The sequence below is a fragment of the Neolamprologus multifasciatus genome, chromosome 9, assembly GCF_963576455.1.
Source record: "Neolamprologus multifasciatus chromosome 9, fNeoMul1.2, whole genome shotgun sequence".
Taxonomy (NCBI): Eukaryota; Metazoa; Chordata; class Actinopteri; order Cichliformes; family Cichlidae; genus Neolamprologus; species Neolamprologus multifasciatus.
Genome location: NC_140447.1, coordinates 27,738,499 through 28,011,729, shown reverse-complemented (window position 1 = coordinate 28,011,729; position 273,231 = coordinate 27,738,499). Strand labels below are relative to the sequence as shown.

General features: G+C 40.4%; 2 protein-coding genes and 1 long non-coding RNA gene across 6 annotated transcripts; 1 reads left to right on the top strand and 2 right to left on the bottom strand.

Moving 5' to 3' along the window:
• Positions 1–29,708: 29,708 nt before the first annotated feature.
• LOC146511702 (cadherin-20-like) lies at positions 29,709–154,097 on the bottom strand. Of its 4 annotated transcripts, XM_085172182.1 has the most exons (14): positions 152,935–154,096; positions 152,692–152,837; positions 110,125–110,219; positions 66,668–66,971; positions 60,312–60,606; positions 59,890–60,009; positions 53,931–54,098; positions 52,340–52,527; positions 51,682–51,935; positions 43,509–43,645; positions 40,988–41,109; positions 40,607–40,724; positions 37,726–37,977; positions 29,709–33,691 (listed from the first exon to the last, which is right to left on the bottom strand). In XM_085172182.1, the coding sequence occupies exons 4-14, from the start codon at positions 66,884–66,886 to the stop codon at positions 33,171–33,173; spliced, it is 2,394 nt and encodes a 797-aa protein (XP_085028308.1). In that variant the 5' UTR covers positions 66,887–66,971; positions 110,125–110,219; positions 152,692–152,837; positions 152,935–154,096; the 3' UTR covers positions 29,709–33,170. The 4 variants fall into 4 exon arrangements, with proteins under 4 accessions (XP_085028308.1, XP_085028309.1, XP_085028307.1 ...); XM_085172183.1 differs by having other exon boundaries at positions 66,668–66,968; positions 152,692–154,097; XM_085172181.1 differs by lacking the exons at positions 110,125–110,219; positions 152,692–152,837; positions 152,935–154,096 and adding an exon at positions 78,215–90,801.
• LOC146511704 (uncharacterized) lies at positions 62,431–67,230 on the top strand. The gene is made up of 3 exons (XR_014876003.1): positions 62,431–62,535; positions 62,628–62,762; positions 62,838–67,230. It is a non-coding gene; the product is annotated as an uncharacterized LOC146511704 (long non-coding RNA).
• On the bottom strand, positions 130,381–130,731 carry LOC146511703 (TIP41-like protein). The gene has a single exon (XM_085173617.1). The coding sequence runs from the start codon at positions 130,729–130,731 to the stop codon at positions 130,381–130,383; it is 351 nt and encodes a 116-aa protein (XP_085029743.1).
• Positions 154,098–273,231: the final 119,134 nt, after the last annotated feature.

The window sequence follows — 273,231 nt, the reverse complement described above, 5'->3', positions numbered from 1 at the left end:
TGCTCGCTAAGAGACGGGCCCCATCCTGGCTTGTCTAATCCATCAGCTGTGGGGAAAACGCTGTGCCAGCCATATTCACTAAATCCCTCACTGTCAGAGTCATCAGCCCGCCTGTCTGTCTGCTTGTCCTCACTTCGGGCCCCTCCAAAGATCTTAACACTGCTCCATAAATATTCTCGACTTGTTCCAGACTTTAAAGGGTTAGTTTGCTCAAACTTGCCTCCAAAAATCGCTCAGCCACAGTTGTGTCTGCTGGTATTTACTAGCATGCGTAAAGTAATTATCAGTGTTTCCCTTCAGACCAGTTTCATAGCAAAACCTCACACGTTTGCAGTTAATTTCAACAGGAATTATGTTTTGTTTCCTCTGAGGAGTGTCTGAGGTCAGCCTTAGAGAGAGGGCGAGGTGACTGGTCATTTGGACCACTGTTCCTCATCAAAAGGAGCCAGTCGAGGTGGTTCGGGCAGCTGACTAGCATCCCTCCTGGGCACTTCCTGGGTTAGTATTTCATGCAGGTTCAACTGGGAGGAGCCCCAGGGGCAGACCCAGGACATACTGGAAAGATTATGTACCTTAGCTCACTTGGGAACACATTGATGTGTCCCCAGAAGAGCTGGTGGCTGGCGAGAGGGAAGTCTGAGCATCTGCTGCTTAAAGGGACCAGGTCACAGATGAGTGTCCGAAAATGAATGAATATGGATGGATTGATGTATCTGCAGCACATCCATGTATTTTCTCCATACTAAGATCCTTGATTTAAACTTAAATAAGTATCTTTATAGATATTAATTCAAAATACATGTTAACTTTCACTAGAGATAATTTATCTGACATTTATCTGAATATGACAATCCTCTTCCACGTCTTCCCCCACTGCAGGCAGTTTATTCTCAGTTTCCTGCCCCAGCTTCCTTCCCTGTTTCACATTTCTCATATTTCTCATTTGTACGTGAGGATCTGCTCCGTGCACTTGCCCTCACCGCCCAAACACTCGCAGCAGAAAGCTGTCCCTCCCTGAGCCTGGTTATGCTGGAGTTCTTCCTCCCCGCCATCATCACTTGCTGCTCATTAGGGATCCACTGATTGTTGGGGTTCTTTCCGAAATGTATTGTAGGGTCTTTGCCTTACATTTGTAATTAAATAAATACATTCAGCATGAAAAGTTGCCAAACTTTAAGTGGTTTCAGCCAAGCCTATTCCTGCAGGTTTTATAACCCAGCAGTGTTGGGGAGTAACGGAATACATGTACCGCCGTTACGTATTTAAAATACAAAATACGAGTAACTGTATTCTGTTACAGTTACCGTTTAAAAAGGTGGTATTTAGAATACAGTTACTTTGTTGAAATAAATGGATTACACGGCGGTACTTTCCTGTTTCATATTGTGGCGGGTCAGGACTGTTTGGGTTTTGTTTGACAGCTACGTTCTGTTGTTCCAGGCGGCAGCGTTACGGTTGCCATGGTTACAGGGTGACGCTCTCGCTCTGCGTGTTTCCTGGGTGAGAGAGGCCTTTTGTTGTTGTTGTGCTAAGCTAATAGGCAGAATGCAAAATGTAGCATCATGGGCAGTGTAGTCCGTGTTGCAGGGAGAATGGACTGTCATACACGTTATGTGTCTGTGAGCGAGGGAGGGAGAAAAAGGAGAGTTGAAAAGTACGAGCTGTCATCGAGCAAAAACAGGAGCTGGAAGCATGTAAATATCATAATGTCATAATAATAACCACTGCAGCCAAGAAGAGAGCCTGACGAGCCCAGTTGTAAGTAAGCTATTAAGACTCGACTGTACACCGTGTTCGTGTTTTCCTCCAAAAACAATAAGTTCTGTTGGAGCAGCCTTTCAATGCCTCTCTCTGTCTCTCGCTAGCAAACTTGACCCAGACAACAAAGTAAAGCTAGTTTTCGGCTACGAGCCGACACAGAACCCACCGTATTAGCCAGAGGTCCCTTTACTACGGTTTGTAGGCGCGGACCTTCAGTAACAGTAATAAATCACAGCAATAGTACATTCATGTAGTTGTAAACAGCATGATAATATATTAAGTAATCCAAAGTATTCAGAATACGTTACTCTCATTGAGTAACGTAACGGAATACGTTACAGAATACATTTTGGGGCATGTATTCTGTATTCTGTAATGGAATACATTTTAAAAGTAACCTTCCCAACACTGTAACCCAGATATTGATTTCAGATGATGCTAAATTGCAAAAGATAAAACGACTTTTTAAAATTTAAGCACAATTATGATGTGAAACGTTCACCTTTATATTTAATCCATACACACCAAATAACTGCATCTGCCCATCCGTCCAGGTCTCTGCCTCATCGTTTTTTATACACACTCTAAAATCATTTTACTCCATACGTATGAGACCCCACAGCATTACAGTGTGGACACACTCTCCTCATACATTTCCTGAGAGACACAATCATACACAGATACTGTATTTTTAAAGACACACCTGCTCCCACAGTCAGCCCATGCAGTCAGCTCTGATCTAATCAGACCCGACTGCCTGAGAATGGGCCGCTCTGACATTTACACCACCTGACCACAGCGCTACCAGCTGTCAGTCTTCCTCTGTGTGTGTGTCCTTAAAAATGCAATTTATTGAAAGCTTCTATTCAAAATGGCGCCCAGTCTCGGGTGTGTGCATGTGTGTGTATGTCTCGCTTAAGTAGGTCCAGTGGGGAATCGAATACCTCGACTCTGACGTCACTATACCGCGGTCTGAAAATAACTTCCTGCCCATGTTTTAGATTTAGAGTCGAATCCAAAAGCACAAGTTGAAGGTAACCTCTTTCTGCAGGGCCCCTGCTGTTTGGATACAAGCTTCTTTAGTTGGCTTACATGTGGAAAAAGGACTGTGTAATAAGAAGGATTGTGTAAATTCAAGTAAATCTGCTATAAAACGTATGAATTTAGAAACTATTTTATATTCAATGTCTTACATTATTATGGACAAAAATAAACTGTGTGCTCATACATTAAATAGCAGGTGTCTAGTATAAGTGTTTAATGTAAGCCACTGACCTCAGTACTTTAACATTTATATGTTATGGAGCACAGATGTAGAAAATACATTGCAGATACATTTTAACTAGAATCTTCAGAACAAGATGTATACAACACCTAAAATGATAGATATTTATAAATACTTAAGATGGAAAAGTAAAACACAGAAAACCTGTAATCGGTGTTTGTGTTTCTCTCCTAATGGGGCAAAAATGAGCTGCTCTTTCCACTGGAATGCAGGAAATGTGCATTTACGAGTTTCCGCCTTTAAAAAGACACATCAGAGCACAGGCAAGAATTTCAAGACTGTGAAACAAGCCTGTAATTATCCTTAGATCTGATGGCGCAACAGGAGAGAGCAGATACAACTAATAGCGGGCATGCATTGCTTTAAAGATAAAGGACCAAGTGGTTCTGAAAATAACTGGCTCAGAAAAGCAAAAGCTTTAGTGCAGCTGGAAAAGGCATTGGAAAAATAACTGAAGCAAAAATGAAAAGTGCTAAAACACAGATGTTAAGTTAAATTAGCATACGGTATAGCAGATTAAAAAAAAAAGCTAAATTAGCTTGACGATATTAACACTATCACACACTTCAGCATGCTGAGTTCTGGGCTGCAAACTTTAAAGCAGCATTAGAAGGATTTAGGACCAGTAGAGCAAATACTATCCACATATATTGGTCCTGCTGAATGTGCTTAATATTCACCCTTAATCAGGTTTAGTTTCCATTGATTTAGCTGTCAGGTGTTCCACTTCCTCTACAAAGACACTCAACTTATTTAATCTGAAACATTTAGTTCAAGCCTGCCTACTGGGGCCTTAACACGGGGAAAAAACACTAGCTGTGAGATCAGAGGCCATGAAACATCAGAGATTCTTTGACTTGTAGCAATGGCATGCTAATTAACCAGTGACCGACTGATCTGTCCAGGGTGTACCCTGTCTCTCCAGCCCCTCCCCACAACACTTTGTTGGATGCGTATTTAATAAGACAGATGAATGGGAGATAAACAATCCAAGTTAACATTTGCACTAGTTAATGAAGGACCCTGGGCGATCGTGGCTCAAGAGTTGGGAGTTCGCCATGTAATTGGAAGGTTGCTGGTTCGAGCCCCGGCTTGGACAGTCTCGGTCGTTGTGTCCTTGGGCAAGACACTTCACCCGTTGCCTACTGGTGGTGGTCAGAGGGCCCGGTGGCGCCAGTGTCCGGCAGCCTTGCCTGTGTCAGTGCGAGGACAGAGGCGGCATTGTAGCATTGTGGCTACAATGTACAATTGTAGCTGTGGATACACAGCTACATAGCTGTGAATACACAGCTACATTTGTAGCCACAGCTATGGGTGGATGACTGGATGTGTAAAGCGCTTTGGGGTCCTTAGGGACTAGTAAAGCGCCATTACCATTTACCCTGAACTTAATATAAAGCGTCCTGAGGCATCTGTTGTTGTGATTTGGCACTATATAAATACAATTGAACTGAATTAAATATAAAAGGTGCATGAATGTTGAGGCAAGTTTAACATAGCCAGGTTTTGTTTTAGCTGGCTTGACAAACTGGTGTAATGATGGTGGTTCTTTCTTAACCACCGTTTACACATCATCAGATGAAAGGGTGATAGAGATTTATAAAGAATATCTTTAAAAAAATATATAACAATTTATCCAAAAAACGGTTTGCTTAAACTTTTAAAGCTATTAAGTGGAACAAAGTAGAGCAACAAACAGTGTTGGTTCTTTTTTAATATCAGGTTAAAAAATTTCTAATGTATACGCGTCATGAAACATATTAATGATGGATGTATTCGGTTTAGATCAGCCGAACCATTGTGTGTATAATATGGTTTGAAAAGTGAAACGGCATTCTTTTAAATGGCCACCAGGGGGCGATACCTGTAATTGCAAGATTGTAGTAAACTTGTCTGCCATTTTGGACATGTGACAATCATGAGGATAATGTAAGACCAGGTCAGTAATCATCTGACAGTCACCTATCACTAGGTAAAAATCTTATTCCCTCCTTGGTCTGGCCTCTAGCATATTTCTGGTTGCATTTTGTATGGAAGTGTTGGACTTGTTTGCTGCTCTCTAAGCTCTAGTAAAACTTGAAAAAGTATGAGACAAACTGGAAGTCAAGAAGGTTTGCCTTCAAAGTAAAAATTGCACATTTTGAAACAAACTTTAAAGGTGAACCTTCTGAATTTCTCTCTTGTGTCACATTTATTCATGTTTCACCAGAGCTGGATTAGAAGTTGACAAGTATTCGCAGGCAAACATGGAAAAACTACAGGCCCGCAAAGCAATCAAAGTAGTTGATGTAAAAACAACCCTTAGTCCTTACCTGTGTAAGTATTTGTTTATGGGCTCACTCACTTTGGTCATTGGATAAAACAGGAAGTCCATTGTATAAATTTAGTTTGTTGGCAGAAAGGAGGATTATGCAGGGAATTCTCTATTAGCTAATGATTTCTGATTTAATAAGTCATTAGTTCCACCCATCATATCAGCTTTCAAAACGCCAAGATAGCGACAGCAGAAAAAATCATCTTGAGACTTCATAAAAGGACTTCACAATGCCTATATCCATCTTTTATACCGTCTATGGTATACTGCCTAACCCTTTAAGACCTACCATAGAACCAAGTCCGCTAGAGCTTATATTATATTTTTACATGCTGTAGAGCCATTTTTGGGAGCATTTCAAGTTGCTATACATCAATACAACCATTATACCCAAATTTTAATAATATGTATGCATTAAGCGCATAGAAATTACATAAATTGATGAAAGTGCAATGAAGTACAAAAAAATCGAAAATCGTTTTTGTTTTTTTAACATATATTTCTAGTTAGAGAAATTTAAGAGGCTTATCCCTCAAAACTGTAAATACAAAAAAGTTGCGCAAAATAGTTTCCCACCACAGGAAATTTATTTTGAGTGTCTTCATAGTTTTATTTTTGAAATACACCAATTTTTATACACTGCAGGAAAAACGAAAAAAAATATTATAGTGCAAATTTGCAAAAAAGCAGCATATGCATCAAAATAAACTATTTAAAGCGGTGCAGTTTTAGTTCTAAGCATCCCAGAAACGACGCAGAAAGTCATAAAGTCAAACATAACTTTTAAAAACACCAGTATAAGCTCATGATGCCCTGATGGTAAAAAACTACATTTCTGCGAAAATGATGTCACTTCCGGTTTTGGGCAGGTAATGGCGGACATGCGATAGTTCACGCTGACATCTATTCTAACGTAGGAAGTGTTACGAACAGCTGATCGGATTGGCAAAGCGTGTTTCTGGAATATTATGTTTTTGTTGCTGCAAGTGCTTTTTATGCAGCTTTTGCAAAGCTATATGTGGAAGGAAACCGTGACCTAGGACAAGCTGATGGCATAAGATGAAAGTACAACTCCTCAGGTTTCATATGCAAAAAAAATTATTGTGCTAGCTTACGCGGTTGCAGTTCTACAAGGATTTAAAAGTAGTTGCGCAAAACGGAGCGTGCCCTCTGACCGTTTTTAAAGGGTTAAGAACCTGCTCAATTTTACATTTAATTTAATAATTCATATTTATCCTATATCTTATTTGGTCTGGATGATCCAGTTTCAGTTTTTGACATTTGTGATTATCTCCAGTGTAAATTACATGTGAGCAGTGACTGCATTTGACCCGATTTGAGGTTCCATTTCTACCTGTTCTTTAGCTATCGATCTGTTTACGCCTCTCAGCCTTAATGAATGCACCGGGGAGGCTGCAGAGGCGGCATGACGGATTAAAGGAGGTCATACTCAACTCAAAACAAATGTGTGCAATCCTGGGAATATGCATCATGCTGCTCTGTATGCACCGTGCCCTGACAAGATGCTTGCTCACGTTGCAGATTCCTATCCTCTTAAATCCACCTTCATCCTGACATCAGCTTGACACATACCAACCGGATAGAGACCTGCTTCAGACTGGACTTTTCAAAGTTATCCAGGCATATAAATCGCTGTGTTGCCCTTGAGCAAGATCCTTAATGGCAGCAGAGTTCAGTCTGTGTTATGACAAAAAATAAAGGTCAGAAATTGCTCCTTTGAAATGGAAAACTTCAGTGTAGTATTTGTAGAGAAGTCTGCACCAGCTCCTCTGTCCTCACATTTGTCTTTGGAGACTTAGCGTGGCTGCTCTTGGAGAGGTGTAGAGTCAGAGGCGAGGAAAGAAGCTTTACTTCATGTTTCTCACTGGGAGAAAGGAGTCTCAGAAGGTCAGTAAGAGGGCGAGAGTCTGTCTGTGTGACTGTAGTTACACTGAGGGAGACAGAAAGAGGGCACAAGCCAGTATGAAGGGTACTGTTAGAAAAAGGAAAGAGAAGATCTAAGAAAAAGCCATTCAGAGTACTTAACAATTTGGGCTAAATTTGTAAATTGACTCCACTGTATATAGCTTTTTTTTTTAGTTACCATAGCTGTCACAATGCACTTTACAGCGTTGTTGCTTTGTTTACCTCGCTCACATTCAGCCCAGGGGATCTGGAGATGTAATGCAAGACTCCAGCCTGCAATAAAGAGCAACTTTAGGTCCAGTGTGTTACACAGTCTCTCTCAGTGTGTGGTGGAGAAGGTAAAAACAATGTACAGTATACCCCCTAGAGCTACTTATCAGACCTTAATGTCTTTAATAATAATATGAAAAGAAAAGGTAAATATTTTTTTCCAGTGTAAAGGAAACCATTGACAAACTTTTATTGACACTGTTAAGTATTAGAAGATAATTGCCAAAACAAAAGTAAAATAGGTTAGATATTGAGCAGATTGAGGTCCATTTCTGCACTCTTACAACATATAATACCATTACCAGAAATTCAAGACTAGTCTCCATGAGGTATTATCCACGTGGGTATAAATAAGTACACAACAGCATTGCCCAAGTTACAATAAGTTACCTAATTTTCTGAGAGTGTATCCTTATCTATGAAATGAACAGCTGGTGGAATGTCATCGGCTGTTACGTGGACAGCTGGTTAGGCTACAATCCTGTTGAGTCACTGCAGCCAGCCTAGGTACAAGCAGCTCAGTACCTCACGTACAGGTGGTACACTTTCTGATCGCATCTGGGCAATTGGTTTAACTCTCAAGGCGCCATGATCCTTAAGCATGCAAAGCACTTTCTATTACAAGTCTTATTCACAAAATTACACATGAATGGATTGAAGGCAACTTGGGATTGCCCATCGATACTTTCACATGGTCCACCAACCTTAGTAGCATCCCTCCTGGGCACTTCCTGGGTCTGCAGTCTGCAGACTTGCAACTCTACCACCTGAGCCACAACCGCCCCTTGTCGGTTCTTCCTTGTCCCTCATTTTTCATCTTTTCTGGCTTTTTGTTTGGAATTCAATTTGCAGTTGTTGTTTTCGGGCTGAAGTAGGACTCTGGATTCAGACACAGGGTGCCAAAGTCTGTTTTAAAAGATTTGTTGAAAGGCAACCAGTTCTCAATATTGAGCAAGCGTGAAACTTGAGATCTAGGTTTCAAGGCAGGAAAATTAAAGGGTAGACATCAAGTATTTGTAAGTGTGAGTGACTGAGGATCAGGAGGGGTTTGTGGAGGACAGATGAGCTTCCGGAAAGGTGAGTGGTGCAACGACAGAGAATGGGTAGGCAAGGGTCAAGTAAGTCCTTCTCCTTACGGGTAGGAGATTCCTAAAGTGATGGTGGTAAACACAGGTTTCCTCAGTGCAGCAGGGTTGGAACAGAGCAGGTTAGCTTTGCAAAGGCTAAAAACTACGAGACTGATGGTGAAACAAAGTTAGTCAATGGAAACCCAAAACACAGCAGCAAACAAAGAGGGCTTGATAACCACGAGAACGTAAGAGCAAACTCCCAGAGCCTGCCCAAATCATGCATTTGGGTCCTCTCCATATTAACCTCCTAAGACCTGAACTCTTCCACTTGCATGCATTTTTAACCTCTCTTTGATATTTGGACATATTGGGACCCGATTAAAAGATTTTTTTTACCTGATTTTTGTTTCTAAGAAAAATGAGAGCCACATATGAGGGTATTCATTTAAAGTTTTGATAGAACAGTAGCAGTATAATGTCCTTGTAAGTGGATATCAGGCCCTTGTAGAGCAAAATTGAGTATTTTGGTCTAAATAACCCAAAATATGTGGACGCAGGGTCCTAGGAGGCTAAGCTAGAAATATGTTTTAAATAATGAAAAACTCTGATGACAAATGGTTGCATCTCTATTATTTAAGAAAAACTACATCTAAGAGCATTTTTCTTGTTTAATATCAGATATGAGATACGCCTTACAACATTTGATTTTTATTTAAAACATATCATTGTTGAGTCTGTGTGTTAGATCGAGATCCAGACTTGAATTCAACAGATGGTTTTCAGTAGATAAACTCGCCTGCAGGTGGGTGCAGACTGAGGCAGCTGCTCTTCACTCACGTGGCTGGAGCTCCATGAAAGTGTGTCAATGACTGACATACAGCTGGCAGCTCCTGTGATGTATCGAGTAATCCTGGACCAATGACAGCCCTCACGCTCCACCTGTCTCCTCTGAAGACGTAGCCCGAAGCGTGCCCTTCCCTGCCAGCTCCTCTCCGCACCTGAGAGTGTCAGCGCTCGTCATGACTGACCTCTGAAACTCTGCACCAAGGGGGAATGGCTGCTCAACTTCTTACCCTCAAGGTTCCTTGAAAAAGCCAGACCTGGCAAAAGTTAACCTTGCCTGTGTAATCCGTATGCGTGAAACAGCTGCTGGGCACTTCCTGACAAGATTCAATAATAGATTTTTCAAAATGCCAAGAATATATAGGATTCTTAGAAGAACTGTGCATCTGGCAATTGAGTTATTTTCTCATCAGGTCCCTGCTGAGCACTAATTGGACAGAAAGTATGAAATGTCATCCATGTGGTCATGAGTTCCAGTGTAGCGGATCTACATAGGCCACGTCTCTGCAGCATTGAAATGTACTCACCTACACACAGTGTTGGAGAGTAACGGAATACATGTACCGCCGTTATGTATTTAAAATACAAAATATGAGTAACTGTATTCCGTTACAGTTACCGTTTAAAAAGGTGGTATTTAGAATACAGTTACTTTGTTGAAATATATCGATTACACGGCGGTACTTCCCTGTTTCATATTGTGGCGGGTCAGGACTGTTTGGGTTTTGTTTGACAGCTACGTTCTGTTGTTCCAGGCGGCAGCGTTACGGTTGCCATGGTTACAGGGTGACGCTCTCTCTCTGCGTGTTTCCTGGGTGAGAGAGGCCTTTTTGTTGTTGTTGTGCTAAGCTAATAGGCAGAATGCTACAGGTATAGCTCTAAAGAATGTAGCATCATAGGCAGTGTAGTCCGTGCTGCAGGGAGAATGGACCGCCATACACGTTATGTGTCTGTGAGCGAGGGAGGGAGAAAAAGGAAAAGTACGAGCTGTCATCGAACAAAAACGGGAGCTGGAAGCATGTAAATATAATAATAACCACTGCAGCCAAGAAGAGAGCCTGATGAGCCCAGCTGTAAGTAAGCTATTAAGACTCGACTGTACACCGTGTTCGTGTTTTCCTCCAAAAACAATAAGTTCCGTTGGAGCAGCCTTTCAACGCCTCTCTCTGTCTCTCGCTAGCAAAGTTGACCCAGACAACAAAGTAAAGCTAGTTTTCGGCTACGAGCCCGACACGAACCCGACGTATTAGCCAGAGGTCCCTTTACTACGGTTCGGAGCCACGGACCTTCAGTAACAGTAATAAATCACAGCAATAGTACATTCACGTAGTTGTAAACAGCATGATAATATATTAAGTAATCCAAAGTATTCAGAATACATTACTCTCATTGAGTAACGTAACAGAATACGTTACAGAATACATTTTGGGGCATGTATTCGGTATTCTGTAATGGAATACATTTTAAAAGTAACCTTCCCAACACTGTCTACACATAATGTCAACTTTTTACACCTAATTTTATTTCAATCAGTAAATTTATTGTTCTTCTAAATCTGATCTAATAGTACAAATGTGTTTACGCAGGAAGCACGATGCTCCACAGAGAGAAGTTCACACTCCATAGAGTGGAGACTGAGACCAGAGGGTTTTTTAATTCACTTGGTTATCTCAGTTAAAAAAGAAGAAACCCAGACAGCATGAAGCCAAGAACCGGTTTCTCCCAGGATACGCTGTCTCCCCCCAGGATACAAGTGCTCAAAAAAAAAAAAAAAAATGTAGGCATGTACTTCACATTTTATGTAAAGTAAATTATTTAAGTTAAGTTAAGTTCTGATTTTCTTTCACTCTCATATATCGACTATATTAGCCTGTCAAAGCTCCAGAGATGTTGTAAAAGATAGCTAGGCTTCTATCATAGCACAGCCAGGCAGTACAAGGATTCAAGGTTTTTTTATTGTTATTTCTGGATATGTAGTTATATGAGGTGAAAAGATATTTTGTACTCAAAATATAAAAAAGAATAAGAATATTTTTAAGGAAAAAAAGAAAAGCCAAGTGAGTTTCTAAGAGTACAGAGTTGTGATGCAAAAACCCTCCTGAGAAGGTAAAGGTGCTGGTGTGCCATCTTAAAAAGGAAGTGCTGTGGCTCCTGGTAAGAGAGTGTACACCGAGATGCTTAAAGATGGAGACAACTTCAACGGCTGGAGGGGAGTTTTTGCTCCTCTTGAAATCCAAAATCATCTCCTTTGTTTTCTTGACATTAATGCAGAGACTCTTGTCCCTGCAACGGCTCTCCAGTCTTTCTACCTCCTGCCTGCAGTCACACTCATCATTGCTGATGATGCATCCCACCACCTCTGCAAACTTCACAATATGGCAGCTTTGATGTTTTGCTGAGCAGTCACGTGTCAGCAGGGTGAACAGGAGGAGACTCGGCACAGCCCCCTGGGGAGCTCCAGTGCTGAAGATGATGGGGGAGGAGGAGCTGGTCTTAATTTTGACAGGCTGTACCCTGTTGGTTAAGAAGACCAGGACCCAATAGCAGAGTGAGGAGTTCAGGCCAAGCATTGCTAGTTTTTGCACCAGTCTGTGCAATAATTGCATTGAAGGCAGAAATGAAATTTAGGAAGAGCAGGCATGCATACAAGTCCTTAGTCTCAAGGTGTGTGAGGGTATGTATCACTGATGACCTAGTGTGTGATGCAGTTAATGCCCATCCACATATGCCTTGATTTGTTGAAATGCCCCTTAGCATCTTATCTTTTGTTGGTTTTGCCATCTTCATGATTTATTATATATAATATTAATTCAGCAAAAATGGAATTATGATCATTTTACTTGAGAGCAACTAAAGCACCCAGAAAAATAACTTGTTTTTCATTTTGGTCTGTAGGTTTCCAGCGCGTCACCTCAGCAGGTGATTCCTCTGAAGAAGATTTCTAATTGAAGGTGTGCTAATCAGTGAAATCAGCAGTGGAGCCTTCGCCCTAAATTAAATCCTGCTGACACAACATGTGGAGCACAGTTGTTTTTTTGTTAATTCACTTGGTTATTTCAGTTAAAAAATAGAAGTCCAGACAGTATGAAGCCAAGAAGTTTTGTCTCCCAAGGTATGCCTTTATCCACACATGCTAACGGCTGCAGTCTGCAGAATGTGGCATCCCTGCCTTTCAGCAGAGACTTGACCTCTGCATGCAGCCAGAGTTTCTGGTTCTGGTAGATGGTTTCAGTCTTAGCGGTGGTGACATGGGTAATACATTTGGAGACGTGTCAGCTCCACCTCTCTCCACCTCTGTGAATTGAAAACTGTCCTGTAACACAGAGATAGAGTCACTCGGCCACATAATGATGGTCCTCTGTGTTAGTCAGTTTGTGGCGCTGTAACAGAGGACATTAAGCACAGACCAGCATGGCTGAGATGTGGTCAGAGGTGACTTTTTATGCACCGCGTATGTTTGTGCACACACGGCCCAATGTGTTGTTTTTCCATGTTGCTATGGTGCCATGCTGGTAAAATTTAGGCAGGATGTCCGTCACATTAGTGTGGTTGAAGTCTCCAACTAAAGACCTCCAGAGGGAGCTGATGTTGTCATCCTCCAGCATCAGCAGCTGGTGGGTTTTAAACAATCATGACAAACACAGCTGTGAACTCATGAGGTCTAAGGCGAAGGATTAATCACAGTGAAAACACATGAACACAGTGAAATGTTCATAAAAGGCCACACAATTCTGCTTTTTTACATAACTAAACCATGCTGAATTTGATTTCACCCACGTGTTTTCTTTTTTAAAGAATCATTCAAAATGTACATCATCTATAAAAGGCAAACATTGATCAAGAAAATGTATGCTTATAGCATCAGAGTAGATCTTGAATCAGAGTCATCGGCAATAAGAAGTCGGTGCACTGTCAATTAACATTCTTTTATTTCAAATAAATCTACAAGTAACACAACACAAAGAATTTGTTCGGATGTCTTTGTCTGCTGTGTTTAACATTGGAAATGTATGACCAGAGAATGTTTAGATAAATTATGTTTTGTGGCAGTGAAAGGTAACATTCAATTCAGTCATCATCAGGGGATTGTGGATGTAAGTAGACTGTACTCATGTTTTTCCACTCAACTTGAGCAAACAAAATGCCTTCTTACTACACAAATGCCCTTTTGTAGTAAAAAAGGTGCCTCATTCCAGAGGTGTGGACTCAAGTCACATGACTTGGACTCAAGTCATTAATTTTATGACTTTAGACTTGACTTGAAAAATGTTCTAAGACTGTGACTTGACTTGGACTTTTACACCAATGACCTGGGACTTGAATTGGACTTGAACCGGTTTACTTGAAAAGACTTGATATTTCACCCCAAATATAAAATTTAACACGCATATTATATAGAAAGTGTGCACCATTAATTCACTTCATTTATTCAAACCACACTCCGTACGTATGTGTGCGTGAGCTGTAGCACAGCCAATCAAATTAACCAGATTTTAAAAAAAAAAGAAAAACAAAACGCTCAAAAATGCTGCAAGTAGTCAACAAAAAACCAAAATGCAATATGCAAAACATGCAAGAAGAGAATCACAGACAGAGATGGAAGAACTTCCAACTTTCTCCGACAGTTGAAGTTGCATAAAGAACGGTAGGTGGTGCTTCTCTTTTGCTACGATGAGATAGCTGACTTCAAGAATTATTCTTGGAGCGAAGTTTAATTGAGATGCATTTTATAGAGGTGTAATTTCACAATTTGTGTATATTTTCTAAGTTCACTATTTCGTCATGTGTTGAGAAAAACACAGATTTAAAAATTACATGGTCTAATATTTACATTTAGCATATAACTGCAACATTCATCTTCTTTCTTTTTTTTTTAAAGACTCGAAAGGACTTGAAATTCAAAGTTTCAGACTTGTGACTTTACTCGGACTTTTACACCAGTGACTTGAGACTCGACTCTGACTTGCCTGACATGACTTGAGACTTGACTTGTGACTTGAGGATAAAGACTTGGTCCCACCTCTGCCTCATTCACAGATTTTTTTCTACATCTAAGCCTTTGCCTAACTTTCACACACATGTACAATATGATAGATCCATCTGGGAAGGTCTCGGTTCAGTATTTTGTCTAAGAATATGTGAACATGCAGACTATGGGGGCCGGACGTTGACCCATGAACCTCCTAAGTGATAGACTACCCACTCTAGCCCAGGAGCCCCTCCATCCAATGGAGTTTTCAAAATCCGCTCACCACATAAGGCACTGTAAATTAACTTCTACATCAACTGGATTAATAAGGAAAGTGCACAAAATTTCCAACATTTCTCTTCTCACAAAGCAGGATGAGGCCAAGAAGAACCTGCGAGCAACCTGCCAGTAGGTGCAGAGTTTCCCTCATCTCTGGCCTTTCACTAAACCTGTTTTCTGGAGCAGGGACCAGCTTTGAAGCCAACATCATTAGAAAACTGATCCGTTTGCGCTGCTTTTGAGGATGTCGCTCACAAACTTTGGAACAGCTTCCTCACCCCATCAGGTTGTTTGAATCTGTAGTTCATTTTAAAACAACTGTTTTACACAAGCTTCAATCTGTTTACGAATTGTTGAGTTCTTCGAGTATTGTCACGGTATTGGGTTTGCTCTCTGTTCTGTTCCTGGTGTCTTGTCTCTAGTGAAGGCTTAGTCCTGTTTCTTGTTCTCCTCCTTTAGTCTCCATGCGCTGTATGCTTGCCTGTCATGTTCCACGTCTCTGTCGTCTGTTTGTGTCGCATGCTTCCTGTTTTATTTTGACAGTCTTTGTCCTACGTCAGTGTATCTAGTTTTGCTTCCCTTGTCTCTTTATGTCTGATTAGTCCCAGCTGTGTTTCCACCTGTTCCCCATCCTCTCATTATCCTGCATGTGTATTTTTGTCCTCAGCTTTCCCCAGTTTGTTTTCGTGTCGTACCATCAACCTGCACAATACTGTGGTTTTCCCTCTGCGTTTCCAGCTATTTCCTGGTTACTGTTCCTGGTTTGGTTTCTAGTTGGAGTTTTGTATTTGTAGTTATTTACAGCCAAAATGAAGCTGTCTCTTTTAGTTTATGAGCGCTGCATTTGGGTCCTACATCCTGCCTGCCACACAGCTAATCCTTAACAAGTGTGGATCTTCATATTTCACTGTAGATCAAACTGGTACTTGAGATAAACTTTCATAAACCAGTATATGTCATGGTCCTGTTTACTGAAAACGTATTCTTCTGTTTCTAATCGTTCATGTTTTCTGTGTTTCTCTCTGTTTTATTTTAATATCCACTTCTCTTGTTTATGCATGCTTTCCCCCCTTCTTCGGGAATGTCTGCTCCACCCTCATTAGTCTCGCCTGTGTCCAGTCTTCCTTGTATGCATCTACAAATAAAACTCAACCCCTACACAACATGTTTCACATTTTAGATTCAATTCTCTTTTCCCACCGGAAGCACAACAATTCATATTCCTCTTTTTTCCCCCTTTGTACATCCTCTTTACAAAAGCTAGAGACAAGTGCTTTGAGATGAGCTGCTCAGCTTCTGAAAGTTAAATGGACGTGGCTGTCACCTCCATGGAAATTCAAAGGAGAGTTAAAAGTAAGATCTTTTAGCTCTCCGTGTAGAAAATGTGAGCTGGAAGAATATTAAAGGCAAGACAATGCACTCAACAAAAAAAATGTAGACTCAAATTTGGATGTCCGTGCCGCTTCACAGGGAGCTGAAACTTGGAGGTTACCCTTTGTTGAACTCTCACACGCAGCTGCTTAAAAATCAGTTCAGTGTTGGAGGAATTCAGCAAATATGGTTCTGTGTTTCGCTCTTGTTTGCAAACAAGATGTGATGAATATATGCAAGAACCCACAGTTCTTTTACAAAGTGAAAGCCACTTAAGATTACTGGCGCTTTAATATTACAAAGAAATGAAGATAAAGTGGAAGAAAAAGCTGCTTCTCAGATGCTGAGTTGAATATTTAAAAAGCCTTGTGTTTTCAGCTAGTTTACTATTTTAACAATGGTTTTGCTTGTGCTCTCCTAAGCGTAATGTGTTTGGATGTCGTCCAGCTCCTTCAGCGAATGCATGATGTGCTTTTACTGCAGCTCGTGCTTGCACAGCTGGAATTAGATCCATGCGTGACCAAAAGTACACAAGTTGCACGTCTTCCATCCTTCTTCAGCCAACTGATATCAAACCTGCTGTGCTCAGTGGCTTTGGCCTCTGGGGTGGACAGCCGTGCACCACTGAGAATCTGCAGGATTTAATTTAGGGCAAAGACTCCACTGCTGTTTTCACTGATTTGGATAATCAGATGATTTAGACATTTCTAAAGCTTAAATTTCAATATTCTGAAGTTAGAAGTTAGTGGCAGAGGTTTAAAATGCTCCAGAAGGAACCAAAGCAGTCCATCAATAAACCGTCCGGTTCAGTGATTTGAATTAATAGAAGCAAAAGCTTCTTATGTTCACACAGCTGTCTAGAAAAAGCTGTTGTGCCACTGGCTTTGAGCCTCAATAAAATACAGATTGAGTTATCACAAAAATTCATCCCATGTACAATAGAACAGAAACTTTGATCATGTTTATTTTACTGCTCAAACTAGGCACATTAACAATGGAGTTTATGAGGACTCACTTTGTCAAAGGTAGGGTAGTTACTTTGACATCACCCGCTGGTTTCTGCTGTCCCATTTTGAAGCTTCAAGTTGAGTGTTTACCCTGTCACCATGTTGGTTGCAAAACCCTCCCAAAGAAACAGAACCAAAAAAACGAAACCAAAGAAAACCCCTAAAAGCTTGTGATTGACAAGTCATTAGCCAATGAGCATCTGGTTATATACTACAGCTTCTCCTCCTCTTTTGTGAAGTCATGCACACATTTCTCACGACTTGTCTACCATATTGGATTTGATGCTACCACTGGATGCTTGGAAAATATGTGTGTTCTGACCGGTGATTACTGGACATTGCTGGCCATGATAAACTGGATTGCAAAGGAGGTACTGGACAACAAACTTTGCTTACAGATTTCCATAGTTGTCTGTAGTTTTTCCTTGTTTGTCTGCAAATACTTGCCAACTAACTGTGTTAGTTAAACTTCATTAAATGTGACTCAAAACAGTACCAGTTTAGTTTAGTGGGTGAGCAGGCAGCCATATGGGACATGGCCAGAAGGCAGCAGCCTGGATTTGAATCTTATCTGTGTCTTCATCTTCTTTCCCTGCTTTCCTGCCCTCCCCCCAAAAAAGAAAAGTGATGGCAGTAACGCAGAAATACTCTAGAGACCAAAGCAATTAAAACAGAGATTTTGTTTGGGGAATATACTTTTTTCCTAGCAACAGGTTGCATACACTTGCAATCAGTTTCCTGCAAGTGCCATCAACCTCCAGCAACCACGCCCAGTCAGCGAATACTGATTTTGTCATCACAGCTAGCGTTTGCCATTTCGTCGAGTACCACTCTCTAAAATATGAGTCACGTTGTTAGTGTCCACATCTGCAAAACTCCACAAGGCCAGAAGTCTTTTTCCTATCCGGTGGCCTTCAGAGGGAATGCAGGTTTTAGGCATTTCCTTATTGGCTTATTTTCTCCTTGACCTGGAAGTTAAGTCCGTGTTTTACACCATGAGCCACTTTCAAGTGGCCACTAGAGGAACTGCATTTTTTTGGCTCTTTTTCCTTAGATTCATTTTTAAGTTACAGCTTAACCCCCGTGATTGTAGGTGACACGTTTCCACTGATTTCTGTATTTACAAAAAAAGTTTGTTTTTTATTTATGTTAAGAGACCATAAAATACATATTAAGCAATTAAATCACAATAGAACAATTGATTAAATGTTTTCATTTAAAGAAGTAAAATTAAAGGTTGTTCTTTATATCCTGGCCTATTTTTGAGCCTATTGATGGAGATGGAGATCTCATCAAGACAGCTGTGAATCAGAAGACACAAAGAATGAAATACTTCATCTCAGGCTTATGTAATGTCACGGTTCTGGGTCCGTTGGACCCAGTATTTTGAGTTTATTATATTTTGGTTTTATTCTGCTTTATGGATTGTTTTCTTATTCTCTTGTAGTGATGATGATGATTATTAGTTTCTTGTTTCTGATTATCCGTGCTTAAGGATTTGTGGTTTCATGTATTGTTTGAGCTCCATGTTATTTTGTCTCTCAGTGTCGAGTCTGCGTTCTTGTTTAGTAATTCATGTTTCCTGTTTTATTGTGAAAGTCTTTGTCTTATGTTAGCATGTGCAGCTTGGTTTCCCCCCGGCTCGTTAGCCCTGATCTCTCCCAGCTGTGTCTCCCTTCTGTTGCCCATTCCCTCATTACTACCCTGTGCATTTAAGCCCTGTTTTTTCCCGTGCTCTGTGTTGCGCCGTACCCTCAGAATTATACCTGTGTGTTCAGTTCTTAGTGTCATTGTTCAGTTCATGTTTTCGTTTATCACCAGCAATAAAGCTAAGGTTCTCAGTTTCAATTCAGTCTCAGAGCCTCGCATTTGGATCCTCCTCTCCATCCGCCTGCACACAGAGCCCTGACATGTAATGCTTAGAGCTGTCATTAAAGTTTGGGTGGGTGGCAGATTGTCCCAGTGCAAGATAGGTTTGGTGATTTGCACATGCAGTATTTATTTAAGTCCTAATCTGAAACTACAGAGAAAGCAAATTATGATGGTGAGTTAGTGAAATGCTAAAAAAGAAGCTGCTTGTTTGTTAAACCAGCAATATTTTCTGAAGAAAGTCACATTCACAAATGGTTCATCTTCGCTATCAGACAGAAGGAAGCCGGCCGGTAAACAAATCAGCCCAAAAGATCATCATCTTTATCGTCTTGGGGCCAGCTTTATAAACACTCCATAGTCCTTCCAGTCCTCTTGCTGTTTTCCTCTTTGTACAAACAAGCATTCATTGTGAAGGTCCCAGATACTCAGCACACTGTGTACCAAGTCCAATTTGTCAGATCCTGTTTGTGGATCCACAGGGATGATGGAAGCAAACAAACTGGACACTGCGAGGCAAAATGAAAAGAGGAAGTATCGCTTCTTCTAATCATTGCCTTTGATAGCTACTCCTCCTGGGTCATGGCTCGCCTCCCACGACTCTCAAAGATGAAAGGTGTCTGTCAGCACCATTAATAGCAAAACGTGCAAAGCAGGCGTGGGCGAATGCAGCGAACACTCTTACAGGATCAAAACAGTTTGAAGTGCAGAGTGAAATTCTTGTTTCTGTCATGAATTTTTTTAGAGTTTATCTTATAAAGGAAAAAACAACACGCATGACTTCCTCTGTCATGTTTCTGTCATCTCTACCTGGAGGATAGCCGCCATCCATGACATCTTTCCTATACATTCTTGTGTGTGAGGACTTTGCTGCTGTCTCTCCTTTTTTATTCAAGAAGCGGGACGGATGCTTTGATGCTGCTTTGCAGTTTTGGCTCCTCTGTATGTATGTTTAAGAGTTTTTATCTAAATACAGTGACATTCAAGTGACCTAATGCAGAGTTTAAGCTTCGAGCTTGTTTGACATTACTCATTTGTCCTCATTCCAAAGTCATCAAAAGTGCTTTTTCTTAAAAGCAGCTCTGCACAAGTTGTCCTCTGGTAGTGGATGAGGCATCGGGCACGAGTCTCACTCCAAACTCAGCATTTTTACTGTCATGAAGGAAGGTCATTTATATCAGTTTTGTTGAGTTTTCTCTCCGTGATAACCATTAACCATCCTACCTGATTAGTCTCGTCTGTGTTTTCTTTTCTATCTGCTAATGACTCACCTGTCCACTCAGTACAGCTTCCCTTTTTTCTCCTGCAAGACTGTCTTTTTCTTTAATCAAATGTTCAAGCATTTACTCAATAATACTCCTCAGGTTTCCATTTTCAAATGGTTTTGGATTTGTGGCTGTCTCGTTTTCTTTTTCTTTGTTCTGTTCTCCTCCCTTGTGATGCACATAGCTAAACAGGCTTGATTTGGCAGTTTTACACAACCAGATGTTTGACACGTCACCTTTGGGCTTATGTCTCAGTCGGAAAACAAACCATCAGTCTTGCCAGGCAAAACGTGTTATGCACTAGACTATGGAGCTATGCACATTCTCATTTCCCAGTCACGTAATTAGTGTCAAAAAGAACAGTAAATTAGATTTTGGTGGTTGATTTCTCACAGGCTCTTTGAAATGACAAAGACCACACAAGGATGCTCCAGAAAATACATGTCATTTTCCAAAAATCTAAAATATTAACTTTTCTACCTGCGTGACACCAGCAATTAAATCATTAACTAAATTATTAACAAAAAAAATATTTTCTAGCATAACCAGAGGAGTCTGATTCTTTTGTGCCAATGCCAGTTAACAAACAGGAAGGCTAAAACAAAGTGCATAATACAATGGTGTGACTGCCACCCCTCAAATGTCCCAGTGAGGTCCTCACGGGTCTAAAACTTTATTGTCACAGTTCTTGATTTTTTTTTGTAGTTTTATTGTGTCTTAACATGTAAGGTGTAGCCAAAGCTGTGAATGTGGTCTGTCTCACTGGCCACGCCCACACTAAAACTGCGCGTCCACACTAGCGTTTTCAGTCGTTTTCACAGAGTTGTGTGTCCACATTAAAACAGCCGAAAATGCTTACGTTCCAGTTCTGTGCATGCATGAAACGCAAGACGATTCGGGCTATGTCCACACGTACACGGGTATTTTTGAAAACTGAGATTTTCCGTTTTTGTTTTAAAAAATAATCCCGTCCACACGTAAAGGCAGAAATGAAGGAAAACGCTGCTAGGAACATGCCAAAGCAACAGGTGGCGATATATTCCTAACCGTGTAGAAATGTTGGCCAATCAGAAGTCTAGAAGCCTCGGTGGGAAAAAGTAAACAAAGCTGGGGCATAGAAGCAGAACAGAGTCGTATGTGTGGAGGGACAGTAACTGTGTGTGTATATGTAAGCATTTAAACACTGCAGAGACAAGTAACAGTAACAGTATTGTAGAAATTCATTTCACCGAAACAATAACGTGGCGCACAGTGTGACGTCAAAAAATGCGCACACCTTTGACGCTGCGTTTTCTCAGTTTTTCTCGTCCACGCGTAAATGCAAAAACGAAGTTTTCAAAAATATCCACCCTGGCCGGAGTTTTTAAAAATCTCAGTTTTCAGTGACCGAAAACGCCGTTTACGTGCGGACGAAAGGTGCAAACAAATCTCCGTTTTCAAAAATACCCGGGTACGTGTGGACGTAGCCTCAGTGTGGATGGGAGGCCAAAACGGAGAGAAAACTATGCGTTTTCAAACAAAAACGCATTAGTGTGGACGTAGCCTCTGTCTTAGCCCTGTGATTGACTGATGACCTTTCCAGAGTGTATCTTGCCTCTTTCACAGCTGGGATAAACTTCGGCCCCATGACTAAATAGATGGATGGCTGGTTGGTTCTTTTGCATCTTTGGTTTTACATACTGTTTGTTTCCATTCTCTGCGATGATCTGACCCTTCTTGGCTTTTGTTACTTCACCTGCCTCTGTGTCCTGCATTTTGCTCCCACTGACCTTTGTTTGACGCTGCTGGTCAAAAGACACCCTCCCCATGACTTCTGATAAATTTGCATTATGTAACGCCGTTCTTGCAACTTCATGATTACGTCCAATGAAAAGTAAAACCTAGGTCTGTGCATACCAACATTTCCCTCAATATAAATCACAATGGTGACTTGAAGAGATTCTTTGTTTGGCTGGATGACGTGAACTATCATTAAGAAAACAGTTTAGCACCAAATTTGCTTCATACTGTCCAAAAACACCTTGATGTGCATGTGGAGCATGGAGAGAACGTCCAGTTTTATGATTCTGGCTCATGCTCACCCACTTCACCGAATGTGAAGGCTGTCTTCATTGTGACTAACTCTGGACTGCATGCAGACATGGGCACTTAAGAAAGCTGACGTCACATTGACAAAGATAGAAAATATGAATTGGCCATAAGTGTCTGAGATGACTATAATTTAGTACCACTTTTATTCTTATTCGGTAGCGTAAAGGGTCATGAATTTTCTCCAGTGGTTTCACTTTTAGTCCAGGAACTTTTTGCAGGATGTCAAAGTGCAGATGATGTTCTTACAGATATCAACAGAAAAAAAATGTTGTGAAATATTTTTACAGTGATTAAAATATTAATATTGTTTTTGTTTTAAATTTAGACAACAATAAATGTCAGTACGTTTCCAGCATAGCAGCTGATAGAGTCTTAAATCTATTTAATATTCACTTCAATGTTCTATGCAGAAATAATTTAGCGATGGGTCTATTAGATCAGCACAACCAGTCATGACCCATGTCCTAAACTGTCATAGAGAGATTTTCTTCTAAGCTGAGAATGGATCCTGTACACTGAGTTTTTGTGAGAGCAGCACTTTCTTCTGATCATTAAAAGTAATAAATGTAGGAGAAATTGGCCTTGAGCAGCAAACTGAAACTAATGTGAACTGAAGTTCGCTGATGTGAACTGCAGATTAATCCAATATGCACTTTGATATCGACTGCAATTTTCAGGCACACCAAGAGGCCTCAGATTCTTTTATTTCCGCAACAACAAAGCCCAGAAAGTCTCAAGTTTCGTTTTCTTTGTATCTGCCTTCAGATAGCACAGTGGTGTGGTAGGTAGTACCTTTGCCTCACAGCTCAAAGGTTCTGGATACAGACCTTGTTTGGTTGGTTCCCTTCTGTGTGGGTTTCCTCCCATGGTTCAAAGACATGCTTGTCAGGGAAAAAGAAGAAGCCAAAAACTGCAGTTCATCTAATAAGTATCAAAAAGTGAGGATTTTGATTTGAAAGATAACATCTTTCAGTTCCTAAACCCATGCTTGTTTGTCAAGAGGCTAAAATGCGATCTAATCCTAAATAATTCAGCAGCAACCTGTTAGGTGTTTATGTTGTGACGCCGGCTGTCTACGTGGAGGATTTGAGGTGGCTCTGCAATAATGGCTAATAAACACCAAAAATCTAATGGGAGAAAAAACACCCAGAGGAACAAAAAAAACAAGGCTGAGAGGAATCAAGCAGATTGTTGCTTGAAAGTAAAGCTAGTGCGAGTGTCTGCAGCCGAGTGTGAAGTTTCTCTAATAGCCACTTAAGGCTGCTTCCAGAAGTGAGCTAATCCCTATACACTCCCATGTGAAAATGTCTATCCTAACAGCATAAAAAAGCACATTTACACCCTATTTTGGCTTAAAGTTACTGGTCCGCTATGAAGGTAAACATTTTGCAAAATGTGAGAGCTTGCAGACACACGGAGCTGGAGCTATTAGCTAACTATTAGATCTAATCACCACTAATTCCAGTCGCTGACTAGACATCTCAACCATGTTTGTAAGGCTGAGGGATTTTACCTGACACATTTATTCGGCAAATATTTGTATGATGCACTTGTACGTTTAATGGTGTAGCTTGTTAAAGGGCATACTCATCTCTTGCCCAGTGACAGTTGAGATTGATTCCAGGCCCTCGTGACCCCATGTTGGATAAATAGTCAAGTGCCCAATTCCCTTAATGGCTCCTTTAGCTACAAAGAAGTTGGACTGGTGATTATTTGTCTCACAATATTAATGAAAATGCATGTAAAAGCTGAGTTTCGTATAGCCTGCCGCTCTCACTGGCTGTGGCCCAGTGCTTCTCTCGAGGTTACGTCAACAAGAGGAGCTCCTAAGATTATTTGGCATTATTTTCTGGCATTGCTATCGGCGACTCTGTAACAGCTCCCACAGTGTCTGGCTGCTCTAACCTAATGTTCCTCAAATCAGGACACAATTCAGGGTTTCGACTTAGTTCTAAGATGCAAAAAAACACTAAAGCTTAAACCTTTCACTTTGAGCTGGTCTTAAAAAAGCTGCTCGTGTTATCAGACTGATGTTTCAATCAATAACGGCTTTAGTCTAGCATCCAGCAAAAGACAAATTCTTATTTTAAAAATGTATCTTTTAATGTAATGAGTATTCAAAGTGGTGTTGTATGGCTAGACTTTCTAAAATTCGAAAATACTTACAAACGTTCTCCAGTGTCCTGTAATATGAAGCAGGCTTTGCGTTATTGAGGTAACTCAGTATTACTAAGGTGTTTCACTTCCTACCAAAGCTTACTTCTCCAGACCAGGATGTCTTAAAAGATCGGGGGATATTGATTAGGAAAAACCCTTTTCTGGTCGATTGTTCCAACACTTGAATCCAAGTTCAGTGGAGAGGATTTGTAACTGGGAACTGTGGGATCACATTGCTACAAGGCCGTCAGACCCTTAAATAACTAAAGTGAGGGCAGTATCATGCAGAGGTGTGGACTCGAGTCACATGACTTGGACTCGAGTCATTAATTTTATGACTTTAGACTTGACTTGAAAAAATGTTCTAAGACTGACTTGGACTTTTACACCAATGACCTGGGACTTGAATTGGACTTGAACCAGTTTACTTGAAAAGACTTGATATTTCACCCCAAATCTAAAATTTAACACACATATTATATAGAAAGTGTGCACCATTAATTCAATTCATTCATTCATTTATTCCAACCACATTCCATACGTATGTGTGCGTGAGCTGTAGCACAGCCAATCAAATTAACCAGATTTTTTTTTTTAAGAAGAAAAAAAAACGCTCAAAAATGCTGCAAGGAGTTATTTTTTTCAGGTACATAAACTATGAAGTAGTCAACAAAAAAACAAAATGCACCAAGCAAAACATGCAAGCAGAGAATCACAGACAGAGATGGAACAACTTCCAACTTCGTCCGACAGTTGAAGTTGCATAAAGAACGGTAGGTGGTGCTTCTCTTTTGCTACGATGAGATAGCTTTGTGATGTCAACTAACTTTAATGTGTATGATATTTTTGTCATGCTATTTTAAAGCCGGTCCTACAAGCGCATCCAAGAATAACATGCAGCTTATCTCAGAACTGTCGGTGAAAATTATTCTTGGAGCTAAGTTTAATTGAGATGCATTTTATAGAGGTGTAATTTCACAATTTGTGTATATTTTCTAAGTTCACTATTTTGTCATGTGTTGAGAAAAACAGAGATTTAAAAATCACATGGTCTAATATTTACATTTAGCATATGACTGCGACATTTTTTTTCTCGTTTTTTTTTTATATAAAGACTCGAAAGGACTTGAAATTCAAAGTTTCAGACTTGTGACTTTACTCGGACTTTTACACCAGTGACTTGAGACTTGACTTGTGACTTGAGGATAAAGACTTGAGACTTACTTGAGACTTGCAAAACAATGACTTGGTCCCACCTCTGGTATCATGTATCTGGGTGGGTGCTGGACTCCACCATGGTTTCCCCTGTCTCTACTATCCTGTTTGTGATTTTCATGGACAGGATCTCAAGCTGTAGCCAGGGTGAGGAGGGTCTCTGCTTTGGGAACTTCAAATTAGCATTCATGATTTTTTTTTTTGCAGATGATATGGTTCTATTGGCTTCATCGCCCTTCAGTATTCATTGGAACAGTTTGCAGCTGATTGTGGAAAGACCAGAACCTTCAGTTTTCTCTGCTGGCAAACAGTGGCATGCTTCCTCTGGGTTGAGGGTCTTGGGCTCTTAGACAAGTGAACTAAACTGAAGCACTAATGCAGGCATTGTACCAGACTGTCATGCTAAAATGACAGATGATCTGAAAGGTGAAATCCATCCACATTCCAACCCTCATCTGTGGTTATGAGATCTGGGAAAATGACAGGAAGACTAAGCGGCACTTGTCTCCCTTCAGAGGTTTTGCAGGGATACTCAGCTCCGAGGAATCCCTGAAGTAGACCCAGAATGCGCTGGAGAAATTATATGTATGCATATATCATCTGACCTGTGAACACCTCAGGATCTCCCACAAGGAACTAGAAAGTATTGCTGGGAGAAAAATGTCTGGAATACTGTGCTTTAGCCTGCTGCCAATGTGGGTGGATAGATTTCTTGTTTGGCTTCAAATAGTCTCAACTTTATTGATATCGTAGCTTTTTTTCCCCGTCTTAACTGACAAGTGCTTAAAGGTCACACATATTTAAACAGCACTTAATATTCTTCTCAAAGACATTCAGGCTGCAGCAGCTGTGTTGCTTTTACTTATATTATGTTGTATTAAATGTTTGCTAGATGTTTCCAGTTGGTCAGCTGCTCCTGTGGCTACTTTTTCATGTTAAACATACGGGTAGCTAGATTGATGAACGTTGGGGTAACGACCTTTATGCTCAGCCTGATTTCGGCTGATAGGATAAATGAAGCTGGATAAATATATCCTGAATATGTTGACGTACGTTCACCCTATTTGGTGCAAGCCTCAGGGCAGCAGCAGGGTTTAGTTCACATTTACCTCACTGGATGCCATCATAGGGTGAGAAACATTTGGTTCCCCAAACCATACGTATTTAGTACGTGATTTAGTCCTGCATGGTTCACCAGCAACATGCTAAATGGTAAAGTTAATGTAGCTGTCTATATGAAGGGTGGGAGCGGGCCCTGTGGTAATGGCCAATAAACTGCACAAACTTAATGTGAGAAAAACAGCTAGAAAAATAAAAGCTACGAGGAATCAGCAGGTTGTTGCTTGGAAGTAAAACTATGTGCAAGCATCCTCAGCTGAGTGTGAAGTTCCTCTAAACCTCTGAGACGGCGATGATGTGCCGCTCAGGAGCAAAACACCCTGACGGCAAAAGCTCATGTTCTGCTGCAGCTTAAAGAGATAAAGTGGAAATAACCCATCGCTGGGCTGAGGAAGGGAGACAAAGATGTAGAAAGAGGGGGAGAAAAAAAGGTAATGGAAAACATGTAGGGCTTTTGAGTGAAAGAAAGATTACGAGTTGAACTTGTGGGAGAATAAAGGAGGTGGAGATGCAGAGATAAGGGGATCAGAGGGAGGCAGCCCGGCAGCGATTGGGTCTGTATATGTTTCGCTCTCTGACTCTACATGTCAAATGGGTCGGACCTGCTTTTCTCTCCAGGGGCCTGGAGTTTGCCTTTCTTTCCGCCCCTTAATTTCCAGCAGAGCGTAGTGTGTGTCTGTGTGTGTGTGTGGTGGGGTTTTTTTAAACTTTGCAATAGGGGATGATTCAGTGGGTCTGCTGCAGTTTACCCTCGGCAGGATTAGAGCTGGAAGCCGTCTTATTATCTTCCACCGTTTGAGCTCCGTCGTCTGTTAGAAAGAGCAGTGGAGCTTAAGACAAATTACCCCCTCAGTGTCTTTCGGATGGCATGGCTTCGGCCTGGAAATGGCCTTGGGAGAGGTTGGCAGTGGGGCAAATGGGAAGGAGGAGGCGGCCTGTGAATGGGAGAGGCTGGAGGGATTGTTAGTTTAATTTATGCTGCAGAACAAGGCAAAGTGTAGAGGAGGGCACTGAGGAGGAAAGAGACTGGAAGACACGAGTTTTCTGTGCTGACAGATGTTTTTGACTGCATATTTATAGTGAGAAGTGATGGAGCGTCCTTCATGTCTTTGAAAATACACGCCAGAATTTACAAACCCCTTAACCTCTGAAAGATGTGATTGTTTTCTTAAATTCTTGACGCCAGAAGTGATTGGATTTTGACAAGTTGTGCGGTAATAGGGGCGACCGTGGCTCAGGGGGTTGGGAAGCTTATCTGTAACCGGAAGGTCGCCGGTTCGATCCCCGGGCTCTCTGTCCTGGTCGTTGTGTCCTTGGGCAAGACACTTCACCTACCGCCTACTGGTGTTGGCCAGAGGGGCTGATGGCGCGATATGGCAGCCTCGCCTCTGTCAGTCTGCCCCAGGGCAGCTGTGGCTACAACCGTAGCTTGCCTTCACCAGTGTGTGAATGTGTTTGCCACTTTTTCTCAAATAAAAAAAAACAAAAGAGAAAATTTTGAATATTTTTTCTGTCAATTCAATTGAAGCAATTCACCACTCCTCCTTAATAATCTGTTATTATTTTTGCCACAAATGTCTGTTTCTGTCCTTAAATCTGAATCTTGAGTAGCTTTGGCGTATTAGAGTTATAACCTCGATTTGATGTTGTTTACATTTTTTCATCCACTTGCTAATTATTTCTGTATGCGGCAGCTTTTTAGCCACTACCTCAAAGTCTGCAGTGGATTGTCGCGGTGGTTTAAAACACTTATTTTGAAGCAGAGATATGATGCAAGATAGGGAAAGAACAAAAGATTTGGAAACCCTTTGTTGAGTGCTGAAATTAGAGAAAACCCCCGCTGTCTAATTGAAGCATTCTGCTCCGTGTGAAGAGGATATGAATTCATTCAAGTTTAAATTTAAATCTGGGAAATATTGCAGGCTCATCTGCCGTGCAATTTCACTGTTGAGTGCCACCCAGCAGGTAAGCCAGAGCCACTGATTTCAGTTATTTCTGTTATTTGTTTTGACATCACAAATGGAAATTTTAAAGTAGTGGAAAAATACCTTGAGGTGTAGATTATCACTTTCTCCTTTCTCTCAACGTCCACTTCTCGATTTCCCTTCATCTTCCTCCCTCCTCTTTAGTTTTGCTTCTCCTTTCTCTTCATTTTGATTGACATTAGCAATTAAGTGGAGCCTCTTGTTTATAATTGATTGATTTCCCATTGGCAAATATTCCATTCGTTCATGTAAACGTTACAGTGAGAGCAATCAGATGGAACGATTTTTGAGGCTGGAGGCTCAGGTACAGCGGGCGGCGTGTGGGATGAGCTTTTAATCAGTGCCGAGCATTATCGCTGCAAAACAAAATAAGTCAAGCAAATTAAGCACTTTGAGAGAAACTGTAATGGAAAGCGAATCATCTGCAGCAACACTTTAGAGGACAATTTAGCATATGATTGCAACTTTAAATAGCTGCTTTATCTTCTCAGGGACTCACACTTCTGTCACACTTCGGGGGACTGCATAATGCTCCTCGCCGCCCAAAGAAGCAGTTTATTATTCCAAATTACGCTGACAAAGATGCTCAGAGAGGAACTTTTTGTTGTCTTCCTCATTCCACTGTTATCGTCGCTTCACGGGGCATGTTTACAAAAGATTGCTCCCTGCAAGTTTTGTTCTGACCCCTGGCACAAGCGTATTTATGATGTGGACTGGATTCATCCGTCTTTTCTCTTCTACTTATCCTTATCATGATCGTGGGGGTTGGAGCCTTTCTCAGCTACCATAGGCTAAGAGACGGGGTACACCCTGGGCAGAAAGAACAGGACAGAACCCTGGAACCATGAGGAGAACGTGCAAACTAACGTGCTAACCACTGTGCCACCGTGCTGCCCGGGCTGGGTTCAATTCAGTTGTATTTAAACTGTGTCATCTCAAGCTAAATTGGGATTGCAAGTATGCAAAAATGTTGTAGAGGGGAAACCCAGAGACCCAACATATGTGATAGAGGAAGGAGGCAGCCATCTGCAGGTGGCCTAACTATCTCAGATATTGAACCTACACCTGCAAAGATGACTACAGAAAAACACAAGGAAAGAGAGGCTGGTCAGAAACCACAATGCCACTGCACTCCAGGATGATGTCACAGTTTAGAACGTTTTCATTGGAAGTCGCTTCTCAGATTCTTTAGTACATTAACTGTCAACCAACCAAACTATTTCATTGACAAAAATTACACATCAGGGTCATTTGGGAGTCCACCAACCAGTTTTTTGTAGGATCATCTATGTTAAAATTCATGGACATTATATATTCTAAAACTTTAGAAATGATATATCGTGTGATGAATAAGAATGTTCCAATTTGTATTTTAAGTATGTTTCAACTAAGAGATGGAAAAGTTTGAAATGCCTAAAGTGAGAACCAATGTTAAGTATAGACGTGTGTCAGTTTTGGGAGTGAAATTATGGAATGGACTTAATGATGAACTGAAGATGTGTTTTTCTTTGTCATTCTTCAGGAAGATTTTAAAAATTAGTATTATACAAGGTTATAGAAATTTGGTTTGTTAAAATTTTTTTGTGTTGATTTAATTTCTTGATTTGTCATTGATTTCTTTTTAAACTGTTATACAACTTATTTATCAATGCTATTTATTTTCTTGGTTAAGGATTTGATTATTTCTATGGGGGTAAGGGATAGGATAAGTATAAGCCATAAGGCTTCAGCCTATTCCTTTTTCGGTTACTGTTTGAGTACTTTTATGTAAAATTATAATCTGTTGTTGTTGACTGAAATAAAAAAATTAAAATTCAAAGATTCAAAATTCAAATTCATTTACTATGCTCTAATATGCTTTCAAATGTCTCTATTTGTATTTATACTACCTCTACTATCTAAATTGTTGTAATTTCATTAATCATAGCTTTCAATCATTTTCAGCATTCCGCTAGATCTTTATACCAAACTTGACTGAAAGTGGACCTTCCTCCAAAAGTTACCAACTGTTTGTTCAATCAAACAGTCACAGAGATCAGCATCAGAGGGTAATTGGGCCTCAAACATTGGGCCCTTAAAATCCCTTAAAGTAGCCTGTCCTGCATGCCTGCTTTAGTTTTATTTAAGGGTATCTCTGAAATTGATTCGAGCTTTCTTGGCCATGAAAATATAGTGATTACAAATTAGAACAATACAAAAATAGTTGTAGGGAAAAAAAGACTGATTTAGTAAAAGATTTTTGCAATTAATTTCACAATAGTACACAGAAATATAGCTTAAATCCTAAATGACCCCACTCAGCCACTTGGTTAATGGTTTCAATCCAGAAACCAGAAAATTGCTGGACAATGGAGTGATGGATTTACAAGAAAAAAAAACTTTATGTCAAATTATGAGAGGAAAAAAAAGTGACTTTAAAGGAAGAGAAAAATATGTGAGGAAAGAAAGCTGCAACTTTATGAGAACAAAACCCTTCAAATTATGATAGCAAAATGTGGCAACTTTATAGTGATGGAAGCAAAGGACAACAAGAAGAAAGCAGCAAAAGCATTTGATGCAAAAACTGACAAATATACAAGGAAAACATTGAAAATGTATGAGGATGCAAAACCCCCTCCCTCAAAATTTGAACCTGACTAGAAAATGAGATGAGTGGCAATTTCCCAAGGGAGACGCAGGCATCTTTGTGAAAAAAGTGGGATATTTAGGAGAAAAAGACAGCCCTCATTTGACACGCCCCTTTTAAAAGAGCTAAGATGGTGATGTCAGATGTTCAGAATGGGTCTTGACACACCAGTGAATGACATCATGATGGATACTTCCACCGTTTTTTAAGAGACCAATGAAAGATTAGCTGACGCTTGTTTGTTCCACAGGTTTTCTTTTCAAATGTGCACATGGAAGAGTCCAGACCAGACCTTGCAGAGACTAGACAGAACGTTTTGCCTTTAGCCATGCAACTCTTCATTTATTGGACTCTGCACTGCACAATGGGAGATTGTGCAAGTCAGAATTACCTACTGAGCCTCAGTGCACAGAAACAAAGCAACATGAAGACCAGAAGGCAGGCAACACCCATTTTTGACTTTTTATTACCAAGAATACAAAATATATCTACATTCACATACCACTTACTGTAGCATGACTCACAACATAGATTTCAAGTAAACTCCATCCAATTGAATTATCAAAATCTACCTCCACATCTCTCCCAGTTTGGAAAATCCTTTTGGTGTTTGTGTGTGATTTGCGGTTTTTTTTTATTCTTCTTCTAAAATGTCTTTCATTTGTCCTTTTTACAGTTGGCACTTGATGCAGGTTCTCAATGTCTCTGTAGTCCACAGGATTGGAGGATTAAGCCACATTTGTGTGGGGACAGAAAAGCAACACGGTATCTCTAACAGGACAGATCAAGCCTCGTTGCCACCAGACTCCGGCTGGCGCGGCGGTGGATCCAAAATGAAAGGCGACTCGGTCGGGCGTTTGTCCACGTGTAGTCCTTTCCGCTGTGCCACATGTCTCAGATGAGATTTGAACATCCACTACGACAAATCCAAGATTTTATTTAACTTTTTTAATAAAATGCTTCCCTCTCATCCTAATGAATGGATACCTGCTTTATGTTTTGGAGTTACAATACAAAGAGCTTAAAAATGGTACAAAAACAATAATACAGTAAACATATTAACTCTGAAACCCCACATGGGACTACGACATCGCCGTCTCCGCAGCACGTCATGTGACATTTAGAGATGCAGCTTCTCACACGGATTGAAAACAAAGGCAGTTACATCATGTATGTTACAACGTATGCGTGATCTTTGAAGATTTCCTCGTACAGTCTCGGCTTGAAGGACCCAAATAACTTAGCAGAACATATAAATACAGCAAGTGGAATAAAGAAATAAATTAAGACCTGCCACGGATGGAACAAAAACACGACTGCAGCAACGACTCCTCGCTTTGATTCTTCAAGCCCAGAACAGTGGATCAGCTTATTCAGAGTAAGTTAGTCCCGCTGTCTTGTTTTCATCTCTGGCATCAATTGCTCGGCGTCTTGAATCGAAGGGGCTCTGCCTGTGGCTGGGTCAGGCAGTTGAAGTTGGTGTGTGCTTTGAAGCCGTTCCTCAGCTTGGCCCCCAAGAGGCTGCCAGATTGGGCCTGCCTCTGAAGCCCGTCTCTGGGGTAGCTTTAAAACCTGCTGCAGGCCTTCAAGGCTGTGGAGAATAGAGGCTTCGGCAGGATTTTGATTTCTAACAGTCATGGATGTGGCCGTGAGCACATCTCAGCTTTGTCGTTGTCACTTCTTGGTTGTTTCTGTCTCTTTTTTTAAAAAAAAATCTTTTTGTTTGTAAAGGAAAAGGCCCCGTCGTCCTACCACAGTGGAGGACTGTTTGTCTCCAGCACGCCGTACATCTCAGCAAGTTTTTTAAAGCGAGGCCCCCAGTCGTTCAGGTAGTCGTACTCGTGGTCGGTGTTTGAGGCTCCAGATTGCAACGAGCTGAGGGACTCCGCGACAGAGCCTTCCCCCTCGTAAGCGTACGTCTGCAGGGAGTCGTAAGGCGGGGCGCACGGGTCCACGTCGGCTTCCAGGAGCTTCGCCAGCACGTATCCGTGAACATTGCTGTCCCCGCTGCCGCCGCCCATGACACATGCCTGAGGGACGTATCGGGACAGGCTTTCGATCTCCGGCAGCATGTCCTGTCTCATCTTGCCCAGATGGTGGTGCGCCTCACGAGGGTTCCACATGGCGGCGATGTCGAAGGCCTCGGTGTCTTCCTCGCCACCGCCTTCATCGTCATAGCGCACGATGTTCTCATGCACGTTCTCCTCCTCGTCACACAGGTAGGGCTTCTTACGATGGGTCCGCAGGGAAAGCATGAGCAGGATCATCACTGTTACAAAGGGAAAAAATAATGAGTATAGAGGCCATAAGGAATCAGTGCTTTAACCCTTTAAGACCTACCACAGAACCAAGTCCGCCAGAGCTTATATTATATTTTTACCTGCTGTAGGAGCCATTTTTGGGAGCATTTCAAGTTGCTATACATCGATACAACCATTACAGCCTAGATTTTAATAATATGTATGCATTAAGTGCATATTAATTACATACATTGCAAAAAAGTCCAATAAAGTACAAAAAAATTGAAAATCGTTTTTGTTTTTTTAACATATATTTCTAGTTAGAGAAATTTAAGAAGCTTATCCCTCAAAACTGTAAATACAAAAAAGTTGCACAAAATAGTTTCCCACCACAGGAAATTTATTTTGAGTGCCTTCATAGTTTTATTTTTGAAATACACCAATTTTTATACACTGCAGGAAAAACGAAAATAAATATTATAGTGCAAATTTGCAAAAAAGCAGCATATGCATCAAAATAAACTATTTCCAGCAGTGCAATATGAGTCCTAAACATCCCAGAAACGACACAGAAAGTCATGAAGTCAAACATAACTTTTAAAAACACCAGTATAGGCTCATTGAGCCCCGGATGGTAAAAAACTACATTTCCGCGAAAATGACGTCACTTCCGGTTTCAGGCAGGTCATGGCGGACATGCGATAGTTCGCGCTGACGTCTAATCCAATGTAGGAAGTGTTATGAACAGCTGATCGGATCGGCAAAGCGTGTTTCTGGAATATTATGTTTTTGTTGCTGCAAGCGGTTTTTATGCAGTTTTTGCAAAGCTATATGTGGAAGGAAACTGTGACCGAGGACAAGCTGATGGCATAAGATGTAAGTACAACTCCTCAGGTTTCATATGCAAAAAAAATTATTGCGCTAGCTCACGTGGTTGCAGAGCTACCGGGATTTAAAAATAGTTACGCAAAACAGAGCGTGCCCTCTCTGACCGGTTTTAAAGGGTTAAGTAAATGCTGTGACATTACCTTCCTTTATACCTTCTATTGATGGTATATTTCACTGTTGCTAAACAAACTAACCCTTGGTGCTTATGCAAAGAGACAAGGTTATTCATTTTTAAAATTCTTGGTGTTTTAATGTTAAAATGTAAAGCCAAGCCTCAACCTCTGCAGCTACAAACCATACCAACAATTGAACTTATAGGGGCTACTCCCATCTTTTATATACAGTCTATTATAGCTACTCATGGCAAAAGGTCAAGACCGGGTTTTCAAACATAAGGCCGGGGGTCCAGAAAGGCTCCAATGGGGCCGCTGGATGGCTTTGGAATATTTGAAGGAGTGCATAGATTTTTAACTTTTATAATAAGGACTCAACTTACTTATTCACATCTATGAATAATTAACTAACTCTGGGAATAGGAGCGAGTATAAAAACATTGCCAACTGATACAAAGCTCAAATAAAGATATTTTTAGAAATAACCCTTCAGCTCAAATGCATCAACAGTGTTCAGGAAGAAAAGCTTGTGCCATCAAAACCAGAATTACTGCATCTACGAGGAAAAAACATAAAATTCTCAAGAAGGTGAGCAAGGATGTTTTAAGAAAATTTACTGCTGCCTGTCAGAGCAGCAGAGCGAGTCAACCTGCTGAGCCCTCCTACCCACAGCTACAGGTCTGCAGGGAGAGATAAAGCGGGTCCTTATCGTCCCCTGGGGAACTGCAAGTGTGATGCTACAGGGCAGCTGGTGCTAATGAATGCTAGACTTTCTGCGAGGGTGAGAAAAGAAATCCATATTTAATCCTACAATGCTGATGTCACACTGGGAGATGACTCCTTTTTTGCAAACAGACTTTTTAGCCTTCGGCTGTTGTGTTGTGTCACGTCTTGGGTGATCTAAGATCTCTCGGCAGGCTGCATATTTTGCACACTTTGCTTTTTAAGTTCAGCTTCAGGGTTGAATGGCTTCTTCAGAGGGGGTATCACAAATATTTAAAGTAGCACACCGACTCGCTGAAAGGTCAGGGTGTAAAACAAAGTGCGGCAGTGATTTCAATCACGGCTCCTACCCCTGAGGCTCGCCCTCAGCTGGTTCTTTCACATCCTACAACCGAAGATTAAAATGTGGTCTGACTTGGAAAATGTTTTCCAGCCACATATTCCAGCGGTTTACGGCAGCTGCATGATGTCTTTCTGCATTCGTGCACTTCACGTTTGACCTGTCAATGAGGCAGGCGCCAAAATGAGACGAACCGTGAAGATTTCGGTGCAGAAAAAGGTTCTCATCGTGCTGGCTTTCCAACATGACATTCACAGTTTGTGCAGAGCATGATTGGACAAATCAGGGACAACTGTTTCACCAATGTTTTTCTTTTTTAAAACAGCAATCGCAGGACTCAAGGAGAAAACCACAGAATGGAGACCAAAAGCGACATTTTATAAATATTCACAAATATTAAACATGCCTAACCCTTATCCTTTAAATCTCACTTGTTACACAGGACACTTCAGGGTAAGTATAGTGGAAGGTTTTACTACAGATTCTCAGTGCTTTGTCCTTTAATTTCAGGTAGGTTTAGGTCATTAACCTGAAAACAGCGGCTGATGTTAACTATGACTTTTCTGAATAAAATCACACTGTCACACAGCTGGTTATATTTTCATATAAACACAGGTTCAAAAAGGCAGCTGAAGACAGAATTGCTTCAAGTTAAACACCCTACAATATACATCTGATGACTGTGGGGAGGAAGAACTTCCATTTAACAGAAAGAAACCACCAGCGGATCAAGGCTCAAGGACAAATGTGACAAAACACAAGCTACAGGCGTTCATTGTGACATATAAACATAAAGACAGCATAACTAAGCGATGGTTGCTTGTGCAGGTTGTCTGGATTAGCTTCTGTTTTGTCCACCCAGTGTAAAACCTGCTTTGTTAATGCTGTCCATGTCAACCCAGAGGATTCTTATAAAATAGATTCTTATTCTACTTTTAGAAAATATACAAGTAAGACTGTAAATGGAGATGGATAGTTTCTTCTATAAACCGTAAACCAGTATAATTGTCATGAAAGAGAAATTTCACTATAGATAATCTTATCCCCATCTTATCTTAATGACCTTGTAGTACCATATCACCCTATTAGAGCACTTCGCTCTCGCTCTGCAGGCCTACTTGTTGTTCCTAGAGTATTTAAAAGTAGAATGGGAGGCAGAGCCTTCAGTTTTCAGGCCCCTCTTCTGTGGAACCAGCTTCCAGTTTGGATTCAGGAGACAGACACTATCTCTACTTTCAAGATTAGGCTTCAAACTTTCCTTTTTGCTAAAGCATATAGTTAGGGCTGGACCAGGTGACCCTGAATCCTCCCTTAGTTATGCTGCAATAGATGTAGGCTGCCGGGGGATTCCCATGATGCATTGAGTTTTTCCTTTCCAGTCACCTTTCTCACTCACTATGTGTTAACAGACCTCTCTGTATTGAATCATATCTGTTATTAACCTCTGTCTCTCTTCCACAGCATGTCTTTTATCCTGTCTTCCTTCTCTCATCCCAACCGGTCAGCAGCAGATGGCCCGCCCCTCCCTGAGCCTGGTTCTGCCGGAGGTTTCTTCCTGTTAAAAGGGAGTTTTTCCTTCCCACTGTCGCCAAAGTGCTGCTCATAGGGGGTCATATGATTGTTGGGTTTTTCTCTGTATCTATGAAGCGCCTTGAGGCGACTTTTGTTGTGATTTGGCGCTATATAAATAAAATTGAATTGAATTGAAATAATAAAATCTTGTTTTGTAGCCGGCTGTAAATATGCTTAAAATTTGGCATTTTAGCATGGAAGTCTAAGGGCATTGGTTGTTGTCTTATGGAGCCAGCCTCAAGTGGCCATTACAGGAACTGCAGTTTTTGGCACTCTCTTTATATTAAAACTCAAACGTTCGTTCCCTTTAATATGTAAGAGTAATAAACCATGTAGGGCAGCAGCACTTATATATGTCACCTAAACTTAGGCTTTGTGAGCTTTTAGCTGACACGGTTATTTGCACATCATCGTAACAGCAGCTCACCCAGCAAGACGAAAATGCAGGCCAGGATGGCGATCAGAGCCCCCCTGCTGAGGCTGGCGGGCAGGCTGTAGGCCTCGGCGTTGCACGACATGACGTTGCCCTCCTGGTCGCAGCTACACACACGGATAGTCAGCGTGCTGGTGCTACTCTGAACCGGCTGCTCGTTGTCCGAGATGAAAATGGGCAAATAGAAAACGGTCTGGTCTTGCTGTGACCAACCGCCACGGCGTGTCAGGATCCACGCTGTGTTGTCTGGAAGCGAACACAGAGGTCACAAAAAGATCAAGTTAGTGTTCAGAAATACAACAATAAGATGCTTAGTGTGAGGTAGCTGCTAGCAGCAGGGTTTCATGTATGTGCTGCGTTCAGGGTAACCGAACACGCGGAGGAGTCGAGGGATGCTGGTGAGAATTGAAGACGAGCACAGCTGTGAACATGAAATGTCGACTGAAGCTACTAAATGCAGAAATATCACACCTGTTACTCACAGAGGCTTATTTCAAGACACTGATCTTTACTGTCAATATATAGCAGGAAAAAAGAGTTTTAATAGCCTCACATACATTTGATCAAACCACGGTTTCTACAGCTGTTACTGTAGTTAAAACATCCTTTAGTGCAATATTTCTGTCTAGCCTGAGGGAGAAAAAGTTAGCAAAATTATCTGATTGTTCTAAATTACTATAAATATAAGTCTGCTTTGCATTCCCTTCCCCACGCTCCTAGAATGCAATTATAATGGAGAAACACTGAATCCTTCATTATATTTTTATTAAGTAAATGAAGATATTTGAGAAGAATCATCTTTAACAATATCAAGAACATGAAGATTCATAAGAATGGGAATTGTGTGTTTTAATGAAAGGAATTAAAAGTCCTTAGCGAGTTCTAAAATGTGATAAATACAAACTCAGATGAACTACAGCACATGACACTTCATATTTGCATAACTGATTTAGGAAAAAGAAGCCAAAATGCAGCATGTGTGGTAAATACTAAGTGTACCCAGAGAGGAAAGACATCTGCAATGATCTTATAGAAGCAACTATTGCTGGACTTTAGTCTGGAAAGGTTACACAATCTTTTTCAAACAATCTGAAGTCATTCTGCAAGAGAGATTCTTGTGGAAGTGGAAGTTGTCAGGAGTGGACATCCCAGCAAACTCAACCCAAGGTCAGACTGTGCAATACTTAAAGAAACTGAGATGTAACTCTTGGGTTTTTAATAATTTGTACAGGTGTCAGTTAGTATGCTATATGTTAAAATTCTGTTACAACTAGGAGAAGACGGAAGATGGTTAGTTTGCGAGGGTTGCCAGGTATAGGCCTGTTCTCTCTAAAAAACATGGCAGCATGGCTTAGGTTTGCAAAGTTGCTGTCACTACCCGATCTGTACCGGAAACCCGATCGGTACCCCGCATGCGCAAATCTTACGTCACTTCCTCTCTTTGCCAACATTGCAATATTCAGTATATTTGAATGACACGGTTAGCGCCCAGTTAGCTCCTAGCATTTCTCAACAGCTCTGCCTCCTTTGAGAGCGTTCCCCGATTTAACAAAAGCGCCGTAAAATAAAAAGAATGGCGCCTAATTACAGACTTAATAATATTGACTTAGCAATGTGTCACGTGAAGATTCAGCAGCCAGATTAAGTGTTTACTGACAATTGACAGTGATAGCGGACATCATCATCACTATTTCAGTCAATCCTCTCCACACAGACAAGCATAAACACGCTCGACTATCACTAAATCAAATTTAACACACGTTTGTAATGACGCCAATTCAGTTTACGATAGGGTTCATTCGCTCGGTCAGCAGGTGGCAGTATCCTCGTACACTGGGGAGTAAACTGCCATTAAACGAACAGAAGAAGAAGAAAACATCTGCACATGCTCGGTACGGATCGGGTAGACCCGATTTGTACGGTCCGACTTTGCACATGCGCAGTAAGGATCGGGGAGTCCCGATCCGTAACTATCTTTTTATTTTTCGTTTTTGTCTACATTGTACTGAAATCCTTCATTATTGCAAACATTTTAAGATATACTTATTATTCTAACATTTTAACAGATACTCTGACCCATAACTATCGTAAAACGCTACGACCGGAAGTACACACCTTTCGCGCATGCGGGGTACCGATCGGGTTTCCGGTACGGATCGGGTAGTGACAGTTGCATCTGAACAAACCGCGAGACTTCTGCATTAATGTCCTCTGGACAGAAAAGACCAAAGTGGAGATGTTTGGCTATAATGTGCAGCAAGTACCAATCACAGCATGCCAGCACTAACGCCCCATACCAAGTGGTGAAGGGGTGATGATTTGGCACAGGCAGAGGACCTGGCCACCTTACAGTAGTTGACTTGACCACGAACTCCAGAGTATCTGCCTCCACTTCCAAGTATTCTAGAGCCAGTTTTGAGGCCATATGTCTGTTTCATCGAAACTGAATCATGCAGCAGGACAATGATCCCAAACACAGCAGCAACTCTACAGCAGACTGGCTGAAAAAAGAAGCAGTGTTATAGTGTAGTTTTTGTTAAAAAAACAAACACATGCTGCAGTTCATTTGAGGTTGTATTTGAATAATAATTTAAAAAATTTGACTTTTGATGATTTTTAATTATGTCCTGATTCGTAAAACCTTAGAACAGAAGGAAGCTGTACTTGCTTTTTACCACGACTGCATTAAAATGTAAAAACCATGAATATTTACTGCTGGGCTGCATATTTCCATACTACATATTTTACTGTGGATGCTGCTCTTCCATAGATAAGGAGAAACAGCGATCTTATTTTACTGGTCCGACCCACTTGAAATCAAATTAGCCTGCATGGAAAACTCGTGCATGGCACAGAACCATGACTGAACGCGTACCTTGGTTATCTTTCAGGGTGAAGTTAGGGTTGTTGACGGCCTCTGGAGCCAAGCTGTAGTAGAAGTGCTGCCCACCAAGCGGCTCGTCTGGATCTACTGCTGTCACGGTCTGGATCAGCTGGATTACAGACATGAAAGTCATATTTAAAATCTGCTAATGGCTTATTTCACTTTCAGCAAGAAATGGTAGAAGTAATAGTCGAACAGATGTTAAGTAGTGGAGAAAAATGTGTCTTTCTGGAGTACAGGTAAGGGTGGTATAAAATGTGTCTCAGATTTTACTCTAAGAGCACCAGAATATAAATTATACAAGTATTTTATCATCACTAATGACTTACAAGGACGTATTTCAAACACTGATGCAAACTGGTGTCTCCGTACCTGCCCTGCTTTGGCATTTTCACACACATACGCCTCCAGGTAGTGCATCAGCGACGGAGGATTATCATTCACATCCAGGACCCTCACGGCCACCGACACGCTTGCGATCTGTGTGGGGTTATCTGCAGGGAAACGCAAACTGGTCAGAGGCTGACGGACGGAGATAAATGACTCTGAGAAATCCTAAGGTGCAGCATGTTTGCTGTAAAAGATTAACGGAGGAGCTCAGCAGGATCCTCGCAGATATTCCCCATTACAGCCTGCCATTTGCATACCCTAACCAGCTGTGTAATAAGCTGTGAAAACACAATTAGTGCAAAGTAACTACTTTCTCAGGTTTCATCACATGATCCATCCATCAGAGGTGTGAGATTAGCTCTCGAGGTCAAAGCTCCACGTGGTCTTACTGTGCTTTAATATTCAGTGAGCGTGCTCCAACGTTGCTGACGTTGAAGAATTGGTAAATTAATAATCTACGAATTAGTTTAGTTCAAATTGAACTACACTGTGTAACAAATTAAAGTTCTGACACAATCTCCGAATTAATTATCACTTTTGGTAACAAAATGTTGACTCTATCCTAGGGCTGGGCGATATGACCCAAAATTCATATCTCGATATTTTTTAGCTGGGTGGCGATATAAGATATATATCTTGATATTTTTTTTAAAGCCATAAGTTAAGAACAAAAAGAGAGTTCTTAGTCACACTGTGTCCCAGATGTCACACAGGCATTTTTATTTACATACAGCATAATTTACATGAAGAAATTACTCAAAAATAAATTATCAGCATTTATTAAATAATCATGCTCCATAAATAAAAGAAAACAATGTTGTTTTTTCACACAATACGGTAATATTACGTTGAAGAACAGTACGTATCACTCCGCGAGGCTCCAGACTACGGTAGCCGTAATGCTCCGACAATCCATCAAGCGCTGCAGCTCCGTAGCTTACCAAAGTCGTACTAAAACATTTTTTGACAGATTGCTGAGCGCCGTGTACCACCTAAAATCGGTTCGCGGTCAGTAAGCACAACCAGAATTCATACATAAGGCGCGCTGTCAACTTTTGAGAAAATGAAAGGATTTTAGGCTGTGCAGCCCCTGTCGTTAGCGTGGTTAGCGCGGTTAGCTCGTTAGCGCGGTTAGCTTGTTAGCGCGGTTAGCTCGCTAACACGTTGACGCCGTCCAGCCCCACAACTCGCTAACTGAGATTTGCCGTGTCCATCTTGTTGCTGCCTGCAGGTGAAGTTGGGGGAGGAGGGGGAGTTGTGTTCAGTGAAGGAGAGGCGAGGCCGAGTAACGTTGCGTAGAGACAAAAGTGGACGAAAGAGAGGGAAACTTGTGGCTATGTTATAATGTAACATAGACTATATCGATATAAAGGATATTATCACATCTTATATCTCGCATGAAAATATATCGATATTTTTTAAAAACTCGATATATCGCCCAGCCCTACTCTATCCTAAACACAAAAATTCTTAAAAGATTTTTCACTTCTCACATAATCACTTTTTTAATTACTAGTATTGTTAGTGTCCGACTGCTTTTTGTGTTTAATTTAGGACATTTAGCAGTTTTTGGACTCAATTTCATTAACACAAGTAACACAAGTTTGTCATTAAGAAGCTAATGTAAAATTGTTGACACATCATAACACACATACCTTTCACAAACATGGCTCAATCTTAGTAATCTTATGTCCACAGGTCTAAAAATACTTATATCACAACTATAAATTTACAATTTCATGTGAGTTCCTCGTTATTTTTGCTCTTGAATTTACAGCAACATCCAAAAAGCTACTCGTTTTTAAAGTATGAAGAAGTGAAGTAGAGAGAAAGTTTTTTTATCGTCAGCTTTGCTTTGTTCCGGTTCATTGAAATCTTTTCCCTCTTCCTCTCTGTGCCCTTTCCGTCTCCGTCACATCTTTAATTAGCCACCATGCGGGAAGTTCTTTAATTAGTCATTAATTCAATTACCATCTCCTTTAAGGTGTGTCTACCAAACAAAGGCACAAACAGACAAACAAAGCAAAGGGAGGAGGGGTGAAGGTGACTTTCGGGGCTACCAGCTGTGTGCGGCTCTGCGGGGCATCTCCTGCTCAGCGTTACATAACTCTGCAAGAGCTGTTCTCAAAAAAAAATCACTCAGTCTGCGTTCATTCAAGTTTACTCCATCCACCTGTTTGTTTGTGTTTTCTGCATAAAGCCGCTGAATGAATCTCACAGATTTCTGCTGTTAAGTCCTTAAATTCAAACAGTTATTTAAATTTGAGCTGCAGTTTTACAGGTTATGATAACTGTATGCATGAATGATTTCTATATTTTTAAAATGTTAGCACTAATCTGTGTCACGTAGTGCTCCCATACCACCTATGGATGCAGATGCTGTTCAAAAACTACTTGTGGTTTCCTCTTTAAATAGAGACTACACTGTAATGACATAAAAGCAGCAAAAGCAGAACTCAGTTACAGCCAGATGTGTCTTTATTTGCATGCGTGTAAGACGTACTCATCTCCATGGCGAGGATGGTGATGTTGTGCCAGCCGACTTCCTCTCGGTCTAGCGAGCGCACTGTCATCAGTGACCCGGAGGTGATTTCGATGTAGAAGTACTTGTCGGGGTCACTGGATCTGTCGATGGAGTACCTGGTGACACAAGATGATGACATAATGACAACAATGGTAAATAAAATGCACCTTTGTGTAATTTTGAGTGGTTCATAGGGTAATGCACGCCAGTGTTGGGCAGTAACAGAATACATGTACCGCCGTTACGTATTTAAAATACAAAATATGAGTAACTGTATTCTGTTACAGTTACCATTTAAAAAGGTGGTATTTAGAATACAGTTACTTTGTTGAAATAAATGGATTACACGGCGGTACTTCCCTGTTTCATATTGTGGCGGGTCAGGACTGTTTGGGTTTTGTTTGACAGCTACATTCTGTTGTTCCAGGTGGCAGCGTTACGGTTGCCATGGTTACAGGGTGACGTTCTCTCTCTGCGCGTTTCCTGGGTGAGAGAGGCCTTTTTGTTGTTGTTGTGCTAAGCTAATAGGCAAAATGCTACAGGTATAGCTCTAAAGAATGTAGCATCATAGGCAGTGTAGTCCGTGCTGCAGGGAGAATGGACTGCCATACACGTTATGTGTCTGTGAGCGAGGGAGGGAGAAAAAGGAAAAGTACGAGCTGTCATCGAGCAAAAACGGGAGCTGGAAGCATGTAAATATAATAATAACCACTGCAGCCAAAAAGAGTGCCTGACGAGCCCAGTTGTAAGTAAGCTATTAAGACTCGACTGTACACCGTGTTCGTGTTTTCCTCCAAAAACAATAAGTTCCGTTGGAGCAGCCTTTCAACGCCTCTCTCTGTCTCTCGCTAGCAAAGTTGACCCAGACAACAAAGTAAAGCTAGTTTTCGGCTACGAGCCCGACACAGAACCCACCGTATTAGCCAGAGGTCCTTTACTACGGTTCGGAGCCGCGGACCTTCAGTAACAGTAATAAATCACAGCAATAGTACATTCATGTAGTTGTAAACAGCATGATAATATATTAAGTAATCCAAAGTATTCAGAATACGTTACTCTCATTGAGTAACGTAACGGAATACGTTACAGAATACATTTTGGGGCATGTATTCTGTAATCTGTAATGGAATACATTTTAAAAGTAACCTTCCCAACACTGATGCACGCACACATAATCCAGCGCGTGACCCACGCGTGGATGTGTGTGATAAGATGTCAGGCTGGAAACTCCTGAGGGAACTATGAGAAGAGGCTCCAGATAAGACTTAATCAGAGCATCTGCCTCCGCTGCCAAACTTCCAACACGTTGGGACATGCAGACCTGCAGAGTGCCGCCCTGGCTCGTTTCCTGCCACCGTGGGCCGTTTTCCAGAAACGCTCTTTTGAGAGAGACACGCAGCAACAACAACAACCGGCCACACTCACACACACACACAGGAGGAGAGGGATGAAGAGCGCATCCTCTTCCAGGCTGTGGAGCAGAAACCAGTTTATTCACACAGAGATGGAGCTCACCTGTCACTGCCGTGCTCTCCTCTCACCTGGAAGAGCCGCCGATGTGTGTTTCAACCAGGAAACAAGCACATGTGTGTAAATCTGCGATCTGATCTGATGATAACTCGCATGTTGTTGCACTTTCATTTTTTCCAAACATAAGAGAAAAAAATGAAAGTAAACTGTATTCTGTTAAATTCCTTAAAGGAACGTTAAAATGATGGTATAACAGAGCGTCGGTGACGTAAGATTTTCTTCTGCGGTAATATAGGACCAGTGAACACTAGACAGCACTTATTGAGCAGAAAATCTCTCATATGCTGAGGCAAGACTAGCATGCACAGATGATCAATAATAGCTTATGAAAAACCCACTTTTGTGCTATTTTGAACTTTTATAATTTGATCTGAGAGCAATGCATTCACGCGGATATAACACATCTTCTCCTTCACTGCATCCACGAACCTCCTCCGAGGCCGCCTTCTTTTCCTCCTGTCTGGCAGCTCCGTCTTCAACATCCTCCAAATAAAAGTTTTAGCATCTTCAGCTCTGCCACCTCCAGCTCGACCTTCTATCTGCTTGTTTCACTCTTGCTGCTAACCTTTAGTCAGAAATCACTCCTGACACTCATTTCCACCCACACCACCCTCTCCTTCATCACTTTTGTGCATCTCAATTGTTTTGGATTGTTTACCAGAGGTATTTCAACTCAGGTACCTTCACTAACTGTACATCTGTCTCCCCCCTCATTCACACACATGCATTGTGTCTTGCTTCCATTGACATTCATTCCTCTTCTCTCCAGACCATACCTCCACCTCTGCAGCTCTCTTCTACCTACTCATTACTTTCACTACAGATCACAGTGTCATCTGCAAACATCAGAGTCTTCACCATAGACTTCTATCTGACCTTATCTGTCAACCTGTCAAACAATACCCCCACCTTGAACCCATCTGTCACTCGTACTGCACATCCTATCACTCTCTCGTTGTCCATATTCATGTCTAGCACCACTTTCTCTCCCACTCATAACTAGGGATGGGTATTGTTTAGGTTTTATCCAATACCGGTGCCAAACCGGTACTTTTGAAACGGTGCCGGTGCTTAAACGGTGCCCAAACCGGTGCTTAAAGAATGGAAAACACAAACTTTGTCCAAAAACCTCTCATGTTCAGCTGTTTTTTTGTAAAAAGATAACAATGTTAGCCTTTTCTGCAGGTATAGGGGATTTATGGTATCACTCTTGGCTGGAAGCAGTGCTTAAACAATGGGCCGCTGAGTTTGCATAGTTTGCTGTAAAGTGCAGCCAGACTTTTGACCGCTTCGCCTTGGGCATTTTTAATCTGTAGCTCTGCTCTAAAAGAACGTAGTACCTGGACCCGCCTACTATCCTCGAAAACGTAAAATGATTGGCTAGAATCTAAAGTGTATCATTCCATACCAGTTGGTGGCGGTAATGCACCTTTCAGTTGTTTGCCAACCACCAATACAAATGTAAGGAAGAAGAAAGTGTGTCACAGCTCAGGAAAAAAAAAGCACCGAAATGTGCGCTGCTTTTCGGTCTGGTTACTACCGTTTATGTCAGAACCGGTACCATCATGGCACCGGATACCGGTACCCATCCCTACTCATAACTTCATCGTGTAGCACCACAGTTCCTCCTCATGTAACCTGTCATATGCTTTGTTTTTCACTGCTGCAAATCCTGATATTTTAGTCTGAACTTGCCCTGGTTAAGTCTTCTCTTTTAATAAATATGACCAGTTTTATTTGTCTTGCAGAAGCGCATTAAATGCATCACAACATACTGACACAGGCAACATACTGAAGGAAGAAATATTTTTGCCTTTAAATGACTAATTAACACACATGCTGTTGTGATCATCACCAGATGCAGATATCAAATGTTTAATATAAGTCTGTCGCTGGCACACTGAGGCATTAGCAGCAGACTGTGCTTGCAGACTTGCTCGCTGTGCGCGTTTTTGACCGACTGCCGACAGGAAACGGTCGTGATTGGCATGTCTGCCGCTGGCGAGGATCTCCCTGAAGGATCTCTATTAATATCACTGGTCCACAGTCCTGAGGAGAGGGGGAGGGGGCGGTGTGTGTGAAAAAGCAGGTGAAAAAGTGTGAGGTGAGTGCATACAGATGTATCTGCCAGTCACGCTGCAGCGCAGAGAGGACGGAGAGTTGACAGATGAGGCAGACAGAGACACTGAAGGTCACCTGCTGCTTGTTGTTATCTGCCATCTGATGTTGCTGTTGCTGCAACAGCTGATTCCTCAGTTATCTGCAGCTCCCGTTGCCAAAACTCGCTTTTTGAAAATCTCTCATTGATGCTCGTTTGTCTGAAGATTTTAGTCACACAACATTTTCAGACCGCAACTTCAGCTGCTCTGAATCCTGTTGCTTCCAGATATTAGAAATCAGTTTTCTGCTGACGGTCGTGATTGGGTCTTTTATTAATCACCAAAACCTTGGATGGCTACCTGTAGCTCTCCCATAGCAAAAAAAAAAAAGTCTTAGAGTTACTTTTGCTAGTCTCTCTGTCACATCAGTAAACATGAGGATTACTGGGGTGATCGTGGCTCAAGAGTTGGGTGTTCGTCTTGTAATCGGAAGGTCGCCGGTTCGAGCCCCGGCTCGGACAGTCTTGGTCGTTGTGTCCGTGGGCAAGACACTTCACCTACCGCCTACTGGTGGTGGTCAGAGGGGCCGATGGCGCAATATGGCAGCCTCGCCTCTGTCAGCCTGCCCCAGGGCAGCTGTGGCTACAAACTGTAGCTTGCCTCCACCAGTGTGTGAATGTGAGAGTGAATGAATAGTGGCATTGTAAAGCGCTTTGGGTGCCCCGAAAAGCACTATATAAATACCATCCATTATTATTACTTTATAAACTCGGCCACTTGTGTCAGTATAAAATAAAAACATTGAGCTCATTTTCAAATTCTTACTCTAAAAGTCACTAAGGAGGATTATCCAGTGTTAGAGTTGAACACAAATCATTAACCAATGGTTGAACAAATTGATCCGCCTCTTCTCCTCACAACAAACAAACAAAGGTGAGAGCAGTGGCTCACACTATGGTTGCTGTGAACAGAATGCATCCATCGTTAATGTCTTTAGTAACACCTGTGCTTTCCTGTTTCGAAGTGTTAAAAAGAAGCTGATTAAAAAGAAGATGGACTGTTTGTTCTGTTCTTTTCTTTGGAGAAAAGCCACTTCAACAGCTTCAGAACTTCAAGTGAACGAGCTCAGCTTTTACTGATCATAGACAGACATGTGAGAGAAGTCTCCTTGTCCTCATTACTAGGCCGTAATAAGAAAAACGGCTTTTACTGTCAATAAATAGCAGGCTTTTATAACAGTGAGTCAGTAAAGAATGATGCATTTGAACTTGTTCTAAGAACTTCCAGAATACCGCAGGCCACTTCAGTCGCAGCAGTACACAATAACCTCATTGATGAATGTGTACACGGAGCGTCAGCTGCATCTTGTGATTTTAAGAAGCCTCAGTCTTCAAACAGCAAACAAAAGGGCTGTTTTTAGGGGAAATGGAGGGAGAAAAAAATCCATTTTCTGCTATGAGGTTCATTTGAAAAGCACAAAAATAAAACACATTCTCTAGGCCGAGAGAATATTTTTTAATGTGTCCTGAACAATAGTTCTCCAGGCTTTTCTTTGGACATTGGCTGCTTTTTCACTTATTTTCTGTCCAGTCCTTGTAAGAATATTTTAAAACCATATAATCCTGACCTATGAGTCCTTCGAGGATAAAAAGGCATCGAACTGAAGGGATGAACCAGTGTTGCATCTACACATAACAGAGCACTTAGCAAAGAACCAATTTTAAATGGTCTCCTTAGCCACTTTTTCACTACCAGCCTGTGGCGAAAACACATAAACATATTTCCCCATTTCTTTAGTTGAATGTATGAAAGATGTCAAACCGTCAAATTGAATTTTTCTACCAACAAGATGATTCTTGAAGAGCTTTTAGCTGAAAGCCTGATATATCTAAGCATGGTAGTGTCCTTAAAAGATTGTGAAAATGAAGGACAAAAGAAGAAATGGCTCATTGCCACATTCACCTATTCATACAGGCACTTTTTCCTGTCCTTAAGTGCTTTCTATCTAACATTCATACGCATTCACAGCCATCTGTAAAACACGGTGGTTTGGGCCCACTTTACAGACAGGAGAAATTGTCAAAATTGATCAAATTATGAACACAAAGAAGTACAGTCAGATTTCTATCCACCATGTAACACCAACTGGGATGTATCTCATTAGTAATGGCTAAATCTTTCAGCATGACAATGATTTCAAACACACTGCCAGTGCAGTAAAATCATACCTGGGTAGAAAAACACAATCAGTCGTAGATTGTCCTCCTCAGAGCTCGGACCTCCACGTTACAGAAGTGTGGGGTCATCTGAAGGTAGCTAACATCCAAAGATGAGCTTTTCCTTCAAGAAGGTTGGAGAATTGTTCCTAAAGACTACTTAAATAAATGATAAGGAAGCTTTCCTAAGAGAGTTCAGGCTGTGTTGAAAAATAAAGGTGCTCCTACCAGAAATCGACTTTCAAGCTCATTAGGATCCTCAAAACTGTTTCTGTAAATATTTTCTGTGTTTTGTTTTGCATGTGTTGCAGGTATGCATGTATGTCCATGTACATTTGCACATGTTTAAATAAATCACCTATTTCTCTCACCCCAACTGGTCGCAGCAGATGGCCGCCCCTCCCTGAGCCTGGTTCTGCCGGAGGTTTCTTCCTGTTAAAAGGGAGTTTTTCCTTCCCACTGTCGCCAAAGTGCTTGCTCATAGGGGGTCATATGATTGTTGGGTTTTTCTCTGTATCTATGAAGCGCCTTGAGGCGACTTTTGTTGTGATTTGGCGCTATATAAATAAAATTGAATTGAATTATTTCCTCATCTCACAGCAAAATATGAAGAAATGGAGGATGACTTAAGACTTCTGCAGTACTGTTGTACAGTTGAGTTGCATGACGTGTTACCTGTCAGTGAAGGGGAAAACAATAGAAGTCAATATAGTGAAAGAGGACAAAAAGCCTGACACAGCACTCGGGTTAAACTGCTGAGTGTCTGTGCAGACGGATGAAGTGAGCAGCAAACACACACAGAGTCATCTACATCGTCTTCCTTTACTTTTCACCCTGATCGAGGTTGAAAAAAGGGAAAGCTGGGACGAGGTGCAGCTTGTGTGAAGCGCTCAGTCACCCCCGCAGTCGCTCATTCCTTCAGATGATTAATAGCCTAATTAAAAGGCTTTATGTCTAATTAGTTTATGAAAGGTGCAGTCTGGACGATCAACGCGCCACGCAACATCTGTTCTACCTGAGCACAAACCAGACTGAAATAAATGACATGCGTCGTCAGCGTCTCCACTTCTGCGTGGTCTTTGGTTGTTACACAGATTAGTCCTCTATCTCGTGTCAGCTGTCCTGCTCTGAACATACATGTGGATAAATGGGAGCTCAGTCATATCAGCCTGCAGCTGCAGCCAGCTGTGAGTTGTGTTGTGATGCTGCCCCCTGCTGGTAAACAGGTTACTTTACTCTTATTTTACTTTAAACTAATGAAAATGCAGATTTAACTAAATATGATGCTCCAGATAGACTGCAGCTATTACATTATTAAATTACTGAATTGACAACGCTGGTAAAATTGTGATGAAATCAATGAAAATTACCTACATATTTTAAATACATTTTGGTTTATAAGTTTCCAAGCTTATAGAAGAGTTGCTTTGGGAAGTGGGAATTTTTTTTTAACCTCTGTTTTAAATTCACTCATAAGTTTAATCTCCGAGAGAACCCAAACACATTCTGTGAGTCTTTCTTGGTTCCAGTTGACTGGTTTTAGTCAATGGCGGGATGGGTAATTTGTTTGCCGAACACAAATTTACTCATTGATGCATCTCAGAATTGGTTCAGTTTACTGCCTTCTGAAGCCAGTGGTCTCGGAAGCTGATCGAGGCTGGGCTGTTGGCATGCAGAATGTTGGGATGCATATCCATGAGAGCACCATACCTGATCTGATTGTTTCTGGTGGAATCTGAGCCACCGAGATGAGGCATTCCAACCTAAGCTTGTGCCATATACAGACTTCTCTAGCCACCATTTAGTCCCTGTGTCTCTGAACATGTTGGGTTGATGCCTTCATCAGGCTCAACCAGTGACCTTTGCACCCACTGAAGGCTACACTTATCCAAGAATGGTGAAAAAACCCTCAGATACAGATTGTACAGTCCATGTTTAGACAGTGACTGCTAGCATCACATCCAGATAAGGCCACACCTTTTATCAAGCATCTTGTGTCTAAATATATTATAGTGTTGGTGCATAAAATCTGAAGCCAGTAGAAACAACAAAGAGGACTTTCAGCAGACATCTGCACAGAAATTCTGCTAAATCAAACCATACGACGCACATAACTGGAGCATTATCACAAAAAATAGAAACTTTGCCTTTGAGGTTGTTGTTTTTTTTGTCGTATCAAGGGTATTTATTGACCTATTTAAATGCTTAAAATGTAGACGAAACTCTTGCACAGTAAGCATGTTTGCAGTAAAACTGCAAAACTACTGAAGCACATAAAATCTGTAGTGGTTTATTTGTCATCCTCACCTCACAGTGTTGTTGGCAGCATCCGGATCCCTCGCTGACACGGTCTTCACCATAGTCCCGATCTCTGCGTCCTCTGGCAGCTCGACGTAGTACGCCGGCGAGTCGAACAGCGGGGGCTCGTCCACGTCCTCTATGCTCACGTGCACGATGGTGACGTCCTTGAAGGGCCCGCGGTGGCGAAAGGCCGGATCCAAGTGGGTGTTGGCTCCCTCCACCTTTAGAGTGTAGCTTGGCTTGATCTCAAAGTTTAGCGGCTGATGGGGTAACACGCAAAAAGATTTTAAACTTTTAAAAATGAACTTAAGAGGATTGAGATTAAAAGGTTAAACTGCTGGTATTTCATGGTAAAATCAGCGAACGCTGGGCCTATCTGCAGGAACTGTCCAGCTCAAAATGAAAAATAAATATTAAGTATTTATTTCAGTGCTGAATTGACTGAAGAGATGCTGCAAAAAGAATGTGATCTTTCCCTCACTCAAGGTGAAATTAAACTGATTCCTGAAGGGGCTTTTGAGTGTAGGACAAAGACGCCTTTCAGCCTTTTGTAAATGATAAAAAATGGACTGTTTCTTTTTTTAAAAAAAGAAAAAGAAATTGGATAGTTAATATCTATATCATAATATCATCTTCATCTCTATCACAGATCTTTAGTCTGTACCTTTTTCACTGTGATAATGCCAAAGAGGTTTGTAGGGTCGGTGCTGATGTCAAAGGTGTCCCTTCCATCCCCATCGATGATGCTGTACTTCATCTCAGCATTGACCCCAATGTCCCTGTCCTTCGCCCAGATGCGTCCCACCACCGACCCCACAGGAGCCGACTCGGGAATGCTCATCTGGTACAGCCCTGAAGACACAGATTAACATGAGTGTAATCAAACTGGTTCACTTTTCAGTCCTCTAGAGGGAGCCAAACCTCTTCGGCTCCTCTTGTCTCCAAACCACATCTCAAGCCGGATGAAATAAATGGCTCCATAAACGCCTCACAATTGGGTTATCTACTGTCTCATGGGTCGGCTTGAATTTCATCTACCGTTTAACCTCAAAGAAGAGGTGACAGCTGCCCAATTTGTGGAGCTCCCCGCAGCCTTAAAGCGAAACGCTTGCACATTGTGTTTGTCGGAGGGGAATCCCTGAAGCTCTTCACAACCGATCAAAGTTCCATCGGAGTGATGGCGTTAATTGGTTTGGGGACTGGTGATGGAGGAGGAAGTGGGCGCTGGGTGTTTTCTTTGTCTAACAGCGAAGCCACTGGTCGGCCATGCCGAGATGACCGCAGACAGCTAGACAAACCCCTGACCTAATGAGAGAAGTAGAAATTGGTATATTGAAAGAGACAGCATGGGGCGTCTGGTGGCTGGGAAGAAGGAGAAGAGGGAGGGAGGGAGGAGGCCAGAGGGTAAATGACTGGGGATTGGTGGCTAGAAGTGGACAGAGGGGCTAATGGCTTGGGTTCTCCAGAGAAATGAAGTGGATAGATGTAGAGATGAGGAGTTTTGCACAGTTCTTATTGGGGGCAGTTTTAAAAATACACAAAGCACACCACGAGTGAGGTGTCAACCCTGAAACTAAACAGTGATCTCAGGGTCATTTCAGGGCTCTGAGTTTGGGTTTCTGGCCTGTCTCAGCTGCAGCACACTCAGGCTGTACTACGATGCACAACGCAGAGTTCAGTGTAAAGTCAGCACCATTTTAAGGCCAAAAACACCAACTGGCTCAAAATCGAGACTTAATCCTTCTTCTTACCAAAAATAATAAAAGAGTATCAGTACTATGCTGAACCATAAAAATATACACTACTGCATGATAAGGTCGACATCTGAGCTTTCTCCAGAGACTTAACTTTGAAAAGAGGACTTCTTATGAAGATTAAAAAAAGTGTTTACTGCAGTAGAAGTTAAATGGTTGTTTGTTTTTCCTTTTAGTTCAGTCATTTGTCTGATAAAAATTAAGAGCTAATTTGTGGACTGCTGGTTGGACAAATCAGCTCACTGGAAGAATATCTTCTGACATTTAAAGTAATGCTTTGTTTCAGCCCTCATTACCTCAGGGAGTCATAGCTCAAAGCTGCACAGTTTGTATATACTTAGAGGCTTTTTCTTTTGCTTTTCAAAGTTTCCCTGCAGTATATCACATGCTGCTGTTTCATAGCTGCTGAGACAAAGTACATGTTGCTCCTCCTCGAGGCTGATATGGGTTCAAGTAGAAAATAAATAAAACTAAGAAAAACATCTGCAGAGGGTTGCTTACTTTGATCAAACATGGGCGGGTTGTCGTTGATGTCGCTGAGTGTGATGTTGACAGTAGTGGTGCCGGCTAGCCCCCCCAGCTGCCCGCCCATGTCCTTGGCCTGGATGACCACAGTGTAGTTTTCTCTGGTCTCGCGGTCCATGTCTGCCAGGGACACACGGACCACGCCTAAAAACAGCGAGGCAAATTAAAGGTCAGTTGACACAGACTGAGGTGAAGCAGCCAAAGGATGGTGTCCTGAAATGAACGTAAAACCTTGATGATCAACTTTGCTGTTCTACTTTTGACAACCAGCACAGTCTTGTGGCTTTTTATTAAAAAAATAATAATGAAACCTGTTTCTGGATACCATTTTTCATCTACCTGGTCTCATTTTATACTGATCTCTGTCCTCCGCACACAAAAATTACAATTTCCAGCATCTCTTTGAATCTGTGCATGAAGAATAACGCAAGTCATGAATGCAAAAAGAGTTCAAACCCATCGCTAGCAAGGTGTACCAAATAAAGTCGCCAGTAAATGTGCATTCTGCCCAAAAGGTGATCTGCTGGTGCCTGGGGGGCTTGAGAGGAGTCCAGTGTCATCCTAATACACATGCATGCATGAATCATCCTCGCACCACACACCACAACTAATTAGATTCTCTAATTTAGAGTCTCCCACCCGAACACACATTACTGTTATTTCTCATTTGGATATCCAATATGTTAGTATGATATGATGCTATGGCAACTGTACACTGTTTTTAAATTTTAAATTGTGCAAGCTAGCAGAATGACAGTCTAGTTAGTTTATGCCTGATGAAAAATGAAAAAAGTTTTCTTTTAGAAATCATAATTAATATTTTCCTCATTAATGATGCGTCTCACAAACCATCCTCTGTTTTTCAGGATGTTAATTTTTATGCAGATTAACCACTGTGCCTGCAGACATATGTGCAATCTGTGCATCATTACTGTGGACGCCACTTAAGCCCAATAATCTCATTGTCATGTTAATGAAACCAGGTTCAAATTACTTTTTTGGCTTTGTGACATGGTGCATTATCATGCTGAGAGCAGTCATTAGGAGATTGAAAACCAATGCGAATGACCAGCAACGGTTAAGGGGAGACATGGTATTCAGATAATAATGAATCACAATCTACGGGCAAATGTCCCAGACCACAAAGAGTCAATCAACACCCAAGCTGGGAAATATGAAAGCCAATCATCTTGTTGCACTGAGACATGCACAAAGCAGAGGTTTGAGACTATTTTAATTGTGCAGCAGCAGACATATCTACTTGTTAATGTGGTAGAAATGTTGATAAGCATTCTTTTTGCTTTGCTGTTGTAGCCATAGCGTGACTTTAGATTGCATTTGTCCAGAGCTTTTGTGGGACAAGCAGAGACACTGACCAAGTTAGCACAGATGTGCAAAAAGCTGCAAAATAGCCTGATATGAAAACATGTTTCTGGCCTCTACGGATAGTTTCTGTACAAAGGGCACATTGTTTTAAATCATCCACCTGGATGAGTTAGGGGTCTGGCACAAGCAGATGAATGCACAGGTATTTGCCATAGACAGTAAATAAGACGTAGCCAAATTAAAAATTGGGCATCTAAAGGTCCAGAAAGAACTGTTATCCTGGTGATGCTCACTCGTTCACTTGCTAATGGATTTTGATTTATTTATCGCGTGACTTCACCAACCAGTGAGATGCATCATGTTCCTATGTTCCTGTTTATTCTGTCTTCGGTAGTTGGTAGACTTCACCTCTGCTAATGGGAGTCAATGAACTGGACCTCTGAATTGAATTGAATTACCTGACAAATAATATGAGCTGCTGCTAAAAACAGCCTGCCCAAGAAGCTTTTGTTTCAGTTTGGGTGAGAAAATCTAGTTAATTAGCACTAATTAGCAGGTATAGGTGCGCACTCATACAATTTGCCAATTTCTCATCCAAGAGGTTTCTTCGGTTTTAACAGCTGATGGGATTCTCAGCCAGTTAAACCCTAGTGGAGTTGTCACCTTGGAAGTAGACCTGAGGTTTGACTTACGCTGTTATCGTGAGAGTTATTAGGGTCAGATGCATCTAGATGTGAGTGGGAGTTGAAACAGATGGGATCTCAAAATATATCTGTAGGCGACTGATCGATGACATCATTTTCAAGGACCTAAAAGAGTTGCCTTGAACCCAAGCACCTAAGACTACCATGACTTTGAAAAAAAATAACAACAATGTGGTGGTGGTCATGAAGATGTAATAATGTCCTTTTTAGATTCTATTTTGAGTCAAAAGAATTAAACTTTGTGGCTTCATATTTAGTGGACTTCAAAATAATTTTGCAGTAGCTGACTTAACGTGATTTGCTTCTAGAAAAGGTCAACTGTGGTACTGAAAACATCATCTCTGACCATAGATTTGAGCCTGCTGTCTGCAGCTTTGGGACAAGAAGGAGACTAATTAGACCAAGATACATTTTTGTCCAGTTTTAGTGAGTCTGTGACCTCTGCTGCCTCAGTCAGACTCAATGTGGTCCTTTGCTGTTGTAGCCTGTCCACCTCTGACTCAAATGCTTTCTTTCTCAGCACGGACGTGAAGATTGGTTCTCTATGCTACTGTCTGCCAGCTCCAACCGGTCTGCCATCCGACCTCTCACCTAACTGAACTCGAGAAGCAGCTGTGGTGGAAATCTCACAATATCAGCAGTTGGAGAAATGATCTAAGACCACATTTCTCCTGATTCTGATGTTTTATGTTTAGATTAAATAAGCATTCGGACTTATATCTGCAGACTTTTATGTTTTGCTCTGCAAACACATGATTGTGTGATCAGATGAGCACATAATTACACAGATGCACAGGTGTTCCTAATGAAGTTTTCACTCAATGTCCTAATCAAGAAGTGGAAATAATCACATTTACTTTAGTTCGAACTGAAAATGAGAGCAAAGTAAAGTAAGAAATTGTTGCTTCTAGAGGATTAAATAAGGTTGTTTTTTTTTTGCATAGCTGCACAGTTAAAGTGTACGTAACCAACCTCAACCCTGCAACTACACCTCACTATTAGCTTACAGCCTAATTTCTCTGAATTGCATTTGCCTGCTTTTTTAAATTGCTTTTATTTTAAATCTGCAGCACAATTCATGCAAGGTAAAAGTTTTGTGCTACAGAATCAGAAAAGGAGTTCAAGTTGCGGGCAGCTCCAAGGCTGTCTGTGTTTAAGTTGTACATTGTGGCAGCACCAATAAAAGCTGTGCCTATAGTCGAGGCAGCGAGGCTGATTGATGGCTGCAGAGCCGACCTACAGCAGTCTGACTGGCTGTTGATGGGCAGTGCACCCTCAGCGGTTTGGCAACAGATTCTGTGCTGACAAAGAAACGGGACAGCTGTGTTAAACACTGGCCAGAGGTACTAATGGATTTTTGGACATGGTAGTAAATCCTTTAACCACATCCTAGAAAGCTACAGGTTTAAAGAAATCTTCCTCTTTTACATGTTATGTTTACCTTATTTTTATATGCTGTTATTTTGTAAAACGCGCTGGCCAACCAATAATCTTTATTCTTCTTCTTTCAAAAGATACCTGGCTGCAGTAATTTGATCTAATTCAGACCCAAGAGTATTGGAGAGGTCTCTCACTCTTGTGGGTTGATAATTTAGTTCATCCCAAAGCTGTTAGATGGTCAAAGTCAGAGCTTTGTCTGGACAAGTCCAGTTTTTTTCCACACCATGCTGTACGCTGGCTTCACGCACTGAAGCACTGTCATGTTGAAACAGGAACATGATAAATACACAAAGGTGGAAGTGCACTACCAAAAATGTCTCCACTTTTTTAAACACCCTCAGTGTGTAAATATCCCTGTCTCCCTTTTTGGGATCGTCTGTTGTCATCCTGAGGTCCCTGGTTAGTCTCCATGTTGCTGTACTCTGTTTCCTATCTGCAGTTAGTATTCATGCATTATTCTTCCTGTCTTTTCGGGGGCAGCTGTGGCTGGTTGGATACTTGGCTCCTCCCATCAATGGTCTGAAGCACCATTGAGTAAGATGCTGAACCAGCTAGTTACCCCAGTGCTTCATGTGTGCAATGTTATATCTAGATAAAAACACCGTATGAATGTATGTGTGACACTAGGAGTGTTAAAATGGTGTAGTTAATGCATACTTGACAACATTTAATTAGTTAACTGGTTGCAACATAATGGAATATTAGTTGGTAAAAGGCACTAACATCACTAAAAAAGACACAAAATCTAGTTCAGTGACTCAAATTAGAGAAAGTGATGACTGATAGAAAGCTAGCAGGCAGCTGTGGCTTCCAGCTGCAAGTCAAGGTCGCCACAGCAATAATAGAAAACTTAAATCCTGAAAAAACCCAGGTGGTTAGGTTGCAGTTTTAAATCAAGGCAACAGCACAATTATCCTAAATATACAGACAGGTTGTAGCAAGCTGTAAACGTATTTATTTCTGCTATAAAGCCAGACATTTTAATGTGAGAGTCTCGGGGAAGTGACTCAGTTTTTGCCCGTGAACCAAAAACTGCTTCTTTTTTTTTAAATCTTCGCTGCAACCAAAGGGAGTACGCCACACATAAGTTTGGGGCCCTGACTTTTGTCAAATGTAGTAGCCTATATCGTTTAGCTTTAAGTACAGGGTGCAACACTCCCTTTTATTATCCAATGTATACTAATAATTATTTTTAATTACTTCTGGTACTGATTGAAATGACAACACGTTCTCACTCCCAAAGCGTAACATTTTACGCTAGGTGACAAATCGTCAACATATTACGTTTTCGGCTACCCACCACGTTCCTAAATGACGACCTCGGAAAAATGAGGAAATATGAGAACCGTATGGACTCAATCTACACATGTTCGCTCTTTTTCTTCAAATCGCTTAGAAACACGCTATTTAACATCATTAAAGTCCTGGTTAAGGTCAGGAAAAAGGTTATGGTTAGGGCTAGGGATAAGGTTAGGTTTAGGGCTGGAATACAGGGCTGGAACGTCTATTACCGCGGGAGCGTCATTGCACTGGATTTCGCCCATAACCCGCCACGTACCATAAGAACGTCGAAGGTCTCCTTTCGCGTTCCTCAGGAACACCGCGGGACGTGACAAAACGTCGGCATGTTACACCTCGGGAGTGAGAACGGGCTCGAAATGATAAAGGTTAAGCTGTGTGCTCAAAAGCATTTGCAAGAAATACTTAATACAAAGTCAAGTGTGCTGTTTGTTTCTTGATCCAGTCTTTATGCTAAGCTAGGCTCACAGGATGTGGGTTAAAGCGGGTTTCTCAAAAACTTCAAATAGTCCTTTACTAATAAAATGACTTAAAAAATAAATAATTGTATATTTTCTGTCATCATTGATGGATTTATCATCTCAGAAGAAAATACTCAAAATATAAGCCGGTAACTGGGACTCAACTGCTGCTTGGAAAGAGATAAAAAAGAGAAAGCAGGTAAGAAGAAACCAGCAAGTTGGTTAAAAGTACTGCAAAATACATAGTATTTAATTTTATATTTCTCCAAGCGTTTGCTCTCCATGCTATGAGGCGCCGTCTGTCTTATTCTGTCCTCATTTTCAACAGAAAAGTCACACTTTGAGCTCTTTTTTGTCGGGTGCCAGGATTTAGAGACGTGGCAAGTTGCGTCGCGTTTCAGACAAGTGTTCGGTAGTCTCATAGCAACAACAGGAACCATGCTGAGCTTCCTAAATTCAAAGTCGGTTTGGTATACACAGGGGTGTGGACTGCTAAAATCAGACGAAATCAGTGTGATATAGTGTTAAAAAAGAGGTGGTAGGTGCCTGTTAATAAATCTTAAGGAAGTTTCTGGACTTTATCAGCTCATCTGACATCATTCCGAGTAATTACAAATTCATATGGAGCTCATAAAATAGTTAGTAGCTGGTGAAACTTGAAATTTCCAGCTTCTGCATGCAATGAGTGGTTTTGCAGCTTCGTACCAGTCTTGGCATCTACAGAGAAATAAGGCTGGCCCTCCAGGATGCTGTAGACCACACGTGCGCTGTTGCCATATGTGGGGTCGTCAGCATCTGTAGCGGTCAGCTGGATCACAGATGTTCCTGGAAGCAGAGGTTAGGGGGAGATGATGCAGTTATAAATAGGAAGCATCCTTTTAGGTGGAGATTTCTCCATCTGTAGACACGAACTAGCTGTGCTTATTTACTTTAAAAGTATCCTTATGAATTGTGAATGAAGCAGATGGAAACGAGGCTGTAAGAACAAGCAACAGCGTCAACTCTGAAGGGCTTTTATGCACTTTGTTATTGTTCGCCATGGCTGCAAACATGGACAAACATGCACAGAGAACATTTTAGTTTCTGTCTCCTACCATGCGCACGCCTTTCCTTTTCCTTCTGCTTACCTATTTTGGACATCTCAGGCACAGCCGCCTGGTATGGGCCATCTAGAAATCTCGGCTCGTTGTCGTTGATGTCCTGGATCTTGACGATGAACTCGGACTCGGGCTCTAGGGGTCTGTCCGTGAGGCGGTTGCGGGCCTGTGCACGGAGTATGTACTGGGCCTTGACCTCTCGGTCCAGCCTCTGGATTGCGTGGATGTCCCCCGTGCTGTCATCGATGGTGAAAGTGGTGCCCGCCCCTTCCCCCGTGAGGATGTACTTAATGGAGCCATCACCTTTGTCCATGTCTGAGTGGAGCTGTGAGGTTCAGAGTTGTTAGTTAAAAGTGAAATTCTCATGACCAGCATGAAAGACCAGTCATAAGTTGACAGTACAACAGACGAATGGTGCAGTCCAAAAGTATTAGGGCATTGACATGTTTTGGGAATGATAATTAGGTCGTATCTTCCAATTTTAGAAAAATGCAACAGCACAGCGATCCTAAGCATACAGAAATGACAAACAAACAGCTTTACTGGGACAAATGAAGCAACGTCCAAGTCAACCTCATGATCTCAGTCCAACTAAACATGTGTTGTAGTTGCTGCAGAAAAAAAACACACACCCAGAAATGAGGATACACAAGAAAAGAGGCTGTAGTACATGCCTGGAACAACGTGGCTCCCTATTTAGGAAATTAGTCAAGTTATCAAAGAACAGTAAAGTATGTGATGACAATTTGCTATTTCACATTTTTGCAACCTGACTGTTAGGAGTAGGGATGGGTATCGTTTAGGTTTTATCCGATAGCGGTGCCAAACCGGTACTTTTGAAACGGTGCTGGTGCTTAAACGGTGCTGAACCGGTACTTAAATAATGGAGAACACAAAATTGGTCCAAAAACCTCTCGTGTTCAGCTGTTTTTTTGTAAAAAGATAACAATGTTAGCCTTTTCTGCAGCTATAGGGCATATATGGTATCACTCTGGGCTGGAAGCAGTGCTTAAACAATGGAAAAAACACAAACTTTGTCCAAAAATCTCTCACGTTTAACTGTTTTCCACTTTTTCTTTGGTCATTTTAGCCTTTTTGGCCAGGGTGAAGGGAGTATCTGCCATCAAACAAGAAGACAGCCGCATGTAACTACGACGGTGTTTGCTAGTTCACCTTACATGCATTAATGTAATAACGTGGTTAGCCTACTCAACGTAAATTACACACGAACAACATTAAGTTACTCACGCAGAGAAGAACGGCTGCTGCTGCCATCATCATCCTCATCATTTCTGCTACACTGGCAGGGCTAGGGGCCAGGACTCTACTCTTCAGGTTTTTTTGCGGATGTTGCTAACTCCGGGTCCGATAACAGGCACCACACCCACAGTAGATGCGCTAGGTGTGAGGTCTCGCAGCAAGCTATCAAATACGGCGCATTTCTCGGCTTTAAAAAAAAACGCTACGCGTCGCCAGGTGTTTCATCGGATTTGAGGTGTTACCTCCTTTGACAGTATCACAGTATCAGCTTAAATCACTTGTTGCAGGCTGCTGAGTTTGCATCTTTTGCTGTGAAGTACAGCCAGACTTTTGACCGCTTCGCCTTGGGCGTTTTTAATCTGTAGCTCTGCTCTAAAAGAACGTACGTACCTGGACCCGCCTACTGTCCTCGGAAACGTAAAATGATTGGCTAGAATCTAAAGTGTATCATTCCATACCAGTTGGTGGCGGTAATGCACCTTTCAGTTGTTTGCCAACCGCCAATACAAATGTAAGGAAGAAGAAAGTGTATCACAGCTCAGGAAAAAAAAAGCACCGAAAAAAAGCACCAAAATAAAGCACCGAAATGTGCGCTGCTTTTCGGTCTGGTTACTACCGTTTATGTCAGAACCGGTGCCATCATGGCGCCGGATACCGGTACCCATCCCTACTTGGGAGTGTAAGAGTAGCCATGAGTCAGTGTGCACAACAGAGTTACAGGGTAACTTTCTTAAAGTAGACTTGTACTCTTTTCCAGCTCCATATTTTTATTTTGGGCTTTTATTAGAAGGGCTCTGTCAGGGGCTTCGGATTCTCTGTCTGAAACAAGCCATTTAAGCCCCTCCCCCTCTCACCAGCTTTAGTCTTATTGACTGGCCCTAACAAAGAGACGGTTTGAATAGCAAGTAGGTTGAGTAGGTTTAAAAAATCAATGCATACGCTGGCATTGTTGACAATGGTTAAGGTGATGCTTCATGGATATTGTCAAATTTGGGTAAGTAATTTGTTATCTAAAATCTGCTGCAGCCCACTCAAACCTTTGAGTCAAGAGAACAAGATGAATTAAAGTATCTTTGCCTTTGTCAGAGATTCATTTTGATCTTCTGATGATTTGCTTGTTGAAGATGATTCTTCATTAACAGCTTTCATTTGACCACCTGCTCCGTTTTACTCCCTCTTCTCTCGTCAGTAATGGAATATAAGATACGCTCTGAATCAAAAGTAGGTCAAATAAAATCAGAAGAACATAATTCAAGTGATGTCGCTTTATCAGGGTTTTTTTTCATCTTTTTTCAGCCCCAGAGGTTACTCTACGGTTTCAGCCAGGGGTGTCAAACCTAAGACCCGAGTGGGGTCTCACTGGCAAAGACCTCACGTTGCTCGTCGTACTGCATCAAAGTACTTTGGTTGTAGTTAAATTGCTTATTATTGTTCGTATTACATTAAATAACAGAAAATTTCCAGTTTTTGTTGTTTGTTTGTTTTTTTTACAGTAAAGTCACAGTAAAAGAAAAACAAAGAAGAAGACAAATAAACAAATAAATATATAAATTCAGCACTTTTTTGCAAATTAACATTGTCCTGTAATTTTTTTGTGTCGACAATGTTTTTGCTGGTGGGTTTGCGCTGCACTACAATTTGTAGTTAAACTTCTTTTCACTGAATGTTTTCTGCAATAAGTAGGATATGTACCAATAGAGTTACCAGTCTGGCCCACTTCAGATCAGTGGGTATGTGATGATTCTGACACCTGCATCTAAGCTTTTCCTGATGTAATTTGATGTAATGTGATTAGCAATTAACTAATTTTGACCTCACCAGGGCTCATTGTTGATGGTTTTTACTTTGTAGTCTAAATAATCTGGAAAAATATGAAACGTCCTTATGATAAATTAACGCATTACTGTCAAACTGATTTGAGTCCCCCAAAATTGTAAAATTCTTGACCTCCAGGGATGGTGTGTGCTTATGTGTTGTTCTTAATATTGTTGCTGGGAGTAGACATGTAATCACAGCTTGCAGCCTGTTACCCTGCAGTGCAATCAGAAGCCTTTTGTGGCCTCTAAGAGCAAATGTCATCCTGTTGATCTGCAATCAGACTTTACTTTGTACTTAAAGGGCCTCTGCGTATGATGAGTGCTTGCTGCCATCACACTAGCGGAGTGAAATTAAATGCCCCCCAGTCTGTCTCATATATAATCAACAGGTGTGCAGCCAGGCCACAACACAGCACTAAATCTGTAAACACTCCTTTCAAGACACTTCCTTTGGCTGTTTTTCTCATCTGGGGCCGAGCCGAGGTGGTTGAACTGCTAAAAGTTTTGCTACTTGTTATGCCAGTGATAATGCACTAGTAGTTTTTACAATATCTTTCATTGCCGAGAAGCAGACAATACAGCTTTTCCTATCACTGCCGACAACATGCCCACCTGCACGCTCTCCTGCAAAGCCCAGCTCAGCCCAGAATAGATTTTCTAATCAGCACCTCATTGTGGACTTTAGCCCTGTGTCTGGTAGTGATATATCACAGGCTCAGCTTTCCTCTGCTTATCCACCTTCTCCGGCTCCAGTGCCTCCTTTCCTTCAAAGCCTTTGAAAGTAGCGAGTTTGACACTCGGGCTATCAATTACCTGCTCCTTCTCAGCTTTGCCCCAAACCTCCAAACCTCCAATAACCCAGCGGCTCTGAATACAAAGTTCCTCAGCAGAGGTAGGGAGAACTGAGGGGAAGCAAACTAAGGACGGAGGCTGCAATACATCTTCTGCTTTGTCCCGGACTTGAGTGGCCCTTTGGGTTGTAGCTCGGCCTGTTAGAATCACTTTATCCATTCAGTGTGCAAAAATTAGAGATGAGGAGAAACACGAGATAAATGGAAGCAAAGAAGAGGTACGGAAATTTTTCACGCCATATTTAAGTGGAAGTAATATTTTTCCTGCAGATCTCTCTGACTGCATAAGCACATGGCTTTTAGGAATCTGACATTTTCCTCAGTATTCCCAAGCGGTGGTAGTGAAATTATTCCAGAAGACTAATTAAAGCAGGTTTGCATCACTCCCAAAGGGTGATTTCTGAGGATGAGCAGTTAATACTGCAGTGCTTTAAAAGCTGATGAGGGATATTGAGGGAGTGGTAGTTCTGGAATCAGGGCTTTATACTTTTAGCTATTCAGGAATAGCTAAAAGTGTTTATTACAGGTAATAAAAAGAAACCCAAACAGGTTCATGCATGGAAGTATGTAAATTTAAACAGTTTGAGAAGGATTTTAAGTGGGACCACTATTACTTTTCTGTGTATAACTATTCAAAAAAAATCACGCAAAGTCAGGCATTATGTGTTGTTATGTACCTGTTGGGCATTACAGCAGTCTAAACTAGTGTTGGGTAAGGGGTGGAAAAACATTTACTCAAATTTTCAAGATTAAAGTAAAGAAATTTAGGGGAAAAAGTAACAAATATACAGGAAACAAGCTAAAATCTATGTATTAAAACTGGAAGGGAAAAACTGGGAAAAACCTTGTAAATTTACAGAGAAAAAAGTGTTTTTTGCAAGAATTTATAAGAATAAACAAACAGGTTCAATTAAGGAGTAATATACTTCACCTTAGGAAGGTTATCTTGGAGAGAAATTCAAATATTTGGACTTCGTGGATCAATAAATCATCATTACTTTAATCTAAAAAACAGATAATTTTTGTCCCAGTTCAGCTAGTCCTGCATATACAGGTGTGTTGTGCAGGAAACTGAAAATGTAGGATCATTCTAAAGAAAACAAGGTGTCAAAAAACTGTATTTATTGTTCAAACTCAAACTGGCTTATCATTTAAAGCATCTTAACAGCTTTGTGTTAGCAACTTAGCTCGGCTGCCGATTCAGTTATAATAAAATCTTGACGTTAGCGTGCAACAGGAGGAGATTAATTTGTTACTTTGGTTGTCATTTAACCATCGATGGTATAAAAGATGGAGATCAGATTTGCCTCTTGATAAGCATTTTCTTGGTGTTTTGAAACCAGTTGTGATAAGTGAGTGATTCATCAATCACAAGTCATCAGCCAATCAGCGTTCTCAGAAAGACCAAAACTTCTACAATTGAGTTAATATTTTACTCAGAATGACCCGAACCTGGTGGTTGAGTTCAGAAAAAAGAAAGACTTCAATAAGCACTGGCTTCACATCCATCTTTCATAGTGTCTGTGGTGTTAGCTGCATTGATAATACTTATTTGTTGCTTGCAAATTGGTTAAAATTGGCTTCACAGTAAGAAAAAATAGAGGGCATGAGCAATTTTGTTTAAATTTAGAAACATTATTACTTCTGTATTTGTTAAAACTAAAAGAAAACATGTGCTCCTGCAGACAATTTCTATACTGCGAGAGTAATACTCAGTGAAAAGGCTCCTAAATCGGCTCAGATTCTTGCAGGCACTTGACACTAAATTATTTTTTTGCTTTCTTTCTTTCCAGAAAAATCTTTTTTAGTGATATAATGGCATTTTTTTTAAAGTTTGAGCTTGCAGAAATGATCCTTCTCTCTGCAGATGATGACTAGAATTACAACTATTGATCAAATGTTCAATTCACTTTAGCGAGCGAGCAATCAAAGTGCTCCATTGTGAGCACCTCTCCTCTGCTCTTGTGAGAGCATGTCAGCGGTGCTGCAGATGTGCCGTCCACTTCTGAGAAACGGAGACCGACTGAAGCTTCGGTTCGAGTCAATTAACTCAATCACTGCTGTCTGGCTCTGGTTCAAAGTGGACAGAAGAGAGGCTGTCTCTCATAAGAACTCAGTGCATCCAGGGATTAAATTGGAATTTCTTTTTCTTTTTTCTTCTTCTTGTGTTTATTGAAGCTTGCCTTTGCCCACCCATGATCTTTTCTGTTTGTATTCATGTGCTCAGCTCTAGCCAAGCTGCCGATGACCTCCAGCAGCAGAGCTCCCCTATAGATCTTTTAGTTTGCTCTGTTTGAAGGAGTTGGAGTTAAATTCACTTTGCAGCACCTATCAGTTCAAAGGTTACTTAGAAACCATGCTCTCTGCAAGGCTAGAAACCCGCACTCTTTGCATCTTATACCTCCACATGTACGTGCATGTTCCCGTCCATAAAGTGCAACTTATAGTGAAGACTGACCTTTCCAATATAAAGTGGTTCCAGTCCAGTATACTCCTCCAGGACAAAGAACTGATTCCACACCCAGCTTCGCTTTGCCCGTTGCAGCAGTGCTGAGCTCCCTACATGTTCCTCCTCTGCCGGCGTACCCAGAAGGCTATGAGGCAGAAGGGTCAAAATGCCAAGAGCCACGGGGAGCAAGGTCCACGCAACTGCTGGAAGATGCACTCGGTCTCCCATCGTGAAACACGGAGTAGTATTTGAAAAGACTTTTCCCTTTTTCTTGACAAGTAGAGCTATTTTCTGGGTCCCGTCTTTGTGGCTGCTGGAAGAGAAAAAAGGAAGAGCACAGATGAGTCTCAGATTCTGTTAATATGTGTCATCCACAGGTCTCCCACAGTGCCGCGGGATACAAGGACATTTCCATTGACTCCAGATTATTTCTCTACTACTGAGCTTTTGTAGAGTTATGAGCTGTGTATCTGTGTGAGCCTTATAACGGCTGAATGAGAGGGTTCCTCTTGTACTGGCGATGTGGAGTTGGAAAGAAATAAGGAGAATGGGTACATGTTCTTCAGATTTTTTTTGTTGCTTTGAGGCAAACCAAAATAAGTTGTGCTGTATTTTTACTCTTTAAAAGTTATAAAACAAAAAGACTGTTGATGTCACAGGTATGTGTAACTATAACATCTCTAGAGAGGATTGCCTTAGAATGAAGATGACCTTTTGTGGTTTTTTACAAAATTCAGGAACTGAACAGACTAATGTAACTTCCAAACCAGTTTGTCATTTCTATTTGAATGTATTATATAAAGTAGTGAGCATCAGAAGCACTGGCAGGTGCATTTTTTAATTTTAATAGTAAGGCAACCAGTACCAAGCTAGGCCAACAGCCAACCAGCTTTAACCCTTTAAAACCTACCACAGAACCAAGTCCGCCAGAGCTTATATCATATTTTTACATGCTGTAGTGCTATTTTTGGGAGCATTTCAAGTTGATATACATCAATACAACCATTACAGCTTAAATTTTAATAATATGTATGCATTAAGTGCATAGTAATTACATAAATCACAAAAAAGTGCAATAAACTACAAAAAAATTAAAAAATCGTTTTTGTTTTTTAACATATATTTCTAGTTAGAGAAATTTAAGAGGCTTGTCTCTCAAAACTGTAAATACAAAAAAGTTGCACAAAATAGTTTCCCACCACAGGAAATTTATTTTGAGTGTCTTCATAGTTTTATTTTTGAAATACACCAATTTTTATATACTGCAGGAAAAACGAAAATAAATATTATGATGCAAATTTGCAAAAAAGCAGCATTGCATCAAAATAAACTATTTCCAGCAGTGCAATATGAGTCCTAAACATCCCAGAAACGACACAGAAAGTCATAAAGTCAAACATAACTTTTAAAAACACTAGTATAAGCTCATGAGGCCTTGATGTTAAAAAAAAAAACTACATTTCCGCGAATGACGTCACTTCCGGTTTCGGGCATGTCATGGCGGACATGCGATAGTTCGTGCTGATGGAGTAGGAAGTGTTATGAACAGCTGATCGGATCGGCAAAGCGTGTTTCTGGAATATTATGTTTTTGTTGCTGCAAGCGCTTTTTATGCAGTTTTTGCAAAGCTGTATGTGGAAGGAAACTGTGACCGAGGACAAGCTGATGGCATAAGATGTAAGTACAACTCCTCCGGTTTCATATGCAAAAAGAATTATTGCGCTAGCTCATGTGGTTGCAGATCTACCGGGATTTAAAAATAGTTATGCAAAACGGAGCATGCCGCTCTGACCGGTTTTAAAGGGTTAATAGTCATGACAACAAGATGAAGTCACTAAAACTGTAGTTCCTCTTATGGCCACTTGAGGCTGGCAGCAAAAATTAGTCAGTCTAATTTATCAGCTTCCTCCACAAAGCAACCTCCATAAACTTTGTGAGAAAGGACATGGAAAGGGGACGCAGAAGGAAAAGAGACCTGAGGCGGCCGCCGGTCCAAGTGTGAACTGAACTTCAGGTAAGAAGTTATGACCTGCAGTCTATCTGGGTCAGATATAAACCAAGTTTAGGTGGAGTTTATTTTCGTTATTCTGACTTTTTCCGTACTGCGTACTAGCTAGCATGACGGAGTTTCTATACAGCTGGGTGGGTGCTATGAAGTTAATGATGTTGAACTTTATTTTGTTCATAAGTTATTAGAGTTGCCAACTGTCCCGTCTGGTATTCACAGAAAATATTACGCGTTTCTTATTGAGGTGAAAAGGAACAGTTTGTCCCGTAATTCAGCTACAATGAAAAAGACACAAAGCTGGAGTTATTCTGTGTCTTTGCTGCACAGCTGCCTCTTCTTCTTTCATTCTCTCCCCTCTCTCTCCTGTTTCTACTTCAATCATGAAAACTGATCAATGATCAGCTGATCGGCTCTCTTGTTTGTTTATTGCCCACTTTGCGCCAGAAAGAGGAAACCATGTCGCGTTAAACAACAGCAGCACGTTTAAGCTTGATCAGCTGTTGTTAGCATTTATTTAATATTAATTTCTAGTATCAGTTGATGTTTGCTGGAGCCACAGCTGTAAAGCTGCTGGTCATGGTGTCGGTTTGGTTATCTGGTGAGAGGGAAACATGAAACCAGGAGATGTCCTTACTGAATCATCAGAGCTGAACAGGTGATGGAGAAACAGGTTTACCTTCTAGGTGACATGAATGAGTTGAAGGGAAGTTATGAACTGTTTCTGAGAGACAAATAACACCAGGATCCTTTTTAGGTAGCTGACAGCTGGTAACTGTGCAGGTGCGGATCTAGGAAAGTTTTGCCAGGGGGGCCAGGTAGGGCATTAACAGGGAGAGGGGGGCACAAAGAAATACTTTTCTTTCTTATTCTCATTTAAAATGTCTCGCTTTTAAAAAATAATTATCTGAATCTTACAACAAAGGATTGATAGATTGATGCATATATACCATCAGAACAGTGTACATCACTGTCACAACAGCGTTTGTTTTCATTCAAAGGCTTTATGATTTTTCCTATAATGGTGGGCCGGTCTCTAGTCAAAATGCCCGGGCCAATTTTTTGTCCCAGTCCAGCCCTGTATGCAGCTCATCTCCAGTCTGGTGTTACCTATATCTTCCTATTCAGAAGGCAGAATTTCCGAGTTCTGAGTACAATCAAAGCACCACGACTGCAGTTTTTGTGTTGGATGTAAAAGGCGCACATGACGCTGTGACGTAGGCTAGAATCATGGCAGCAGTCAATGACGGTCCAGGCGTGGGATATCTCTTGTGGAAATATGCACATTATCTTTTCCTTTCTATTGGTAGGTGGCACAGTGCACTTCAATTCAATTCAATTCAATTCAATTTTATTTATATAGCGCCAAATCACAACAAATGTCGCCTCAAGGCGCTTCATAGATACAGAGAAAAGCCCAACAATCATATGACCCCCTAATAAGACACTAGAATTTCATTCATTTTAGTTAATGCACAGACCTCTTGGATGGTCTGCACGACACAGCAAGCTGCAATATTAGTCACATAAAATGGTCAAAAATGCACCAACAGCACAAACACACAGTGGAGACGTCCAGTACAATATTAGTGGATGAGCCCAAGCAGATGCCAGGATTCCTGTCAGTAACAGCAGCTACACTCATGCAGGTGGATGAGAGAGAAAAAGTTTCACCCTCCTCATGCAGTTGGGCAAACTTTTAGAGCCTGCCTCAGGTGGCCACTAGAACTGCAGTTTCTGTCGCTGGCTTCATTTTCCACTTCATTGTTATTGTAATTATTGAACAAATACTACTGCTTTCTATCGGCTAACTTAATCTGTGCTTCAATTAATACTGATTAGCACTCTTAGCTACACAGCATCCAACTAAGGAAAAGGACTCAGGAACTGCACGGTTAATCCATTTATCTGTCCAGTTCTTTATTTTTGTTTCTTAGCAGCAATTAGCAGGTATCTGTGTTTGTGTGATACAGTAGCTGTAGCACTCCACCCTCTCTTATAAACAAGGTTATGTTTGGCTACAAAAACCCAAGATGGAGTCACCTAAAAAGCTAATTTGTTGCTAATGGTGGCTAATAGACTATGTGCACGTTAGCATATGCTACTTCCGGGCTGTGCGGAAACTCCTGTGGGGAGCTTTGTTTCCGGTGTCCTATTTGCGCCCGGTTTACGGTCCAAAACAAGTTAAGCAAATGAATGAATCAAGCGGCGATTTACATTTCTATAGATGTCTCGGGCATTTACCCAATATATCTGTAAATGATGTTCATCGACTTGTCGACATTTTTCCCCTGCGCCTCAGAGCAAAAGAGAAAAGGGATTCAAATGTTATATTTCTCAGCTGTCCCTTGTTTATCGCGGGTGTTATGTTCTAAAAATAACCAGCAATAGGTGAAATCAAGTAGCCAATTTAATTTTTTGACGGTGCAAAACGTTTCGTGGACATCGTGGACATACAGTACTGCACTTCAGAGTCACACTGCTAGCGATTGATGCAGCGATCAGTGTTGCCAACTTAGCGACTTTGTCGCTATATTTAGCGAGCTTTCAGACCCCCTAGTGACTTTTTTCTAAAAAAAAGTCGCTAAAAAAAAGACGTGAAAGACATTACAAAAAACAATAATTGCTAAAAGAAATTTAATTTGTAGTTCTAAATAAATTCTAAATGCATTTAGGACGTTTTTTGCTCACTTTATGTCTCGTCCACGATGTTATTTCTCTCTCCAGCAGCTTAGGTTACAATTACATTAGCGTGACCAATTATGCAAATTAGGTGATGATGTCATTTAGCGACTTCTAGCGACTTTTAGGACAACCAATAGCGATTTTCCATACTGAGGAGTTGGCAACACTGGCAGCGATTCTGTACTGTACAGGAGAGACGTCACGGAGGAGATCATCTGCAGCAATCGGGACGCAGGACACAATGTGACGTAAAAAGCATGCAAACTTGCACTAAAAAATCCGCGAAACAGCGAGGTGAAAGGTGAACCACGTTATAACGAGGAACCGCTGTAATTTTGAAGGTAAGTCATAACATACCCTTCCTACATACTAATGTATAGAAACCGTTACCAGCAATCATTCATTTTTTGTGTGGGCGTGGGTGTGTACTTGACTAGCTGATCTCGACATAACGGGAAACATCTGGTTTGACTATTGTTCACCTGTAGTTTGAATGCTGAACATTTTCCTGTTTAAATCATAAGACCAGTCACTATACAGAGATGTGCTTCTGAATGTGGACGATGTGTCTTCTGCTGCAGTTCTGCTTGTGTTGAGTGATGTAAACAACTGATCGATTTAAACTCTTTAAACGTCAAAATTGATCATTAGATTTTTTATGACACAACAGTGGTGAGTGTTCCCACCTTCTGCTCTTTGTAACTTAACGCCATCTTTCCGTTTTCGAGTTTTGGACATGATTTTGGAGTATATCTTTGACCGCAAAGTAAAGCTACCGGAAATGTACAACCCCACATCCGGTCTCAAACCAGGAAGTTAGCATTTTCTCGTGCACAGGGTCAATTCCATCTTTTATATACAGGCATTTCATCTTTTATCTCATATTATATAGTCATACAAAAGACTGCACATTTCATATTACATTAGCCCAAACTTCCCCTAAAAATGTTAAAACAATGTAAAGTTTTGGAGCCTGGAGGAGATAACAGAAATAATGAAGCTCCAGCTCCAGCTTCTTTCCCTCCAGCTCGGGACACAAAACATCAGCAAGTGTAAGCACACTCTTTCTCTTCCTTCCTCCTCTTCCTGTCATGAGGAGAGGTGAGCTCCTTCACACCTCCTGTAAAAGGCCCGGGGGTGTGATGTTCTGAGATTGTAGTGTTTCTGTTAACACCCCTGCTCAGCTCTACTCACACCGTGTTCTACAAGCTCCCTTCAGCGCTGCACACCGTTCATTACAAGTGTGCTGTGTACGTTTTTTTTCTTCTTCCTTCCATATCGCAGGTTTTGAATGCCCCTATGGTGCTGCCTGGTTGCAGGATTTCATGCCTCTAAATACCATCTCCCTCCACGTTGCTCTTTTTGACACGAGCATCACAGGAATCCTTAAGATCAGCGAGGTCACGTCTGCGAATTTTTGCAGGAGATGCTTTTTAAGGTATTGATCTGAGTTAATCAATACCTTTTCACATGCAGCGCATGGCACCTACTCTGCCTCTTCCCATCTGCATCCTTTTTTTATGTATTAGGAGGACGGCTGCATCTGCCCGCATCTTCCTGCATTAATGAGCTCAGGGGAAAATAGGCAGATTTAAGGTCTGAAAGTAGAAAAAGGGAAGCGAGGAGGGGAGGGGATAAAAGGAAAAGAAAAGCAAGAAGAGAGGAGGCTGTTAGCAGAAAGTTTGCAGCAACGGAAGAAAGAGAGACTGTTTGACTCATTGGTTGACTCCATTATGTTTTGTAAGAGAGAGTGCATTGTGCTGCCGTGGAGTCCCTGAATCGCCAAACTCAGTTAATCATTGTTGAAGAGGCACAAAAGGCAGGGAAGGGTGGGAGGCGTGGCTGCATTGTCAGCGGGAGGCTGAGCTGTGTGTGTGTGTGTGTGTGTGTTAAGACAATCCCCGCGAGGGCCGCTTGGCAGGACGACTGACACTTGACCTCGCTGCTCCCCTCTTTTCTGCCTATTCAAGCCGACTGGTTGCCATTATGAAGTCAAATTAGCTCCCAGACCTTCCTCCCCTTTCGGCTCCTCCCCTCAAAGGTCGCAGCTTGCACCCGGGCATTTTGCTCCATTTTGTCGCGCCTAATGAGGTGACATGCTACGTAATTGTGCCGGCAAAACATTCTTCACATCTCTGTTCTGTTAATCTTATGGCATTTCGCCTGTTTAAGCAAAACGGCAGCTGGTGCGAAACAGCGGATAGAAGGGGATGGGAAGATGAAGGGTTGAGGGGATGAGGAGCTAGGCGGAGGGCGGCGGAGCAATCATATGAAAAAGCTTTGCGAGACTTAAGGCAAAGAGGTATTTTCCCACCGGGCTGAAGCATTCCTCCAAGTGGAAAAATCTGCCTTTGTATTCAAAAGAAAAATAACAAATCAAAATAGAAAGGAAGCTACAGAAACATCCAATTTGTCCAGTGTTTGTCTTAAAATGAAAGAAAGCGTTGGAAGGAAGGGTTGGAGGAAGAAAACGAGTGACAGTGATTGTCAGAGGGAGCAGCTGGCGTGAGAAAATGATAGACCATATTGTCGTATCATCGTACTCCGAGTCCACCTGCTGCTCCATTAGCTGCGATCTGACAACAACAGACTATATCAAACTGTTCCTGCGTGAGGGAGTGAGCTGAGTGATTTCTTCCAATGGAGGAAAACAAACTGCTGCGGTACGACTGACAGACAGAATCTGTACCTCCACCTGTTCATACTGAGTCACTCCTGCTCGAATACACTCAGTTCACCTGGGTGGAGGTGCTTTCTAACTGGTGGAACTCATAGGAGTGGGTGTTAAACCCGACTGAGCCATCATAAAGTGAAGAAGTCCCAAAAGTTAGTTACGAGAGGCTTTTGGAGACACTTTTAGGGTCGTGTTGGGCTCCATCTTGGGTACTTGTGCAAAGGTTTCAGTGTCAAAAGGCAGAAAACACCAGAAATACAGAGCATGTAAATTTGTACCAGATAAATCTGAGAGGTAAGAAGAGATATGGAGGAACTAGCTGTAATTGAAAACTAATCCCAGACTCTTTACTGTGAAGGAATGCTTCTGAGGCCTGACCATTGAACTGCTAGCTTCCATCAATGCTGTTTCAATCCTGTTTGAATCAACACACTTTTCAGACAGCTTAGGTTGAGCTGTTTGAAGGCAGAGTTAGAGAGGCGAGGCTGAGATGGTTTGGTTACGTCCAGAGAAGGGATAGTGGATTTATTACACAAAGGAAGTTAAAGATGGAGCTGCCATGGAGCAGGAAAAGAAAATTAACAGAAGCAGGTGAAGAGGACATAGCTTCACCTCTTTCTAGTCAAAAGTCTTTTAGGATTCCACAAGAAATCTTTAATAGAAGAATGTATTTGATTCCAGAGAGTTTTACCTTACAGGCCTTTTCCATGTTTTGTCCTTTCATCCGAATGTAAGCCGCCTTTTAGGTCACTGAGAACTCTGTAACGGCTGAAGCTTTTCAGAAGCTGAAACTGAAGGTTGTCTCGCTGCCTCAAACGCGTGCGTCTTTAACTCCTTTCATGATGTCAGACTTCATAGGGTTATCATTTGCAGGTTTCTGATTGTTCAACATTTCTATGCAGTTAGGGTTATATTTTTCCACCTGTTGCTTTGGCGTGCTCTTGACATTCGTTTTTATTTTCATGTGCACATAGATTTCTCAAAATGAATAAATAGGATTAAATAAGTTACATTTGTGCTTCATGCTACTCTTTTACGAGCATATAAACTGAATAGTACACTGCTGTTGGAGGTAACTCGGTGTCCTTTTTCTTTCTTTCTTTTTATTTTTTACCAGTTAACAATCAATTAAACCATCTAGGTTGAAAACACTTTGTCTAAAAACTACCTCTGCACTTCTGCATATAGACTAAAAGCTTTTTTTTTTCCAGTGAACAGACTTTAAACGATACATATTTATTGTAAATGGCCGCGCTTTGCCCATCTGCAGTACCTTCACAGTACACCAGGGGGCTGTGGCCCACCCTCTGGAAATCACAGCAGGGAAAAGTTTACAGAACAAAAAACAAGCATCTGCATAGCTTTTCTGACACGGATACTGTGCATGACAAAATTTGCGCTAGAGGCTTGCAGATGCTGAGCCCATAGCAACCATACCGAATTGCACGCTTCATTACCTACAAGTAGTTTCAGGAATTGCAGACTGCACATTACATGTGTTGTTTCGCGTTGTTTTGTGTTCAATGTTCATGTATATTGATATATAGAATAATATAGTGTTCAGAGAGACACAACAAGCTGCAAAAGCTTATGAAATGTAGTACCGAGCATGACGGCCACAGTCAAATGTTGCAAAAGTTTCTTCTGGCAACTACACAACACACTGTTCACTTTGACTCAACCCTGTCAAAATAGAAAATACTACACAACTAAGTACAACAAAGCTACTATTTAGTCACTAAGTTAGCACATAGTTGGTTATGCCTGTAGCAAAGCTCGGGGAGCATAACATTCCAAGTTTGGAACCTCATTATTTTTTAAAGGGAAAGTTCCAAAAAGTTAACTTGTTGTAAAACATTTATGGGATCTAAACTTTACATTATGTAAAAAACAAGCAATGTTAAAAACATTTCGAAAGTCATCTTTTTCGTTTTTCATATATTTGTTTATTTTATAGGCCAGTTATTCGCCGATAATAAAAACGAGGCGGCTAATTTGATTTTAAATGCTATTAAATACTTTCCAGAAACGTTTCAATTCTTCAAAGCCGTTACTTTGTGAGGTTACCAGGGGCCAGCTCAGTGTGTGGCACATTAGTATGGGTTCACCCTGTTCAAGTGTTATGTGGAGCATTATTAAGTGTTAATTTCACAGTGGCCATGTCTTTGCTCCACTCACCTCAGCGTTAAAAAGAGGCCTCCCAGACTGTGGAGAAAGGTTCTTAAAAACTGGGTGGACCCATGAAAAAGGGATCCACCCACCCCGGCAGGGCAAAACGTCACGGCCAATTTGTTAACCACAATTGATTTTGCACGGTGAAGAGTGATGGTCATGTGGAAGGTCTGAATATCTCCGACCCGGGCGAGGTTGCTGCCTCGATGCGCTTTTTTGAGATGCAGAAGCCCCGGCATGAGAAAGTGTCTTTCACTAAGCCGAACACAATAAGCCGAGCGGCTGCTGTTACAAAATGCAGAAGGGCTTTCTGAATCTAATTTCACTTCCAGGGCCGAGCGTGACGGGCTGCATTCCCTATAGAAGTGTCGTTTTTTGTATATTTCTGAATGTTTATTTACTTATTTACGTGTAATTAAACGGAGACTCGGCTGCTGCGTGCGCTAACTTTTAATAAACAGGCCTTTACTTCAGCGTGGCCTCTGGTGTGGTTTGTGTGTGGATAAAGCTGACCGCTTCTTGTGGTTTCTATACCGTCACTGCCTGGAGCAAAGACCCAGTTTCCTGAGCTGGCTCACAGGGCGAGCCTTCAAAGGCAGCATCGAGCTAAGAGGGGGGGGGGGGGGGGGGGGGGTGTGCAATCTGGCCGAACTCTCTCAAGATCACACAGTTGTTTGTGTGCTGGTATGAATATAAGTTCACAGCACGCCTGTGTGTGTGTGCCCATCAGGCTGCTACCCTGTATTCGCCTTCCTTCCTCCAACCTTGGACCCCCTCAGGACACAGATGCTGGCGTGGGCCCGGCTTTGAACCTGCTTCTTTAATTGCGGGATGCTCGGCCCGTGCAGCTGTGCACGCCGCCACCGCTGCGCCGCAACGAGCGTCTCCCTCCCCGCGGCTCGTTTACTGTAAGGTGTTTTTAATTACTCCGCCCTCCCTCCAAACTCTGCTTCTCTTTGTGTTCTGGCTGAGCTTCAGATGTTTGGTAACAAAAATAATCCGTTCACCCTTTCATCATTCTTCCCTCTTTTTCAACATCTGTGCTCGTGCACCGCTCCCGCTTATTTTTAACTTTCCATAAAGCTCATTCATTCCATCTCTACTGTAGTTTTGGCCTCTATCTCCTCCTCCGATGCACATTCAGTTCATTCATCGCTCAGTAGAGGCCATAAAAGGAGCCTTGTCATTTATTGAGAAATTAAATCACACAAACTGGCATTCATCCCGGGCACTGGTGCATGGAAATGATGTCACAGTTCATAAGCGTCATCTGGAAAAGTTTGCAATCAGTGTCACAAATTAAACCGCGGCGTCTTGGGGACGGATCCTTTCAAATTAGCAGCTGGAGAAGCCCCCGCTCCTCGTTAGGCCCATTTCCTGTGCTGGAAATGTAATTTGAGAAACCTGAACGGTGTTGTGAATATGGATTCCAGCGCTCGATGCTCATCTTTCAGAGAATCCTGCTTCTGATAACGGCAAGAAAAGCCGGTCAGCTCCTGCGAGGACGCACCTGCCAATCTGGTATCTTATTTGTGGGCCTTACAAGAGAGGCGATAGCTTAATGGGTTTGATAGCGGGGAGAAGAAAAAAAAAAGCCCTCATCTTGAGAAACTAGAACCTCGACTCAGGCTGTCGAATGATGTCTGAATGCCAAACAGTGGTCCTTTAAAAGCAGATAGGCATTCCTCTCCTTCGGCGTGACTTGTTTGAAGCAGCGACAGCGCAGACGTGCTGAGAATTGGAGCTACGGAAAGTTTGTTGTGCCCCCTCCTCTGCTAAAAAAAAATACTCACCACGACCTACTTTTGACAGCCACATGTGTGTTTCTCTAAGCACTCCCTATTAATTAATGACCAAAAGAAATCCCAACTATTGATCGGAGGGTGCAGTTACTGCTGAGGAATCCCCAGTGGCACTTACATCCCTAACTGTACCCTGTTTACAGCTTGAAAGTGTTACAGTTCAAAACGTGACCGGTGAAAGACACACACACACACGCACACTAAAATCTATGCCTTACCTTTTTAACTTTATTCCTCCGTCTGCTCTTTGTTCTTCTTTTCCCTGCGCGCTTCCTAAATTTGCCTTGTAAAAGTTGCGAGAGCTTTTGCCTGCAGTGAATCAGCTTCCCTAAAGTCACCCTGAGTCCACACTCCGTCTCTCACTGGCCTCTTTGTAAAGTTTCCCTTCTCTCCATCTGTATATATAAATAAATATAGATCTTCTGGTGCTGCCTGTGTACTCCGTCTCCACTGCTTTCTGCCTCTCATGCCTGTCTGCACACTCTCATCCCGGGTGTTGCTTATCTGGGAACCCAATCAGACTAAAGGACCAATTGTCCCTCTCTTTACAATCAGTGGGACGACCTCCCCCCAGCTCCAGCGTAATCCAGCAATCTACAACCTTGGTCAGTGGGTAGAGAAGAGGTGGAGAAAGAGGACGGGAGCGGTGGGGGCTCTGAGAGCAGGACGGGGGTGAAATTACAGCGGGAGGGGGTGCAAAATCAAGCGAGCAAAGGATGAAGGAATGAGACGAGAGAGGCATGAGGTAGGTGGTAGATAGTATGGTGTGGAGGGGCGTGCAACCCATTTCATTTCGGGGTATTTGCAAGTGAATAAAGTGGCCAGTGTGGAGTGGAACAACATGGGCTGAGTGTGGCAACTGGCAGGGGCGCAAGATCACCGACTAGAAGCAGAAAAAGGACGGAGGACAAAGAGGAAAATGCCGGCAAACCTGCCCTAATGCATTTTAATGAGCCGGTGTTGTACACCGCTGGATCTGTAGAGGGATTTATGGGCATGAAAGATGAAGCTTTACACTGCATTATATTCCGCCGCTCGCCCGGTCAGAATCAAAGCAATTAGTTTTCCAAATTGGCAAAAAGAGCCCGAAAAAAATCAGGCGCACACCAATACACACAATAAGCGCGGCGGAAGATTAGTCATGGTCACGGAGATCTGATCCCTGTTTAGCGCCGACGGAGAGAAAATAGCAGCGTTTCATTTAAGCAATCATGGAATTAATGCAGAGGTTCTCGGAGTCGAGTCTCTTGCATATTTCTCCTCAGGAGGAGGACAGCGAAAGTGAAATCATATTGGAGATGTACTCAACCATGTTTAAACAGAAATGAGAATATATTGCACAGAAAGTGTTCTAGGCAGCTGCTTGGCTTCCTGTTTGCCTCTTTCATTACACAGTTTGAACTGTTTACATATTGTATTTACAGACAAAGTAAAGTGATGGAGCAAAGTTTATCCACTGTTCCCTCTGGGGCAACTTTGCTCTTTTTTTTCCACTCGACAGCCCTTTGACTCTCCTTAATCTTCCTGACAGAGTAATTTGGTGTGTTGTACAGCTCTAAAAATACAGATGAAGGCTGTTGTCACCCACCGAGCCAGATGGTCAAAAGGTTGCACTTCTCCATCGGTTCAATATGTTTTTTCTCTCTCCCACTCTGTCCCTTTCAATATGTCTTCTTTCTCATTTGGCAGGTCATTCTTCTTCACCACCGACCCCTCTCCCCTCCTTTGCTGCCCTCCCCGTCGTCTTTGTCTCTTTGAAGACCTGACTGGTTAGCGCCCCGGCCAATCTGTTAGCGAATGCTTGACTGGACCCCCGGAAAAAAGGCAGGGGCTCCCTCTTTGTTGGAGAGGGTGGCATTCAGGCACACTGAACAACACCTTCCATCACTGTGGCAGAGCAGAGGATAATAATTGGCAGAACAAATTGAACCTATAGGACTCATGGAAGGGCCTCTGTCTGTGTTGGTGGACGTCTGGAGAACAAGTCCCTTTGGGCACCCGTCACAATGGCCCAGAGCTGCTGTTTAAATAGATTGGATACAGCTATGTTCTGCATGTTGCCAGACTTTGGTTCTGTTGTGATATGCGGGATGTTATAAGGATACGCTGCTTTTCATGCATCGGATAAAGTACGCCTTCTCTAAACGTTTTTAAAAGCCGTGACTTGTCGTGTCACCTCAGTGCACCTTTTGCCACAACTTACAACAAACGGAGGCGTCCGTGAGGAAAGCGGATGTCATGGTTGTTAGAAGGTTTTGGTACCACACCACTAATCGCTTTATTGATTGTTTTTCAGTCTTTTGCCAATCTTTAGAGAAGCAACTCAAAACAAAGCTGCATTATTGATCCCCCCTTTTGTTGCACCTTAAATTATTTTCATTTGCTAGTTGGGTGTAACACAGTCCACATTGTATCTACGATTGATAAATGTAGTTTTCTTACACACAATGACATGAAACAGTCAATCAATCAATCAATCAATCAATCTTTATTTATAAAGAAACAGTCACGCTAGCTTTGTTCTTGATTACAACATTTTACAATCAACTGACTGATGCTGCAATGAGTGACAACCCCCAAAAATTATAAAATGCAGTTCATCCATTGGCCACCAGGAGCTGCTTTCAGAAGTGAGTCAACCCCTGACACCTATGCGAGCTAATATTCCACTATAAAAAAAACCTGCTGGGGTGATTTTCTTATTCATCCAGTTTAAATTTGATCAATTATTGTCCACACTGGAAGCTGTTTGCTTGCTGCGCATCACTTTGTAGCTAATGGCCGGTCTGCAGGCTCCATCTCTCGTGTATTTACCACACGGTCACATGTCGCACTTCATGTTTCTGTAATTATTGTGCAAACAAGAAAATAACTAAATATATCAGATATTACAAGAAGATATTATGAGCACTCACGGGATAGTGATTAGGTTGACTGCAATTGAATTTACAACCTACCAGTTTGTTGTGTTGGGCGCACTGGCCTGCACAGCCCACAAATGCCACGTTGTGACGACACAAAACAACCAAAATAAATAAATAAAACTAAATTTCTCTAAGTTAAAAATGACTGTTTGGTTTCAATAGTGATCTATTAGTGAAAGGATTGGAGCCATAGGAGGTTCTTTTTGTTGCTTTAGTAAAAGTGCTCTCCAGGGGAAATTGGCTGTATCCATCTCTCCGACTGCATCCACGTAGCACTATCTTTTGTGTAAGCTGAAGAGCTCTGAAAACAACTTTTCAGATAGACCAAATATTGTTTCTTAGAAAAAGGATTGGGTTGGCTGGGAGACAGACATTCACAAGGCCACCCTTCTCGAAAGGAAAGTAGAGAAACCTACACTTAATAAACCCCAGTCTTCCACATTCAAATGGCTCTCAATACTGCCATGCTTCAGAGAGCCGATTAAAAATAATGACAAAGCTAAGGTCCAAAAGAAGTGATGGAAAAAAAACCAGCCCGGGAAGGTAAAACCCGGCTTCTTTACTCTCACTTATCATGTAACAGCTTTCAGGCGGAATAACCTAAACAAAATTCAGCCAGTCTCACTCAGCGTATCGCTTTGCCACCACAACCACCACAAGGAGAAAGCATGAAAGAGGGTTAGGTTTCAGAAGAACAAGATGAGAGAGCTCCAGAGAGAGGGAGCAAAGCCTCCATGTCATCTAAGATAAGAGGAGCAGCCCTCTTCCCTTCTGCCCGAGATTAGAAATGGCATGGAGCAGAACAAGCCTGAGTACAAAGAGCTCTTCTGTGTCTTTGGGGTGCACAGTCAAGCCTTTTCATGTCTGATTTTGGCTACGGGTCGAAACAAAGGGAAATTAGACGGGGAAGTCATTGTGTCTTTGTAGAGAGAGAGAAACACACACATGTGAAGGTTGATTTGTGTACGTAAGCCAAGTTGCGGTAACCTTTACAGTAATTGGTAGAAAAGACAAAAATAAGATGTTTGGCCTTAATTGTGAGGCATCAGAATTGGCACGGGGTTGAAAGAGTGAACCGTGACATTAAGTGCCTGCCTGGCTTCATCTGGCTTCCTGCTTCTCGTGCTATTGTCTCAGATAAGCTGCCTCTTTCCAGATCCCATTTTCCCGGTGACCTTTTCACCATTTCCCCCTCTCGTGTCTGAGCTACGCCACCTCAGCAGGGTATTGACTTTCACTCCACCGTGTTAAACTTCGCCATCCGTGTACGCCTTGTTGCCGAGCCTCTGCTGTGACAAGAGGCGGCATTCTGTTTGGGATAAAAGGCTCCCCGGGCTGTTTGATGCGGTATTCCAGCGGGAATAGGCAGCGACTTGGCCTTGATGAGCTGACAGGAGCTGAGGAGACGTGGGGGCCTCGAAGCAGCAGGACCACAAACCTCAGGAACTGTGTGTCTTGCTCTGATATTTACCCCTCCCTGTTCTGTCATTCCCCATAACCCCTACTCTGCGCTCTGTCCCTGTGACCCTGTCTGCGAGGCTCAATTTGAAAGACTGGAGCAACTTTTTGAAGTCGGAATTAAGGATGAGCACATGCGTTGTGACTGATGCAAGCAACAAACGCGAATGCGTGCAGAACATGAAATGCCTGAATTATGAATGTATTCAGTCTGCAATGCTACTCCTGCTTAATTATTTACACGAAGCCAACAAAATGAATATAGAAAGAAGAAAGGAATACATGCTTCTTCAAATGAAAAATAGCATCCTGTTCAACAGTATTTTAAATCACACACTGGCAGCATCTGGTAACTTTTGCATAAGCATAAAAAATATTTTCTTCAGGACTTAGTGGAAGTAATAGACACACATCTGTGGTTAAAAAATTCTCACGACGCTGATATAAGCATGTTTGACTGAGTCTGAGTCCTTATCTCCCCTTCCTAGAGTAAACAAAATAACAATTAGGTTGAGTGTGCGCGCTCCATTACATGTTAGGTATGCCAGAGGCAGCGACACACATGACAAATGCCTTCTTTTGTAGGTTTCTGTGTGTTTGTAGTTCCACACTGATCCACTGATCAGAGAAAAAGAAACAGTTCAGCGGGGGTTTAAACAACACCATCCGCCACTTTCTTCCACCTTGAAACAAACTCGGCTTAACATAGTGGTTCCTTTCAAAGCTTTGTGCATGAAAAGTTTTCCGGCTAAATAAATGTGGCGAATCCAAAAAGAAGAACAGAGAAGCATCTTCTAAAACTCGTGCTGCCCAGTCTTGGCTGACTCCTCGTTAGTCGGAAAAAATGAAAACAATTAAGTTGGTTATGAAGTCCTCGCTGAAGTCTAACTCGTGAGGTCTGTCACAGCATAACATTTTTTGCCCCTGTCACCTGGCAACTAAAAGCTTCAAAGGTCCCGTTCATCTCAGAAGGTCTACGATCCAAAAAACCCAAGCTGTGCCTGCTGCTTTATTCTTGCAAACAGACTGTGTGGAGGTCAGAGATTCTTGGGCTGCAGCAGTGAACCCTTTTACCAAAGAACATGACTTTTTCATCAGTGCACTTAACAATTAAGTTGAAGAATCCCATTTTGGTGACTTTTCAAGCTGCTACGGAATAAAAGGTACTCGCATATTTTATATGTGTGTCTGGCTTCGTGTAGCTTCGTAAGCAACAACCAGCCTCTGTGCAGCCTTGCAGTGTACGCCAAACGGCATTAGTGTCAAACTTCCTGCACGAAAAGGGGGGAATAACAAGACACAGAAAGAGGTAAAGCACAGATAACAGTAAATAGTGATGCATCAGGGAGCTGAATATAATAATCAGCTATTAATTAAGGGATAATCATTTCAGCTTGCATATAGTGAAGTCAAAAACCCTCATACAGATACATTTTCAAAATTGTAAATGAGCTACCAGTCTACAACAGTCACACTTGGAGATTAAAGGTAACACTAATGTGAGCGTGCTGACATGCTCAGGCTAAAAATACCAGAAATGTCTGACTCACAGTCCAACTCAAGTCACAGGTTAATGTAATCTGTGATGTACAGAAAGAAAGTGATGGATTTTGTTGTCATGGGTTGGCAGTATTGCACAAACGAATAGGAATTAAAATCCACTGAGAAGTCAAGGAAGCACCCAAACAGTCAACTCAGGTACAAATTCATCTTGTTTCACTAAAGTCTGATAATAATGTATAAGAAGTAGCAATTACCTGGAACATGAGAAAGTGCCCATGAAAGTAACAAATGCGACTTTGAAGACCCATTAGATGATCATTGTGTTTAAGTGTGAAATTCTTACCAATCCCGTGGGAGACGTAATGTTTTGTGAATTGTGGATGGAGGAATGATGCCTCAACATCATAAGAGCTCATCAGCCATTTGGCTGGATGAGCTAAAAATTTCGTTAATTAGGTAGCCTACTAAGAGACCCTAAAATTTAGCTATGGCAGAATAACACAAAGTGGGCAAGCCCTAAGCTGAACTCAGCTATGAAGTGAGTGATTGAAGCGACTAACAATGGAATCAGAGAATATCACTGCTTGCCATAAAGGGGTAGCGACGCAATTGTAGATTGGCATACATGCTATAGTGAAACTATATTTGAATGGACGCACAATGTGACGATAAAAGGGGTGAATCTGACTGAAAAATCAAGGATTCTACCCTCACCTCTGCTAATGACTTCCTGGTTTTTACGCTACATCCACTATTTTTGCTGTCTGTAGTAAAAATGTTTTTATACATGTAATCATAACTAAATCATTCTAAAATTTGGATGTTTATTCTCAAATTAACAAAACAACCCTAATCCGGAAAGGGACATGAATAGATAAAACATTTTATGGTTATCAAGTAAAAAAAATCAGACAAAACAATAGTCACTCAAATGTATCCTCTGGGGAACATGAATGTCTGAAGCAGATATCATAGCAAGTCACTTAACAGTTGCTGAGGCGTTTGTCTTCAAACCTGAAACCTATAATTGTGTGATTGGGAAATCACTAATAACCAAAATCATTCGGGTTCACCCTCAGGGGAACATGAATGCCTGCACCAGATGTCATGGTTATCCATTAGAAAGTTGACCTTTCTATTCATGGCAAATGTCAACCTCACGGTGGCTTTAGGGAAAATGTTTTAAGATTACAGGACTCGTTAGGATTCACCCTCTGGGAAACATGAATGTCTGAAGGTTGTGGGCTAAATGTGTGAAAGGATAACATTTTCATTGCCTGAGAAGCTACTTTGGCTAAAAAAGAAAATACAGTTTTACAAGGACAAATTTAATCAGGACTTTTTCATTTTTCAGTGTAGTTTTATGTATTTTGATCTAGGTGCCTCTTATAGGGGATTATTGGATTGCTGGGTTTCTATCTATAACGTAGGGCTTTGGCTTACCCTTTAAAAAGCCCTGACTTGACTATTGTTGTGAATTGGTGCCATATAAATAACTAATGAACTGAACTGGCAAGAAAGCTGCCAGTTTCTTTCTATTTCAGTGTTTTCAAGACAAATTAATATGTTTTTGGCAGTCTGTTTCAAGTTGTAGTAAAAGGTTTTCGTCTAGTGCATACTGAATAATGAATTTACTGTATAGTTACACTGATTCTTACAAAGAGAAAATGGAAATGGAGTGAACAGGCAAAAGTGAAGGAGCACAGGAAAACAAAGGTTTGAAATGCTGCTTGATTTGTGGAAAAATCTGGCACCTGTTTTTCTAGCTGATTTAATAATGTTCCCATTAACTCCATGCCCGGTTGACAGCCTAGAGGTTTGTGACAGACTGATCTGAAATCATCTCTCTCTCTTCTAATGACTCTACTGCTGTGCTCAGCTCTACACCGAAGTAGGAATCTGGGCTGCTGAATCTGGAGGCGTAGCTGAGACGTCACCATCAGTTATTTCTAAAGAACAGTCTTTTTTGTGCTGGATAGACAGCCACGGAAAGTAAAGAAGAATTTTAATACCTCATTTACGGAGCTGACAAAAACTATCCTGAGATGTGGAAACGTTTGGTATTGACGAACGTAGAAGAAAGCAGGCCTACGCTCCTAAAGTCGGAATTAATTGCCATCACTTTGGCTGCTGCCATGAATGAGTTTTTTTTAAACGTGACACTTCTGGGACTGATCTGGGCATTATCTGTAGGAAAATTAATCCAGAATTCATCCCCCTTGCACAAAATGGGATAATATGATACCTCCACATTCACCAAATTGACATCTTCGAATTTAGTAGAGATGCTGAAGTCAGGGAGTCAGTGTGACATGGCCTATTAGGAGCAGAATCGTGTCAGGGGACTTTAAAGTTCGTTGGAAAAGTGACCCAGTGCATGAACCATCTCCTAAACCTATTTCAGTAATGGTAAATTGCATTACCTATAAACAGATGAAGAAAATGCATCACAGAAAGCACATCAAAGTTTTGCACTTTATTCTGCAGTGGAGCATCAATCGAATCTAATCTCAAAGAGCTCCAAAACTCATCTGTGTTTATAATCGAGCAGTCAGGAAGCCCATCGGCTAGTCTGCCTACTCGTGGCAGCAGCGGCGTTTTTCAGGGCATCTAGGTTCAAGACGTCCTGTTTGTTTAGTAATGGAGATAAATATGAAAGAGCTAATAAAAACCTAAATTACAATCAGATCACCAGTGGTTTTGAGATTTGCTTCTGGTGAAAGCATTCACACTCATAATACACTTTTCTTTTTGCAAGAATGCAAATTGAAAGACTACAAGTGGAATCAGAAAACTTCGGGAACTAAAATTCTTGGCCATTTCCCTTTGATTCCACCACATATGCAGATATTCATTCATAGAGATGCTTTTTTTTGAGAATTATTTGGGGGATTTTAGGATAGTAGAGGATAGACAGTGGGCAGAAGGTAAGTGTGATGACAAACCTTGACCTTTTAGTGAGCTGTAGGTCTGCTATAATGACATGCTCTAGTCTGGACTGTTTTTTCTGTAGTATAAAGATTACAAAGATTACTTTTTTCTCTTGGTTCTTGACGGAGGCGGTCGCACTTTTCTCCGTCTCCCTCTCCCTTATCTTTCCTGCTTGGCTTCTCATGTCTTTTGTATAGTCTCGCTTATTCCTCAAAGAGTTTCTCAGTCTTGTTCTCTAAAACCTAAAGAAGAATTATGGATTTGATCAACTGGTCTCATAACTGAATTGACACCCTCCTGGACTTGGGAGAGCCCGATTGTTCTGCGGAGACGTTTGCTGCCGGATACTCGATGGTCGGTTGCGTCGATGGAAGACATTGAACGACATCTACCAATTCGGAACCACGATAACAGAGTTCTGGCTGATTGGAGCTGGCTTGGACCTGGCTTAGAACAAGAAGCGGCTACAGCTGTTCAAAATCCCATAAGGCTGGCTGACATGATAGACGATTGGCAGGGCTGTGAGCACTCAGTTTTGAAAGCAATATGGATAAGATCTTGGAGAAGAACAATGGGAATTGAGAGACTTGGTGACCAGTGATGGACATTAGTCCAACTGTAAAAATTGGATGCAGTTGTTCGCACTAAACCCAAACATTCACCATCTTCACTCATGCGGCTATCCCACTGGCACCAGCTGAAGGCCTGCCAAGGTCGAAGCTGGCTGGAACAACAAAATTCTCCATGATAACAGGATTGTTGTCAGAAGTCTTTGTCCCTCCTTCAAGGCCATCTGCGTTGATCGAAGATTGTTGACTTTTGCTTAACCGGGTGAAGGGACACTTTATCTCGGTTGAACACACACACACACACACACACACACACACACACACATATGCATGTACACTGACACAGACCTAAACTCACCCTCCCATCCCCTCCAAATGCCTTCGAAGCTTATGTCTTCTATGTTGTGAGATGTGATGATTCATGTGCTGACGTGTTTTTTTCTGTTCTCAAACTGATCTCCCTGTTGGAGCTCAGTCTGGGGGGAGTTTTTTTTCTCCTCGTCTTTCCTCATGTTGTGCATTTTCCATTGTTATACCTCTCTGACCTGTCTTGCCCATGTGATGTTTGTGTAATGTATGTATGGTCGGAAGGGTAACCCAATTTCCCTCAGGATGAGGGATGATTATCAATCAATCAATCAAAGACCCTGTCCTAAGAGTTTATCTTGGGTTTCTTTCACTCCTTTGTTTTCTAGAGTAGTTACCATACTTGTTATATCCTACTTTAAAGGATTGCTTCCTAGCTGACTTCACCACAAGGTTTTGTCTTGTTCTGTGTGTCATCCCCAGTTCATCGTCAGTGTTTATGTAGTGCTGTCTTCTCTTTGTCACAACGTCTGCTCCTGGTCAAATTCCCTTGTGGCGTTTGAATTCCCTTATTGGACTCTGATGCACTGGACTTATTAAACGTAATTTTCTGTTGCACATTCTGCAAATAAAAGTTTGCTGAATTCCAGTGTTTTCACCTTGCTGCAGTGACAATGAAATTACATGCAGGTGTAGTTCCAGGAGTAAAAGGACAGAAGTAGTTAGGTTTTTAATTTATTTGGTGTTCAGAATTGTCTGATATGTTGTAAGAGATGTGAGCTGGCAATGGATAGTGCATTGAATTTTATCCTAATTTAATAAGTGCTTTGCGAAGATGATTTATAGGAGTTCAGTAGCACTATCCTTCCAAATCCAATTGCAAATGAACACCTTTGACAGACAGTGACAGTAATAGATGATGCACCTTCCATCAAAGCCAAGTGGTCTCCTACGAAGCAGAAAAACATGCAAGTTATTGTGTCTTTGTTGTCCCCTTTGTGTCTTTTGTTACTTCAACAACCACTGCAGATCTTCGACTCTGCCCAGTAATCAATTAGATTATCTCTGGTTTCGGAGCAGCTCTGTCGACAAGAAATATTTTAAGCAGAAAAACAAACTCAAGTTTGCTCATAGGTTCAATTCCCTCTACAGTCAGCATACGTCCATCAACAACAATGTGTGCTTTCAAAGTGTCCTTGAGCGAGACACCAAATCCCAAACTGCTCAGTCATGCAATATAAATCACTGTGAGCTCCAAAGGATTTCATTATCTCCATCCCTGATATTATGAAGCTTAAAACAAAAGAAGAACAATAAAGAATGTGTGTTTCTTGTTTCAAAGGGCACTGGGCTATTTTTTTTTTAAGTCAAGTGGATATGAGGACAGCTGAACCTTGCGTAGCAGCCTTCAGTCCCGGAGCACGCCAGACTAAGCTTTGTGCCGTAATGCAAGGCGACACGCCAGCGGAGATGAGAGGAAAAACAATTGACAGAGCTTTTGTTACATCTTTAATTACAGGCTTTGTGTTTGTCTTGTTCAAATGAGGGGCCGTGGGGAGAGGGAGCTCTCTCAGTCTGATCTGCTCTAGTGTCTGTGAAATAAATGGCCAGACCTCCCATCTCCTCGAGACTTATGGACCTCTAGCAAAACACGTGGCTGGAGAGAAGGTGCTGTATATCAGAGCAAGCACATTCTGCAACTCATCTGCTTCGGTGCATTTTGCATGTATCTGCCAACCTTCGCAAGAAGAGAGTGTGGGTGTCTTCGAAGATGAGGCCCGCACGGAGAATCCACGAGGCGTGAAGTGTACCTGGGAAGCTGGGGAGGAAAAGGCATGCAACTGAGTCCCCTGTATATGCGGCGAGTTCTGGGATATGCCTGCTGGGACAGGTATGGGATCTGGGTTGCTGCCGCCAGTTAGATCCAAGGCTGTGTCAAAGCAGATGATCCGCAGCTAATATGCAGCTGTCTGACCCTATTACCTTTAGTGGCAGGGCCAGGCTGCTGCCGCCCAGAACTCCTCCAGTCCTTCAGAAGAAATTTAGTCTGGCTTTTAAACATGCCTCCATGCATTCTGTACAAGTATTTGTATCTGCATTGAGGGTTTAAAGTGGACTGCAGCGATCCAGAACATCACCTTCAGTTAATGAGTAATTAAATCTGATAGACAGTTTAATACAAAGCATTGTCAAGCGAGCCATGGAGGAAATAATGTCACCCCAGGCCCTACCTGCACACTCTGCACATCATTTTTTAACTTCCCATCCCTGTCATGTGTCAGCAGACGCAAATATAACGAAAGTTGTGGTCACAGAACCTCAGAATCTAGCTAGCTCAGCACACAACAAAGACACAGTTGCTGTATTTTCCAAGGAGAACTAAAGGTTAATAGGGGTCGGGGTTACTTTAACTCGCAGCAAACTTTTAAGCGTTTTTTATCAGATTTGACTAGATAGACCTGCACATGCAGATTTTATGTCCCGCTGAAAGCAAGTTAATTTAGTGCTTTAAATGCATTTTAGTGTGGGTGCTGAGTAAAAAGAGTAGCTTCTGGAAGGGCTCTGTTAGGGGACATTAATTTGAATTTAAGTTGGCGATGTTCTTTAGTAACGCTTGCCAAGATCCACCTTTATACTAGTTTTTACTGGGAACTGCAGGGGCTGGAAACTAGATGTGATTGCTCATGTAACACCTGCATACATCATGCAGTATATATTGTAGAATGCAGTTGGCTAAATCCACAAGGATTAGTAAACCCCAGAGCAGCAGCAGAAGCAGCACAGGTCAGCCTGCCAACAAAGACAATCGGCTGGAGCTAACAGTGGAAATTATCTTGCTTATTTGTAATTCAATTTTCAATTCAATTTTATTTATATAGCACCAAATCACAACAACATGTGCCTTAAGGGACTTTATATTGTCAGATAAAGACCTGACAATAATACAGAGGAAACCTCAACAATCATATGAGCCCCTATGAGCGCGGAGGTACCCATATGGAAAAGATATATATAAATCTTATAAAGTTTGTATCTGTCTTGTGTGAAACTTGTATGAAAAGCATACAAGAGTGAAAACAGATATAAGAACCCTTGAAAAATTATATAAATGAAACTTGTATGTTTTGGATACTTACTAAAACAATATATGAAAATAATGAGAAAGTGGCCACTTTCATGGGTAACTCATATAAGCCGTATATGATTCACTATAGGCAGCACGGTGGCACGGTGGTTAGCACTGTTGCCACACAGCAAGAAGGTCCTGAATTCAATTCCCCCATCAGGCCGGGGTCTTTCTGTGTGGAGTTTGCATGTTCTCCCCGTGTTTGCGTGGGTTCCCTCCGGGTACTCCGGCTTCCTCCCACCGTCCAAAGACATGAAGCTTGTGGGGATAGGTTAATTGGATAATCCAAAATGCCACTAGGTGTGAATGTGTGAGTGAATGTGAGTGCGAATGGTTGTCTGTCCCTGTGTGTTGGCCCTGTGACAGACTGGCGACCTGTCCAGGGTGTACCCCGCCTCTCGCCAGTCTGTCACAGGTGGGATAGGCTCCAGCGCCCCCCGTGACCCTGAAAATGATAAGCGGAAGTGAATGGATGATTCACTATATGAAGTAGACCACATCTGATGCAAGTCTTTTATAAGTTTTTTCTATTTCTTTTCCATATGGGTACAAACAGTGGGAAAGGCAACAGTGGGGAAAGAAAAACTCCCTCCATTTGTAAGTACCCAATTCTCTCTCAACTTTAACTTCTACTTGCTCCAAAAATTCTCTTTTGTTTAATTTGTTTGGGTTACATACAAAAGAAAATGTGGTCTCGATCTGCATCTACACTCAAAGCTTTGAAGCTGATCGTTCATTCCAGACTCTGGTTGGTAACCCTCTAATATAATTACTACCAGGTCATATGTCAATCAACGGTATTCTGTGTGCTCATTGAAAGTTGCTTGCCTGCGATTTCAAAAAAAGTTTATCTTGGTTTCACACTTCACGTCACCGTTTATACTTTAACCTATAATTGCTCAAAGTCACTGAATGTGATTGACTTTATACGGTCACTTCTGGTGTGGACGTAGCTTCAGTGGCTGACCATTACTGCAAAGATGGTCACATATAATTTAGTCTGGTCATATGTTACCCTACTAAGACCTAAGTTTGCCTAAAGTTTTGAAGAAAAAACTAAAAGGACCTTTTTTCATCACGTGTGCCAAGACTTTGCAGAACGTTTTCCAAAAGCTAAATAAGTCTCCTTTTAGATATCATACAGTTAGGGATAAGGTTTAGTTGTGATTATGGTTGGATACTGAACTCGAAAATCCATGATAACTTCACTAACTCATCCTAAGCAAAACTGAGCATTCAACTACACCCAAAGAAATAAGTCAAGTCACAGGAGAGGGACATGAAGTTGAAAAAGTCAAAAAGAAAACCGGAAGCGCAAAAAAAGAAGACAAAGAAAGTAACAAAGATATAGACTAACACAAACATTAAAGAAGAAACCAGGAACATGAGACTTTCCCAGTTCATATTTGTAAATGAGAAACTACTAATAAGGTCACATCAGTGAGATTCAACAACTATGCCCATCGCTAAAGTGACTGCTAGCAAACTTGCATCCAAACAGATTGAAGATATTTGAGCATTTATCATCTAAAGAGAGAGATATCCCCCTTAGGAGTTCTATAATCTGATAGTGATAAAAGAAGAGTGAATGTTGGACTCAAACACGACTCCTTACGAATGAACGATAATGGGGCCCATTCTGCGCTTGATATGTAATCAACCCACTATTAGCCGACGTGTTCACCTGTGCTGTGAGATCAACTTTCAGGTTTAAAGTGCAGTATCAGCTGACATATTTAAGCAGATCTCCGTGTCAAAAATCAAGTTTAGAGACCATCAACCTTGGGTCAGGGGGTATTCCATTACTGAAAAACATTGCGCACGGAGTGGGAGTAATGGGCAGTTAATGAGAGAACCAGCACCTCGTCTTTGCCCCTGGGGCATTGTATCAGATTAATGCAGCCATGCTAGATGCTATAACTAACTAATGAGCACCTTTTAAAAATACATTTATCTGCTTTGTATTGTGGCTGATGCAAAACCTTGCAAACTTTAAACCTTTAAAACTCCATACAACTCAAAACGAACTGAGACTAGACTTCTCCCTAATAATCTAGAGCACATGTGTCAAAGTCAAGGCCCGCGGGCCACATCCGGCCCGGCGTACATTTATATCCGGCCCGCAAGATCATTTTATATAGATGTACTATTATTGTTATGCATAGTCCGGCGATATGAGGAGCTAATACAAACTACAGATCCCATAATGCAGCGCTGCAGCCTCCTTGCTGAACGCTTGGCTAACTGGGAACATTCCCGTGTCAATCAAGTCAAACTTCTGTTATTGCGAAGCTAGCCGCTCACAATGGTGGAAAGAAAAGTTGATTCTGAAAACAGAGCCTTTCAGCGCCAGTGGGTGACTGAATATATGTTTACAGACATTGCTGGTAAACCCGTGTGTCTTATTAGTGGAGCTAATGTGGCTGTAATTAAGGAATTTAATTTAAGACGGCACTACGAGACAAAACGTCAGGATAAGCTGAAAAGTACAGATATGTATAGATAAGAAAAGTATAGACATGATGGACATTGCACAGCTGGCCATCTTCATCCGTGGAGAGGAAATATTGAACATTAAATCGATGCACGGGACAACGACAGGAAAAGACATTTTTTAAAACGTATGTCAAAGTGTAACCGACGTGAAACTGTCCTGGGACAAACTTGTTGGACTTACAACAGATGGAGCGCCGGTGTTGTGCGGTGAAAAAAGCGGACTAGTCAGCAGGATGCGAGTAAAGATGCAGGAGGAGAACTGTACCGGTGAGTTAACAGCAGATCACTGCATCACACACCAGGAAAGGCTGTGTGGTAAAGTCCTAAAAAATGGAGCATGTAATGATCACCGTAACGCAAACCGTAAATTTTATCTGAGCTAAAAGTTTAAATCACCGTCAATTTCAGTCTTTTATGTGGGAAATAAATTCAGAGTTTGCCGACATTCCTCATCATACAGAGGTCCGTTGGCTGAGTTGGGGAAAAGTTCTCAATAAAGTTTTTGAGCTCAGCAAGGAAACCTGTCAGTTCATGGAGATGACATGTATGATGCGGTGAAGGCATTTCAAGTGAAGCTGTCACAAATGCACCAGTGCAACCTGCCTCACTTTCCCTGTGGCCAGTAATGTTGAACCAAGTCAGCGCACTTTGCTGAACTGCACCTGTGCAGATTCAGATGGAGCTGCAGTGTAACGCCCAGCTCCGTCTACATGCGGCTCCAACCTTGTGTTTGCTTTCATTTATTTTTCTGGGGGGTTTGGGCAGCATGTTCATATTTCTAACTTGCATAATTTTGACAGGATATATTTTTATGAAGAGCAAAATATTTAAAGTTAAAGTTTATTTTTTTTAAAGTTTATTTAATCTGGAATAATATTCCTGTCTGTTTTTATTCATATTTATGTTTAAAAAACATTGTTTTAGTGTGTTCAATAAATGTTTATCTTGTTTGGCCCGCAAACGAAAGTGTGCCTTGTGTTTTGGCCCCCTGTGCAATTGAGTCTGACACCCCTGATCTAGAGGAAACCAAGAACTTTAGCTACATATTTAATCCCCTTTTTCCAAGTGCAATTTCAGTCATGTTTTTTGTAGTAAATTAAAGAAACCCGTCACACACATTTCTTCAGAGAAATGTATATTCCTTGACCAGTTGGAGAGTAGTTTCTGAATCATGTTGGTAGTTCCAATACTAAAGTAGCTGGTTTGTTTCCATGGGAGCAATCCCATAAAAGGTTCCTTCAGTTCTGGAGAAGAAAGAAAGACTTCCAAGTCCAGTTGTCTTCAACTGAAGTGCTAAACATTATCACGACCTGGATAACCTACATAGATACTCTGTGGTTTGCCCTGTGTCTCATCAGCTCTGTCTCTATGTAGTCTTACATCTTCCCTCATCAGTTGTCAGATAGTCTGTTTGCCTTCTATGTTTCCATCTATTGCTGCTTGTGCTTATTGTTTTTTTGGTCACTGTGTAATTGTATGCATATGGATCGACCATAAACAGTTCGCCTTCTAGTTACTAACTTACGACTTACTTTTTTCACAAAAGTCATGAGTACAAAGTTAGATTAGATTTTTCAGGAGGTGGAGTTGACATCTCAGTCCTTGTGGAACCTGCGTGAAGCATGATGACCTGACTGTTTTGGTGCCTTCTGTTTTGTCTCCACAAAAGACCTCAAGGACAGTCCAGCTGCTTACTGATAAAAGCTAACTGTGGCTCCTTATCAAGTGTTGGGTAGACAGACAACTCACAGAACCGCCGTGTTTGTCCTCAGCTGTCCACTCCTTGATTTCGAGTATTTAAATAATAAATAGCATCTGTATTTTATGCCACTATAAACCTATAGATGATAGACAGGGTACACCTAGTCTCGCTGCAATTCCCAGTTATTATAAATCCTTTTTCTCTAAAAGACAGAACGTGGGAGAAAATATCTCAATACAAAGAGAACTAAGAAAGAAAAGGCTGTTCATGAAGGTTTATAAGCTGCTGGTAAACCATCTTGAATTGGTCTTATATGTCTGCAGGTGCTCACAGTCAACTCAATAATGGGAAATAAACAGGGTGAAGTAAACTGGACTTTAACCTAAGTCACCATCTATGATTATCCTAAACCTAGACCTATGCTATCAGAATATCATTTTAGGGTTGTGACTTTAACAAGCACACGCCACAGGACACCCTCTATCATTAAAATCTTGCTCTAGTCCCCTGAAGAACCCTTGAGCAGGGAAAAAAAAATCTCTGGCGAGTAGCTCCTAAGTGAACAAACAAAGCACGAAGATGCAGAAATGAGGACCTCGAGAGCAGGCGCGTGAATATTCTTTGAAGTGCCATTTTTTTCCGTTGCCACAGTGATTCATCTTTTCCTCTCTTTTCCATTGGGTGTCTGTCTCACCTACCTTCCTAACTACTAGATCTCGTTATGTTGGCTTTTCACTGAGTCACACTGAAAACTGGCTTCATCAAAAGAAGCACTGTCAGAAGTCCTGTCCTCAGTCCCCGTCAAACTCTCACCCTGCCCGATGGAACACAAGGTTTCTCTGCAGAGATCTTGTTACAGGAGTTATGACCCATTCATAACAGCCTGTGCTCTGATGTGCTTCTCAGGTAGATTTTCTCCTGTTCGTGACAGATAAGCACATTTCTGTAACCACATATTGAGCTCTGAGTCAGAGATACGTCCAAGCGTTGCCACACTAGTGACTGCAAAGTTATATTTTAGGATACTTTTTGAAATTTAGAAAAGAGTTGCTTTGGATTGCTACTAGCTTTTGTTCCTATGGATAAATTTTAACTTTGGATCCCTTCACCTGTATTTAACTCCAGTGGTTTTAGTTGCTTCACATCACTTTTATCCTTCCATTTCTGTATTTAACCGTGTTTGCATCACCAATATAATTACTCATGCTTCATTTGTGTATTTTATTCCATGTCCACTTTTTGTACTATGTATTAGAGCTATAAAGCTTTCTGCAGAACACGTAGCTTTAAGCAAAGTTTGTTATTGACTGGCAACATCCCTCCATTTTAGTCATGTCATGAGGCCAGCAATTCAAGCAAAGATACCCAGACTTCCTTCTCCCTAACCAGCTCCAGCAGCTCTTGTGGGAGGTCCTCAAAACACCTCACTTAGGAGGCAATAAGTAAGTCACGTCAACTTGCTGTTTTTAATGTTTAAAAGTTGTGACTTTATCTTACTGAACAACCAAACTCGTCACCTTGTCTCTAAGGGGAACCTCAGGCACCCTCCAGTTGCTTCTATTGTGATTCTTTCAAAACTACCAACAGCTTGTCATTGGCTGAGGTTGAACCACAGCAAACCTTCCCTGGAAAATATCTGCCAGCCTGGGTTCATCTCAAACCCAAGGGCCTGTGCTGTCTTCCCTCTTTCTCCCCGCTTTCTGATCTAGTCACTGCTGCGCGATCAAAAAAAGGCAAAAAGACCCCAAAAATATACTTTAAAAAAAAATATAGTACTTAAAGCTTTAGAGTGTCTAAAACCTAATTTAAACAATTATGCAAAAAGTACCCTTTCTTCAAAAGTCATATATAAATAGAAAAACAAAAATAAAATTATGAAATATTCCCCACTACGCACCAAGAGGGAGGGAAGTGCCAGGAATATCAGCTAGGGCTCTTAGGAGAGTGAAAAGGAGAGTGAGCAGTAGTGACGGTAAAAATGATCGAAACTAAGTCTTTTTGTTTTTTATAAGAACTACAGTGGGGCAAAAAAGTATTTAGTCAGCCACCGATTGTGCAAGTTCCCCCACTTAAAATGATGACAGAGGTCAGTAATTTGCACCAGAGGTACACTTCAACTGTGAGAGACAGAATGTGAAAAAAAATCCATGAATTCACATGGTAGGATTTGTAAAGAATTTATTCGTAAATCAGGGTGGAAAATAAGTATTTGGTCACCTCAAACAAGGAAAATCCCTGGCTCTCACAGACCTGTAACGTCTTCTGTAAGAAGCTTTTCTGTCCCCCACTCGTTACCTGTATGAATGGCACCTGTTTGACCTCATCATCTGTATAAAAGACACCTGTCCACAGCCTCAACCAGTCAGACTCCAAACTCCGCCATGGCCAAGACCAAAGAGCTTTCGAAGGACACCAGGAAAAGAATTGTAGACCTGCACCAGACTGGGAAGAGTGAATCTACAATAGGCAAGCAGCTTGGTGTGAAAAAATCAACTGTGGGAGCAATCATCAGAAAATGGAAGACATACAAGACCACTGATAATCTCCCTCGATGTGGGGCTCCACGCAAGATCTCATCCCGTGGGGTCAAAATGATCATGAGAACGGTGAGCAAAGATCCCAGAACCACACGGGGGGACCTGGTGAATGACCTGCAGAGAGCTGGGACCAAAGTAACAAAGGTCACCATCAGTAACACACTACAACGGCAGGGAATCAAATCCCGCAGTGCCAGACGTGTTCCGCTGCTGAAGCCAGTGCATGTCCAGGCCCGTCTGAAGTTTGCCAGAGAGCACATGGATGATACAGCAGAGGATTGGGAGAATGTCATGTGGTCAGATGAAACCAAAGTAGAACTTTTTGGTATAAACTCAACTCGTCGTGTTTGGAGGAAGAAGAATACTGAGTTGCATCCCAAGAACACCATACCTACTGTGAAGCATGGGGGTGGAAACATCATGCTATGGGGCTGTTTTTCTGCCAAGGGGACAGGACGACTGATCCGTGTTAAGGACAGAATGAATGGGGCCAAGTATCGTGAGATTTTGAGCCAAAACCTCCTTCCATCAGTGAGAACTTTGAAGATGAAACGAGGCTGGGTCTTCCAACATGACAATGATCCAAAACACACCGCCCGGGCAACAAAGGAGTGGCTCCGTAAGAAGCATTTGAAAGTCCTGGAGTGGCCTAGCCAGTCTCCAGACCTCAACCCCATAGAAAATCTGTGGCGGGAGTTGAAAGTCCGTGTTGCTCGGCGACAGCCCCAAAACATCACTGCTCTTGAGAAGATCTGCATGGAGGAATGGGCCAAAATACCAGCTACTGTGTGTGCAAACCTGGTAAAGACCTATAGTAAACGTTTGACCTCTGTTATTGCCAACAAAGGTTATGTTACAAAGTATTGAGTTGTATTTTTGTTATTGACCAAATACTTATTTTCCACCCTGATTTACGAATAAATTCTTTACAAATCCTACCATGTGAATTCATGGATTTTCTTTTCACATTCTGTCTCTCACAGTTGAAGTGTACCTCTGGTGCAAATTACTGACCTCTGTCATCATTTTAAGTGGGGGAACTTGCACAATCGGTGGCTGACTAAATACTTTTTTGCCCCACTGTATGTGCTTTTGGATTACACAGTAGTGTCAGGGGTTGCTGAGTGGATGAGAAGGAGGACCCAAACGCTGGACTCACAGGTAGGTAGGTGAAGGTTGGTGTTTATTGTCGATGGAGTGAAACAAACAGAACAAAGGTAGGAAATGGCTGGCTGGCTGGCTGGATGACTGACTGAATGAATGAATGAAAGACTGACTGAATGGCTGGCTGACTGAACGCAGGCGGAAACGACAACATAACATCAATGACACGACAGAGAACTGGTGAAACCGAGGAACTTAAATACACAGGTTGAATGATGACAATGATTGGAAACAGGTGAGTACAGGGCTGAACATAATCTGACTAATGACACGAGAAACAAGCTGACACGGGGAAAAAACAGGAAGTGAAAACATTGATGTGGCAACATAACCTAAATGTGACAAAACTAAAAACACTGGGTCACCGACCCAGGAACCCTGACAAGTAATTTAGAATAAAAGTGTCATAATGTTAATGACATAGCTGCCTGAACTTTGTTCATGTGTGGGCGTAATCTCAAGAAAACTAAAGATGAAGACTGGATTTTTATGTAGAACCCAATCCTGTTTGTCATTCACTAGTCGTAAGATCATTGTACAATCCATGATTTAGTCTGCGCTTGATTATGGTGATATTGTTTACATTCGTGCTTCTATATCCACCTTGAAGCCTTTTGATTCTGTGCATCACAATGCATTTGCATCTTATATGAATAAGAAAGATAGTTCCGCCTAGTAACTTGAAAAGAGCAGCATTGCATGATGCTTATTTTCAAGGCTTCGCTGCAAAGATTCCCTGCTTACCTCCACTCCTTGCTTGAATTTAAATACAATACTTACTATGTCAGTTTGTAGGACATTTTAACATTAGCTGTACCTCTTGTTCATACTGAAATGGGACAAACTGGATTTAAATAATGTGCTGCCTATAAATGAAACAGCTGTGATGCTGTATTCTTTGACTTCACTAGAACATTTTAAAGGTTGCATTAGTTCATCTGCAGCTATTCAAACATTTGTGTGTATATGTGTCCTTTTGTTATGTAGCTGTTTGTCTCAATTTTTGTATGTGTGTATTTGTATAGGTGTCTTTTAAGTTCTTGATCTCCATGATTAACTTAGTACTCGTTTAACTTAGTACTAAGTACTGACTTGGGGCGATTGTGGCTCAAGAGTTGGCAGTTCGTCCCGTTGCCTACTGCTGGTGGTCAGATGGCCTGATGGCGCCAGTGTCCGGCAGCCTCACCTCTGTCAATGCGCCCCAGGGCAGCTGTGGCTACAATGTAGCTTGTGTGAATGTGTTTGTGTATGGGTGGATGGCTGAATGTAGTGTAAAGCGCTTTGGGGTCCTTAGGGACTAAGTAAAGTGCTATACAAATACAGGCCATTTACCATTTTAAATAAAGGAGTTAATGATAATAATATTAATAATAATATATGGCTTGCTGAGCCACATGTTGTTAATTGTTAATACATATTGTTATAGCATTGTGTAAAGTTGCACGTGCTAGCCCAGGTGGGATTTTCAGGTGGCATGTTCAGGCTCTGAATGTCCAAAGGAATGGCACCAACATGGGTTTCAACCTGGCTCCGGTGGATACCAGTGGAGGATCTGGAGGATCTCCATCTTGCTTTTTATTAACAAATAACAGCTCCTCTATCAACTCCAGTGGTCCTGTCAGTCCCACCAGTTTTGCTCTGAAGTGTAAGAAAACTCACAGGAAGGCTGACGTTGTGAGATCTAATCAGGGAAGAGCAACATAAGTGAAAACAGATGTGTGGGTGTAATGTGGTTAATCATAGATTCATTTTTAATTTAATGAGAACTTTGGTGAGAATTAATTAGTCGGATGATTAAAAAAAAAGCTTCTCTGGCTCTCACACTATTAATACCTCCTAAAGTTTTCTCTGAAGAATTAGTGACAAACACAGAGAAACTTATTTCACGAGCCCGGTGAATATTAAACAAATGCCAGGGAGCCACTATTAAAAGCAGTAGGCACTCAATTCGAGTCCAGCTGGTAAAATCTCAGTTGGGAGCTGCTGATAAGCAACAACCACCCAGGTCCACTTTGAGTAAGGCTTTTCATCTTTGCTATCACTGCTGCTCTATAGGAGAGAACAGTGTTTCAAAAAATCATCAAAACCTGTATTTCTACTATATTCTTGCTCATATAGACCTATGCAGAAAGTCCCTAAGTGAGTAATCTAGCAGTAAATTTGGGAAAGGCCCGGAAAAGATCACATTAAAAGAACAAATACAGAAGTAATTCAGAGTATCTGGGCCTGGAGCATCGTTACAGGTTGATCCACACACAGTGAAGGATGTATTGGACAAATGAAAACAAGCGCCGGCAATAACAGAAGCGGGTTTTGAATTTTAGCTAAAGGTGATTGGATATTTTCTAATTCATTGGCTTTAGTATAATCTAATGTGGGCTCTGAGAGTAATAAGCAATTACCGTGTGTTTATCCCCACAACTCAGAGAGAACTAATCTGCACTCAACAGCCAGGGCCAAAAATAATGAAATTAATTACGAGCATTAAGGCTATGCAACTGCCAGAGAAAGGTAGAAATGTAATTATCCACATTGAGACAGAAGCCGCTCTGTGTTTTTCTTCTGCTCTCTTTCTCATTGTTTGTGTCTCTTTTTAGCTATAATGCTTCCTCGCTTTTCTTACAGGTCTTTTTCTTGATGAGCAACATCATCCACTGGCGCACAAAAGGAAACAAAAGCTGTGTTTCGTCTTTGGAAACCATCCATATCATTATTTAAATTGTCCCTAAAAAAAATTTATGGTGATTTTTGTCACGTGGCCCGCCTTATCGCCATTTATTACGGCTTCAAAATTCTCATAACAGACAAAGCAGCTTTAGAAAGTGATACAGTTTGATAGGAGCTATTTATTATGATGGCAGGACCGGCAGATATTAAGATTATAAGGGGTTTATACAAACAACAACAAACCAGCTTGTAACGGGATTATAGCGTGCCGTCCTGTATGCCAGCTACGTTACATTGGACTGCGATGCTGTAATCTGCCATCAGGTCAAAAGTATATCTAGTGGATATCAGTTTACATGTTATTTCAGTCGCACAAAAAAAAAAAAAATCAAACAAGCCTCACCATTAATCTGCGTCAAGTGAGTTTAAAATGATCTACGAGTCCGCTAGATATTAAGATTTAATCATTAGTGACATAAAATCAATCCACACAAGACCCAATTCAATTTTTATTAAATTTTTCTTTTTCATCTAATTGCTCTCATATCAAAGACAACATCTACAGTCCCAGAGGAAAATTTGCTTTCACGAAAAAACCCCAAAATACAGATAACCACACTGTAACAAGTGAACTCAGCTCTCTTATGCTAACACGTGTGCGCGAATACAAATGAACACTATTGATTTAGTAAGTTCACAGCTGTTACGATTTACAATGCCAACGTGAGCACTTCTATGTTCTTTTTAGTCCCACATCTGCAAATTAGTGATGTGCGATACCACTGATTTGCTTTCCGATCCGATACCAAGTAAAATTCAGGGTGGCATCGGCGATACTGATCCAATACCGATACTTTGTACAAAAACATTTTTTTTACTGTATCTTTTATTGTATCTCAAATTATAGCTTCATAATGATTACAGGACATCAGATTACTTGTTCTTATCACGTAATAATGCAGAATTATTATACAGAAAACTGAAGTTGTGTGCCATTTCAGCATGTTGCCTGCCTGCCGCACTAAAGGACTCCTCGAGAGACGTCTGTCTCGCCCTAGCAGCACCTGTCCCTCTCCGCCTCAACATGCGCTCATCATATTCTGTGATATGATTTACTCTGAGGTGTTTGAGTGTGTTGCCACAACACCTCACTTTCTTGCCACATGTATCACAAACCGCATCTTGGCTGTTTGTGGAGGTAAAATACGTCCGCACATTACTCTCAGCCATTGTTGTGAGTGCGCACGCCAAGGGGCTGCGACACATTTATACAGCCATATTTCGCACATGACTATTAATGGCGGAAGAGGAAGTAGTTCCTTCCAATGTAGACAATCCAAATGATATATTTTCTTTTCACTCTGTTCCTGTAAATGATAAACTACAAATTTACCCTACATTACTAAAATATCAATATTTTAATATGAGAATCGATTCTAGAACATAAATGACTGGTATCGGAGGAATCGATATTTCAGTATCGATCCGCACACCACTACTGCAAATTGAAGGTGGCAAGGTGGATTCAGGTGGTTATCTGTGCCATTTGCTAGTACTTTAACAAGGCAAGGCAAGGCAAGGCAAGTTTATTTGTATAGCACAATTCAACAACAAGGTGATTCAAAGTGCTTTACAGAGACATTAGAAACAAAAACAAATAAAAAGCATGATTTAAAATTGATTAAAACAAGCAAACAAACTAACTAATTAACAAACAAACAAACAAACAAAACAGTATATAAAATCAAAACAGATAAAATCAGAACAGTAGATAAAATCAGTAATTAAAATGTGAGTTTTGAAATTTAAGCCTAAGTGTGGATTTGGTGCTTTATTCAAATGCAGCTGAGAACAGGTGAGTCTTCAACCTGGATTTAAATAAACTGAGTGTTTCAGCTGATCGGAGGCTTTCTGGGAGTTTGTTCCAGATATAAGGAGCATAAAAGCTGAATGCGGCTTCTCCGTGTCTGGTTCTGACTCTGGGAACTGATAAAAGACCGGATCCAGATGACCTGAGGGATCTGGAAGGTTCATACTGGGTCAGGAGGTCACTGATGTATTTTGGTCCTAAACCATTCAGAGCTTTATAGACCAGCATCAGAACTTTAAAGTCTATCCTCTGACGGACAGGCAGCCAGTGTAAAGACCTCAGAGCTGGACTGATGTGGTCTGCTATTCTAACAAGACAGAATAGCAGATTTCGTGTAAGCTTGTAGGTTTTGGACGTGGCTAACAAGGTTGAATTATGCTTTTATAAAGCTGCAGCAGACAGTTAGGGGCATTGGACAGAGACAAATATTTTTAAAGTCCTTAGAACCGAGCCAACAGACTGAGTCATCAGCTCTAAAGAGCAGCAGATTATAAATACATCGTTTCTGAAAATCGAGTATTTTTGTTGTTCTTCTTGTAGATCTTGTTTCTCTGTAGGATATAACACATAATACTAGTTTTCTAGACAAAACATTACCCATATAAAACTTTGTATTGTATTGTAGCGCATGCTTTTTGTGTCCATGTGACAATACGTGCGATATTTTGCCTCCTTGAATTCGTTTTGTGCTAGTTTCTCTTACAGAGGCTTTTTTGTTAGTCCCTGGGCCTTGTATTAAGGTTTTCTTTTTTTGTGGGTTTTTCAAACATAAAGTATTACATGAGTGTCCTAATTAGTCAGTATTTAGTTTTCTATTAATAGAGTTGTTTTTACTCACTCGGGGTTGTACATCTTCTGTATTTCATGGGTTCTTTATGGTTTATTTTCTAGTCTTGTTAAGACTTCTGTTACTGTGACTTTCAGGTAGTTTGCTCCCTTTTTTGTTCCATTCTGTTCCAGTCTCTGTGATTTTTGTCTTTTGGTGTCTCCTGTCTCAAGTTAATCTTGTTTCAGTTGTGTCTTACTTTCTGTTTTATTTTGGTAGCTATTGTTCTCTGTGTCTTGTGTTAAGTTTACCTTCCACCCGTCTCATTACGTTGTCTTCAGCTGTGTTCAGCTTGTATACCTTTTTTAAACACTGTCTCAGTCATTGTCAGATCATCTTGGTAAGCTGTGTCTTCCTTCTCTGTGCTCCTTGGTTATTATTCCTGATGTTCTCTGACTTTGAAATCCGCTTTTCCAAACAGTTCATGTTTCGATTGTTGCAGGTGAACTTGCAAAATTAAAGCACTTTGAAATTTCTCTTTTCTTTCCATGTTTACTGACTCTGTGTTAAAGCAACTTCTGTAACAGCACAACAAATTCATCTTAGGACACAATAAAGTACATGATATTGTAAGGCTGGGCGATATGGCCTAAAATCCATATCGCGATATAATTTGAAGCATGTGCGGTAACGATATATATCACGATATATTCTTTTCTTCTGTATAACGGATTTTCCACACTATATGGCACACTTAAAATCCTTTAATTTTCTCAAAAATCAAGAGTGTGCCTTATGTATGAATTCTGGTTGTGCTTACTGACCTCGAACCAATTTTGGCGTGCAGAAATCTGTTAAAAAATGTTTTAGTACAACTTTGGTAAGCCGCACTGCTTGATGGATTATCAGAGCATTACGGCTGCCGTAGTGAGGAGCTTCGCGGAGTAATCTGGGTCCAAAACTCCGTCTACTTCAGGTCCCAAAGTCAAACGAACACTGAGAGTTAAAAACAGTCTGAATTCTTTCATCTTTAATTAAATCATCAGCGTTGCTGCTTTACCAGGTGCAACAATTAAGTTTAACATCCAGGCATCTATGAAAACAGAAGTTATTAAATTTAATGGAGTTACAAGTTAACAGGAAGTTAGCTAGTTCGCTAGTTTCCACCTAAACATTTCATACCATGTTCTGACTGAGAGATTTTTGAAACTAATTAAAACGTACAGCTCTGCTACCACTTCCAACATAAATGAAGACAGGAAACTAAACAGCAGTGGCGTTTGCAGGGTTACTGAAGTTGGACTACCTGGTATATAATGTTGTGCTACGTGATTGCTAGCGACACAGCTATGTTAGCATAACATTAGCACAGTGAAGCTGGAGGATGAACGCCAACTTTTTTTCCACTTGATAAAAGTTAACGTCAGGGATTCTGGTGGTCAGAGACAAATGCAATCGCATAGCAGGATGCTATACACGGGCCAAACTTCAGTCAGGAGAACAACTGAGATTATTCATCCACAATACGAGGTTAGTTATTAATATACTGCAACAACATGGGAACAGAACAGCTGCGAGAGAATTCAACATTAATAAATCAATGTTACGGAAGTGGAGGAAGCGCGGTTTTTGTCTTTTCCCCATATTTCAAAAGTGTTTCATCTCTTTGCTATGACTGTTGCCCGGCATAATTTGCAGATGATAATGGATGCTTTCGACCAAAACAGGCGCAGCTTGATGACATCATCAACATGCGCTATCGCGATAGAGCGGTATAGTCAAAATCTCTATCGTTGGCCAAATTTATATCGTTTCTATCGTATATCGTTTATATCGCCCACCCCTATGATATTGTATTACTTACAAACTGAACGAGAACAGATTGTTTCATGATTTGCTGTTAGACTGGGCTAACGGGTAACAGCAGTTTTCCTTTGCATCTTTAATATTTTTATTAAGGAATCAAATTAATTTGTTCTCAGTGTTAAATTCAGAGACTGTCTGATAGCCTAATTTTCTCTGGGTTCATCAACTGCACACTAGCCCTTTCTTAACATTTGTTATTTGATTCACTGTGAGTATGAAATATTTGTTTAATTAATATTGATTTGTGGAGACCTACAAAGGATCAAAACATACTGATAAGAAACTGCTGCCACTGGCAGCTAAATTATGGAAGTATGAGGACTTTAAATGTCAGACTAATGAAAGCTAAATGTTTTGTTAATAGGAGCTTGTTTGTGTCATCAGCTCATCTCTAGTAGCAACTACCTGCTGTGGTCAGGTAAGACCGGCGAGGCCAATCCCCGGAGCTTGGGGCTTGGTTGTCATGGGAGACAGGATGTAACGGCCTTGTATAACTGCGGGCAGCAATTGTGCTGAAACATGACTCTGCCTTTGAGGAGCTATTGTTCTCCTTCCTCACACCTTCCTCTTGTGGGAGACCGGTGTGCTTTGGGGAAGTGGAGTCGACTTTCACCAGTACGCCATTTCTCAGGAATATACTTCATGAAATGAACATCTACTTCCCCTCACGGATTCACTCTCACTTCTCTGATCTCCGTCTCTCGCTGTCATCTACCTTCACACTCAAACTACTAATTTTCCCGGTGTATATTTCACACCAGGCTGACAAGACGGAATCTGATGCTCTTGCTTTTATTGAAACCTGTTTTGCAGGCTCTTTTCGAGGAGGTGCGGTGCATGTTGCGGTGGATTAATCGCAGCCTACTTGACCCTGATACAGAAAGCTGGACTGGTCGAGGTGTTAATGGTCTCTCGGGCAGCTTTAGGACGACGCAGGCAGGCATACATATGCACTCGTCCCCTCTGTTAGTCATTTATCATGATCCGGGTTACTGTTAATGAATAAAGGTGTCTAAGTATGAGTTATATTAACATAGATCCCTTCCCTTTTTTTATCTGCATGCACAAGCGCTGCTGACTGACTGTGTGTTTAATGGCTGTATTGTGAAACCACACAGAATCAGATGCAAGCTCCTTATTGAGTAGTGGATAAATAGGTAGAAAGGGCTTTGAAAGAAAGTAAGTGCAGTTTCCCATTAACGCGCCCGTGCGAATGCATCCCTCCAGGTTTTTGCTTTCCTCTCAGCCTCTCTCTCTCCTCTACCCTCCCTGTCCTCTGAGTGGGTGATTGAATTAATTATGTTTTATCACCTTTTAGCTGATTGAAGTCTACCTTACTCTCTTTAGACAGCTTGTGTTTGTGTCTTCACGCGCTGCGCCAAATGGATCGGGCCTGTCACCCAGTGCAGACGCTGCCATCAGTGTTGTCAGAGACTTGGACTCTGAGATCTGAGCGCTGAGTCTGGGTTGTCAGTTGGTGTTTCTGCTGCTTTTGTAGTGTTTTTTCCCCTTCGTTGTCTTCTTTCTTCCATTCTCGGTAATTCATCTCCATCAAAAAACGAGTCTCAGGCCTTATCCTGTTCATTACTCACACAATGATTTTTGGAACAGTTTCAGGTTTTCTGTAGCACAGTGTGTCTGTCAAGAGAGGTGAGCTCAGGTTTCTTTCATTAGCAAGATACAATAGGACTGCTGGATTAGGTTTGCAACTAATATTCATCTTTCTTATCGAGTAATCAAAGTTTATTAGTTCTGTTAATTGCTGTTTCGTGCTCTTTCTATGAGATGTCAGAAAATAATTGGGTTGTCACAACTGGAAGAATTTCGAGGGTGAAACTTTGATATGATAGTTTTTTTTAAAACATCTGGTTAATTAGAAAGAATTCATGATTTAACCGGAGGGGGAAGCTGGCCATTTTATAACCAGGTTTGATTAACCCCTTTCTAAAAAATAAATGAAATCATCATTGAGAAATGAACAAAAAACTATAAATATATATATTTATCTATTTGCATTATCTATGTCTGATATAAAGCTTGTTTTATTCGCTGTAACGTGCGACAAATGTGCCAAAAAAGGTAAAAAAAAATAAAAGAAATCAAGAAAAATACTAAATAAATACTTTATTACAGTACTGCAAATGCAGGGAAATCTATTCAGTTCCTTTTTTATGCATGCATGGCATCACCTTGCTCACACTGAGCTGTTGCTGTGGGCTTGTGTGTATCGTTGGCACAACAGATGCTGTCACATGTCAGAGTGTGAGCATTTTAAAGATAAGAATTGTGAAACCCATTCACTGAACAGACCCTGTATTTGAGGTGCTTAAAATTCATTAGAAATGCTTTGTGACACCACTTGTAAAAACTGGCCTTTGGTTGTCCTTGATCATCCAATTCAAATATGTCTCAATACCCATTCCACATGAAAGAAAACCAGGTGCTGTTACATCAACTTGCTGCTAAAGTATCAGTTGTAAACTTGTATAGCTTGTCCTCACTTTCCCAAAACCTAAAGTGATGTATTCAAATTTCTTGTTCAACGTTATTACAAACAGTGTTGGGCAAGTTACTTTGAAAAAGTAATTAATTATAGTTACTAGTTCTTCAAAAAAGTAACTGAGTTACAAGATTCTAAAAGTAATTACTTGAAAAGTAACTATTGCGTTACTTTAAAAAACAAATAGTAACCCTCTGGGGTCCAGGGTAGAATTGGCCATTTTTAACTACTTTTCACCTTTAAAAACTATTTACTTCACCTTGTTTGGTATCATCCTTTTCAGCACAACCTCACGTGTCTGAATTTACAGTTATGTTTTCATTTTGACATACTGTATTAACACAATTGGTCTAAAATCAGACAAAAAACATAAAATCAGAGGGAAAAGGTTATATTTTTTACTGTAACAACCACAAACATGTTTACCTTGATTTTTTAAATAACCATTTCAAACTATTTACAGAACAATCAGCTGTTCTGTATTCAATAAGATGCCACACAAATTATTTGTGCCACTCCAAAAACATAATTTCTGTCCACTATGAAGGAAACATCACAGCCTGATACCTGCAGGTCTGACAGCAGCAGGTGTATCACTCCTGTTTCTACCTGGAGACAGCAGTCGCCTCATTGTTCTGACACACAACACAAATCTATCCACAACACTACACACTAACTACACAAGACAACACATTACCTACACACTCCAAACACGTTAAACGTCACAAATCTCTCACATCTCAAAACTCACTGTCTCTCTTTTTCCTCTCTATAAGCAGAGAGGTCTCGCTGCTCTGTCCTTAGACAGTAAACGTGACGAAACTACTGAGGAAAAAACGCCGCGTGTATATTGTTTATCATGACTCTCGTTTTACGTGGCCTATCAACACAATTTATAAACTGGTATATATCACCTTGTTGCTTTGTCTTTAAGTGGTCGTGTGATTGGCTTACCACGCCTACTTTATTCTTCCTCAGTCAAACAGCAGCACTCATGCGATGTTTTGCCCCCTTAGCTCCAGGTGTTGTGCTAGACAGTGATCGTGATTACCGTCCGCGGGAGCGCGCAGCTGCTTAAAGCTGTAGCGTCCAGATTACTTCCAGCTACTTCCGTGCAACTGATATAAGATGCGTAAGCTGAACACAGCTTCAACCGTCTGTTTGTTGAAAAACAGTAACGGAGCGCATTTTCTTGTTAGTAACCGTAACGGCGTTGTAACGATAGGAATAGTAATTAGTTAGATTACTCGTTACTGAAAAAAGTAACGCCGTTATTCCCATCACTGATTACAAACAATATTTTTATTTAAAAAGCATCTTAATTGGTATCTACAGATTTTCATTTAGTGATCAGTTGTTAAGGTGACTTTTTTCAGATAAATAATATTCCTTGTTCCACAAAATAAAAGCATCTCTTCCCAAGTTCTTACCTTAGGTCAACAAATAAGGCTGGTCTGGTTACTATTGCACACGAACCACTGTTTTTCATCAGTTTTAGCAATTTTAACTAAGGATGTGCGCAAATATTTGACTATATGTTTAAACATTGCTGCTCTTAGTAGCTGGCATTGGAAATACTTGTCATTAAAAGTATTCTGTTTTATTACTGTACCATGGCAGTTATCATGTTCATTCGTTCACACTTAAACGAACACATCACGGTGTGCATTTTGGAAATTATTTTTCAATTTAGAGTAACACAGACAATAAAAGAAGGCTGTTTTAAGGAGTGGCGACCTTACCTTATGAGTCTGCCGGGTCCCTGGTTTCAAGATGTCAAGCTCAAGATGGCGCCGTCCGAAATGTGAACCTGAACCGATAGGTGACTTCAGGGTGTCTAAAAAAAAGGAAAACAGCAAAGAATCACAATCAGGCATTCAGAATGAGTGAATATGAATATTTTTCATATATGAAATAATGAAAGCGTATACTTTTTCAATTATTTGTTTGTCCAGATTTTGAGTCAGCAGATAAAAAAAAAAAAAAATCTGTATTTTATATAAGCCTCAGTGTGATTAAGTGTCCTAGAAAAAACAATTAAACTAAACTTAATTGATAATATTACAGTGAGCATAAGTCACAGTCATGTTAACGTATGCCTTGCTTCAGTGCTTTGTTTCATATTCATCAACATGACAAACATCCATCAGCCTCTCTCCACACGTGCTCTCCACACCGCTGTGATAAACACACGTCGAAACAGGAAGACTCCTGTGCGTCAATACGATCGATCAGCTGATGGATTACGTCGAGGGATGAATTACACACAGTTCACAATTGCCGACAATTAACTAAACAGGCAGGGGATTGATCTACGAGCAGCTAACCTGGCAGGCAGGCAAGATCCTTCATTTTAGGAAGGCAAGTAAAGAAAATGTGACTGCAAAGCTTTGGGAGTGGAAAATGCGATAAGATAGGTGTAATGGGTTTGGGGGGGGAGGATGATAGGGGAGCAGGAAACTACACTGGTAGCTGACACATAACGCAGTTGATGCATCCCAGATCCCAAACAACAGAACTCCTTTTGTTAGTTCTGTGCTTGGTAATGTTTGACATCAGGGTCCTGGAAGATACTGTTTACAAAAGACTGTTGGGAGCTGGTTTCAAACTTGGATATCTCTCTCTCTTTCTTTGCATGCAGCTCATAAGATTTGCCTGTTTGACGCGGCACATTGGGCTTAAGCAAATAGCAGCTATAATGTGTCCCAGTTCTGTCGTACATGCTAATTCTAAGCTATTTAACAGGCAAGTGCAGGTCAGAGGCACTGACCAGAGAGGAAACAAAAAAAATCACATATGAGTCTCCCATCCAGGCATTAATGACAGCTGGTTATCTCCATGAAAGGAGCACACTCTATCTCCTGCAGAAGGTCATTCAATGCAGTTAAAGCACTAGAAAAAGCAGCAACAAGGCCTTAAGGACAATTTTGCTTTGCCATGCAGTTTAACTGATCTTCTTGTAGATTTCTGGTAAACTAATTGCCAAAATCTAAAAAATGCAACATAACTATCCAATACTTCCATACTGGGAAACAGATGCTATATTTATTTAAAACATTCAAATCTGTAATTGCAGTCTTCGCATTTTATCCTCTGCTTACATAAAAGTATAAATATTTTTTTCCTATGCTATTTTATAAGAATCAACACAGAATGTGTTAATTATAATCATACTTGAAAAATACTCGCAATTAAAACTATTGGTTCACTATGTTCTGTGTGTGGTATGTCCGAGTTATGCTGCTGTACATTAGCAGAAGGGACTATGGTGAGTAGGTGCAATCAAAGAATGTATACAAAAGATGGTTTTGGATTAGTTTTGAAGCCCTACGGTGAGTTCACACTAAACATGAAGGTGTGATTATATACAGTCTTTCCAGTGAGGTAAAGCAAACTGTTCATGCAAGTTAAACATTTCCTGTTGTGTTGAAAAAACTTGTCAGCCTTCGCCTGGTCAGACCAACAGTCGAAAATAAAGGACAAGCTGTTTCAGGTTCGCACTTTGACAGATCAGGGAAACAGAGGAGGGTCTGACTAAAAGCCAGTAAAGTTGTACGACTGCTTCTGAAAATATGTTTCTGTAGTTTGATTTCAGCTTTTGACTGAAGTCCTCATCCCACCGGCAGTCCGTGCCACGGTAACTGGCTGATTTTGGTTGGGGTTCTTTGTTCTTCTTAAATTCTTGGTTTTCGGTTAGTGTTAGGATTAGTGCTGTCAGCGTTAATCTCATCAAAATGACGTTAACGCCATAACCGCATTAATGCGGAAAATCTCCGTTAGCGAGTTAACGTGGATCGCCCCGTGCGAGGGCTGCACAGCGTCAACGCGTTAGCATGGTTAGCTCGTTAATGCGCCCCTCGCACGGCGCTAACGTGTTAACAGCACTATTTAGGATTTGTTTTCATTTTGGTTTGTTTCCACTATTATGTCAGTGTCTTGCAGTATTTAAATTATGTGTATTATCAGAATCAGAAAGGGTTTTATTGCCAAATGTTGAGCAGGTTTACAACATTAGGAAATTGCTGCGGTACTTAGTGCAAACATACTGTCATATAACGCTTAAATAGACATTAAAAGTGCTAAGTAGATAGATATATACATGAGTGCAGGTGGTGATCAGTGCCAAACGTGGAATGATGCAGTGAACACAGCGTAGGGTCATGTGTTAGTGGTGGGAACAGTCATATGGTTATTGTTCATGAGTCCAACAGCAGAGGGGATGAAACTGTTCTTATGGCGAGAGGTTCTGGTGCGAATGGACCGTTGCCTCCTGCCTGAGGGGAGCAGGTCAAACAGACTGTGTCCAGGGTGAGAAGGGTCAGCTGAGATCCGAGCTGCACGCCCCAGTGTCCTGGAGGTGTACAGGTCCTGCAGAGATGGGAGTCTGCAGCCAATCACCTTCTCAGCAGAGCGCACAACATGCTGCAGTCTCTTATGTAAGCTTGTTTTCGCCACTGAAAACTTAAAAGACTGAACAATTCATATAATCTGCTTGACAGTTTCAGGTGGTGGTGCCGTGCGATTTTTAATGGGATTGAAGACTTTGAATTCCTTTGTTTCATGTTTGGTGTGAACACAACATTATTGTGTTAGGGTTATGTTTTGCTATTGTTTGTTATTTGGAGCCAGAATCATTATTGTTATTATTAATCATAAACTGTGCAAATGCAATGCACACTAACAGATGCCTGCTAATTAAACCTAAAAAGTTCTTTGACAGTTCAACCATCCAGCAGTTTATGCTTTTTGTTAATTAAAAATGCTGTCAGGACCTGGGGGATAGCTACAACTCTGTATGTCAAGACATTGGACAAAAGTGGCACCAAAAGTTAATAAATACATAAAAATATAATTTGTTGTGTTTTAAGAAAGATAAAAGTAGTCACAATAGGCACATTTGCTTTTTGTTGCAGGCTGTAAATATGATTTTTTTTTTACCTGTAAAGTTTGGCAGTTTAACTCTGGCGTCTATGGCGATCGACTCAAATTTAGAGGCAGCCTCATGTGGACATTAATGGAACTGCAGCTTTTCTTTTTCATCTCATGTGGCTTCATTTTACATGCTTAACCTCCTAGGACCTGCCGTCCACATATGTGGACATCACATTTTGGGTTATTTAGACCAAAATACTCAATTTTACTCTATAGGGGCCCGATATCCACTTACGAGGTCATTATACTGCTACTGTTTTAGGGCTGCCACAAACGATTATTTTGACAGTTGACTAGTCACCGATTATTTTTGCGATTAATCGACTAATCAGATCATGTATCCATTGGACGTAAAACGTACAGCTTATTGCACCAGCATGCATCTATATCTATCTATAACTATCATTAGCTTACAGCCTTAAGTGTTTAAGGTATGTGCAAACTAAAAATAAAGACAAGATGAGAGTTTATTAAATTTAAATGAAATTTGCAGATTGTTTCGGTGAAGTTTAATAAACTCCTTGCTATCTAAAATATAACAGGACACCGGAGTATATTCTCGAGCATCTCACACTTCTGATAATCAGTTGTCTGAACTTTATTAACTTTAATCTCAGCCAAACCGATTTACTCTGGAACAAATAAAATACTAAAAAAAAGCCAAACAATAACATTTTTAAGCGACTTATATATATTTAACCTGAGTAGCGAAAGATGGCGGTGGGTTTGAAAACGATTTGCCGGGAGTCCGGTGTTCTCACGGCTCTAGTGAGCCTAGCCCCCGGCTAGCTATCGAGCTAGTGGGTAACAGACGTCTCCGAAAACGTCGGAGCGCTTTTGAAAATATGTGGTGTCTTGATAAACTGAGCAGATATTTGAGGTTTACACAGCTACATTCTCGCCTGAAAATATGTTAAATGTCTATTTTGTGACCCAGAAAGAATAATAAGAGTAACATTAAAACTAACTAGCTGCCGCCATTGTTGGAAACTGAGCTGGGCTGCGCTATGAATTCTGGGACACAGCTTCTTCTTCTTCGGGGTTTAACGGCAGCTGGCATCCTTGTACATGCAGTGCTGCCATCTTCTGTTTCAGTCCGTTATTACACTCTTAAATCCTACTACTTATTCCTGCGTCTTTTGGGATCTTACAAAGCTTCAAACGACGCGTCGACTATTAAATCAGTCGTCGACGATTTTGATAGTCGACGTAATCGTGACTAGTCGACTAATCGTGGCAGCCCTATACTATACCTATACAGGCAAAAAAAAAAAAAAAATCTGGTAATTCTTTGTTTTTACATTCATCAGGTCCCAATCAGCCCAAATATCAAAGAGAAATTAAAAATGCATGCCATGGAAGAGTTCGGGTCTTAGGAGGTTAAAGGTTAACTTTTGGGTTCAATCAGTCCCTACTCACACCATACCACAGCCATAATACAATTTTATCTGAATACAATTTATATAAAATTTAATGTGTTTTATTTCATAACCTCTAAAAAGACCCAAAGCTTTTCTTATCACTAAGTGGCTGATTTACTGTGACACAGCCATAAAAGTAAAATGATGTTCTCGACGTGACAAAACTTAATCCCAGTGATTGAGTAAAAACAGATGACTGAGGATTACCTTCTGTTTCTACTCGACAGAACTTTTCATACCGAACACACGAGCGTGTCACTGCTGTATAAAAGTCATCCGCCCCCTGAGGATGTTCTTCACTTATTTGGTGTCGCACCTACCCGCATCAGCATGGTGCTCATAATCACAGTAAAGCCAACCCTCCCAGGTATTATTATGATGATGACATTTGCCAATAGAAGGGCAGGCAATCACAATAGATGTTTCCATTGCACTAAAAGTGATTTATAGTGGCGCTCGTGGAAATGATTATCCAGAGAGGGCGTGTCGACGAAGGAGGATAATAGTACCCTTGTGCCCACAGCCCCTTTCCATGTGGTGTGGAGAGCCTTGACTGCCTCACAAACCCTGTTCCCTTGGATGACTGAGCCTCGCGGCCTTCACTGAGTCTATTCCTCCCTCAGATAAACGCTGCTATAAATAAAAGAACACAAAGCCAATCACCTCTCTGTTTAAAGAGACGTGCCACCTTCCCACACACGGGAGCGTTTGTTTGATCTAATCTCCCTCGTTTGGTCTGAGGCCGCCGGCCTGACTGACTGATTGTTGGAGCTGCTACTGCTGCTGCTGTGTTTGTTGGGGAGACAGAGCCCAAGCTGTGGGTGGTATTTGCCATTTGAGGATTTGCAGCGCTGTAGACCAGATGGCCGTCAACCTTGTGTTGATCTTGGAGCGCAGTCATGCCAAGACGGCTTTCCCCATAGTGGAATAAGAGAACTCGAGATGTTAAACATGCTCCCAGCCCCAAGCTCCTGGCTTCAGTGTGCCACAGAGGGATTATGGTTGGATCTGGCCTGACAGAAGGAGTTGGTCAAGGCTGTAATAGAGCCTGAAGCGAGTGAGAGCTGGCACAGGGCAGGTTCATAGGGTGCCAAAGACTTCCTGTTTCTGCTTCCCTTCAAATCTTAATTCTTACTTTTAAACTTTATTATGATGTCCCACCCTTCAGATATGAAACTGTGCATGTCCCCTAAGCCCAACAGCGGGTTTTACTACCCCCTTATCATTTTGACTCCCTTCTGCACCAATAGCTGAAAGAGGTTTCAAGAAAGGAAATCTCTGCTGTGACTCATGAGGACGTGGGTTATCTGCTAATCAGAAAGTCATTTATTTGATCCCCAGCTCCTCTAGTCTCCCTGTCAAAGTGTCCTCAGCTAAGAGGCTGAACCCCAAGTTGCCCAAATGCATCCATCAGAGTGTGATTGTGTGCTTTAAAGCTCTTACACAAAGGGCTTTTAGTGCTCAATCAGAGTAGAAAGTCACTAAATACCTACCAGGCCATTTACCATTTAAAGGTGCTAATTTTCATCAAATTTTAGATTAGTTTCAGAGGTGTAAAAGCAACGCATATCAAAGGTTTCAACAAGCAACACAGCAAAAATATGGAAAAGTTAAGTTCAGTGAAACAAAAATAAACAAGGCATAAAAATCAAAGTGCTCACTTGAACAGATTGAAGAGTCTTCCTTTAAAAGTCACCACACAGTTGGCTCCAACAAATTAAGGAACTCATTTTAATAAATTAATTATTCTAAAAGTTTCACGCTGTCTACCTGCAGCCAGTCTCTCTTTTTTGACTTTCCACTGGGCTCTACCCCAGTCTGGAGCCCTTCACCTCCTCAGCTGTGCTCTTCAGGCCTGAATTCCACCGCATATTTCTATTTTTGCCTGTTTGGTTGAGTTGTCCACCCTCTGAACTTTATCTTCAGTTCATCTAAGGTTACCTGGCTGCTCTGCACAAGCAGTTCTCTATGTATCAAGTCTACTCTGCCTTATACTCAGTATCCAATCACCAGCCCATCCAGCCCTGCTGTTATTATTCATTCCCTGTGTATTTGTCTATCAATCAAATCTCACTTGCTCTGACTGATGATATAACAGCCTCGACTGCTGAGTGCTTCATTTTACATTGATTTTTATGGGGTCAAAATGACAGAAAAATAAAGTCCTTGAGAGCGAAATCAACACAGGGAACACATTAGAATTAATGGCTAAGACGGTAAACAGTAAAAGCAAATGTTTTAAAAAAGACCCGTGAAGTGATAATGGAGGAATTTACTCATTTACATGCACCTAAAGGTAAATCTACAAGTGCATGGATACATTTTAAAATTTACCACTTTTCCTTTTCAAAAATATCGCTGTCTACATTTTATCCCAGCCATATAGCCTGTACCTGTTTAGCACACCATGGGAGGCGCTTGACATAATTTTTTCCTATGTAACTCCAACCATATAGCTGTTGGCCTAGGGCTGTGCGATATGACCAAAATCTTATATTCCGATATAAAACATCTATCGTCCGATAACGATATAAATCACAAAAAGTGTAATATTTTCTGTAAATTCTGTGAATCTCGGGTAGGGGAAGTGTTTCCAGCTGCGCGTCATGTAGCTGGAGTCGAGTGTTTTAACCAATGCATGAAACTACACATTTTTAGACATAAGTTGTAACAGCTGCCGTTTTCTTTGTGAGTATTTATTACACGGCGTGCTGCGGAGAAAAGCCTGTTCTAACGTTTGAGTCTAAGGTTTATTTTTTAGCACCTGACGGCTCTTTTTTGCTTCTCATCCATCAATAATACTTTTTCACGTGATTCCGTTTATTTTGAAAAGTCTCAACAGGATCTTGAGCTTTATTTTGAAAGGTTTATGTGGAAAATAAACAAGCGGACATGCGATGGTTTTACCGTCGTTGTTGCTAACGACAACCCATAAAAACAGGCGCTTGTCCATCCGTAGTGTGGTTATATAAAATATAAGAGAAAGAGAGAACTTTAAGAAATTAATATAGTCACTACAGTGACCATCAAAAAGATGAAAAAATATTGCCGTAAACAGTTTATTTTGCGACATCACAAAACAAATGATAGCGTAAAATGAAACGATAGACGTTTTTATATCGTCATCCGATATATATCGTTATATCGAACAGCCCTATGTTGGCCAATCAGAAGCCATCAAACAATACAAGGGCACAGTTTGTCTCAAATGTAGATAGAGACTCGCACATCTGACTTTGTAAGATAAAATGTTGTTTTTCCTCGTACATATCTAAAAGCAGAAACTGAGTTGGCTGAGACTGGGTTTCTTCAACTTGGAATAAATTTTTAAAAGCTCAGTTTTCAGTGACCTAAAACACCACTTCCATGTGACCTGAAGGGCAAATTACATTTAGGTTTACCACAGCACATGTTTAGGAGTGGACCGGGCATTACATTCCTAAAATAAAATAAATATAACACAAACCTGAATGTACCTGAATGTTAATATTGTCGTTCACTATATGATGAATAAAAATAATATTTTTTTTAATCAAATGAAATGAGATATTACTAGCAAAACCCCACCTTAATGGTGTTTTTTTCCCATAGGGTGGGGTCAAAGCACAGCTGTGAAAATCTACAACTTTACTGTCTGCCTCATTTTCATTATTTGTATTTGCCGACCTGCCCGAGTAAGCTTATGCAAACTTTACGACTGAGTCTAAAAGTTCAAACAGATTAAAGCTTAAACGTCCAGCCTGTATGAGAAGCACTGGCACTCTGTGGTCATAAAAACAATATTTAATGCAACTCAAATACTTAATTAAGACTTAAGTAGCGAGGCGAGCGCCAGTAGATTGTGGTTATATTCATACTACTGGTTATATTAATCATCACAGAGCTTACTAACATCAGGAATGTGAGTACATGGCTGTTATTTCTTTCTATACTTGCAAACTTTACATTTACACCAAAAACAAAAGAAATATTTTGGAGCATTTGGAAAAAAAAAACAGTTAAACAGATTACAAGTTAAAATGTTTCCTGCTCTTGTCCACAGTAAGTGAAGAAACCACTCACTCAACAACATTTTGCTGCATCATTCTCAGATAATCCGGCTCATGTGTCTCTGTCATGAGATACTCTGACTAGTTTGTCTGTGTTTACATTCAGGAATGAGTTGGAGCACTTTTCAAACATCTCTACATCACATTAGGTTTTATCAGTAATGTAATTACAGCTCACTGGTACTGGTGTAGGCAGCTTTCGGGGAAGACAACATGGAAGACTGAAAGACAATACTGCAATTTGAACATCTCTACTCGTGAATAACACTGCTATCTCGGCGCGAACTTGATAAATTGGTGTATAGTGTAAAATTGATTGATCAGTGAAGCCATTAGTATCAGGAAAAATCAAAACATGTTCATAAAATTTGAGACAGCACCTTTCATCCAGTCATACAGGAGCTCCCATCTTGTCTTTGTGGTTTTAACTAAACTTTGCAAAGAACCGCTTTTCTCTGCCTCTGAGAGAAGGTTGTTGACAATCTCTGACTACACACCTCAAAAAAATGAAGCTGAAGTACTGTAACAGCACAGCTGTAGAGTCATCTGCCTCTTCAGATCCTCCACAGCTGTCCAACCATGATTACATCTTCACTCCTCATTTAGTCCTCTGTCCACCTCCCGCTCCACTCATCCGTATAACGACTACCGTCTCCATGTTAAAAAAACAGCAGGATGCTCCATCTCTCATCTGAAACTTGGTGTTTTGCTGAGCTCTGAGAGACGTGTTTGCTTCTCTGGTTGCGATCCTTCACTCTGACCCCCCCGAGCCCATCAGCCAGTCCGCACCGAGTTGTTCTCATCCCTCATTACGTCCAATTCCACATCTGCCACAGGTCACGAGGCTCATATGCAGTTGCAGCTCTCGGACACACTCGAATGTTGAGGTGCAGCTCTTCACGCCAGGTATTTCCGATCCCTGAGAGGCCTGCTGTGTACCTCAGATGCGGTTTCTAATCTATTTGGGAATGTGAGTCCTAATGCTACACAGCAGCTGGATCTTCCAATCCTCAACCTCCTGCCATGTCTCTTGTCCTTCTGTAAGTACTGTAGAGGGAGGGTGGGGTGAGCCAATATTGGGTCTCAATCCCCTTCTCAGCACATCCGAAATGAAGCAAGGCTGAAGGGATAGCCGATGAATAAAAGAACGCTCTGTGCTTAAATGCTGCAATATGTTCTCTGATCCTTGTCGGCAATGACTTTTAAAAGCAGCAGACGTGACTTGTCTGGGATGTAAGGTGAACATGATTGATTCTTAATGCGCTGCTACTAAATAATAGTAACAGGAACACATGGAAATAGCAATAGAAATAAATCAGTGCAGCTATGCTGTATTCAAATGAGCAAAAATTACAGAAAAGTAAAGCATTTCATTTAAAAACTGAAATACGCTCAGCAATATAAAATGAAGTCAGTGTTCCTGGATGAGGGCGTGAAGATGTAATCCCGGCTGGACAGCTGTGGCAGATCTGAAGATTCTCATTGGTTAGTTTTATATTTTTTCGCAAACTGTTATTCGTTAGGTTTTAGCCCCCAAAACTCTAGAACAGGTTAGATTCAGGAACCATTGTGGTTTTTTTATTAAAATATACATTCACAATATCAACACCAACCCTGCGTGTTAAAAAAAAAATGCTTACTGAGTATAGCAGAAAAGTCGATTCTGCTCGTCTGGACGGCGTGTTTTCAGTGAGAGAAAAATTTAGTCACGCATCCAAGTAATGTCCTCAGTGTCTTTAGTGACTTATTCAGAGATGATTGCTCGAGCATACATCAAGACTTATATTTATATATTTTGAAAATATGGTGCCTGCTGCTGCGGAGCCTGGGGCGGTCTGCTTGCCTCCACCCCGGAGGGAAGGGTAACATCTCTTGGGTCTGGGTGCCGTTTCCATCTCTGGGGGTGAGGATACCTGGACCCGGGATATAGAGTATGTTTGGGGAGTGTGACTGTGTGTACATGTCCATTTACGTTTATTCCTACGTTGGGTGAGTGCTGAGTGTTTGTATATGTGTGCATGAGGGTGGGAATGCATGTCTGTGTCTGTGTGTGCCTGTTTGTCTGTGTCTATATGTCAGGTCGGGTCTTAGACTTCACCTCTCTGGGAACTCCAAGGCCCTCCAAAGTGTGGAGGCCTATCTCCCCTCACCACACTCCCTGCCGGTGACTGATGCCCTCAGGGGTCGGTGCGTTGGTGGTTCTTGGTGTCCGGGGCTGGGCGCTCAGGTATGTACCAGCTCACTCCCGGTGACTACTTGGCGGGGCCTGGCGCCTGCTGCTCGGTCAGGCCTCTTCCGGGGCGCGGGGGGCCCTCGGGCCTCCGGCCTCTGTGCCTGCGGCTCGGTTCACTCTGGCACAGCTGGCTGCCGGCAGAGCCGGCGGGCACGCCGGTGCAGCCCCCTCTAGCTTCTGCCTGGTGGCTACTGGGTGACCCCTCATCTGGGGATCCTCAGCCCTTCCCATGAAGGTGGCACGGATGCCCCTCCGGTGGTCCTCCTTGGGCTCTTGCACTCTGGGGCCTCTGGATGTCTGGGGCCTGGATCTCCTCCATGCCTGCTTCATGCCCTGGGGGACGGGGCTATGGCTCTCTACATCCTCTAGCAGACCATTACATGGGGAAACCATTTGAATACAAGCGCGCCGATCCACACAGGTGTGCACACGGGTGTTCACTATTCGTAGACTTAAATCACACCTTTCTTGGCTGCTACTTCAAAGCACATTGTGCGCTGTCTGTCCTGCGTGCTGCACAACAACATTCAATATTTAGTATTTACTGCTGTTTTCACTTAGCTAGATTAATGCGATGGTGTTGTGTATAGTATGTTGCATTGTTTTGTTTTTTTTTTTTGCTTGTTTTCTATTCTTTTTCTCTCAACAGGTGATCCCGGAGATATTTTTTCTTCCCCCCTTTCTCACTGTCCCTCTCCCCTTCTGTTTTTCTTTTCCTTCCTCTTTCTTTCTCCCTTTCCTATCCCTCACTCATGTCTGTCCCGTCTGTAACAACTGAAAATAAAATAAATAATAAAAACAAAGGTCGATCAAATGGACCAATACGGCAATGCCATGATGATCCATTTGGCAAAATAAATCCATTGGGTATCCTTGTTGGTCTTCAGACAACAATTCTGACGGCTAAAGAACCAAATGGGACAGGCGAAAAAAAAAAAAAAAGAAAATATGGTGCCAGATGGATGCTTTAGAAGAACACATATCCAACTAGGGCTGTGCGATATGACCAAAATCTCATGTCCCGATATAAGAATTCTGTCATCCGATAATGATATAAATCACAAAAATGTAACATTTTCTGTAAATTCTGTGAATCTCGGGAAGCTCGACTTGCGGGAAGTGTTTCCAGCTGGGCGTCATGTAGCTGGAGTCGAGTGTTTTAACTGATGCTTGAAACTATACATTTTTAGACATAAGTTGTAACGGCCGCCATTTTCTTTGTATTTATTACACGGCGTGCTGCGGGGAAAAGCCTGTTCTAACGTTTATTTTTTAGCACCTGACGGCTCTTTTTTGCTTCTCATCCGTAAACACTCTGCATCTTTCATGTGATTCAGTTTATTTTGAAAAGTCTCAACAGGATCTTGAGCTTTATTGTGAAAGGTTTATGTGGAACATAAACAAGCGGACACCCGATGCTGTTACCGTCGTTATTGCTAACCACAACGCATAAAAACAGGCGCTTGTCCGTCCGTAGTGTGGTTATATTAAATATAAGAGAAAGAGAAACTTTAATAAATTAATTAACTACAGTGACCATAAAAACAATGAAAAAATATTGCCGTAAACAGTTTATTTTGCGACACCACGAAACAAACGATAGCGTAATAGGAAACAATAGACGCTTTTATATCGTCATCCGATATATATCATTATATCAAACAGCCCAACAAGTAAGAAGTGAGACCCATCTCACTTTGGCACTGTGAGAATTTTTCTTCTTTTCCTAGTAAAGTCAACAGCGGATGGGATGGGACGAAGGAGTGCCATCTGAAAGTAGACTACTCTGTGAATACTATGAACACCACTGCCCTGAGATAAGACTCAGCAAAGCTAATGTTAAATCAAAGCAAAGAAGCAAAGAAGATAGCACAATATCACGTACACCTCACATCCTTCATGTGCAAAGACATGGTGGGTTTTCTTGTTTTTTTAAAAAAACACAGAAGCTCAGGTATGTCAGACAGTTAGTGTTTTTTCACAGTACCGAGGCTCACAGAGAAGTGAAGCTTAAAGTCGAGGAATGTTTGCGAACAGAAGAAAGGGTCGCATTAACTTGCAACACCTGGACGACGTCACGGGCTGTGGACAACAGCTCATTATCTCAGAGCACTGGTGACTTGCTTTCTCACGTTCAGAATGCCTGTTACAGTCCAATATTCCCACATGCTCGCATTCAGTTAACTTGGGCTAGACTGCAGTACAAACAGTTCAGTTTGCCATGTGCATGCAACATTTATGACAGGTTTTACTGATATTATTGGCCAGCCTGTGTGCTTTATGATCCTATTTTGGAGCAATAAAAATGGCCGAGGTGAGACGAACACACTTTGTCTAATTAACATTACAAATATTGACAGCGTTTACCTTTGGGAACATGATTTGCAGAATTCTTAATTTTTCGCAATATTTCACAATATATCTTCCACAGGTTAAGTGCCTTCTCTGAGTTAACAATCTGTGTAATATGGTATCATTGGCTCTAGTAGGTGGGAGGATAGAATGTGCTTCAGATCAAATAAGGAAGTCTTTTCTCTTTGATCATACGGATTCATGGGTTTTAAAAAAGCTATTTGGAGCAGTCTGAAGTCGGGGATCTCTCACACGTTCAGCGAGCTCATTGTTGGAAATCTACTTTGTGTTTAATACGAATGTCCAGCGTCTTAACAGGGTATCTATGAGAGAAAATAAAGCATAACAGACCCCCCTTTTTAACATTTAAATTCCTTTAAAAACATGCTTTTAAGTTCAATTTCCATCTTTTAGTGACCAAATGCATGCCGACTCCTTGACAGATTAATATAGCTAGTCTGTAATTAAAGCAGAGATGCAGCAGAATTACAGCAATAATCTGTGATCATGGAGGCAGCTGTAAAACAGCATTTGTCTCATGTTTTTTTGGCTTGCAAATAAAATGTCGTTGACATCTGTTGCAGCACGAAAGCACCTGCCTCTTTTGTTGAACACTTCAAAATACAAGGAGGCTGGTGGGGAGTCGCTGATCTCGACACCTGGCAAAGCACTTGTTGGTTCATTTGAGGGTCATTTAGTGAAATCAGACAGCAGAACCTGCATCCTTTTTTAAAAAAAGGAGTAAAACAATCAGTCAGGGGGTTGAGACTGCTTTTAAATGCAGCACCAGTTGTTTTCAGGAAACAAGTGACATTACATCGCTGTGGCGTCAAGATTGCATCATTTGATTCTCCTCGAACCATGAAGCAGTGATATTATCTCATCCGAGCGTCTGATTATTTCAATTGTTTTCGGAAAAGTTTGCTGCTAGATTGAACTGTTTGTCCAGATGGGTATTTTCTTCGACAGGTCTCCTCCTGTTATCCTATTCGTATGCCCCCTTTGCACCTCTCTCCATTCAGGCTGTCTAACACGCTGCCTCTGAGGGCTTTCATGCTTCAGTAGGTGCACATACACCTAGATAGAGCTTTTCAAACAGGCAGATAGGTCAAACACTTACAGAAGCAGGAGTGTAGTCAACACAGGGTCTAGAGCTGGACACACGACCAGTGTGGCCAATTATTTCTTTCCTCTGGCCTATGCCTGCTTCTTTCCTTTTCTTCTTCACGTGTACAAACACTCCAGAGTCTTGCATCAAAGTACCTCTCTCTCTCGTTAAAGGCTTTTGGACTGAACGGAAATATGTGTTAGCAAGCTGGAAAGGTGTGGGCGGACAGCTTTTTGCGCCTTCATATCATTTTTAATCATCTTGACAGGTTTCCTGGTTGTTCTGTCAAATACCTCGGCATCGGATCGGGAAACCAACCTGTGCCAGCTCCAGCAAGAACCCATGGAAATCAATGATGTTTGGATAAGTTTCTGACATCTGCCCTGCCTCCTCTTCATCTCTTTTTTCCTCTGTGGAGCTCAAGAACAAGAAAAACAAGCCTCTGAAACATTGTGCTTTGTATACACGTCGGATCAGAGCATGCCGGGGCAAGAGGGGGCTCGCTGGAGCACGTTGGGAAGAAGTTTGTGGGGAAGGCACAATCGCTCTAAATTATGCTAATTTTACTCAAAGCCTGAGCCTCACCTCAGCAGAGGAGTCGAGGCTGGAAAGTTTGGAGATCTCACTGTGTGAGGAGATGGACCGAGGAGGAAAATATTTACTCAGAAACTCTGTGTCTTGAGGCAATATGAGGAGATATTTGAGGGAATTGTGGATTCAGATTAAAGACAATGGAATGAATAAAATCCAGTGTTTTTATTGTGTATTTGTCATCGATTGATTTTTTTTTTTTTTATCTGAATTACTATTTTTAACAGAGTCCAAGTGTGCCAGCTATGCCAGCTTTATATAGGTTTGAGCCAACAGCATTACAGAAACTCATTGGTCAAGACGACCTGCTGAAGTTCAAACTGAGCATCAGAATGAGGAAGAAAGGTCATTTAAGTGACTTTGAATGTGGGTTGGTCTGAGTATTTCAGAAACAGCTGATCTACTGGGATTTTCCCACAGAACCATATCATTGGTTTACAGAGAAAATATCCCATGAGCATCAGTTCTCCAGGTAAGTGCCTTGTTGATGCCAGAGGTCAGAGAAGAACATCCAAATAACCACTTGTAGCAACAAGTATGAAGAAGAGCATACAGCAGAGGATTGGGAGAATGTCATGTGGTCAGATGAAACCAAAGTAGAACTTTTTGATATAAACTCAACTCGTCGTGTTTGGAGGAAGAAGAATACTGAGTTGCATCCCAAGAACACCATACCTACTGTGAAGCATGGGGGTGGAAACATCATGCTATGGGGCTGTTTTTCTGCCAAGGGGACAGGACGACTGATCCGTGTTAAGGACAGAATGAATGGGGCCAAGTATCGTGAGATTTTGAGCCAAAACCTCCTTCCATCAGTGAGAACTTTGAAGATGAAACGAGGCTGGGTCTTCCAACATGACAATGATCCAAAACACACCGCCCGGGCAACAAAGGAGTGGCTCCGTAAGAAGCATTTGAAAGTCCTGGAGTGGCCTAGCCAGTCTCCAGACCTCAACCCCATAGAAAATCTGTGGCGGGAGTTGAAAGTCCGTGTTGCTCGGCGACAGCCCCAAAACATCACTGCTCTTGAGAAGATCTGCATGGAGGAATGGGCCAAAATACCAGCTACTGTGTGTGCAAACCTGGTAAAGACCTATAGTAAACGTTTGACCTCTGTTATTGCCAACAAAGGTTATGTTACAAAGTATTGAGTTGTATTTTTGTTATTGACCAAATACTTATTTTCCACCCTGATTTACGAATAAATTCTTTACAAATCCTACCATGTGAATTCATGGATTTTTTTTTTTCACATTCTGTCTCTCACAGTTGAAGTGTACCTCTGGTGCAAATTACTGACCTCTGTCATCATTTTAAGTGGGGGAACTTGCACAATCGGTGGCTGACTAAATACTTTTTTGACCCTATGTATGTATGTATGTATGTATGTATGTATGTATGTATGTATGTATGTGTCTGTCTGTCTGTCTGTCTATCTGTCTATCTATCTATCTATCTAATTATGAGGTCAGAACAACATGAAAACATGAATCCATCCTGCCTTGTATCAACAGTTTAGGCTGACGGCGGTGGTGTAATTGTGTGAAGGATATTTTCTTGGCACACTTTAGGCCCCTGGGAGATTTGCATCACAGATGTGCAGCCAACAAATCTGCAGCAACTGTGTGATGCTATCATGTCAATATGGACCAAATCTCTGAGGAATGTTTCCAGCACCTTGTTGAATTTATGTCACAAAGAAGTGAGGCAATTCTGAAAGCAAAAGGGGTGTAACCCAATACTAGCGCGGTTCAGGTAATGAAGTATGATGACATATTGTAACAGACAAAAAGTAATGCCCACCTCCACATTTTCTCATGTAATGGAAAAGGATTGTCAGGTTTCAGCATCCATGATTGCGGTGAATTTCAAGGCAACAACACCTAACAGCTCCTTATGTCAGTGATGCCAGCGTTATCTGAGAGAACGGCAGTGTAAAGCAGTTTTGCAATATTGGATTGGGCTGGATCAGGTGACCCTGACCCGTCCCTCAGTTATACTGCTATAGCATCTGGCTGCTGGAGGACTTCCCGTCATGCACTGAGGACTTATTTGCCACTACTGTGTGTCATTAATTTCTGCCTTCTCTCTCATGTTGTTTGTCTTTTGTCCTTGTCTCACTGCCCTCCTTTTTTCTCTCGTTTTTCCCCTCATTCACAACCCGTCACAGCAATGAGATATTGGAACCTGAGCCTTGTTCGGTTGCAGGTCTTTTCCTATAGAAAGGGAGTTCTTCCCTCCCACTTTCACCAACCAATTGCTCATAGGGGATTGTCTGATTGTTGGGGTTTTCTTTTTAGTCTTGTGGGCCTTGACCATGACAATGGTTGTCAGTAAAATTGACTTGATAGATTGATAGATGTGGTCATAAATCGATAGGGAGGGAAAATTGCCACTGAATTCAAAGAAACAATGACAGCTCAGACTCATGCAAATAACACTAATAACATGATATTTCGGCGATCGAGGCTCAAAGAGTTGGCAGTTTGTCATGTAACCGGAAGGTTGCCGGTTCGAGCCCCGGCTCGGACAGTCTCGGTCGTTGTGTCCTTGGGCAAGACACTTCACCTACTGCCTACTGGTGATGGCCAGAGGGGCCGATGGCGCGATATGGCAGCCTCGCTTCTATCAGTCTGCCCCAGGGCAGCTGTGGCTACAACTGTAGCTTGCCTCCACCAGTGTGTGAATGTGAGAGTCAATGAATAGTGGTATTGTACAGCGCTTTGAGGGCCCCGAAAAGCACTATATAAATGCAATCCATTATTATTATTATTTCCTGCTTTTCCACCATCTCAGATTGCTGTATAATCCCAACCATAAACTTCGATCTTTTCCAAAAAATTGTAGAAGGCACAGACAAAAATCTGCTTTATTTTTGGTTTATTTACTGTAGTTTAAAATAACTAGAATTTGGAGTGAAGCAGCTTTCTCCAGTTTTAGAAGACACTGACAAATAATTACTTTATTTTAGTTTTGAGGAGTTTTACATTTTGTTCTGAATAGTTTTCTTTAAGTTTCAGATATTTTTTAATTAATTTATGGTTTTTGCCTTACATAAACCCAAGATATTACAAGTTTAATACCAATTAATCACCTTAACATGGCATTTGCTGGTTTTGTCCTGTTTAGACCTATGTAAAATGACCTACTTCCTCCATGACCCCAAACCCCAAGTTCTCCCTTGCCACCTTTCAGAGTCTTTATCGTTCCTCAGCTGTTTAGATGATTTATTCTGCAGAAACTAAGACATGTGCTCATAGCGAAATGTCAAGGATTGTTGCTGCCGCCTGTTGTGTTTACTTCCTCCTCCCTTTCCTTCTGTTCCAGACCGCTCGTCTCTGTTACCTCCAGGCGAGCGGGCTTCTCACATGCCCCTTGTGACATGTCCCATCTTTAAAGTGCATCTTTGACGGCACATTTGTTAAACATGACAATGAGGGTTCCCCAACCCCAGGGCAAGCTGAAATACGCCTGCACACAGATAGTACTGTGCAAACATGCCAGTGTTTGTACACATTTGTTGTCTTCTGCGTGTGCATATGCAGATTTATGGCTGTATATCTTCATGTTTTCCCTCGCTTAACTATTGTTTATCCTGAAGATTCAAGGGATTTGTACAGAAGATATAAATCACAAACAAAAGTGATCCTCAGATGCAAAGACTTTTTTAAAATCTTGCTTTGATCATATTGACCTTACAGCACTGAATTAACATTTTTACCAGTGCTTTCTTCTTATTAAAGTGAAAACAAGATTCACCAACACTTCTCCTCTTTAATGTGCCCGGGGCTCCAAATCCATTAGTGGTTATCGCCCCAATCACACCGGGAAAAACTCAGGCAATCTTCTTAGCAGCAAGGAGGTTGGAGCAAGGAAGGAGGAGGGCTTGGGTTTATTTGGGAGGGTGAGTATCCCCCTCGCAGGGTTAAAAGAAGCAACAAATGTGCCTCAGAGAAAATCACTCTTCCACATTGTGCGGACTAAATCAGAAAGCCCTGCTGCCCCACCTTTCCCTCTCAGTTGGCGCTGTGGATGGTGGTGCTCCTGAGTGGGATTGTGCATAATGCGTGCGTGTTGTTTTTGCCTCATGCAGAAGTGGAAGGAGTGAGCAGTAACATACAAAATATCCTAAATGTTGACAGTTAGCATCTTGTTTGGTTAAGTCTGACAGTATTTGCTGGTGGATCTGCAGGCTTTGAGCAAAGCGAACAGTCATTTTTAATAATTCTGCCTGCAATGCAGGAATCATACATTGTTTTGATAAGAGATGCTTTTCACACTGAAGACTGAAAAACAGCTTTTCCCCTGAGTAAATGTCTTCAACAGCAAAACATAAACATAGAGCTTGCATTATCATTTAAATGTTCTTAATATTTGCATTAGTTTCTTGCTATGATAATAAATTATATTATTTCATTTATGCACGGAATAGGTAACAATTTCTATATATTGCACATTTTAAACACATTTTCATTGAAAAAAATCAAAAGTTATTATTGTGGGTTTTTTTGTTTTTAAGTTCCTGTGCTGACATTAATAAAATCCCTAAAAAGAGTCAGTCACTACATTGGTTGTTACACCCACCAAGATCCATTGGTGGGGGCACTCCATTCTTCTCCTGAATAATGGGTGTTCAGAAAAAAACAACACAAAATAGCTTTTTTAATCAGCTGTAGTATAAAAGTAAGCATGGAGGTCTTTTTAACACATTTCTCAAGAATGTCTCGTGAATGGGCACGGTGGTTAGCACTGTTGCCGCACAGCAAGAAGGTCCTGAGTTCAATTCCACCATCAGGCCGGGGTCTTTCTGTGTGGAGTTTGCATGTTCTCCCCGTGTTTGCGTGGGCAAAGACATGCAGCTTGTGAGGATAGGTTAATTAAGCAAGGATAGGTAGATAGATAGAGGATAATCCAAATTGCCACTAGGTGTGAATGTGCGAGTGAATGTGAGTGTGAATGGTTGTCTGTCCCTGTGTGTTGGCCCTGCGACAGACTGGCGACCTGTCCAGGGTGTACCCCGCCTCTCGCCCTATGACAGCTGGGATAGGCTCCAGCGCCGCAACCCTGAAAAGGATAAGCGGAAGCGACTGGATGGATGGATGTCTCGTGAATGTTGTCTTTTTGCTTGTGTACTTATTTTAGACCCTAACTGATATAGTACTTTTGATGATTAAACATATATACGGTTATTTTTTTTAAAAACTGATATACTGGCTGATATATTTTTCTTTCAGACACACAAAACAGATTTCCTAATATTTGTTAAATGTTATATACGAGTCATAGATCCATACTGCCTGATTTTGATTGGATCAGTTGGTTACTTTTCCAAACACCTCATGCGTAAACTTTTTGAAAAGTGAAGAATCAGAATCAGCTCTGCTCTCCTGCCATTCCTGAGCACACGCCACCTTGACGCTATCCTCCATGTTGCTGACTCTCTTCAGGGCATCAACAGCATTGAATTCAATCCCGTAACCGTCCGTGTGTTGGATGCGCAGTATGTTGTCTCCAAACAACATCTCTGGAAGAGAAGGCATGTTCATGTCTTCTGCTAGCCGTTCAATGTCTTTGGACTTCATGACGTGGTTTTTGGAAGCAGTCACTTTCCATGGTCCAAAGTTGAAGTCCTGCTTACTGCTCTTGAAACCACGTGACATCATCATGGACAGATGCAGAATAGCCTGAACCCTGCATTCTTTTAAATTGTGATTGCAAAAATACTTAAGCATGTCTTCAGACTTGACTTCTGTAAACATTTCCTGTTGAGTTTATTGCCCCAGTGTCTCATTTTGGAAGAAATAAGTCCAATTTACTAATTTTGGTAATTTCAAGTTTCAGAAAATAGGACTATTCCTGGTATCATCGTTGGCTCATGATTCGTGACTGACAAGGCTTTAGCCAGTCAGAAGTGACAGATCCTCATATCTGGTTTCAAAACAGCAAAGACTTCACAAACCAGTGGATAATCTGTGGATTCACCATCGAAAACGATATAGAAGAATACGTCGACTGCTCTAGTTTCACAACTGGTAAAATGGAAGTCTATGGAAACTTTAGCTACTTGAATCTATGACCCTGCTAAAAACTTTACTGATGAGCTTATGATCTCAGTTGCTTGTTGATGTTTTACTAAACATAACAAGATGTCTATTTTATAAGCTATGGTCAAATTTAGATTCAAAAAGGACAATAAACAAGATGTGTTTTAGGGTAGGCCTAGGCTTAGAGCGATTCATCTGTTTCAAGATACCTCAAAGGTAACCAAAGGGGCTTTACTGACTAACAGGTGATGTCACCGTGATCACATGAATATTTACATACAGTGCAGTGCCACCATTAAACTACAAATGCATGTTGTTTACTTGGGTCTCGATTAAAACCTCTTAGCAATATTGACATTTACTTTTGGGGACTCTCTGTAGATGCAGGGGTCAAACCTGCTGGCTTTTCAGCTCTCTCCAACCTTTCAGCCACCTTGCCACTGGCAGTTAATTTCCCTTAATCTGCAGGCAGGTCAGGGCAGAGCAGGGCAACAAAGGTTCAGGATAAAGATACGGCTGATTGCTCACTGGACTCTCATTTCCTTTTTAGTGGTCGTGGAGAGGAGTCAATTATAAACTTAAATAGCCAAACTTTTTAAAAAGTTACCGTCACTTAGTTGATTGCATGAGCTTTCCATTGTTTTTAGTAGACTTTCCCGGGTATTATAATTGCCTGGGTAATATGCAGAGCCTTTTATCCTGCTCATAAAAGCCAGTCGCATTAATCAGGCAGTACTGGTGTTGGTGAGCCATATGAGATGATTGGGACAATAAGTGGTGCGTGTCTTTGAGAGATGCGTGTCATCCTAGCCACGTTCCTTCCCATTAAACGTTATGACACTATACCTCCATTAAAAGTGCGGATATTACTCATGTTAGACTCCGAAACTGCTCTGGAAAGTTTATACGCTGGTGTCAATCTCATATCTCTGGTAATTGTGGAGCAGGTCATATATGGAGAAAAGGAGGAGGGAGGGGAAAATAGCTTCCTCAAAAACATGGCAGATTTAATTTGTCAGCTTGGATGAAAATTGGCCAGTGAGGAAAACAAACGGCAGTTGCATGAGCCAATGGTACCAATTCGTCAGGGGGAAGATTGAGGAGCCAGTCTAGAGATAGCTCACATCTCCATAAATCATGTTGACAATTGACTTGAACTGCAAGAGGAGGAGGTCTCCCATAAAGCCAGCCTGAACAGGCGCTGATATAGGACATCTCTCTCTACCCACTGCCCAGAAATAGAATGACAGCCTAATGCATTGAGGATGGCCCTGATGGCTGGCTGAAACACAGCCTGCTTGCTCACTTAAAGTGGGAATTTGTGGATTGTTTTGATTTCACTTTGGCTCCAGATTTATTGGCCACCCTTTTATCAAACAAAAAAGTAATTATTAACTGAAGAGTGCAATTCCTCGATAAATTATAATGTGATGGTTGAAAGCTGTTATAGCCTGTTGAAGCATCCTGCTTGCAAGCTGAAAGGGCTTGGTTGCCAAAAACTTACAGTTATACAGAAGTCTGTAAGGAAAAATCTCTTCTTCCGTGATCTCTGTGAACACTACTTTCAGGTCACAATAACTGTGGTGTGGAATTGCTCAAAGGCTTATGACTCTTGGCTGTTAGGTTGTTAGCCAAAGGGTCTGCAGTGTTTCTCAATCTGATTCACTCCTTGCTTATTGCATTGGATTTCACAATGTCAAGATGGCATAAAACATTTGTTTAGTGTTCTGCTTTGTAGGGACAAGCCAATGGGTGGCTATATCCCATATAGCATGATGGGTGGGCCTTAAACCTGAATGCATTAATTAAAGAGAATGCAGGTTAAGTGAATTTGATTTCTTATATTTTGTGAAAGAACTTCACAAACCTAAAAAAGTTCAGCTGCCTTCTTTGTCAAGCTCACTAGAGAATTTGGAATTGGTTTCCTTGCTTGTCTGTTATGGGTTAAAAGATTCAAGATTCTTTATTTGTCACATGCATAGTTATACGAGTACAACACGCAGTGAAATCTGTCCTGAAATGCTCCTCGACTCTGCAAAAAAGAGAACATTATATACAGTAAGTGAATTATGTACAAATGTTTTGAGCCCTAAAACATGTTTTAGTTTAGGGCTCGGATGGCCTGAGGATAGAAGCTCCTCTTGAGCCTCTTAGTTTTAGCCTGGATGGTGCGGAACCTTCTGGCTGTTGCAGAAGTTGGGACAGTTTGTTGCTGGGACGGGACAGGTCCTTTAATATCTGAGCTGCTCTGGACCAGCATCTCCTGGTGTAATTGTCCTGTAGGGAGGGGATAGTAGTCCTGCAGCAGGGTTCTGCCTTATGGATCACTCTCTTTGAAGAACTTTTTTTGTCCATAACACAGATGTTCCAATACCAGGAGGTATGGGAATGACTGGATTGAAAACACATCCAATGTCCCAAGAAAAACTTTGAAAGACCTTCAGAAAACCTCAAAAACTGTAGCTTAAGACCACTTTTAAAAATCACAAGAAAGTCCTTCGAAACAAAATTTAAAGAAATGAGGTGTGACTCAAGACTTCTGCATAGTGCTGTGGAAGTATGTGGGAAAACTGTCCTGTTTCAATTCTCATTCATATTCTGTTGATATGTGACCTTGGAAAACAGTTTACAGTAATACTTGCTAGTATCACATCTAATTGGATATAACATGATTTTCTTATCTTCAAAATTTTGTCCCCATTAGTGTCAAAAAAGATGACAAACAAGAAGACGTTCAGTCAGATCTGCCCTCACTGGTGAAACTGCTATGCCAGATCGTGCTATGATATCTTTGTCCATCATTTCTAAGCATCCATGGTTTAAACTCAACAAATAAACACAGGATTAAATACAAGACTTGGATCTCAGATGAACCAGGAGCCGGAAAAAGTCATTAAGCTCCACTCACTCATTTAGCGTCCTTAAGTCCTGCAAAATGCACATTGAGCCAATAAAACAAAGTTAAATCTGTTTCTCTGGCTATTAGCCTCTCATTTTTCCTGCATGTATCCTCTACCTCTGTGCTCCTTGTTGTAATGCAGGGGCGAGAACAAAGACTCCCATAAATGAATAAGACTTAAACAGGTATGATATTTCACAATTATTTACAACGCTGTGGGTGTAATTTGAGTCACGACCTGTCGATAGGATCAGTAAATGTAATGTGATAACTAAAATTAGAGCTTTAATATCCTGCATTACTGTGTTACAGAAAGGAGTAATGAGATTACAGCTTTATAATGCATTACTTCCACCAGAATTGACTATGATGCACTGAAAATACTCCATCATTGGCTTCAGCTGTTCTGTGTAGGTGCTTTACAACACCCAGTCGAGTGTATAAGCTTTTAAATATCCTTCGCTGCCTCTCTGTCGGTGGCTCAGAGAGCTGTATTTATGCAGGATTCACCAGATGTTGAGTCAACTATTGAACAGATGACAGACTTAGCCAGCAGTTGAGGAGACAATTCCACAGTCCAACACTCAGCAGGCGTCCACCTCGCTTTTTCTCTGCTTGCTTTGTTTACATATGTCTGTTTCTGTCTTGCTGTCTCTTCCTGACTCACACCATCTTAACGTTCCTCACTTTTTCTTGGCACATTTCGCAGTCTCTCTCTTTCACACACACTCTATTCCTTGTGTTTTTGAATACAGATCATCATGTACAGTTGCAGATTATAGTTTCAGAGCTGCAGTGCAACCAAAGAAAGTGTTGCATACGAAGCTGGGTAATTGTTGGAAAAGGAAATAAACCTTGAGAAGTAATTTACTTCAGGGGCTCAAATAAACATTAAATCCATCCAGCGACGCCAAATGTGTAAAGCTGTCGTCGGTGAAATGACAGATTAGGGCGTCCACCGAGCCAATAAAACACGTCTCTGAAGGCTGCGAGCTGCTTTTCAAAATAGCAGCTCTCTCATGATTAAAGACACGTTCAATTCCCATCACAAAACAAACACAAAAAGGGGGGAATTATTATTATTATTGTTTTAGTTCTTGGTTGGTTTGACCACCGGAGATTGAAAAATGTAACCAGCATGCCAGGCAGATAATTCCATGTCTAATCTCTGAAAAGACATGTTGTTATCCACAGGAAAAGTCCTAAAATCTGTGATGCTGTATTCTTTTTTTTTTTAACATATGTTCTCCAAATAAATGGGTTGTGATCTGTAAAATACCCCAACCCCAAGTTATTGACAGCCATTTGAAGCATCATATGGAGAAAAATCTATTGTAAGACACAGACCAATTTCTCAAACAACAGTGGGTTCAACAGACCATGGTGCCGTACAGCTACAAGACATGGACGCACTACACGACTCCCATTTTTTTCCTGACTGTATGTAACCCCCGACTGCATGCAGCATGCTGTCTGGCACTTTTCAAAAACATATTCTGGGAAATGTCAGAAATGACAAACTCAAGTTGACATACTCTGCAGGAAGAGGAGGAAAGTGGCTAAGAGTTCAAAAATACTATAGTAGACTGCACACCTGGAATCTACTGAACTCTTCACGGACAAATGAAATGTTTAATTCTTCTTTTTTTAAATAACCATCACGCCTTGCATTTCCAGATCAGGAAAAATAATTGCTATTCACATTGCATGTTAAACGTGTAAAACAAGTTTATTCACTTGCCGTGCTCGTTCGCCTTGAAATAAATCAAGAGCGGGAGCCGAAGCACATTCATTATGAATGCTGTCCTATTCTTGCATGTGCACCGCAAAGCCTCTCATCTCCTTGTTCTTAATTTGCGTCTGGCTCTTCAAATATTTAAAGGTAGGACTTAAGAACTGAAGAGACTGCAAACATGGATCCTGGTTCCACTTGATGAAGCGTTTGTAGGTTGTTGTACAAGACAGACGCTTACTCAAACATACGGCCATGAGAGTTCGTCACTGAACAAGGGATGCCAAACCACTGTGCTTCTGTCCTTGAAAGTGTACAAAGTAATTACATCCATTATTATTATTCTTTTTTATTAATATTATTATAAAAATCAGCATTGGCTCAGTTGGTACTAAGGGGCCCAAAGTGATTCCAAAAAAATATCTCCCACACGACTGCATCAGCACATCACCACTACTAGTTTGAAACACTGACTGATATCAAGCAGGGATTCATGCGTTTTATGTTGTTTACACCATTCTGACCCTTCCATGTAAATGTTGCAGCATAAATCAAGACTCATCAGACTACGCAACAGTTTTACAATCTTCTGTTGTCTAATTTTCGTGTGAATTGTAGCCTCTGTGTCCCGTTCTTAGCTGACAGCAGTTGCACTTATTGTCGTCTTCTGTTGCTTTGGTCCATCTGCTTCAAAGTTCGATGTATTTTGCATTCAGATATGCTCTTCTGCATACGTTGGTTGTAACGAGCGTTATTTGAGTTTGCTTCCTATCAGCTTAATGCAATCTGGGTGCTCTGTCACGACTGTTTGCATCAACAAGGCATTTTCACCTGCAGAACTGTTGCTCAGTGCATGTTTTCTCATCAACCCTGGAGATGGTTCTTTGGGAAAAACCCAGTAGATCAGCAGTTTATGAAACAGACCAGCCATGGCACCAATGACCATGCCACATTAAATTCACCTAAATCGCCATTCATCTCCATTTCAGTGTTCAGGTGGGAATTCAGGAGGTGATCTCGACCATGTGTACATGCCTTAATGCTGCGGTCTCCAACCTTTTTTGCGCCACGGACCGGTTTATGCCCGACATTATTTTCACGGACCGGCCTTTAAGGTGTCGTGGATAAATACAACAAAATAAAACTAGTACCGGTACCGAAAAAAAGAAGATTTATTCATAACACACGTGAAAAGACCCAGGAAAACTGAGTAAACGATAAAAACGATAACAAAATAACACTGAAAACCGATAAAAACCCTGAAAACCATACATGTCACACCTGAGCCTCAACTCTCGCGGCCCGGTACCAAACGACTCACGGACCGGTACCGGGGTTGGGGACCGCTGCCTTAATGTACTAAATTCCTGCCATGTGATTGGCTGATTAGATAGGTGTATGTAACAAAGCCCAGGTATGTTGTAAGGTTTGTATCTGGCATAAAAGTTTCTTAATCTTCTATGTCAGGTGTACAGTGTTGTGTATACCAGCTTTTTCACTGACTAAAATTAAACCAGTAAATGTCCAAAATTACCACTAAAATGGCAGAAAATTAGTGAGCTTGATGATAATGTTGCTAATGTTGTGTCTGATTGAATAGGCAGCTGTTCACTGGCATGATAGCAATGTCGACTACATATGGTGATTTCATGTAATGAAAACAAAGTGATGTTGCCCTTAAATATTCATATATTCAATATATACTGTATTAAAAACAACCCCCAAACATCCACTTTTGAACTGAATTCGGGCCAGATGTAATCTAGATGTCTAGACATTTTTGACCTGTGAGACATCAAAACTATGCTTACTGGGAAATGTTAAAGAGTTCTCCTTTACTTTTGATTTCATGGCAACCACACGAGACATAAGTCTCCTCAGGAGACATATGAGACCCTGAATAAAAGAAGACGAGAAACTGATCCACCCACTTGACTGGGAATTCCTGTAGACGGGTGATATAAAACTCAAGCTGTGGTTATTTCCTCACTTCACTCCTCCTCTACATTTTCCATTCTGTCTCATCTACTAGCATACACTCCTCAGCTCACAAAGAGAACACAGGTAATGTGATTTCAAAGGGAAGAATAATGATACCAGGAGGAGGGAAGGAGGGAGGGGGAGGGGTGTTGAAGTGATTTCAGGGGAGCGGTGTGCCTGCGGTTCAGGGGTAGGGATTTTTTTTAAAACTTGAGTGGAGTGAGATCAAACGGCTCATCTGTGTTGGTGCGTAGAGTGAGACTGAAAGTAAATAAAGAAATTAACAGCCTGGAACAGCCATTTTGCTGGCTGAATTAGGGATGTCCATAAGGGACAACTCACCAGCGGACCTAATCACCCTGGTTTGTTTACATATGTGAAGCACAGTTTCTGGAAACTCGACAGCTAAATGCAATGGCAGATTATCCCATAGATCATTCTGGGATGTTCCCCAGGCTGCATTAAAAAGATGAGGAGCTAAATTAAATGGAAGATGGGATATGGAGGACAGGACAGAGGCAGAACGACAATCACCTCTTGAACCTGGTGGGACCTGTTGATGCCAAAAAATCTCCATGTAGCTGCCGAACTGAGGTGCATAAATGAGCTATAACTAATTCATTTGAAGCTCGGCAGCCAGCCTCAAACATAACATTTACATTGCACCAGCTTATAAAATACATTTGAAAAAGAAAGTACACTCTCTTTCGGTTCTAAGGTTTTACGTATCAGAATATAATAAAAATAATCTCCACAGCAGATCTTAAAATGAGATGAGATGAGCAACAACTTGACATATTCCACCATGTCACTGTTTGTTTAACATAAACTAAGGCAAAATGTGGATGCAGTGTGAAAAACCTGTAAAGTACACACTTAATGCTTCCACAGGATTTAAGAGGGTAAGTAGCAGCCAGGTGCTGCTATTCAAATATACCTGATTAAGTGATCATCAACAAACGTGAAGGCCTATGTGAGATCAGAAGCTTTCACAGTTTACAGGTCTGAAGCATTCAGGTGTGTGCAAACACCACAGAGTTACTAGCAGTGGATGTTCCAGCAAATTCAACCCAGGGTCAGAGGTTGCAATGCACTGAGAAACTGTAATAAACCAAAAGCAACATCTCAGATTTTACAGGCCTCAGTTAGCTTGTGAAAAGCTAAAGTTCATGACAGCACAAGAAAAAGACTGAACAAGTTGTTTGGGTTGCCAGGAGAACGCGTCTTCTCTGCCATATTCTTTCTGGGAGAACGAACATGGCAGCATATCTTAGGTTTGCAAAGTTAATTCTGAACAAACCACAAGACTTATCTAGCAATGTGCTTTGGACAGACAAGACCAGAGTGGAAATGTTTGGCTATAATGCACAGCAACATGGTTGGAGAAAACCAAACAGAGTAAATCAGCACAAACACCACATACGAACTGTTGGGTAAATTGGTGGATGGGTGGATTTCTTGGGCTTGTTTTGCAGCCATAGGACGTTGCACTCACTAAGTTGACCATGAAGTCATACAGGATCAAATGTAAGGACATCTGGCTAACAGCTTAAACTTTGCCATGCAACCAGACAGTGATCCAAAGTCCATTGGCAAGTCTCCAACATAATGGCAGAAATAGTAAAGAATAAGGGTGGCGCAATGGTTCAGTCAAGGTTCTTAATAAACTGAAAACTTAACTGAAACCTGCTCTGCCACCTGAGCTACAGCCACCCCAGAACACCTGTTATATAAAATGAATCAACATTTATTTAGCCGTGTGCGAATGAGTTCAGCAATATTTGACTCTTTCCTTCAAAAAGACTAGACGACCTCCCCTATACCCTTAATGATGATCAATAAATAGAGAAGTTCCAGGTTTTTTAAAGGCAGCTCTAGTAAGGCAGAGATTAGAAGATTCTCTTAAATTACAAGGGTTAAAATACTATTTTATTACTTCTAGTTGGAACCTTTTCCTCAGATTTATGGCTTTTTTAAATAAGACCTCCAACAAACATTGAAGGTTGGAGGTCTCACCTTCAAATGATGCCTAACAGTGACTCCCAGACCTCTTACGAACTGTTCTTTAAATCTTTTCTTACCATTTTAGCCGGACCTGGATGTAAAGAAGTCTTTCTGCTGTGCATTTAGAGGCTTAAAATAAAAAAATATCTGTCTCTTTGTCTGCAAAATGCTTGACTACATTCACCAGCTAGATGCTTGCATTTAATACACCGTGTTTTAAAAAATGTATTAAAGCTTAAAAGCCCAAAAGCCATTGCTTTAACGAGACACAGCCAGCAGAATTTCAGATTACATATCTGAGGGCTGCTTACAGATCAACACTGTGATCAGATATTATTTGCTACAGCAAAGTTTGGGAAGAGTGCATGAACTACAACTATTTCACTTCCAGTGATTTATTGTTCTACCTCAAACAAGTAGCTCGTCTTTGCAAGCAGCAGGAAAGAAACACATGTGAGCGTCTAGTTTTCTGACTTTGTCTGCATGGTCCTTGCTGTATCGATCGGAAGCTTCGGGATATGAAGGAAAAACAATGTTTGAGGAAAGCTCAGATAAAAGCTTTCCAGCCAATCAGAGAGCAAACTATCACACAACACAATATATATCTTTAAGCCTTGAGTACATATTCTGCAGAAAAAAAGTTGTCTCACAACTACAGATGATGCGGGTGATAAATGCAATATAGGGGCCCTGTGAAATGTGTACGGTATGCTTGTGTATATGTGTGTTTGTGAGCATCCAACACCGGACACCCGATCCTCTCTTTCATCCTTGCATCTGTGGCAAGCTGCCACAAGCCCGTATCATTTACCACACTACACCTGTTGGGATGAATTTGATACCTGGAGATAATGGATTGGAGTTCAAAGAGGAGAATGCGGACAGGAAACTTTTCCAGAGGTCGTATTTCATGAGCAATCTGCGCTGATTCAAATACACACACACACACACACACACACACATATACGTGTGAAGTTGAGAACAGATGACGGGCAAAACGAAATGTTCTCATGTTTAGGACTGTAGTAACAAGTTTCACATCGAGCTTGGACATGAAAAGAAGGTGAAAACAGCTTCAGTTACAGCACAATGTATCTCAGAAAATAAATCTTTTTATTGCCTCTCGTGTTTAACGAAAAGTTCACCCATGAGCCAAGAAAGACTTCAGTAGTTTTGGGCGTCTATATCAACTCAAAGCACACTAATAACTTGTGAACTTTTGCAGAATTTTTGCTAAAAATACAATGTGAATGCATCTCCAATTATACAACAAACATTTATGTATTTACTAAATTAGATATGTGATTTAGTATCACATATCGCCTAAAGAGTGATGGTTGCTAGAAACAGCCATGTAGGACTTTTACAAGGAACCAATCATGCAAGTCTAGAGATCATTTGGCAAACATGGCCAAGACTAGGAGTGCAGAGAAAGTCAGCCAGCGGTTATTCATTGTCATATAAAAGATGGACGTAGCCACAGTAACCATTGGTAACCATTGGTTACTAAAGTTCCAGTTTGTCTCGATCAAAGTGTTAGCTGTTGTCCATCCCTGGTCTCTGATAGCCACATACCTGCTGCTTGATTCCTACATAGACTTTCATCATTTACAAGATACGCTTAATAGTCTATTTAACATGAGTTGGCACATAAACTCATCAGGGACGTTTCTGTAGAATCAAAGCTCTCCAACCCTTTAGGTTAAGGATTTCACTCTGGAAGCTACATAATTTTTATGTTTGTGGTTGAAATCTTTATTGTGTTTTGTTCTCTATATAGAAAAAGAACTCTTAAATAAGACATTCGCCAGTGTTTATATCTTGTGGGTGATCAGTTTAACCCCAAGGTTGCCCAGCATTCAGCTGGTATAAACCCAAGCCATTATTTTATGGTTATTACTCCAAGTCATCTAGAAATTTTTAACTCCACTGGAAATTATACACACGGCATTAGTATCTAAATGTATTTAGGATAAAATTGTCTTCATGACCAACAGATCAGCCTAAATCCAAATCATATTGAGTGAAGGTTTGAAAGTTCGAATGTATTGCATGCATTGCAGTACAATTTAGTACATTTTAAATCATTTTGGAGAAATGAAGCATTATGACAGGAGCAGGAATTTGCTTGTGCTGCTTTTTGGTGAAACATGCCCCTGCTTTTTCTTTTCTTTTTTAATAGACTGGATCAGTTTTGATCATGCTGTGTGTCAAATCACAGTAAATAATTACTCTTTTCAAATGCTGGCTAATTGGTGGTGCATCATGCTGTTTGTAGTGTTAGAGATCTCGCTCTAACTCTGGTTAGCATTTAGTCTTCTACGGGTCTGTGTTTGAAAAATATCCAAGTGCCCTTGGATTCCTTTTACTTTAGTCTCTCTCTCTGTAAAATGAGTCTATGGATTGAATCCAAAAAGTGGTCAATTCAAGTAATTCATTAGCAAAATGAGCACAGCCATATGAGCACACTGCGTACTGCATGTATGGGAAAAATGCACCAGAAATTCACAGAGAGTAGCACCATGCTGAGAACTGCAGAGCACAGAAACCTAATGGATGTCTGGGTCAGATTTATGGTAGCTCATCCCCTCCACTGCTATGAGAAAAATTTGACTGGAGCACACCAACTCCAGAGACTATAATTCATTTGCCATCTCACTCCATTTTATTCAGCCAGAGTACATTGGTGAGTATTGGGCTCCTTTTTTCGCGGCCAATAAAATGTAATCACTGTCTGCCAGGACCAAGGTCGAACTATATTCCTAAAGCAATGCGATGATCATTCTGGCCCTCTCTGAAGGTCGACTGGCTGTTTATTTTTTCCCTTATGCCTGCAAGATGGATTGTTAAAAAATTAAATAGGGGATGTTTGCTTTTGATGAAATTGTAGATTATAGTTTATAGTTTCATTTTTTTTTCCCGATGATCTAATCCAGAGTGTGATAACTGAGCAGATAGGATGTTTGAACAGGTTTACAGTGAACACATTTACTGTTGCATGAATTACACTTGTGAAATTTCATTGTGGTGATGGTCTCCTCAAATCCTCTATTGGCATTAGTAAGCCAGTCTGACATCATCCTGTTGACTCTCATCCCTTGTGAGAGCTCTTCATAGACCAGCCTGTGTTGTAAACTCCATGATCTAAGCCTGAAACCCCCACCAGTGTTTTTCTAACTAGACTTAGAAATATTATGATTATCTTCCCAATTCTGCCACTCACCTTGAAATTAAAGGTAAAAGGAAGCTGCATAGGGATTTTCATAGGGATTTGTAGTACCCTGAATACCACTCAAAATTTGTTTTCCAGAAGACATCATTAGAATGACCTGATTAAAAATATAAGCTGAGAAGTTGAGATTCTTTTTACTCACATTTTGTTTCATTTTGAAAATCACCATTTAAATTACAATTCTGTCAGCTGTACTTTGAGTGATTGCCCTTCTTCGTTATGTTAATTTTGCCAGAAACATTTTAATTATCATTAGCAAAACTTAGCGAATGTCAGAAACATGCATATTTAATATTAACTAACAGAGATGGGCAGTAATCCAATTAAATTTTTGCTTGATGCATAAAGTTAAAAGATTAAAACTAATAAAACAAGTTTTAAAAAGACACTTTTCCATTTCATTACATTTTATATGATGGATTAGGCAGAAAAAGTAGAACTGGGCTGAAAGATCTATCACTTTATTACCTGTTGAGGTTGTAAATCATATTTCAAAAAAGTAACTAAGTAACTAAGTAATTAATTACTTTTGAAAATAAGTAACCAGTAAAGTAACGGGATTACTTTTTGGGGCAAGTAATCAGTAATTAGTTACTGATTACCTTTTTCAAGTAACTTGACCAACACTGTTAACTAATATCAACTAGAGATGGACCGATCCGATATTACGTATCGGTATCGGTCCGATACTGACCCAAATTACTGGATCGGATATCGGCGAGAAATAAAAAATGTAATCCGATCCATTAAATATCAAAAAAACACCTCACAAAACTTGCTACACGGCGTAACTCCGCTCATAACCGTAGCACTTAGCAGCAGTGTGCATCACGTGATAGAGCGGCTGTGTGTATTTGTAGCCTTGCTACCAAACCAGCATTTCATCTATGAGGAAGTTTTCCCAGAGAGAAGTAAAGCAAGTGTGTAAGTTCATCTCTGAATGTCTGTAAAGCGTTCCCACGTTAAGCTTAACAACCATACCTGGAGCGACTGCCTCTCTCTCTCTCTCTCCTGCTGCTTCAATCGTGAAACAGCTTAATGATCAGCTGATCGGCTTTTCTGTCGCGAGTCCGTCTCTCTTCTTAGTTTTTGGCCCACTTCTCACCAGAAAGAGGAAACCAACGTGCTGCTGAACAACAGCAGCACGTTTAAGCTTGATAAGCTGTTGTTAGAATTTATTTAATATTACTTTCTACACCAGGATCTTTTTCTACATAGCTGACCGCTGGTAATTGTGCAGGGGCGGATCTAGCAAAGTTTAGCCAGGGGGGCCGATAGGGCATGAACAGGGAAAAGGGGGCACAAAGACATACTTTTCTTTCTTATTCTCATTTAAAATGTCGAGCTTTTAATAAATAATTATCTGACTCTTACACCCAAAGTTTTAATCTTGTGTAAAATATATAGAAGTCCATTACTGTATATAGTAACTGTTAAGTCTAATATACCCTAGTAAGCTATAGTACTTTTTCCTTTGGGAAGATACCATCTGTGCAGTCTGCAATTCTGTTGAAGAAAGATGTTGAATCTATTTAATTATTCTTGAAAAATAATTTATTTTTGTGCATTTTCCCCCTGCATCAAATTAAATTTGATTACATCGATTAAGCATCATGAGGTGGAGGGTGGTTCCCTATTTTTTTTTTTTTTTTTGCTGGGAGTTTGCAACCCTATTAGTTAGGTTGCTTAAAATTTCTTCTAAGTACTCTTTAAAATACCAGAATAGGGAGGATGGAGCAGGTTTAACTTTATTAGATTGATCAGTGTTGCTGAACTATGACATATTTTGGACGCAGTGTATTTTTTACATACAGGTATAACAGAATAGCTTTAGTGTTGTTATTTATTTAAACTTGAGTATAAACTTATACAAAATGCAGCAAGATATTAAAAAAACGTTTTGTTGATTAAAAAACACACTATATCGGATTCATATCGGTATCGGCAGATATCCAAATTTATGATATCGGTATCGGACATAAAAAAGTGGTATCGTGCCATCTCTAATATCAACTAATATTAGCTAAAGCCAGAAACACACATACTGAACATCATATTACTGTAGGGTCTCTGACTTAATATAAAGCACCTTGAGGCACTGCTGTTATAATTTGGTGCTATATAATTAAAACTGAACTGAATTAATTTAAATATGTGGGCTTTGGATATGGTTCACAAAAGCTCAAATGTTTGATTAATATCTATCGAGCACTCTGTGAAAACAGCTCTACAGGCTCTACAATGTAACAGTTAAGGAAAGTTTATGTGCTCAGTTTTCCCTCCTGGCTCCAGTGAGGACCACTGAGAGAGAAAGCTCATCTCTCCGATCAGCTTCATTTAGACATTGATTTTTACATGTGGCCTTGGATATTGAAAATTTCCTTCTCAAAACCCTGTCAGACCAGTGGGGGGAAAGACTACAGGGAATCAATTCAAATTAATTTTTCAAGATGAGGTGTTTCTGTCTATTACTGTAAGCAACTCTCATTTTAAATAGATCCACTGCCTGAGAGTCAGTCCCAGAGAAAAAAGAAAGAAAAAAAACATGATTGCTTTCTTCAACATGGGCATGGAATAATTCACCATCTGAGTTTGGAGGGAGCTGCAGGACCAGCTCAGTGAAATGAAAGCCTGCATCTTTTGGTGCATGATCAGGTATTGAAGAATTTGTTCCAATGAACAACCAAACTATCAGCTGTGTGCACACAAGTGGCACAAAGCGATGGATAATATAGCAGTGTATAAAGTGAGAATATTTCCTGTATTTAAAAACTCTGAATACCATGGGAATGGACTTATTACTTGCTGTAGGTGTTCTTTAAGGATGCAGAGCTATATTAGCTGTGTTGGCACTGACAGTTTAAATTGTAGTTGTACTTTAGCTGCCTGAGTCCATTTGTTCACTATGTGCCTCTTCTTTAACCGCTAAACAGATGCTTCTGGCAATGTGCAGGTTCTGACTGCTAATGTGGTGCAGGAACAGAGGTCCTAAAGTTTTATTGCCTATTTGTTTGAAATCATAAACAGGTGTAGATGCACAACTGCTTCCAGCGATCATGGCTAAAACAGTAACAGCATCTCCTCGGGCAGAACTGGTTGTAGCAGAAACTCTAACAAAAACGTCTTTGTGAAACTGTAGCAGTACATGTAGCCAACAACAAAGTTACATTTCCAACGTCAGCACAACCTTGTCAACTGTCAACCTGTCAGCTGACAGTTACTGAACTTGGAAATGTTAACTTGAATAAGAGCACCAAGTTTAACTTGTCCAAAGTCTCTGGGGATGTGAAGTGATCATAGAGTGTGGAGTGATCAAAGAGAACCACATATCCACATCTTATTTCAGAGAAACCAATGAATAAAACCACTTTCATGTAGTTTGTCAAGTGATATTGGTAATTCTAGATGGCCAATAGGTGTGAATGTGAGTGTAAATAGTTGTTTCTCTCTCTGTGTTAGCCCTGTGACAGACCGGGTGTACCCCGCCTCTCACCCTGTGATCGCTGGGATAGGCTCCAGCCTGGGTTCAACCCTGATAAAGATAAGTGGAAAAGAATGGATGGATAGATGGATGTTTAACAGTGCAAATTGTATTTTGGTTTAGTTAGGTGCAACTGTAAATATCTATCCGAACGCCAATTTGGGATTTCTCAATGAAGCGAAAAAAAGGCCATTTTTAGTCCACATTATTACAGCCAAAGTACCTTTGTTAGGTTTTAAAGAAGACCTTCGTAAAGAAATAGCAAAGTTTTTCCAATTGCAAAATCTATTACGTCCTTGTAATGCCTAAACAGAGAAATTTCTTGTACAAAAGTAGTTTTCATTGCAAAATCTGACCAAGTAGTTTCAGTGCCTAAACATAACCATGTCATTTTTATTGCCAAACCAACTAATTTTTTGTGCCTAAACCAACCCTAGTGACTTTCAATGTGTAAACCGAACAATGTTCTTGTAATGCCTAAACTAAAAATAATATCAGGATGTTTTTAATGCCTAAACCCAGGGGTCTCCAATTCCAGGCCTCGAGGGCCGGTGTCCTTCAATTCAATTCAATTCAATTTTATTTATATAACGCCAAATCACAACAAAAGTCGCCTCAAGGCGCTTCATAGATACAGAGAAAAACCCAACAATCATATGACCCCCTATGAGCAAGCACTTTGGCGACAGTGGGAAGGAAAAACTCCCTTTTAACAGGAAGAAACCTCCGGCAGAACCAGGCTCAGGGAGGGGCGGCCATCTGCTGCGACCGGTGAGAGAAGGAAGACAGGATAAAAGACATGCTGTGGAAGAGAGACAGAGGTTTTAGATGTGTCCTTGGTCCAACACAGCTGATTCAAATGGCTAAATGACCTCCTTAAGTTCTCCAGAGGCCTGGTAACGAACTAATCATGTGACTCAGGTGTGTTGACCCACGGTTATATCTAAAACCTGCAGGACACCGGCCCTCGAGGCCTGGAGTTGGAGACTGCCTAAACCTAACCAACTACTGTATTGTTCAGACAATAAGGCACACTTGATTATAAGGCGCATTAAGCGAAACAAGCATTAGCATTCATCCTCCAACTTCACTGGTTATATTATGCTAACAAAGCTATGTTAGCTAGCGATCAGGTAGCACATCATTATATACCAGCTAGCCCAACTTCCGTAACCCTACAAACGTCACTGCTGTTTAGTTTTCTGTCTTCATTTATGTTGGAAATGAAAGCAGAGCTGTACGTTTTAATTATTTCAGAAATCTCTCAGTCAGAACATGCTATATCATGCTTAGGTGGAAACTAGCGAGCTAACTTCCTGCTAACTTCTAACTCTGTTAAAATTAATAAATCTTGTTTTCATGGATGCCTGAATGTTAAACTTAATTGTTACACCTGGTAAAGCAGCAACACTGATCATTTTGTTAAAGATGAAAGAATTTAGACAGTTTTTACCTCTCAGTGATGCTGCAGTGTTTGTTTGACTTTGGGACCTGAAGTAGACGTAGTTTTGGACCCAGATTACTCTGCGAGGCTCTTGACTACGGTAGCTGTAATGTTCCGACAATCCATCAAGCAGTGCGGCTTCGTAGCTTACCAAAGTCGTACTAAAACATTTTTGACAGATTTTTGAGTGCCGTGTACCACCTGAAATTGGTTTAAGATCAGTAAGCACAACCAGAATGCATTCATAAGGTGCACTGTCGATTTTTGTGAAAACTAAAGGCTTTTAAGTGCTCCTTATAGTGCAGAAAATACGGTAGTTTTTCTATATTAAACCTAACCCTGTAGTTTTTAATGCCTAAAGTTAACCAAGTGCCTTTTTTTTATTTTGTAATATATTTTAAAAAACAAACAAACAACAAAAAACAATACAAATGGAGTGTGAACATCTGTGAAATCTGAAGACTGAGTCTGAGTCTCTGGTGTAAATAGATCCACCACCAAGGCCTCAGCCTTCGAAGGTGGCTATTTTCACTTTATAAATAAGGGGAAAAGGATAATGAGCACATATGAGACCGGACAAATGAGAAATCATATTCGGGAGACAAATCAGTAGAGCTCGAGACTATTTCATGGATGGCTATTTACTAAATCGGGCTTTCATAACAGCCAGTGCATAGCTGCTGTTGTCTCGTGTTTGTTTACTTTGCGGTATGCTTGTTATTGGATCATTGTTGATTTTCCAGATAACGGTGCTGTTGAGTGGTATGCTTTAAAAAAAGAGTATGTGTGGTGTAAATTACAGTATTGATAGTGGTTGTTTTATTATAGGTCAGGCTTTCTTGTGTGCCATTGAGTAGTCACACTATGTGTGTATGCTTTATATATACAGCATTAACATTTTACACATATATTCATGTAGCTGTTTGTCATATGGTTGCTGCGGGTGCTACCAAGCTCCTATTGCATTCCTGTCATGATATCCCTTACATAAAAGATGCTCCACCTGCTATGGATTAACCTCCAATTGAGCTGTGCCCCCTCTTGCAGTGGTTTCCCAATGGTGTGTCAAGGCACACCAGTGTGGCTTAAGAAATACATAATTTCTTTGCTTACATGGTGCCAATCGAGCTAATGAGGACACAGAATATCGAGAAACTTTGCCTACTTTAGAGTTCAGGGTCTAAACTGTAAATTGTGAATGTTTTTGTAAAGAAAATGAAAATTCCAAAGCATAAGTAGTCCTGCTCTTTGCTACAGTTTGTTATAAAATGTTCTCTTTTAATCGCAGCCAGCGTGAGGTTGTTGAATGAAACTGGTTTTCATCAGTCTATTTTCTATGGATATTTCCAGTTTTTGCATATTATTGCACTTGGCTGGTATGGATAAGGCTATGTACTGGTAAGTGCAATGAACACAAAGTTAGCAAATATATCCTAAAGCATCAAATCTGAATGTACCGGTGTGAGCTCTATTGTTTCTGCCGTTAAAGAATGAAGTAAAGAGCCTTGTTTTAACACCATTTACCAAATCGGTTTTCATCATTTTATGGTTTCTGGATATTTAGTTCAAAACATAAAACACATTTAAATGAATACTTTTAGTATTTTCCCTTTTTTGGGTTCAGATCAGTAAACAGCCCACAAAAACGTGCAAAGATAACACCCAGCAACTTAGTGCACATCGCTGGAGTGTGTTAAATGTGTGAAGGAGAGGTGGCGTGACAGACTCTGCTGCCTAGAGTTTCTCTGAAGTTTGCAGCTGTTGTTCATGACCTGATATTCAGCACGACTAGCAATGAGCAATAAACACCAGAAGCAAATGGAGCTCTGCCCGTTTTCATACCTGTTCTAGCTGGCCGATTGCAGCTGAGAGTGAGAGAGCTGAGAACGAATGCTGGATACTAGCTGCAGAAACTGGCTCACGCAGGACCCCCATGAAATAAGCTTTTCAGCACTTTATGACTACCAGAGCAGCTCTTCTGCCAAAAGAGCTCTTCGCCATTGAGCAAGAATGGCTCAGAGAATACCAGTTTTCATGAAATCACTTAATGCATCAACTGTACAATACTATATTTATCCCAGATTTGAGGAATTATTTTGTTACAGCTTTTTTTATTCCAAATAAAGAAAATATTTGAAGATTTGGACTTGATTAAAAATTGCATATAACTGTCTCATCCCAACTAGTTAACAAACTGATGGGTGAAAAACTGCAGTGTTAAAAGAGTGTGACATTTAACAAATTGGCCAAAAGTGTCCATCGTAGTCTTTTGTTTCTGCTGAAGTGGCGGCGAGCGCCCCGAGGTCAAGACAATCCATCCGTAGCTCAGACAGATGACTTACAACTCCGACAAACGGATCCGCACCACCACACAATACCACACGGGTGTTTCCTGTGCACGAAACATATCTGGTCGTGTTCCAACTTGTAAACCCCAAAGGTGGTTTTCTGTCTTCGATCACAGCAGCGGTACATGTGACACGGCTCCCCGGTGTCAAATAGCACTGAGAAAATATACTTCGTGATGATCAAATGAGCCATAAAAAGTATTTCAAAGGAAGAAAAGCTAATTAGAGGTAAAGTGACACCTGCTTCAACTCAAGCATAACATGGCAGGTGTACAAGCGCTAACGCCGTCCCACAGCCGCTGTTGCCTGCCAGGCCTGGCTGATTGACATGACGTTGCTTCCCAGACCACAACAATGCCAGCAGGGTCCTTGTTATTTTGTCTGTTCTCAAAGGCGCCTTCTGGTAGCCCATAAAGCACCATCAGGCTCCAAGCCCTGCAGTCATTCAATTAAGAATTTACTGGGCTATTGATTTCACCACAAGCGAAGCGCCTCACATCTTGGAAACAATAAGGAGCCCATAAAGGCTATACTAGCCTTTTACCTAAAGGGTGATGACATGGTCTTCAGTGTGGAGAGAAAGGCAGGGAAAGGCTAATGCACGAAAAGTGAACAACATCTGAGTTTTCTCTTACTTCAGTCGTTCTCCTTTTTAAGCAGTACCTTCATTTTCAGCGTGACCTTTTGAATAAATTGTGATTTTTTTTTAAAGAAAAACAATTTTTAATTAATGTTGTCAAGAATCACCAGTGTCTCTGCTTCTAGAAACTAATTAAAGATTCCCTAAAGTCAGAGATGGGGTCGAATAAAAGTTTGAGAAATTAACATAAACTCTGGGGGACTAGCCTAAGTGCGTAGAAGAAAATAAATGGTATGCTTGGCAGAAAAAGAGCCCACAATGTATGTGCTGCCATAAACAATTCTGGGATGATAAAACAGCTCTGAGCTCAGTTATTGACTATTTTTTATTAGATAAATTTTAATTCAGTGCATTGTTTTGCCTTTTCTCTAAATTTAATGAATTTCTTCTTGTTAGCCTTAGCGTGAGCTTGCTGGCAGGCAAACTCATCGTTTTCTTTCGGACCAATTACTTGACAACCAATAACAATCTTTAGGTCAGTTATCAAATAATGTTTTTTTTTCTTCTGTGTGTGTGTTGACCACACGAATGAGCAAAAAGAAACAAAAACCGTAAAACACCAACCGAAACCTACGGCAACAAGCTTTTTGCCCACTTGGGGGCAGCACAAACGAGCTGCCAGCAACACACTGATTTGTTTGTTAGCAAATGCAAACATCCAGAAAAAAACAGAACAGCATTAGCTTTCATTTACATCTATTTATAAGCTCTTGTAAAGCTGCTATTTTCATCAGGTGGCGTTTTGGTGCTTTTGCCCTGAGACATAAGCTAAAAACTGATGACAGCAAACAAAAGCAGTTTTGTGGACATGAGCTAAAAAAGACGAAGGGACACAAAAACACACTTATGTGATCCACTGTAGTATAAAAGTGTTACTGATATAATTAGTAGCCACTGTAATGTTAAATTCTTTCATGTTTTAGCAGGGTTTCACAGCCCTCCTTGTTATTAATGCCAGCAAAGTTCCCAAGCTGCCATCTAATAAATCTCCCATGCCCCCCACCCCCTACCTACATTGAGCGACCCCATGTGGCATCCTGAAGCCAGGCTTAATAAACTTTGGGGTCATTCTTGGCAAAATTGTGTTCACAGTATCATCCACTGCAGAGCTTTGGGGGAAAAAAATACAACTGTTGATGCAACACAAGTTGAGCTGGGCCAATTGAGACTACAACGAAAGCGAGAGAGGAGGAGCGGTCGCGTAGAGTGAGTATAAGCTGGAGAGAGGAAGGAGCGTACGAGAGTAGTGCGGCCAGAGGAGAGTACATGTAGATGCTTAATGAATTCAGCCACAGCAGCACACAATGAAATCTTTATCCATGGGGGATGAGGCAGGGGACTTGGCAGAGCCCCGGCGTATCTCAGCAAGGGTGAAAAATAGAAATCCCACTGTCCCCCTGTTGGCTCTCCCTCATGTCAGCTGCCTTGGTTACTGAATTGGCTGCCAGCGAGCCCCCGCCACTCCACTCTATCCCTCCTCCTCCTATTCCCCTCTCTCTTTCTCAGTCGTTCAGTTCAACTCTCCTTCACACTCATGTATTTTTCCCTGTTTCTGTCACTGCACTTCGAGCTGTCCCTCGGCTTTTTCTCGTATTATTAACCCATCCTCCCGAGTCAACTTCCTGCCGCCGCAAGTGCACATTGCTGCTTCTCCTCGAAGTCCGTAAACGATGGCTGTAATACACACCCACTGCACAAAGACACACTCTGCACAAGCTCTTAAAATGCAAGGATTTGACTTACCTTGTTACAGGTTGTTCTGATAATTATGTTTTTATTAGACGATTTGGAAAAGAGAGGAATAAATTAAAATCCTTACCTTTTGGAGCTTCTCTGAACTTCTTTTCCTTCGCAGACACTGGGATTTACTGCAATTTTCTCACTTTCCCTCCCGACGTGTTGGTGTCTCTATCTCAGTCTTTCCACTGTGGGTTTTTTCTTGCAGACAAAAGTCCGCCTGACCCCCTGCGCAGGGAAAACCAGGCAAGAGGGGATTTAAAAAAAAGAAAAGAAAAAGACCAGAGAGCAAGCGCTGGCAACTCCTGATGAACTCAGCTTCTACCTCGCTGCTCCTTCCAGCACTCGGGGTGAATGAAGTGTGAGACAAAGTAATCTTCAGGTGAGGAGACAGACTCCCTTTCTCTCTCCTTCTTTCACTTTCCTCCTCCTGCACGCTCTCTCTCTCTCTGTGTCCTGTGCTCGCTCTACCTGCTCAGAGCGCTGTGGATGAGCTCACACACAGCTCTCCCTCTTGTGTCTGAGCGCTGTGCTGTTGCTCCATCTATTCCCCTCATTTCTCCCTCCCTCTCTCCCTTCATCCATCCCTGTACGGCTCATGAATGTTTAGACACGGCAATTGTAGCTGAAAGGCACTGAATTAACCCGCAGGACTCAAAATACACTCTTTCGCTCCACTCACTTTTCCCCACTTTATTCTTTTGTTCTCGCATTGGCTGCAACCCCTCTCACTGTGTATGTGACCCCCCTGAGCAGCACAATCAGTTCTTTTTAGGGGGAGTGATAGTCTATTAACTTTGTGGTCTTTTCTCTTTACTGGGTTTTATCAACAGACCGTCTGAAGCTTGGTTAAAGGATTGTGGCTCGAACATCGCCAGCAGACTTCAGCCTGTTACATTAGAATGCAGCACACATGACTTCACATTATAAGAAAATTGGTTCATAAAATAATCACGAACAAAACAAGAAATAAGTATGATGAATAAGTAAATATTTGCTTCTCCCTTGGCTGATTAATAATTAACTGTCCTTAAACAAGTCTAATTGGGCTTAATTGAAGGTATTGAGTCATTGGAAAACAGATAAAAATCAAACCGCTCATGTCCCCGTGGGCTCAGAAGCGTTTCCGATGAGTCAAATGAAAGCCGAGCTCGTCATATGCCTCCGAATCAAAGTCTGAAGAAGTCCCGGATTTAAAGTCTTACATCAATTTATGTCAAGTCACCGGAGATAAGTGCAGCTTCAATTCCTTAACCCCGCTGACAATTCTGCTGCTGTACTTTGAATGGCATTGGCCCGTTCTGCATCATATTATACATCGCTTGAAAACACACCTCCTTTTAGATTCAGATACCAATGCCACAGCAATAACAGCAGCAGCTGCAGCAATTGTTGCCCTTTTGTCATCTATAGGGACTCTTTAAATCTTTGTGTTGCACTTAGCTTTCCAGCAAATACACTTCCTAGCTTTCATTCCCACTCACAAACGATCCTATACTTTAGATTTTTGCTGTTTGATTATTCTTTCTCTCTGTAACAGCAAAAACAGTATTACCATACTAGCTACGTATAACAAAAAAGGAGACCTGCTTATTTTTAGGTCTATATTTTTGTCTCTACTAGGGTGGCTTTGCATGAGTCCCAGCTTAAAACAATAATTTATTATCGTATTTATTGTTTACTAAGCCTTGGTGAAGTTCATCAGCTGATTAGCTGCCTGAAGCCAGACCTTTTAGCTCCTTTCTATTTAAGCTGACCTTCCTCTCCACTTCTCCTTGGGAGCTTGGGAATGACCATATTAAGGATTTTCTCTTTGAGATTATATAGACACAAGTGTAAAAAAATCTAACTCTAAAACTAGTCTAAGAAATTTATTCAGCTCGTGTATGTAGAAGGTTGGCCAAGTTAAGCTTTCTTAGCCTACAAGCCACTTTGCAACCCACCTGAGCTTCACCTTCTTCTTTTCATACTCCACCTGACTAATTCAGCATCCGTGTTGTTGGTTTCTGATACATCATGTGTTCTCCGCTGGTCTTTGATACTCTTCCTGCCTCATGCAATGTAATGCTGGTTGTATTGCAATGGGTTGCAATTTAAGAAGCACAGGTGATGCAGTGGTGCTGGTTTTGATTGTAACCGCAAGTCAGATGACTGAAAAGGTCACTTGGACAAGTGATAACATGTTTCTCCTACTGAAACCATTGCATCCAGATTAACAGAATTAACATTGTTTAATTGGATTATTGGTGTCAGCATACTCCCTGCATCATGTGCTCCATGCTAGAACCACACTGCCAAATCTATTCCTGCAGATGTATTGGCAAAATACATCTGAGACCTTATTCTTTGAAACTTGTAGTACGAGTATCCAACATGACAATGAACAATACCTATTGATTGCCTGTGGTAACTGGCAGTCCAGCCCACCCTCCTCCCTAAAGTGTTAAATGTTGTTTTTGGTAATACCGGGATAGATTTCTCACGCCCAACTCATCACAAATCAATGTTTACAAAAAAAGAGCTCTTCATCACATTTAATCAATATGGGTGGATGTTTGAGAACAAAAAACGTAAGAAAAACAAAACAAAACAAAACAAAATCCTGTTCAAAACCTACAGCAATTTTTTGGTGCCTAATGCCTAATCCTGGGAAGGGAAGGGAAGTGAAAACAGCAAGAAAAGTGTAAAACCCAAAACATGCAGATTACTTCAATGCCACACCTCCAGCCTTTAAATGCCGAGGACCAGTTTCTTGACATTTCTTTGGTTGTTGTGTCGAGGGACAGATGCCAGAGAACACCTTGTGAGTTGTATCTATGAGATGTCAGCACCATCTGACAAAACATTTGCAGTATTCCATGTCACGTTGGTCAACCAGATGGTAGCAGCAAATCCTCTAGGTCCTGTAACACCCTGTCATCTGTTGTTCTCTCATTGGGCTACTGTCACCATGAGTCTCGCCTGTTTCACAGATGCTTCCCTCAGTAGTCTGGCCATCAAAATTTCACTTTCAGGCCTTTAAACCTGACTTTTTCTCCCACAACAAGATTAATACAAGGAAGCTGACTTTGGTATTCTCTAGAGATAATCAACATTGTTCACATTGTCTGTGAATTTTCACAATGTGTAAGCTTACTGGCGTTCTGACACATTATTCTAGCAGGATCAAGTGAATTACATGCACACTGCAGGGTTCTGCTGCAGCTCACGTGTTACATGCATTGTTTTCCACATGTTTTATGGATAACTTCCTGGAACCATTATCTGAAGATTATATCGCACATTGAAGGCACGTTTCAGCAGGTTTTGACTTGTAAATGTTGTTTCCTTAAGTTAAAAAGCAAATTTTTCCTTCAAAGTGTCCAATGTGGCATGTAATGCAATGCAAATACCTGAAACCAAACACTGCGAGTGCCTCACATCAGATTTGTTGTTGTTGGTATATCCAAACTGATGTATTGTCTGTGCACAACACATAGTATATAATGTTTAGACAAACAACATGGAAATCCTTTCCGTCTCTACCATCCATCCCACTTGATCTGAATAGGACATAAATCCTAGTTCGACAGATCAATTGCATGGCATCAAAAGCTATTATAACGAGCCATTACCACCAACGTGCAGATGTAACAAACAAAGTGAAAGTGCATGTTGGAGAATCAATGATGTCTCAAAAGAGAGAAACGACAAGCAGGAGATGGCTTGAAAACCAACGTTAATTGTGAAAGCATTTTGAAAAAGCAGACAGAAAGTGTTTGATTTATTTTTGTTCACTTCAGGGTAGCAGAATCTTATGAACTTATAATATCTAATTTTCTGTTCACACAGAAACCCACAGAAACTTTAGTTTTAGCTCTATTTTGGTCTCCATGACCTTTGAATATCTTAAAAGATCATAAAGCAAAGCACGACGAGTACAGAAAGCAGCTGCAGCGACACTTTTCATTGTTTTTATCTCTCGGTTTCGCTCTCTTTGTTATAATTTCGATGTTCTCCACGACTGGCTCATGGACCAACTACACCTCGAGCAAAGTGACCCAAAGACCGGTCGTACTTCTACACTGGCTCCATCTGACAACAGACTTCATTCCAGGCAGGTGGAGTGGAGTGGACAGCGAACCCACTGGCTTTACTGGACCATAAATTCCACTTAACTGTGTCTCCTGTTTGATGCTGTGTGGTTGTTAGATTTCACTGTTTTAAACCTGGAAAAGCTCAAATAAAGCAGCATTACTGAAACAAGTACTTGTTGCTTATGGAAGGACTAAAGTCTAATTATTATCATTATTATTATTATTATTATTAAAACCTGGCTTATATATAGACACATGAGCCATAGGCTATATTCTGACAAGCTTGAATGTCAATATTTGGTATTTTTCAAATTTACAAATGGTCACAAAGTAAAATGTGAAAGAATATTATAGGTTTTCTCCTCATTTGAGGCATAATCAGCCTGGATAAAAAATTTAAGCTGGCCACAAAGCCAAAGTTATTCTACACTTCCAACTGGCAAATGTCAAGTATTTAAGCACTCACAGCCTGCAAGTAAATTTGGAGGCAAATTTTATGCTATGCCCGACTTAATCATGGCTGTTGGTCTCTGATGCCTGCTCAGTTATGCGCTGGTGTCTGCACCTCTCCTCCTTCTCAGCAAAGCCATACGGAGACATTTACTGTATTTTACTGCAGATGCATTGGCAAAAATAAAACATACAGCAGATTGAAATCAGACTGACATATATTCATCCTTCTGTCTCCTATTTCCTAATATTCTTTAAAGTGTTTGCTGAGTTTGATGGGGATGTTTTCTTTTTTTTAATACGTGCGTCAAACTTTACAAGTCTTCTGCTGAGCCCAAAGGCTGATTCTGAATGCTTAACTGTTTGGTATTGATCCAGTGGCTTATCTGACATACCTTTCTGACAGGTACTCAGCGTGATGCATTATCGAGGACAAGAGAGACTTAAGAAAAAGAAATCCCACCATCTTTAATCCAATACAGTATGCGATAGTACTGTTGTATCCTGAAGCCTTTATCAGCCTGAGTCATGTGTAAGATCGATAAAAAAAAAAACAAGCTGCAAATCTACAGTCGATGTGTGCCTGACTCAGTTGCGATGCTCCTTTTTTTTTCTCTAATGAAGCCGAGCTCCTTAAAGAATAAAATGTTTGTTAAAAAAAAATGACAGCAGTTATCATCCAACCTTGGTGGATTTATTTCTCCACAGCTACAGTATTTTACATTCTGCTGTCCTCCTGAGGGCCAGAGCGATAATGTTAGGAAGGCCAACTGCGTCATAGCAAATTAGCACAAAGTACAGTTGCATAAGGATATTATATTAATCAGCGGAACTGTAGAGGCAATCACAAAATGGTACATTTGGAAAGAAATGTGCTTCAGTTATAAGCGAATAAAAGTATATTTTTAGCAGATGTGGATAAAAAGGAAAAAAAATACACAGCTCAGAGTACGATTATTAAATTGAGTATTTGGGACAAGAAAAGAGCTTGATTTGAAAAGCTTCCCTGACAGTCTTTGGAGAAAGTAGTTTTTTAGGTCTGGATTGGCCCACACAAAGTGAAAGCATGTGATTGATTTCCCCGGTTTATCCCCGGGAGATGAGAAAGTTTGCATGTCTCGCTCCCTAAACCTATAAATCACATCGATCAGCTGGGATAACAAGGCCATGCCTACACATCCCCGGAGAGTGAGGTGGGAAAACAATTAGAGCAGCGTGGAAGACACAGAGACAGCGATGGAACAGAAGTAAGACCTAGATAGATAGATAATAGATATATAGATGGATAAAGAATAAACGCAATAGAAAAAAGGCAAAATGAAGATGATGCTGGTGCAAGCTGTCAAGAGTTTCAGAAACAGAACGTGTCAAAGAGAGGAGCCATTAAATATAGGGCAGAGCGGGTTATTTTCTATATCTTTCTCACACTGTTGCTGACATTTTTTCCTAACCCTGACCTGTGGAGTCTGTCTAACTTGTCTCAAAATACTGTAGTCTAGATATAAAATGGTAGGCAGAGACTTTCTGCAAAATAAGTGTGAAATAAGCATAGTATGTATATATATATATGTAACAGGGTCATAAATCACATTGTTATAATTACACAAAATGTGTCCTAAACCCCCAAACTGTTCCTTTTATACCTGACTTTTAGGACCTCCAAGCCTGTAGTTATGTTCTTTATCAGTTAGAGCCCCTCCTCATTCTTTTCTTCTTCTTTGGTGCAACCCTATAAATACAGTGTACCCCTTTTGCCTCTCCCCTTTTCTACAATTCCCCTGTGGGAGAGGTTGGTATAATTTCTTTCCCAACACTGTAAAACACACATATAATGCATATTTAGCCACCTGGATATTTCTGATTGTGATTTTAGTTCAATTATTGTCATTATTAAGCCTGTTTTTTGTTAGATGTTACAAGTGTGTAGTATGTATGCATCATAAATGAGTTTTAGGCGCCATAAATGCTAGCATGAATATATACTCCTTGCTAGCTTGGAGGTTGTGGTGGGTTGAGCTAACCCTCTTCCCCACTGTTTGTATTTGGTCGTAGGAGCTGGAGTGGGCAAACTATTTACTTGGAGGCCTTTCTTTCTTTTACCTTTTTTATCAGACACAACAGAGGATCACACCGGTTACATACATACAGTGGGGCAAAAAAGTATTTAGTCAGCCACCGATTGTGCAAGTTCCCCCACTTAAAATGATGACAGAGGTCAGTAATTTGCACCAGAGGTACACTTCAACTGTGAGAGACAGAATGTGAAAAAAAAATCCATGAATTCACATGGTAGGATTTGTAAAGAATTTATTCGTAAATCAGGGTGGAAAATAAGTATTTGGTCACCTCAAACAAGGAAAATCCCTGGCTCTCACAGACCTGTAACGTCTTCTGTAAGAAGCTTTTCTGTCCCCCACTCGTTACCTGTATGAATGGCACCTGTTTGACCTCATCATCTGTATAAAAGACACCTGTCCACAGCCTCAACCAGTCAGACTCCAAACTCCGCCATGGCCAAGACCAAAGAGCTTTCGAAGGACACCAGGAAAAGAATTGTAGACCTGCACCAGACTGGGAAGAGTGAATCTACAATAGGCAAGCAGCTTGGTGTGAAAAAATCAACTGAGGGAGCAATCATCAGAAAATGGAAGACATACAAGACCACTGATAATCTCCCTCGATCTGGGGCTCCACGCAAGATCTCATCCCGTGGGGTCAAAATGATCATGAGAACAGTGAGCAAAGATCCCAGAACCACACGGGGGGACCTGGTGAATGACCTGCAGAGAGCTGGGACCAAAGTAACAAAGGTTACCATCAGTAACACACTACAACGGCAGGGAATCAAATCCCGCAGTGCCAGACGTGTTCCGCTGCTGAAGCCAGTGCATGTCCAGGCCCGTCTGAAGTTTGCCAGAGAGCACATGGATGATACAGCAGAGGATTGGGAGAATGTCATGTGGTCAGATGAAACCAAAGTAGAACTTTTTGGTATAAACTCAACTCGTCGTGTTTGGAGGAAGAAGAATACTGAGTTGCATCCCAAGAACACCATACCTACTGTGAAGCATGGGGGTGGAAACATCATGCTATGGGGCTGTTTTTCTGCCAAGGGGACAGGACGACTGATCCGTGTTAAGGACAGAATGAATGGGGCCAAGTATCGTGAGATTTTGAGCCAAAACCTCCTTCCATCAGTGAGAACTTTGAAGATGAAACGAGGCTGGGTCTTCCAACATGACAATGATCCAAAACACACCGCCCGGGCAACAAAGGAGTGGCTCCGTAAGAAGCATTTGAAAGTCCTGGAGTGGCCTAGCCGGTCTCCAGACCTCAACCCCATAGAAAATCTGTGGCGGGAGTTGAAAGTCCGTGTTGCTCGGCGACAGCCCCAAAACATCACTGCTCTTGAGAAGATCTGCATGGAGGAATGGGCCAAAATACCAGCTACTGTGTGTGCAAACCTGGTAAAGACCTATAGTAAACGTTTGACCTCTGTTATTGCCAACAAAGGTTATGTTACAAAGTATTGAGTTGTATTTTTGTTATTGACCAAATACTTATTTTCCACCCTGATTTACGAATAAATTCTTTACAAATCCTACCATGTGAATTCATGGATTTTTTTTTCACATTCTGTCTCTCACAGTTGAAGTGTACCTCTGGTGCAAATTACTGACCTCTGTCATCATTTTAAGTGGGGGAACTTGCACAATCGGTGGCTGACTAAATACTTTTTTGCCCCACTGTACATAAGTGTGTGTTTTACTTGATATTTATATAGAGTCATGTAAAAAGACAGTACACCTTTTGTGTGCATATAATAAAATAGGATTTATAATAATTTAATCTCAGATGAACAGTAACACATGACATTTAACAGTGTTGTTTCATGCTAAATAATCCAAAAGTGGAAGCAGAGGGTGTAAAACTTAATACACCCCTACTGCTTCCATAGGACTGCAGCCAGGTGCTGCTAATCAAATGCACCTGATCATCAGCGAGAGTGCGCACACACCTCCTTAAAATCAGACGTTTTTGCAGTTTGTAGGTCTGGAGTATTCAGGTTATTTATTTCTTATTTTTTGTTAAGAAATAATGGCATGGTGTAATATGTCATGTGTTGTTGTTCATCCGAGGTTGCATTTAAGTAATTTTAGAACCTGAAGGACCAGATGACAGTTTTTATTATGTCCTGACACATAAAACCTGAGACTTGAAACAGAGCATACTTTCTTTTTCACACGAGTGTTGAATGTTTCTTGTAACAAAATGTTATTTATTTTTTTAGTTTTATCATTTCAGTACCTTAATAAATGAGATCTGAAGATGCCTAATAGCCTCTGGTTTTCTGTCAAAGGCCCTCTCAGCTGTCAACAAAATCCTATGAAAAGACCCAAATCAATAACTCATGTATTCTTTAGCAAATAAATGGACTGCATTTACCCAGTGATTCTTTTACTCTTATTGATAATGAGGCACTCATGACGCTTTACATGTCACATTAACAAACCTCCTGCCACTTTATGTTAGTCCAGTGTGTGTGCAGTAGAGCTGTAGTGTCCAAAAAGAAATAAAAACCACCTCATCGAGCTGCCAAATATCAAATGCATCATCTTCTCCTCTTGGAATTGCTCCCAACAGTGTTCTGAATATTATGGAAACTTTTCAGGACATTGTATTTGTGACTTGGAAAGTCCCAAATCTACATGACACTTTTGTTATATAATGACAGTTACTGACAATAAGAAAAATATGTAAGATAACACCAACCATATGCTACAGTTTCTTGACTTGAGCTTGACTTTCAGCTCATGTATCACTCCACCACGTGTTTTGCACGTTTATCTGCCACACCCACTTCACCTGCTGCCTTATACAGCACACAGTTTACTTGTTCTCACCAACCTGGTTTTTGCCTTTGCATTTTTTTGTTCCGGCAGTCTCAGTTTTACTTTATCATTTCATTTTTCCTGCTTGCAAGCTTGTGTTTTTGGCGTTCTACAGTAAAAGGCCCTGTAACTGTTTCTGCGTGCTTGGTACATCCTGTGCCTGTCCTCACTATTTTTCTCATATAACCTCATTTAACCCTCTAACCTTGCAAAAGGTTGTATTACTGTTTGAAACTCTTTCCAAATATTAAACTATTTGGAAAAAGTTGCCGATCATGGTGAACTCACTGGTGAGGCTTTCTATTACTAACTACTATAAACTGTTCTTCACTTTAGTAGAGCTGCAGGGGACGAGTTCAATATCGACAGCACTGATTCTTTGTTAAAAGGTTCATTTTTGCTCACAAATTTAAAAAGATGTATTGTATTTGAAAAAAATCTCTCAAGTGTCTTATTCACGGAGCCCAAGGTTATTTATTGGGTTGTTACAGTTGTACAGATGCTTCTCACTGAATTAGAATTCTTACCTTTTATCTTACGTTTTCTAGAGTTATTTCCCTTCAACTTGTGTATGAAACCACAGTTTGAGATTGTTATTTAATGCCCTTAGTGTTTGCCTAAATGTATCTTCCATAAGATTTGCGCCTTGTTCCTTGAGTGTTTCCTTGTCTCCATTCTTAGTATGTGTCTTTTTGATTGTTTGCAGTTTTACTTTGAAGGTTCGTTTTCTTTCGTGTCCTGTGTTAGGGGTGTGAGAGGGTTCCCTCTTCAGGCTTCACAAACTTTCTCTGAATAAACCGATGCAAGAAGTTCTCAGCTCAGCTCATACATTTTCATAACATTGCATGCTAGATAAGAGATAAGATAAGATAACTCTTTATTGTCATTGCACAGTCATACATAGTACAGTAGTACAATGAAATTGGAAAACTGTCCTACGTCGGTACATATAACACAACACGACACGATACGACACATCACAACGCAACACAAACAACACAACACAGTATAATAACTTAGTAATAAAAAAGAAGAAGAAGTGTATTTGTATTGCACACTGTTATTATTGCACATTAATTATTATTGCACCTTGTTATAAATATAAATATTATTATTGTTATTGTTTTAAACATTGTTACCTCCCCCCTAAAAAAGTCCAGGGAGGTAGCCAATCAGGTCAAGCTGTCCTTGAGTCTATTTGTCCGGGACCTCAGCAGCCTGAACCTCCTGCCGGACGGCAGCAGCTTAAACACCCGGTGTCCTGGGTGTGTACCGTCCCGTAGGATGCTGCGGGCCCTCTTGAGATAGCGAGTGCTGTAGAGGTCCTTCAGAGAGGGAAGAGGATGTCCATTGATTTTTTGGGCCATATTGATGACCCTCTGGAGTGCCTTTCTGTGTGCTGTGGTGCAGCTGGAGAACCACACACCGATGCAATATGTCAGCACACTTTCAATGGAGCAGCGGTAGAAGACGGTCAGATGCTCTATTTATTTTAAGATCTTACAATGCAACAAGGTCAGAAGCAACCGAAAGCCTTTATTAGAGCAGAGAGCTTGTAGTGGTCAAAGAGTATCAATTAGAATCTGGAGATTCACTGTAGTGTGTGTCTTGTATTCATGCCGGACCACTACAGTCAAAAGAAAATTGTTGTTTTCCTCTCCAGTATTTTAAAATTGTATGTTTATAAAAAATTTTTAAATGTCATCCAATCAGTCGGAATCAGGAATGATTTTCACCACATCATCAGTCAAAGCTCTCTTGCCTGACTTCAGCTAATTCAGATGTTTAGATTTCAACTGGCACCAAGAAACATCGCCACACAACTCCTGCCGTGACAAACGTACATTTTTAAACTATCACAAATTAATTTTAAAGCTTTCAATGAGCTTATCCCATAAATAAATAACTTATAAATCCCTTGTGCCTGGGTGTTTAATTAGATTGGTGAAGGGGGCTCTGCTGGTTACACCAAGGTCTCGGCTCGCAAACAAAAGTGATCTGGCTTTTGTCGTCAGAGCTATTGTTGAAGTTCTGTATACATAAAGCTATTTTCATTTATTGCATTTTATATTATGGCTCAGAGAGCATAGGCAGAACTCACATACTAAAAAGGGAAGGTATTGCTGTCAACAGATATGATACTAATTAAGTCTGGCACAGTGTGAGCTGAAGGATCTGGGGTGGAGGTATATTCCAAAGCAGCTTGCAGATGAGCAACAACTGAAAACTAAAAACTCTAAATCAACATTTCTTTGATTGGCATGGATATTGTGAAGTTTGCTGCTCCTAGCACAACTTGTGTGCTGGGGCACCCGTCACCAGTAGCTGCAGATGCACTCCACTGTAGAGATTTATGTTGACTGTCGCCATAAAATCCAGTATTTTGACACAACACTGCATCGGGCATCATCAATCCAGACAGAAAACATGCTGAGCAACATAAAGCTGTTCGTTCGAATTCTCACATCTTTTGTGAGTTAATGCAGATGTGCAGAGATCAGGCTGGTATTAAATGACATCATACATCTCCCTGCTGGTTTGCCCGCTGTGCAGGGACATTGCAGTTTTCCTGAAAGTCACATGGAGGAAGCACTGAGGATGTGCCAGATGCCTCTAGGGTGTCGTGGTTGATGACCAAATCTCCGGGATTGACAGGTGGTTAAAGTTTCTGTGAAGCATCAGTGAGCGATAATGATTGAACATGATTGGTTAAAATCCATCCTCTGTTTCTGGACCGCTGGCTAATCTCATATAAGAATGATTTGGGAATGACGATAACTTCCTAATTGTCAGCTGTAGTTCTTTCCTCGAGACAGTTGCGTGTTTGGGGACTGGCTGGCGGTTTGACGGCGGCTTTTTGGGCCAGCTGCCATTTTCTCTGTGATGGACATGTGCAGTGGCTGCCGGTCCTGGCTGTCTGATTCTTGATTCAGCTCCTTGTTACCGTTAGAAGCCTCTGTGCAGAACCTGTCAAATCAAGCTCTTCTTCAAGTGTTGAAGCTTTGAAAAATACACAACAAAAAGTTTCAAGTTACATATTAATGACAACAGAAAAACATCCAGTGTTTTCACAGTTTAAGGAAAATTTGAAATTTGCGGTGTGAAATGTGAGTCGGGGCTGTGCAGCCGGAAAATAAATCAAAATCGTCAGTTAGCACAAGAAACAAGCGAGCCACCGGGGTAACATATACAGCAAATTAGGTTTGGAAGCCTCGCACTTTTCTATATTGGATCAGTGTTGCACTGCAAACACAACTGTCACATGAAGTTTGTCATAGTTTGAAGAGAGAAGAGAAAAGAGACCCGCAGAGGCGCTGTAAATTGTTGATAAGGTCCGGCTGTAAAACAACAATGGCACAAATTCAAATGACAAACAAAATCTCCCTGAAAAGGTGTCCAAAATCCGTCAGCAACACATGCAAGATTGATGTGTTGGTTTGTTTTTCAGCTTGAGGAGAGCAAAAAAAGGGTTGCACAAATGTCTTTCTTGACAGTTAGTTACCATTCTCTTGGTTCCCATTTCCCAGTGGATCGTCTGGCGTTGGCGCGACGAATAATGCTCAGAGAGGAGTTCTGCGTTGGTCCTGCAGGTGACGAATCAGAAGAGATCAGACTTGATACGGCACAAGCTGAGATTTTTAGGGTTTGATCATAACCCGTTTCTACCGTTAGTCTGCTGATGTTTAGCTGTCAGCACCACAGAACTGATATGCAACAACCTGTCAATCAACAAGCAAATAATCTGAATGGCCTTTTTTCTTCCTTAGCTAAACACCGTCAGTCTGCTCCGCGTATCTCAGCATGACTGAGCGACTGTGTGTTTGTGCTCGGGCGTGTTTGTGTATTTATGATACGGGTGTGCGGACCCCTTGGCAGAAGCTGCTGCGTCTCGCCGCGGGGACCGTCTCTCTCCTCCACAAAGATGAGATGTGTGAAATGCGAGATGCCACGCAGACTGATCCATACATGCTGCGCACATGAGGATGCAAATCAAATCCAATATCTAAAATTGTACTGGAATAAATGTTACATGGTGGATCAGACATACTGAATACAACTGCCAACCCAGGCAGATGGGGGAAACAAAGGGAAAGATTTGCCTGTAAAAATAAACCTCGATCTCATGAGTGTATCTTAGACGCCGCTTTCATTTGTTACAAGGCCTCACAGACTGGCCATATGAGTGACATCTGATAATGAGCTGAGGCTGAAACAGTGTTATTACTCATAAAATCTCTTTAGACGTGCATACTGTTAAAAATTCATAGTACCGCTAACCTTGTAGACAAATACTTGTACATTTCATTATTTTTTTTACAGTTCTTCTTTAAAGTAGCATTTTTGTTCATTGCAATGAAATTAGTTTCAAAGACATTCTTTACCAATATGGAGTTGACTTGAAAAGGAAGATGTAATTTTCTATTCAACTGGTGATATATATTAGACATTCTTAACCAGAAAGGAAAGAGATTTTTTTTTTTATTAAGAATAAAGCAAGTCTTACATTTCATTACTGGAAAGAGAAAAATGGAGAAAAATGAGCAAAAAAATGTGACTTAATGTTACTTGAAAACAGTGTTGGAGAGTAACGGAATACATGTACCGCCGTTACGTATTTAAAATACAAAATATGAGTAACTGTATTCCGTTACAGTTACCGTTTAAAAAGGTGGTATTTAGAATACAGTTACTTTGTTAAAATAAATGGATTACACGGCGGTACTTCCCTGTTTCATATTGTGGCGGGTCAGGACTGTTTGGGTTTTGTTTGACAGCTACGTTCTGTTGTTCCAGGCGGCAGCGTTACGGTTGCCATGGTTACCGGGTGACGCTCTCGCTCTATGTGTTTCCTGGGTGAGAGAGCGCCTGTTGTTGTTGTGCTAAGCTAATAGGCAGAATGCTACAGGTATAGCTCTAAAGAATGTAGCATCATAGGCAGTGTAGTCCGTGCTGCAGGGAGAATGGACCGCCATACACGTTATGTGTCTGTGAGCGAGGGAGGGAGAAAAAGGAAAAGTACCAGGAAAAGGAAAAAACGGGAGCTGGAAGCATGTAAATATAATAATAACCACTGCAGCCAAGAAGAGAGCCTGACGAGCCCAGCTGTAAGTAAGCTATTAAGACTCGACTGTACACCGTGTTCGTGTTTTCCTCTGAAACAATAAGTCCCGTTGGAGCAGCCTTTCAACGCCTCTCTCTGTCTCTCGCTAGCAAAGTTGACCCAGACAACAAAGTAAAGCTAGTTTTCAGCTACGAGCCCGACACAGAACCCACCGTATTAGCCAGAGGTCCCTTTACTACGGTTCAGAGCCGCGGACCTTCAGTAACAGTAATAAATCACAGCAATAGTACATTCATGTAGTTGTAAACAGCATGATAATATATTAAGTAATCCAAAGTATTCAGAATACGTTACTCTCATTGAGTAACGTAACGGAATACGTTACAGAATACATTTTGGGGCATGTATTCTGTATTCTGTAATGGAATACATTTTAAAAGTAACCTTCCCAACACTGCTTGAAAATGTGTTGCCAGTGTTTTGGATTAAAAGAATGTGGGTTTCACTCACCATTTTTAGGATAATGTGATGTGATTTACTCATTTCAGTAAACAAATACTGATGAAATTTATAGCAAATGTTTTATTTCCGTAGATCTAATGTCAGTTTATTAAGATTTATATAATACGATCCTGCAGGATTGTGGATAAGCACGCTATACATTAAGTATCCATCTGCATATTGTTCATGTATCCCTGCAACACTATCTCCACCACTGACATCGATCCATTTGCAACAGCGCTCGAATGAAGCGATTACAATTCTGATTCTGGTTTCCAGTTAAAGACAGCATTCCCTCCTCCCAGTCATCCTGTGCATCCCAGTGTTTTCCAAACTGGTGAGAGCAGATGTTGACCTTTGGCTGCTTTGCACAGGGGGGATCGGCGAATGAGGTGTTATTAGGCCACTCCATCAGTTCACAGCTTGTATGTGGATATTGGATGTAAATATTTCATGACTGCGAACCATATTGACTCGGTCTTTAGGAGCTACTCCCCAAAGCTGACTCAGTCATGCATATTTCCATTTTGGGAGCCTAATTTTTCTTTGGTGTATGAAGGCTTTTACTTTTAATATCCCTGTAAATTTTAAACATTATTGCTGCATTGTTGGTCCGAATGATCCTGTCCAGGAACCGATCAAAATATGGGATGAGGCACAAGGAATAAAATTGCTTTACTCTTTTTATATTCAACCAAAAATTATTTCTGTGTTATGCACCGCAAAACACAAATTTAACATGTCTACATGTGTTGACTTCCGAGCTATTTTTCCTGATTCCTTTCACAGTGCCTTTACACTGGTTTTCTTGATAAGGAAAATATTCTCCTGTTACTTCAGGATATTTTGGTAAACAAAAACTGATTTTATGCAGGGTTGCTCTTTTTCATTAATTCTATTCATAATATTCATGGACAGAATGTCTAACGTCTAGGGTTTGTTGGTCTTAGGATCTCACTCTTGTTGCTGTTCTGTTGGCTTCATCAAGGTTTGCAGCCAAGTGTGAAGCTGCTGAGATAAGAATTAGCACTTCCGAGTCTGAGGCCGTGGTTCTGACTTGGAAAGGCGTGGGGTGCCCACATTGAGTTGAGAATGAGTTTCTGCCCAAGTGGAGGTGTTTAAGTATCTGGGGGAAGAAGGGACCTGGAGACAAACAGATTGCTGCACCATCTGCAGTGCTCTGAATATTTGCACCAAACTTAAACAGTGATCTGTCAATTTATCAGTCAAACTATATCCCCACCTACACCTATGGTCACCAGCTCTGGGTGGTGACCAAAATAATTGAAGGGGACATGAAATGCTACACAAATAAAGGCTAATATACAGCTATTCACAGTCCTCATTTATTAAGTGCTTTACGAACCCAAACATTATGACTAACAGCTATATTTTCCTGTTTGAGTGCATCTAGCCAAACGAACAGCGACTTACTGCTAAAGACAGAGAGTGAAAGACAGTATATCCTTGCGTGTTAACATAAAAGTCATTATTGCAGCGAGGGACAGCCCAAAGGTGACCTCCTTAAACAGATTTTTAGTTTTAGTGTCGTTGTTTTCCTCTGAGTTATCGATTCTGTCATTAGTTAGCTAACTAAAGTAAGTCTATTAGCTCCAACCAACCGCATGACGTCACGTTCTGTACCGATAGAAGATGGCACTAAACATGTTTTTAAAACTTCAACTTTAAGCACTTATTTCTTAAATCCAGCTTCGCAGACAGAGTTAGATCTACGTCAGTTTTTGAGAGCAGGGCTCAAAGCTGTAAATTAGCCTTTATATGTGTCGCGTCTCATGCCCCCTTTAAAGTAGAGCCATTCACCTCCACATTGAAATGAGCCAGTTGAGGTGGTTTCAGGGACCTGACTAGGATACCTCCTAGTGTTCTCTGTGTCCCACCAGAAGAGCTGGATGAGTTGGCCGCACTGACCTGGGCATATCTGCTCAAGGCTGCTGCTGCAACATCCTGGATATGCATCCTGGAAGGATGGATGGATGATAGTCAACGCATGAATAAATTATTTTTTTAAAAGTCCAAAACATCTTTACTATAATCCTGATGATTTTGCTTTGAAGGACGGTTTGAGGGTGGGGTCCAGCTTGGCTGATTGCAATTGTAACTCTGACTTCTTCCATTTTAGTTTCTTTGACAGCTGTTTAACATTATGGCTCATTGATGTGTTTCTTGCTTTTCTATCTCAGCACCAGGCATCCAGCACAACGCTGCCATGTTTAAAAGTGAACCTTGAAGCCTTGTTTCTGATCAGAAGACTGGAGCGATTTATGGGATTAGTGTGTAATTGATTGTTGTACTTCCAGGATGCTGTGAGTGTTGATTTTCCTTCCAGTTCACTTGTGTGTCATAATCATGACTGATGGATCTCTAATGGTAAACATGTGTGATGTGCTGCTGAACCCCAGGAGAGAGGCCACAGAGGCCTGTGTATTCAATATGTGTGCTTTTTCAAAGGGTGCACATAGCTGGCCAGGCTCCCTCTGCTATCCTTACTTTCTCCTCAGGAGTAGCTACACAGGAGGGTGAACAAAGCAAAAGCCCCCCACCCCCCCTGCCCCCACCCCCCTTCCTCTAGAGGTTCAGTAGTTGCTCTTTGGATTTTCTGACCCACACGGATTTGAAGGGAGAGCCGCTGGTGGAGTTGAGCTCCCTTGGGATTACCCTAGCTTGGGTATTTGGCTCGGCTTGAGACAGAACCCTGGAGAGCTTTTGGGTTAGAAGTGTGTGAGTGTGTATGTGTGCTTCATTTGTGCTGGGGAGGGCAAGTAGGGTTCTGTACATCTGCCACTTCCTCCCAGGGGATAGTGCCAGGAAGGTTAGCCTAGATTTCACCTCCATCAGGACACTGCAGGAGACAGAAGGGTGAATTTATTCTCACCAACTGGGACTATAGAGGATGTACAGTAAACTACTCTTAGTTAGATTTTATTATGGCACGTGTAGCGCAGTGCTTTTCCCACTGGGGTTCTATATGTGTTTGCTTTATTAATTACAGTCACAAATACAGTTTTTTACTTCAGGGCCTGTTGGTTTGCCTAAAATTAGAATGCTATAACGGATGTTTTTACTACGGTTTCCTTCATCTTTATTAAGCTTTACAGTTAGTGTTAGTATTCTGTCAGGAAATGTTACAGTTTATTACAGTGTTTAACTACTGTCTTCAATAATGAAAGAAGGAAAGCAGCAAACAGACACAGCTGGGGACTTTCTCCAAGCTAAAAAGGAGACAAAAATACTATATTATGAATAAGCTAATGAATTTTAATTGGTTAAAAAAATGATCTCCAACATTTTCCTCTCAAATATAATAAAGCAGACATATAAAAAAATACCTTTCATTTTATTTTAGTAGCTTTCTTAGTTGCATTGCAGCACTGATGCCACAGAGTGGGCAGGAACAGACTGGTGTGGTAAACTTGAAGTCAAAGAGATTTCTAATGTTCTAACTGCTTCTTTCTTATTATGAATGTTTCAGTCAGCAGTTGTCATCCCTGCTCAGCCTGCTTGACTTAAGAATAGAAAAAGATGAGCGGGAGAAGAAAGATGCCCAGTGAAGAGTAGCACAGGATGCAATTAAACAAAGGCCAGGGGAAGTTCAGTGCATCCGGAAAGCATTCACAGTGCTTTGATCCACATTTTGTCATGTTAAGGCCTTATTCCAAAATGGATCATATTCATTTTTTACTTCAAACTTTTACTCAATATCCCATTATGACAAAGTAGAAATCATTAAAAATTCTTCTAAGATTTTTAAAAATGAAAAATGAAAAATATAACATATGTATCCACAGCCTTTGCTCGTTACTTTTCTGAAGCACCTTTGACAGCAATTATAGCCTGAAGTCATTTTGAGCATGATGCTACAAGCTTAGCACACCTTTTTGTGTGCAGTCTCTCTGATTCTTCTTTGCAGAAGCTCCATATGCTTGGATGGGGAGCATCGGTGCACAGCCATTTTCAGAGCTCTCCAGGGATGTTCAATTGGGTTCAGCTCTGGGCTCTGGCTGGGCCACTTAAGGACATTCACGGTGTGGTCATGAAGCCATTCCTTTGTTATCCTGGCTGTGTGCTTTCAGTTGCTGTTGGAAGATGAACCGTGGTTCCAGGCCAAGGTTCAGAGTGCTCTGGAGCAGGTTATCATTAAGAGTGTTGCTGTACATTGCTGCATTCATCTTTAACTTGAGCCTGACGAATCTTCCAGGATGAAAAACATCCTCACAACATGGATGGATGAAGGAATGGAAGTGGTCAGGTGATGATACGGTACCTGGTTTCCAGACATGATGTTTGGCATTCATGCCAAAGAGTTCAGTCTTTGTTTCATCAAACTAGATATTTGGTTTCTCGTGGTTTAAGAATCCTTCAGGTGCCGTTTGGCAAATTCCAAGTGGACTGTCCATCTGGCAAAGGTTAGGTTTCCCTCTCTGAAGAGCAATTCGAGACCTTTGTCAGAGTGACCATCAGGTTCTTGGTCACCAGAGATGGGCAATCCGATTACTTTTTTCAAGTAATGAGTAAAGTAAGGGATTACTATTGCAAAAACGGTAATTAGATTACCGTTACTTTCCCGTAGGAACGCTGCGTTACTGCGTTACTAAAACCGTGATTTTTTGCAAGAATGTCTCATGACAGTGACGTAAGCGAGTGCGACGTTCGTGGCAACAGCTGTGTGCAGATCAACAATGGATCATATATCAAGTGCGGGAGAGAGTATGAGCGTGCAGCGTTTAAAGCGTGGAAGTACTGACCTTACTTTGAGTTTGATTCCATAAAAAGCGACAAAAACATTAGCGTCCGTTGTGCGTGGGAAGAAAACTTCTTTTTACAGCGAAAAAAACCCCTAAACTTCCAAACAAGCACAGAGTGCGCTACCACGTAATGGGAAACTCACAGAGAAACTCGCGGATTCTTCCACTGACCGCTGCGACACACCTGCACCAGGGTAAACCTCCGCCTACCCTACTCCTGCTTTACAGGTGAAAATAGAGCAACAGGACCGCTAGTCTTTGATTTTATTTATTTTCTGCTGTGTTTTACTTGCATCTATTTGAAAGACTGAGTGTAAACACAAAAAATATTTTATGTGCTGGAATGTGCAGAAAATAGATTTAAATGTTAAACAAATTTCTTCAAGTCAGAGAATGTTGCATATAATTAAATTTTTGCTTGATGCATAAAGTTAAAAGATTAAAACTAATAAAACAAGTTTTAAAAAGAGACTTTTCCATTTGATTACATTTTGTATGATGGATTATGCAGAAAAAGTAGAATTGGGCTGAAAGATCTATCGCTTTATCACCTATTCAGGTTGTAAATCGTGTTTTTAAAAAGTAAGTAACTAAGTAATTAATTACTTTTGAAAATAAGTAATCAGTAAAGTAACGGGATTACTTTTTGGGGGAAGTAATCAGTAATTAGTTACTGATTACTTTTTTGGAGTAACTTGACCAACACTGTTGGTCACCTCCCTGACTGAGGCTCTCTAATCCCAGTCATTCAGATTGTCCAGGCAGCCAGTTGTAGGAAGAGTCCAAGTGGTTTCCAAACGTTTTCATTTCCAGATGATTGAGGCCACTGTACTCATTGAGCTCTTCAATGCTGCAAAAGTTTTTCTGTACCTTTCACCAGATCTGTGCCTCCATACAATCCTGTCTTGGAGGTCTACAGACAATTAGACTTCAACTATGTGACCTTGTATAGGCAGCTGTGAGCCTTTCCCAAGCATGTCTAGTGGACTGGATTTACCACAGATGGATTCTAATCAAGCTTTCTGACAGACGATGCACCTGAGCTCAATTTTGGGTGTCAAGGCAAAGGCTTATGTACATGATATATATTTGTTTTTTATTTTTAATTAATTAATTTGCAAGTATTTCAAGCAAACCTCTTTTCATTTTATCATTAAGGAGTATTGTGTGTCGAATTTTGAGGCGTACAAAGAATTTAGTTCATTTTGCAATAAGCTTGTAACATGACAAAATGTGGACAAGTGAAGGGCTGCGAATACTTGCGAGTACACACTGTAAGAATGAGGTAACACTAGTTTTTCATGCTCTTCCAGCATACTGTAACGCTCCTTTGCTTTCCATGTGAACATAACTGGATTGGTTGTTGGATGCTGTTATCATCGACATATTTTGCAAACATTTGATAACAACTAGTGCACAGCTTCAGTGGGATACTGGTTCTGTAATTTATTATTTACAGGCAAATTATCTGCTAAGCAAACACACAAGCAAACAGCAAACAGTGGTTTGTGTTTTATTATTGGTTCTTGTGTAAATCTGACTTTCTTGTGCCCCGTGTGTAGCCTTTATTTTATCTATATTTTTGTCAGATTATTATCCTTTCTTTTCAAATAAATACCGTGTTTTTATCCAAAGCAATGGACTGTGCACAGATGAGTGCAGGCAGGGTGGAGAGGCTGGAGATGAGTGTCAGTGGTGACTTGTGACAGCAGGATACCAACAAGAGCAAGTGGGAAGGTTCACAGGGTGGTAGTGAGACCTACTATGATGTATGGTTCGGAGATGGTGGCACTAACAAAAAGACAGCAGGCTGACCCAGAGGTGGCAGAGCTGATTTTCATTATGAGTGATCAGGATGGACAGGATTAGAAATGAGCTCATCAGAGGGACAGCTCAGGTTGAGAAGTTTGGAGACAAACTTAGAGAGGCAAGGCTGAGATGGTTTGGACATGTGCATAGTGAATATACTGGACAAAGGATGTTGAATATAGAGCTGTCAGGCAGAAGGAAAAGAGGAAGTTGATGGATGTAGTGAAGGAGGACATGCAAAGAGATGGTGTGATAGAGCAGCATGCTGGCAATAGGGTGAGACAGAGGCAGATAATCAACTATAGCAGGCACTAAAGAGAAAAGCTGGAAGAAAAACACCATTAGAGTAGTCACAGATTTTAAAGGCAATAATCATATAGATGCATATACTGGAAATACTAATGGAACAAAACATTGATTATGTTGCTCCACAACTGCTGAATGAGTCCACAATCAATTTAATGTGTTAATCTGTAGTGTTACAAGTTGTTTCTTCTTTCCACAAGGGTTCAAACAAATTGTTGCAGTCTCAGGGTGCAGATTTAAAGCCTCCAACCGTGGAAGAAATCACAGATCAACCCCAGTGCAGTGAGCAACCCCGTAAAAAGGTTTTATTAGAGTTGTGTTACTTTTCTATAAAGACACAATAATATGGAGCCCGTACAGAGGGTCTACAAAGGCTATTTTACAGTGACACGAGCCCACTGTCCATCCAGAGTGGTTAATTTCGTTATCAGCACTGGGGCAGCAGCAGGAACATTTAAATTATCCAATAAGTCTTCATCTGAGGGAGGATTGGGGGGAAACAAATAATTGAGTGAATGAATGGCAGTCTGCATGGTGTCTTGGAAATGCTAAACAGCTTTTTACAAGTTCTAATTTGCAAGTTTGTTAATATATAAAACATTTTTTGATAGAATTTATAGTCGACACTTCTGCAAATGCCATTCAGGGTATTTGGGTTTGAGTTTTAATTGTCACTGGCAGAACTAACCATTCTTTCACATGAGGGAGATTGGATTTGTGTGAAGAGGGATTCACAGAAAACAGGCTCGGTGCATGTGCATGTCTAATGTGTGATATCATTTCTGACAGATTTAGTTTTCATTAAGATAAAGTTAGAAAGGCCCTCGATTGGGAGATCATAGAGGTATGAACGATGGCCTCTGAGTCAGTTGAGCCAACATAGAAGCTCCTTCAACATACATTCTTTCCAGCGTCCACCAGAGGGCGATACCTGTGGTTTAGGGCCTTACAGGAGTCTATGGGGGGAAAGCCCTTGCCCCTGACCTCTATCGATGGTTTCCTGACAAATTTTGGGACTTTGTTTGTTTCATTATTTCTATTTCATTATTTTTAAGTGTCATAAATGAGGATTGTCTGAGCTATGCTGTTTAAGAATGAGTACATAGATAGACTGCTCTGCAATCAAATTTGTTTTCAAAACACAAAGATGCTAACGACAAAGACATTCATCTCAAGACTTCACAAACTCATGGTGATGTCATAGTAGCTGCTTCCATCTTTGATTTGGTGAATGGTGGGGAAACCTGTCAGTCAAATTCAGTATCCAGGTAGAGGAGATGAATCTGTCTCACTCAGAGCTGTTATGATAGATGGGAAATACTCCGCAGAGGCCAAACGAGCAACGTTTAAGTTATGGAAAATCTGCCCTATGTCACGATCGGGCGAATTACACACAGTAATTCGGCGTGCCCGTGTGGCGTGCTGGCTAGACCCAAACGCGGCGAAGGCTAGCGATGGGTTGGAACAGACACACAGTTATTCTAGTAACGATCAGTGCACCAAGCGTGGCTTCGGAACTGGCGTTACAGACGGAGAGCGAGCGGAGCCGGGATGAGAAAATGAATCGAGAAGGAAAACACTCACAGTTTCTGAATCAGGTGGAGACTGACGTCAGCAAGGTTTCGGAGCTCCTGACATGAAGAGAACGATATCTGAGCGGCGAACAGGTGGGTGGCGTCTCTCTTTTAAACCCGGCCCCGTGATCAGCTGATCACCAGCTGACACCCTACTCTCTACTGCATTATGGCTAAGCTGAATATGAGGGAGATGATTAGGGAAATGATATTGCATTAGAGACAAACAGAGGCAGGGGACGGCTGGATCTTCCAAGAATGCAAGTTGGGGAAAAAATGAGGTCCTTAGAGAAGTTAAACGCAAGTTTTTATTAGCAGAGGGCTGATTGTGCATAACTGAGACATGCCAGTTATACACAAGGAAGCCTGTTGTGCTGGCCCCTGATATATGAGGGAAACACGACTGTCAATGCCCCAAACCAAAATCTTTTGATAACCCAAACGAAGTAGCTTTTAGTGCCTTAACCTAATCAGTGAGTGGGGAAAACATCTGATGCCATCTTCATTCCACCAATCTATGGAACATGGACTTTATAGGTCTATAAAACGGTGCCATTATCTCTCAGCCAGAGCACCAAGGCATCAGTGCCAAAAGAAACAAAAAAAACAAAAACAAACCCCAGTAGTTCACATTTCTGTATAACTGTATATCTCAGATTTCTGTATAGTTTTTTTATTTCATATTTATATCCTGTTCATAGCCTGTACATACTTATAGTTATAGAATATTCATAACATACTTCATACCGTGTACATTATAACATACCATAATAGACCCATTTCTGTAACATACTTACATATCTATATTATTGCTAATATATATTGTAATATATCTATATCACTAAAGCACTTCTGGATGGATGCAAACTGCATTTCGTTGCCCTGTACCTGTGCATGTGCAATGACAATAAAGTTGAATTCTATTCTATTCTATTCAAACCGCCTTGTGGCTGTCTGTCACATGATGAGACACAGACAGCATTGATCTAAACAGCATTATGTAACTAAGAATAAGTCTATTGCTAGGTATCAAACTTTTACTTAGGTAATGAAAAGCTAACATGAGGGATTATTTTAGGAGGCTCTCTGCAGGATTCCCAGTGATATATGAAAACAACAAAAATATAACTGTGTCAACATTCAGTGTAATTACTCCCTGAGAGGAATGCGTGTGCACTATTTTTGATGCAGAAAGGGGAAAAAATTAAAGCTTTTATTCTTCAAGTAATTATTTGTAAACTCCTTCTCACTCCTTCTTTCCATTGTAGAAGATTGACGGGGGAAAATAAAGCGACTGCTATTGTGATGCGCCGCAACATTTCCAAGAAAAGCCTGAATCTTTGGCAATTAGAAGGAATGTCAACTGGCGAGGAAGAACGGGGAGAGAGGAGGGTGAAGCAGCTAATTGAAAACATAAAAAGATTCCTCAATTATTTCTGGAAGGAAACGCAATGAAACAGGTTGTGGAGAGAAAGCATTTTAATAATTTGCATCATTAGGCAAGAGCAAAGGCGTGCTGTGCCAAGTTCCAGTGGAAATTTGTGCAAGATCCTCAACAGGGAGTGATACGTGACACTCTCATCTACCTGCTCTGGTCCTAGATTGTTTTCTGTTATTACCCAGAGTAGAGAACACTTAAAAAATACGCTTGATAATATAAGGTGGTTGCATATGCCACTTGAAATTGCCTTTGGCCATCAGAGGAGAACCTTTTTAAAAGCTCCTCAAGTGACGCACAGCTCAAAACATTTTCCATCACCCACTGTGTTTTTGTGTTTTTGCAAAGAGCATCCAAAAAAAGGGAAAGTGAAAAAAACCCACTGCCGACTGTTAAGGATGCAATCCATAAAAAGCAAGCTTCTTACATCTTCCGCTGCCTGTGTGAGCGAGCAAAGCGGTCACCTGTGGAAGAAAACAAAGTGACTGCATGCGAACTATCAGCCTGATGGAGACGTCAGATTGTGTCAGCTGCTATAAACTGTGTCCGCTCACTGTGAAGGCAAAACAGAAGTCCCGAGATGAGCTGCAGATGCTGTCGAGCCGCGTGGAGTTTATCAGAAACCCATAGATTTCATAAACAAATGAAAAAAAGGGGGGTGAGGACAGACACATATAACCAGCTCAGGTTTGGCTCGGTACACCTAATGTTGTACAAATTTATCTTACATTTCTGAGATCCCATGTCGCCGCTGACCTTTCACGGGAAGGAATAATCAGGTTGTTTTTTTTCTCTTTTTTTAACTTTTGCATTCGGCTGACATTTCCTTGTATCAGTCAGATAGCTTTCGCCATGAAAGCCGAGGGAACATCTGCAGGGACCTTTTTCACTGTTATACAGGAGGAAAAAAAAGAATAATAATGAGAAGAAACCGCAAGCCTTTTTAATGTGCAAACACAAGGAGAGCTGTGACCTGTCTTCGGCATGCTTTCCCAATTCACCGTAGAGACATCACAATAACAATGTTTCCCTAAAACAAACAAAAGAAGAAACACAGGCGGAATTTTACCCGCCGCTTGTCTTACTTATTAACAGATACTTCAACTCTCCTCAGAAAGTGTGAAATGAGGTAAAACAACAAACATCTATTTGTTTTAGCTGCTGAAAGAGCCAGATAAAAAAAAAAGAAAACACTTCTTTTTGGAGCCCATGTTATGTGAAGTACTGTAAGTGGAAAATGAAAAGTTTTTTCCACTGATTAAAAGATAAATAGAGATTTAAAAAAAGAAATAAAAAGCAGCAGCATGTAAAAGTGTGGATGGAAGGTTTTTACCTTCCTTTTTTCCCCATTTTCTTCACCTTTTGGCAATAAAACTCAACTAAAGTGTTTTGACCTAGTTTAAAAAGTCAAACTATTAAGAACTGTTTATCAACCTCCTCAGATTCCTTTTAATTGCATTAGCTTCACTATCTCTACTGGTGGCTTTATATCTATCTGGACTATTTGGACAGCTTGGTGGTGCCAGTTATTTGCTGATGGTATCCAGGTTTATTCTCTTTCACACCAGTCGAGGTTTAGAAGGTCTCTAGGCTAATTCACCTTAATGTCAGGGACTGGACAGTGATAAATGTCCCACTTTAGAACTTATAAGACTGAGATTCTCATATAGATCATATAGAACAATATAGTCCCTCTGTCCTCTGCTTGTCATCTAATCTAGGGGTTATCTTTAAGCTACTACTTTCATGCCCATCTTACAAATAGCTCTTCATATTCATCCATCCATTTTCTTCTGGTTATCTAATTCAGTCTGGAGCCTCTCCTAGCTATCATTAGGTGAGAGGCTGGGGTACACAATTGATTTCGAGTGTAAGAGGAAGTCAGAGTATCCAGAGAGAACCCACACAGGCACGGTGAGAACATACGAACTCCACACAGGAAGCTGCTCCAACACATATGAAGAGTAGCTGGAAATGTGCATCACTGCGCTTACTTCTATTCTCTATAAACTTCTGTAGTTCATAGTTTTCTTCACACTGAGTAAATCTGATCTGCACCAACTGCAGCAACTCAAAATGTTGCTGCTCGCTAGATCAAACAGTCTCATGTCATCCCACACCGGCTGTCTGCAACATCCAGTTTTAAATCCTCATCTTTACCTACAGTGGGGGAAATAATTATTTGATCCCTTGCAGAATATATACATTTTCTCACTTACTATAATCCCCAAGCAAAAACCCCCAAAACAAAACAAGGCAACAAGACAAATATCTGGGCCTTTCTTAAGTTTGCCAGTGAAGATCTAAATGATTCAGTCTTGGGAGAAAGTGCTGTGGTCAGATGGAACCAAAGTATAGCTTTCCAGCATAAACTCAACATTAGGGGTGGGTTTTAATAATCGATTTATCGATTACAATCGATTCTGGCTTGGATAACATGATATCGATTCATTAAAATCCTGAAGCGATTTTTTTAATATTAATTTATTTTGCCCGAAATGCCAGAATCTCAGGTGAAACCTCACAAAATTTCAACAACCACCAAACAGCTAAAAGAGTAAATGAGAGCAGGAACACGGCTTCTGCACAAAGATGTAAACACAAAGCGCGGACCCGCCGACGCATCAGAATCAGTGAGATGTCGCCTTTCTCACCCGACGGCACGGACACGGTCGGGGCCGAAAGCCGACAGCTCGCTGATTCTGATGTTTCGGCGGCTCCGCGCTTTGTGTTTACGTCGTTTATGCGTAAGCTGTTAGTTTTATCTCTCTCCAAACATTATTGACCGAACCAGCAGCAAAAGAAGATCCAAACTACGCTTTACATAAACATCGTCATGGATTCCCTCTGACTTTTGCTGTTTTGCTTCCAACACACTTCATGCACAGCTCTCTCTCTCTCTCTCTCTCTCTCTCTCTCTCTCTCTCTCTGTGTATACTTCAAGAACAGTTTCCCGTCTAAAAATCTGTTTTCTGCATTATTCGCTTGCTTGTTACGCACAAGTCTACCGTAGTTTACAGCGCTGTCGGCCGCTGTTTTTTTTCCCCTTTTACTTACTTCCGAAAAGAAAACCTAATTTCTGCTGTTCAATAGGCTTCTGAACAAATGTCAACTTTTTAAAATTATGCAAAATGCAAAACGCTTAGCCGTGTCTCTAATAAAACTGCTGTAACTTCAGAGGTAATGTTCATAAGTTGATTAATGGTTTTCTTTCGTTTTTGATGTACTGCAGAATATTTTTATAAAATCCCAGGCCAGGAAAATCACCTTCATGTTTTTCTGTTTTATCTTCAGCTACTTTGACACAAAGGCATCTGCTGTGACGCTCACACCTTTGATAAAGTCTGGAAAGTGTCAGCTTCCTTTTTATAGATACAAAAATATGTAAATGTACTGATCTGAATTATAATATTTCTGACTGAGGCAAAATTTTCCAGATTTAAATCGAATCGAATTGAATTGAATCGTGGATCGAATCGATTTGGGACCTTGTGATTTAGAATCGAATCGATTCTAGAAATCAGTGACGATATCCAGCCCTACTCAACATGTCGTGTTTGAAACAAGAGGAATGCTGAGCCGAAGAACACCATCCCCACAGTCGAGCACAGAGGTGGAAACATTGTGGTTTGTGGGTGTTTTTCTGCTAAGGGACAGGATGTCTTCACTGCATTGAGGGACAAATGGATGGGCAATTTCCTTTCCTCAGCCAGAACACTGAGGGAAGAAAGACGGGTCACTGATGGGTCTTCCATTATGGCAGCGACTCAAAATAGCAGCAAAGGCACTGAAGGAGTGGCTAAAGAAGATGCACATTAAGGTCATTGAGTGGCCTAGTAAGTCTCCACATCTCAGTCCTAGAGAAAATCCAGTGTGGGAAGCTTCAAGTTGCCAAATACTAGTTTCTTTACAGTGGATTGAGCCAAAATCCCGTCGGAGACGTTGGCAAACCTGGTGGCGACCTGCAAGAAACACCTTACAGCTGTGATTACCAACAAGGGTTTTCCATCAAGTTCAAAGTCACGTTTTGCTCTGGGATCAAATACTTATTTCATTCAAGGACATGCAAATTAATTTATGTGATGTGTTTTTGTTTTTTGCTTCTTCGGGTTCACTTGCAAACTGTTTGTTCAGCTCACTTGTCTAAGGACTTTTGGTAAAAGAACCTTTGAGGCAATGGTGCCTGAGCTGAGGAACACTCTAATTGTTCACCTGAGGTTTGCTGATCCTGTGAAATCTTTTAAAAGCCAGCTAAAGACGTATCTGTTTACTCAGGCGTCTCAGTAAAACACTTTATGCCAGTTTACATGCTGACTTTGATTCTCGTACGGCTTTTAATCATTTTTAATAATTACGTTCATACATTTTCTACATTTGTGTTTAGCTTTTATCTGTTTTAACTTTTATCTTATATATTTTTTTGCAACCACTTTGTGCCTCCTGTTTCTCAAAAGTGATTTACAGGTAATGTTTGCTTCATTTTAATGTGTTTTCTTACATTTCTGAGGTGTTGGTTGTTTTTCGTGTTCTGTGATAAATACAGTATTTATTTTATCTTATGTGTTGTGCTGTCAGTGAGCCGGTGTGTTCTTAATGTCATGACCAACACGTTCACCAAAAAATTAGCCAAATCGAATTCAAATTTAAACCAGGTGATAGTCAAGGTGATATTGTGGCTTGTTGGGTTATTTAAGAGGGAACAGCGTAAAAAAACCAAAACGAACATCAAGACTGTAACTTGGCCTCGTTGGATAAATATGGAGGATGATAAGGTCGGACAGCAAGTATCCCTGAATTGATCTCCTTAATGCAGTTAGCAAAATGTCGATTCCCGACAGCAACTAATTTATGTGTTCACTTCCAGTCAGACTCAAAAGGAGATCTGTAAATAATTAATGCAATGATTTCATTTAAGGAATATGAACTTGAATATCAAATGCTTTTCTTTTTGTGTCACATTAATGGGCTTCAATCTTGTAAACCTTTAGAAGCAACTGGATGGTGCTGCCGTGGATGCTGCGAGCTACACTGACGGCTGCAGGATGAGTCAAGTTTCTTTTAGCATACAATCGCTGACATTTTGGAAAATTCAGAATCCACTCTCAAGACTTCTTTTTTTTGCAATTTATCATTAGATGTACTAACAGCTATCAATGAATCACTGTTTTCTTTTCTAAGTAGATCATGAGAAAAGTTCAATTTCCTTGAAGATCTTGCATGGAAATGCTTTCTGTTCCCTGAAGAATATTTTCAACTATAGCAGTTTAAAGCAGCCATAAAGAGCTGCAAAGCTTCCCTGGTTTTCTTATAAAACTGAACAAAACAAAGTGCAAACAAACATTTTTGATTTTCAAATTTGGAAAAAACTGAATTCAAATACCTAACTTGATGTTATGTTTGCAACCCACAAACAACAAATGAAGTGATGACATGAAAGACTTGCTCAGGAGTGACATTACCTGTTCTGAGGCAGTATGAACATCTGACAAAGTAATTCAGAGGAGGTACAGTATTCGCCTCCGGGGCTGAAGAGGTGCGGCGTGTTGATTTGGCTCATGAAAGATCTCAGATAGAGCTTGATGCCAGATGACTCCGGGTTGGGGGTGCGTGCGTGCACGTCTTTGCTCCTTGCAGGGGGCTAATATGAGATGACGAGGTGCCTGCTTCAAAGTAGGGAGGGGGAAGTTTCCGGCGGTACGCGTGGTCTTTTGGCGATGATTGGCTCTGTCAGCTTTCCGGGCTACCTTGTAGTGAACATCCTGCAAGAAACCGAGTAACACTGATTGGCTTAGACTTTTCAGCCTGCTATCTTTCTCCCTCTCCAAACATGATAAGAAGATAGACTTAGGGTGCAACTGTGAGGAGAAGAGAAATTCAAATGGATGCTGTTTATTATACAGCGAATGGGGAGAACAAGTACTGTGAAATGGCGTGGTAATTAATAAAAGCAGACCAAAATACAATAATCTAAATACTGAGGGACCCTCAGAAGCTTTTCTTTATATAGTCTGTTGTATGTAGCAATTGCCAAGTTTTCTACAGAGATATTCCACATGAGTTTATTTGGCACCTAGGGGGAATTTTGCACACTAGTGGGAATGACTTCAGAAGGTAATTTCACTTCTTACAAATATGTGATGCCAGTTCTGAATGCTACTGTTCAATAAGGAACTATTAAAGGTTGATTAAATGATGTTTTGGGGGCTGTAGAAATAGCTATAAACACGCCACAGGATACATTATGATTTTACCACACTTCTGTATTTTTATATATGAAGCTAATAAATGTATGTAAATGTTTGGATTCATTCCTGTGGGCTGGGGAAGAGAGGCTGCCCGAAGTTCAAGTATCTTGAGAAGTTTTTCATAACTGATAGGAAATTGTATCGTGAGTACTGTCAGACTGGGATGGTGTTAGCAGTCATGTTGTGCCAGACTGCCACGGTGAAGAGAGAGCTGAGCCGAAGGTGAGGTAAAGCTTTTGATTTACCAGTCCATCTAGATCCCAGATACATGACCAATGGTCATGAAATAAGGGTAACGGGTAAGGTTTGGGAGAGTTTCCTCTGGGATCAGACTTAGAGAGAGGAGCTCAGGCATTCAAAGATATCTCGCTGCTGCTCTTGTTTTTTTATTTATTGAGTAAAATAGGATGCTGAGACACTGAAGATGCTGACATTATGGCTTCAGCTGCTGGGAAAAGTATGAATCACCAAATAAACAAAAGGTTTAAAAAATGAATAAACATCCTCCATGTGTGGTGATTACATAATTGTTGGGAGTGGTTGTATTATCTCCAAAATTATGCAACTCACACCAAATTCATCTAGACGAATGGATGGATGGATGGATGAAAGGATGACTAATACAAAGGTACATTTATAGATTTGATTTAGGGACTTACTTTCCCTTTGGTTGTATGTTTTGTTTATTTTTTGTTTGTGAAGCTCCAATAAGTTCAACTCCAGAGTCGGTGAGGAAACCAAAATAATTAGCCTTAATGTCGCTCCACACTGTGAGGTCTATTGATAATCCCCTGTGGGTTTCACACTACGAGCAACTCTTTAACATTACTCATAACTATCAGTCAGTTTGTTAATATTATATATTGATCAGTGCAGCTTTAAGGCTTAAAGAGAGTTTGCACTTTATTATGTTCAGCTAACTGAAACAAATGCTGTCTAATATGGCGAGCATGCAATAAATCTTACGGTGATGAAGGTTATTAACGATCAGTTTTGGTTGTTAAGTTTGTAATTATTATGCTGGGGTTTTTTCTATCTATACTATTGTGTTGTACTGAAATATTATCCCCAAAATTTAGCAATGTGGACAAACTCTTGGTGAGTTTTTAGCAGAATTCCCTTTCTTTGAAGATAAAGAAGTCACTGCACGTTTGTTTAAGAATCTGTTAAACTGGTATGTTTATGATCAGGTTAACTGTATTGTAGCTGTCATAAAGGTCAGCTGAGAGCAGCTGGACTTTGTTTGGGACCAAGTAAATCATAGTGATGTGAAAGGAAGCGTAAATGTGAAGTGTTCCAGTAATGAGGATATTACTGTGCTTTAACATTGCAACAGTTTTTTATAGCCACTTTAAATGCTTCCCTCTCTGCAGTGTCGTGTCCTGTGCAGAGTGTAGTATGAGAAAAAGTAACTAAACATGAAAACGTGCAGTTATTAACAACTGTATGTAAGATAAACAGAGAAAAAAATAAACATTTATTCCTTCTGCAGTCTATGAAAATGAAATGCTTGTTTGTAATTGTGCAAATAATAATTTCCATACTGAAACTGAAGGGCAACAGTCAAAAAATAAATTATGAAGTTTATTCTACTTTATTTTATTTATGCAGCATTTTTCATAGGTGAAAAAAAACCCACACAAAATGCTCTACGGTAAAAACCAGCATGAAAGAAAACACAGAAGACAAAAGCATAAAACAGAATACATATCATGCAAACTCAAACTGGTTAAAAGTGAGTCTGTAAGTGAATCTTCAGCTGCTTCCAAGGCCAATGTGAGTCTTCTTCAAAGGGCCTCAATTTTTCCCTCACAGGACAAACACACAAGTGTCTGCTGCAAATAACATGAATTTTAGGACTATATAAGAAGACCTTTACTGATAGGGAAATAGTAAAGGAGTGTTTGGAGACTGTTATGAAAAAGAGAAAAGATATGAACTGTGAAAACATTAACAAAATCCCCATTTCAGCCACAAAAAGAACAAAAACATGTGCAGCCATTGCTTGATGATGTTTTTTAGAGTGCACCTTACATAGCTCTGGAGGCCGATGAATCAACTAATGACAATGCTCAGCTTTTGTTGTATATTAGATGAAATGCTTCGGTGAGGATGCAGCACTTCCAACACACATGAGTGGGAACGCTCAAGAGTATACGGGATCCCGAAAGACCTTCCGATAACAGGAAAAGAAAATGCAGAGGTGCATCTTATAAGACAGGATAACCCAGATGTATTATCCATCAGTGTAATCTACCCTTATTCTCCAACATGGAGAGGTAATAAATTCAGTGATGAAACATATCCACTTCCTTTTCCTGTCAGCATCGCCTGCTTTAAGAATTCCCGACAGAAGTTGATGCAGTTTTGAAGACTTACGTTTGCACTGCAACATTAAACGAAAAGTAAAAAATATTCATGGCACAACAGACGAACCATGAGGCCAGTTACATCCGTTTCTGAAAGATGAAAAAAAAAGATTATGGTACAGTAGGTTGCCATGCTATCACTAATTAAAGGCTGTTTGTAAAATAACGTTTTGGTCAACACCTTGAACCGGAGATTGCCGTTTGCTTAAAATGAGTGGACTCTGTGTGGGATTATTTGGTAACAACTGTTCAAGTCTCTCCAGCGGGAGTTGGAGACTTTTATAACGTGGAAGATCAAGAGGACTGTACTCATTTTCCCGCAATAAAACAATTTCAGAGCTTCTTCTCATGCTGACTTCAGAGAAAACCAGCTGAACAATTACTTTGACAACCTCAACCTCGAAGGACAGCGCCTCATTTTCTGGTTTGTCATTGCATTTTCACAGAAGACTGAGCACATCTACACGTGGGCAGATTTATATCAGGTTTATACAGACTTGTATACAGCAAGCCAATCACTCTCCTGAGCAAGTACCTGGTTTGTTTCTACTTTTCCACTTTTCTGCTGCCCTCCGTTCTCATGTCTTTCTGTTTGGCACTTTTACTGTGAAGGTTATTTTTCTTGTTTTTGTTTCTTTTTTACTTCCTGCTGTTATGGCCCGTCTAGGCGCGGCCAGACCACAACATAAAGGGTGATCCATCGCCGTCCAACCCCAAGCAGCACGTCACACACTTAATATTTTGTGACAGTGATTTATTTACAATAAGTGCAGTTAAACCAAGGAAGGGAGCATATCGTAACTTCAGGGTGAACCCAAGGCCAAAACAACAAACAAAAGGTAACCTATCTCAGGAATAAACAATTTACCTACTCAAAAGAACTAAACCAAACGACAATCACTTTCCTCCCTGCCTAACAAAAACAGGAGAAAACTGATCAAACAAAAAGGCGGTCCACCCCTACATGCTCTTACATCAAGTAACATAGCAACATAGTGACACAGTGAACGGTCTGCCGGTTGGGTTGGGCCGAGGATGAATGAAGTTGTAGTCCCCGGCGGTCTCTTCTTATCCGCTGCCTCCCGGTCCTCAGCCAATCGGTGCGAGCCATCCACCCTGGACGCACCAATCCCGGAGGAGCACCTGGACACTCAAATTTACATACGATTACGATCACGGTCGTAACACTGCCTTTGTTCCTTATCCACCCTTTTCTGATCATCTGGTTTACCTTAATTGTTCCCACCTGTGTCTCCCCCTCTGTTTAACATCCTGTTAAACCCGTGTACTCCCGGTGCTTCTGTAAGCTTGCTGTTATTGGTGCTTCTTTTAGTTTTTGTGAGTTATTTCAGTTTGGAACTGTCTTGCCAGTTTCACGCTGTACTTTGCTGGGTCTACTCTTTGCACTGAATCATAACCAGCCAATTTCTCTCCTTCAATTAGAGAAGTCAAGAAAGTGCATGCGAAGTTTGTGCTTCCATCTCTAAATAATTGTTAAGCTTAATTGAGCCAAAAAGAGCACTTTAATTTCATCTTCCTTTGAAGATTTCATCTTTTTAAGGACTAAAAGGAACATATTTACAATGCAAATTCATAAAAGATGGGATTGTTGCACTTTGTTTTTTTTACTCAGCATATGTTTGTCCAGCGCGCTCCTGTATTTTCACTATAAGAAGTCATGATTGAATTTTTATCCTCATTAAAATAACCTGCAAATACATCCTGGATTGTAAACCCTGCTAAAACCATATTGCAGCTGCAAATTAATATGTTGTGTTGTATTCAATAAAAAATAATAACAACACTCATTCATCACGGTGGAACGGCTGATAACATTTCCATCTTACCAGTTTTCAACATCTAAGTCAATATAAGTCTTTCATAATTCAAAGTGCCTGAAAAAAGCACACAAATGATGCAGAAAAATATAGCACTTTTCTATAAATGCATTTAACCTCCCTGTGCAGTTACAGAAGTGTGTCTTCTATTGTTTTAAAGTTGGATTTGATCCAGGCTCCTGGGGAAATTATTATCTGGCTCAAATTCTTGTATTTAAAAGCATTAGCCAAAAAATAACTGAGTTCTTTAATGTAATTTGTTCAGTGTAGAAATCCCCAGGCTTCCTGTGGGGAAAAGCAACCCCCCGCTACACAGTAGACCGATAAATCACAACAAATAGTAATGCTGTGAAATAATACCAACACAGAGCTCCTCACTGCAGGTGTCACGTACAAATGCAAGAAAAGGTTTGATATTGCCCGGATTTCGGTGCCTCATTAACAGTGGCAACCTTTATATCTTTATTTCACAAACTGAGTAATCATTCAGAGTCCAGGATGAAAAATGTAGAACCTGTTAAGCTAATGACTTTTTCGAAATTTACTTGGGGGCAAATGTTCAAGTTAAGAAAATGAGAGTGGAAGTGTGTGTTACTGAGGTGGCCTCCCTATAAATAACACGCATTCAAAGTGCACAAAAGGAGTGCAGTCTTTGTATGAAATATGAAAGAGAGGCTACAGAAGCATCTCCAAAGACCTTAGTATTAAATTTCAAATAGGGTAAAATTTCTACATTCAGGACTTCAGGACTATTGCTGCTCTTCCTGTGTGTAAGTATCCTTGAAAGATCACACAGAGAGTGCAATCTTACCAATCAAGGTGAAATCAAAGGACAGATTAGGGAACATTTAGAACACTGTTGGCAAGTTTGGGCCTCTTTCCTGTCTCAATCTGGACTTTCTGAAGGAACAATTAATTCAAAATGCTATCAGTCATTTCTTTTATTTTTTTAAACACAGGAAAAGACAAGTGTAGCACTTCACTCTTACCAGAGGTCAGTGGATGAAACAATTTTCATTGTCACATTTTTTCTTTTCTTTGTGGCCTTTAAGTTTAGATTATTTCTGTTTTGATTTAATTTTAACCCTTTAAAGCCGGTCAGAGAGGGCACGCTCTGTTTTGCGCAACTACTTTTAAATCCCGTAGCACTACAACCCCGTAAGCTAGCGCAATAATTTTTTTTGCATATGAAACCGGAGGAGTTGTACTTACATCTTATGCCATCAGCTTGTCCTCGGTCACAGTTTCCTTCCACATATAGCTTTGCAAAATCTGCATAAAAAGCACTTGCAGCAACAAAAACATAATATTCCAGAAACACACTTTGCAGATCCGATCAGCTGTTTGTAACACTTCCTACTTTGGAATAGAGTCAGCGTGAACTATTGCATGTCCGCCATGACCTGCCCGAAACCGGAAGTGACCTCATTTTTGCGGAAATGTTGTTTTGTACCATCAGGGCCTCGTGAGCCTAAACTGGTGTTTTTAAAAGTTATGTTTGACTTTATGACTTTCTGTGTCGTTTCTGGGATGTTTAGGACTCATATTGCACTGCTGGAAATAGTTTATTTTGATGCATATGCTGTTATTTTGCAAATTTGCATTATAATATTTATTTTTGTTTTTCCTGCAGTGTATAAAAATTGGTGTATTTCAAAAATAAAACTATGAAGACACTCAAAATAAATTTCCTGTGGTGGGAAACTATTTTGTGCAACTTTTCTGTATTTACAGTTTTGAGGGATACGCCTCTTAAATTTCTCTAACTAGAAATATATGTTAAAAAAGCAAAAACAATTTTAAATTTTTTTGTAGTTTATTGCGCTTTTTTGCAATTTATGTAATTACTATGCACTTAATGCATACATATTATTAAAATCTAGGCTGTAATAGTTGTATTGATGTATATCAACTTGAAATGCTCCCAGAAATGGCTCTACAGCATGTAAAAATATAATATAAACTGGTGGACTTGGTTCTATGGTAGGTCTTAAAGGGTTAATGAGGGTCATGATGAGCTTCAATTCTTTTTATCCACAGTCCAGAACACAGCAGCTGTTGTTGGTCCCGCCCAGGCACATCTGGCCAATGAGCCACTGGTTTGCATTTTGGTTTGCTAGGAGTTTACTTGGGTTTAGAAACTAATCACAGGGAAAGCTACAAGTTTCCAAACTCATCAACCCATTCGGACCAGAGAAAATGATCAACTGCATAAGTCAGAAAACACCCTTAGACCTAAGAAACTGTCATGGAACTAGTTTTATTTAATTGATTATTGTATTTTTTCTCCATGTTTCCTGTTTTATTGTGAAGGAGTCTTGTGTTCTTTGTTCATTGTATTTAGTTTCACTTCCCCTGTCCTGTCATTAGGTTCATGTCAGTCAGCTGTTTCCCCACTTATTGTGTTCCCACTTCCCCTGATCGCCTCCTGTGTGAATTTAAGTCCTGTGTTTTCTGTATGTCATCGTCAGGTTGTCTGTTCTCTCCGCCATAGTCAGAGTCAGTCATAGAGATTCACAGTGTTTCTCCTGCCATCATCCAACTAAAGGATCGCTTTTTGTTCAAACTGCACTCCTCTGTCAGCATCTGCGTCCTCACGTAAACACGATCGGTGCGCCCCGCTGTGACAGAAGGTTAACTCAGCCAAGCAGTGCTGAACATAAAATAAGAATAAACATAAATACAACAACAGTAAACAGAAGATGTAGCGTCTTTGTGTTATTTGTCCTTTGCTTACTAGTTCTAGTTTCTGCCTTTCCCTCCTCTGTGATGTCCTGTTCTTCCGAGATATTGTAGTTTTCACCTGCTGTTAGGTTTCCTGCTGTGTTTTTGTCCTCACGTCCATCTTGTTCCCCTAATTAGTATTCCATGAATCCTGCTTCCCCTCCTGTGTTTGTCTTGTCTGTTGTACTTTCTCATTGTGTTCCTGTAGCCCACCTCTCGTTTATTGTGCCTCTTCTTTTGAATTGTTTCTTCTTCTTTTTTTAATTTCTTTGGGGCTTCATTCAGCCTTTTAGGATTTTTGCCACTGGCCTAATAAATGTTTGCCTTTAGTTGTTTTGTCTGGTGAGTATCCTGAGAGCGGACCAGCTGGTTTTTACAAAGGAAAACTCTAAAAAGAAAAATAAGAAGAGCTTAAGAGTGCAAGTTTGTGTGTTAGGGAAAAGACTGAACAGTAGTGTATACATTCTAAAGTGTTGTATCAATATGTGCGTGTTGTTTAAAACATTTAGTCAGTAAGATGGGAAAAGACCTAATATTAGTAAAGTTTAGTGTGAAGCTTGGAAGGAAACTTGGCAAAAATACCCAGTGTGAAAGGAAAGAGTCAGTATCACAGCTCTGTTTGAGACTCAGGAGAAGCTGAAGGACTATAATGGTGAAAATATTCATTTAATGTGCAAGACAGTTTTTTCCTTACAGCTGCAGCCTTGGTGTTTAACAGTCTGAGAGCAAGCAATGAATAAATATATTCAGAGAATTCAAAGGTAGGTTGAGCAAATGTGATTTAAGTACAAATCAACTCATCAGACACGTTATTATGTGTTTAACTTTTCAAATGTTTTACTAGCCAATCACATTGCAGGACAAGATGATCTGATTCAATTTAAGTACCATCATAAAATCGGAAAAAAGGGCAATTTAAGTGTCTTTGAACATGGTGCCAGGTGGGCTGATGTGAGTATTTCAGAAACTGCTGATTCAGTTTGATTCAGTTTTATTTATACAGCACCAAATCACAACATCAGTCACCTAAAGGTGCTTTATAAAGGTAGACCTTACAATAATACGTACAGAGAAAAACCCAACAATCATATGACCCCCTATGAGCAGCACTTTGGCGACAGTGGGAAGGAAAAACTCCCTTTTAACAGGAAGAAACCTCCGGCAGAACCAGGCTCAGAGAGGCGGGGCCATCTGCCACTGATCTGCTGGGATTTTCCACAGAACCATCTCCATGGTTAACAGCAATATTAATTTTGTCAAACAATAGTTTTTGTCAACAATCTTCGTTTTTCTGAAGAAAAGAAAATGATACCCAAATAAAAACTGACGAACACGGACAAAAACTATGATGAAATGTATTGACACTTGAGTGAGAACATTCAGGTGAAAGGAGATCCAGTCAGAACTAATAAAATTTTGTGGAAAATGGCACAAGTTAGGAAGTGATCCAAGTAATCTCATTGTGCAGTAGGGTTAGATGTGCATGTTTAATCTGCACCCTGCAAGCGATGCAGCTAGCTTCCATGCTCCCTGTTTCTCATGAAAATACGAAAACATGTTAAAGGTTTGAAGGGAGAGAAGATTAGACACGTGGACACATTTCACATTTGATGTCAAGCAAAATATATTTGGAAACTGTGGAACAACTCTCACAGGTAAAAACACACCAAACACTTATAGTGAACTTAATCAACTTTAGATTTAGTCTTCTACAGTCTTATGATATTTAGTCAACTAAAACTAAAAAATATAAACATATAGTGTCAAGAGACTATGACTAAATATAAATCAAAATGTATTGTAAAAAATGAACACGTGCAGTCGGCGGTATTTCCGTGGATGAAAATGGCTTGTTGATGTCAGAGGGGTGAGGCAGCTGAAGACCAGACTTCTGTCAGGTAAGAACAGAAGACTGATGCTCGAGATGGCGTAGGCTCACCAAAAACATTATCTGATCTGATGATTTTTCAGATCAGATTTTTCTTTTTTCTGCAACTTTATGATGGTAGAGTCAAAATTTGGCGCGAATTTCATGAAAGCATGGAGCTCAAATCATCTCAAACTGGTTTCTTAAACCAGCGGTCTCCAACCTTTTTTGCGCCACGGACCGGTTTATGCCCGATAATATTTTCACGGACTGGCCTTTAAGGTGTCGCGGAAAAATACAACAAAATAAAACTAGTACCGGTACAGAAAAATAGAAGAGTTATTCATAACACACGTGAAAAGACCCAGGAAAACCAAGTTAACGATAAAAACGATAACAAAATAATGCTGAAAACCGATAAAAACCTTGAAAACTATACATTTCACACCTGAGCCTCAACTCTCGCGGCCCGGTACCAAACAACTCACGGACCGGTACCGGTCCGAGGCCCGGGGGTTGGGGACTGCTGTCTTAAACTATTAAAGAAATTCCCTGTACTCAAATGACCTCCATAGAATGTTATGGAATACTCATCACAAATGTGCAACCAACAAATCGACAGCAACTGTATGATGGCTTCATGTCAATATGAACTCAAGTCTCAAAGGAATGTTTCCAGCACCTTTTTGAATCTATACTATGAATAATTAAGGCAGTTCTCAAGGTAAAACTCAAAAAAGAAGCTAGTAACAAGGTGTCACTTGTATCCAGTGAGTGCAGCTGCTCTGTTGTACAACTGATATGAACACATATAGTGCTTTAAAATTGCTATAAAATAGTTTGCAATCCAGGAATAAAGTTGCATCTATAAGAATCTATATTTATTCCTTATGTTCATCAGGGAAATAGAAAGGCATTAAAAAATAATAACCTGATACGTACATTATCCATGCACAGAGGTCTGAGGGATCATCCAACAATACTGACACTACTTTCTGGAAAACTGACCGGTCAGTAGATGGTGATTTTGTGGCTAATCTTGAAGCTTACCTGTTTGGGAGCAGGTTAGATCTACAGCCCAAGTTAGCTGGGTGAAGAAACTTGTAATACTGAGAAAGCAGGGTTAACCCTAATGTTACCTGGATGAGCCTAAATCCTGCTTCATCATAATACAGGCTTCTGACGAGGGCTTTACAATCAAATCACTAAAACAAAATGCTGAAGAGCTGAAACTATTTTTGGAGGAATGATAAAAAAAAACGAAATCTTTTTGTGCAAGTCTCCAGTTTCTGATGGAAGTTGTTACTTTTTCCATCTGGCACTTTGATTACTCAGTGGGTTTCACAGTTTGTGTCATTATTTAGTCAGATCGTTTGTCTGCTGTTGTTAATATCACACCACATTATACGAGGAATCAATGCAGAAATCCCGGTTTTTTCTAAAGGCTTCACAAACTTATTCAGCTGCAGCTGTACATAATCTGATGTTATCCTCTTCTTTTTTTATACAGAGTCTTTTGTTTGATTGAAAATGAATTATGAGAGGAGAAAGGAAAACTAATTGGACTTCCTTTCTCTTGCTGCTTTTAACATAAGCTCGGGCATCAGGGACCTTGAAGCTCTGATCAAAATGCCAAAGGCGGTATTGTTGGGAAGACAAAAGAAATCAGTCAGTGTAGCAACCACGGTGGTGGAGGTGGTGTGCAGGGGTTCTGACAAACCTGTGTTTACTACAAAAAATGGCACTGAAGAAATAACACCTTTTTGTAAGCCTTGGAGGAAGAAAATAAAGGAAGCAACAACAGTAGTTGTGTTTCTTTCGCAGGCTGCTGGATTACAACTTGATTTCCACCAAGAGTGCTCATGAAATATGAAAAGATTCCCCCGATAGTTTCTGCGGCTGTTAGTGAGTATGCAGTCTAAAAATGAAAACTGTAAACATTTTCTCAAAGGAGAGAGCATCAAGAGGATCCTCACAGTAAGGTAAAGGCTCTCTACTGTGGACTTGTTATCTATGGACTTCTTTCTCTTCATCAAAGGAGTTGTAAAATGTTTCATGGTTTGGGTTTACATCTGGTGTTGGTTCAGTTAGATAGGGCTGGAGAGGAAAATGTCTAAATGGCAGATGCAGCCTTTATTGCTACAAGGAAATGAGCCTCTGCCAGGGCTAGATAGGTGTATTTTGTAACCTTAGACACATCAAGGTTATCTGTGAAATGCTGCTGACTTCGCAGTGATCTGAACAAGTTGTCTTTTAGCAAGATGAGCATAACACAATGCTTTCTTAAATTCTGTTTTGAAGCCTCAAGATGCAACCAGTGACACGAGCATCAGATATGTCATTCATAAGCATTTCAATGGCTAAAACTTTCTTTTGCCGTTGAAGTCTTGATGCACCAGCTGCAGCAACATTGCATGTTGAAAGACTGAGTTCCTCTTAAAATGAAGGATACAGGTATTGTTTTATATTGGATGCTATGAGTTATATCTCTACAGGCCTCAGGTGGTATGTTAAAAGTCAAAGTTCATGACAGTACAATTAGGAAAAAACTGAACAAATATGACTTGTTTGGAAGAGTTGCTGGGAGAAAGCCTTTTCTGTCTAGAAAGAACAGTTTAGAGTCGCAAAGCTGGACTTGAACAGACAATACGACATTTGGAGCAACAACGCCAAGCCATTATCCACAGCCTCAGAAAGGCGGAAAGAATAGAGTCAACATTTACAGTGACCCAGTCGAAAACCAGGCCTCAACCTAACTGAAATGATGTAAAAGGGAAAAAAATATTAAAAAGAAGTGGGCTGAAATTTCATTACAGCAATCTGAGAAGCTGATAAAATCATACAAAAAAATATTCTAGTTAATGGTGGCTAAAGTCGTTCAACAAGTGACTAAATCATGTGGCATACTGGTATGACTGCATTTAAAAAACAAAACAAAAACTTTTTTATTGTAGCCACAGTATGAATAAGTACGGAGCCCCGCAGGGGACATGGGAGAAAAAAAAATTAAGACGGAAAACTAACTCGGGATCTCGCAAAACTTTTGCGAGATCTCGCAAACGTTTTAGCCGCATTCTTCGGACGCTGGCTTGAAGCCGACCGGGAGGTCGAGGCACGATGTGCCGGGAAAGCGGTGTTCCTCCCGGCTGTAGTAGGTCTCGACCTCCCGTTAGCTTCGAGCTAATGGGAAGAATGCAGCTAAAACTTTTGCGAGATCTCGCAAACGTTTTAGCCGCATTCTTCGGACGCTGGCTTGAAGCCGACCGGGAGGTCGAGGCATGATGTGCCGGGAAAGCGGTGTTCCTCCCGGCTGTAGTAGGTCTCGACCTCCCGTTAGCTTCGAGCTAATGGGAAGAATGCAGCTAAAACTTTTGCGAGATCCCGAGTTAGTTTTGCGAGATCTCGCAAAAGTCCGTCTTAATTTTTTTTTCTCCCATGTCCCCTGCGGGGCTCCGTACTTATTCATACTGTGGCTACAATAAAAAAGTTTTTTTTGTTTTTTAAATGCAGTCATACCAGTATACCACATGATTTAGTCACTTGTTGAACTACTTTAGCCACCATTAACTAGAATATTTTTTTGTATGATTTTATCAGCTTCTCAGATTGCTGTAATGAAATTTCAGCCCGCTTCTTTTTAATATTTTTTTTCCCTTCTACATTATTTCAGTTAGGTTGAGGCCTGGTTTTCGACTGGGTCATTGTAAGAAGTTGACTCTATTCTTTCCGCCTTTCTGTGGCTGTGGATAATGGCTTGGCGTTGTCTGCTCAAAGGACATCGCTCCAAATGTCGTATTGTCTGTTCAATTCCGGCTTTGCGACTCTAAACTGTTCTTTCTAGACAGAAAAGGCTTTCTCCCAGCAACTCTTCAAAACAAGTCATATTTTGTTCAGTTTTTTCACAGTTGTAATACTGTGAAAGTGTGAATTGTTTGTGGAAACAAAAACTTTAGAAGCAAAAGAGTTGACTGCCGATCCTATTCATGCCGTTTTTATGTCCACGTGACAGGTATCTGAGAATACCCACGAACCATCACTTCCAAGATGGCTGCTGAGTTTGCAAGACTTCCATGGCAGTAGCCCTTTTTTTAGTTAGTGTCCTTAATGTCATTGGTTGTGTCCAAATTCATGGGCTGCATCCTCCTGAGGACCCGGCCTTCGCGGTCTACGTGGGCCGGGTCCTCAGAAGGTCGGGTAGGCCGGAAGTAAACAGCCGTGGAATTGGACGGTCTAGCCTTCTGATTAGCATCACCGCTGTCTTGGTGGAGTTTAATAAACTCGGCCGTTTACTCCTTGCTATCTAAAATATAACAGGACACTGGCGTAAATTCTCGACCATCTCACACTTCTGTTTAATCAGTTTTCTGTTTGACATTTTGTCACGTCATCACTTAACAAACGGATATCTACTCTCCATTATATCGGCCACAACTCTCCTTTAATCCGTCACAATTTCTACAAGTCTCTGCTCTCACCTCCACTCTCCTTCCTTGCTCTGTCAAAAAATGCCTTTCCCCTCTCGCCTTTACCCAACAGTAGCAAAGTTAGCACGCTGTTGGCCAACTGCACTGAAGTTGGTGATGGTTAGATTGCAACTTGAGCATTTAGGTATGAAAATACCTGAATGATCAGCCTGTTGATTTGGCAAAAACTCTATGCCCACTGAGCAACTCTCTACATTTATCTGGCCTTGGGACTGGCACTTGTGGGCCCGAGCACCAGGGTTATAAGATGGACCAAGATGGATAGATGGATGGAGTTCATGTAAGTCATTTATTCTGGAGAAAAGACTTGAGAGCTGGTGTAACTGTGTCTTTTTTAGGTTTTCAATGTATAAGCATAGAAGGACAAAGAGCCAGACCAGAAAATATAAATCACTGCAGTATGAGTATCAATCAAACTGTATTTTAGCTAACGTTGTCCTCACAGAACTCAAGGTTTTAACCTCAAAAGATGCACACTGTCACATACTGCGTGTAATCCCACCTACTTAGAGGTAGGCAGATGCTGCACAGCTGTTTATACGCACCAATACAGCTCTGATCTCCTTCCTTCAGCGTGAAAATGTCCAGGCTGACTGGTAAACATGCTGTGTGCAGTCAGACAACACACAACTGTGTCAGTATTTTAATATCAAGTAGCATTTCTCACATCTGCTAGTGCGCACTGCTGCCTATACTGAAGCTTTGGATTTATTTACTTACCATTAAACTGCACAGATGGTTACTACACTGTGGGAAACACCCAGCTCAACAATTCATTAAATTTGGCTTATGTCTTCAAATAACATTTTATTAATGCGTCCTTTTGCCAAAGCCAACAAGCTGTTTCCTGTAGGTCCCCGTCAAATATTTACCTTCAGATGAAGAAACATTTGTAAAAGTGTGCAACCTCTTTTTGTAAAAAGTTTTGGAGTAAAAAGTGTTGAATAAGACCAACTCCATTTGTGCTACGTGATTCAATGTCACTGTAATGTCACCCCAACCAAAATGAAAAGCTCAATTTAAAACATTAGGTGGTCTGAGAAGTCATTCTGACACATCTTTCAGCAGCGGTGATATTTAGTATCCACTTTGCAGTCGGTTTGACCGCCAGAGAGGCAAATTTTCATCAGCCCGTTGCCCTGCCAAAATGGTGAAGGATAATTTCCCTTAATTACACACAAAGGAAGCTTTGAATCTGACCGTTCATTTCTCCCGTCAGTCTAATGGCACCCTTTGGTGAGACTTTTCCATTCCCACTGGGGTGTTCAGAGGCCTGTCATAGGTTCAGAGGAGCTGCCTGATAAAATATCGATTTGACAAAAGCACATGCGGATCTTCCTGCTTTGGATATTTTGGACTTGGAGTCTGTTTTGACTTTTGTCCTGCTGTCAGTATGTGAGGCCTGCAACTCTTCAGTCGACAGCAAATGCAAGACTGTAAGGAAGGAAAACTGGGTTATAGTGAAATTTAGCAGAGACTTAATCAATTTATGATGTGACAACTTTTATTTCCTGAAATCCCTATTAGTGTTCATCTGTGCCAGAAAAAAATGCACCCACTTCCTCAGCCTGGATACTGTACACTCAAGTGAGCAGAAAAAATAATTCAGAAAATAAACACATTTCCATTCTACACAAAAATAGACCGCGCTGAGGAAAACAAAGAGCAACGACTGAGCGTACCTGCAACTGCTTCAAAAACGTGGAAACATTAGCATATTGAGTGGTATTCTATTATAAAATCCAGTATGTTTTTAATGCTTTGTACTCTCAGCAATTACCTAACATATGCATAATTCAAACATACATTTTACCTTTTCACCCCTGTTTTGACAAAAGGGGCCTACTGGTGTTTTTGAAAGGCAATATTTAACACAAATCTTGACAATAAAAACAACAGAGAGGATAAACTGTATATGTACAGTGTTTAAACTTAAATCCACATCAAACTGTCTGAACATTGCTTTGCTGCTATGGCAAACATTGAGGTTGGGCCCTGTCAGAGTTTTAATTTGAATGGAATTAAGGAGAAACAAGGTGGGGATGAATAAATGATGAAAGGGACACGTTTAGGAATGTGCCTCCTGCAGTGGGAAGGAGGAGGTTGGGGTTCACGATGGGCACACAAAACACCTACAACATAATGATAACTTGTATTCAGACTCTGAGATTATGATTGGTGGATGTTTTTTATCTATTAAGACCAGAGATGGGCTTAATAGTTAATCCGATTACTTTTTTCAAGTAACGAGTAAAGTAAGGGATTACTATTGCAAAAACGTAATTAGATTACCGTTACTTTCCCGTAGGAACGCTGCATTACTGCGTTACTAAAACCGTGATTTTTTGCGAGAATGTCTCATGACAGTGACGTAAGCGAGTGCGACGTTTGTGACAACAGCTGTGTGCAGATCAACAACGGATCATATATCGAGTGCAGAGAGAGTATGAGTGTGCAGCGTTTAAAGCGTGGAAGTACTGACCTTACTTTGAGTTTGATTCCATAAAAAGTGACAAAAACATTAGTGTCCGTTGTGCGTGGGAAGAAAACTTCTTTTTACAGCGAAAAAAACCCCCAAAACTTCCAAGCAAGCACCAAGTAGCTACGACGTAATGGGAAATTCACAGAGAAACTCGCGGATTCTTCCACTGACCGCTGCAGCACACCTGCACCAGGGTAAACCTCCGCCTACCCCACTCCTGCTTTACAGGTGAAAATAGAGCAACAGGACCGCTAGTCTTTGACTTTATTTATTTTCTGCTGTGTTTTACTTGCATCTATTTGAAAGACTGAGTGTAAACACAAAAAATATTTTATTTTATGTGCTGGAATGTGCAGAAAATAGGTTTAAATATTAAACAAATTTCTTCCAGTCAGAGAATGTTGCATATAAGTAAATTTTTGCTTTATGCATAAAGTTAAAAGATTAAAACTAATAAAACAAGTTTTAAAAAGAGACTTTTCCATTTGATTACATTTTGTATGATGGATTATGTAGAAAAAGTAGAATTGGGCTGAAAGATCTATCGCTTTATCACCTATACAGGTTGTAAATCGTGTTTTTAAAAAGTAACTAAGTAACTAAGCAATTAATTACTTTTGATAATAAGTAATCAGTAAAGTAATGGGATTACTTTTGGGGGAAGTAATCAGTAATTAGTTACTGATTACTTTTTTCAAGTAACTTGACCAACACTGATTAAGACAGACCGTAAACTTTTCTAACTTTATCCAAGGGCTGCCAGTTCATATAATATAACGTAACAATGCTCAGCAATACTCACTATAGCTGGTTATTGTCCTACAAACCAATGTAAAAACAGTCGCATACAACTTTATTTATAAAGCACTTTAAAAACAACAACATTGCTGTATAATAAAACCAAATGTAAAAGACAAACACAGTTCAGCGGATAAAAGATACAGAAACACAAAAGAGCTGTAGAAGTCAAATCATTACTCATGTGGTCTGTCTCCTGACATGTTAATTACTACCTGCTTAAAAATTAATACTTCCTGTTGCAAATAAATTGCACCGATCTGGACTTTCTTGCGTAGAAATTGTATACAATAAAATATTTTATGCTTTTATTATAATTGTGCCCATATAAAATGTTCCATACCTAGTTTTAATAAAAAATAACTCATAACAGATTACATGTCACTGTATTGGGTCTTCGACTCTTTTATTATTGTATGTTCTCAGTTTTTCATGTTTTATTTTGTAAGAGTGTGTCTTTAGCATTGTGTTTAGGTAACATCGTTACGTTCATTTGTGTCAGCTGTTTCCTCATGTGTTTCCACTCCCCCTGATTATCCCTAGTGTCTATTTAGTCTGTGTGTTTCCATTCACTCATTGTCATATTGTTTTTAATGCCACACCATAGTTGTCATAGTTTTCACAGTTTCATAGTTGTTCATAGTCTGTACTCAGTTTTGTTGTCATTTTCTGTCTTCTCCTTAGCGTTCTTGTCATTTGCCTTCATTCAGCCCAAATAAACGCTCGCTTTTCTTTCACGATCCAGCTCCGTCTCCTGCAGTATCTGTGGGTCCGTTTAAAAAATACATCGGCACACCCTGCCTTGACATTACACGTTAACATTATGCTTTTGTTTCCAAGTTAAATAACTTCTGCATGTACAAATTGCATTCTTTTCAACATGCACATATAAAAAACAATAATAATACAATTATTAATTCCTAAGGACATGAAATGGAAGTGATGTCTGGAGATGATGCAATAATACAAGGCAAATTGTTAGTATGGCCCAATAGGCCCTTTGGGCATAGATATGTAAAAGAATCCCTTTTATATAAAAGAAAGAGAAAGTCTTTTAAGGTCTCTCATTGTGTGTGTGTGTGTGTGTGTGTGTGTGTGTGTGTGTGTGTGTGTGTGTGTGTGTGATCATGATTCTATTCAAAAATAAATGAACCTGAGGACTGTAACTGTGTTCTGTCTGCTTTTATCGAGTCGCGTAGGAGAAGAGAAGTCTCCTTATTTATAGTAATAATCCACATTAAGACCTAAATATCTATATTTCACATGGCATCTCTGTTTAGGAAGCGATTGAACACAAGTTTTGTTTATTTAAAGGCTTCCCCATTTGCATAAACGTTGAATCTTGCCGCTTGGTCTGTTGCCTGTTTGTTGACAATTTAAGAAATGTGGGATTTGTATTGTTTTCCTTAAACTCTGTGTAGAGGTCAGGCATCAGCAAAAACACCGTCTGGATGTTGGTTTAAATGCATGAAATATGGTACTGGCCTCGACCACTTATGTGTTGTTACGATGCCTTTCAGTGTGGGGTGGGCTTCCCTGGAGGTGCAACACTGACAACCAGGTGAAAAATATGAAGTGAAGCTAAAGGGAATTATTGTAATTAATATTTCAATAAGGGGAGATCATTTGGAAGAATTGGACATGATGTAATTCAATTATGCTCTTTGGCAATTAGACTCTGATGACCAGTCATAACAGAACAGGATCCCAGCAGTGGTAGGAATTAGAACAGGACGCCCCGGAGTCTAGATGCTTAATGGTGTTGAGGATGAAGATGGAGGCTTGGCTGAGGCAGAGATGGTGAAGATGCCTAAACGAAACAGAATTTAAGCTTAAATGCTAAAAGAAAGCAGGCAAGAAAGTGATTGGATCAAAGTAATGATGTCAGCATTGAGTTTGTAAGTATGGGAAAGTGGAAGTAATGTAAGGAATAGACCAAAAGTCGAACAACCAGGAAAGCAGGCTAATGAGTAACCACAGATTGCTCCTATAGTAAAACTGATGCACAAGCTTAATGTAATAAATGCAACACCCATGCACAAACCATTTTATTCAAACCAGAAAGAAATGTGAGAGCCACTGAGTTAAAATATATCTATAGTGGGGTTTTTTTTAAACCCATTAGGCTTTGAAAACTCAAGAAGGTCAGTGGTTCAATCCCCGGCTCCTTCAGTGTCCAATTTAAAATGACCCTGGACTGTAATGTATTATGATCACATAAATGTTGCACAAAAGCTTGCCATCAAACAGAATGTTTTTTTGTAATTATAAATAAATGGACCTCTAACCCCACTTGGGTAAATATAAAAAAAAAACACTTTTGTTATTTTTACGTTTCTATGTATCAAAATCCACTGATTGAAAAGTGGTTACTTTTTTTGGTTAAAAGTGTAAATTCTTGTATCCATGAAACGATTACATGATTATGAGGAACAAATGTGAGATGTTTTTTTTTACTGATGTGACAAAAACTGTGGGGATTATTTTTAACCCCCAAATGTTATTCACAACCAACTGTAACAAAGTGGATGAGCACTTAAAACGCACTCATACTCAGCACTTGTCTCATACATGTTAATCTGACACACCACAACATGCTGTTTTTCTACATGTGCTTATTTGCTGTGATTAACACCAAAGCTACTGAGCAGGTAAAATGCAAATACACCTTCACACGTTTCAGTCTGTTTTGTTATGTTGTATTTGTAACTCTTTGATAAGAGTTTCCACAAAGATCAAGGGTTTAAAAAAGGGGCCTGCCCAACATTTCTTGACTTTCATGCTGTTGTTGATGTCACATTTGACATTTGTTTTTTTTATTTGTGGGAATGTTTGCTTTTTTATTTTATGGATTATGGAAGAAACTATTAAATAAAGAGCATATTTATGCCTTATAGAGATCCATTTAGCTGTATTACTGAACTCCTGGTTTGATAGTGAGTGCTATGTGATTCTCAGATGTTCCTTTTGGTTTCTGGATATACTGTGTTGTGTTGTGTCATACACAAGGGCGTAGATTTGGTTTTGGCATTGGTGGGGACGGATGATTCAACCACCAAACCCTGCCCTGTTTTTGTTTTTCCCTTTTTGACTTTGCTTCTTGATAAATAAATAAAAAAGGAGAAATATACTTGCCTACATATGCTATTCTATATGCTTTTAAACCATATAAAATTACAATTCATCTTTTTATATGTGAATTATATAATGTTAAATTACAAAATACATGCAGTCACATATGTGCACGACCAAGTCATCATCCAATTTCACCTGTGATCTTGTATCACCATTCCTCTCTGAGCTTTGTGTTGGTTCTTCTGTCACCTGACAAATAGAACATACATGACAATAAGAATAAAATGTGGAGCTGCTTCAGTGTTTCTGTCAATTTGCGCAGATCTTAACTCATCAGTAATGTATGTAGGGTGAGTGCATTTTTAACTACCTCATGATATTTTGTCTCAAAAATTAACCCTATGAATATGTCAGTGCCATTAGGATGAAATTATTGTGTCACCAACATTTTAACGTTAGACATATAATTTTAACAGCCTCTGTAAACTAATATCCTGGCCTGCTCAAAGCTGCCGTTTTCTCTGACAGTTTCAATCAAAATTAGAAATGCTGCTCTGAGACTGAGAGAACTAATAGTGCTGCAAGTTGTGCAGTTAGTTTCCAAAACACGTTATTCATGGTTACATACAATTTTAGACTGATGTGGGCCAAAGCCTAGCATAGCCTGTAACGTTATTGTGACACATTTTGAGTGAACTTGACTTTAAGTGACTTACAGGTTTCTTTGAAAAATACTTTCTTATATCCAGGTTCTTCCTTTCTGCTGCCGTTCTCCTCTCCTCCTCGCAGGTCCTCGCAGCGCAGGCTTACCGCTGCTAAAACTAAACAGAGCTCCCTGAAAGGCACACCCAATCACATTGGCCATATTTGTCACATGATGTAGGAGAGAACATAATTTAACTCTTTCTGCACCGCTGGGTGAATGAGACATTGAAAAATCTTTCTTTTTTTTCTATCGGTTTTGTTTTTCTTTATTCGAATAGATCAAATTATTGGTGGGGACAATTCAATAATAGCTGAATATTGGTGGGGACATGTCCCTTCCGTCCATGCCAAATCTACGCCCTTGGTCATACAGGAAATTTTGTTATGGATCTGATACTGGACCAGTATTGCCAATACCAACACTGATACTTTGAACTTATAAAAGCAGCTTATGTAGGTGTGTCGTGACTTATGAGATGAATTGTCGTCATTAATTTGCCAAATTCTGAACACATTTTATTGTCCACTAAATCACTTTGATTTTTACTTTCTACAACAAGTAGCTAACACACACAAAAAGACACCTTTTAGCTTTTGTATATTTTGAAACTGGGCTTTTTGTTTTATGTTTCTGTCTTTGAAGCACTTTGGGTCAACGTCTGTTATTAAATGTGTTCTATAAATAAATGGCCTTCATCGTCGACGTAATGTTTTATTATATTCAGACATTTTTTTTATACTTGATGTTGGAGGTATATTTTTTCAGTTAAAACACAATAATTTATTTAACAATCAATGGGCTGAATATTGTATTGTATTGTATTGTACATTGTACATTGTATATAATGTATTATACTGTGTATGCTACCATTGTGTATAGTGTATTATCCAGGGTTTTAATAGTTTTGCAATTTTCATTAGTTTTTATTTTTTAGTTTTGACTTCAGATTTTCAATTTTATATCAGTTTTAATTAGTTTTTACCAATTGTTTGCTAGTTTAGGGGTTAGCTTCTGTTTTAGGTAAGCTAGGTTAGCCTTCTTGTGTGAGCTTTTCAAGTGCACTTTAAGGTTTGTGGGATTTTTTCCCTTTAGAAATGTCCCTCATAATTTGTCTGTTTCCACTACAAGACACTTGCTTTATCCAAAACACAGTCATATTCAAAGTAATCCCAAATTGGACTCTGGCGCTTTCTTCCGACTTTTCCTGACATGATTCTGCGCGTGGACGGAGCAGCAACACAGACGACTCGACTAACGTACTGCCACCTGCTGGCATAATGACACACAGCAAGAAAAAAATCTGTAAACTAAACCTCATTTTCACCCTTGACTATTGTATTCAGTTAATTTTAGTTCGTTTTGTGAACACTCATTCCAGTTTTAGTTAGTTTTTCTTTTTTTGTTTTTCTTTTTATTTCCGTTAACGAAAATGTTTTTTCACTTCTAGTTTTCGTTATTTCGTTAGTTTTCGTTAACGATAATAACCTTGGTATTATCTTACTTTTTTTGTATTATCTTATTTCTTATTATCTTTGTATTATCTTACTTCTTTTCATTGATTGTACTTATTTGTATTTTTGTATTTCCTTCTGATATCTGTACCTGAGCTGAGGTGACGCAAAAATTTCCCCCTTGTGGGATCGATAAAGTCTTATCTTATCTTATATATTATTTGATCACCTGAATCTTGTCTATGAGTTACCTGGTTATTCTTCACCTCTCTGGGAAAACTGTGACAGTGGGCTCTGTCTCTGTGCTGGAGGTCTGGGTCTGTCTGAGGGATTTTCTTCATCCTCTCTCTTCTTTTTATTTATTTATTTTTTATTTTTGCTGCTTTTTCCAAGGTAAAACTTTTTCTTTTTTTTTGGCCTTTCATGTCTTTATACAAGTTGATGGTTTTGCCACAATAGAAAATTTCCTTGCAATATGCATCGCTGTTTGGAGTGTTCTTCTTTACGTCTGTAAAGTGCTTCTGTACAATGGCACACTCTCTCACTCACTGCAGTCTACATGTTGCTGCTCAGTGTCGTTGAGTCACGTAGGGAGGGGAGCATGGAGCAAAGAGTGCTATTATGAGAGGAGCGGTGTTTGCACAGACGTGTACTTTCTCATGAACAAGAGCAACATACACATGAATCCTGTTGCTGTAGTATTGATCCAATAACAATACCAGCGATAGTATCAATAATGTTGGTACTGGCTCGACTAATTAGGTGTGGTTAGAGGTTGTTTTAGATGATGAAAGGTGACGTGTGTTGCCTGATTATGTGCTGATTATTTTGTTTTGTTATTATGAGTTAATCTGGGGATGTTTTTTCTTAGTTAGGTCTAAATGCCACATATCATGGACAACACTGTAATCAAACTGTGAACTACTTGCCTCTTGTAAACCCCATGTTTGAGATTTTCTACCTACCACCTTTCTTGAGATTTAAGTCAGATAATCATACAGGAACCAATTACACAAGCCCGGTCCTACAAATACGCTGTTGACTACTGTAATAGGCTTTTTCGTCTAATAGTGCACCTGATTCTTGTGGTAGAGCAAGTTATCTACCAAGCTGAAGATCGATTGAGCCTTAGCCTCCAGTCCATGTGCTGAAGTATCCTTGTAGAAGATCCTGAACCTTGCCCCTGATCAGAGTGTGAGTGTGAAGGTTAGATAAAGTACTTGGGCATTGATTCTGTATCAAAGTCCTGTATGAATATGTGTGATTGGGTGAATGCAACTTGTAACAGAAAATACTCACATTGAGTAGAAAAGTGTCTCTGACAGCCTATACTTAATGTAAAAAATAAATAAATTTAAAAAAAAGGGGAAAATATAGTAAAATATTAAATATTCACATAGTCATTCTTTTGTATTACTGGCTTATTGCTAAATTTCGATATTAGTTCCTGGCCACTGGAAAGCAATTCATGACTGAAATTCATAATAAATATTCGTCTTGATGACAAAGATTGGACTTGGCAAAGTTTGAATTTGGACGCTTACACCATAAGACAGTTTACAGGAAAAATGCACTGGAAGCTGAAACAGGATTTTAACCACGTCAGCAGCTGTGAGCTCTGAGAAGCTGAGGAAAGTAGGATATTTAATGTGGCTGTGGTGAGCTGTGTTACTTTTAAATGAAGAGATTTTAGATCCAGGGTGGGCTTTTCGAGGACAAGAAGAATCTGAGGTTTGAGAGTGAGGTATGAATGAATGTTGAACCTGGAACAACATTATTTATGATGACGAGGGAACAACACCAACACGAGGATATCAGATCGTCCATGAAGGAATGTCTGTCTTTGTGTTAGCTAGGGCTGCCACGATTAGTCGACTAGCCACGATTACGTCGACTATCAAAATCGTCGACGACTGATTTAATAGTCGACGACGTTTGAAGCTTTGTAAGATCCCAAAAGCAGCAGGAATAAGTAGTAGGATTTAAGAGTGTAATAACGGACTGAAACAGAAGATGGCAGCACTGCATGTACAAGGATGCCAGCTGCCGTTAAACCCCGAAGAAGAAGAAGCAGTGTCCCAGAAATCATAGCGCAGCGCAGCTCAGTTTCCAACAATGGTGGCAGCTAGTTAGTTTTAATGTTACTTTTTCTGGGTCACAAAATAAACGTTTAACATGTTTTCAGGCGAGAATGTAGCTGTGTAAACTTCAAATATCTGCTCAGTTTATCAAGACACCACATATTTTCAAAAGCACTCCGACGTTTTCAGAGACGTCTGTTACCCACTAGCTCGATAGCTAGCCGGGGGCTAGGCTAACTAGAGCCGTGAGAACACCGGACCCCCGGCAAATCATTTTCAAACCCACTGCCGTCTTTCGCTACTCAGGTTAAATATATATAAGTCACTTAGATAACTTAAAAATGCTATTGTTTGGCGTTTTTTAGTATTTTATTTGTTCCTGAGTAAATCGGTTTGGCTGAGATTAAAGTTATAGTTTTTACACAGCTGAACAAACATCAAGCAGACAACTGATTATCAGAAGTGTGAGATGCTGGATCATATACTCCGGTGTCCCGTTATATTTTAGATAGCAAGGAGTTTATTAAACTTCACCGAAACAATCTGCAAATTTCATTTAAATTTAATAAACTATCATCTTGTCTTTATTTTTAGTTAGCACATACCTTAAACACTTAAAGCTGTAAGCTAATGATAGTTATATGAGAGCAGATGCTGCTGGTGCAATAAGCTGTACGTTTTACGTCCAATGGATGATGATCTGATTAGTTGACTAATCGCAAAAATAATCGGTGACTAGTCGACTATCAAAATAATCGTTTGTGGCAGCCCTAGTGTTAGCCCTATGAAGGACTGGCCCTATGGTAGCAGGGATAGCCTCCAGCCCCAACGTGACCCTGAATTAGTGTGGGGAGGACTGACTGAACCAATACTCCGCCCAAAAACGAAGCCCGTCACTGCAACTCAGAGGCATGTTGAAAGAAAAGAAAAAGAACAGGAAATGACCTGGTCACGACATTTATTGAAATAATAATAATGTTTTAAAAACGGCCTCTTTAATATATTTGACTTGATTTCTTTTGTGGTAATTTAGTTTGACGATGTGAAAATCTTCTCACTTTTTATCTTTTTTGTTGGTTTATGAATTGGATTGCACTTCATGCTCAACCCAAATATCGTCCCTGCGAGTAAACTTTTCATGAAAGTATTCCTCTTGCATATGAACAATGAACTGCTCCTTATGCATATTCAGTCATATCAAGAGACTCAAATTCTCCCTCGCTCTCATATCTTTTTCATCCCCTTTGAGTTGTTGAAACTTGTGTGTAATTCGGTGAAAAGCCTGAGATTAATTAACTGATTAATTCACCTTTTAGCAGATGCATTCAGGGCGTTCTGCTTCATATTTCACACCACATAATGCAGACTACATGTAGCCTAATTGTTTGGAGACTAATGGGTTTCATAGCTATGAACTACTCTGGAATTTTTTTTTTCCCTACTGCTTGTTTTATCCTGATGGCTGGGTGTATTTATTGAGCATGGATGAACATTTTTAAATAATGAAGTGCAGATCTGCATGTATCCCACTCATTTGAATATGTGAAGGGCTGCAGGGCTTCTTATTATCCCTTTTGTCTGTTTGTTGGCGCTCACCTCACTGAGAGTGTCGTTTTTAATGAGGCAAACATGATATTCTCCAGGTCTTTGCTCCATGGTAGCTACATCTCCTCTTGTACATCTGTGGGGCATGCAGGGCACGCAGTAAAGAAGCTTAACAGAAATATGCCACCACCACCGCCGCCACCTCTAGAGCCTCTTTCTGTCTTTCTCCACCTCCCCCTTTAATGTGTTTTTAAATCTGTTTTTGTGCATCTGAGGCCATTATGCTCACAATAGCAGTGCTCAAAATTGGAACAGCAAGAAAGAGCGATGAAGGGGAAGAGAAGATGATGTGAAGATGAAGAAGGGGCAGCAGCACAAGTCTGGAAAAGGGGAGTGAAAGACTTTGGGGTTTGAGCCTTGCAGAGGACACGCAGCTGTGCTTTAAAACCAACTGTAATAAGATTTTTTTTTTCTTTTCTCACAAGCATCACAACATTTCATCTGTTTATTTATGTTTGTTGCTGTGGCTCTCAGTGTGAGAGATCCTCACCCTGAAAAAACCCAAAGCTGGGCGCGCAGCACACGTCTTCATGCTTCTGAGAGAGAGACATGATGCAATGGCATCTTATCGCACAAGAGTAATCTTTCTTTGTGTACATATATTTTTGGCGCTGGATAAGCAGCTGCATCATTTCACGCTCAAGCAGGAAGCGCAGGCGTCTTTGCCGCTGCTTCAAATTAACGAGAGCCTCTTATTTTTATTTTTTTTCCACTAAATTTCTTTTAATCAGCGCCTTCCCTCGCTTGTTTTCTTGTTCGCAGCGGGCTCGACGATACGCGGCAGATGGCTGAGGCACAACTGCAAAAGAAGATGTTGACACAGTAATATTGCAATTAATGGCACCAGTTATCTAAGGAAAAAACTGATGTTTAAAATCTCTATTTTGAATTCCTTTCTCCAGTTAATAATAAAGGAACGGTGCAACGCTGCAAATGAACCGAAGGGCCAAAGTAAGAAAAACTCAAAGGACAGGATGGTAATGAACAAGTGAAAACAGACATTCAGAGATGCTCCTGAGCCAATCCTTACAGTTTTATTTATTTATTCTCTCAACAGGGACGGAGAACAATAGCTTAATGATCTGCAGCAGATTGCAAATTTCCATATGCAGTCCCTGCGCAGCAGCTACTGTAGGCTTCATCATTACAAAGATAAAAAAGACAATTATAACAACATTGTTATTGACCTCAGACCAAACATAATTGCTTTCCGTCATAAAGTGAGGAAATGTCCATTTTCTAAGCTATAGGCCCATTTTTTGCCGAAAGGCTTTAAAAGTTTTTTCTTACGCAGCAGATATTGACATAAAAAAAACTAATAAAAAAGGACCCCGACTTCACATAGAAAGACACAAATATTTATCATATTTGGTTGTTTCTGGCTGAATTTTCAATGTTTCTCAGTGTGAGATTATATATCAGCAACAGTAAAAAGTATTAACTTATAATAATGAAAGATATGAAGTTGTAATTAAATGATGCCTAGGTAAAAAGTTTGCTTCCTCAACAAAAATATGAGATGTTAAAAACATAAATAAATGACACATAATCTATGATAACACCCTTTATCCTGTTGGCATGGAGACTTGTGTTGTCTTGCCTCAATGATCTCCAAAATCCAAACTCTGCAGTTCTAACCAAGACAGACAGATCAAGAGGAAAAGACCAAATGAAAATCAGCATCTGGTGCTCTAGGTTTGGGATTAGGTGAGAGGCCAACAAACTTACCCTGTTAAAACATCAAGTTATGGAAACAACAAGGATTACTGCCACCACGGAGCGTGCAGAGACTTAAGCCAACCGAGTGGCAACTTGAATTCTTCTGATAAAGCTCTAAAACAGGATGTCAAATATATGAAAGATAGTGCGGTGGGGCTGAAAGCTTTAATTTGAAATGTGGAATATATGAAACATCAAATACAACGCAGGTCAACTGGAGCAAAGAGTGAAAAAAGAATAAATCGCCCCTTAAGGGACAAAGATGACTAACTAATTGCATAATCGGACAATTGAAATTTGGTTTCCTCACTTTCATCTTTGTGATCCATACATCTTCTGCAACTTATCCGAGCCTGGGTTTCAGGGCCAGCGGTCTAAACAAAGATTTCCAACCTCCTGAGAGAGATAATCTCTCTCGATCGGCCTCCGCACGAGGACTGTCTGTCCAGAACGACAGAACTCCTGACCCAAAGTTTATTTTATAACTCACTGTTTTTTATTTATTAAGGATTTAAAAGTTAGGGACATATTCACTTTGACTGACAGGTCTGCTGATTTGTTGGCCATAGCTGTTAGGTCTCTGCTTGGTTTGACCAACAAAACAAAAAAATCTGACTTCCTGTGTGCTTTTCAAGCAAAGCTCTATTTATTGTGTCGTGGTTGCTATGGTATCCATTCATTTTTAGTTTTTAGCCTCATTTTCTTTTCTTCTCTTTTCTGTTCTTTTTCTTACTGTTGTTGGACTGTCTATCCAGCCCTTATTACTCATCTTCGTGCCTGTTTTTGTGCATCCCTATTTTGGTTTACTCATTAGACATTGAATTTTTTGGCTGAGCTAGAAAATCCAAAAAATAAAAAATACAGTTTTCTTTTTACTGGTTATTTTTCTTGACTCTGTTTCTAGCGTTTTCCCATGTTGCCCATGACAACCACTTGCAGAGTTGTGCACCTAATTTGCTCAAAATTTGAAACACTTTATTTTTATGTTACAAAAAAAATGGTGTTTGGACTGTTTTTCGTATGCTAGCAGCATACACTGAGGGTTTATGCACTCACCTTAAATTTGTTAAATATTTAGTGTGAAGTCTGAGAGCACATCAGAATTACAGGGGAAATAATAGTCATATTTCTGACAATATGTTTAATTTTATTTTATAATCTTTCTCTATCAACAAATATGCCAACTTCTACAATCTTTAAAAATTTTTACTGCAGCTACATTTCATCTGATTTGGTTCAGAGTTGCAGGAGTTCCCATCCTTAGGGCCGATTCAGAACTCTATGAAGAAGTACAGGCAGCAGCTTTCTCTGAGTAAACCCTTATGTGAACAAGAGGACTGGATGGACATGAAAGCACTGGCTGCATCCTTTCTTGCCATTCCTCTCTTTTTCTTTCTTTTCTATCTGCTCCCTCCTACCCATTCGCACTCAAGTGTTTGCCCGACATCCTTTAATTTCAGATGTTTTGTGACCATCTAAGATGCCGAGAGAGACAGCATCTCAAAAAGCTCTCCAGAATCCCTCAAATACCCATTTTTATGTTGTTCAGAAAGATCCACAAGCAGCAGCAGCACCAACGTCTACTGAGAAAACCCTCCTACTGTTGGTGGCCGCAACATCTATAGAGCGAACTGCAGCACATCAAACAAAACATCCCAGCGTGTTGACTAACAGTTCCAGTTTTTGGCTTATGCCTGCTGACACATTCATCATTCATGATTGGTAATTGGATCCCAAATTATTTGTATTGTTAGATTTGGAGACAAAAAAAATCAGTGTTTGATTTTACAACTACCCATTTAAACCTGATTTGCATTCCCCGAATGATGACACTTGATAATATAATGCAAAAGAATAGAGGTTGATTATAAAAAGGTGGAAAACACAGATACAAAATCATCCAATGTGTCCTTGTTAACCTTTTATTTATTAAAGATGGAGAAGCTGCTGATTCTCTAAATATTTCCCCCACTGTTACTTGATTTATTTAGTTTAATGAGCTCGAGTCCTGAATATGTTCAACTTGATCCATGAAAAAAACATGTTTTCTCCTGCTAGTTTTGCATGGCAGATACTGCAAATATTGCAACATACATGAGCCTCACATAGTTAAAAATCATTAAAGTGGAACACCTAAACTGTGCACCAGAAGTGCACATTTAAAATTGAATAATACCAATTACCAAAGTCAATAATGCTTGCTTAAATTAATGATAAGACCAAGACTTATTTTGATTACTAGCTATGGAAATCAACAGTGCTAAAGTAATATTTAATATCTTTTTGTTTGCTGGAATTTAATTAACTATTTAAGAATACGCTTCATCCATCAGTCAACTCGGGTTGCAGAGAGCTGGAACACATCTCAGCCCACTGGTTAAGTGGGAGCGTAACAACTGTCAACATCAGTGGAGAAAAGTAGCGTTCCTCTTGGGGCCACAGGCTGTGCCCAGAAGGAAATCAGTCCCCATAAATCCCCATGTTAAAATGCCCAACTTCAGCCATAAATATATAACGCCTTTATTGTAACCTACAGTAAACAAACTATTTTATTATTTTTAGCTAAATTTCTCAACATAATGTTAGTTTTTGTTTTTGTGCAGGCTCAAAGTTATGCTAGCATTAAGAGGTGTGATACAGGAAGCTAAAGCAGCTAGTTGTTTGCTAGGCTAATTAGAGGCACAAAACTGGACTTTGACAGCACATGTGCTGCTGGTATTTTTGACCATTTTTATGTAATATCTGGCAAATAATGTGTGGCTTCATGTGACACAGCATTTTTTGGTAAGTGAAATTGTACTATTTTTATTTTTATGGTTTTCAGTACTAATTAGCACTTATTTGTGTCTACATGCAATGCTAATATAATGTATGGATATAGGCTGTATCCCAATTCAGGGTCTGCAGCCTTAAAGTAGGCAGCCTCAACAATCCTCAAGGGCCGGAAGTGCGAGGCTTGTGAAATGGGACGGTCTAGCCTCCGTTGCGCTGCCCAGGTTGCCTAGCAACCATGATACTAACAGCTGGAAACGTTTCATACAGCTTTGTTTAACAGAAATGAAGAAGAAAATCGTTTGTTCATTTGTTTGTTTGTTTCTACATGAGCTTTGATCATTCTCTGATTAAGGTCAGCTATTGAACGGCGTATATTTTAAAGTAAAGGCTGTAAAACCAAGTTAGTACAAACGTCACTAATTTAACATAACTTTGCCGACATGTGGCCAACAGGAATGTTTTAATGTTCTTCGTTATTAAACATTTGCACATAAATAAGTGACATAATATTCAGTACTTACTTAAAGTTTACTCTTCGGGCGCCCCTCATCCGCCATTTTTTTTTTCGGCAAAATTATCCACACCCACCGCCGTGCTATGCATTCTGGGATATGTTGGGCCACGAAGTCTACACCGCCACGTCCTTAAAATTTAGGGAAATGAAGGACGCATTTGAGGGCCGCATTTCGAACACCCTTCGAATTGGGACAGCTTTCATCGTGTCGCTGTGACGTAATCGGCCTTAAAATGCAGCCTTTAAGGCTGAGGACCCTGAATTGGGATATAACCATCGTCTCTCCTCTTAACAGTCCAGCCTCTCCTCCCAGTTTGGTAAACTAGGATGCTAAATGCTAAAAAAGTTACCCGTTCACTTATTATCTCCACAGAATCTGTAAGAAATCAGTACATTTTCTGGAAAATCATATATATATGCAAACTTTTGTTTATTTTTTGAAATGGAACGAAGTGAACAAAGTAATGAAGTGTTTTATGGACCCTACAGCCTAAGAACACAGATTAAGGGGAATCTGGCGCTTTAGCTGAAAAACAAAATGCACAATTTAGACTTTTTCTCCTTGCCTCTGGATGAGAGCTGTGATGTCTGTGACACAGCCCGGTTATTTATCTTTGTTTGTGGATTAATAACAGAGTTTACGACTACGGAGGAGCTGGCAGTGATGCAATCAGTGAAAGGGACCATGACAGAGTGTTGATTAAATAGTGAATAGCGATAGTTTTCAGTAATTGTAACATCTACTCTTACCATCAGCAGTTTATAAAGAGATAAAGTTAATATTGAGCAGAAATGAGCTCATCATCTTGGTGCAGCCCTCAACAACAGCTCCAGTTTCTCATGTGGCACCTTGGACAAACGAAATGCCCACCCATGCCCGCACAAATGTATAAGTCAGAGTAGTTTGTTAGTTTGGTACAGCATAACTTTGCAACTGACCTATTGCCCCTGAGCAGTTTCTCTTTGTTTGCTGGCTTGCAATATAAGCAAAATACATCCCCCAAAATGTTGAGAGGATTTTATATTAACTGCCCTGGCTGAACTGGCAATCTCACGCTGACCTCTCTCAGCAGACGTCTGTAATCTGCAGCCTCGCCATGAGTGTCGTGTCGATTGTGGTCAACGCAGAAGAGTAATTGCCGGGCACCGTCTTGCACAAAAGCTCGGTAGTGTGCTGAGACTGCATGCTTAGTCTCAAGGAGGTTTATTGTCTTTCTCAAAGTGCATGGACTTCTTAGGTGAAGCTGCAAAACAAAGTCCTCCTGATAATTACAGTCACTGCTATTTGTTTGTTGGGTCTCCTGTGATTTATCTCCTCTGAATGGTTTTGAATCATCATTGCTCCAAAACATTAGATTAATTCCCTGCTTTGGCAAGCAGCCTGCCAATTACTTTTAGGGTCAACCATAATCAGCACAACACTCTTGTGCTATTGTGCAGATTAGATGAGAAGCATATCATTAAAACAACAATACGGAGGTTGGCAGAATGACCAAATCAGGACAACTGTCCCGGCGGGTTGGTGTTAATAAACTAAAGTCCATGTACAAAGTTTTTCTAAGCCCACTCCAACTCATCGGCTCGTGCAGAGTGAAGCAGTCCAAGGCTCACCAAGTTCTGAGAGTTTGCTGGCAAATGTTAATGGCAGATAAGGAGAACAACAGTGAAAGAGAGCTGGAAGGGAAGTCAGGATAGTTTATCACTGTTTTGGTTTACACTTTACTCCTTGTCGTGGGGATCAATAGACAGAGTCTCCACTGGTGTCCTGGCGAAAAAAGCAAATAAACGTATTTCTTATAATGCGGGAAATTCTTTAAGCTAATTAGCCGATGGTGATTAGCTAAGAATTCAGTTAAAACAGCAAACTGTTGCTGTTTTCCAGCTTACTTTACATCACTGGAAATGACATCTTTTTAGGTTTCAGCATTTGGGCAGCAATTTATGGTCATTAGCTGCACCACTGGGAAATTTTCATTTGCATTTTAAATTCTTTTAAAAAGCATTTGAGTAACTCCACAAGGAAGCATCTGTTATTAAATGGACTCATGGCATATTCAAGCAATATTTAAACTAAATGCCAAAATGTATTATTTTTGTTACTTGTTGAGGCAGCAGTTTAAAATGTTAAAAGGTTCAGGAAGTTATTATTTTTCAGATCTCACTTGGGCCTGGTGATGGAGACAAGATCACTTATACTCTATATGCAAAAGGTCAGCTCCTAGCCATATGTACTATAAGCAGTGTTGGTCTTATTTTCAAAGAAAATAAGTCTTTGTTCCTTATTAGGCAGGATGTTTTGTTTTTTCTTGTTTTCGTTAGCCGGCTAATTGGGCTGGTCTACAGCCAAAATGCTTCTGCAATTAATGTACTAAACTTTACTTTTCTGGATCACTCAGTAATGATAAAAATACATTTAGACCCCAGACTTTTGCCAAAAATGGGTCAAATAGTGAAAGGAGTCATGGAGGCCTAAAGACTGGTCAGTGAGACCACTGAATGCCATAGTCACCATAAGTTTGCATGGCAGATGCCAGCTTGTCTGCAGACACACGGAGCGTACTCTCCAAGCCGTAATGCAAAGCGGAAACAGAGGTCGCTCACCTTCAACATAAAAGCTGAGCCTTTTGAAATGTGTTGGTTGCAGTGTTGAGGCAAACCATTTATGTTTAGGGTGAATTTTCTCCATTTTCTCCAGTGTGTGAATGTGAGAGTGAATGAATAGTGGCATTGTAAAGCGCTTTGGGTGCCTTGAAAAGCGCTATATAAATCCAATCCATTATTATTATTATTTCTACTTTGTGTCACATCTTTTCAAGTTTCACTACAGCAAGGAAAGCAAATGGTGAGTGTTGCCAGACATTTAAGAGTTTTTTACACAAACTGTGGGCCACCATAGCAGTCTGCTAGTGAGCAATGCAATTGCAAAGATGTTTTTGGTGCAGCACCCTCTTTGCAGCAGATTACCTCAAATGACTGCTAGCAACCTCCAGCAGTCACTCACCGTTTTTCCCTATCGACCGGAAATTGCCAGGACATCGCTGATAAGTTGTTAGGCCTGTGTGACAGAGACCTGTTGTTTATGCAGCTTTGATGAAATCGCACTGCTGTAAGCTTGCACTGTATACATGTAATTCTCGTGTTGCTCTTAAGCCTGAATGAATGGGGAGAGTTGCATCAGGTGTAAAATCTTTGTCAAATTGAAAATATGAATCAAAATAATTACGTAAGATGATCTGCTGTGGTGGCCCCTCAGGGAGGAGGAAGAGGACAAAGATGAATAAGATGAATAAAAATGAGAATATTTGTCTTACATTTCAGGCCCATCAGGGAAAGGAGAGAAATTTATGGATTTAATGTAGAAACTTAAACTTTATCCTGCTGTGCTTTCTAATCTTTGTTCAATATTATTTTTTCTCCATATGGACTTTTTTCAGATTTTTTAAAAATTGAAAATAACTGACCATAAAGAGATAAGAAGAAATTTAAGTTTATGATTGCAATTAAACAATGCACATAAGAGTAAACTGTAAAACATTAAATATCCTGCATGGCATCCCTTGAAATCAAACCATCATCCCTAACTGGTCACTGCAGATGGCTGCTCCTCACTGAGCCTGGTTCTGCGGGAGGTTTATTGTGTTAAAAGGTAGTTTTTTCTTTCCACTGTCTCAAAGGGGGTTGTTTGATTGTTGAGGTTTTCTCTGTATTATTGTGGGGTCTCCACCTTACAACATGAAGCACCTTCAGGTTACTGCTGTTGTGATTTGGTGCTATATAAAAAAAACTGATTTGCATTGAATTAAATGTGATATTTGGCTCCAGCACTTGCTAACCAGTGCAAGAAATCAGGAAACAGTATTATGCTATTATGTTTATTTATGCTGGTTAAAAAATTCTGCAAATGTGGATCACAAAGGTTGTTAATTGTGGCTTCAGTCATGGAGCTTTTACCAAATGAATTTGGGTTGAATTTACAGTTTTGTTTGTTTGTTTTTTTATTCAAAAATGATACTATTAAGTAACTGAAATGGTAATGTAGGTCTGAATGACTAAGCCTTTTTGGTCTGACAATCATCGCTGCCCTATCGCGTACTGTGAACAGTCTGCGCTGCCCTTTGCAAGAGAGATTTGAGAGCTCCTGTTGTTTGATCCCAGGTTTAGTCTGCAGCTCAGAGTTCTTCCTGCTGCTGAAGAGCAGGAGGAGGCGCGCTGCTCATAAACCAGCCTGAAAGATTTTATCTTCTATTGCTTTCAATGGAAAGCTTGGATGTTACATGATGCAGAAGTTATTACTGGATTTTGTGACTACCAAACCGAGCTGTAGAGTCCAGTTTGTTGCTGACAGTCATATCATGTTTTGAGTCCACATAAGGCACTACTAAATTAATTTATTCAGAGTTTGCAACATCAATTGTATTATTAGCTGTCAAATATAAAGTTAAGGAGAGCTTGTTATTAAGACATATTGCGCTATGCTGGAAAATTCCCTTTACAACAGCCAACACAGTACACACAACTGACATGAAAATATTTTAAACAAAATTTTAAAAAACTTTAGAAATTAAAGAAAAGAAAAGAAAGAGCTAGTTTAAATAGCCCAAAACCAAAAATTTAACTCAATGAGTAAAACTCAAAATTTAACAAAATGCAATCTCAAATCTGAATATTGCAAATAAGTGCCTCTATTATAATATAATATAATATAATATAATATAATATAATATAATATGTTATGTTATGTTATGTTATGTTATGTTATGTTATGTTATGTTATGTTATGTTATGTTATAATAGAGGCACTTATTTGCAATATTCAGATTTGAGATTGCATTTTGTTAAATTTTGAGTTTTACTCATTGAGCTTTAATTTTTGGTTTTGGGCTAATTAATCTAGCTCTTTCTTTTCTTTTCTTTTCTTTAATTTCTAAAGTTTTTTTTACTTTGTTTAAAATATTTTCATGTCAGTTGTATGTACTGTGTTGGCTGTTGTAAAGGGAATTTTCCAGCGTATTGCAATATTTCTTAATAACAAGCTCACCTTAACTTTATATTTGACAGCTAATAATACAATTGATGTTGCAAACTCTGAATAAATTAATTTAGTAGTAGTAGTAGTAGTAGTATGTTATAATATAACATAACATAACATAATAATGAAAATCATGCAAAATAGAAAAACTAAACCAAACACCAGTTATAAAAATAGCAAAGCATGGAAGTACAGAGGATGTTGCGTCGCTCTCTAAGATAAGACAAATTTGTCTGGACAGGACAGGAGTTGTCTGTTGAGAACAGAACCACAATGATGCTCCTAGAACCAGGGTTCTAGGAGGGACCAATCAGCAGCTGACATCCGAACAGCCAGCCAGGTTTAGCCAATCAAGAAGAGAACTGTAGACAGCTTCTCAGAGATCATCAAGTTCACACTCATACAACAACAATACGCAGACAAACACTGTAGAAGGACAGAGAGACAATACTTTATTGGGCTTATGGTACTATGAGATATGATGTGGCTTGAGCGTTCAGCACTTTCCACATTCAGGTAAGTTGCTGTGATATCAATGGAAGGGGAAGATGAAGGCAGAGGAATGAAGAGTCATCCTGCCATTGTTTATCAGTGAATCCCAGTTGTACCCATTTACAATAAAGTGTAAGATAATCAGTTCTTGAACAAGTGTTGGTGGTGATTATCAACTCTCCATCTCTTGATCAACATGATTCACAAAATCAGTCCACATAATCAAAGAGCCTGAGCAGTTTGGGAAATTTTGGCACACAGGGAAGAAAGATTTGTAGGTTGACAGCTAGCTAATAAACTGCAGAAATGATGGCAGTAAGCTCTACTTTTTATAGTGTTAGAGCCATTCAGCTCTCCTCAAAACTGCTGAAAAACACCATGATGAAAAACACAACTACATAGTTCAATCTTTTCATGTCTTCATCAGTTGTTTTCCAACACACATTGATTTCATCTTTTAAATAGCAAACCTCTGCATTTGCTTTTCAGAGACTTCAAAGATTCTGATCTTCCTCCTGCAGGTTTATTTGTTGCAGTAGCCCCCTTCAAGACAACTTGGAGCCTTTTTATAACTCGAGTCATAACAGTCAATATCACAAGTGTGCAAAGGAGAAATAACAATAAAGCCTGTCTGAAAACAGATGAGGGCAAACAGAAATATGGTGCACTGTGTTATGAGAAGCAGAGCACTACTCTCCAGTCCGGTTCAGCAAGGTGTTTGTGTTGAGTAGAAGTTCAAAGAGTCAAAGTTCACTCACCTCCAAGTTTTCTGCAGAGTTTACATTTCTTGTTACTGAAGTTTCTCCCTTCACCAGTTTGTCCAAAATTGCAATTTCCTCTCCATTTAATTGCCTTGTATCATTTAAGTTGCAGCTTTAATTAATAAAATCAATATGTTTCTGCTGCAGTACAATCAATCTGCGCATGAAAGCCCATAATAAGTTAGGCTGAGGATACAGTTATGGAAAAAGTGGACTTCAAGTGTGATTAAGATAATGTCAGGGTTGGTTAGCTAACTAAAATTATTGTTTTTTTTCTTGTTATAAAAGAGTGGTTTACAAATCTATACAGGGTGTATCCTACTTCTCGCCCTGTGACAGCTGGGATAAGGTCCAGTTCCCCCTCTGACCCTGTGTTGAATAAGCAGTTGAGACAATGGGTGGCTTTGTTTACCTATGCCTGTATTTCATGACATATATTGGTGCTTCCTTCCAATGCTTTAGTGAACTATGTGTATTCAAGCATTTAGGCAGATTCAGTCACACCTGAATCTGGCACATCTCTTTCATTGCTAGGGTTTCATTTCAGATAACTTCAAGTGCAAACTTCACAGCTGGGAAAAAGGCATTAACTGTCAGGAATCAGTGAGGTTTGACTGAATGCTTGGTTTTTCATCTAGTGTAAGCTAAGGAAGCTAAGGCCAAGGTAAATTTGTTTAAATTTACTATATAGATAAAAATCACTTTAAAATAAAAATCAGAGGGAAAAACAGAAGGTTTCTAACCTTCCTCTACACATGTAAAGGCTACTTACACAATATTTTACTACAAAAAGTAGCTGTTTGAAAGACTCCCTGAGCCTTGATTTGCTGAAATTGTTCTTCAGGGAGGGAAAAAGACTTTTTGGTTGTGTTTCAGTCATTTAGTATTGTAGGATTTGTAGTCTACAACATAAAGCACCTTGTACATTTTGAATAACTCACACTGAATTGAACTGAAGTGTTTGCATACAACGACCGTGGTTCCAGAGATCAGCGGTTGCTGAATGCTTGAATAAAAAGCCATGTCACCTTGCAGCTTAGATTTATAAAGTGTTGAGCTTGCTTGGGAGATCTTTCCAAAGTCTCATGCAATGACAGCAAAATCATGGCCCATTTTTGTATGAGCTGAGACCCTTGGAGAGTCTAAAGTAGTTGAGATGGAGACCTAAACAGTCCAGAGGGAGTGTTCAGTTAACGCTTTAAAGGCCAACAGTTTGTAGGTACTGTTTGTAGGCAAATGAGAGACTTAGACTTGGTTAAAATAAAAGACGAGCCTTTATTACGGTAAATAAAAAGACATCTAATGAGGAGCATCAACCACAACCTCAACGTCTGCTTTGCTGCATATATGGTGAGCACACACCTGTTTAGCACTACGAGGAGCTTTGCTATTTTCTAATCTAACATGGAGATTTTATATTCTGGCAGGATTTGAAGGATTGCATGTTACCTGCTGCCTTTTCGCAGTTTACTGGGTATGTTGTAATTTCTGAGTGCATGACTGTGTGTAACACTGGAAATCATTTGTGTGATATGTTGATGTGGTTGGGCTGTTTCCATTTTGGATCTAGCTTTGTTCTAGTTGGTAGAATGCCTCTATTTGCAAAGCTCCAAGTTTTTCAACAGTAATCTCTTATCCCCTGAGTTCTTTTATTTGTTTTTATATATTTATTTTCCAAAACTAACGGACAAAACATTCATGCTCACTTTATTCAGTGCCAGTATTTTGGATTTGGCTCTCATAGTTCATATTAGTATAAAACACCCTTAACATTGAGCCGAGGGTTTCAAAAGGTGACAGAACATGGATTCATACAATCACTCGTCAATTTTTCTAGTTTCTCAGAAGTAGTTTTCAAAGTATTATGTTCACTCACACTTATATTTTGGGTTTCTTTTGGCCTGTCCAATTGTTGCAGTGTCAGTGGAGCTTTAAAAAGAGAAACACATGAGTGAATTCAAACTGTTTCTGCAGTCTGAATAAAACTAAACGTAGAAAAATAGAACAGTACATGTGCAAACATACACAGAAATACAGTCTATAAAGCAAAGGTTGTACAATTCTAAGATAGTCAGTATTTGATATGAACCACTTTTATTCTTCAACACAGCCTGAACTCTCAGCAGTATTCAGGAACAGTTCCCCGAGGTTCTTGAAGGACAATCGAAGGTTTTTCATTGAATGTTGGAAGCCCTTTTCTCCTGATGATCCTTCGCTGCTTCCATAATTTTGATGTCCGAGTTCTGGGGATGCCAGTCCATGAGTGATAATGTTGCATTGTGTGTTTTTCTGTCCAGGTATGCTTCTGCTGCATGGTGAGTTAGGTTACTCTGCAGGATGATCTGATATCCTCGTGTTGGTGTTGTTCCCAGATCATCGTGAAAATGTTGTTCCAGGTTCAACATTGCAAGTGACCAATCACATTATTGTGACGTTATTCTTTTGCGCACCAACCCATTCGTGCATTTATGAAATTCCAATGTTGCAAGGACAATATCAATTCTGCTTAGCGTTTATTAAAGGGTTAGGGTCCGTTGATTGGCGGACAAAGGCGGTTTCTCGCAGCTTAAGTACAGTTTTTTGTTTTATGCCGGTTTTTCCCGAAGTCGCAAAAGTATGACGTCACAACATTCTGATTGGTCACTTCCAATGTTGATCCTGGAACAACCTTTAGTATGATGATCTGGGAACAACACCAACACGAGGATATCAGATCGTGCTACTCTGCATGCAACAGAAACATATGTAAGGAACCGGAGTAAATAAAACAAGTGCAATGTCCTTCAAAATAAAAGCCCAGCTATAACCGATTTGGGGAGCTTTGTGTATGCCCAGTGTCACCAGTGGGCTGTGTGCTTACTCTGGCTAGATAAATAGTGTTGCTTTAATCATGATTTTTAAACTGTTTGCCCTCCTGAAGTTTTGAAACTGGATGTGACAAGTGAGGACCTCAAACCTCTGCGACTTATCAGTCAGAAAGCAGCCATGACCTAAAAAATTTCTTTTTAGCTCTCACGGGAGTGTAAATTACACAATGAATGGGGCTTTTTGTATTAAAAAAAGATATGAAACTAGCAACTGGGACCATGATTTTAGAGAAAGTGTTCACTGAGGACAGAAATAGGGTAATTTTCTCATAGATTTGTATATGTCAGACTTCCACCAGTATAATGCATATTTTTAAAATCAAGAATCTGTCTTTTTTGATAAGAAAAACACCACCTTGTGTAACCAAATCCCTGCCAGGCTCTTCTCTGGATGCCAGTTTGTTGATATGTATGGGTCTGTGGATAGCTTTCTGTTTTGGAAGTTTGTGCTGGAGAGGCCTCAACAAACAAGATAAAAGGGTTTGTGTTGGCAAGTTTCTGGATTGCAAGATTTTACAAGATGACAAGGAGCACAAGAGAGTATGTCTGCAAATTGACCATAAGTACGGGTATTCGGAAACTCCTGCTGGTAGACTATTGTGGATGTAGCGAGCACTTCAAGAGGGATCACAAGAAACACCCTGTTGGATCGAACAGAATCGAAAACCATTAAAAGTGGTTTGGGTTAAATGAACTGTAGGGATCTGTGTTGTTGGACACCTCGTTTCCTCAAACCTAAAAAGTAAACAGTTAGAATGACTGACTCTACAGTCACAGTTTTTGTAGTAAATACCTCAAGCTGAAATAAGCTATAGGATTATCCTTTAAATGTGTTTCTTTTTACGAGGCAGCTGTTATGAAGTTGTCCATGTGAAAACTGCCACCGATTTGTCAAAGTAACAAAAAAGAGGGAGTTTAGAAAGGGTACATTCACTGGCCACGCTTTCACTTCTACACAGCTGTTCAAAAATGCTGCGAAAGTTGTTTTTTGATGTCAGATCTCACACTATGGCCAAAGCTATCTTACCATTTACAATGCAGTCCACACAGACCATTAATCCAGCTTGAGTATAAGCTACAGCTCTTTCCTGGTGTTCTTCTAAAGAGATAAAAGATATTAAATCCTTTATCATGTGTTTGTTCGGTTGTGATCCAGAGTACTCTATGTTGTTGGAGCCTATAGCTTCAACACCAGAGCACAGGGTGTTTTAAGGCAAATCGATTGATGCGCAATGAGACAAAATGGCTTTAAGTTCTCCAAAAAGTTACCCGTTTTGGAGAACTTTAAAAAAATCTGAATGTTTTATTATTTTAAATTACTTGGTTTAGTTTAGGCGTTATAGAGAGGAACTGGTACTGGGTGAGGAAATAAGGAGGGACAGAGAAGTGCATAAGGGTGGCACAGGACATGTATGAGGGCAGTGATATAATGGTAAATAGTAAATGACCTGTATAGCACTTTTACTAGTCCCCTCTAAAGACCCCAAAGCGCTTTACACACCCAGTCATCCACCCATTCACACACACATTCACACACTGGTGGAGGCAGCTACAGTTGTAGCCACAGCTGCCCTGGGGCAGACTGACAGAAGCGAGGCTGCCATATCGCGCCATCGGCCCCTCTGGCCATCACCAGTAGGCAGTAGGTGAAGTGTCTTGCCCAAGGACACAACAACCGAGACTGTCCGAGCCAGGGCTCGAACCGGCAACCTTCCGATTACAAGGCGAACTCCTGAACTCGAGCCACGATCACCCTGAGCGATGAGTTGTTTGATAGGAGTGACAAATGATTTCAAGGTGGAGGTAGGATTACATCAGGGATCTGATCTTGTTTTTAGTGATGATGTTAGGCATGAATCTATGAGTCGACTATGATGATTATGTTTAGGTCTAGCTGTAGGCACTACAAACCTCTTGGTTGGGATTAGGCATTTCACACTATTTGGTTTACTTCGTACGTTTAAAAGCCTCAACTTAACTAAGTTATATTTCAGAAAACTGTCATGATTTGGTTGAAATGCAAGGATTGCCACATCTTTTAAAGTTTGCTTTGGTGGTGCTAACCTGGTTTCTCTGGGTAATACTGCTAATATAAAGTGTATTTCATGGAGAAACATGAAAGTTTGTGTGTGCGAACATGAACATATGGATTGCTTTTTCGTCCCTATTTCACATTCTGCAACGAGGCTGGCCTGTGAGCTGGTTTTGTTCAGATTGTGCTCTTTATGCACTAGCTTAAACCTCTGAATGTCTCTCATCTTCCTTTTCCTCAGCAAAAACCACCTCAGCCCAGTACTTTATCTGTGTATATTTCCTCCTCCACCACCTCATCAGACTGAACCAAATGTATTATTTTTTTTCTATCAGTCTGTCAGCTGGAGGAAAAAGCCAGAAGAGAAACGAATCAATGCAGGACTTTGCAGTGAAACTCAGTTAGGATTGGCTGGGCATCACCTCTCATCAGTATTCCATAATCATTCGCGGAGTCTAGAGCAGAGCATGGTCTTCTTTAATTGTCCCTCTGCAGGCAAAAGAGTTTAAAAAGAAGTCGAAAAACACCGCATTCACAGAGCTGTCAAGACGAGCTGAGAGTAAATACAGCTAGCCATCACCCCAGCTCCTTACACACCCTATTATTTATTGGCCTCGCAGATGCCCTTGCCTGAGATTGCTTCTTTTGCAGCTCTCTCTCATCTACCCTCCATCACTGAGTAAAGTCATGATCCAGCTGGGATTTTTAGTGAAGCTGTTGGCCTCAAAACATGCTAACCCAGGGCGCAGTATTTCAAGCTGACATGTCACCCCCGGTGCTGTAATCAGGGGCTCGGTAGTGCCAAGCAGCTGGTGCCATAGCTGGTCCTTCATCTCAACACACAGCATTTGAATGGAAGCTTTAAGCAAACATCTATCCAAGCTCAGTTTTGAAATTCAAAATGCAGGAAAACACCTGGTCTTAGGCGCTTGTCAATTATAATTCAGCCAGAGGCTCATTAGTAAAATTACTTCTCTTAACAGAGATGAAAGGACATTTTCATAATAAAACCGTCATGTTTCAAACGCTGCAGTTCATTGAGCGTGTTTAGCAGAGCACATACAACCTATGATGAGCTCACTTGGGGTGAAAATATTCGTGCGCACAAATACAAATTTGCACACATGCACGAAATCAGATTCAGTTCAAAGGCATAGTTAGGAAACATGAGACCCTTTTGAAAAACTCAAAGAACGTGCACACAAAAAACCTTTCAATCAACCAATCTTTTCACTGTGAAATCTGAATTTCTTTATTCGCCAAAAGAAAAAAAAAAAGGAGAGGCTCAAGGTACAATTACAACTCTGATAATGGAAAATTCTCATTTTTTCAGATTTGCTAGACTATGTTAAAAAATAGTGCTTTCTGTTAAAAACAGAGAGCACCTAAGTACTCAGATACTAAATGGGGAGTCATTTTTCTAAAAAGGTCTTTTGTTCGTCACAGTAATAATTCTTTCCTGTGTTTTCGGCTGACATTTACCTTGTACAATCGCTTTTTAGTGTTCAAAGAGACCCAAATCTTTGCATTTAAAGGCTTATTTATGGGTTAGATCTTTTTGGAGGACCCAATTAGATTTGTATAAAAGGCAGGTGCACCAGAAAGGTTGAGGTTGGCTTCAAGCTTTAGATGTTTTTTTTGGTAATTATTTCTTTTGCTGGTGTCAAAAACTATAATTACACATTATTTATTGCAACTTTTACATATACAAAAATGCAGAAATAAGTCGTATCATGTGTTTTGCTCATACTGTCAGAAACGATTGTCCTGTGGTTCCACTTTGTAACTCCAAGATTGACGTGATGCTCAGCTTTCTTTAGGTTTACATGGGAGTTGTCCATACAATGCCAGCAGTGCAGAACTATTAGTCTGTTTTTAAAATTTTAGAATGTAGAATATTTATTCTGATGCAATCCCACAGGGATTTATTGCATCAAGAAGTGCGTTGTTGAGTTTAGAAAGATAAGTTTTAAGGGGCTTTTCAAGGAGATCACAGTACTGAATGTGTGAGAGTTCCAGAGTCTGGGGGCCAAGAGGCATTTTAATCAATCATATTATATTTAAGATCTTTACAGAGTCTCACATCTTCAGTTAAAATATCTAACCAAAGTCAGTTGTAAGTTGGCTGCAGGTGAAACATGAACAATGTGGGGAATAATTGCTGGTTTCAAGCTTCAGATTTCCTCTTCATCCTGACTTGAAGAGATGGGGGACTTCTTGAATGTTAAATTAAGACAAGGGGTAATTAACAAAGATGGTGGAAGCTCCCTAAGGACAACCACCCCTTGCATAAGCAATGAATATCAAGTATAACATCTTAGGTGAGTCTCAGAGAGGGGCTCTGCATGTAATTGGAGTTGAGAGGGTCACCAAGTGCCACGGCAGAAATGAGAAGTACTTATCAAGATATGGATGATTTTGCCCTCAAGATCCCTCCTGTGAAAAGAATGGATCCTTCATGTGTGTTAATAGTTTTTCTTTTTGCACAGTATCTGAAATGATTTACGTTTGTGTGCATGATTTATTTTTATTAACATTTTCAAAGTGTTTTTACTAAGTACATTCTTGGAAAGGCACTTCTAAGATTAGCTCTTACCTTTTTAGAAAAGGTTAGCATGACACAGCTTTAGAGCAAACCTGTGAAAAAAAAAAAGTTTTTTTACAGTTGTGTATCTTGTGGATTAGGACACACATGTAGCAGACAGGGAGTAAACTTAAAGTGCAGCTTTACTGATGCTAAATTCACAGGAAATATTAAAATGTTTGCAATACAAATCTCATGAAACAGAAGCAACACAAGGCTCACACGATATAAACGGTGTACCAAAATAGATTTTCTGATTTCAAAAAGCTATATTTTTTAAAGTAATGAACATTTAAATTGGTTTATTTTTTAAAATAAATGGCTGAATATAAAGTTTTATATATAAAACTCAGAGTCACTGCTGTTGTTAGGCTACCTATGGGCGACCACATGAAACTCAAAAATCCCCTCTGTCTAACAGTATAGTGTGTACAGTGTGTTTCGACTGTTATTGAGCCGAAGCGAAGAACTGAAAACATGAATGACAACAACATAAGGAACTCATACAAAGCATTAATAGTTAAACACAAAGAAATAAGATTGTGAAGAAGTAAATTCCAATAAAACAGAACTCCAGTCTAAAGATGACTAAAGCCTTGGACAGAGATCCAGGGATCATAACATTTTTTGTATAATAACATTTATCAATATTAACTGCACAGAACTGCAGACAGGGCTTGTGTTTTATCAAAATGGGTACTTTTATTCACCTTAAAATACTGATTTTTAAAATCCACAAAAAGCTGAAAAGTTTTGCATCACTTTTAAATATTTAATGTTAAATTCAGCTACTCGAGATTCTGGGGTATCGGCCTTTGGGGGTTCGATTGTGTTCCTGTTCTGAAAAAGAAGGCTATTCCATGTTGGAAATTGCCAAAAAAATAAACATTTTATTCAACTGTGTACTTCCTCATTCACACAGCTGTGCAAATTGGCTCTGACCAAAATAGAAGGAGAATTGGGGAGCACCGGTGCACATCTGAGCAAGAAGAGTAGATGATACTGTGTGTGTTCTCGTGTTCCTTGTGCCCTTTGGATTCATGTTTGGATACCCCGTTGGGCTGCTTATTATGGATTCCCGAATTAGCCACATTCAAGGCTCACCTTTTGTTGAGCATTCTGCTTCCTCCTTCCTTCTGCAACTCTTCGACACTCTTTTGTTGCTGTAGAGACTAATTTTACCTACTTTGTATGGTAGGCTGTAATTTGCAAAAAGGTACCATGCCTTGCAAGTCGATGTTTTTTTGTGCAAACTTATTATATCTGAATATACTGGAGTGAAACCTGCATGTTTTCATAAAATTATTAAGTGAAGTATAAATTATAAAGAAGAAGTAGTTAAAAAAAATACATGCAGCAGTAACTAAACACTGGATGTTTTCAGTGTGATAGTGTGTAACACTTCAAACAAGATTTATTATGATTCATGCAAGAAAGACCAACCATCAACTAATGCATGAGGTCATACTGACACACAGCCTGAGGTTACTGCAACCGCTTTCTCAACTTCCCAACAGAAACCATTTAGGCATAGCTCTACCACTAACACAGTTAAAAATAATGAATGCTACTGATGGTTGTTTGATAAACAAAAGTCTTAAAGCAGTTTTTGTGATATCCTGCGCTGTGATGCAAAACCAAAATCAATACCAAACTAGTTAGAACGAGCGTCCATAAACAAGCTGTATCCTGCTGTCACCCCCAGCTCTGAGACTAGTCCAACTTTCCTGGAAGAGGAACTGCACTCGCTATGAGAAAGACTGACATTTCTGGAAGATTCAGGGAAGATTCATAAGAAAAAAAAAGTAGCTTGTCTTTTGACATGAATATATAAATGTAGTGCGCGAGGGCTGGGGGATTTACTTTAGGTGGAGAATGTGCTGCAAGGTGTTCATTTCCATACAATTTTACACTTGCAGACATAAAGTCTATTTTCCTCCTCATAGCACCATTACCTACGGGAAATGTATTCATCCTGACATTAGTCAGAAAAGGACAACTGTCTTTCATTAGTTCTTTTTTATCTACTAATTTCCCCAGTGTTCCCTGGCTTCTTTCCAACCCTCGTGGAAGTAATTTTGCTGAGTGAGGGTAATTTTAGCTGACTTTAAAAATAATGTGTGGTCTTCATTTTGGTGAGGCCTGAGAAAAGATTAGTGTTAGTGTAGCTTATACGATCGCACTGGGTGTTTTGGCTTTACGGCTACAAGGACAACCTGATTGCAGATAGTGCAGAGACACAATATACTGCCATATCTGGCTACTCACAAAACAGTGGGTTTGTGAAGCAGGGTGAGAGTAGAAGATCATAACTCAATGATCATGCATGTAGTAGAGTAATATTTCATTATATTTCGTACTATTTATTTGTATTGTCATCTTCAAATAATTTCACATCATTAAAAGACAGGCTGGCAAGTTGTATTTGTTTTACTTAATGTTAATGCACAACAGTGCAGCCATTGTCATTGATACCTCACAGCAAGAAGGCCTAGGGTCTGAACCCACTGGCTGACTGGGGTGTGGTGAGGTTTAAATTTTCTCTCTGGGTTCTTTGGTGTGTGGCCACACCCCAAAGACATCATGTTAGTTTAACTAGTGATTCTATATTGGCTGAAGGTGCAGAAGACTGGTACCCTGTCCAAGGCGTAACCTGTATCTTAACCTAAAACATAGGTAAGGCTCCAGCTCCCATGAACCTGAACTGGATAAGTGGAAGATGTCTGGATGGTTTTGTTTTAGACTTTAGTTGTAAAGACAAGTGTGTCTATCTCATCCAGTAGGACTATCGAGGAACCCTCCAACAACAAAAAAAGCAAGGCCAGGGATGGCAGCTCTAAATAAATAAGACTGTTTTTTTTATTATGCACCTGATAAACAACAGGTAGAAATGTTAGAAAATTAGAAATATCCTGTCTCAGAGTGACGCTGAAAAACTAGTTCATGCATTTATTACTTCCAGGCTGGACTACTGCAATTCATTATTATCAGGATGTCCAAAAAACTCCCTGAAAAGCCTTCAGTTAATCCAAAATGCTGCAGCAAGAGTACTGACAGGGACTAGAAAGAGAGAGCATATTTCTCCTGTTTTGGCTTCCCTTCATTGGCTTCCTGTTAAATCCAGAATTGAATTCAAAATCCTGCTCCTCACATACAAGGTCTTAAATAATCAGGCCCCATCTTAATGACCTTGTAGTACCATATCACCCTATTAGAGCACTTCGCTCTCGCTCTGCAGGCCTACTTGTTGTTCCTAGAGTATTTAAAAGTAGAATGGGAGGGAGAGCCTTCAGTTTTCAGGCCCCTCTTCTGTGGAACCAGCTTCCAGTTTGGATTCAGGAGACAGACACTATCTCTACTTTTAAGATTAGGCTTAAAACTTTCCTTTTTGCTAAAGCATATAGTTAGGGCTGGACCAGGTGACCCTGAATCCTCCCTTAGTTATGCTGCAATAGATGTAGGCTGCCGGGGGATTCCCATGATGCATTGAGTTTTTCCTTTCCAGTCACCTTTCTCACTCACTATGTATTAACAGACCTCTCTGTATTGAATCGTATCTGTTATTAATCTCTGTCTCTCTTCCACAGCATGTCTTTATCCTGTCTTCCTTCTCTCACCCCAACCGGTCGCAGCAGATGGCCGCCCCTCCCTGAGCCTGGTTCTGCCGGAGGTTTCTTCCTGTTAAAAGGGAGTTTTTCCTTCCCACTGTCGCCAAAGTGCTGCTCATAGGGGGTCATATGATTGTTGGGCTTTTCTCTGTATCTATGAAGCGCCTTGAGGCGACATTTGTTGTGATTTGGCGCTATATAAATAAAATTGAATTGAATTGAATTGAATAGTTAGAATGAATCTTCAATAATTTAAAAACATCTAATATCTACAAGGAAAATGTATATATTTCAGATTTTGCTTTATTCCTTGGTCAGTCATCAGTGTTCTGCTTATTTGTGGCACGGACCATGAAAAGTATTTGTAAAAAATAAAAGTGTCAGAAATAGAACTGTTATGAGCAAAGAAGTGCTTCTCCATCAAAGCCTTTGATTGGAGGGTGCACTACATCGCACTGTTGTAAGCAAGATAAACACAACACAGACCAAAACTTACAACACCGCCAAAAGCTCACTTACGCTGAAGTTTGTTCAAGGAGAGACAGATATGTTTCTTCATCACAGATGAAGGCAAAACACAAGCGCTGCCCAATAACATGTCTCAAGATTTCTTAAAGCAAACAAGGCCAGAGGATTGGGATGGACAAAGAGATAGAGCAACACTGTTTGACAGTTAATGATGGAAAAACTGATGAGTCCAAGTTAGAGATTAGTGGTAATAACAGATGAGTGCATGTAAGGAGACAGTGAATCAAACCCAGATAAAAACATGGTGGTGAGAATATTTTACCTTGGAATTGGGTATCAAAACAGACCAACCTGCAATATGATAACGAGTCCAAAACACATGTTAAAGTTTCATGAGAACTCGTTGAAGACCAAAAAAGACCGAGGAGTTCTGTTTAACAGGCTCGAGGTCAAACATTTCTGGGAGAACTGAAAGGCTGAGAAAACCAAACATGTCTGGCATCACAATCACATTGTGGAAATAGATTGTGCTGGGAAAAACAGCCTGTTCTCACCCCTGCAGCCTCAATTAGTTTAGTTTTATCACATGTTTTGTGAATAAATGGCATGGCTCATTTAGTCACAAGGTGTCCTTTGAAGTCTGTGCCTTCACAGACCATTGGTGAGAAGGATCAGGCCATCCCAACGTGTAATTTGTCACAGAGCAGGGTTACCGTTGTGAAGGGGCATGTTTTTATCCAAATCATAGCTTTTCTTAAAACACTTTCAGTTTTCAGTGCCTAAATCCAACAAAGTACTATCTGGTGCATGGATTTCAGTGTGTAAATCTAACCAAGTAGTTTTTAAGGCCTAAACCAAACCAAAGACGCCTTTTGTCTCTAAAATTAAATAAATTGTATTAGTGCTTAAACACAAGCAAATAGTTTTCGAGGCTTAATTTTTAGACTTTAAACCAAAAAAAGTAGTTTTCCATATGCTGAACTAAACCAATAATTTTCAGTTCCTAGTTTTCTAAACTCTGAACCTAACCAGGAAGTCTTTAGACCAAAAACCCAACCAAGTTGTGTTCGTATATACCTATACTTACCCAAGTAGGGTAAGTATACCCAAACTGTATACCCAAACCAACTGTATACCCAAACCAAGTAGAGTCCAGTTTTCATATTCTAAACCAGCAGTCCCCAACCTTTTATGCGCCACGGACCAGCTTATGTCCGACAATATTTTCAAGGACCGGCCTTTAAGGTTTTGCAGATAAATACAGCAAAATAAAACCAGTGCTGGTACCAAAAAAACCGATTTATTCATAACACATGGGGAAACTGAGTTTAAGGATAAAAACCATTAAAAAAAAATAACGATAAAAACCCTGCAAACCATAAATTTGACGCTTGAGCCTCAACTCTCGCAGCCTGATACTAAACGACTCATGGACCGGTTCCGGTCCATGACCTGGGGGTTGGGAACCGTTTTTTTTAAGGCCCAAAGCAGCTGGCTTCAGCTGATGTTTGTTACAGTTGCTTTTAGCATCCTTCTAAGTTCATGAAATCCTCAATTTTAAGGTCTGAAACATGGCGAGTGACCTAAGCCCAGTCTAAGAGGCTGGAGTTTTTCTTACTGATAAAAGCTTTAGTTCCACAGGCCGAATGTTTGGAGTCTTGTTGCAGGATAAAGGCCCAGCCCTTGAGATTGGCAGAATTGTTCTGTACAAAGCCAAACTGTGTGTTGTACACTCCTAAATCCACCCTGCTGCTGCCTGCCATGGTTTTGTGTTTCTTTTTGTCCAGTTTTATTTGTATAGCTTGTCACACACTTCAGTTATTTTTTACCTCAAGGCTTTGTTCTGTTTCTCCCCCCTGTGCCGCGCTTTTGTTCAATCAATTAATCACTTACCTCAGTATATATAGCAACAACTGCTCACCTCACACTGGCCAAATTGCCTTGTTTTCTTTTAGTTTTTCCTTTTTTGTCATGTTTCTCATCATTTTCTACATGTACAACCACTTTCCTGTTTTATGAACTTTGCCTTTTGCTTGTTCCATGTCTGAATTATTAACCTCTTTTGTATATAACCTCTAGTTTGTGGATTTTGGATTTTTACTTTTCTTTATTCGTCCAGTAATTGGATCTTTCCCTCCTGTGACCTTTACAGCTGCCAGCATCTGTTTCATAATCAATAAAAAGCGAGCCAGTTCCAGAAATGGCCATATCTGCTGGGGCCATGACATGACCTCTCCATGATGATGGTCATGCCCTATTATTCTCCACACTTGACGGAAACACTTTGCGCTCATGTGTCCACACAACCTTTCTTGCTTTAGTTCAATCCCATTTTAGCCTTTCAAGTCTTGCTGCTCATAAGAGATTGCATTTTCCAGTACAGTCAGTGTAATTCTACAGAGATTATCTAACTTGTACAATCTTTTAAAAGTATAGTAAAACTTTTTAAAATACTTTTATTAAAAACAAGTAAAACTAAAATAGCCTCACTGGAAAAAATAATACAATCACATAATACACATCTGTTTACACTGCTAGTTTGGTTTGATATGTAGACACTGACTTCAGAAGTGTGTGAGCCTGTGTGTGTCCTCTATAGACTCCCGGTTGCAGCCATTAAACACACTGAAGAGGCAAACATCAGTCTCTGTCATACCTGCTCTGAGTGCTCTTAAAGCCACTTCAAAAGGTATTTTTCACTTAATATTTATGCTTTAAGAGAACAGTAAAAAATTGGCTGTCAGCCATTAAAATGTGTTTCTTTTAAGTGAACTTTTTTGGAGTCTGTTTTCTGATTTTGATCTTTCGGATCAAAGGGAAATAAAGAATCATCTTTCACTTATCTGTGATTTTGACCAGAGCAGAGAAAGTGTGAGACTGCTATTTTAAGAGGAATCAAGCGTCTTCTCGAAGGAGGTGCAAACAGTATCTTTGCGTAACAGCCTGTGTTTGTGCCTCTAGCTCATAACAAATGACTTTCTTTTCGTGTTGCATATAGATTTTATGCAGCATATATGGTCTTTACTTGTGTCTTTTATCTCCAAACAGTTCAGCTTGAAGAGGGATCAGTGGGGGCTCTCTGCTCAGCACTGCATTCACACTATAAATAGAAATGATGTGCTTCTATATGCACATCACACTATATCGAAGGCCATGTCTGCATGTTTTGTGCAGTTTTGGTCGGGTCAGACCTTGACTGCAAATATTTTAAACATTCTTGTCACTGTCCCTGGAGTCCAGTGCTCCATCCTTCCCCCTTCCCCCCTCTTCTCACTCTTGTCTTGCTCTATCCAGCTCAGTCCCTCTCGCTCCTTATCTCTCCTGTGTGCAGTCATTCGTGGTTGGTGGAGATCCCTAGAGTCGTGCCTCCAAGCTGCAGCAGAAACTTCAAGCACCTGTTACTCATCTCCCAGTCTCCTCAGCAGTACTTAAGGACAGGTTTCTCTTCTCCACTGTTGCCAGATTGTTCAGCTAGTTCCGGTGGTAATATGAGGTTTGCTAGAAAGAAACTCCATTTTTGATTCCATGCGCTTACCCTTTTTCTTGTCTGCCTTCAAGAAACTCCTGGTGTATTTCTCTGTTGCTCTTCTTATCTTGGATTCTTCTGTTTTTTTACTGCAGCTCTATATGCACCATCAAAATTACCTGCCTGGAGTTGGCAGGCGGGTAATTGCTTGCCTGCTGCTCAAGAAACATTTTTTTGTGTGAATTTTCCTCCATAAGTAAGCATACTATAAATTATCTAAAGTCTACATCTGTCTGAGTGAAACATTGGCAATTCTTGATTGATATGTATCTTCAATTCAAAGGAAACTTGTGGTCTCCTTTGATTTATGAAACAATGCACATATTACAAAAGCTTCCTTTACTGGAGACTACATTTTAGGGTTATCATGTGCCTTCAGGATGTTGATGTGACATATGTATGACTTTGTTTCTTTTTGTACGGAGTACCCACTCTGTATCACCGGGTTTGTGCTCCACAACATATGGACAAGAAAATAGTGCCTGTGTAGCAAAGTCAGTGGTCACATGACTGGAGGGTTTATTTTCACGTTGGACTTGGCATTTGTAGATGCATTGCAGACAAAATTGCAGGCCTTGTGTAGTCTCTCTCTAAATAAACTAAATATTTCAAAATGTATCATTTGGGACTTGGATACATGGTATGGGCAAAACCTAAATCAAGAGATCCCAGGTTGAAATCCTGGATGAGCCCCCAGTTTATGTTCTGTCCCCAGCTTAAGGGTGGCATAGATATCACATGAGGTATGACTCCTAAAGCTTTTTCTAGCTGCTGAGAAGCAGCTAGAAATGCTATGCTATGGTTTTTAGACACTTTAAAGTGCTCGAAACAACAAGCAAAACTAAAAGGCAAACAAAAGACAGTTCTGTAACACAAACTCCTAATCAATAAACAGGAGAAAAAAGTAGTTCAGCAAAAAGGGCTTCTCTCTAAACTGCTGCAAAGTGTTCGATATATATATAGTGTATGAGTATGTACAAAGAGAATTTAAAACAATCTCTCAGCTAACCACGAAGAAGAATGTACAACTCAGCTCTCACTAGGGATGGGTACCGGTATCCGGTGCCATCATGGCACCGGTTCTGACATAAACGGTAGTAACCAGACCGAAAAGCAGCGCGCATTTCGGTGCTTTATTTCGGTGCTTTTTTTTCCTGAGCTGTGGTACACTTTCTTCTTCCTTACATTTCTATTGGCGGTTGGCAAACAACTGAAAGGTGCATTACCGCCACCAACTGGTATGGAATGATACACTTTAGATTCTAGCCAATCATTTTACGTTTCGAGGATAGTAGGCGGGTCCAGGTACGTACGTTCTTTTAGAGCAGAGCTACAGATTAAAAATGCCCAAGGCGAAGCGGTCAGAAGTCTGGCTGTACTTCACAGCAAAAGATGCAAACTCAGCAGCCTGCAACAAGTGCTTTAAGCTGATACTGTCAAAGGAGGTCACACTTTAAATCCGATGAACCTAGCCCTGCCAGTGTAGCAGAAATGATGATGGCAGCAGCAGCCGTTCTTCTCTGCGTGAGTAGCTTAATGTTGTTCGTGTGTAATTTACGTTGAGTAAGCTAACCGCGTTATTAAATTAATGCATGTAAGGTGAACTAGCAAACACCATCATAGCTACATGCGGCTGTCTTCTTGTTTGATGGCAGATACTCCCTTCACCCTGGCCAAAAAGGCTAAAATGACCGAAGAAAAAGTGGAAAACAGCTAAACATGAGAGGTTTTTGGACAAAGTTTGTGTTTTTTCCATTGTTTAAGCACTGCTTCCAGCCCAGAGTGATACCATATATGCCCTATACCTGCAGAAAAGACTAACATTGTTATCTTTTTACAAAAAAACAGCTGAACATGAGAGGTTTTTGGACCAATTTTGTGTTCTCCATTCTTTAAGCACCGGTTTGGGCACCGTTTAAGCACCGGCACCGTTTCAAAAGTACCGGTTTGGCACCGGTATCGGATAAAACCTAAACGATACCCATCCCTAGCTCTCACAATTCAGTTATTAGCTTCTATTAACGATTGCACAAACTCTCAATGCTGCTAGCAAAGTAACTACTGACTCTTTGTTCAGCTGGAGTTCAAGAGGCTGCTGTACATCCAGTGATCCAATCAGCACACAGCAACTTATTCAAACCAGCCAATTAGCTCTCTTTACCCATCTCACACAACTGCACATATAGAAGGGGAGAAAGAGCTACACACACCCACACACACGCTAATCGCAGGAATCAGACATGCAAAGAATAGCATATGATCGTGGATTGTAATATCTAGAATGTGGTTTTGTATAGTCTTGGTAAAATAGGATGTCATAACCAGAGCTGAAACGAATTTACTGTAGACTGAAGCAAGACCCAGACTCATGTGCAGTACTCAGTTTAACAAGATTTATTGTCACACAAGTTTGAGAACGAACAAAAGGTACAATGCAGGAGTTCATGGCTCAGGGGAGGTGATGGAAACGAGAAGCCTGTTAAAGTTTGTAGCTAGAGAGATACAGAAAATAAATTTTTGAATCGCTCTGAGAGTCCTTACTTGATTTAACAGTGGAATCAGCAGTGGGGAGGTTGGACACTTGGGAGTTTTGTCCTGGGATCCAGGTGACAGTGGAGGGCGGGCAGGCAGGTGAATGAATGAAAGTGTGTTCTCTGAAAGACCAGGCCAGCCGAGGATTTTAAATATTCGTGACAACAATCTGGGTAAAAATGACATCTCCAGCTGGTCCTGGTACTGGCTGGTAATGAACAATCAGGAACATGTGTCTGCCTGAAGAGAAGGAAACTGGGTCTGTTCACCTCCACCTGAGAGAAAGAAAGAGCAGAAGTGTTAGAGATCAGATGTCATGATCCTGGGCCATGTTGGCCCAGCAATCTTAGTATTCATGCATTTTTGTATTTTGTTCCTTATTTGATTTCCCCTTGTGACTTTTATCCCCCGTGTGCCCCTCTATGTATCTGTGAGCCCTCGTCTCCCCTCCTTGTGTTTCATTCCATGTTTCCCTCTCTCTCCTCCTGTCTGCACCTCTGTACTTCCTGTTTTACTTTGACAGTCTCCCGTCAGTGTCGTGTTTCTCCTGCAGTGTCTCGTTACGATTATCTGTGTCAGCTGTGTTTCCCGTGTGCTCCCACTACCCTCGTTAACCCTCTGTGTATTTATGTGCATGTCTCCCTCAGTTCAGTGTCGCGTCGTCAATGTCTCCTCTCCGAACCTGTGTGCTTTTCTGTGTTCCCTCGGTCGTCAGTTAGCATTCCCAGTTTAGTTCAGTTTCTTTGTGAAGCCTGCAATAAAGCAGTGATTTTGAGTTCAGCTTTTTGTCTCCGTGAGTTTTGCGTTTGGGTCCTCATCTGCCTCCACACAGCCAGTTCATGACATCAACAGGAAAACAATACCCTGATGGACCACGACAAGGCAAAAGACACCATCTAGATGGCAGCAAATGACATTATAAAAGGCTCCATTTACCATCATAGATGCTGGGTTTTGAACATTGTGCTGATAAAAGTTGGAGGATGACATGTTGGCCATGACCTTTTGTAAAGAATTACACATTTCAATTGGTCAAGCCACAGAATAGTTTGCCATTTTTAAACATTTCTATCCACGACAAGCTGAAAACATCGTTTCTTATATACATGTTTTTATCTTTGTATTTTATACGTTTGAACTTGTATTTGTGGGTTTAAGGATGAAGTGTGTTCAATTATGTTTTCAGAAGACCATATGCGTTGATTTCCATCATACAAGTGTTTGTTTTTGTTTGTTTGTTTTTTAATTCAGCACTGCCTGCAGGCCTAAAGATCAAATACATTCAATACAGCCTTGTTCTTTGGGTACAGACATTTCTAAACCATTTAATATGTAAAATAAATTAATTATCAAGAAGTGATATTCCTAAATTGTTAAACTAGTAGACCATGTAGCCTTTCATAGAGTGGTGAACGCCTCCCTATCAGCACTTCTGCAATTCAAATGTTTTCTTTGTATGGTTATTCATGTTAATGACAACACTTTTCTATTGGCATCTTCATGGATTTGAAAAGCATTTCATTATGTTTTTCCTCATATTTTTACAACCTCTAAAATTTGAAGAAATATAATTGACCTTAAATATGTGGAACCCTGTTTTCTAGATGTGTACATTAAGCATTTTGATGCTTTTACTTTGAAATATGTAACTTTCGCAGCTGTAGCAGTGTAATTTGCCCAGGTTAATGCAGTCTCTGTCCATCCTTCACTCTCTGGATAAACCAAACATCTATAGTAAAAAAAGATTCTGCAGTTATGTCTCCTATAATATTTTGGTGCAGAGGTTGTTTGGCGTTGGATGTATTTTCAGAAGCACAGATGCGACTGAATGATCATAGTAATATCAAAGGAATGTTATAAGGATACAAGCAGCAGTGTGCCTCTATGATTTTTCTTGCCCAGGGACTACAGGTTGCTATTTTCACTTTGATCTTGAATGTTGCACTGCTGTACAGGCTACAGTATAGTATGAGAGAGTTTATGGTATATACTTTCATGACTAAGTAGGAGGAAACTGACAGAGAACAGGACTCAGAGAAAAAGGTGCAATTACAAATCTGTGTGCTGCTTCAGCAGTACAGACAGCTCCTTAGATTTATCAATATGCAGCCCAGTTAGGCTACTGATATTTCAGAGCTGTGATCGGGTCCATGGATTCTAACTTGCACAAACCTCAGGCAGATAAAGGATCAATGAGTCACGACAGTCTATATCAACATATTCAACTAAACAAACTCTTATGCTCTGCAAAGAGAAAAATTGTTACTTTGTAAACATTCATGAAAATGGGTACATCCTTTCATCAAAGGCTGAAAAAATATCTCAAAATCATGTCTGTCATGTCAGCTCTGTCTGAAAGCTGCTCATATGAATCCTTAATGTCTCATTTGAAAGGGGAATAATTTTTTTTGAAAAACACAGTTTCATCAGCAATCCCATCAGCCTTACAGCGCACTTTAGCATCTTTCAGCTCACGCTGATGGCTTTCAGCCAATAACTTTTTCACTGCATCATTTCTTGCCACAGCAGGCGGCTTTGGCCACAGCACACAAAGCAGACAGCTGAAAACGTACTCAAAACATCAGATGTGGCTGTGTGTCTATTCTTGCGAAAATCATATAGGGTATTCCACACATGCCTAACAGAAAACATAAAGGCCAGTCAGTCAAAAAAAGTGGCCGCTTTGTGTAGCAAATGGAAAAATGTATGGGAAACACTGTCAGGGTCTGCGGAGGCAGATCGTGTGGAGTGTATGAGGAGGACCCAGGAACAGACACAGGCAAGGAGACAGAACTGAACTTAAACGAGCCTGGAAGCAAGTGATGCACATGAAACTATGAAAAACAAAGAAAATATGACGACTATGACTACTGTGACTTTATACTATGACTTCAAACTGTGACCAGGCATGAAAACACAGACGTTCTGACAAAGACAGAATGGAACACGAGACACAAGGAGTGATCAGGGGAAGTGGAAACACATGAGGAAACAGCTGACACAAATGCACATAGTGGCTGTATCCCAATTCAGGGTCTGCAGCCTTAAAGGCCGCATTTTAAGGCCGATTACGTCACAGCGACGCGACGAAGGCTGTCCCAATTCGAAGGCTGCTCGAAATGCAGCCCTCAAATGCGTCCTTCATTTCCCTGAATTTTAAGGACGTGGCGGTGTAGACTTTGTGGCCCAACATATCCCAGAATGCATAGCGCGGCGGTGGGTGTGGATAATTTTGCCGAAAAAAAAACGGCGGATGAGGGGCGCCCGAAGAGTAAACTTTAAGTACTGAATATTATGTCACTTATTTATGTGCAAATGTTTAATAACGAAGAACATTAAAACATTACTGTTGGCCACATGTCGGCAAAGTTATGTGACATTAGTGACGTTTGTACTAACTTGGATTTAAAGCCTTTACTTTAAAATATACGCCGTTCAATAGCTGAGCTTAATCAGAGAATGATCAACGCTCATGTAGAAACAAACAAACAAATGAACAAAAGATTTTCTCCTTCATTTCTGTCAAACAAAGCTGTATGAAACGTTTCCAGCTGTTAGTATCATGGTTGTTAGGCAACCTGGGCAGCGCAACGGAGGCTACACCGTCCCATTTCACAAGCCTCGCACTTCCGGCCTTAGCGGTCTTTAAGTACGCAGCCCTTGAGGATCGTTGAAGCTGCGTACTTTAAGGCTGCAGACCCTGAATTGGGATATAGCCATTGACACAGGGGAGGTGTAAAACTAAGCACACCGACTAAGGGAAACACAGGAACACAGGAAATAAAACAGGAAACGTAGACAAGATAATACCAACTTCACAGACTTGGCACACATTAAAAAAAATAGACACATTAAAAAAACTAGACAAGAACCCAGAAACCAAGGAGACAATGACAAATAATGGCTGAACTAAGAACCAAACAAACTATAAAATCACAAATCTCACATAAGACAAATACAAACTACATTCAGAGCGAGACCCAGCCTGTGGCAAACACTGCGATTGTTTAAAATGAACAGCACGTTGAAGTTGTGCAAAAAATGTGTGAAACATGAGGCAAATGTATTAAATAATTAGCTGACTGGCCTCTAATAAACTTTGCAAGACTTTTGAATCAAAAGTTTGCCATGTAACCTTCATCTATCACAGTTAGCAAGATGCAAAAAGTTAAAGACAAAAAACAAAAATTAGACATTTGTTGTATATTATTTTGCTTTTTAAGGGCACAATATCATCTCATTTAATTTATAGATATTTTTCCCATTTGCATTGAATGCAAGTCCATAGTTCATCCCTAGTTTCATTTTTTAATCAACTCTAAACATGGTGGAAAGTTTTACTAAATCATCTTTGTCAAGTCAAAAGCCAGACTAAAGCAGTAAAGATTTTCAGATGAGATTTTGATGCACAAGCTTTATTATTTTCTAATCTTTTGCTTTCATAATAAGAAAGTGCATCACAGCTCTGATATGTGCCTGTATTGAGTTTTAAACTACAGATACACTCTTAACATAAATGGAGCAGAACTGAATTTTCACTGATGCAACATTTTTCCTGTGTTAACTTTTCATTTTAGACATAAATGGGAATAAAACTGGTCTCAGTCGGCTGGATTTGTTTCTTTCTCGCCGCTCATCGCTTTGCTGATGAGATTTCGAGGAAACAAAAGGGAATAACGTGGCTCGCCCGTCTATTATAGCGTTTTTAAAAAAACACATTGATTAGCCTGCGGGGAGCCGCTGTAGTTACCGCAAACATTAAAACTAACTTCACGATTCATCCTCCATCAGAGCTCGTATGGGAGCTGGAGCACATCGAGTTTACTGCTGCTTTGTTATCATTAACATTCTTTTTACTACTATACCGTATAAAATCACCAACTTACAGCCTGTTTATTGGTTTCTATTGATTTTCATGATGTCATGAAGCATATTTAGAATCCATTCTTTTAATTCCCATAAGCCTTCATTATAAATGTTGCTACATTTAATCATGTATGTAATCAATATACTAATCCTCTCATCTGGCCACAAATAAATTCATGTGACTTTATGCTTGAGGGCAGCTATAAAGGAATTAAAATAATGAAACTTCTATCCCGCTTGGCCCATATTCTTATTATCAATTGATCACGCTGTCTGAGCAACCTCTCTGCACACGTGGGGTGAAATTAAATTCGGCTTCTCCCTGGAAGGAGGGGGAAGGGAAAAACACAACTGAAACTGGATGGCTAATTTTGTAGTTGGCTTGAATCAAGATTGCCCATTTGATCCATGGCAAGGTTTCAAAACAGCTTATCTCCCGAGCCATTGTAATTTACAGAGATTTGATTACTGGAATTGGGAGGACACGGGCTGCCACTAAAGGCTGATTTCTCCCTGAAACTCACTTGAGACTGAGTTAGACTTTCACCTGCACTTGAATGCTCATTTGATTCTTGGTTCTTCACAGCAGCAGACTGATGCGAAGGTGACTGGCTCAGGACTTTTGGGAGGAACTTAATTAGCATTAATTTATACTCTAAATTTAGTTTCTCTGCCAGTTTCCATCCTGGTTGCTGTTACACTGTAGTTGAACACATTTTAAAGACTGTTTGTGTGTTGTTTATCATACCTTACCCTAATCCCTCCCTGTTTCCAAACACATTTGTCCATGTTCAAATGTTGTCTGTATTTACCTCAGTGTTTTGAATATTCCCACACGTGTGGTATTCAAGAGATTACAGTCTGGAAATTTTCAGAAAGCTTGCATTAATTTTAATTATATAACTATATTTATGTGAAAAAAAAATTCACTCTATGTGAGCCTGTGAAGATTAAGGGCATCCTCACTACTGCTACATCTATAGGAATTAAGAGGATATGGAGGAGCCATATGCACTTTATATACCTCTTCTCTATACAAGCAGAAGTTTTGCAGGTTGCTGGTCTAAATGATTTAGGTGTCTGTTGACACAATGTCCCAGGCTTTCCAGGAGTACACATCCCAGCAAACTCACCCCAAGGTCAGCACATGCAATGGCTCTACAGGCCTGTCAAATATTAAAGTTCATGACTATAAAGTTATGAAAAAGACTGAACAAATATGACTTATTTCCCAGTAGAAAGCATCTACATGGGAACATAGTTTAGGTCTGCAAAACAGCGTCTAAACAAACAACGTCACCTCTGGAGTAGTGTCCTTTGGAACAAAAATTGACTGTTTAGCTCTAATGCAAAAGGACGGGTTTGACAAAAACTAACCACAGCATGTCACCACAAACACCAGCTTGTTCTGCTGCCATAGGACCAAAGCAGCTAGTCTACAACAGAATGGCAGAAAAAAGACTCAAGGCCAAGTCAAAGTCCAGACCTCAACCTGACTGAAATGCTATATTAAGAGAGCTGTGCATGAATAAATGGCCACAAACCTCAATGAACTGAAACAAAGGAGGAGGGTGCCAAAATTCCTCCACGATGATGTAAGAGACTGATAAAACTGCACAGGAAACTGGTGCTTCAAATTATTGCAGCTAAGAGTGATTCTGCAATCTACTGAATCATGAAGTGGATGCTTTTTTTAACAGGCCTGTATAGTAATATAGATTGTTAGTGATATAGATAAATGAAATTTAGTCAGACAAGCAGAAGGGAACCAATTACCCCCCTCAGGATCTCCCCCTTGGGGAGTATGGGGTACGTCTCCTGCTATTACAGGCTGTTTCGTCACTGTAGAGCTGTATTAAGACCTTGGTTTACATTGCTGGCAGTAGGTTGGACTTGTTCTTGTTGACTCTTAGGCTACGTCCACACTAGCCCGGATAGATTTGAAAACGGCGTTTTCGACTGAAAACGCTCCGCTTCCACACTAGCGTTTTCAGTCATTTTCACAGAGTTGTGCGTCCACATTGAAACGGCCCAAAACACTTACATTCCAGTCCTGCGCATGCGCAAAAGCGAGTGAGCATTAAAGAATTTGAAGAAAAGCTATCTGCAGCATGTACAAACTGATATTCATCTTTTTAGGGCTGTCAAAATTGAGAGCAATCAAAACAACTGCTGTATAATGCACTCCGCTATCTTTGTTTAATTGGTCACATGACTGCATCACATGACTAAAATGCATCATTGTTTTAGAAAGTCTGCCTTTTTGAGTGTCCACACTGCGACGGGACAGCTCTGTTTTGAAATGTATGCTTTTTCGGAGGCCAAAACAGAGAGAAAACGATGCGTTTTCAAACAAAAACGTATTAGTGTGGACGTAGCCTCAGACTCTCCCAGGCCTGCTCCTTATCCCAGGTTCATTTCATAATCTTTATGGATAAGGTATCTCAGTCTAGTCATTGGGTATCAGGCTCAGTGATCCCAGGATCTTGTCTCTGCTTTTTACAGATGTTTTCAGTCTGCTGGTTTCTATTGACGGCTTCCATCTTGCACTGGAGTGGTTTGCAGCCAAGTGTGAAACAGTTGGGATCCGAATTAGCAGCTCCAAGTCTGAGTGCATGATTCTCAGCCAGAAAAAGCCCTAGTGGAGAAGTTAAAGTACCTTGTTCTTGTTCACAAGTTAGGGAGTGTGCAGAAGCTTAATAGATGGATTGGTGCAGCATCTGCAGTGATGTGGGTGCTGTGCCAGTCTGTCATGGTGAAGAAAGAGCTGACTGAGAAAGCAAAGCTGTTGATTTACCAGTTAATATATACTCCTGCCCTCCCCTATGGCCATGAGCTCTGCTAGTGATAAAAAGAATGACATCAATGATGCAAACAATGGAAGTTAGCTTCCTTCAAAATGTGTCTGAGCTCTCCCTTAAAGATCAGTTACAAGGTGAGGAGCTTGGCCATTCAGATGGGGTTCAGAATACAGCTGCTGCCCCTTTATGTCAGCCTGATGTGGTTCGGGCTGGTTAGAGATCCTGGAACAGACCTAGGGAGACGGGAGAGACTGTGTGTCTTGGCAGAACAAGGTCACCCAGAAGGACATATGACTCTAGAAAGACTGATCGATTAGTAAAATTGACTCATTTTTGCTTTGCTTTTGTTGGTTTCAGTGTTTAAAGAACTTTAACAGAGCAATAATAGACAGTGTTGGGAAGGTTACTTTTAAAATGTATTCCACTACAGATTACAGAATACATGCCCCAAAATGTATTCTGTAACGTATTCCGTTACGTTACTCAATGAGAGTAACGTATTCTGAATACTTTGGATTACTTAATATATTATCATGCTGTTTACAACTACATGAATGTACTATTGCTGTGATTTATTACTGTTACTGAAGGTCCGCGGCTCCAAACCGTAGTAAAGGGACCTCTGGCTAATACGTTGGGCTCGTAGCCAAAAACTAGCTGTACTTTGTTGTCTGGGTCAACTTTGCTAGCGAGAGACAGAGAGAGGCGTTGAAAGGCTGCTCCAACAGAACTTATTGTTTTTGGAGGAAAACACGAACACGGTGTACAGTCGAGTTTTAATAGCGTACTTACAACTGGGCTCGTCAGGCACTCTTCTCGGCTGCAGTGATTATATTTCCATGCTTCCAGCTCCCGTTTTTGCTCGATGACAGCTTGTACTTTTCCTTTTTCTCCCTCCCTCGCTCACAGACACATAACGTGTATGACAGTCCATTCTCCCTGCAGCACGGACTACACTGCCTATGATGCAGTGTTGCCAACTCCTTAGTAAGGAAAATCGCTATTGGCTGTCCTAAAAGTCGCTAGAAGTTGCCAAATGACGTCATCACCTAATTTGCATAATTTTTCATGCTAATGTAATTGTAACCTACGTTGTTGGAGAGAAATAACGTTGTGGAAGAGACATAAAGTGAGTAAAAAACGTCCTAAATGCAGTTAGAATTCATTTAGAACTGCAAATTAAATTTATTTTAGCAATTATTGTTTTTTAATGTCACAATTCCAACCCTGCTCCTTTATCCAGGCCTGGGCCGGCAAAAGTGACCCGAAATTGGCACTCTGGTGGAGTTACTTTGTGTGTGAGAGTGTGTGTCTATAAGTAGTTTTAAACCTTGTGATCCACAAAACAGCCTATCAGTAAAAGAAGAACTCATGCGCGATTCATTTGCAGTTTGGACACACATGTGTGAACGTCTCCTGCCCTGATAGCAGCTGGGGGAGGACTATCCTCCACCCGTGAGCGCTTTGGCACGGGTGAGGCGCCCACGGCAGAACCTCTGCTTGTTGAGAGTGAGAGCGATACGCGTTTTCACGTCAAAAAGTCGTCATAAATAAGTCTCCAATAATACCAGAAAAAGTCGCCAGATTTGTCGCTAGTCGCTTTTTAGAAAAAGAGTCGCTAAGGGGGTCTGAAAACTCGCTAAATATAGCGACAAAGTCGCTAAGTTGGCAACACTGCTATGATGCTACATTCTTTAGCGCTATACCTGTAGCATTCTGCCTATTAGCTTAGCATAACAACAACAACAGGCGCTCTCTCACCCAGGAAACACGCAGAGAGAGAGAGAGCGTCACCCTGTAACCATGGCAACCGTAACGCTGCGCCTGGAACAACAGAACGTAGCTGTCAAACAAATATGAACACAATATGAAACAGGGAAGTACCGCCGTGTAATCCATTAATTTCAACAAAGTAACTGTATTCTAAATACCACCTTTTTAAACGGTAACTGTAACGGAATACAGTTACTCATATTTTGTATTTTAAATACGTAACGGCGGTACATGTATTCCGTTACTCCCCAACACTGATAATAGGATGCAAACACTTGGCACACAACACGTTCTGGTTGTGCTGAGAAATTTGACCAAGACGTCAAATTAACCACATTTTCTGTATGTATTTTTAAAATGTTCATTTAGTTCATTTGACAGTAATGGTAATCACCCTCTACCCTTAATAGGTTTTATTCAGCCTTTATTAGTTCATGTCAACCACGCCAGCCATTATGTGGGACCTAGTCATTGTTCAAATATTGGCTTTTATTTGAGAATTGAACAGATTAAACACATTATATTGTTTGTTCTGCTGCACTGTCTCTCTGAAACTCACATATCTTGTCAGTGTCCTGATTCTCAGCAGGGTGAGAGTTTCATCTGTTTTTAACTCATCATGTCTTATTGTCACCTCTCCGCACCAAGCTGCCCCCTGCCCATCGGTTACCCACTGTTACCTGTCATATCCATGCTCCACTGCTCTGCCTGTTTCATTAGATCCTGTCAGCCATGTTGAGGTCCCCAGCTGCCCACACTGATATCTGCCTAAAGACAAACAGCTCAGGTCAATCAGAGCTACCTTTTTTGGCAATCTACACCTTTTGTTTCTACTCTGACACTTCTTCTGCTCTGACAAGGCTTGGTGTGATGTCTAACACGTTCAGGTAGGAGTACATCACAAACACTGTCTAAAATAACTGAATTTAACACTCCCAATTGTACCCACACAAAAATGCACACATACTGTAGATGTTAACATAACTTTAATGTCATCTAAAGACAGTAAAGTGGGTAGATTTATGGTTTCGGTGCTATTTCCTTTCTTTTATTTCTTGGTGTTGATGATAGTGGTGTGTTTGACATAAGAAACAAAGGAAGATGAAAGGCAATATATTATATTATACTTGAGACTTTTCGGCAAACTTCAAAGGAAATTTAAATCTGGAAACAATTTAGCAGTGTGTGGACCAGTTTTAACATTTAACATTTATCATGTAACGCTAATACCAAGTTACCAAAAAAAACATGAACCACAGAAGGAGAAAATAGCTTGCTTACTTCTTTGATTGGACCTGCAGTTGTAGAAAAGGCAACTTGCTATTTTTACTTTGTGCTTCCATGGTTGGTGTGACACAAGAGGATACTAGGAATAGTCTGAGATGGACAAATGATCCAAAAGGAGAAACACTTTTTAAATTTATTTATTTATTTTTACACAGATTAGATTTGCAGGTACTGGTTGAAGTGCTTCATAGACCAAGCCGCAGAGTTTAACAAACAGCTCTAGGGTTGGAAAATAAAAAAAGCCCACATGGATTTGCCAAAATTGGAGGGCCACTTAAGGCTGGCTGCAAAGGTAAGTAGTTCCTCATAATGAGGCCACATTAAAAGCCCCCTTTTTAGAAACAGAAATAAGGTTGTTGACCTTTAGGGGGAAAAAAAGATTTTGGTGGTTTGTGGTTTAAAGCTAATTACCCTCCTTTTTACAACTTTGAAATTGTGAATTCATATATAACTGACATGTTTAAATTGTATTAAGGCATACAATTATGCACAGTTAAGATGTGTGGCTGCTAAATAATACATAGCTAGTGCTCGTGACTGGTATTCTTATAATATGAGCACTAGTGAGAACTAGTTAGCAGGTAACTCTATCATACCTTGCTAACCAAGTGAGCTAATGCTAGCCTTTAACTTATCAATCCACCCTCTTGTGAAAATACTGTAAATTCTGACTCTGAAAGACCAAGATGAGGGCAGCTCAAAAGCCAAATTTGAACATTTAAAGCCACTGTGATTCCATCCACGTGTGGACTTTATACGTCTGAGTTAGCCAGCTGCTAGCGGAGAGTTTATAGACAGGCTGGCACTTCAAAATCCTACTTAAATAAGGTAAGGTCTCTTAGGAGTTGCAGACCTGAAAATGTGAACCTACTAACCCAAGGGCTTTTCTTGAATTCTCACATTTCTTCAGAAAGCTCATTTTTAAAAAAGATTTTAACTTGTTTCATAAGATGCAATTATGTAGTTCAGGTATTGTGCACATATATCTCTTTCCATAGTTTGTCTTTGCTCCTGTCTCTCCCCCCCCCAACCCATTGCAGCAGATGGCTGCCCCTCTCTGAGCCTGGTTCTGCACGAGGTTTCTTTCTGTTAAAAGGGATTTTTTTTCTTCCCACCAAGTGATTTCTCTAATATTGTAGGGTCTTTACCTTAAAAAATAAAGCACCTCGAGGTGACTGTTGTTATAATTTGATGCAGTACATAAATGGTAAATGGACAGATTCTTTTATTGCGCTTTTCTACTCTCCCGGAGTTCTAAAAGCGCTGTATACAACATGCCACATTCACACCCATTCTCACAAGCACTTTCTCCATACTTGATGCTCTCTAACTACATTCACACTCCAATAGATGCATCGGAGAGCAACTTTCGGTTAGTATCTAGCCCAAGGATACTTAACATGCCAACTGGAGGAGCCAGGGATCGAACCACCAACCTTCCGATCGGTAGGTGACCTGCTTTACCTCACGAGCTACAAATAAATTTGAACTTAACATTCTGCTGCAGTTTATTCTCATGACCATTGATACATTGGTACTCATGGCCATTGATCAGTGGGTTTTGATCAGTGGTTGTTGATCAATGGCCATGAGAATTTGCATAATTAAGATTAAGGAACTGACCTCCCAGCCCATTGTTCCTTCAGTGGGCTGGTTTCAGTCATTATGCAAATGTACTGTTTATAAGATTGGAAACCTGCAGTCAGCTGAGACTGAAGAAGTCACTTGGATGAGTGACGAAACGTTTCTCCCAGAAAACGCTACGTCCAGATGAACAGAATCAACTTTTGGAGATTCATTTTGTTTGTTTTCGTGTTCGTCTGTGGACAGAGGCCTGAATGTAAAATCAAACACATGAGAGGTGCAAACTAGAGAATCTGCAACATAACTTTGTAAAAACCCCACACGGGTGGTTTAAAAATGTGAGGTTAAAACAGGATTGTGTATATTTTTTTGCTGTTCTAAAAAGTACTTTGAGAGAAATTGTGTTCTTTGAGGTTTGTCGCCATTAGAAGCACCTCACATTTTCCCCCTCAGCGTACCTGCAGCAGCTTGATTTGTCTGTAGGTGCCTGTTGAAACCCAGGCCACGTAATGAGTGGTTACACAGCACAGTGGGACCAGAGTAGCATGGCAGTTTGAGATTCATGCTTTATTTCACACAGCAACATGCAGCACTGCTTGGGATTTGTGGTGGGAGGTTGATGCAATTGTCCTTTCTCTCTCTGTTCGGGCAAACATGACAAGTTTGCTCCTATAGATATCCGCCGTTTGGAGAAACATTGTTAGCTTGTACAGTGTTTTAAAATCCTTTACAATCAGATTTTATTGATGAATTGATGACACTCTTTCCTTAAAAAAAGAATAATTTCTGGAATGAAAGCCTTCATATTACGGATGAAAAACTGGAAGCAACACTGCAAAACCAATTTAACCAGTTGTAATAAGCTGAAGGAAGCAGTAAATAGCAATAATAAACTCTTATGAACAAGCGATGAAGTCAGAATGCATAAATGTGATCTGCAACAACTGAAAATTGCCCCTCGGCTGTGCAACAGGGGAAGTTTTCTTTGTTGTGTTCCTAATTTAGAGGAAATAAACTGGGAACTTTTATTGTTGAAAGAGGCACCATTACCTCCTTTCAATCATATCATCTTGCAATTCCGTCATCCATGTAGAGAATAATGGGTTTTATAGGCTACATAAAATTGCTCCCTCCGCAATACGCTTTGAAATCTCTTCTCTCACATGTAGGTTGAAAGAGGGTGAATTTTTAAAAAGTGCCATGCCAGCTGCCTTTATTCAGGTAATTAATGCTTTCACTTTTTACTGATGAGCTCCCTCGGTCGCATGTGGGAGGCCATTGTGAGGGAAAGCTCTCTGTGCACAAAAACAAAACATGCTGCCAGTTTCATTAGTTGTTCTCCCATTTCAGATCTATGCCTTTATTTGGCTCTCCCCGCTGTCTGAAAGTGCTGAAATGTGTTTTTAAGCCTTTTTTCCTTCAGAGATGCTCTGAATAAAAAAAACATTTATAAAAAAATAAATGTATTGTTTATCAAATAAGCAGCAGCTCGCCACAGCACTACAAAACACTGGCTATAGATTAGTTAAGAGACCAAATCAGTTGTTGCATCTAAGGATCTGACCTCAGTTTAAAAGCCTTGGATATCATTACTGTGGGGCTCCTGATGTTTTGGTAGCTTGCCAAAAAAAAGGCTTTAGTGCCAACATATCTGTAACAGTCACACAAATTAGCCAGCAAAGTGCATCTTTTCTTGATCAACAGTGAACCTGAGATCACTGCTGTTGGTTTTGCAAAGAACTCTGAAGCTGAGAGATGCACCATTGTACTCTTTTATGAGGTTTGACTGCATTAAAGATCATTATGCTAGGGAGTCAGACTTTAGCTGTGGTTTTAAGTTTGTAGTTGTTTATATTTTGGTATATTTACACCATAACCATGTCGAGTTACTTACCAGGGGTTCCTGTTTGTTCAGAACTCAGTCATTTAAAAAGAACTATCACCAAAACAAACACTCACGCAAGTTCTGAAGTTATAAAGATCAACATTTTTGTGTTATTTAAAGATATATACACATGATGAGCACTGGCGATAATGATGTCTTTGCAAAGTGCAAATCACACCATCAACAATTTTACTGAATGTAAGAAGTCTGCGTGTAGAGATTTGAATGAAGACTCTAATTAGGGATGCAACGTTTGATGCAACAGGGGTTTAAAAGCCACTGGTGCCGCCACTGCTGGCGTTCCCCAGGAAACGAGCACCAGTGTCTAAATTAAGTCCACTGCAGGTGTTTTTTAACCCCTCGTACCATCCCTGCATGGGGTAACACTACTTTTCCCACCACTTTCAGGCAGCAAACCAATTAATTTCATTTATTTATCTTTACCGTGTGGTTATATAGTTACTTTGTTTGGAAGCAGGATTATTTGAAAACCTGTAGGTTAATTTCGATGAAAGCAATAACAGAGGTGAGGGATCTGGATAAGTATGTAGAAATGTAGAAAGTATTGTTTAGACTGAATTAGAAATTGTGCGTGCTATCTGCACAAATTTGATTCATTTCAAATTGAAATAAGAGAAATGTGGAAGTTTTTTTTTTTTGATGTTTTGACTTTGAACGTGGTGTGATTATTGGTGTCAGTTCAATTCAGTTTTATTTACATAGCGCCAGATTACAACAGGCATGACCTCAAGGCATTTTATATTGTAAGGTAGAGATCCTACAATAATATAGAGAAAACCACAATCAAATGAAATTCCTCCGTTTGAGCGAGCGCTTGGCAACAATGGGAAGAAAAAACTCCCTTTAACAGGAAGAAACTTGCGGCAGAACCAGGTGAGGGGCAACGATCTGCCGTGACAGGTTGGAGGTAAAAATGTCAGACTGGCTGGTGTAAGTTTCTCAGAAAATATAAAGTTAAAAAAAAATACTTTGGGATTTTCCCCACAGAACCATTGCTGGGATTTACAGAGATTGGTCTGCAAAAGGGAAAATATCAAAGGAATGGCACTTCTCTGGGTTAATGCCTTGTTGATGTCAGTACTTAGCTAGAAAGGACACAGTAACTCAAATAACCAGTCACTAGAAATTAGAAACTAGATTTGCATGTGACTTGCAAGAGCATGTTTGAATATACAACATGTCAAACCTTGAGGCAAATGGGCTACAGCAGCAGAAGACCACACTGGGCGTCAATCGTGTCAGCTGAGAACAGGAAACTGAGACTCCAATTCATAAAGGCTCAGAAAATTGGACCACAGAAAATTGGACAACATTGCCTGGTTTGATGAGCTTGATTTCCACAGTCTACCCGAGTTTTGGTCCTGACCATGTCCATCCCCTTATGACCACAGTGTACCCATCTTTGATAGCCTCTTTCAGCTGAATAATGTACCATATCACAAAGTCCAATTTCTCTCTCAAACTGTTTTCTCGAACATGACAGTGAGTTCGCTGTACTCAAATGGCCTCTGAGGTCACCAGATCTCAGTCCAACGGAGGACTATCGGGATGTTGTGGAACACGAGATTGACTTTGCATGTGTGCAGCTGACAAATCTGCAAAAACTGTGATGCTATCATGTCAATATAGAATAAGATCTCTGAGGAATGTTTCCAGGACTGTGTTGAATCCGCGCCATGAAGAATGAAGGCGAATCTGAAGGGAACAATTTGGCAAAACTCAGTATTATGAATGTGTGCCGAACAAAGTGGTTGGTGAGTGTATGTCTAAGGGACTGTTTTTAAATCTATTACCGAGGAACACATTAATAGTAAAACTCTTCTATATGTTTTTTTTCTATATCGCATTTACAATGCTATTAGCTGATATCTGACTCTTAATGTTACAGAAGCCGTGTAACAGAGCAAACACAGATGAGTTACGGTGAATCAAACCGCTGCTGCGGACATTTTCCATTAATTTCAAAGTTCAGCTCTGCCTGAGTCGATAAAAGGATGAAAAGTTGCGTTTGGCTGAGCATGGACTTTAGTTAAAAAAAAAACATAGTGGTGTAAGATGTGATCATACAAGCGAAGAAGGATGTCTGATTTAAAACAATGTGCCCCGCAGCAGCCGTGGCGTGGTAAACTTTGAATCGATTGTGACACAATTACACTGTTTATTTGCATTTAGATAGTTTTATCTGCTCTGCAGAGTTGAATCCGACACGTTCAGTTTCTTCCCAATAAGAGCATTAAAGGACATTTCCACGTCTCGTGAAAGAGCCAGATAAGGATTTTATGCAGAATTATGCAAAAATATAGCAGGTGCTGTAGGATTACCATATAGATGCAAATTAAAACCCCGCTCTGAGCCATCAGCAGCCATTAGAGGTGAGCTTGTAACAAGATAGCACGCTCCCTGAGATCAATGCCGCAAAGATACTGAAGGTGTGTCACTGCTTGCTGCTAACAACTAGCCTCATGTCCTCCAAAATAGCTAAATAACATCTGCTGAGGTGGTGATATGATGATAAAAACATCAGCTATATGATCTTGCGAAACAACGCCATTTATCTGACTCTTTCTACTCCTCCTCACCTCAGGGTTTGTCCCTCTCATCTGCCTCATTAATAATGTCAAAGTATGGATAACAGTGTGATTATTCCTGCCTGGCCACAACGCTCTTTAGCGCCTGCATGTGTCATATTTTAAATGACTCTTGATTGCGGGGATTTGGCCTGAAGGAAACTAAAAGCACATCGCCCATGTGGTTTTTTATCATCATGTCAGGGAAGAGGGAGGAAGAAAGGGCCTGTACTATTCATCAGAGACATTCAGACAAAGCGTATTTAACCACAAAGAGAGGGGAGAGAGGAGCAAGGCAAATAGGGACAGGGTAAAAATTTCTCCCGCCTTGACAGACTTAAGTAGCCTATTACATGATGGCGAGGCTTTCATCTATTACTTCAAGGAGGTAGAGAAGATAATCACCACTGTTATTCCCCATCTGATGTGCCCCAAGCCCCCTATTACCCCGTGGCCTGCAGCACTCTGCTGAATATATAGAGAGAGGGCTCATCCTCGCTCAAAGACAGATGGTCATGAAAGCTTCCTCCTGAGCAAAATATACGAAAAAAAAGACAACAAGAACTAGCCAACTCTCCAAACACCTCCCTCATCATCTTCCATCATCACTTATTTACCTGTATACACGATAATTAGGTTAACGAGAGCAGGACCGTCCTCGTCTTCGTCCAGCTACGCTGTTTGTCCCCTATCTCTCGTTTCAGCTCAGTTCCAAAGACACTGAAATATGAGGGAAGGATCATTTCTTGGGTCATTAGTTCTGCTAATCAGCTCTCTAATTACAGGCCATTACAGCTGGGTGTCTGATGCATCTCTTCTCCCCAGGACCTTAGACATGATGCACTCTGACACTTTGTCTCCCACAAACAAGTAGCTGCCCTCTGGCTGAATGTTTGACACGTTAACCTCTGGATAAGACTGTTTTTACTAGAGATGGCACGATACCACTTTTTTATGTCCGATACCGATACGATATCATAAATTTGGATATCTGCCGATACCGATATGAATCCGATATGTTGTTTTTTTAATCAATAAAATGTTTTTTTTAATATCTTGCTGCATTTTGTATAAGTTCATACTCAAGTTTAAATAAATAACAACACTAAAGCTATTCTGTTATACCTGTATGTAAAAAATATACTGCGCCCAAAATATTTCATAGTTCAGCAACACTGATCAAACTAATAACCTTAAACCTGCTCCATCCTCCCTATTCGGTATTTTAAAGAGTACTTAGCAGAAATATTAAGCAACCTAACTAATAGGGTTGCAAACTCCCAGCAAAAAAAAAAATAGGGAACCACCCTCCTCCTCATGATGCTTAATCAATGTAATCAAATTTTATTTGGTCCAGGGGGAAAATGCACAGAAATAAATTATTTTTCAAGAATAATTAAATAGATTCAACATCTTTCTTCAACAGAATTGCAGACTGCACAGATGGTATCTTCCCAAAGGAAAAAGTACTATAGCTTACTAGGGTATATTAGACTTTACAGTTACTATATACAGTAATGGACTTCTATATATTTTACATCAGATTAAAACTTTGGGTGTAAGAGTCAGATAATTATTTATTAAAAGCTAGACATTTTAAATGAGAATAAGAAAGAAAAGTATGTCTTTGTGCCCCCTTTTGCCTGTTAATGCCCTATCGGCCCCCCTGGCTAAACTTTGCTAGATCCGCCCCTGCACAGTTACCAGCCGTCAGCTACGTAGAAAAAGATCCTGGTGTAGAAAGTAATATTAAATAAATTCTAACAACAGCTTATCAAGCTTAAACGTGCTGCTGTTGTTCAGCCGCTGGTTTCCTCTTTCTGGTGAGAAGTGGGCCAAAAACAAAGAAGAGAGACGGACTCGCGACAGAAAAGCCGATCAGCTGATCATTAATCAGTTTCACGATTGAAGCAGCAGGAGAGAGAGAGAAGAGGCAGTCGCTCCATAAGCTTTACAAACATTCAGAGATGAACTTACACTCTTGCTTTACTTCTCTCTGGGGAAACTTCCTCGGAGATGAAATGCTGGTTTGCTAGCAAGGCTACAAATACACACAGCCGCTCTATCACGTGATGCACACTGCTGCGACGTGCTACGGTTATGAGACGAGTTACGCTGTGTAGCAAGTTTTGTGAGGTGCTTTTTTGATATTTAATGGATCGGATTACATTTTTTATTTCTCGCCGATATCCGATCCAGTAATTTGGGTCAGTATCGGACCGATACCGATACGTAATATCGGATCGGTCCATCTCTAGTTTTTACATGAATGAATCTTCGTATGCAGTCGCACCAAACATGCCTATAGCAGTTTTTTTTAATTAATTATTTAAAGGAATGCTCCACTGGCTTCATTTCAAGCTCTTAGTTTAAACTTAAACCACACTAGACACTGAAAATATAGTCTTAGTTTTATTTTAAGCAAACTCCAGGAGTTGCTGTGAATAAGTGCTGAAAGTTTCAGATACAGTAAAACGGCCACATCATCATAATCACATATACTAAGAAGCAACGAGCTATTATTATAGCATTAATGGAAGTGAGTGATGATTGGCTACTTCGTACAGCTCAGCAGAGGGTTGCTTGTCATTATTATTCCATTTTATAAATGTGTTAACTCATCATTACCTGATTAATGAAACCAGTTTCTCCCAGTCTTTTCAATTAATTCATTTTTGTGAACAACTACACAGATGATAAAACAAGCCATAAAACCAGGACATTTCTAATTTATTGTTCTGCATGAACGTTTGTTCTTAAGCCTTATTTGTGGTAACCACATTAGTTGTGAAGTCACTGCCCTGTCACCATTTATACTGATACTTGAGGTGTGCGAGTTATCTCTGAGCTCCACCACTAATGTGTGGTGTGGAAAACAGACTGACACAGTCAGACTCGTGTCTTCAACCTGTCTGCACCGGCTGTGCTGTGTGCAGGTGCACAACGAGTCAAACAACACCAAAACATGGCAACGACATGGCGAACAGTAGGTGTAGTGATGGCTCTTTTTGGCATGCACCATTGTGCGTTAGGGCAACAACGGTAACCAAAAAACAGATGTTACCAGGTCGTAATTGCCCGTTTAGGTGAGCTTTTGGTGTTTTTAGCTGGGGGTTAACCAGATATGTAGTTTCCATACTTCATCGATTGTTTACAAATACAGGTATATTAAAGAAACTCTCTCTCTTGGGCTACGTTCACACTGCAGGTCTTAATGCTCAATTCCCATTTTTTGATCAAATCCGATTTTTTTTGTCTGCTCGTTCACACTACAAATAAAATGCGTCAGCAAACACGCTCTAGTGTGAACGCTCAAAGCGGCCGCATGCGCAAAAGAAGACGTCACACACAACGAGCTCTGTTTAGACCCAGAGCAAACAGTATTGTTTGACTGATGGCCATTAATATAAAGACTTCGGACTTCACGTTTCCCAATTTTTGCTTAAAGTTATTTTGTTATTTACATAATAATGTAGATAACCTAATAATGATCCTTATTGCTGTTTTAGAGGAGCGGTGCTTCAAAGGATAGTTGCAGATTTCTGTCAGAATCTGCTGATTATACAGTACAAATAAAATGTTCACGTTTCTCCAACGTTGTCTTCCCAACAGTTTCACTGGATAGTCAGGAAGCGTTCGCGATGTCTTCTCCGGCGCTAATAATTGGCGTCTGTCTTGTGTCAGTGACGTAAAAGACGGATTTAATGCGACATGACCATCAAACAGCAGTCGCTTTCTAAAACATCGGATATGTATCGGATTCAGTACCACATACGAAAGTGACCCAGATCGGATTTGAAAATATCGGATTTGTGCCGTTCACACTGTCACACCATGATCGGATATGGGTCGCATAGGGTCAAAAAAATCGGATTTGATGCTCGTTCGCCTGCAGTGTGAACGTAGCCTTTGAGAGATGAACTGATGATGGTTATCCCAAGCATTTCAGCAAACAAGCCCTTCAGATTTAAAGAATCACACAGTACCTAAAGAAGTCACAGGCCTGAGTTTATGGACTCTTAATCTTGTGTTCTTGGACTTTTCTCTGGTTTGGTTGTGAGTTTGGCTTTTTAGAATTATTATTCTTTAATTCAATATTTAATCCTTTGTTTTGTGATGTACACAAGGTGATTCTGAGAGGCATAAAGATCCAGGGCTCGCAAAATCGCTAGCCCGACGTCCCGGGGCTAGCGATTTTTCCAGTCGGGCTACCAAAATCTAACTCAGCCCTGCCCGTCGGGCTATCATAGGAAGGAAAATATATGTCTATGCTTTTGCATTCTTTCGCCAATGTAGCTGAGTAATTATGTCATTGGCATCGATGAGCCACTGTCAATATGTGACATATTGAAATCGCGTTTGAATTTGCGCTTGTTTTTTGCTTTCACTTTCATTTTGCGATTGCGCGAACGGTGTGTAGAGAGCAGCAGCACTGATTGGTGAGTGACGATTAATTGCGCACCAATTCCACTGACATCGTCTTATCAATCGTTAGCTTACTATTCAAACGCGACAAGTGAAATCTCTCGCAGCAAGCTTAAACATGTGAGAGGTTGAGTGTGCAAAGAATCGCTAAGCGTTATGTGAGTGTGTGTGTAAAAGCAGGAGGATTTAAGCTGGTATTTTAGTTCTGCTCAGCCAAATAAGACAGGTCAGGGTGAAGAAGGGGCAGCCAAAGAAAAGCTTACCGCAAAACGGAAAAGTTATGACAAATCAGACTATGAGGCAAAAAGAAAGCGCAGCTTTTTTGGTTTCATGGACAAAAGAATTTCTGTGGCTGGAATATGACGAGCTAAATAACATGATGTTCTGCCAGGTGTGTTGTGAGTTTCATTTGATTTCTGAGTCGACAAGCGCCTTTGTTACTGGGACCAGTAATTTTAAGAAAGACCCCATCATAACCCATGAGAAATGCAAGAAATGCATTATTGCTCAGTCTGCAGTATCTTTCCCAGAACAAACAGCAATTGCAAAAAAACATACTAAAAATAAACCAAGCACAACAAGAACTCCTGAAAAATCTGTTTAGAACAGCGTGCTATGTTGCAAAGAGTGAACTACCTTTGGCAAAATGTAGCAGTCTTTGCAAACTTCAAAAAGCAAATGGCCTCGATCTTGGTTCCACTTGCCTCTTACCCGTGACTTCAGTGGAAATTTCAGATTCAGGATCTGACACAGACTGATTCATTTCTACACAGTTCTTACAAGTTCATAGAAATTTCTGTTCAATTTGAACCAAGTATTTGAGTTGATGGTTGTAATTTTTATACAGTTGTTGTGATTTGTATTTTAACAATTTTTTTGATTAATTTTTGGTTCCTTTACAATATTATACTTTAATGTATAATATTGTAAAGGAAACAAAACATAAAAAAATTGCTTTCTTTTTTATTCGGGCTACTTAAATTTATTTTGGGCTACCAAAAACTGAAGAATGCCTGCCCGAAGGGCTACTAGAGATTTTGAAATTTTGCGAGCCTTGAGATCTATCATTGAAACTTTTGATACAAGCCTCTGGTTGCCAAAATTAACATCCTTCTCTCCAAACGTCTTCAGAAATATTTGTATGTATCTTTGCAAAATGTCAGCTTCACATAACTCACCGAATTTTATTAAAAAATGAATGGAAGACATCAGCTGGAACGGCAGGCGAAACAACTACATGCTCACTAAGATATAATTTTTGCTTAAAAAACAGTTATTTGTCCAATATGCATTAGTTTTGCACAAAAGCCCTTTTGTTAATAAGAAATTCCCACCTTCTCTCCCTCCTTTATTTAGTCCTCATATCCTTGAAACAACCCTGTGGTTGTCTTAAGGCTGCTGAAACTCTAGCGCGTTGCTCGGCTCAAGTTCTGCTCTTTGGTGACCTTTTAGGATAAAATAAAGTCTGACAGTAATGCTGGTTTTTTTGCGCTCGTCTCTGAGAGAATCTGAACCTAATACGAGACGATCCAAAACAGAAGGTATTGTGGATAAAAGGAGGTACATCTGAGGGCTTTACCTGTCGGGGCTTAAGGACAACTTGCCTGACTATCATCTTTTAAATCTCCTCTCACAGGCAACTGTTATCCACAGACTTTTTCCTTTTGCGTTTGACATTTCATTTGGTTTTTTTCAGACTTTTGGCTGAATCCAGTGGCTTAAATTTACAACTATACCTATGTATTAGAATCACACCTCACTAGTATGGACTTCCTTGTGGCAGCAGATTTGGAGATTATTGAGCAGAAGATGGATACATCAAGTATAAAAGTTGTGGCAAAGTGTTTAGATAAGTCTATCATGCTTAACAAAAGTTAAACGGAAGGAAATTAATAGGATTGGTTTTGGCTACCCCCTGCTGACAAAATCTCCTGCTTGCCAGAGTTGACAGTGAATGCACCTCTCTCCAACAAGAGTTTCTTCAGAGTCTGAAAACTTTTCAGGTGAGTTCTGCACTTATCTACTGTAACTGTGTGGGTAGAAATCAACAATTATATGAAAAACAAATTAACTAATGAAAATAATGCATATTTTTCACAGCTTTAAAAATATTTGCATTTGTACGGATGTCGCTGTGTTTACTTATCAGTTGAGCCATTACATTGAAAAGTTAATTATGTTAATAATCATCAGATGATGGAACCTCTGCCCTGCCATGAGGTTAACATTAGTATTTTAAGCAAAGTAAAAGTGGGATGGATTACCATGACAACACTAATCAGTTCAACCACTTCAGTTCATCATGTTTTAGCCACAAGTTAAAGACATTCTCATCAGCCTTTGCTGGTGTTTTGTTTTTAAATTAGAAAATGCTAGGACGCTAAAACAGTACACTAAGAAAGTAAACATAAACACATTACAATCTCATTCTGAGTATGTTAGTATCAATGGAGATATTTGGCCTTCCCACCATTCATGCAGACCACCAACATAACTGCCGGTTGGTGCAGATCATTTGCATGTTCAGTAATAGGAAGTTAAACGCACATCTGATTCTATTACATTCAGTGTTGGGAAGGTTACTTTTAAAATGTATTCCATTACAGAATATAGAATACATGCCCCAAAATGTATTCTGTAACGTATTCCGTTACGTTACTCAATGAGAGTAACGTATTCTGAATACTTTGGATTACTTAATATATTATCATGCTGTTTACAACTACATGAATGTACTATTGCTGTGATTTATTACTGTTACTGAAGGTCCGCGGCTCCGAACCGTAGTAAAGGGACGTCTGGCTGATACGTCGGTTCCGTGTCGGGCTCGTAGCCGAAAACTAGCTTTACTTTGTTGTCTGGGTCAACTTTGCTAGCTAGAGACAGAGAGAGGCGTTGAAAGGCTGCTTCAACGGGACTTATTGTTTTTGGAGGAAAACACGAACAAAGCGTACAGTCGAGTCTTAATAGCTTACTTACAACTGGGCTCGTCAGGCACTCTTCTTGGCTGCAGTGGTTATTATTATATTTACATGCTTCCAGCTCCCGTTTCTGCTTGATGACAGCTCGTACTTTTCCTTTTTCTCCCTCCCTCGCTCACAGACACATAACGAGTATGGCAGTCCATTCTCCCTGCAGCACGGACTACACTGCCCATGATGCTACATTCTTTAGAGCTATACCTGTAGCATTCTGCCTATTAGCTTAGCACAACAACAACAAAAAGGCGCTCTCTCACCCAGGAAACACGCAGAGCGAGAGCGTCACCCTGTAACCATGGCAACCGCAACGCTGCCGCCTGGAACAACAGAACGTAGCTGTCAAACAAAACCCAAACAGTCCTGACCCGCCACAATATGAAACAGGGAAGTACCGCCGTGTAATCCATTTATTTCAACAAAGTAACTGTATTCTAAATACCACCTTTTTAAACGGTAACTGTAACGGAATACAGTTACTCATATTTTGTATTTTAAATACGTAACGGCGGTACATGTATTCCGTTACTCCCCAACACTGATTACATTTATATTAGTTTTAGTTACTATATTTTCAGACTTTTATTTATGTCATAAAATATAAATCTTTATATTCTGTTTTATTCTTACAGATTAACTTAGTAATTAAAGTTATTAAAGGGACCAGTAAAAGTCTGGACTGGCTCAGTGGGTGGTGTTAAAGATCGACACACTGCCAGACTAGTCACAAAGTGGCTGTAGGGGTCGTACCATCAGGCATGAGCAGGCCATGGGACTTCATGGGGGGAATTTAATAACCAGTGGATGACATCATAGTGACTTTCTCCATAATGATATTTTCTGTGGTTTGTGTAGAAGTCTGTGATAAAATTGACCCTCGGCTCTCTTGATTGATGACTTCAGTAAACACTCTTGTGATTAATTTATGGTTTTACTGAATACAACGTGATGTTAATTATGTAAATTATGGCTCCCATTAGCGACAAAATGAATGATAAAGTGCACTGTACTTTACTTTGGGTCTATCTTATAACTGACAAGTCGCTCCACATATCTTTTGGTTTCAAAGCCACCGCTCACTCGTGATGTCTCGTTTCAAAAAACTAAAACAACAAATGCTTACATCAAAGGTTCAACAATTTGACAAACCAAGAGTAGACGTTACCATGGCTAATTCAATCTTTTGTACGCAGTTTATGACTGAGGTCAACTTCTTTGTTCAACATTTGGAACCAAAAATCGAGACCTGATCAAGAGGGCAGCAGCGTTTATACAGCTGACAGGGAAGGAGAGGGAACAACATCTGGATCAGATGCTGTTACATAATAATAATAATTAATAATAATAGTAATAAGAGCAACTTCAAAAGCAGCCACACCAACCAAAACAATTATTTTCTTTGTCCTTCAGAGTGGAGTTAAACTCCACTTCAGGCTGTTACTAACAGCCTGTCACAAAGCACATCATTTGTGCCCCTTTTTTAGCTCAATCTCTGAAAATTACAAAATCAACACAGCGTGTTAGTGCAACCATACTGTTGTATGCCTCTCAAGGTTATTCAGAAAAAAATATTAACTTAAATGTTGGCATGTTTCGGCATGTGTGCACTGTGACCCTGTAAAGTTAAAGAAAATGAAAAAGAGGAGAAGCGTCAGACCTTAAAGGAACCCATATGGAAAAGATATATATGAATGTTATAAAGTTTGTATCTGTCTTGTGTGAAACTTGTATGAAAAGCATAAAAGAGTGAAAACAGATATAAGATCCCTAGAAAAAATATATAAATGAAACTTGTATGTTTTGGATACTTACAAACACAATATATGAAAGTGGCCACTTTCATGAGTGAATCATATAAGTCTTATATGATTCACTCTATGAAGTAGGCCACATTTGATGCAAGTCTTTTATAATTTTTCTCTATTTCTTTTCCATATGGGAAAACCCAAAACAACTCGCTACTGCAGATAAACAGTCCTTTATAAATACATTTTTAAAAAGCCATCAAAAAGAAGCTATTGTTACGCAAGGGAAACAGGGTAAAAAGGCAGAGCTATGCTAGATTACACAAGAACTGGACTGAAAATCGTGGCAACAGATAAGTCATGAATCCAGATTTGAAGATTTTGGATCAATTATTCCCTTAAACAACGGCAATATATTTAAAAACAACATTTCTTAAATATTGCGTGAAAAGGCCTGGTTATGTACGCAGGTTTATATAGAAGTGCCAACCAGCAGGAAAGTCTGCAGCCACAGAGAGACAGCCACTTAGCAGCAGGATACAAAGAACATTGATGTACAAAATTTCCACAGCCAGTGGTAAAACGTAAAGCACAATAGTAGACATTAACCTCCTTATTGAGATGCTGTGGGGACAGCTTGACCGTGTACTACATAAGCATTGCCCATTAAACCAATCCAGCTTGTGGGAAGCCCATTTAGAAGGCATGGGAAGGAGTGTAACCAGGTTACCTCACCAAGCTGCCAGCTACCATGTAAAACATTTATAAGGCTGTGATTGCTTTAAAAAGAATCCAGCCAACTATTTGCAGCAAAGTTTGATTGATATATATATATATATATATATATATATATATATATATATATATATATGTATATATATATATATATATATATATACATATATATATATATATATATATATACATATACATATACATATATATATATATATATGTATATGTATATATATATATATATATATACATATACATATATATATATATATATATATACATATATATATATATATATATATATATATATATATATATATATATATATACATATACATATATATATATATATATATATACATATATATATATATATATATATATATATATATATATATATATATATATATATATATATATATATATGTATATATATATATATATATATATGTATATGTATATATATATAACCTTGTATGTTCTTTTGAGCACTCATGGAAAAAGTTTAAACCTGGTATTGATTGGCAAACAACTGTGTTTCTACTTATGTCATCTCTATTATCATCACTCAAAGCAAATCTTTTACTTTCTGATGAGTTCTGAGAATATAAAAAAGTAACATTTGTAGGCGTAAAAATGAACTTAAAAAAAAATCAACTGAAAATTAGAAGAAAAACAGACCCAATGTTAAACATATAAATCAAAAGGTGGAGGTACAAGGAGAAGCACAACAATTAAGATCTGAATCTACATTTTTTTTTTTTTATTTTATGTGACAACTCATATAAAATGACAACTCTTTACAGCATCTCATAAAGCTGGAAAAACAGTTGGTCGGTCATTTGCAGATTACAGATTGTCTGCCTGTTTGCTGTCTTTGGGGTGGCGCGGGGCAATGCAGCAGATGGCGAAGCTTTGCATAAGGAATGAATATAGGAATAATAAACAGAATATTGTTTATATTCACGCGGGTCACAGCAAGTTCATACGAAAAACAAGTCTTTGGAAGCACATACTGTGCACCCATGCACACACAATTCATTTTCAGATAGTACTGCTGGGCTCATTTGTCTTATTCATACATGTCAGAGAGAGAGCTGATGGGTTCTAGGTGAGCAGATCTGACTCACAGCCTGACAGACGCTCTTATCGTCTCAGCAAGCCTATTACAATTAGAGGAGGATACTCAACAATGTCAATATAATTAATTCAATTATTAAAAAGCCCGAGGCGCAGTAGGAAGATATGAAAATGACAGACTTGCAGAATGAGGTCTGTGCCGCACACGACACTGCGAGAGCTTAAGGGTGTTTTCTTTCTAAAGCCAGGGATATTTCGAAAGTTTCCCACAGGTTGATTGTTTTTTTTTAAATGCCAAGAGAGAAATAGTCTCAGGGGAGCAGACAGTCAATGAGTTTACATCTTGAATCCATAATTACACTAGCACTTTTTTCCCTCGCATAGAGAATTCGTAATTTTTGCCAAACATCAAATTTATTGTTATGATTCTCACATTACGATAAGACTTGGATGCGTTAGAGATACATCTCCTGGGGCTGTGATATGAGCTGGGCTAAATAACAACAAGGGACACAATACATTTGTATTATTTTGTTCGGTTCATATCAAACATTCCCCAAGTTATTTAGCAGGCTTACCTGGGTAACCAGTGTAACATTACATTTAGTGGAACACCTTGTGTGGCTGCACAACCGATCGAGTCTTAATATCGATTACTAATTTGGCTTCCCGGGATCAAACAAACATCATGAAGTGATACTGAAAATGTAGAAGATGAAGAGGTTTGTTGTCTGGAAATTTTTTCAAATGAAGGTCAACAAGTGTTGGAAACACACCACCAACTGCAGTATGAAGAATGCACGAACTCCAAGCAAACAGTTGGAATCATCTAATGTTACTGAAAGCAGAGCGTACGAGGCATCTGCGTACACATTCAGCTCAAAAAATTGAAAAATTGAAATCAACAATTGTGTTCCATCTGTTCATTTTAATGGATAAAGGTTATCGTGTCTGTGAAGGTTCTCAGTCATCCAGGTCATCGTAGTCAAAGGAGCTTGCAAAGAAAAGCGTCTGGACTTCTTTAAGCTACTTGAAGACGTTTCACCTCTCATCCGAGAAGCTTCTTCAGTTCTAAGGTCAAATGGTGGGGAGTCCCAGATTTAAACCTAGTGGGAGTTTCCCCCGACAGAGGGACAAAAGGACCCCTGATGATCCTCTAATTGCCTGAGCCAAGGTGTGAAACTGGGTGTGGGTCATGTGTATCTTATCCTTAAGATGCAGATGTCCATCTGCATCTTAAGGATAAAGGTCACTCTTTTGAGGATGCCAACGTTCACATTTTGGACAGAGAGGACAGATGGTTTGAAAGAGGAGTGAAAGAAGCCATCTATGTCCACTGTGAGCGACCATCTTTGAACAGAGGCGGTGGTTTATGACACCAACTGTCTGCCATCTATAATCCAGTTTTGAGTTCCCTCCCCAGACGCCTTAATGCCCACTCACATCCTGGGCCATCTGACCTCAGGAATTTGCATGATAAGGTGGGGCCAGGTTTCATACCCGAAACTCTGGCTGATTGGGACCCACACCCAGTTTCACACCTTGGCTCAGACCATTAGAGGATCATCAGGGGGTCCTTTTGTCCCTCTGTGGGGGGAAACTCCCACTAGGTTTAAATCTGGGACTCTCCACCATTTGACCTTAGAACTGAAGAAGCTTCTCGGATGAGAGGTGAAACGTCTTCAAGCAACTTAAAGAAGTCCAGACGCTTTTCTTTGCAAGCTCCTTTGACTACGATAAAGGTTATCCTATCGCCTAGCTGTCTTTCAAAAGAGTCAAAACCTGTGATTTACACAAAATGTTGCAAGTAAATGTATCCAGTCCAAGTTTATTTGTAAAGTGCATTGAAAACAACAAAATTAACCAAAGTGCTGCACATGAAACAGAAAGTTAGACACAAAAAAATAAATAAAAAGCTGGATATAAATAATTATTTAATATAAATACATTAGCTCTTACTCTAGGTTGAATGCCAACGAATACAAATTAGTTTTAAGCTGTACTTTAAAACTATGCAAGGTGGGTCCAACCTAACATGGGGGGTTTCGTTGTATGGTTCACGGACCACGGCTGAGAAAATTTAATCTCCCTGTTCCTAAATGTTGTCTTTGAGACACGGACTACATGGTCTGCAGATCTCAATAACCTTGAAAGAACATAAAGTGTTAAAAGATCAGCATGATATGATGGTGCCAACCCATTAAGGGATTTAAGAACATACAAGAAAATCTTAAAATCAATCTTTAAATGTACAGACAGCCAGTGAAGAAAGGCCAGAACAGAGGACATGTGCTCCAATTTACAAGTTCTGGTAAGAAAGTGAGAAGTGGCATTTTGAACCAATTAAAAGCATGAGAGGGAGACGTGATTTACACCCACATAAAGGGGAAATGGATACATGGAAAGTCATCTCACAGCTTTCTACAACTTTTATTCTCATCCATCATATATGTTTAATGAATGGAGTGAAAGCCTCTATAGTTTGCTCTGGTAGATAGACTTAGGTCACATGAATTAATGCCTTATTTGTCTGCAAATATGCTTTAATTAACAGGAATGTAGCACAATATAAAAGTCAAAGCAGTGGCTTGGTGATTTAATTTTCAGTTCAGCATTGGTACAGTTTAAAAATATATATTTTTATTTATGCTGCACTGAAATTTGTGGATAAAGAGGAACAATGAAAAATGTAGTGTTTATGAGACAGTGTAATAACAATATTTTTGTCACTAAAATCAATAAATAATCATGACAAATGATCATGATTTTAATAATATTAAGAGTGAGTGTGATTCATCATGAATCACTTTGATAATGATTTATAGGCGCTCTAACAGACACAAGTGCATTTCTTAAAAAATTACCACAACAACAATCCATTCACTTGTCGAAATTTTAAATAAGAAGAAATAAGAGAAATAAAACCAACTAATACTTCCAATAGCTTTTGAGGTGAAATTCCACTGCCAGTACTTTTGTAGACTGAAAGATGTTCACATACCACAGTGTGACGTTTTTATTTTTCCTTTCCCATCACATTAAAAAGTAAATAGACTTAGCAGGAAAAATAAAGGATTTATGCTTGGTCAATTATTTATTTGTTGTAACAATACTTCTTGGAAATAAATCTGACACTGTTGGAAAGCCTTTTTATTTGTAAGGAAAATACACTTATAGGTTGAGCAGCAGAGCAGAGTTGAGTATGTGGGTTGTGCTTGCAAAATCTTCTCTGAAAATGCCAAATGTCTTATCCTGCTATTGACTCTTATTTAGTGGCAATTTAAAAATGTATTAATCTAACAAACAGGGGCCTCAGTATGTGAAGGAAAAATACACACAACAGCCTAGCACCTCCTCAGGCTGGTCACCAGCTTGACCACACACTGCTGTGTAATTGTTCAACCAGCATTTGACGCAAGTCAGTCATTGTGGTTGTGTTAGTCACTCCAGCACAACAGGCACTTTACACTGTAAGATAAAGGCACTACTATACTAGAGAGAAAACCCCAGCGATCACTTGATCCCCTGTAAGCATGTACTTGGCAACAGTGGGAAGGAAAAACTCCCTTTTAACAGGAAGAAATTTCTGGCAGGACCAGTTACAGGAAGTGGCAGAAAGGAAACAAGTTATTGGACATTGTGGAGAAGGAGCCAGAAATTAATAATAACTAAAGAAAAAATGTGTACATTTTAATACAGGTGTTTCTGGGGGTAGGCTTACTTTTGCAGTCTCAAGCAGCCACAGCTGGCTCTATTTGTAAAAACTAACGAATCAATGCAGAAACCTTCGTAGCAACAGCAGCTTTTACTAATGCTTTAATTTCTTGTCCAGATGTGGAAGAATCCTGAGGTAAAATATAAACGCTCTCTGTGGAACCAGAGGCAGGTGCACTGATTGATTTTCTGTTATACAGGGTTGAGGAAACATATGAACTGGCAGAATATATCTGTATTTATTTATTTCAGACACGATTAGTCCATATAATTTAAAAAAAGAAAAACTTTTTTTTTTAAAAACTATCACAAACTACACAGACAAAACAAAAAAAACACCCAGCACGCCCCTGCGGGCGGTTTATCCTTCAAGCTCAGGTCCTCTAGGCCTGGGAGCTTGAGGGTCCTGCGCAGTATCTTAGCTGTTCCCAGGACTGCGCTCTTCTGGACAGAGATCTCCGATGTTATTCCCGGGATCTGCTGGAGCCAGTAGCGGTTTTAGATACGGGCGACACAGGCGGTTGCCCGGGGCGGCATCGTGGTGGGGGGCGGCATCACCGGCATCGGCAAAAAAAAATAAATGCTCGTACTCATGCTTCCCCGACGTCATGCCAGCGCATATTGGGAATGGCATAAGCACCGATCGGTTTTCTATCGCCCATTTGCTGGGAGTAAGGGCGCCCTGCTGCTTGCGGCACAGGGAGGAGAGGGCGGGGCGGCGGGGGATTTTCTGACCGGCTGGAGCAGCATCTAATAACCAACTCGCAAAATAAAACAAAATAAAAACAAACCAACAAACACGAAAACACCAGACATTATAATACAGACTTATAATTTGCACCGATGTTTTTTCGAAATTCTATACACGAAAAGTGAGCGCGAGAGCCCTCGGTGCGCCTGTTCGCTGCTGAAGTCAAAGTAAACTTTATTGTCATCTCCGCTACATACAGTCCAGTATATAGAGAGACGACACGACGAGGCTCCAGTTACAGCAGTGAAAGTAAACAAACAATAAATATAAGAAGAGTAAGAAAATAAATACACACTTTAGGACTCGGGGCAAAGGGATCAATAACAATTTAAAATTTACAGTTTGACGATTTAAAGTTTCACACACAAGCCGTCGAAAGGGGAGGGGGGCCGGCTGCTTCCAAATAGAGCACATTTCATTTATAATGTTGTAAATCCAAGCTCATTATGTATTCATGATCTGAATCCTGGGTTGTGTGAAATCTCAGAAATGCACCTTAGACAAAGTGAATCTGTGAACTAAGGTGTTGGTCTGTTAGGTTATGTTGTGGTGATCCTCGGGTTGAGGGATTTGTGTTCATACTGGAGTGCAAAATTAAAACCAATGGAAGATGGACAAGAAAAGTTCAAAGCCATCAGGTGCTCAGTTTAGAAAAAAGAGAAAAGAAGAGGAGGAGAAACAAAAGATACAGGTAAGCAGATGTGTGATTGGATAATGGCAGGTCATCCTGAAACAATCAGAATACTTTATTAATCTCTAAGGAAATTATGTGGGTTACAGTTGCTCCAAGAAGAAATGGTAAAAATAGCAACAGTAACAGACTAAACTCCAAACAATACATTATGTTACAGATTTTAATATTAATTAGTCATTGTTAATTGTTGATTTGTCCTGTTCTCATTGTATGAGGAATTATGATGGCTGTTTGGTAGCCGTTTGCATACTATGCATACTCTCTCTCTCTTCATATGTGTGTGTACAACAATTTTATGTTAATGTACAATCCTTAATATGTTTTGTCTGTGTGTGTGTGTGGGGGGGGGGGGGGGGGGCGCCAGAGGGAGTGTTCGCCCAGGGCGCCAAACAGGCTAGGACCGCCACTGGCTGGAGCCACTCGCCTAGCTTGGGAGTCACAGCACCTAGTGCTCCGATTACCACGGGGACCACCGTCACCTTCACCCTCCACATCCTCTCGAGCTCTTCTCTGAGCCCTTGGTATTTCTCCAGCTTCTTGTGTTCCTTCTTCCTGATGTTGCTGTCATTCGGAACCGCTACATCGATCACTACAGCCGTCTTCTCATGTTTGTCTACCACCACCATTTTGTCCATCTGTATCTGGAAGTCCCACAGGATCTTAGCTCGGTCATTCTCCATCACCCTTGGGGGCATCTCCCATTTTGACCTCGGGACTTCCAGGTTATACTCGGCACAGATGTTTCTGTACACTATGCCGGCCACTTGGTTATGGCGTTCCATGTATGCCTTGCCTGCTAGCATCTTGCACCCTGCTGTTATGTGCTGGATTGTCTCTGGGGCATCTTTATACAGCCTGCACCTGGGGTCTTGCCTGATGTGATAGACCCCAGCCTCTATGGATCTTGTACTCAGAGCTTGTTCTTGTGCTGCCATGATTAGTGCCTCTGTGCTATCTTTCAGTCCAGCTTTGTCCAGCCACTGGTAGGATTTCTGGATATCAGCCACCTCCTCTATCTGCCGGTGGTACATACCGTGCAGGGGCCTGTCCTTCCATATATATCACATTTTCAAGAAAGTTTGAACTATATTTTCCTCACTTAAGTCTTTTTTCAATAAATTATGGGCTGGTAGTTGGTATATTCGTCTCGTGGCATATATATTAATGAAACACTTTTCAAGGTCTAAGATTATTTCTAAGCATCTAAATCTATATACTTACTTCAGCTACTGTAAAGATTATGATGTGATGTAGGTGTTTCATACTGTAGCTCCCTTCCAAATTGAGCCATTTTTTGAAGGATATGGGACTGTTGCCAGGACACACAAAAGTGTCATTCAAGTAGGAAATAAAGAGGGAAATAGATGCTGCATGGCAGAACACTCCCATACATATTCAACATGGTTAGCGAGGAAATGTGCGTATTGATCAGGCTGCCTGACCTCCTCAATTCCCTCCGGCTCTGTTTGCAGCTTATGCTTTGCAATAAGGGCAAGCGAAACAGGGCCTCGTTCCCCGTGGAATGCTTCCTTCTTCCTCCCCGTGGCAAATCAAACTCCCACCGGCTTAACAAAGAGACCCTCCAAGGCACGAGCATTACCACCTTTGTGTTTGGGGCGCTTTTTCGACAGGGGTGGTGCCAAATCAGGTCACAAAGGAGAGACGATGCATTCACCGGGAACAATGGAAATGATCGCACTTTCTACGCACGCGGCAACAGCCAACAGAGCTGGAAAAAATATTCCACCCCCTCTGCATTCTGTTAACAAAGGATAAAACGCTCTAGAAATCACTGTAAACCAAGATGTTTACCCATGAATTATTGTTTGCGTTATCTGTCAGTAAATATGTGCTTGAGCAAAGGAAAGATGAGTAAGTGGCAATCTCTGATTTATGTATAATCTGTGCATAGCATGCAGCCTCTTTTAAAGGAGACTGTGGGGGATATAAGGTTTCAGGGTATTAACAGAAATGCATTTATGCTGCTTAAATCATAGTTCAAAAACTGCTTATTATAAACAGCTGGGAGGTAAACAGCCGTGAAGCCTGGTGTTTGACGGCCTTTTTAACTTCACGTCTAATTTCACGACTCCTCAGAGGTGTTTTCACCACAGTGACCTTTCAACAAGTTGGTGCTATTGATCTGTTTGTCTGTGGTTGATTTGGTGGTAGAGCCTGGAGATGACAGCAGCTTTCTTCAATTGTGGTGATGT

Bases quoted from the DNA above. Each gene is read 5' to 3' on its own strand.
- LOC146511702 (XM_085172183.1), bottom strand. From the start codon at position 66,886: ATGGGAGACCGAGTGCATCTTCCAGCAGTTGCGTGGACCTTGCTCCCC. The intron at 52,528-53,930 runs GTAAGCAACCCT...CTGTGTCTTCAG, and splicing joins CCCGCCCATGTTTGATCAAA to GGCTGTACCAGATGAGCATT. The intron at 51,936-52,339 runs GTACAGACTAAA...TTACCCCATCAG, and splicing joins GCATTATCACAGTGAAAAAG to CCGCTAAACTTTGAGATCAA.
- LOC146511703 (XM_085173617.1), bottom strand. From the start codon at position 130,731: ATGATGTCACGTGGTTTCAAGAGCAGTAAGCAGGACTTCAACTTTGGA.